Source organism: Podarcis raffonei, chromosome 10 (genome assembly GCF_027172205.1).
Source record: "Podarcis raffonei isolate rPodRaf1 chromosome 10, rPodRaf1.pri, whole genome shotgun sequence".
Classification (NCBI taxonomy): Eukaryota; Metazoa; Chordata; class Lepidosauria; order Squamata; family Lacertidae; genus Podarcis; species Podarcis raffonei.
Window position 1 is genome coordinate 43,557,131 of NC_070611.1, and position 252,348 is coordinate 43,809,478.

At 43.8% G+C, this 252,348-nt stretch overlaps 16 protein-coding genes and 3 long non-coding RNA genes across 22 annotated transcripts; 14 read left to right on the forward strand and 5 right to left on the reverse strand.

Moving 5' to 3' along the window:
- The first annotated feature begins 517 nt into the window (after window positions 1–517).
- LOC128422805 (osteocalcin-like) lies at window positions 518–5,100 on the forward strand. Of its 2 annotated transcripts, XM_053407321.1 has the most exons (4): window positions 526–929; window positions 1,720–1,743; window positions 3,984–4,056; window positions 4,889–5,100. In XM_053407321.1, exons 1-4 carry the CDS (start codon window positions 863–865, stop codon window positions 5,013–5,015), a joined length of 291 nt encoding a protein of 96 aa, XP_053263296.1. In that variant the 5' UTR covers window positions 526–862; the 3' UTR covers window positions 5,016–5,100. The 2 variants fall into 2 exon arrangements, with proteins under 2 accessions (XP_053263297.1, XP_053263296.1); XM_053407322.1 differs by lacking the exon at window positions 1,720–1,743 and having other exon boundaries at window positions 518–929.
- A 3,016-nt stretch (window positions 5,101–8,116) lies between these two features.
- Window positions 8,117–15,669, reverse strand: LOC128422796 (uncharacterized). Of its 3 annotated transcripts, XM_053407310.1 has the most exons (3): window positions 15,569–15,667; window positions 11,176–11,240; window positions 8,117–9,028 (listed from the first exon to the last, which is right to left on the reverse strand). In XM_053407310.1, the coding sequence occupies exon 3, from the start codon at window positions 9,004–9,006 to the stop codon at window positions 8,212–8,214; it is 795 nt and encodes a 264-aa protein (XP_053263285.1). In that variant the 5' UTR covers window positions 9,007–9,028; window positions 11,176–11,240; window positions 15,569–15,667; the 3' UTR covers window positions 8,117–8,211. The 3 variants fall into 3 exon arrangements, with proteins under 3 accessions (XP_053263285.1, XP_053263286.1, XP_053263284.1); XM_053407311.1 differs by lacking the exon at window positions 11,176–11,240 and having other exon boundaries at window positions 15,573–15,669; XM_053407309.1 differs by lacking the exon at window positions 11,176–11,240 and having other exon boundaries at window positions 15,569–15,669.
- Window positions 12,958–15,879, forward strand: SMCO3 (single-pass membrane protein with coiled-coil domains 3). The gene is made up of 2 exons (XM_053407312.1): window positions 12,958–13,066; window positions 13,868–15,879. The coding sequence occupies exon 2, from the start codon at window positions 13,882–13,884 to the stop codon at window positions 14,590–14,592; it is 711 nt and encodes a 236-aa protein (XP_053263287.1). The 5' UTR covers window positions 12,958–13,066; window positions 13,868–13,881; the 3' UTR covers window positions 14,593–15,879.
- Window positions 15,880–18,159: 2,280 nt separating this feature from the next.
- Window positions 18,160–30,185, forward strand: WBP11 (WW domain binding protein 11). Its single transcript, XM_053407307.1, has 12 exons — window positions 18,160–18,431; window positions 18,808–18,911; window positions 20,341–20,372; window positions 21,093–21,186; window positions 21,904–22,100; window positions 23,083–23,216; window positions 23,783–23,982; window positions 25,624–25,818; window positions 26,692–26,793; window positions 27,797–28,105; window positions 28,609–28,791; window positions 29,195–30,185. The coding sequence occupies exons 2-12, from the start codon at window positions 18,848–18,850 to the stop codon at window positions 29,611–29,613; spliced, it is 1,929 nt and encodes a 642-aa protein (XP_053263282.1). The 5' UTR covers window positions 18,160–18,431; window positions 18,808–18,847; the 3' UTR covers window positions 29,614–30,185.
- A 932-nt stretch (window positions 30,186–31,117) lies between these two features.
- LOC128422801 (histone H3) lies at window positions 31,118–32,199 on the reverse strand. The gene has a single exon (XM_053407317.1). It carries the CDS (start codon window positions 32,115–32,117, stop codon window positions 31,707–31,709), a length of 411 nt encoding a protein of 136 aa, XP_053263292.1. The 5' UTR covers window positions 32,118–32,199; the 3' UTR covers window positions 31,118–31,706.
- A 1,823-nt stretch (window positions 32,200–34,022) lies between these two features.
- LOC128422799 (histone H1.01-like) lies at window positions 34,023–34,831 on the forward strand. The gene has a single exon (XM_053407314.1). It carries the CDS (start codon window positions 34,066–34,068, stop codon window positions 34,723–34,725), a length of 660 nt encoding a protein of 219 aa, XP_053263289.1. The 5' UTR covers window positions 34,023–34,065; the 3' UTR covers window positions 34,726–34,831.
- A 469-nt stretch (window positions 34,832–35,300) lies between these two features.
- LOC128422803 (histone H2B 7-like) lies at window positions 35,301–36,499 on the forward strand. The gene has a single exon (XM_053407319.1). It carries the CDS (start codon window positions 36,028–36,030, stop codon window positions 36,406–36,408), a length of 381 nt encoding a protein of 126 aa, XP_053263294.1. The 5' UTR covers window positions 35,301–36,027; the 3' UTR covers window positions 36,409–36,499.
- Window positions 36,500–37,280: 781 nt separating this feature from the next.
- On the forward strand, window positions 37,281–38,176 carry LOC128422802 (histone H3). The gene has a single exon (XM_053407318.1). It carries the CDS (start codon window positions 37,642–37,644, stop codon window positions 38,050–38,052), a length of 411 nt encoding a protein of 136 aa, XP_053263293.1. The 5' UTR covers window positions 37,281–37,641; the 3' UTR covers window positions 38,053–38,176.
- A 4,613-nt stretch (window positions 38,177–42,789) lies between these two features.
- Window positions 42,790–109,017, forward strand: LOC128422492 (uncharacterized). The gene is made up of 26 exons (XM_053406576.1): window positions 42,790–43,037; window positions 43,684–43,734; window positions 44,914–45,199; window positions 47,062–47,216; window positions 48,496–48,543; window positions 48,718–49,314; window positions 61,297–61,441; window positions 62,313–62,464; window positions 63,154–63,213; window positions 66,718–66,822; window positions 67,805–67,890; window positions 68,787–68,921; window positions 77,734–77,959; window positions 79,134–79,419; window positions 80,181–80,332; window positions 82,353–82,412; window positions 83,228–83,513; window positions 83,804–83,955; window positions 84,683–84,727; window positions 85,225–85,314; window positions 85,785–86,070; window positions 86,562–86,716; window positions 89,059–89,344; window positions 89,712–89,863; window positions 91,040–91,083; window positions 108,825–109,017. Exons 1-25 carry the CDS (start codon window positions 42,977–42,979, stop codon window positions 91,075–91,077), a joined length of 4,095 nt encoding a protein of 1,364 aa, XP_053262551.1. The 5' UTR covers window positions 42,790–42,976; the 3' UTR covers window positions 91,078–91,083; window positions 108,825–109,017.
- LOC128422808 (uncharacterized) lies at window positions 53,687–56,255 on the forward strand. Its single transcript, XR_008332597.1, has 2 exons — window positions 53,687–53,788; window positions 56,032–56,255. It is a non-coding gene; the product is annotated as an uncharacterized LOC128422808 (long non-coding RNA).
- LOC128422807 (uncharacterized) lies at window positions 61,414–63,225 on the forward strand. Its single transcript, XR_008332596.1, has 3 exons — window positions 61,414–61,575; window positions 62,313–62,464; window positions 63,154–63,225. It is a non-coding gene; the product is annotated as an uncharacterized LOC128422807 (long non-coding RNA).
- LOC128422800 (struthiocalcin-1-like) lies at window positions 66,654–73,786 on the forward strand. Its single transcript, XM_053407316.1, has 5 exons — window positions 66,654–66,822; window positions 67,805–67,890; window positions 68,787–68,921; window positions 71,149–71,254; window positions 73,568–73,786. The coding sequence occupies exons 1-5, from the start codon at window positions 66,735–66,737 to the stop codon at window positions 73,654–73,656; spliced, it is 504 nt and encodes a 167-aa protein (XP_053263291.1). The 5' UTR covers window positions 66,654–66,734; the 3' UTR covers window positions 73,657–73,786.
- On the forward strand, window positions 97,697–137,191 carry LOC128422493 (uncharacterized). Its single transcript, XM_053406577.1, has 15 exons — window positions 97,697–97,829; window positions 101,319–101,604; window positions 101,925–102,076; window positions 115,665–115,778; window positions 117,871–118,156; window positions 119,233–119,384; window positions 119,949–120,234; window positions 121,346–121,497; window positions 129,794–130,079; window positions 130,937–131,088; window positions 131,640–131,925; window positions 132,785–132,936; window positions 135,205–135,246; window positions 136,074–136,110; window positions 136,690–137,191. The coding sequence occupies exons 1-14, from the start codon at window positions 97,751–97,753 to the stop codon at window positions 136,085–136,087; spliced, it is 2,439 nt and encodes an 812-aa protein (XP_053262552.1). The 5' UTR covers window positions 97,697–97,750; the 3' UTR covers window positions 136,088–136,110; window positions 136,690–137,191.
- A 1,571-nt stretch (window positions 137,192–138,762) lies between these two features.
- APOLD1 (apolipoprotein L domain containing 1) lies at window positions 138,763–141,705 on the forward strand. Its single transcript, XM_053407313.1, has 2 exons — window positions 138,763–138,816; window positions 140,535–141,705. Exon 2 carries the CDS (start codon window positions 140,550–140,552, stop codon window positions 141,243–141,245), a length of 696 nt encoding a protein of 231 aa, XP_053263288.1. The 5' UTR covers window positions 138,763–138,816; window positions 140,535–140,549; the 3' UTR covers window positions 141,246–141,705.
- A 1,406-nt stretch (window positions 141,706–143,111) lies between these two features.
- Window positions 143,112–145,336, reverse strand: LOC128422809 (uncharacterized). The gene is made up of 2 exons (XR_008332598.1): window positions 145,234–145,336; window positions 143,112–143,255 (listed from the first exon to the last, which is right to left on the reverse strand). It is a non-coding gene; the product is annotated as an uncharacterized LOC128422809 (long non-coding RNA).
- Window positions 145,337–147,111: 1,775 nt separating this feature from the next.
- DDX47 (DEAD-box helicase 47) lies at window positions 147,112–157,387 on the forward strand (the record flags this gene model as incomplete). Its single annotated transcript, XM_053407308.1, has 12 exons — window positions 147,112–147,276; window positions 148,639–148,732; window positions 149,928–150,116; window positions 151,188–151,259; window positions 151,996–152,114; window positions 153,341–153,412; window positions 153,521–153,637; window positions 153,768–153,914; window positions 154,179–154,316; window positions 155,238–155,308; window positions 155,511–155,640; window positions 156,001–157,387. Coding segments are annotated over 12 exons (1,443 nt in total), but the record flags the coding sequence as incomplete, so codon positions are not given.
- A 29,925-nt stretch (window positions 157,388–187,312) lies between these two features.
- LOC128422498 (retinoic acid-induced protein 3-like) lies at window positions 187,313–193,974 on the forward strand. Its single transcript, XM_053406583.1, has 4 exons — window positions 187,313–188,013; window positions 189,853–190,814; window positions 192,285–192,343; window positions 193,504–193,974. The coding sequence occupies exons 2-4, from the start codon at window positions 189,899–189,901 to the stop codon at window positions 193,594–193,596; spliced, it is 1,068 nt and encodes a 355-aa protein (XP_053262558.1). The 5' UTR covers window positions 187,313–188,013; window positions 189,853–189,898; the 3' UTR covers window positions 193,597–193,974.
- Window positions 193,975–211,289: 17,315 nt separating this feature from the next.
- Window positions 211,290–218,626, reverse strand: LOC128422494 (G-protein coupled receptor family C group 5 member D-like). The gene is made up of 3 exons (XM_053406578.1): window positions 217,647–218,626; window positions 212,317–212,384; window positions 211,290–211,403 (listed from the first exon to the last, which is right to left on the reverse strand). Exons 1-3 carry the CDS (start codon window positions 218,548–218,550, stop codon window positions 211,290–211,292), a joined length of 1,086 nt encoding a protein of 361 aa, XP_053262553.1. The 5' UTR covers window positions 218,551–218,626.
- A 14,027-nt stretch (window positions 218,627–232,653) lies between these two features.
- On the reverse strand, window positions 232,654–239,703 carry HEBP1 (heme binding protein 1). The gene is made up of 4 exons (XM_053406572.1): window positions 239,514–239,703; window positions 235,437–235,569; window positions 235,090–235,270; window positions 232,654–233,216 (listed from the first exon to the last, which is right to left on the reverse strand). Exons 1-4 carry the CDS (start codon window positions 239,541–239,543, stop codon window positions 233,045–233,047), a joined length of 516 nt encoding a protein of 171 aa, XP_053262547.1. The 5' UTR covers window positions 239,544–239,703; the 3' UTR covers window positions 232,654–233,044.
- Between the last annotated feature and the right edge of the window lie 12,645 nt (window positions 239,704–252,348).

A 252,348-nucleotide genomic window follows, 5' to 3' on the forward strand; every position in this document is an offset into this window, starting at 1 on the left:
AAAGTGAGCTACTTTTTAAAACTACATCCTAACTAGATTTATCAAAGGTCAGATAATATTGCTTTGGTGGACAGCTGTAGCTTGCAGGCTGCCAGTTGGCCAATCCAGTCCTAGAATATTGCATCAGATGGTGGATGATTTCTGCTTTCCAAACAAGGGAGGCTGCAAAAGAACAAAGGCATGGGCATGCTGACTCGTGGAAAAATCAAGATCGAAAAGCTAGTGCAGAACCTTCATTATTTATTTGTTTGATCGTTTATTTTACTGGCATCTAAACCTTGCCAGTTAGCCAAAAAGGCTCTTAGAGCAGCTAAAAAATAAGAAATAACACGGTTCTAAGACACTCCCTGTCTTCTTGCTTACAATCTAAATTTCACACCCACACTTACATTTAAAACACTCTCATACCACCTTAACAGTGCTAAATAATTCTGGGAACTTATGGCTTGCCTGTCTTAAGACACTTTGGATCTTCCGGTGCCTTTCCTCAACCCAGCTGGAATAGCTTTCCCCCAATCCAGCAGGATGTTTGTCATTCAGCAATTTTATATTCTTTGCTTTTCCTTAAAAGAAATTTGCGAGAGTCTCGAAAGTCCTCTGGAAACGCCACAAGCCTTTGGCCTCAGGCAGATGTGCAAATGGCTGCCAGAACCGGATGTCGTTTGACCCAAATGGAAAGTTTGGAACTGGGACCAGGACATAAGAATGGCAGAGAGTCAGCGACTTCCTGGCCAGGGACCTGCTCCACTTAAGAGACTCACAGAATATAAACTGTGGCTGAAAGACAAAAGCTCCTGATAAATTGCTGCATCCTTCATGAGAAGATCGAGCCATAGAAAGGACCGTCTGCAAACAGGAGAAGATGGGGAATCTTCAGGTGCTGCTGTTTGTAACCCTGGTCTTGACAGCCCTCTTCTGTTGTGATGGAGGTAAGGGAATATATATGAGACCCCCTAGCCATGATTTTTTCATCAACATTCAAAACTGACGGAGTCCTGGGGAGAGGAGAACAACCTATCTCAGTCTTACGTTTTAGGAACAGAATCACTTTCCTCAAAGCCACTTTAAACCTGGCAGTGTGGTTGCCATTAGGAACACATCTGCATGGAAGTCCCACTCTTATAAAACTGAGGTTCGGGCCAATTTATTAGCCACAGCATAGAAGCAGGCAGAGAGGGGCTCACATAGCTTGGTGTTTTTGTGTGTGGCCACCACAGTGCTAGAATAATGGGTGAAGTTGACTTCCAATTAAGATTGTCAAATTTACATCGTATCTTTATCTTGGTTTGATACCAGTTTCACTGTTATGGCTTCCTCACCCCTCATGAACCATGGAAAATGTAGTTTAGTGAGGGGACTGGGAATTACCTTGCCACTTTGTAAGCAATTCTGGAAGCCATTTACTATTATTATTATTATTATTATTATTATTATTATTATTATGCAGAGGATAAAAATGCTTTAAACAAATAAATTATCTGAGGATAGGTCTATAAATCACAAATTGCTCAAATACGTATATGAGAACCCATAAACACTGACATGTATGTAAGTCCTCCCCTTTGAATAATTCCTGGATAATACAGAAGCAAGCCTGAGTTAAGGGTTATTTTCCTCAGCTTACATTTGACTGATGGGGAAAATGGGGGTGGAAAGGAAGGGAGGAGGAAGACCACAAGACTGCCAGGTGTCTTACACCATCTGGTCTATATTTTTCAGATATGAACAGGCCCTTGGATGAAGGTAAGAAACTGATGAGAGCAAAGAATTCTCAAGGGCATCTCTGTCCTTTTTTGTACACATTACTTGGTTGCAGGACTGAATTGCAAAATTCAGAGAAGTGTGAATTTTGAAGGGCAGCTGAATGGAGGGTAGAGGGATGTGTGAATGTGTGTAGAAATGAGCCTAGGGTGCAAAAGTAAAATTAGCATTTATTGCTCCACCCACTTTTGCCTCTGGCTCTGCCCATCACTGGGATGCGGCCTCTGGAAGATTGCCCAGAAGACAATGTGGACCCTGGACTGGAAAAGGTTTCCCACTCCTAGCTCAGGATCTTTGCTTGCCCTTTCTATCCTTCTGGGCTTGCTAAAAGTTCATTAGGGAAAAGCCTCTTCTGGCTCTCTTGAAGTCCCCTCTGGCCTCACACATGGAGGCAGATTATGATGAATAATATTGCTTTGAGGCTCACATTCCCCAGAGAGGCAAATAAAATGGAGGGCGTTTACAAGGAAGCCTGTGTTTTCTGGCACCGCTTAAAGTGATTTTATTTTATTTATTTTTTTATTTAAAAAAATTAGGTGCCATAAGATACCTGGCATGAGCTCAATTTCCTAATTATTCCCCCAGTGAATAAGCCCCCTGTTAGCAAGGCAGCTGGATACTTCCTTGCCTGTTAGTCTGGCTAAAAGACTGAGAAAGAAACCTCGGGAAAGGTTGCCATGTTAGTCTGCTGAAGCAAAAACAGCAGAAATGTCTTTTGGTCATATCCAGAGCATCCATTTAAAGCACATGTCTCCCCTCAAAGTTTCCTGGGAATTGTAGTTTTCTCCTCATGGAGCTACAATTCCCAGGATTCTTTCCACGTGCTTTAAACGTATGGTGTGTGGATGTGACCGATTGTGACATAAGTTCTCCTGGCTTAGAAGCCTCTTTGTCAGATACCACCTGATGAACGTCCGCAAGCGCTTCAGCTGCACTAGGCCTGCTAGTCTTTTGAGCCCTGAAGTTGAAGTTGCTGCAAGGTTCTTTGCTGTTTTAGGAAAGAAACCACAGACAACTCAAAGCACCATTGAATTAAACGAAAAAATTGACCAATGGCTTTGAGAAATTTGCAAACTCCAAATGATATCCTGCTAATCTATAATAGCAAGATCACAAAAACTGCGGAGGGGCACTACTGGTTCATGATGAGTACTCATAGGCAACTAACAGCTTCGTTTCCAGAACTGATGGGAAATCTTCCATTCATAAGCCACTACCTGAGACGTGTGAGAGGTATTGTGGCACAAATGATGAGCTGGATGGGCAGCAAAAGGCTGCTCTGGGGCCGGCCCTGCCATTAGGGAGAATGAGGTGGCCACCACAGGCAGCTGGTTTTGGGTGTCATGAAAGGGCAGCAAATTGTCAGTTGTTTCCTTTATGATTGCTGCAATTATACTACCAGGGAGGGGTTTGTTTTGTTTTGTTTTTTTGCCTCAGGTGCCAAAATAACTTGACTGATCTTGGGTGCAAAATGGCATGAGTTGAGGCAGGAAAGGCATAATTTGCTGCTCTGCCTCAGGCAGCAGAATGTCTCGGGCTGGTCCTGGGCGATATTTGAAATGAAACCCCACAGTTATCTAAACCAGGTGTCTTCAACCTCTTTTGGACCCAGGACCCACTTTTATCCCAAACATGCATTTGGGAACCCATTTCTTAATCTTCTACCATATATTTGCATGGTGGTCATTGTTATGTACTGAAGTTCTCACCCTGGGCCAGCAGGGGGATACTGTAGATAGTTTTATGCAAATAAGGGATCGAAAGTGACGTTCAGTGATTGGATAGTTTTAGAAAGTTGTTACAGTAATGTTGTACTGGAGCTCTATATAAGCAGGCTGACTGAACCCTTCAGTTCAGTTCTGTCCTGGCCTGTAAATAAACAAGAGCTGTTTGAAGAATCGCTGTGTCGTCTGATATGTTCACCCACAACTTAACAGTGGTCCTCCTGTTGTGACCCACCCTGGATCAGGCCATGACTCACCAGTTGAAGACCAGTGAGCATTCCTATAGAGGAGCAGGGAACCTCAGGTCCAGGGGCCTAATGTCCCCCCCCCGAGTATGTCTACATGGCCTTCCCCAGCCCCACCTCTTTTTTCCAAGGCCACATTCCTCACGGATCCTGTTTCTCACCCTCCTTGAATGTTTTTGCCTGTCTAAAATGAGACTCCTTGAACTCGATACTCTCTGTATTCTCATTCCGTAACATTCTGCGTTCATAACAGGGGTTAAGATCAGTCGAGAAACTGCCAATGCCTTTGTGAGAAGGCAGAAGAGGTCTTCTCTGTATTATGAAAGGTAAGAGTAAGAGTCTTCTAGGTTTAATATTGATGTCTATAATTACTAATTTGTGGTTGTAGCCAACCGAGTTACACTCAGAGTAGACCTACTGAAATCAGTAGACTTGGCTAACTGAAGTTCATTTATTTCAGTGGGTTTTACTCTGAGTATACCTCTGTTGGGTACAATACTTGGAAAATAGATGCACATGGTTCATGAGGGGGGAATGAGATATGAGCCTATGCAACACCACAGGGTCACTAACAAGGGACTGCAGCAGATTCTTACAGAAAACAAGTGGGCCCCTCTTTCTTCAAGAAGCCCCAGGAAAGGGTGTGGGGTGTGGGGAGAGTACCAAGAGACTTGAAGCTCTGAGGGGTAAACTACAGTTTCTTTTTTGTGTGTCTATGGGAATGTGCTTTAAATGTATGGTTGGTGCATAGCCTAATTCACCAACTGTATACAGTGGTACCTCAGGTTACATACGCTTCAGGTTACATACGCTTCAGGTTACAGACTCCACTAACCCAGAAATAGTTAAGTTCAGGTTAAGAACTTTGCTTCAGGATGAGAACAGAAATTGTGCTCTGGCGGCGCAGCAGCAGCAGGAGGCCCCATTAGCAAAAGTGGTGCTTCAGGTTAAGAACAGTTTCAGGTTAAGTACGGACCTCTGGAACGAACTAAGTACTTAACCTGAGGTACCACTGTACATTGTGGATAAAGTGAAATGGAGTGCCCAGTACTGAACTGGGTTCTCGGGAAACTGGCTTCATGCTGTGCAGCCTGAACCGAAGAATTTGCATGAGGGAACGCCTCATGTTTGTGGCTTCTTCCTCCCTGTGTTCTCCAGGTACTACGAAAGGTTCAAAACCCCAATGGAGATGAAGCAAGAGCAGTGTGAAAGCCACCCCCTCTGCGACTACTACTCGGAAGTAGTGGGATTCCAGACAGCCTACCGCTACTTCTTTGGAAACTGAAGAAGAGGGGGCATCTCCTGTTCTCACCTGGCTGGGACAGAGGCTGAGATTAAAAGCAGTTGGGGTGGGGGTTGGGGTGGGCAGAAGGAGCACAGAATAAAAAGGGCAATCAGACTGGTTTCCCTTCTCTAGCAAAACCTAATAACAATCTTTCCACTTTCCAGACAGGAAATCACAAGCAGATAGAGGCTTCTCTTTGCAAGGAGCATGTCTAGGAATAATCAAATGCCAACACTTGTTGGAAAGTAACCGGCATTCCATGCTAAGGGGGTGGGGGCAAGCAAGGATAAATTGGTTAGTAAGCACAAAAGTCTACCAAGCTGACAATCATTTCTGGGGCTGGTTCTCTTGTGAACACCTTGAAGCATCTTCAGCATACTGCAGAGGTGCCCTGTCAAAATTTATCACTGCTCCAATTTTGGCATTGAAAAAGGGAATTTGGGGAGGGGGCCAAAAAAATAATAATTGGAAAGCACTCCAAACCCTTTCATTTGGGCTAGCTTTTTTGCTGCTTGCAGCCCCAGTTGGCTTCTGCCATGAAAGGAACATCATTGGTCTTCTTCCATTCAGAACCAGGAGGCTGGTCACGTAACCAATCAGAATTGTTCAGTGATGATATCACAGAGGGCAGACAAAACTGTTCAGAGTGAAGGCATTGCCCAGAAGCTTTGTTTGCTCTCAGTGATGTTGTTGCTTAGCTCAACTGATTGGCTACATGACAACCTCACCGTTTCAGGGAAGAAGGCTGCTTGAAACAGAATGGCATAGAGGCAGCATCTTACTTGAGTGCAACAGGGACATTGCTGCTTGTAGTTTTTGACAAATATTCTACTGAACATCTGAATAAGTTAATCAGAGAATAGCGTTCAAAAATTGATAATGTCTGGCTCTTTCCTATTTCCTGTATATAAGTGTCTAATAGACAAATACGTTACCATTACATGTGTTCAGTGCTTTTTTTCTAAAGAATGTTTAGGTACTCTCATTTTCACTGAAGAAAATCACCATTTTATTGTTCGAATCAGGAAAAATAAATACAGTAAATGGACAAAAATACAAAGATTCATAAAATGTTTAGGGGTATGCATACCCCTGCCCCCCCCCGAAAAAAAGCACTGCATGTGTTTGATTAGGACTTGGAACCACTGGTTAAATGTCCATCCCTAGTACTTTTTATCCTTGAGAAGACTGATGTAAAGCTAAATTTTTTGGTTACCTGATTCATTGTTGCTGTTCTGCTGCCATCATATGGTGATTTCGGTTAATGACTAAGGTAGCAGCCCAAAATGAAGATATAATTTTAGAGTTGGAGCGGTCTCCTGCAATTTCTAATTCAAGCTGTTTTGGAGAGCTTGGCAGGAAATTTAGGAGCACGTTTCTCAAGACATTATATTTTAGTTTTCCTTTGCACAACATGATTGCCACTTGCTAGCGTTCAATGTAGAATTTCTGAAACAAGTAGATTAATTGCCTTAATGTTCATTACATTCCAATCAAGGTATGTTAGTTAGTGACAATATCTATCGAGCCATCTCTTTGAAAGTTGCAGTTCATTACTCACCTATGCTGAGCAGCAATTTCTAATACTTAAGTTGCTTTTCAAGGCACCAGTGAAACCATTGCTTAATTAAAAGGCAATTATGAGCATGGATGAATAATGAATCAGTCTATTTCTGGTCCATGTCACATTCATATGTGTTCACTCGTCATCAGTCAATTCTGTTCTGCTTTCACATTAATCTGCATTTTTTTTAAAAAAAAATTGCACCAACAGGATTGTATGCAAATACATATTTAAATGTGTATTTCTAAGCATGTTCCCTCTCAAAATATGAATTTTAATAAATTTTTGAAGCACAAGCTATGTCACATCATTTGGAGGAATGCAAAATCCAATGGATAAAGTACGTTCTCGTTCACATATCAGTACAGGAGATGCAAAGCACATCAGTTCCTATCAGAATTTGTGGACATCAATTTTCTCAAGTATCCCTATACGCAACTGCCCTGGTAAGAGTACTAGGGTCCCTTTGCTTTCTTGGAGTACTGGACAACCTTCATTTCATACTTTACACTGCCCAAGAGAAATTTATCCTAAAGCATGTTAGTACAGTGTTTTTGATGCCTTTCATTCCTTAGGATTACTTTAAAGAATGGAGCTAGTATAGATTGCTGGTTTAGATTATATCTAGGAACCTAGGAAACTCGCTTATGCCATATAGAAGGATAAGCCTTACTGAAGAAGAACCAGCATGGCTTCCACAAGGGTAAGTCCTGTCTAACTAATTAGAGAATCACAGAAGGGAGTTGGAAGGGTTCACAAGGGTGATCTGTTTTGGGGCTGAATAAACCCCACTAGAGATGTGATCTTCTCAAGGTGTTCCAGGAGGCCTGACACAATGTCCTGATGTCATGGCTGAGATGTCACAAAGAGCCAGGGGCAGAGCCGAACACCCTCTGAATATTGAGGGGCCCCACCCTCCTAAAACACATTGCCCCCCGAAAGTGCCTCACCCCCAGGAGCTGGCACCTTTGTCCCCCACTTATGTGCATCCCTACATTTCTTTCTGGCTGACACTGATATTACAGTGGTACCTCGGTTTAAGAACAGTCCTGTTTCAAAACGATTTGGTTTACGAACTCTGCAAAACCAGAAGTAGTGTCCCAGTTTGCAAACTTTACCTCAGTCTAAGGACAGAATCCGAATGGTGGAAGGGCACCAACGGCAGAAGGACTCATTATGGAAAACGCGCCTCAGTTTAAGAACGGTTTCGGTTTAAGAACGGACTTCTGGAACGGATTAAGTTCATAAACTGAGGTACCACTGTACTGGAAAAGGCTATGTACAAATCTAAAACACGTATCATAAAAGTATTTTATACAAGTTTTTGTTTTTTTAAGCTGCAGAGTTTTCTTCAGATATTTAGCCATTTACATATTGACCTAGTTGTATGTACCTAGTTTAGATTGCTAAACTAAAAATCTAAGCTTGTGCCTCTTTTGAGTACTACAATCTAGAAAAGCTTAAGTGTACCTAGTTTGTCCTTCTTAATGCAGTGCTCAAATATTTACATTAAAAATGCTGTGGAAGGAAGTGCAGATGCTGTAATCAGAAACTGTCTCTTTATTATTTGCACAACTTCCCTGCCATGTAAACAGAAGCAGTTTTCTACCAGCTGGGCAGTCAGCTTCAGGTTCACTGCAACTTATCCACTATCAATGTGATATACTCTTCAGCTGTCTTCACAGTCCTTTGGAATTTTTCACAAGCTGGCTTCAAGATCTTCACAGCGTCTTCGAGGGTGCTTGCTGCTAATTCAACCGTTTTACTAGGTGGCTGTCCTTTAAAAGCTACCCGCATGAAGTTAGTAAGTGAGAAAGCCGTGGTAATGACTGGTTGGCTCTGAGTCCTTGTTCGTGTGGCTGTTGCTACTGCTGCAGCTGCTGCCTGGGATGAGGTGGGGCAGGAGTCTGAAAGCGCTTTGGCAATTTCTTCATTAGTCATGAGAAGGTCACCCACTCTGAGAGAGAGAACAGGACTGCTTGTTAAATCCCGAATGGCGGCGTCTAGTATCTCGGGGAGATTGCCATTTTTCAGTAGTGCTGCTGAAACGGGACCGCTGAAATTGTCAATAACTCCCTTATATTTCCCATAAAGGTCCTTTATCAGCTTGATTTTTTCATTTGTGGAGGTGGAAGGCAACACAATACTGGAATACAGTGGAAGGCCGACTTTTTGCTTGATATCCTGATCTTTGGCCTCCACTTTTTCCTGCATCTCTTTCAGAGCACTCATCAGAAGCTGAAGGTTTTCTTTGATGCTCAAGTTTTCCCTTACTGTAATGATGGCTAGGTCAGTTCCCAGAAACTGGTTGAGCATCCGGAAGGCGATGTTGGTGGAAGAAACAAACATGTAGACACAGTCGTACAAGTTGCGGCTGGCATTGAGTAGCCTTTCCTCACCCTTCTGTGCACCGAACTTGCCCAGCATTTCCAAAAAGGGAGATATCACACTGAAATACAAACCAAAGTATGCTCAGCAGAAGAAAGTCAACAAAGCTTTTTATTCAACTTTTGTCCTGGGAAAAACTATGGAAGGAAGATTTGAAATTTACCAGCGTGATGTTTGTTGGAGGAACACTATATGAAAATGATGTATAGATGGTACTTAACACCAGTAAAATTAGCAAAGATGTATAGAACTGCTTCTAATGTATGTTGGAAATGTAAAGAGAAAGAAGGCATGTTCTACCATATGTGGTGGATGTGCAAAGTAACAAAAGCATTCTGGGAAAGGATATATAATGAACTGAAGAAAATGTTTAAAATCTTAGATACAGAGAATCTGAGAGAACAGAAAAGACTTTTCATGTATGCGATGACAGCAGCGAGAATACCACTGGTCCAGAAATGGAAAGAGGATGAAGTTCCAACCGGAGAAGAGTGGCTGATGAAGATGATGGTCTATGCTGAAATGGCGAAATTGACCGTGACAATCAGAGACCAGGATGAGAAGAAGTTTAAGAAAGTATGGGGAAAATCTATAATGTATTTAAGAGAAAACTGTAAACAACTAAAAACTTTGGCAGGATTAGAGTAATATAATATACAAAATACAATGGAAAAACAATAAATAATATTTTTAACAAATTAGAAAAAAAAGGATAGGCTGAAAGAAATAGGGATTGACAACAAAAACCAGAAAAGGGTGGTGGGAAGTCAGGGGATTCTGAGAATCCAAAATGTGATGGTGAATGGTATGTTTAAATTGAAATATGTTATGTAATTAAAAATATTTTTTTAAAAGCTGTTATGTCAGCCATGTATCTCCAAAATTCTCATGAACAGCACTTAATTTAAAAAGTCAAGAATGAAGCAAAATCTACTATTATATAGCTACTAATAGGTACATAAAATATTTCTGAAAACCTATTTCTATATTTGGAGCCCATGGAATATATTTTATTGGAATATATAGTTGTATAAAATGTTGAACTGTTGGTTGGCTGCTTCCTCATCTACTTTAGCTTCTGCTCTGCTCCTCTTGCTCACCTCAGCATTCCTTAATACAACTACTGTTTAAACATTTCTTTAGCATCAGCTGCCAACAGTATGCCTAGAAGACTTAGATTATGTAGAGAAATCCCCCCTCTTATGCACAATTGACTCACAAACGACCTTGTATATGCGCAGCACTGGGAGATCAATCAATCAATCAATCAATCAATCCATCAATCAGTTCAAACCTGGAAATGGCAGGACAGAACTGGAGAGTCCTTGTGGCTTGTTAGGAGCCCCTCCCCAGAGCCTGAAGAGGATGTCAGTGAGCCAAAAGTCTAAAATAAAGGTTTTTAATGTGTGTTTGTGGGTTTTTTAAAAAAAATTATGGGCTCCATAACGGCGCACGAGAGCTCCTGCTGTTGCCTGCTACCCTGCTCCACAGCTGTTGGGCAGGAAGCTGTATTGCAGTGGGCTCAGAGGCACGGTTCCCTTTCCTTTCTGGCAATCTGGAGGCAAAGGTACAGTGTAAAAGAAAAAGGTACATACTGTATTTCGGATGCCTCTTAAATCACCCCAGTTCTCTGCTCCGACAAGGCTCCTCACTTCCGTGCATTTCACAAGTGTACGTGGGGGCCCAGAACGTAACCCCCACATAAGTGGGGAGTCACCTCTATTAGATGGCCAATATAGGGATGGGGAGAGGTGTAATGAACTGATAATGGGAAAAGGGTTTTGGAAAAGACCGAGTAGCAATGAAGGCCTGAAGGAATGCCAGGAAAGGCTTGTGATCTCAAACCACGGCACCCATCTGCCGCTGCCTGCATACCTTCCCTGTCCTGTGGATTGCGCTATCGGCAACTAAACTCCCCATGATTTTTTTTTTTACTTTGAACTAGCAATTATAGAACAAACTGGAAACAGCGCCAGCCCTGAATCTGGCCTTTGGTTTAATATTGAAATGCATTTCCGCATGCCGGCCATTCTTTTGTCAGAAGATGAAAATGGGGGTTGTTTTCACAGTGGAGGCCTCTAGTGCTGCTGAGGCCGTTTCTTTTCCACAATCAGATGTCAATGGAATTAAAATGGAGATCCTGTGTAGCATGTTATACAGCGTTATTTTAACTAAGAATGCCCTTCTCCACAACCGAGATCTACTCACATGCAAGTGCCATTCAGCAAAGTTTCTTGTTATTGCTTCCTGGAAGCTTTCTGTTTACTATTTTGCTATAATGGAAAGAGAAAACAAAATGGGAAAAGTCCATCAATTTAGCACCCCCACCTCCTGTGGAACGGAAGCTCACCAAATAAACATTTCAGCACTAATCCGCCAGCCCTGTTGACCAAATAAGCAATAAAATGTGCTGAACTTGCAAACTGAAAGCTTTAAACTTAAAGGAACAGTTTGGGCTGGTAGTTATAAAGACAAAAGTCCAAGTTTAGGGATGTGTGAGCTGGAAGCAAGAAGCAGCAGAAGGCAGAGAGAGAAAGAGAGACAGACAGACAGACAGACAGATAGACAGACACGCAGAGAGAGGTACTTGTTTTCTGCTTGAATCTAAGGCTGCTGCTTGGGGCGTTAATGCTGTGAGCCCCTCCACTGTAGGCCCAAAATAAATGTGCCAGCTTAAGGATGCTTTTTTATAGTGTGTTTCATTTAATCTGTAGTTTGGTCTTGCTCGACATCAGAAATGTATCACGAGTTAGAAATCCCTGCTGAATTCACATTTTGACAGCTTCTGAAAAATACTCTCGGTGGACCTGCAGACTGATTCTATGAGTTTCTGCTTACTAAGTAAGTCAGTGGCACAATGACTGTGGCCTTGTGACCCCCTAATGCTGAGCTAGCATTGCAAGGCCAGGATGCTGCATCAGAGGTAGGAGTCAGCATTCACCTACCATCAACAGGCAGAGCCCAAAATAGGATGGCGCTCTGCACAAACCCTCAAGCTAATTGTGTCTCGCCGACATGTGAGAAGAGAACTTTATAAACAATTTGTATTGTATGGGTGCAGTTGGGCAAGGCGTGATGCTGATGGGTACTGAGATGGTGGGAAACTGATAATAAGGATTTGGATATTTAGTGATGGTTATTAACTGAACCCAGCATTCAGCTAGGAAGACAAGTCTCATTTGATGGTAAAATTGGCAGAGTCCTCACGGCTGACAAGAAGGGGTGAGTTTCCATTTAATTTGCCTACTTGTCTCCACTTGCTGGGAATCCAGTCATTTATTTATTTATAAAAAATGTTTATATACCAGTGTACCATTTAAAAAAATGTATCACAGTGGTTTACAACAATACAAAAATGATGTCAAAACATTTTCACTCTAGCAGTGAAGGGATAAAACCTCTAGGACCTTGGTAGGTAAAGGGACCCCTGACCATTAGGCCCAGTCTTGACCGACTCTGGGGTTGCGGCGCTCATCTCGCTTTACTGGCCGAGGGAGCCGGCGTACAGCTTCCAGGTCATGTGGCCAGCATGACTAAGTCACTTCTGGCGAACCAGAGCGGCACACGGAAACGCCGTTTACCTTCCCGCCAGAGTGGTACCTATTTATCTACTTGCACTTTGAGGCTGTGGCTAAATGTGGCTGCATTGGGAAATGCTTAAAAACTGCCCTGTACTTTGTCATTCTCCGATTACCAGCCAGCAACTTGGTGCTGCCCAGCACAAATGGGAACAGACTTGAGGCAGCCACTGTAGTCATCTTAGGGGGAGCTCTTCTGTTTCTGCCACTTCAGCCCTGAAATTCCCCACTGGCAGCAGATGAAGCTCCCGCATGGTGAAAACGTAGACAACATACCAAATGGTGTCATGGGCCGCCTATTGGTGCCTCTAGCTCTGCAAGGGAATTCTTGTAGACACAACTTGCTGAATAATAAATATAATCTTCCTCTTTCAGAATAAAATGAAAAGCCCAACAACATGCCTATCTATGTGTGACCAAGTGCAAAATCTGCCCAGCGGGTGGTGCTGTGTGGTTGCGTTGCAACAAGGATCCATGAAGAAGAACTGAAGAACACAGGACACTTGGGATTAATGTATCAAGTAAGTCTGCATTGGAGGGGAGCGGGTGGCACTGTGGGTTAAACCACAGAGCCTAGGGCTTGCCGATCGGAAGGTCAGCGGTTCGAATCCCCGCGGCGGGGTGAGGTCCCGTTGCTCGGCTCCTGCTCCTGCCAACCTAGCAATTCGAAAGCACGTCAACGTGCAAGTAGATAAATAGGTACTGCTCTGGCGGGAAAGTAAACGGCGTTTCCGTGCGCTGCTTTGGTTCGCCAGAAGTGGCTTAGTCATGCTGGCCACATGACCCGGAAGCTGTACGCTGGCTCCATCGGCCAGTAAAGCGAGATGAGCGGGCAAACCCAGAGTCGTCCGCGACTGGACCCCCCCCCTCCATAGACGGACCCTTTTGCCTTTTTCTTTTTCATCAGTCTGCTACAGAATTTCTTTGTGTTCTGCTAAAGGAGATTATGGTCATTGATTTGATTTTTGTTAACTTTATCGTTAGTAATTACTAAAGTACAATCAAAGCCAACAGCAAAAGCAGACCAATAACACCTCCTACCCTCCCAATTTTTAAAAAAAATTGCTGGTGAGGAAAAAGAAAGGTCTTAATACCAGTGCAAAGATGATCACACTTAACATAGAAAAAGTAAAAAAGAATCAACTGAAGTAGCAATGGCATGCACATTGCTTTAATAATTTTGAGTTGGCTTCCTGTTTTATCAGTTAGTGGTCTCCCAATATTTTATTTACAAGTATTTGTACTTCTGCCCCTTGAGTTTATCATCCCTAACCACAATTCCTAATCCTCACAGCAGAACTACTTTCCTCTTCTATAATCAGCTCATCTTTGCAGAATGAGCCTCAGTGACCTTCTCTACCCAAACAATCCACAAAGACGCCAGGATGTGATTGCTTTGCACCAGGAACTGCTTGACTGCATGCAGTTGAATTTTAAGGCTACCGATGAACTAATTGGAGCACTGAATAAACATCTGGGAGCCAAGATTGCGCACGTTAAAATGAAAGAGGGCGGCACCATCAAAGAGAACTGTGACATCATCATCCGAGCCATGACTGATATTCAGCAAGAGGTATGGAAGTTTGATAAAGAAATAAAGGAAAAGCTAGAGCCACTGATGTACCGAAAGCTTTATGATATCAAGGAGCCTGAGTTGGAAAAAATTGCAATAGCTCACAGGATTGTATCTGTTATTCTTGGAGAGGCTACTGCATCTGCAGGTATAGTAGCTGTAAAATTGGTGTGTTCGAATATTGTAACTGTTACTGTTAACAAACTAGTTGCTCTACTTGCTCAGATTGGGTTATCTGTTCTGGGAGGTATTGCCATTAGTGCTCTGGGGCTGGGTATCGACATAATTCTTCATGCTATATTGGGAGCAGTGGAAAGAGATCACCTTGTAGCATGCATTGAGAGCTATGAGCAGCATCTGGCAGAATTTAAGGAAGCCTCGCAGATTTATCATTGTTCCATTACAGAAGTCAGTGCAATGGTGAAAGACAAAGCTAAATTAGGAATTTCTGGGGATGTTCTTACACACTGGTGAATACACGAAACGTATTCTAATATGACTGATAAGAACTTTCCTTTTTAATACGGCTTGTTCGTTTTTGCAATTAGCAATATAGAAATAAAGAGTTTGGTGGTGAATAACCCGTTAAAGACAAAAGACCCTTGTAGATAAGCAGTAACTGAAAGGTGTAGATTTCTGCAGGTATGTGACATGAGCGAATGCTCTAACGGCACAAACTTAACCATGTTTACTCAGAAGTTAAGTCCCATTGAACTCAGTGGGGATTCCTTCTGGATAAGTGGGGTTGGGATTGTAGCCTTTGATTGCAATCCTAATGTCTCCTCCCTTTCAGTGGGGATTTGTAGAAAAAGCATACACAAATCCACTGTACAACAATTGCATACTAGAAATCAAGATGTAATTATGCAGTTTATCCTTTTCCATGTGAATCAAGCTTGGTAATGTGGAAAATATTGAAAACATGCTTTGCGTTATTGAGTTTTGCATATTATGAAATACAATTTGAAATAGCACAATATATAACTGAATATGTGTTTTCTCAAATAAATGCATTTGCTTGTGTTTTTTTCTCTATTCTATCTGTGCATGTTACATCTCAAATCAGCATAGGGCCAATAAGAAAATATTTTATGAGTTGTAGGCGGGGTCAGTGTAGATGGTACCCTGTGCCCCAACCTGTGGTCCTGTGTGGGTGGGTAGGTGGCGTGGGATAGACTGTATAAGAACAAGCTTGCCAAATCAGTTCCATTATTAAAGCCATGGCTTTGTAATCTCTTGGTATTTTTCCTGCCTTATAACTTCCTTTCCTTTCTTTGTCTTACTTTCTTATTATTAACTGAGCTTTGGTGGGAACATTTTGGTAAAAGCAAATTTGACTATATTAGTATGCACATCTGCCTCGTACACTTCTGGACTGGTGAACCACCGTGAAACAAAACATCCTAGGAGGAATACAATTAAAATAGATATTAAGAAGTCCCAACCAAACCTGCCATTCAGCTTATTATGAAGAAAAAGTCCGATGGAGAAGGACTAGGCAAGGGCACTTCATCTTGGTGTAGGACTATCAGTTGCTGTAAAATGGTGACATCACAGAGGCTGTGAGGTGGGTAGTCTTGCATGATACAAAGAATGTGACAATGACATCATAGGCTCAAGCAGAGGAGCCAGAAAACATGAAACACATTACATTAAAATGATGCAGACTAAATAGAAAATTCTTTTTCTAGGCTGTACATGCCCAGCTCCCATAGCTTAGATTTTATCATCATGCTTGTTAAATTCAGTTTCAAGGTACAATATTTTCAACAAAAGACACAAGAAGGCCATTTTTCAAGGGGATATTAAGAGGGAGCAAAATTTCTTTATCCACTTCAACTTTCATAATTTTATAAATATCCAGGCTTCTGTAAGCCGAGATACCACTCACTGTACTTGGAAGTAACTGACATTGCTATCAATGGGACTTGCAACAAAATGCACTTAGGGTAATGTTTATAAGTCAAACTTCTGTACTGCCAGGAGTCATGTTTTATATAAAGCATTTTTAATGCTCTTTCGATATATGTTATGATATGATGATATGATATGATCTGAACTGAACTGAACTGTGTCTTCCTCCCTCTAAAAAGCATTGTGTGACTGAAGCTTGCAGTATAAAGTTATTTCTGAGCTTGTGCAAGAAAAGGACTTGGAAGAATTTATTTCTAGGACTGGCAGGCGAGCGCCCCCTCTCGGCCTTCTCTGGTATAACGGACTTCTAGACCAAAAATGGCGCCCTCCCTCTCCCGGCACCTTCTTTCAGTGTTGCCTAGCGATTATGAGAAACCTAAACCATAGAGATGCAGACCTTGGGAGGTCTGAAGGACAAACCGGCCTTGAGCGCCTCTGAGCTCAGGCGAACCGGAAAGAGAGATTTGCGGGCGGTACCGTTACCATAGAGACGGGGGGAAGTATACGGTCTCAGTCCTATACAGACACTTCTGGTCTGATGTTGATCACCTTTCCACTTTACAGTAATTCTAAATACAAAGTACCAAAGAGACGCCGCATCCTGGAGCGTCTAGTAACAAGGACAAGTATAGAGATAGGGAAAATAGTCGGAAATCACACAGAAAGAAAAAAACCTTATGATTCCCTTTGACGTTTCCACATCCCAGGATGTAAATAAGAACTGCCTATATAAAATAATAAAGAAATCGAGGATTTTAGCGTACTTGAGAAGCAGGAGTCCACTCAGAAAGAAGTAGTTCTTGATTTAAGTTAGGACTTACTTTGTGAGAAAAACGTGATTGCTGTCGGGGGAGTTTGTAAAACTGCAGACCACTGTTCCCATGATATTGTGGCTGAGATAGGGTTTCTTTACTTTTTGGGGGTACAAAGTAGTATACTGTCAATCGAGCATGTCAGAAGCTAGTTTGATTTTCCAGCTCCAAATCCCCCACGCTTGACACCTCTCAGGTTGCAGCAAACGGTAAAACTACACAGGGATAGCGAACATGGTGCCTTCGAGGTGTTCTTGAACTCCAACTCCCAGCAGCCCCAGCCAGCCTTGCCAGCGGTCAAACGTACTCCAACAACACTTCGCCGGTTCCAAATGGCGACCCCTGGGACGTCACTCACAACTTGCAGCCCAAAGCTCAGTTGGTGCAAAGCCTTGTGCTGTATTTGTTCGCATGCATGTAAGATACCCGCAAAGTGCAGGCGGGGAGAGGAAGGGAGCACTGACTTCCGAAGAGCCATAATCTCCAGTTTACCTCTCCAAAGAGTTAAGTTTTTGTCATTTGTAGAACCCGAGATACGAGGCAAAATGGACAGCTGCTGTTCTTATTTTCGTGTGAGAAATCCACTGCTCCCCTTTTTAGTGCTTTATTCCCCCCCCCAAAAAAAAAATTCCTACAGACGCCCATATTGATGGCTGTATCACTGGGCGGTTGCCTCAGACGACAGCTGAGGGGAAGGAGGAAGCAGTATGAGTTGCATATATTTCCAGTTTTCCACGCCAGGCAAAAACGTTCCTTTTTAACCAGAACTTTGGTTGATTTCATTGAATCCTATGCCCGTTTAAAATATGGTTCTTTTTTTGGAGGGGGGAATTGTTATTAGGTTGTTGTTTTATGTATATATATGTCTCCGCTCCTCCACATGCAGCTGCTGGGTGACCTTGGGCTAGTCACACTTCTCTGAAGTCTCTCAGCCCCACTCACCTCACAGAGTGTTTGTTGTGGGGGAGGAAGGGAAAGGAGAATGTTAGCCGCTTTGAGACTCGTGAAAGGCGGGATATCAAATCTAAATCCATATGTAGTGGTTTTATATTTTGATTTTTTTTGTGATCCGCCCTGTGAACCTCCGTGCATAGGGCAGTATATATGAATTCAATAATTAAACTAAAAACAAAATATATGAGCTCCGGTGCTTGCTGTCAACCTTTTGTTCGGGGTATCCTAGGCTGGGGATGCTAAAACCCTGACCTCCTTAATGGCCCGCTACTTCGGGCCGAATCAACTTCCCGGAAGTTGGGGACGGAAGCCGAGTCTTTGATGAGAAGTCCACGTGCCTCAAAGTTCCTCATTTTTGCCGGAAGTTCAGGTTGTGGGCTACTCTAGCCGTTCCGCGCCTCTATCGCTGTTGCCGCGAGATCGCGCGGCTTTTCAAGATGGCGGCGATGCTGAGAGTATCCGAGGCGCGGTTTCTGTAGGGCCCTTTCTCTCGTTGGAGCGACCGGGCGCCGCTCTGCCGTCGAGGTTGGCGGGCTCCGGCATCTTCCTTCGCGCCCCGTGGATCGACTGGGGTCAGGCGCGGATCTAGGCTGTCCGCGTCTCCCTGCTTGGAGCCACCGGCTTTGGCGCCAGGTAACCTGTTACCGTTTCCCGACATAGAAATCCTTTCATCTTCATGGGCACAAACAGTTGTTTATACCACGAAGGCTGGAGCTTTGTGCAGAGCTGCGTCTCCTGATGGTCCGGTGTTAAAACCCTGGTCGGATCAAGGGCGAGCGTTTTTCAGTAAATGCCTGACTTTAACAGAAAAGGGTTTTTTTAATGAAAATATATATATACTATATTACTGTTGTTGTTATTATTTATACTATATTATTATTATTATTATTATTATTAATTAATTACTATTATAATGAGATGTACTTCTGTATGACTTGCAGAACTTCACTCGTGTGTTTAATACTGACGTTTATGCTGAATTATATATATTTTTCTCCTCCTGGTCTAGTTTTCATTCAGTGAAACAATAAAATAAACAAACTGTCAAAATGGGGCGAAGATCCACGTCATCCACCAAGAGTGGGAAGTTCATGAATCCCACAGATCAAGCTCGTAAGTGTACAGAATTTATTTTTTAAAAGTAAGGGGGAGGGTTTTAGGGGAGACGTATGGTTGAAAGCATGTAGCACAGTGTTAGAAACTAAGATAGGAAAACTAGGAGCCAAATCGCACCTTAAACCTAGGTTACGGGTGCAACAATGGAATGTCTAGGGGCACTTTTTTAAATAACTAGAATACAAAGCTGAAAATGAATGAACTGCTGCTAAAATATTATGTTCATTTTTCACATGGTCTAGTCCTTCCCCTGCCCCCCCCCAATATTCTTAAGAGGGTCTCTTCTCCAGCCTTCAGAGAGTAGCTGAAAGTGGGAAGGCAGAAAAAGGTCCTCCTTTCCTTCTGCTCTGCAGTTTTAATTTGAAATCTGAGGCGCAGTAATGCGACCAGAGCTCATAAACTGCTCACACTAATTAAATTCCCTGTTGCAAAATGTGCCTGTAACAATGGGAGTTTCGAACACTAATGTAGCCCGAGGTATAAGACCTAACACTGCAGGCTAAAAATGTTACAGTATACTGTGGGTTTAGCATTAAACAATGTCAGTGAAGGAATGTACAGGAATATAAAATAATGGGATGATGGTAATGTCAAGTGGAGATTTTTCTTCAGAAGATTGCTTTACATCAAGCTAATCAGTTGAAGGCATAATGTTGCTGCTTTATAAATCTCATATACAAATATTTATATTAAATTATTTGAAGAGCAGTCAGTATGACTTGCTTCACTGCAGTCTGTTAATTATAGGATTTCTCATAGTTAAATCTAAGTGCACTTCTGTGCAGCTTTAAGCCGGTCCATGTTTACTATGGCTATGTACACACTATAGCTTCAAAGCACCTTTGAAGCACAGCCTTTTCCTCAAAGAATTTTGAGTACTGCAGTTTATTAAGGGTCCCTGGGAATTATAGGTAAGTGCAGTGTAAGCTATAGTGCTCTGAATTTTTTGAGGGAAAGAATTTGCTTCAAATGTGCTTTAAGGGTACTGTATAGTGTGTACACAGGCTGTGTTTGCAAGAGTCAGATTCCTTTCGGATGGTAGAACACTCAACTTCTTTCCCTTAAAGACAGTTTTGGAAAAAGGTGGAGTAAGTGCTCAGGGTTGGTCAGGCAACATTGTGTGTGCTTTTGTGAAGTATACAAGTAAAGCCTTATAGACTTAGATTCCTCCTTGGGCAGATGCTGATTGCATTTGCACATAACAATAAACCAGATTTTCTGTCCGACTGTTGTTTGTTGTGAACAAGCAGCATTCTGGTGCATGTTGCCCAGTTCCTGCTTTGCTCCTTCCCTGGCACAAGTACAGTACTTCTTAGGATTCAAAGTGTACTCTGAAGTACAATGAGTTCCGTGATAAGTGTGGTTTTGATTGCAGCCCAAAGCTTGCTAGTACTGGGTCTGAAATTGAGCTTTTATATCTTTGCAGGCAAGGAGGCTCGAAAAAGGGAGCTTAAGAAGGTGAGAGATCGTTGCTTTACTAAAGGCTGGCGACCCTATACTTCTATGTGTTATGTTCCTAACGTAAAGCATACCTTGTTAATGTAGTACTTGCTAACTGATGAGCCCTTTCCTATTTAAAAATACAGTATTTTCCAAGTATTCATAAAGCTGGAGAAATAATGCATTTTTAATAGAATTGTGATAGTACTAATGTTATATATTTATAGTTTTCCTTGGTGGATGATTAGTCTTATTCTCATCTGTAAGTATAAATATCATGGCAGTGTTTGACCAAGTCCTCAAGTGTCTTTAAACAGGAAGCCAGTAATATAAAACCCCACAGAACTAGAGACTGAGGATTGTAAAGGTTGATAGGGTATAAATGTGAAGGTGTGTTAACACACTGCCTTTAAAATTGGAATTTAACAGCTTAGAACAGTGTTGTGCAGACTTTAATCTTGTGGGATCTGCTTTTTTAAAAAACTAGAAACTTATCCTTCAAGTAGAGCCGGGTGCAAGATATGTTATAGTGGGGGCAGCAGACTCTTAAAATTAAGGAACAGGGTGCCTCTAAGCACATGTTTGGCCCATAATTGTTTTCCCAGTACCAGAATTGAGCTCACAGTTCTGTCATGCAAAAACCCACTCCTGGATCCCCCTATTTTTTGTATTGTATATGTTGCTTGGTTTGGCCGATACAGGAATCTTTCACTCTCTCTCATTTTCTGGTGAGTCCAGAACAAGAAGCAACGCATGATGGTGAGAGCAGCAGTGTTGAAGATGAAGGATCCCAAGCAAATAATCCGAGATATGGAAAAACTTGATGAAATGGGTAGGTTTGAATAAACCTTTTTGGGGGTTGGGGGAAACTTGAATGGAGAAACCAGATGGGGCCAAATGCATCTGTGAAGCTGAAAGACTTAGGGGTAGGCAATATGGTACTCTCTATATGTTATACTAAAGCTCTCATTGTCCCTGACCACTGGTCATGTTGGCTTATTGGGAGTTAATAGTTAAAAAATATCTGGAGGAGGAACACATTGGCTGATGTAACAAATGTTATCAGATACCATCTTTCTTTCTTTCTTTTTTTTTTTTTTGGGAGTAAGGAGATCAAGGGCTGGGTACACTCAAATGGCCCCGCCCCCGTGTCCTTTTTCTTTCTCTCTTTTAGAAGCCATCCTAGAAACATTGATGGGACCAGGCAAGCTGCCCTAGAAAGAGGGTTCATTGAATGGGGAGCCAGGCCCAGGAAGGCCTCCCCCCCCCCCCTAGTCACTACTTGGGTTGCTGATCAGGCTGGGGCACCTGGGAACTAACAGAGTTATTTGAGCACCAGTAAGCTGTCTTCCCAAATATGTATTCTCTTTTAGTGGCACTTAGGAGGAAAGCTTTCTTCGGGGTTCTGTTTCTGAACATGGATGCCACAATGACACATGTGTTATAAATGTGGTGTGGTGAGAGGAAGAGAAAACAATGACTTAATTCAGGCTTTGCTTGTAAATCTCTCTCCTTCCACATGGTGGTCTCAATCCTAATACTGGATCAGAGTTTAACCCAGTGCAGCAACCCCAGCTCAATGAGAAGGTGCTGAAGGACAAGCGTAAGAAATTGCGTGAGACCTTTGAGCGTATCCTGCGGCTCTATGAGAAGGAGAATCCAGACATCTACAAGGAGTTGCGCAAGCTAGAAGTGGAATATGAGCAGAAGAGATCTCAGCTCAGTCAGTACTTCGATGCTGTAAAGGTATCTGCCCTCATCAGATTTGAATGGCATTGATTTAAGGGTTCTTACTCCTGGCTTACTTAAGTGTAGACAGTGCAAAGCCAGTTGCTTGGTTCCTTCTAAGCCCTACTGCGCTTTTTTAAAAATTACAAGGACACCATGCATATGTCTGGTAACAAACAGTACATGCAAGCAGTGGTGTGTTGCATTTGAAAATCATCTATATAAAAACTGGCTTTTCTGAATCTCCTCCCTATGTAGTTTGGTGACCAGAAACCTTCACTTTTCCCTCCTCAGATTTCATTGGAATGGTTTAAATGACTATTTCATTAATTTGACTGCTCGTGTGATGTTCCTTCTAAATGGTTGCTTGCATTTATGAGTTCTCGGGAAACTAAATGTTATGCCACTGATTGCTTCATGTTGCTTTCTCATTTATAAAGCACCTAAAATTTGCTAAGTGCTATGCAACCCCCCCCCCCCAACATTCCTGCCTGTAGGCTTACAATCAACTAGACATGGCTCAGAAGGGAAGTGAAAGCCCTCTTGGCTGATTATTAAAGCTAGTAGTAGTTGTTTTTTAAATTTAAATGTGGTTTTCATTTATGCTAACTGCTTACAGTCTAAGTGACAGAATTCAAAAGAAATGGGGAGGGGAGAGGAAGATAAGTAGGTTCCAGGCCTAAGTCTTTCATGAGGTTGTGTCAGGCATAGGCAAACCCGGCCCTGCAGATGTTTTGGGACTACAACTCCCATCATCTCTAGCTAACAGGACCAGTGGTCAGGGATAATGGGGACTGTAGTCTCAAAACATCTGCAGGGCCGAGTTTGCCTATGCCTGGGATATACAATCAAGATACATAATGAGCAAGGGAGGAGAGGATCCAGGCGCCGGGTGATCCCAGTTGAGCTGATGGAGGGGCGCTTGTCTCACCTCTCTGTCACATACCCATTGTCACCTCCTGAAGATTAACCTAAGGGAATGTTTAAAAATCTCTTTCAGAATGCTCAGCATGTCGAAGTGGAGAGTATTCCCCTGCCAGATATGCCTCATGCCCCTTCCAACATCCTCATTCAGGACATCCCCCTGCCTGGAGCGCAGCCCCCCTCTATTCTCAAAAAGACATCAGCCTATGGGTAAGCAAGGAAATGCACTGGAAAAGGCCAAAACTCTTTTTGGGGTTGGTCTGTATGGATTACAATCTGATGCTGCTACTATGATTAATAGGCTTTTGTGAATCTGATGCTGCTACTATGATTAAATAGGCTTTTACTTGTGCATTTAGAGTTTTTAAAAACCACATGCTATAATTTGTGAGCTGCTTTTTGTTCATGCGGTTTAATGGTGGTTCTTGAAGTGTAGCTTAAGGCACAAGACATGGACTGACATCATTTGGGCTGCATGCTAGTACAGAAAAGTGTTAAGTGTGGCTGTCGATTAAATCTGGGGCACATGCATATATTGAATTAAATTGGTGCTCAGCTTCTTGTCCTTGTTGTCAAGCTGTTTTGTTGCTGGCTGAGAAGAAATACTAACTTCAGCCACTAGGGAGACAATTGGCATAATATTCATAGGGCATAAGTAAGTAGCCAGAAACTAGGGCAAAAGCTCAGCTGGTGCTGCAGTGGCATCCAACACTCTAGCTCAAACGGAAAAGCTTGTAAATCCTTAGCTTTTAAACTGTTCAAAACCTTGTTTCTAGACCTCCTGTCCGGCCTGTTTCTGTACTTCCACCGCCTGGGCTTGGTGTTCCTCGCTTACCTCCAGGCAGGAAGCCTCCAGGACCTCCACCAGGGCCGCCTCCACCTCAGGTCTTGCAGATGTACGGTCGGAAGGTTGGATTCACCTCAGAGATGGCCCCTCGGAGAAGAGAAGAGGAAGTGTCTTACAGTCCAGAGACAGGTAGTTTTTTTCCTCATCCGCAAGTGCTACCTTTGAAGGTGACCTAGAAACTACAACTAATCCAGAATGCGGTAGCTAGGCTGGTGACTGGGAGTGGCTGCCAAGACCACATAACACCGGTCTTGAAAGATCTATTTTGGCTCCCAGTACATTTCTGAGCACTATTCACAGTGTTGGTGCTGACCTTTAAAGCCCTAAACGGCCTCGTTCCAGTATACCTGAGGGAGCGTCTCCACCCCCATTGTTCAACCCAGACACTGAGGTCTAGCTTTGAGGCCTTCTGACGGTTCCCTCACTATGAGAAGCAAGGTTATAGGGAACCAGGCAGAGGGCCTTCTCGGAAGTGGTGGCCGCCCTGTGGAACACCCTCCCATCAGATGTCAAGGAAATAAACAACTATCTGACTTTTAGAAGACATCTGAAGGCAGCCCTGTTTAGGGAAGTTTTTAATGTTTGATGTTTTATCGTGTTTTTAATATTCTGTTGGGAGCTGCCCCGAGTGGCTGGGGAAACCCACCAGATGGGTGGGGTATAAATAATAAATTATTATATTATATTATTATTATTACCATTGTATTTGAGGATGGGGGCTGGGGTTTCATATTCTTCTGTACACAGGCAGTTGTGCTTTGTGGAAAAGTTGGGGAAATCTGACAGTTTCCTATGTTGTTCATTCTCCCCTGTACTTTTAAAAGATGTAAAACTAGATTTAGTTTTGAGGACACAGATCTGTAAGGAGAAGAAAAGACACATTGCCAATTTTGAAGGAGGCCTAAAAGATGGATGGCAAATAAATAGAAAGGAAAGCCATGTAAGACATTCCCATGTTTTGAGCATGGAAGAAGCATTTGAAATATCTGGTATGCATATGTATTCTCGTGTATATGCTTTTAAGAAGCTACTAGTTCCCAAGAAATACATTAGGCTTGCTATTTAGAACTCCCCCCCCCTTCCCCCAAATCTCAGATTTATGTGAACGCTTTTTGGATATGACTGCTATGATACTTTGCGTGCTACAGTTAAACATAGTTAATGGAGCACTCCCCTAGCATGAGTGATAAACAATGATCCCTTGCTGAGCAATATGTCTGAATCAGCAGTTGTGGTTTTGTTCCAAGCCATATTGTTAAACCAAGGTTTGTTCTTGGCATACCAACAGTGGCTTGTTTGGATGTAATGGTAAGCCAGAGATTGTATTTTGTTGATCATGCCGAGGAAGGAGTGAAGCAGAAGCAGTTTGTATGTTCCAGGTAAACCATTAACTATGATGTTCAAATGTCACCACTAAATAAATATTGTCACTGTTAACCTACTTTGTTATTTATTTATTTTTTGCTTTGTTCGGGAACAATTTTATATAAATTATCATCAGCTATGCTCATTTGTAGACACTTTGCTGTACATCTGTGGGTTTATAGAAGAAACCAGCCATCCAGAAATCAAAGTGGGCAGGTGATGCAGGTATTCTGATATTTCACAATGATTCTTCTTGGCTGTGAAGTTTGCAGGAGACTATTGGACCTGAACTGTTGATTCTCCTCTTCACCTCCCTACCCCATTGTATTGTAAGGGAAAGCTTTTACAGTATCAAAACAAGCTGAACGTTGCTTTTCTTGGTGGCTTCATGTTTGAACTACTCAGGTCCACGAGGGCAGGATGATGAAGCTTCCAGTACCAGTGAAGATGAGGGGTATCCCGAGGACATGGATCAGGACAAACACGATGACACTACTGATGACAGCGACAGTGACAGAAGTGATGCAGACAGTGAAGGGGAAGAGTTCATGCATCACGATGACACGGCTGAGAGGGAGGGTGGTGAAGACAAGAAATTGGGTAAGCTTCTCAGGAGAATGGATTCGAAATAGTTATGCTTTCATAGTGTTTGAGTAGGTGAGAGCAAGCATGAATGCTTTACCAACATCTGAATTATTGTTCTAAGCTCTTTCATAGGATGCCTTCCAGCCTTGTTTTGTAGAGTGGTACAAGCAATCTCTTGGAGTTCTTTCTTTATAAACATACTGTTCTTGACTAGTCTGATACGTATCCCACCTGATGTATATACTGGCTGCATCAAAGGGGGAGTTAATACAGCAAAGTCTGCTCTGCTGGGACCAACCCTGGGTTGGCTCCTCCTCCTCTTAGAACTGTTTCCCTTAATGGCTGTCCATCTGGTTATTGTAACAATTGCATAACTTGATTTAAGAATTTGTGGCTGAATCTGCTGTTTTGTTCTTCCCCCTCTTACCATTTTTTGTGTGTGTCATGCATATTAACATTGTAAGCTTGTGGAAGGGTACTGTGTGGGCATTAACTTTGTGCAATGCCTAGACCAGCCTGGCACCATCCTGTTGCTTTAGAGTACGACTTCCATCAGCTGTAGCCAGCAGAACCCTGGGATCCAGCAACATCTGGAGGAAACCAGCTTAGAGGAACAATAAACAGGGACATTGAGGCACTTTATAAATAGTAGCTAATAATAATGTTGGGTCATTTGGTTGTTAGAAAAGATAAATGGCTTTGTACAACATAAAATCAAGCAGATAATGTGCTCACCTGTAAGAGTCACTTGAAGCCTTGAAAATACATAGCTACTTAAATTTCTGAATTGTAGCATGGAAGAGCCTGGATTTTTAAAGCACTCCAGACATTAAAACTGAGAGGAGATGACTGATGAATTCCTAATCCTCCATCAATTTACTTCTGCAGGTCATAGTGTACGGTTTGCTGAGATACCTGGAAAATCACGCAAGAAGAAGAAGAACATGAAAGAGCTCACACCACTTCAGGCCATGATGCTGCGAATGGCTGGTAAGAAAGCCTGGATTTTTCTCAGCTTTATTTCCCCCCCCCCAACCTTCTTCATTTTAGTTGCAAGCTATGGAAGTCTGTTTACCCAGAGAAATTAACTCACAAATAGTTTATTAAGCAAGGATTTGCATTAAAAATCTATCTAGAAAGTGCCCTATGATTAGAAGCTAGGATATGGGACCATTTAGCACATCAGCTGACTGATACAGCAGTGACTTTGAACTCATAATTCGCATGTGTGGTTGTCTTCCAAATTCCTGAGTCCCCAACCCCTGATTAAATTAATATGAAGACGGAAGGCAGGGACTGGTTTAAAGGATGCTTTCATAGCTTTCTCAGACTGGTCATGGTGAAGCTGGTATGTAGCTGGGATTTTCAGACACTGTGGGATGAAGGAACCCCATAAGCGGCTGCCCACAAAATATTAACGCAGGACTATTGCAGAAGAGTGTTAAATAGACCTTCAAACCTTGAAGATACACTGAGGAATCCCTAAGCCAATTCTATCTAGCTTTTTGAAACTTAGCGAGAAAATGAATTCCTTGACACCACAGGGCAGCGGGGCACCTTTAATGATGGTTAGGTGTGCCATGGATGGGGGACGCACTGTGCAACCATCTCCATGCTTCAGATGAAAGAAAGTGGGTGTAAGAAAAATTCTGAACCCTGCGCTCCTACTCTGGATTAGGTCCCATGCCACTTGCTGGAATTTATTTCCGATCTATGCAAGGCTGGGGCACGGCTGCTAATCTTCCAACCCCATTCCACAGGAGGGATGCAGGAACGAGGCAGTGGGCTTGGAACATCCTGGAGGAAATTTGGGCCTTGCCGTAGCCGCCCTGTGGAGATACTTGTAGCATTCAATATCAGTTTCTTAATTTCTGATAGAATATTTTTCCTGGGCCTTCAAATCATTATTTTCTAATGTTGGCCTGTGGTCTATATTGCCTTTTAAAGTCCCAGAATCTGTTTTAAAGATCAAGCCTGCATTATTTCTCTTCAGGCCAGGAAATTCCTGAGGGAGGCAAAGAGATAGAGGAATATTCTGAAGAGGAAGATGATGACGACGACGATGACTCAGAGGCTGAAGATACACCACAACAGCAAAGCACGGAAGAGGCCCATGCTGAGACAGCATCGTCGGCAGCCTCTCAAGCATCCCAGCCACAGCAGCAGCCACCACCTCAGCCTGTTCCTCCAGCTCAGATGCAAGCGCCTCCCATGCCTGGGCCACCCCCTCTTGGGCCACCTCCCGCACCACCCTTGAGGCCTCCAGGGCCACCTACTGGCCTCCCTCCTGGTCCTCCTCCAGGTGAGCACCTGATGAAATTTAAGAAATCCAGGCTTCTCTTTGCTTTGGGCTCCCAGCTTGGAAATCCCAAAAACAGGCAGTTGTCTTACTCAGCTAGCATACTGGTGGAGGCTTCCCACTCCAACGTCACATGAATGTTGCACTTCAGACACTTGTCTTTCTCATCAGGCAGATACTCAGTTTTTTGTTTAAGCAGTCTCTTGCAGCCGTGGCAACAAAAGGAGGGGCGGGGGGAGGCAGCTACCCAGTGGGTGGATGACTGTTTTTGTACATCTCTGGCACTTTGTAAATGATTTTACGTGATTCAGAAGGAAAAAATAATGTATTTTGATAAAAAAGTGGTCACCATTACCATGGGCTGTGTTGGAGTGTTTGTGTAAAAAAGCAAGGTAGTTTTAAAACCTCTCTTTCTCATCTCTTTGGCACAACAACAGGTAAATGGTAATGAGGAATTGCCATGTTAACCCATAAACTAAATCATCTTTGTGCAAATGCTTTCACAGGGGCTCCTCCGTTTCTTAGGCCACCTGGGTTGCCTGGAATGCGTGGCCCTTTACCACGACTGTTGCCTCCCGGACCTCCCCCTGGCCGCCCCCCTGGCCCTCCCCCTGGCCCACCGCCAGGTCTGCCTCCCGGCCCCCCTCCAAGAGGACCCCCACCTCGCCTACCACCTCCAGCCCCTCCAGGTAATACTACAGTTTACTCACAGAATCTCTTATTCACTGTTGTGGATAAACAAAATTAGTCTAGTGGCGTATGCTTTCATCTTAAGTATTTTTATGTAGTAAGGGTTATGTACTGCTTAATAAAAATCGTAATTTATAAGTGGTCAACTACAAGCTGATGTTGAATCCTAAAATTAGAGGGCGATATTTTCCTGTCCTTTTTGTTCCAGCACAGCGAAACACTCTAGGTTTTATGAACCGTTGATACACCTGTTGGAATTTGATGATTTAAAATGTGTGTCCCATGTAATTTTGCAAATATAATGACCTTAAATTAAGGGGAGGCTAAAGGAACTTGAGCTGATGCTGGTATTGGTTCCTTCTGAGCAAAGAGTAGCAGGCTAACTTTTATCTCTTCCTCCAGGCATCCCCCCTCCTCGTCCAGGCATGTTGCGCCCTCCTTTGGTGCCCCCACCTGGGTTATTTCCCCCCGCTCCCATTCCCAATCCTGGGGTGCTGAGTGCTCCCCCCAGCTTGATCCAGCGTCCCAAGGCGGATGACACCAGTGCAGCCACCATTGAGAAGAAAGCCACAGCAACCATCAGCGCCAAGCCACAGATCACCAATCCCAAGGCTGAGATCACCCGCTTCGTGCCCACAGCCTTGCGAGTTCGCCGAGAGAACAAAGGGACAGCTGCCACCACCCAGAGAAAACCTGATGATGAGCCTTCTGTTCAGATAACCAAAGCAACTCCTAAGGCTGGCTCTTCTGCTCCCATTTCTGTGCAGACAAAAGATGATGTCTATGAAGCTTTCATGAAGGAAATGGAGGGGCTACTGTGACAATCTGTTCCCAGTTAACCTGTATATTCTCTATGATTATGAGATCAGACTACTGTTTAGGGGCAGAGGTTCCATGTTATAGTGGCATCCGGTTGAAGAGCTCCTTCATTTGTGACAATAGTCCCCCATCCCAGTTAACTTGTGATCACATTTGGGAGAACGACCACTGCAGAGAGTGGAAAAGGGGTGCAATTACTCTACTCACTTTTTAATGAAAGACTTGGTTGTGTCTGTGTGCTCATGGAAAATCCTGTTGTCTCTTTTTTTATTTTTGTTAAAGGGAGGAATTACTTGAGGAACCAGAACACACTGTTAAAGCATTTCTTCCACATATACCTGATCAAGTTTTTATGTTTTGTTTTGGTGGCTTTCTGTAAATATTTTGTAATGCTGTTTTTAGCTGGGTGAGAAAAATGGGTTTACACATAGTTGTAAGGTGGGCAGGTTACTGTTTGCATATATGGCATGCAAACATTTTGCACCCTGTGTATCCTGCACTCACTACTGTGGCTTCTTGCTGACAGGAGCAATCATTGTCTTATTGAAAGAGAATAAATATTTGATGTAATACACCACTGTCTGACCAGTTATCTGTACTATTTTGGGTTTAGGAAGGAAACGTAGCCTGAGGACCTGACAAATGGCACCTATGGAAGGTAGCTAATGATGGTTTAGACTTAAGAGAACTCTAGCAAACATCCCTAATGTCTGAAGAATCCATAAAAGGGAGAATAGCTGTTCATTCCATTTGGGAAACATGATACAGTTGTATATCTAAAAAGTATCTCTTGCCCCCTTTAAAAATGAACCTGAAAGGAACCCAGGCTCCATTCATAGATGACAGAGATGGCATATACATATAGACTGACCATTGAAGAATATTAGTGAATATAATATGAATATCTACTTTAACTGGATATAGACATGTGTGCATAATCATCACCTGATGAAGTGAGTTGTGTGTAAAAGCTGAAGGGGGTGGAGAGATTGATGCACCAAACCTCCTCCATAGACAACTAGAGTGAAATGTGAAATCCTGTGTCTTCTGTCCAGTATCAGTGCGAGAACGTTGGAACAGCACCTTAATCCAAGGCAAAATGCATTGTCATTCACATATGTACGCCCACTGCTAGTACTATGCTTGCCTTAGAATTGTCATGGTTCACTTGGTTATGTACCATCTAGAGGTAGACCACCTCACATCACAATAATTTGAAATCCAAAATACCGTACCTAACAATTGCTTGTGTCGAGTTCTGGCATACAGGCCCCATACCCAGTCTGACATCTCCCCTTATAAAAGGGTTGCAGGGCTAGCAGCCAATGACAGGTAGTATTCAGCTAACTAGATGGATTTATTATACAGCAGAGAGCAGCTGGGGTGTTTGCTATAAAATGAGGGGAGGGGGAGAGCCATGTCCACCAGCTTATAAACTCATTGGACGAAAGCGAAGCCTAAAAAGCTCCAAAAACAGAGCAAGGATTTCAAATGGGTACCCCCCAAAAAAACGTTGCCGGGCAGAGGGAGAACAGGGTAGGTGTATATGTAATACAAATACATTCGCTCTGGCATGAGTATTTTGGAAATCGGATGATTCTAACGTTCGCCGGGAGGAAATATTTCTGCAGATGTAAAGAACAGGAAGATCGCAAGTCCTGGCAGAGGATAGGAGCGTGGTCAATGGTTATGGATGGCGGCAAAGTCAAAACAGCAATTGGGGGCCCCAGGTTCTCCACCCCCGTTTTAAGCTCCTACCCAATTAAAAACCGCAAGTGAAGCTCGAGGGCACCTTAAGGTAAGCCCTTCGCTCCTCGACCAGTCAAGAATTGGGTTGTGAAAATTCAAACTCGTTCCTTCCCGTTCCCAAAATGGCGCTTCATAAAGCAGAAACGGGGACACTTATGTATACAGGAAGTGATCTGAAATCCACCGCTCCCTCTTGCATCGCAGTGCAGAGCAGAGGCACTTTGTAGTAACTCACAAATTAGGGTAGAGGGGACGGGAAGAGAATCTCAAGCCCTTCTCGGGATGCGGTGTGGTGGCTCTGAAAAGAGCCTTTGGGTTGGTGAGGCGGGGCGAGCGCGAGGGGCGCCTAAGCCCTCTCTCCGCGGATGCGCCGCGCCAGCTGGATGTCCTTGGGCATGATGGTCACCCTCTTGGCGTGGATGGCGCACAGGTTGGTGTCCTCGAAGAGCCCCACCAGGTACGCCTCGCTCGCCTCCTGCAGCGCCATCACGGCCGAGCTCTGGAAGCGCAGGTCCGTCTTGAAGTCCTGCGCGATCTCGCGCACCAGGCGCTGGAAAGGCAGCTTGCGGATCAGCAGCTCCGTCGACTTCTGGTAGCGGCGGATCTCGCGCAGCGCCACGGTGCCCGGCCGGTAGCGGTGAGGCTTCTTCACGCCGCCCGTGGCCGGCGCGCTCTTGCGAGCCGCTTTGGTGGCCAGCTGCTTGCGAGGCGCCTTGCCGCCCGTCGACTTCCGAGCCGTCTGCTTCGTCCGAGCCATCTTTGGGGCGCGTTTGCACTCACTAAAACACCACGATCAGCCCTCAACCAGCCGCAACTACAACTCCGAATAGAGAAAAGACGTGATCGCGACCCTTTATTTATAGTGCGCTCCTGTCTCTGTCCCCATTGGCTGACATCAGTGGGGCAGATTCTCATTGGACAGCTTCTCCATTCGAAAACTCCCGCTTTGGTTTGTGTCACTTACGGACCGCCTCCTAGCAGCCCTATAGATTTTTTTTTGCAATGGCGAGTTTCCCCGGAATATTCACCCTCTAAAATCAAGCAGCTCTCCCTTTTGTGTTCAATGTTGTTCAATACCAGCCGACAGGCTCTTTGCTTGTATAAACTCTCTCTCACTGGAAGCTGCTTTGCTAAGCTCGCCTAAATCTTTTATATAAGATCTTGTTTGAGAACATTTTGGACTGTCTCTTCATTTTTGACGTTTTTCAGCGATTAGTGATATTGACAGGGAAAGACAAACATTTACTGTTTAGGGTTGAACCTCCCCTTCCCGATTTCTCATAGTTTACATTGCACTTTTCTTGGTTTTTTTTTATTATTATCCCAAACTACGTGAACTTCAGCTCGTGAGGTTGGAGCCTTTAACATCCTTGGGTGTAAATTCCGTTTAACTCAGAGGGAGCTATTTCCTTGTAGACGTGCACGCGACGGAGTTATAAATCCCAGTAATTTCTATCGGAGAGCACTTCAAAGCCCAGGCGGAGGGGGGGGGATCCCATTGATTCCACTTCAAATATACTGTACTTAGCTGTGGCCGCATCTAGGAAATAAGGCTCACATTAGTTAATGGGACTTGTTCCCAAGTTAGTTTGTTTAGACATGCAGCCTTAACAAGGGGAATCGTATTTTTCACAAACGGTCACCTGTGGAGTTGTCTATTTACACTAACTGTGACCCACGAGAAGCATTTTTATATATACATATATAGGATTTGGACGCCAAGTAACTTCGAAATACACTCCTTTGGAAGCAAGATGGCTTTTATCTCAGAATGTGCTGTAAGACTGAGGAGTGAACCTGCCCTTTTCACTTTGAGACTAAGGACCACCTGGAGTCTAATCGTTGTTTTCCAGGGGTTTATTCTGAAAAAACATAGGTAGATTTTAATTATTTATTCAAATTTCTATAACATTCTTAAGGTATCTAAATCAGTCTGCATAAGATAGAGCTGCAGTGAAGTCCAACAGTCAGTCACATACCTTGTGGGTTGTAATTTAAATTCTGCATTAAACTCTTGAATAGTGTTTGTGTGTGTGATCTTACACTATCAATATAGTATTGGCTTTGAATGTACCTAAATAATACAATATTTAGCACCTTTTCTATAGAACAGGCGAGCTGGTAAGGGCTTGGCCGATTAGCAATGGTGAATCTATTTTGTGTAGTCTTGTGTTACCTCCGTTTACTTGAAGTCCACCTGCAACGAGGAGACTAGCTTTAAAAACTCACACCACGTCCTGTGATAGACCTTACTGTCTGAAGATGTGACCCGCACAGTTTTTCGGGTGTTTTGGGGGCTTACATTGCTTTAATTTACAAAGAAAAACAAAAGTTTCGCTCTTGGGAGGTCTCCCCAGCTCCTGCAGCCGAGCCTTAAGAGCCCTTTTCCAAACGTTGCCTTTACTTTTGCGGTTTCAAAAAAGCAACGAATGCGAAGCACCCTTCCCTCTTCGCCCTGGTTGATATATTTGATTATTTGGTGGTCGGTATGGTGTAAAAATCGCACTTTATTAACTCGAAAGAAACACAAACTGGGCGCTCGAAAGAGTTCCTGTCTGCCTGGCAGAGGGGCGGGCCCTGCAGCGGACCAATCGCGAGGCAGCTCCTCTCTATAAATAAACAGCGGCTGACCTACTTGAGCTCACTTTTCTTCTGTCGGGAATCTTTTTGTGTTGTGTGTATCGCGCATCTCTCTCCTCGCCATCATGTCCGAAACGGCGCCCGCGGTTGCCGTTAGCGCTGCTGCTCCTGTCGTGGCCTCCAAGGCTCCGGCCAAGAAGGCGAAGAAGGCTAGTGGCGGCGCCAAGGCGCGCAAGGCTTCGGGCCCCAGCGTCACCGAGCTGATCACCAAGGCGGTGGCGGCGTCCAAGGAGCGCAAAGGGGTGTCTCTGGCGGCGCTGAAGAAGTCCCTGGCGGCCGGAGGCTACGACGTGGAGAAGAACAACAGCCGCATCAAGCTGGGTCTGAAGAGCCTGGTGAACAAAGGCACTCTGGTACACACCAAGGGCATCGGCGCCTCGGGGTCCTTCAAGATCGGCAAGAAGGCCGGCGAGGGGAAGGAGAAGGCGCCCAAGAAGAAGGCGGCTGCCGTCAAAGCCAAGAAGCCCGCCGCCAAGAAAGCCGCGGCCGGCGGTGTCAAGAAGCCCAAGAAAGCCGCGGCGGCCAAGAAAAGCCCTAAGAAGCCCAAGAAGCCGGCGGCTAAGAAGGCGGCCAAGAGCCCCAAGAAAGCGGCCAAGCCCGTCAAGCCCAAGAGGGTCGCCAAGAGCCCGGCCAAAGCCAAGGCGGTGAAGCCCAAGACAGCCAAGCCGAAGGCAGCCAAGCCCAAAGCGGCCAAGGCTAAGAAGGCGGCGCCCAAGAAGAAGTAGACGTGCCCCGCGCGCTCCTAAAAAACCCCAACGGCTCTTTTAAGAGCCACCCACCTCCTCCTAAAAAGAGCTTGTCACAAATGTATATATACTATTGCAATATATAGATACACACACATAAATACACGCTTGCCACAGTATATCTTGCACATGTTTGGTCAGAATTTCAGTCACTGCACGGTGGGTCTTGCTCCTGGGACCGCGCAGAATTATTAGCCTGAATTTCTGGAAATGGGGTCATTAGATCGGCCTCTATAGCGGGATGCCAGCTTGCTCTGGGTTGGTTGGTGTGCCAGTCTGGAATCCTGTAGCTTCTTGAGAAGAGTGGATCTAGTTAGGCGGGCACGGAAGTGAAAGAAGAGGAGGGAGACGCTTTCATCCCAGAAAAGTTAATTTCTAAAAAGTTAATTTTAAAAACTTGAACTTTGAGCCCTTGAATAAAATCAGCTTGAAAGTATTGTTGCGGAAAGATGGGGGAGAAGCCGCGCTACTTGGTTATCCAACTTACAGGTGGTGTGTTTTTTTTGGGGGGGGGTTGTATTTGTGTGAATGAATTCCTCTTCGGTGAGAATTTTTATAAATTTTATGCATTGTTAGGAGCACACGGTGTCGCTAGTGGGATTTATTTCTGCGCCAAAATACATAGAACTGGGTTTCGGTTTTCCTGAAAGTAAGTCCCATTTAAACATAAAGCAGTTTAATTCTGAGTCAATATGTTTAGGACTCGGATTTACAACGTATTAAAACAGCCCTATGCCTGTGGGAAACAGCTGTCAAAAACTAAGATACATTGTACCACGTGTCCAGGGTTAGATTGTCTCGGTTGTCAAAATTTGCTGGCTAGTTCTTAAAGGGTCCTAAGATTCACGGCAATTAAATACTAGATGGAGCACCTTCACACTGTCAATCAATGCCAGCTTCTGCTCAGCCCCATTGAATTCGGTGTATTTACTTTAAAGAATTTAAGACAATTTAAAAGCGGGCGACTTTCAAACTTTTAAAATAGTTTTTTTGTGAATGAACGATCGCTTATGTCAGGTCGAACGGCAGGTCTTTCATTTCCCCGTCAAAGTCGGTGTGAGTTGTGATTTGCTCAAACCGAGAAATTGCTTCAAAACCAGCCAATGGACACTCGGCATCTGGCTGGCCAATCATGAACGAAACCTGAACGCTTGTAACTCTTTGCGAGTTCTCAGCCAATAGGAAATGAAGAATACAAGTCTTTCATTTGCATATCGCCAATATAAAAAACAGCAGCGCTCCTGAGCCCGCGGTGACTGCAGAGCGCACGAAACGGCAGAGATGCCGGAGCCAGCGAAGTCAGTGCCGGCTTCCAAAAAGGGATCCAAGAAAGCTGTGACGAAGACTCATAAGAAAGGCGATAAGAAGCGGAAGAAAGTTAGGAAAGAGAGTTATTCTATCTATGTCTACAAAGTTCTGAAGCAAGTTCACCCGGACACTGGCATTTCCTCCAAAGCCATGAGCATCATGAACTCCTTCGTGAATGATGTTTTTGAGCGCATCGCTGGGGAAGCCACCCGCTTAGCGCACTATAACAAGCGCTCCACTGTCACCTCGAGAGAGATTCAAACGGCTGTCCGGCTCTTGCTGCCCGGGGAGCTGGCTAAACACGCTGTCTCCGAGGGCACGAAGGCTGTCACCAAGTATACCAGCTCCAAGTAAATTACCGCCACTCACTGCAACCTAACGGCTCTTTTAAGAGCCACCTATTTTTTCATTAAGAGAGCTCTACGACACTTCTGTCCCCTACTAAAAGTTTTAATGCAGTTTAGTAATAACCTGCAGTTTTATAAGAGTATATATATTTAAAGTAGATGAGTAAATGAGCAAATTAAATTAATTTTGATATGCAGAAGATATTACAGTTCAATTTAAGGAGCCGCAGAAAGGGGAGAAGGAAGTCAAGTTTTGAAATGTTTAAAAAATTGTGAAGTTGGTGAAATGTATAAATGTGAAAAGCATATATATATATTTAAAAAGTTCAATGCAGTTTAAATATAAGACATCTCCCCCACTATATGCAGTAGTTAAAAGCTAAATGACCAATAAACAAATGATCGAACAGAGATACCCTAGAGCTCCTTTCATATGATTCTCCTGCGGTGAATAAATTTTACTTCGTTTGTGTCCCAGATGAAATCGTAGTTTTATATGCACAGAAAGAATGACTGATGGTTGCAGAAAACCGAATTGTGAAGCAATTTTCTAGTAATAACAGTTGGGTAATTTGAATTACCCGCGCTTTGCAGTTATTGGTGAGCTGTAGCCAGCTCCTATATACGGTTTGTAGACGTGCGGTTGCACAACAAAAGTGGCCAGCGCTTCGAAGTTCCTAATGATTAGTATCCATGCAGTCTCCAAGTTATTTTTTTAGAATTCACTTATTAAATGTTCGTGAAATGGGTAGGATTACTGGGATTGCAGAACACCTTCGGAAAATACGGTCCCGAATGAGGATATTTTATTACATAAACAGGGTTACACATAGGCGCACACAAACAATTCCTAAGCGATGTGGTTTTTGTGAGGCAGCTTGATAAACATGGACGCATATTTTCTACTTTAAAGAAAATTAAAAGGGTGATTTATGTGAACGAGACACTATACGACCCTTAGGTTTACACGTAGCTTGGCATTCCTCCGCCCCTGGCGCCTACGCAATGCAAAACGGAGGGGAAAATTTAAAAAGCGAGATGCTGACGATTTTTAAACATCAATGCGCGCCTTTTCAAACTGTCGAATGAGCTTGAGGTTTTGTAATTCCAACCAATCAACACGTCGACTGTATCCAATGGCGAGAGTTGTTCATCTAGCAATAGCCAATCAGAGGGCAGAACTAGTGTATAAATGTTGCCTTCTGCGCTCAGCTTTTAGTTCTTTTCTGCATCTACGAAGATGGCTCGGACGAAGCAGACGGCTCGGAAGTCGACGGGCGGCAAGGCGCCTCGCAAGCAGCTGGCCACCAAAGCGGCTCGCAAGAGCGCGCCGGCCACGGGCGGCGTGAAGAAGCCTCACCGCTACCGGCCGGGCACCGTGGCGCTGCGCGAGATCCGCCGCTACCAGAAGTCGACGGAGCTGCTGATCCGCAAGCTGCCTTTCCAGCGCCTGGTGCGCGAGATCGCGCAGGACTTCAAGACGGACCTGCGCTTCCAGAGCTCGGCCGTGATGGCGCTGCAGGAGGCGAGCGAGGCGTACCTGGTGGGGCTCTTCGAGGACACCAACCTGTGCGCCATCCACGCCAAGAGGGTGACCATCATGCCCAAGGACATCCAGCTGGCGCGGCGCATCCGCGGAGAGAGGGCTTAGGCGCCCCTCGCGCTCGCCCCGCCTCACCAACCCAAAGGCTCTTTTCAGAGCCACCACACCGCATCCGGAGAAGAGCTTGAGATTCTCTTCCCTTCCCCTCTACCCCAATTTGTAAGTTAATACAAAGTGCTTTTGCGATGGGAAAGGGGAGCACATTTAAGTCGAAGGAGCTGCGGAGCCTTTGCTGGTACTTTTAGGCATGCGTGAAAATAGTAAGTTTAGTTCATATCACGTAGACAAAGCACTGAGTTCATTTTTATATTGAAAAGTTTCCTTTAAATTGGGTATTGCCCTATGTCTTCGCACAAGGAACTGATTCCCGTTTTTCTTATCTCCGCCTCTACAACTCGCTGTATGGGTCGTTTTTAAGTGTTTAGTTTCGTCCTAAGCCTTCCATAGGTCTGGGAAAGTCTTGGTGGTTTTTTCCTGTCTGATTGGCGGGAAGCTTGAGACGTTAAGCTTCAAACCAGAAAAGCCCGCGCTCTGCCCTCTTCGGTTGCTGCAACCATCTTTTAGGAGGCGTGTAAGGCGGGAAGTTTGAGCGAGGCCCTTTCCGCTCCCGACTGCTTTCCTACTCCGTCCGAATCCGAGAGAATTTCTGCTTGATCTTTCATTTTACTGCTGCAGCTTCCTCCAGTTCTTCGAAATAAAACCAAAAACCACCTTCGTACTCTGCTTTGTGTATGCTTAGTAATGCCTGAAACAAAACTAAATGCTCTTTCTTTCTGAATAAATAACGCTCTCTTACAGCTGATGCGGAAAGAACCTCAAGACACAGTCATGTTGGCACGGATGAGAAGATGTGATGGCTGTGCTGAGTCGGAGCTGCAGCGAAAAGGAAGCCTCCAAGTTGGCTTCCCTGCTGGCCATCTGCTCTTGGCAGTAACCACTGTGCCCACCGAGCTTTTCTGGTTCTTATAAATTTTTGTACTTCTACAAGTGTTCAGGTTTACTTGAGCCCACTGGTGCTTTGTGTGTGTGTGTGTGTGCACTGCTGTTTTAGCTACATGAAGACTTGCACTTGAATACTGTAATGAATTTTGTATTTATAAGCATGTATATGACACTGCATATTTCTGGAATTGCACTTGGCGGCTTGGTTAGCTCAAAGCTAGCTGTTGTCCTTCTGAGTATGAATGAGTGTGTGGTTTCTTGTGGTTCTCACAGCAAAAAATAAAATAAAAAATCCACTCAGTTCTCTTACATGGCACTTTCCCCTCTTTTGGGTTTTGTTCAGATCTCTGTTCAGATCCAGAAGTACTCATATGGCGTCTTTATAAATGAAAATACCACTTTTCACCTTTGCAACCATGTTCTTTTTTATTTATTAAAAAACACAGCATGCTTTATTTTCTATAAATATACCAAAGTGCTAGTTTTAGGGATATCTAGATGGATCCCAGGGTGGTGTGCAATAATAACAGCAAAAGACAATAAAAACAGTTGGGAAGCTGCAATACGGGGGATATGTTGTGATTACCCTGTGATAAGCAACAGGCCATAGGCAGCTGCCAGCACCCACTATTTGATTCCCCCGCAGTGCTTCGGAAGTAGTGTTACTCCTAGGCATTCTGGGAAATAAAAATGGTCACGCCTGCTGTGGCTCTGCTGCCAGGGGATAACCACTGAGGGTCCCACCAGAGGGCATCTTGCCAGGGAGGGGCCCTCAATTCTAAAGTGGGTTCTGATAAGTAAAGGGTGCATTCTACAACTGGGCTAGCCAATGTGGTGCCCTCCAGATGTTGCCGAACTACAACTTCCACCATCCCTGGCCATTGGTCATGCTGGCTGGGGCGTCTGGGAGTTATAGTCCAACAACATCAGGAGGGCACCATGTTGCCTACAGTTGACACCTTGGAGGCATTTAGTAGCTTCAGGTTCCAGGCCTCTGCATGACACTGAAACTGTGATCCATAACTGAAATTAAGGCCTGTTTCAATGTCTTCTCATTTTTGTACCTTGTAACTGCAGTTTGTGTGTGCGTGCATGTATGAATAGTGTTAACCAGGCCAGAAGTTTGATATATTTCCCTGCATTATCACACCCTTATAAGTAAATTTATAAGCTGGGTGAGTGGCCGAGGGTATCATTTGGTGGGATGTGTCAGAAAACATCAAAGCAGCCTTGCAAAAGTCCTGATGCAATATGCTTCTCTCCTCACCCCACAGTCACCAAGCTGTTAGTGCATCCTTGCTAGTATCAAGCTGTCAGGAATAATCTTAAATGCACTCTAGAACCTAGGTGGGCAGTCTGTGTTGCAGGTCAAATGATGGATGGCTTGCGTTTTGCTGGATACTTTGGAGAAGCACACACATTTTGTTATCAAAGCTAACAATTTGTAAACATTTGAAACACTCAGAGCGTCCCAATATCTTCAGCATTAAAAGGGAACTGATGCACAATTTAAGATTATGAGACATTTAGGAAGTGCCACCTGTATATTATACTTCACTCAGGAATCACCTGCTGCATCAGGCAAGTGTTTGGATGTTGGCACTTTATGCTTAGGAACATTGTGTGGAGTCAGAACAGAGATAACAGCCACCTGGGATTAGAAATGGAGGGCTAAGGAAAACTGCCAGTCGCTTGCAAGCTGAAAAAAATTCTATTCATGCTTCCCGATCAGTTAACCTTTCCTAATGATCCATAAAAATAAAGAATTTTGTGATTAACATCTAGTGCTCATATGATGTAGCTCAGCTCTCCTTAGACAGTTAGTGCCCAAGAAATTAAATAAATGTGGTGTTGCCTCCTTTGATCACAGAGCAAAGGGAACATCTTTTTTTTCTTTTTGCAAAGGGAACATCTGAGCCCTGCTTTGGTACTTCAGAATGCAACGGGGCAGCAATCTGAAATAAAGGAGCTGAAGTGGAGTGGGGGGGGGAGGGAAGCTCTCCTCTCAATATTTATGGAGACCAACCAAGTTGAAAGCCCATCTACCATCTCTTCCCTTGCCTCACTAATGAAACATTCTTTGTTAAGCCATGCCTACAGAATGCGATTTGCTGCTGATCTTGATAACCACATGCCACAAGCAGAGTGCAGGAATGACCAAGATGTCCCTACACAACAGGTGCCTGCACCTGATTCTGCTTCAAAGGCTGTCCTTTGCCAATGAGCTAAGCCACACACCTGTCTCTTCCTTGTCTCATTAGTGGAGCTGGCTGGAGGCTTCTGTCAGCCTTTAGGCAAGAGTATCTAGGGAGACTGAGATATTTGGGGGGGGGGGATTTTGCACACCCAAATTCCTTCCTTTTTTTGCAGTGCTGTGGGGTGAACCTATAAAACCAGGCCAGGCATCAGCTGGTGTTTGACCTGGACAAGCCCATAGAAGCAGCCATAGTCACCAACCTTTAAAAAAAGAAGAAGCACAAATTGGCTGAATTTTTCCATCCCGTAGTCATGTTTTTGAAAATATGTCCCATGTTTGAAAATGTAGTCCAATGTAGTTTGTTTCTGCCCTTGATCTCCTTTCTGTGGTGCAATGATTTTTGAGAGCTCTAGTTACCCCAGACATTATAAAATACTGTAATGAATTAGGAACTTTCAGTAGGGGAAATTGCAAGCTTCCAGAGCTGAAGGATGGTGGTTTCTACAGCTTTTTGCTGTAGGGTCTCCTTCTGCACCACCAGCTTCTGCCCCTCCAGGCTATGCATAAAGCCTTCATAGATAATTCAAATTTTCCCAGTGCAGACTACATTGATAGACTGGGCTACAAACTGGAAATCCATGATTTTGCCACCTTAGGCAGAATGGGACAAGGGCTTACCCATGCAAATTGGAAATGACGTCTAAAAACCCCAACAGTATCATGGAGCACTCTGAGGTGCCCAGAGATAGTTGGCATGGCAGATGTCCATTTAGCTGCGCTGTCCTAGGCAACTGCCTGGTCTACCTGTACATTAGGCCTTGAATCGTAAGTACGCACTATACCTTTAAAGAACATTCAAATCACATTCTTTCCCTCAGAGAATTCTGGGCACTGTAGTTTAACCCTCACAGAGTTACAATTCCCAGCAGCCCTTAACAAACTACAGAGTCCAGAATTCTTGAAAAGGGGAAAATGTGCTTCGAATGTGCTTTAAAGTTATTGTATGTACACAGCCTGAAACATTTAAGTGGAACAAACTAACAGGCAGAATTACCCAGATCCTACCTTTTCATGATTTCTGTATGGGAGTAAAAATTGCAGCTATTTTGAAATCTTTTGGTATAAACAGTATTAGGTTAAGTAAATTGACAACTTACATTTATGATATTGTTTGGTAGAATGCTATTTTATCATGACAACAAATGTAATTGAATTCAGTATGTCTAATAATAATAATAATAATAATAATAATAATAATAATAATAATAATTATTTATATGCTGCCCACCTGACTGGATTGCCCCAGCCACTCTAGGTGGCTCCCAACAAAAATTAGTAAAAGCACAATACAACACAATACACTAGAAACTTCCCTGAACTACTTCTGAGTAGACATGGTTAGTTACGGTATCTAGTTTTCAGTTTTATGTGTACACCACAACTTTCTCCTATCCCCCTCCCCATCATATTCCGACAGCATAAGATGGATACCTGTTGTGTATGAAAGGTATGAATAATGTTTCATCTTTTGGAATTTGACTGCTATTTCTATGTTCTGGCTGGTCCTGTTAAGTCAGTCACACCACGGACCCATTATATCTTTATCTTGCCAGATAAAAAGCAGTGCCCAAGAACTGCCCTACTGCTCAAAGCTTTCCCAGCTATAAGACAGCCTGGCTTGTGTGGGTACATTGGATTTCGAAGTTTTGAGGAACAGCCTGAGCACAAGGAGCAAAGTGGTTTATCTGAAAGGAATGGAGAAGGCCTCGGATGCTGAAGCAAAGATGCTGAGAACTCTGTAGAGTGTTCCAAAAAGCGGATAAAATAACAAACATGTTACGCAACTCTGCATTTCTGGTTATTGCTGCTTTGCATTGGCTCATAACACACAAACGTAAGTACAGTTTTGATTAAGTACTTTGGTAGACAGATTGACCCTAAACTGTTTGGGACATGTGGACTTTACTGGATCCAGCAAGGTTACTTGTGTTTGTATATTTGGGGCTAAAAAGTACTGCCAGGACCCAAAGAAGACAAATTGTGTTCCATATGTACACAATACCCCTAATTATATCATACCTTAGTACAGATTTTAATTGTAAGCCACTTTGAGAGCCCACTGTGGCTGGAAAGCAGGATAGACATATGATCAGTAATAAAATAAATTGTTCAGCCTCACTCATCATGAGGATCCTGTTGACTGTAATCCATGAAATATAAGTGATCAAATATATGTGATCAAAGACAAAATCACAGCCAGGGCCCAAGTGACAACGTAATGATATAAAAATGATGATTATTTAAACATGAACAGCTATACATGTAAACATATGTGAGTATGCTTCATGACTTTCGTGAGCATGCACACTTCTTCAGATACCTGAAGTATCTAAAGAAGTGTGCGTGCACACGAAAGCTTATACCCAGAACAAACTTAGTTGGTCTCTAAGGTGCTACTGGACAATTTATTTATTTATTTTGACTGTGTCAGACCAGCACAGCTACCTACCTGAATTGGTAATTGCTGTTCTTTTTTCCAGGCAGTGCTGGCAATGTTGCCATTGCAGATGCTTCAATAATCCCAGTTGGAGGTAAATCCTGAGTGTGGCTTATTTCAACCTAAACCCTTCCTTATCCCACTTGCCTGAGATGGCATATGTAATAATAATAATATTTTTGCTGTTGCTGCTGTTTGTTGGAATTTGTTGCCTGCCCTTCGCCACAAGGTCCTGATGTGGGATATACATTCATTCAACAAAATGGCATTAAAGCATCGCTTTAAACCACAAAAGGCGCAAAGATTACTACAGGGCAAGAAGGTGGGGGACAGAACTATATGATCTTGTCTGCTCCCCAGAGGCTGAAGTAAGAGGTGTCTTTTTCTGGCTACAAAATATAAGAGAAGGAATAGAGGGAAATGATTCACTCTCAAATTATAAAACCAGGAGTCTTGCATGACTATTTGCATGGGTGGCGGCTGCAGACAAGTGCAGATGCCTGATTTTGGGAAATGCTAGGAAAACAGTGCTTCCTGATGTCTGCTGAAAGTAAAATGCTGTGTGTGGTTGTGCATGCAATAAGCCTCTTTTGGACTGCAGGCTACTACTGTGTAAACTCGACAATTCTGTGATTCTATGTCTGATGTACAGACTCCTCCTGAGTTCACTGTGCACCCAGATGGTTGTGTGAATAGACCTTCAGAGTCATTCATCAAAACCAAAATCAGATTCAAGTGCGTGAGAGAGGCAGCAAAATATCTCTTCACACAGTTGTATATGGTTAACATGTGAAACGCCACTAGCACACTAGTATAAACTGATAGATTAGACAACTTGCATCAAAGATAAGTAAGTGGCTATTAGCATTGACAGCTAGATTTGTATCTTCTATATTGAGAGATAATATATTCAGAGATAATAAATCCTTTAAGTTGGAATTGCATAAGACTCATGATCTCATGGGTTGGAACCCCATGTTGGGTGAAAGAATCCTGCATTGCAGGGGGTTGGACTAGATGACTCCGGGGTCCCTTCCAGCTCTGCAATTCTATGCTTCTAAGTACCACATTCTGGGGACAAGAGAGAGTGTGGATATTGCCATCTCACCCTTTTTTCTGAACTGCCACAGAGCATCCAGTTAGCCACTGTCAAAGACTGAATGGTGTTTTAAGTGAACCATTATCTGATCTGACTTCAGTTCGATATCCATGTGCTATTTGTGTTTTTGTTTTGGCAGTAAATAGATGTGTTTTTTCTCCACATCCCCTCCAGATCCTAACATTGCAGTGGGAAAAATGTCGTCCCAGTCGAGCACGTATGAAGAAAAGGGGAAGTCAAAAAAGGCCATAGATGGTTCACTGGCCAATAGTTATGCTAATGGAGACTGCACCCTGACGAGGAAGGATTTTGAGCCCTGGTGGATGGTAGATTTGAATTCAGCATTTCAGGTATCTGCTGTGGTGATCACAAACAGAGGAGACTGTTGCGAGTCAAGGATAAAAGGAGCGGAGATTCTCATTGGAGATTCGCCACAGAAGGGAGGCACGATGAATCCCAGGTATTTCTCTGCTGTTAACAAATGAATGGTGATGGAAAACCAATAAAGATGACATGCAATATGATCTTACTTGGAAGTGAGTCCTGTAGGGTTCAGTGCAACCTACTTCCAATAAACTTTTCTTAGGATTGGAACCTTAGACCCAATCCTAAAAACATTTTTGTTGTGAGTAAGTCCCATAGATTTCACTGGAGCTTACTATTTATTGTTTGTTTTTATGCATTTAACACAATTTATATACCACCTGATGTGCAATCACTTTATCAAAAAAACAAGACTTTCAAGCTGTTTGCAATGTTCTGAGAGTGAATCTGCTGTAGTTTTCGCTAGCAGGTTTGTTAATTATACATAACTGAAAAAATAGACAGATCTGGAAGTCAGTTAGTCGTGTTGGTTTCCAGAGGACTTGGGGGATTTGGAATCTGCAGTATAAGACCATTTGTTCCTCACTGATGATGTTGGCAGGGCTCAATCTGAAAAAAATGTACTACTAAAACATGAACATCCTAACCCTTTCAGTTAAATAAATGGAGAGGCTGCTTCTGGGTTTTAACATCTATTGCATCAGCCACTCTTGTAGTCGATCTGTATCTCCTGTCCTCTCCCTTTGGAGGGACGAGCCTGGAAGCTTGGACAATGATTGTGTCCCATACATACACAATATCCCAAATTATATCATACCTTAGTAAAGATTTTAATTGTAAGCCACTTTGAGAGCCGACTGTGGCTGGAAAGCAGGATAGACATATGATCAGTAATAAAATAAATTGTTCAGCCTCACTCATCATGAGGACTAATCCTGTTGACTGTAATCCATGAAATTGGTAGTTTCCAAAAGATATTCTGGAGGATGCTGTCATTGCATGGAAGCTTCCTAGGGGGTTTTCGGTGAGAAGTCTAGTAATGGTGAACACATCATCTAGATGGTGAACAACCAAGAGGTTGTGGACTCTCCTTCCTTGGAGGTTTTTAAGCAAAGGTGGATGGCCATCTGTCAGGGATGCTTTAGTTGATATTCCTGCATTGCAGTGGGTTGACTTGAGGTCCCTTCCAGCTATGATTCTAGGAATCCTAACACCCCCAAGCAGCAGTTTCCTCATCACTGCTAGTCTCTCCCTGCATAATGCAGCTATAGGAAAGTGTTGAATATGGTTTCCTTGTGTGTATGAATAATATGTGTATGAATGACATACAGAGTAAGATAGACCTGTTGTATTAACAGAGTAAGTATTCTAGAGCAAGGGCATCCAGTATAGTCCCCTCCAGATACTACGGACTCCAGCTCCCATTAGCCCTGGCAAGCATCATTGGCAATCAAGACTATAGAAGTTACAGTCCAATGACAGCTGGGAGGTACCACATTGCTGCAGAACATGCTGTAGAATTGTCTACATTTCTGCATAGTTGAGCTATGGCATCTCGATCACAATATGTAGTGATGACCACTGCTGCAGATGACTTTGAAAGGGGATTCAATCAATTCATGGAGGATAAGGCCATCAATTGCTACTAGCAATGAAGGCTGTATATTGCAACCGGCATCAGAGACAGTATGTTGGGGAGTATGGTCAGGGGAGTGCTGCTACACTCATGTTCTGCTTGTGTTGTGGCTTTCCATAGGCAACTGGTTGGCCATTGTGAGAACAGGATGCTAGAGTAGATAGGCCTTTGATCTGGTCCAGCAAGGCTCCTCTTAGGAAGTTTAACTGCAAAGAAATGATCGAGCAAAATGTTCTGTGTCTCTTGCTGATATCATTGATCCTTTAGGCCTAAATATTGGTGGGGTTCCCATATTTCCATGTGCCATATCTCCACTGTGCTCTGAGTTCATGCCGCTGAGTAATGCTCTAGTTGCTTTGCAGGTGTGCTACAATCAACAGCATGGGGCGTGGGGAAACCATGTCCTTCACCTGTGCAGGGATGCAGGGCCAGTATGTGACCATTACAATCCCGGGGAGATACGAGTTCCTCTCACTCTGTGAAGTGCAAGTTCTCGCACACCCATGGCTCCATGTGGGTGAGTAGATGGCCTCTGTTGTGGATTTGATGTGCACAGCAAAGGAACATGTTGCTCATGCGATGTGGGCGAACCAAATCACTGATTGTTAGAAAACCCCTATTATCACAACTCAGGTGAGAGAGGGCCTTCCTGCCTTTTCTAGAGCTGACCCATGAATAGATAATGTCAGTAGCTGCCAATGGGGCTGCATTGCTCTTCCATCTTCCCAACATTGTGTGTCACTACAACTTCTGGAGGGTGGGCAAGGCAGTGGGAGTTTGGCATGGTGTGAGAGGAGCAATGGAACCAATCCAACGCTCTAGCTGCTGCATGTATTTTGTACCCGCAACACATGACGTGCCTGCTGCCTTGCCTCCCCTCTTGGTAACAGGCAGGGAAAAGACAGCCGGGTAATATTCTATTCTATGTTAGTCCTATTCACCGTTGAAGTCAATAGACAGGACTAACTTAGGTTTCTTAATTTCAAAGGGTCTACTCTGACTAGGACTTTGTTGGACACAACCCCAGGAGAGCAACACAGTCCCACTGGCTGCTACTGGAGAACAGTATGTCTGTCGATGGGGAGTAGAAGCTTCTCCTGCCTCCACATCTACTCTTCTGCTGGAACTTCACCTCTCTCTTTCCGTTCCTGATGTATGACAACCCACAGTTTCGTCACATACATTTGGGTTGTTGTTTTTTTAAAAAGCAAATAATTTATTAAGTTCATACAACCCATACAAAATTTAAACATCAAGCTCCTGTCAGGCATAATCTTCATTTTACTGAAACCTGCTCTTATATTTTCCCTGACATAATATGTTTCAGAACTTCATAGAGCTATGTAATCAATTCCCTGCCTTAAAATTTGCAACTCACCCTTTATGTATTGTGTTGCCAGGGTCCGCCCACTAATGACACTAATAACGTCTCTGAACCTCTCTCTCTCAGCTGTTAATTTTACAGCATTTAGCTGTTCTGATATCTTTCTTACTAAGTCTCTGTTATTATGTTTCTGATTAATTATCCAGGCTTTTGCATATAGTATTTTAGCTAGAGTTATAATATATATAACACTTGGTTTTGATCGCATACTCTTATATGGTCTTTTACATAATATTTTACATGAGGAGGTCCAATGAAACCTAGCAGTCCAATATTTCATGAAGGACTGTAATAACCATTTGCCTTATTTCACTTCCACCAAAGGTGAAAGTTTGGTTACATAACACTTGTGATTAATGTGAATATTTTTCTCACCAGCGTCAGAAGCTCAGATATGTCATTTCTTTTGCAGTTCATGATGGTGGACGGAGCCCTGTGAGAGACAGTGAAACTGATTTAGGTAAGTTGCTCAGTTGTATGTTGGACTATGACTCCCATCGGCTCCAGCCAGCCTGACCAATGACCAAGGATGATGGGAGTTGTAGTTCAGAAGCATATGGAGCGCCACAAGTTCCCCACTGCTTTGCTGAACAGTGATTTCCTGTAGAAGTGCTAATGATGTTTTCCCTTCTAGGTCTGCAGGGCAGAGTTCTGAGTTTCCTTAATGAATCGAAGGAGAGTTATGTTGTCATATCTCCACTGCAGCCTCTGAATGTCATGGAATTCACGCTCTGCATGAGGGTCTCAGTAGAGGATCTGAGCGATCACAAAGTCATTCTCTTCTCCTACCGTTCTCAAAAGGACGAACTGAGGATCTTGCGTGAGGCAAAGGGCTGCTTTGGCTTACACATGGGAGGTCAGAGTGTGATGTTTGCCCTCCCTGATCTCAGCACTTTGGGAAGTCATATGTGTGTCACCTGGGAAGCTGAGTTTGGCCTCACCGCCTTTTGGATGAATGGGAAAAGGAGCGTCCGAAAAGTGCACAACGTAGGGCATATTGTTCAGTCGGGGGGCACTGCAATGCTTGGATGGGATCAGAGTGCACAAAATACATCCGAACAGCAGAAACGGCGTTTTGTGGGGGAAATAACGGATCTCTACATGTGGGATTATGTACTGAAATCTCAAGACATTCAAGATGTGTTCCAGGTCCACCAGTTTCCTAGAGGAAACATCTTTGACTGGAAAATGTTATCGTACAAGATTACGGGGAATGTGCTGGTATTACCTAAGGACTAACACCCAAGGAGGATATGGGCATTATTAAGATATGCAGGAGATCTTTTGTCTTCCTCCTTTGCAAAAGAATAGACGAAAAGGGAAGGAGGGAAAGCACCACCTGAGATGTGGAAGTTCAGCTGGTGTCATTATTCACATTGCCTGTAATTATTCACATTGTAGGATTGTTGACTGCCGTATGAAAATTCTTTCGTACTGAAAATTGTTGAAGTAAATCATAAATTTTAAATAAAACAGCCCTATGAATAATCAAATTTGAAAACAAGATTTATTTACTCATGGCAAGCTGTTGTGTATATAAGAAAGACATATCTATAACTGTACTAGGGGCTAGAAACTTATTGTGCGTTTGCGAAAGAAAGCTGTGGATTCTTAAAACGTCTATAAAGACCATGTGGCTTTAATAAGGGTGCTCCAGGAGATATTTGAGATGCAGCGAGCTTTGCTATTTTCATTTTTGTGACCATTATTAAAATATGTGCACTGTTGCTGGCCTCAGTGTACTGGATAGTCTGAGTCACAAAAACCAGAAACATACAAATGAGAAGCAAAGCTGTTCCTAGCGCCAAAGATCAGACAATCTAAACTTGAAGTACTTAGGGATGCAACAAAGGGAGATGAAAGAGTGACAAAGAGCATTGCTGCTGTGCAGGCTACAGTCTCTAAGCCCACTGCAGGCTAAAGTTAAATAAAATTCCCAAAAATAAGCTCTGTGGAATAATTATATGAGCAAACATCATGTCATTCAGGACAAAGTTGTGAAGAGTGCTGATGAAATTAGAAATAGGATGAATAGTATCTTTGCACTCCAATAAAATCCATCTGGGAACCCACGGGAGATGGGTTATTGTTTATCCAGTTCAGTTGAAAATGTTTTGAGTGGGGATTCAAGAATCTGACCAAGACAACGTACACACATTTTATTCTAGAATCAATGGAGACTTCATATTTGTGTTTTCTACGTAGCCCACACTCAGTCTAGGTCTAGTGCCCCCCTTTTTTTGCTCCTCAAAAGCACTTATTCAGAAACTGGTTTCATTCTGAAAATAAAAGCTCGTTGCAGATTGATTCTGCATTACCTCACAGTGTGTCCATTTAAAAAGAAATGTAGGTGGTTCTGGCAATGGGGATTCAATCTACACTTGGCCATATACCAAGACTGCAATCACCACATCCTTCTTCGTTCACCTGGGGCATGTGCAGGGAGGAAAAGACAGGGATATCCTAATAAAGGGGAAGGTTTTCAAATGTGTATCAAGTAACCACACACCCACTTTGTCTGATTAATTTATATACACAGTCACCTATATAGAAAAACAATTATATAGAAGACTGTCCCCTGACTACTCTTTAGAAATATGGGGCTGGATAGCTCAGTTACTACTTGCAAAGCGCTGGAACAGGCCGTGGAATTTGAAGCAGAGAAATGGCAGGAGAAAGGGAATACTTAGCCTTTCCTGCCCCCATAACTACTTCTAGTTCCTTCCCTGTTTGTTTTTACAGTCTGTGTATATTTGTCATAATAAGTAGATAAAACCAGCTTGGAAGGGAGGAAAGTACAGCATCTCCATCCTATACACTGTTCTATAAACAGTCCTGGCCCCCAGTCCTACTGCTTTGTGGATGAGAAGCAGCTTCCTAGCCCCTTAATGGCAGGTATTAATGTAGTTCCAAGATGGCGTCTTTTGATTTATTAAGATCTCCACCATTGTTTTCCTACCATGAGGTCTTCCAAGTTATTTTCGCAGAAAGCTTCATTCATTCCTTTATTTGTAAACTACAGCTTCTTCTTCACTGTTACAAGTTGTGCTCAAGCAAACATGCAAAAGCCACATCCTTGGCACATGGCTACACAAAGAACCCCTCAGGCCTTTCCTGTTTTCAGGTGGGTTTCAATCACATACAGGTGAATTCAGGTTTTGTAATTAACACTGACTTGGAACCCTTGAACAAAAAAAGCCCCCTGCTCCTCCACCCTGGCACATCAGAATTTTTGCAATAAGGAAAATAAGGGGAAATGCACTGGGAATTGTAGTCCAAAACATCTAGAACAGTGGTTCCCAATTAGGGGGTCCGTGGCCCCATCCCTCGCGGCCCCCCAACTAATTTTTTGTCATTTTTGCATGGTAATATAACAAATTTTATGGTCTGTTTTAGCGCTGTGCAATTTTTCAATATACTGTACAAAAGCACACAGACTAAGTGAACTTAACTCTTTATTTGAAGAAGTGGGATCTGCTCAGGAGTGCCTGGCTAATGAGCACTACAACTCTTATTCGGTACAACTTGTTGTTATGAGGCAGTTGCGAAGAATGGAGGCTTCCCACAGGTGCCCAACCCTCCTCCTCTCCCAGGTTTTCCCCAAGCAATCTGAGACTGCGGCTGGGTGTCTGCCTTTGCAGACATGGGAGACACCCATGCTTCTTCACCAGCCTGACTCATCTCTGCCTCTTGGCCTCACTCCTCTCCTGCTTCTGTTTCTGCTGCAGCTTCTGGACTTCTCTCTGCCACAAACTCTCCCTGATCACTAAACCCTGTTACCTCTTCAGCTTCTGACACCTCCTCCTCCTCCTTCTCCCTCTGACCACTCATCATTGTCCCACCACCAATCCCCTGTCTCTGAGCCTTCTTCCCTTGGAGCTTCCGCAGCTGGTTCCCCTTATTCTTCCTCTGCATCCAACCAGTCCATGGCACCCATTAACCCCAGCCAGCATGTCCAGTGCTCGGGATGATGAGTGTTGGAGTCCAACAATACAGTGGTACCTCGGGTTAAATACTTAATTCGTTCCGGCGGTCTATTCTTAACCTGAAGCACCACTTTAGCTAATGGGGCCTCCCGCTGCTGCTGCCCTGCCGGAGCACGATTTCTGTTCTCATCCTGAAGCAAAGTTATTAACCCGAGGTAATATTTCTGGGTTAGCGGAGTCTGTAACCTGAAGCGTATGTAACCTGAAGCGCATGTAACCTGAGGTACCACTGTATATGCCATAAATTTCTTATCACTGAATGAACTGTGGAGAGAATCAGAACTTACAGGGTTAAGAAGTTCTGAGTGACGTCTCACATTCTGAGGCGTGGTTTAGTATACTGAGGGGAGTGTTTTCCTGTGTCTCAGTGTTGTTCCGTTACTGGAGGAGAGACGGGCAAAATGAGTGCTCTGTCACCGGGAGAGTTCTGAGTTGTTTTTCTACACGAATAAAGACTTTTGGAAGATAAGGAAGGCACCGTGCGTTAAGCCTGATTTATTACACGCACACACACAGCAACAGTTTCTACGCTGCGTACACTCTGCTACAAGTAGCTGTGGGAAGTCCTGGGAGCAGAGCGCTGAGGCGGAAGCGTGTGGGCTCCAGAAAGAAAAGCTACAAATCAAACATTCCATATGAACTTCATAGGTCAGCAGGGAGGAGAATTTGGTTTGATCTACATTTTTAAGTGAACTGATCAAATTCACACCTCTTGGGCCAATATATAAATTATCCTTTGGCTCTCACACTTCTGGTGGAAACACTGGTGCCTGCTGGTGTTGTGTTGGCAACCCCTATGGAAAATGAAGAGCACAGGCCTCCAAAACATATCTGCCCTTTACAGCAGAGTGGGGCGGGGCAGGGGGAACGTTTCTGGCTGGAGGGGGTCAGATCTTTATCTTCCCCACTCCTCTCAGGACAAAGATGGCAGGTGGGCAACCTGCCAATCACCTCACCTCATAGTGATGTCAGGTGACGCTTCCCCTGGGAACCCCAGTGAGCAGGACTTCAAAGCAAACTGTGGGGCTTTCGAAGAGCCCTTTGTAAACACAGCACACAGGGATGTTTACAAAGGGCCGTTGAATCCTGCACCTGTGCTTCTCCATCAAACCTTCACAGAGATTTGAAGCAGAAATGCAGAGATTTGAAGGTGGTGGTGTTTGAAAGCCTTGAGCATGGTGCAGTCCCACTGCCCATCAGCTGATAGGATGGGAATGCAATGTCCTGCATCAAAACTATCCAGAATCTGAAGAAAAAGACCAAGTTGCTTATTGGCTCCCAACCAAGGCATATCACATTGCGGACCTCCTACTTAGCCGTAAACTCAATGAAGTCATACCACAGTTGTGGGAAATCTTTGACCTCCCAAATGCTGCTGAACTGCAACTCCTAAGCTTCTGAAAGCACGGCTAATAGCCAGAGATGGTGGGAATGTAGTCCAAAAACATATTTTTTTGGGGGGGGTACAGATTCCCAACCACAATTTTATTCCCAGGCAGACTGGTCTAGGACTGCAACCTTGGTAAGTTTCTGCGCCATTCCACGAGCATTCTCCAAAGTATTCCACATGGTTGATTCCCCTAGTAACCACATTTCCTGCCTTCCACCTGCAGGATAATGTATGGTGTTGGACTGATTCCACCAAGTTTAACTTATATGCATGGCTGGATGACACACAGAGAAAGAATGAACATTGTGCGCTATTGCTCCACGGCACAAGTAAGTGTGCAGGTGCTTTGGCAGATGGGGACACAGGGATTCAGGAAGGAGAAGAGCAAAATACGGCTGCTTTTGTGTACCTTCCAGCTCTAACACTTTGAGAGCTGAGATTTATGGGTCTTTCCTCTAAACAGCTGCAAAGCACTGCTTGGGTCAGAGGTGGGAAGGATGCAGTTTGTAGCAAGAAAGTGGCTGGCACACCCAGACAGTCCTCTTCTGTTGCAGCCTCTTCCCTCTGCCACATCCACCCCAGCCAGGGTTCCAGGCATGTGCTTGCTAGGTTGTCAGAGCAAGAACAAAGGGGGAAGAGGATTCCAGAGAAAATGCTTTCGGCAAGTGAGGTACCACCACCACTCCACTTAGCAACTGTTCAGTAGAGGCCTGACTTCCCAAATCTGCCAGCTTTGTAGCTCAAACCAGTGGTAATCCTGATGGGCTTAAAGACTTTTGCCTGCCAGGAAAGGTGGCATATACGTCAACCAGGTGGCTAGCACAGGTAGTCATAATCACATTTTTAATATGCTGCCACTGTGTCACCTTAAATATCCCGTGCTGCCACTTGTGTATGTCTGTGCATTCACCTCCAGCCAAGGAGGCTAGAAATTTGGCAATTCTCAAAATGCAAAAGTTTAAATCAAAACCCAAAATTCTCAGTTGCACAGAGGATTGCATTTTGCATATCACATCTACAGCTTTGCTTTTAGCCTTTCTCCTAAGCATGTAATCATGTGCTTGCAAAACTGTAAACAGTTAATAACTCTTCTCAAAACTTAGAAGTAGTGCTGAAGAGTGGACATTGGGCTTATCCGTACTTACCTTTCCTCTGCGCTTCCCAGACACAGGGCTGCATTTTAAGCTGTGTGTCTGAACTGCTGAATTGGAGCAAACAGCACTCCGCAGAAAATCCAATTGCCATTTGGTGTGCTTCAGCTTTAAAGAGCGGGTTTTTGTGGGGAATGCTCCAGGGCAGGGAAAAGAGTGCTTGGACACAGAGTTGTGCCTGGAAAGCACAGCTCAAAAGGTAAGTGCACGTAAGCCCATTGTCTGTGGTTTCTTATTCTTGCTGCAGCCTGCAGTTTAGCCAGTTTGGCAGGTTTCTGTGGTGCTTCAGGCAATACTTATGACTTTTCCAGACAGCCTTTCTAGACAGTACATTCATGGTTATTTCTGCTTGTGATGGCACAGGGCAGTCTGACGAAAACTTGCTTTCAGTACTCTTTGTGCCTGAAATGTTTTGGGGCAGATATCCTGCTTGGTTTCCAATCAGCGCATGTCCTGCAGCTTTGTATACTTCAAATGTCCCAGGTTATTGTTGTCTTGCCTTTGTTGCCCTGTGGTGCAAGAGTGGCCCCTCCAAATGGCAATGATGCAACAACACCAGGGGCGTATTGCAGAACAACTAATAAAGCAAAATGACGCATGGATGGTCCACTATAAATGCACTGCTCATGCATCAGTGATATGTTGCAGAACACACCCATGCAAAACCCCCATTCTGGAGGAGCCCTCAGTGAAGATGAAAAAAGGGGCTGAGTCAGCCACTCATGCTTAGCATTTGAAATCTCAGGAGCTGAATCGGTGAACTTCCTCCAGGTCAAACATTGTGTTTATGGTGATGGATACAGAAATTCTGACCATGGTTTTGATCTGTGACAGCTGTTTCAGACATATGCATTTTCCATATAGGAAAAAAGACCTGCATAGTACTGTTCTATTGCTTCAGATGGGCACTGAAGACAGTTTCCCCCTTGGCAAGCTTTGAGGAGGATTGCTCCCAAGTGAATTTCATACCGTTATCTCTCTTGACTTTATTTTATTAGACAGAAAACCCTTATATGTTTTTGTTCATTGTGTGTGTTGTTTCTTGTGTGTTGTAAGTGAACCTGGATAATTCATACAGAGGTGGAATATACAGTATATATTATTTCCAAAGAAAAAAAATATTTAAGGCTGTGGTCATCCCACATGAATGTGTGAACGAGCCTTAAAAGGCCGTGGAGTGAACAACACTTTTCTAATAAGACAGAAGACAGTTAATATTTTAATTATTAGTTTTAATAACCTATATTGCATGTTTAATATCTTGCAGTATGTTGTCCAAGGAATGTTTGTGGATGGGTAGCTATAAACATGTAATGCATAAAATAAACAACCCTGGGAGGTTGCATCCCAAGCAGAGCATACATCCTGCAACCCACAAATCACCCTGGTATCTCAGCTGCCTTATTTTTCTTTCCGCATAGATTACATTGCATGGGACAGCAGAAATTGTGAAACCAAGAGCCCCTACCTTTGTAGATCAACACCACAAATTATTGTTCGTGAGTGCTAACAAGGAGGAACCCTGGCTGGCTGTCTAGAAGAACCTGCACCCAGAGGGATGTCAACTCCTTCCATGACTGCTAAACTCACCTGCTACTCATCTATAGGCTGAAATCCCAAATAAACAGTAGAACTTGCAACTCTATGTGGCTGGGTGTGTCATCTGTTACAAGATGGGGAAACGGATTCCTTGATTTTTCTTACCTATTTTATTTATTTAAACAGTCATAACCCTTACTTTTACAAAGTGGTTGTGTACCCAGGAGAAATAATTTAGACAGCATACAATCTTGGGGGGTTGAACCCAAGACCTTCTGTGTGCTGTGGCCCTTCCTGTTGAAGATATTCACTTGTCCCACCTGTCTTCTGTCATGGAACCCTGTGATTCTCAGGTAGTCACATGTCCAGGCAGTTTCCAAACCTAGACCTGCTTAGCAACTTCAAAGTGATTGTCTCCTGTGCCTTCACACCATAATAAAAGGCTAATAATAGCACAGTGCACATTGATGCATTTATTAATTTAGGTAAAGGGACCCCTGACCATTAGGTCCAGTCATGACTGACTCTGGGGTTGCGGCGCTCATCTCGCTTTACTGGCCGAGGGAGCCGGCATACAGCTTCCGGGTCATGTGGCCAGCATGACTAAGCCGCTTCTGGAGAACCAGAGCAGCAAGTCCTAGGCTCTGTGGTTTAACCCACAGCGCCACCCGCATCCCTTCATTTATTAATTTACTGCATTTATACCTCACCTTTTTCTTGAAGGGGCTCAAGGTGGCGTACGTGGTTCTCCCTGCTCCACAACAACCCTGTGAGGTGGGTCAGACTCAGAAGCAGTGCCTGGCCAAAGGTCACCTAGTAAACCTCATGCCAGAGTCTCTCAGGTCTTAGCCTGACACAAACCACTACCCCATGTGGTACTGTGTTCTGTCAGTACCTTTGGGGGCAAAGAGCAGCAGATGGAAGGAAATAAAACCTGCCAAGAAAATGGCATGTTTCCATGGGGCCCTTATCTTTGTCCCACAGAGAGCGAGAAAAACCTGTCTTTATTATTGGAAAGAGTTTGAGTGGTGCTAGCAGATGAGTTGTAAGAAACCCACAAGGCGTATGCTGGCAACATTGTACAGTAAACAGCGCTTGTACAGTAAACAGAAAAGTCCATGAAGAGAAAAACAGCACATCGTGCTTGCCTATCAGGTAGAGAGGGACACATATGTCAATTTCAGTTTCTCTCATTTTCTCATTTATTCCAGACTATTTTCCCAGTCCAGTTTAGTCCCTCACTTCAGTTTCTGTGGTTTTTTAAAAAGTACTCTAGACAATTGATCAACATTTTCCTTCAAATTTAACCTACTGTGCATATTTTTGTGTGCAATTTGCCCATACACAATGCCTGGTTGCGTCAATAAAACCTTCCCAGGTGGAGGGAGTTTGGAAGAACCCCTCTGGATTTCTGTATAAGTATACCGTAACAGAGATATAATGCATGAAACCACAGCATGGCCCATGGGATTTGTTTCTGGGTAGAATATATATGAGAGAAAACCAGCCATGTCATTCTGTGGTGGAAAAAACACATTTAGAATGAGCAAAATGGTGATTCTACCCAACAGGTGAGGCAAGGGTTGGTTCTACAACTGAGCTTGGCTGTGGACCAGATTCTCCTTATTGGGTGTCATCCAGATGTTGAACTACAACCCCAGGAGCCCCAGTCAGCTTGGTTGAAGGAGGTTACTGTAGGCAATTGGTTTTTGAGATTGTATTGCTTGTCTCCTACTGCCATTCAACTGCCATTCCTCCCCTTTTATGGCCATGTGGAACAAAGCTGCCAACCAAGAATCTCACTTCGTACATCTGATAAAAGTGAACACTCTCTCTCTTTTGCACAGCTGGAGTTTGTTCATAACTTGTAAACAGGTCCATCAGGCTGTTCCCAAGGCTGCCAGATTAGATTAAATCTTTAGGCCTTGAATCAATATTGCTGCAGTTGAATAATGTTGATTTTCAGGAGCTGAAGCTGCTAGCCTTGAACTCTGTTGCAGAAGAAGTTGAATGGATATTGACAGTTTTCCAGAAACCACCGGGCAGCAGAGTCCCAGCTGTCTTTAGCTAGGCAAGATAAAACTATCTTGCATGCCTCCCACTCTGCTTCTACTCTTGGGCTGGAAAACAGGGAACATGGTCTTAAAACTGTATAGGGATGGGTGCATCTGTCCATTTTAGTTTCTCTCAAATTTCCCTTCTTCCACTCTGAAGTTCCAGTGATGCCAACACTGGATTGGGGGCCCTGCATCCACCCTCCCAATCAATCAATCAATCAATCCATACATATATGCTTATGTACATTTATAAACTTAGCCTAGTCTGCCTCACAGGGCTGTCGCAAAGATAAAAAGAGGGGAGGACAAGATACACAACCTTGCGCTTCTGAGCTGCATAGCAAGATACAAAGGCAGTGTCATGGGTTGGCTGGATACAGAGGAGTGGTGAGAGGCACCAGCTGGGGAACCCCCAAGGGATCCCCCAGACTGAGAGCCAGGGGGTTGGGGGTGGGACAATGATGAGTGGTCAGAGGGAGAAGAGAGAGCAGACTGGGAGGAGGAGTTGATGGAAACTGAAGAGGTATCAGGATTTAGTGAGCAGGAAGAGGCTGAGAAACAGAGCAGTCCTGATTCAGAGGCAGAAGAAGAGGCTGGAGAGGATCGGGCCAAGAGGCAGAGATGAGGCCGGCTGCTGAAGAGTCCAGGGAGTCTCTCTCTCCTGCTCCGACCAGCTCCCCTTCCCCCTGGTCTCACACAACACCAAGAGGAATGAAGAGGGTGGAGCAATGAGAGGCTAGACAAAGGAGCCTGAGATTGCTTGTGAAGGACCCGGGGAGAAGTGCAAATCTGAAGGATGACTGTGTTTCAGTTAGCACATTGGTATGGAAAGTGTAAATCAGGCAGATTCCTCCTGCAAATGTGAACTGAATTATATTTCTCTCCCAACCTTAGAAGTGTTCTTGCTTCTTTTGCTTCTGCTTTGATGTCATGCTAATACCATGAGAGGGATTTTCCCTGCTATCCCACCCCTTGTCTTTGGAAGCCTTAGAAGAAGCTGCTGCAGGAGAGGGACACTGAGAAACATCATGGGAGGGGGGTTTCTAGGACCAAGGTGAAACCGTGAAGCTCCTTTGTTATTTTTGCTATTGGAGGCTGCATGTAGTTTCAGTAATCTTGTTATGCAGGTGGGACCATTTTGTGCAGGGGTTCCGTTCCTGACCCCCGCGCACATAAGCTTGTCCTGCCCTGACCCCATTCCTCCCCATTTTTGGGCCACCTCCAGGTCAGCAGTGATGAACGTGTGCATGACCGCACATCAAGTGGATGTGAGTAAAATTGTTGCTGTAACTTTGTTCTGAAAGAAAGAACAGGACTCCTATTTATTTTCATTTCAGACCATATTTCATGTACTGTTTCTGATCCTTTGCCTCATGTACCTCAGGCTCTAGGGATGCGGGTGGCGCTGTGGTCTACACCACAGAGCCTAGGGCTTGCCAATCAGAAGGTCAGCGGTTCAAATCCCTGTGACGAGGTGAGCTCCCGTTGTTCAGTCCCTGCTCCTGCCAACCTAGCAGTTCGAAATCACGTCAAAGTGCAAATAGATAAATAGGCACAGCTCCAGCGGGAGGGTAAACGGCGTATCCGTGTGCTGCTCTGGTTTCACCAAAAGCAGCTAGTCATGCTAGCCACATGACATGGAAGCTGTCTGCGAACAAACACCGGCTCCCTCGGCCTATAGAGTGAGATGAGCGTGCAACTCCCAAGGTGTCTGCGACTGGACCTAACAGAGGTACCTTTACTTTACCTTTACCTCAGACTCTGGCCTTTGTCAACCCTATTTTGTTGTAACTGGCAACAGGTCAAATATTTCTTCAAGCCACAAAATGAACCTTTGAAATGTACCTTTGAATGGTCTTGATTTTGAACAGTCCTCTGATTGGAGGAGAGCAGCATCCACCAGAGTTCAGTAACCTCATTCAATTCTGTTTGGGGCACTCAAATCAAGAGCGCTTCTCTTGGGAAGTGTTCTCTCCTGAGCCTGGCCAGCCTCTTTTTAGAGATTCTGCAAAAAAGAGGACACAATGGTTCCAAGATGGACTATGAAATACTGCCTTTCGCTGCTGCTTTTGACCATCCTGCCTTCCCGACCTGCGTTGGAGGGTGTGTTACCAAGAACTGGGTGTCTTTACTTCCCCCTATTTTATTTCACTGGTCTTTCTTTGTATTGCCCCTTGCTTTCCTTTTTCTGTTTCTCTTCTTTGTTTCTCTTCTTTTTGTTCTTTCTTTTGAGTGCGATGACTGGGGCCTTTATTAATGTCCAATGATTGTAGTCTCATGGGGGTGGTAAATGGTAGACGCCTGGGTGAGAGACAGGAAAATGTCAGTCTCCCAGGTGAGAGGCTGGGAGGAGAAATGAAGGATTCCTGGTGAGAGCTGGGAGGAACTACGGTCCTCTTTGGGGGGTTAGGGCTAAGAATTACTTTTAAGAGAGGGCTCCGTATTCTGCTTACTTGATTTGTTTTCTTGGTAGTTCTCATTTTACTGTTTTATTCAATAATTTAAAATAAAATCTTAAAAAACAACCAACCAACCCAGAGAAGGCTATCTTACTTCCTGCTGGAAATGAAAAGGACAAGTTCATTGCTATCCTGTTAATTTCAATAGGGCTTCCTATGTGACTGCCTGCCTTTAGATCAGGGTCCCTGTTTATGTTAAGAAATATTTCTTAACAGCAGTTAATCCGAGTCAAGATAAATTCCTGAAGTACTCAATGTGCCCTCTTCATTGGAAACTACTGTTGCCCACCAGCTTCTGCCCCCTGGGGCTCTTTTGAGTATGGACCACAGCTACGGTAACTATTCAGTGACGATTCATAATTATGGGAACTAATGGAAGCACTCCTAACTTATTTACCTCAGAGTAAACTGCATTGAATTTGATAGGACTCTCAGGGCAATTCTAACTATGTCTGCTCAGGGGATAGTTTAATTGACAATGGAACTTGAATTAGTCGTAACTAATTTGTTCCTTTGTTTTCGGTGGGGATTTTAGTGCCACTAAAGTGCCCTGTAAGGTTTCATACTAAGGAACAAGAGCTAATCCACAACTCTGGCAATAAAATGGAAACTTCCCCCCACTCTCTTTCAGTCTCCAATGTGGCCCTCACAGGAGAAGCTTTACAATCCAGCACCTACAACCCGCTGGGAGAAGCTATGAATGCCATTGATGGATCTTTAGTAGGTGTATTTACAGAGGGATCCACACAGATTATGAATGCAATCCATGGTGGACGGTAGACTTGCAGGCACAGTATCAAGTAGCCCATGTAAGCATCACCAATCAGGAAGACTGTTGTGCTCACCGTCTTAATGGGGCTGAAATCCCAATTGGGAACTCCACAGAGAGAGGAGGCACCACAAATCCTAGGTACGGTATATAGATCGGATGCTTTGTAGCCAGGGAAGAAGAAGCCGTGGCCCTCCAGGTGTTACTGTAGTACCACTCTCATCTTCCTTAGCCATTTTCCATGTTGGTTAGGGTTGCGATTTGGGAATTCAACAATAATTTGGTTGGCCACAGATTCCTTATCTCTGTCTTACACATTGAGATGTCATGAGGTACAATTTTCTGTTCTTCCCTATTTTCCGTTCCACTTCAGTTCACTGTCTGCCAAAAGCTACATTATTTCATTTTGCTGTCCGCTGTGGGAAAATTACATAATTTATGTAATTCAGTACATAAATTATATAAGTTACAAAGTCCTATGATGCCACCCCACTCATTTAAATGTAAAGAAAATGCAAATTGGGGGGTGTTATGTAATCAATTGGACTGAAAGAATTGGACTGAAAGAAGCCAAAACAGCAAATGCTGATCGTATTCACTGGATCAATTTCTGTTCCGCACATGGAGTGAATTTGTCAACATTGGCCATTTCCACTTCTGTTTTTGCAACATCCTGTGACATCCCTGCTTTACAGGATTATGGCACAGGGAGAACAATGTAGTGGAAAAGTTTCAGACAGATCCCTAGCTATTTGAGTTCCCCAAACATAGCAAATATTTGCTCTCTTTCCTGAAATTTTAATGTGTTTTCACCTTTCTGATAAAGTTCTTCAATTATTGTTTAACACTGTTTCTTGATGTTTTCTTTTCTTTTCTAGATGTGCTGTAATAAATTCTTTGGATGCTGGGGAAACACACAGTTTTTACTGCGAAGCGTCAAAAGGGCAGTTTGTTACAATTACCCTACCAAGGGGCGGATACCTCACGCTTTGTGAAGTCCAGGTGTTTGGTCAGAAGATAGATTCCAGTGGTAAGTAGGAAAGATATTGGTATCTGTTTATGTGCAAAGAGACTGAGGCTGCATACATCCCATGTACTTAAAGCACATTTAACTGCATTCTTCCCCCGCAAAAAAAATTCATGGGATCTGTATTTTATAAAAGGGTGCTGGGAACTGTAGCTCTGTGAGAGGTATATTACAGTTATCAAGATTCTTTACAGGAAGGTATGTCCTTTAAATGGATGGTGTGTATCCAGCCTAATATACAGGAGAAACACAATGTCTATAATGCTGACTTATTCATTAATGGTCATTCTGGATGCTGTAGTAGCAGATTTTCTTCACTGAGAAGGTGTTGAAGCAGATTACCTTTGAGGTTCCTTCCAGTGCTATGATTCTGCCATGCCAGAGTTCCCTGGGAACTGTAGCGTTATATGAGGGAATCTTTCATTAAAGTAATTTCCCCCACAATTCTATGGAGGAAGCCATGACTGTTACATCATTATAATCCATTCCAAACCCAGCACAATATTTTCTAAAACTTTCCCCCCTCTCCTCCCCTGTGACCCACACCTCCTTCAAATCTGCTTTGCAGGGTTGGGAAAACACCAACGTGGTAAGAATTTACTTCTACACTTCGACTGTGCTGAATGAATTAGATCAGCAGATAAAGCCCAGCTAAGCCTTTTATTTCTTTTTATTATAAATTTCTTTGGCAGCCGGCCATGAGCCAGAGAAGAACAAGCCACTCACACCAGGAGAACAAGTTAACACTTCTGGTAAGTAGACCATTGCATACTGCTAGTTGGGAAGGAATGTTGCTGGTGGTGTAGTCTTGTAAATGTGGGTGCCAGTTTGGGCATGAATTAGCCACTTTTAAGCAATTTCTGCAATGTGAGTTGTTTAAAGTCACTCAGCGCTACTTTCTGATATCCTTTAACTCAAGTGAAGCTGTGGCTTTCCAGATGCTGCTGAGCTCATCCATCCTTGGCCATTGGACAGTGGTCTGTGTTGATAGGAGTTGGAGTCCAACCAATCTGGAGGGCCATGGATGCCCCATCCCCACTTCAGCTGGAGATGCTGGTGAATTTAGGACTTGAGAATTCAAGGCATTTGCTTACCCACTGATTGATGGGCCCCCAACTTTACTAATAAGACTAGCACTTATAATTCATTCATATACCTAACAACAAAGGGAAACGGTAAAGGGACGGTATCCGCAATATACAAAATACTACTCCAAAACCCCGCAAATCCCCTAGACACAATCAAAAAACAATGGGAGAATGACATAGGCTATGAGATTAACCCCACTCAATGGACCAGAATGTGGTCTAAACCCCCCTTTAAATCCATATCAACGAAAAGAAAAGAACTCACACTGAAACTCACCTACAGGTGGTACCTAACACCAAGGAAACTAGCACTAATACACCCAGGAACCTCACCAAAATGCTGGAGAGGGTGCACCTCCACAGGCACATACCTCCACATGTGGTGGGAGTGTCCCAAAATTCAACTATTCTGGACAACAGCCATACAAGAAATATGTAAAATAACTAAGCAAGTAATAGACATCACCCCAGAATTGGCCCTACTAAACATCTTCCAAGACAACAATGCCCATTTACACCACAAAGAACTCATAACCCACCTGCTCTCAGCAGCCAGAAACACCATAACCAGACACTGGAGAGACCTGTCAGCAGTAAGCATGGACCAATGGTACCAAATAGTATGGGAAACAGCCCTACTAGAAAAATTAACTAATAAACTGAAACTGACATGGGGACAAACAGAAGAAGACGCCTTCACCCCAGTATGGCTCCCCTTTATCACATACACAACCCAACAGGACAATGACAATAATCCACCAACAGCATACAAATCAATATGGCTAACCTGATCCAAAACACACACACACCTCACTCACACACGAAAACAAAGATCACCACAGCCAATCACAAGCAAACAATCACACCCTAGGCCAACCCCAACCTCTCTCACCACCAAAGGAACACAAGTGAACAACACAAGCAACGCTGACACCAAACTCTACATACATTAAACATAATAGAAACACCGCCACCCGACCCCACCCCCATCCATCTTCCCTCTCTCCACCTCCCCTTTCTTTTTTCTTTCTTTTTTCTTCTCCCCCTAATGCCTCAACAAATGAAACAGATTTGTAAAAATGTTACATGGAAGAAGAAAAAAAAATACGAGGCACTACACTTCTGTAAAACAAGAAAATCCTTAATAAAAAATATTTTAAAAAATAATAATTCATTCATATATTTATTGCAGATCTTTTTTGTATATTCTCATCACCATTGCTCAGTGATTTAAGTGCAGACAGCTTACATAAAAAAGAAACGAAATAAGCATTTTTTAAAAAAAAAAATCACAATTGCCAATAAAGAAATGGTGATGTTGGCAGGACTCAATCTGAAAAAAATGTACTACTAAAACATGAACATCCTAACCCTCTCAGTTAAATAAATTGAGAGGCTGCTGCTGGGTTTTAACATCTATTGCATCAGCCACTCTTGTAGTCGATCTGTATCTCCTGTCCTCTCCCTTTGGAGGGACGAGCCTGGAAGCTTGGACTATGATTGTGTCCCATACATACACAATATCCCAAATTATATCATACCTTAGTACAGATTTTAATTGTAAGCCACTTTGAGAGCCGACTGTGGCTGGAAAGCAGGATAGGCATATGATCAGTAACAAAATAAATTGTTCAGCCTCACTCATCATGAGGACTGATCCTGTTGACTGTAATCCATGAAACTGGTAGTTTCCGAAAGATATTTTGGAAGATGCTGTCATTGCATGGAAGCTTCCTAGGGGGTTTTCAGTGAGAAGTCTAGTAATGGTGAACACATCATCTAGATGGTGCACAAACTAAGAGCTTGTGGACTCTCCTTCTTTGGAGGTTTTTAAGCAAAGTTGGATGGCCATCTGTCAGGGATGCTTTAGTTGATATTCCTGCTTTGCAAGGGGTTGACTTGAGGTCCCTTCCAACTCTATGATTCTAGGAATCCAAACATCCCCAAGCAGCAGCTTCCTCATCACTGCTAGTCTCTCCCTGCATAATGCAGCTATAGGAAAGTGTTGAATATGGTTTCCTGGTGTGTATGAATAATATGTGTATGAATGACATACAGAGTAAGATAGACCTGTTGTATTAACAGAGTAAGTATTCCAGAGCAAGGGCATCCAGCATGGTCCCCTCAGATACTATGGACTCCAACTCCCATCAGCCCTGGCAAGCATCATCAGTAATCAAGTCTATAGAAGTTACAGTCCAATGACAGCTGGGAGGTACCACATTGCTGCAGAACGTGCTGTAGAATTGTCTACACTTCTGCATAGTTGAGCTATGGCATCTCGATCACAATATGTAGTGATGACCACTGTCGCAGATGACTTTGAAAGGGGATTCAATCAATTCATGGAGGATAAGGCCATCAATTGCTACTAGCAATGAAGGCTGTATATTGCAACCGGCATCAGAGACAGTATGTTGGGGAGTATGGTCAGGGGAGTGCTGCTACACTCATGTTCTGCTTGTGTTGTGGCTTTCCATAGGCAACTGGTTGGCCATTGTGAGAACAGGATGCTGGAGTAGATAGGCCTTTGATCTGGTCCAGCAAGGCTCCTCTTAGGACGTTTAACTGCAAAGAAATGATTGAGCAAAATGTTCTGTGTCTCTTGCTGATATTTTTAGTTCTTTTCACCTAAATATTGTTGGGGTTCCCATACTTCCATGTGCCATATCTCCGCTGGGGTCATGCCATTGATTAATGCTCTAGTTGCTTTGCAGGTGCGCTACAATCAACAGCATGGGGCGTGGGGAAACCATGTCCTTCACCTGTGCAGGGATGCAGGGCCAGTATGTGACCATTACAATCCCGGGGAGATGCGAGTTCCTCTCACTCTGTGAAGTGCAAGTTCTCGCACACCCATGGCTCCATGTGGGTGAGTAGATGGCCTCTGTTGTGGATTTGATGTGCACAGCAAAGGAACATGTTGCTCATGCAATGTGGGCGAACCAAATCACTGATTGTTAGAAAACCCCATGTGGAGGAGCAGCTGCTGGGTGACTTTGGGCCAGTCACACTTCTTTGAAGTCTCTCAGCCCCACCCACCTCACAGAGTGTTTGTTGTGGGGGAGGAAGGGAAAGGAGAATGTTAGCTGCTTTGAGAGTGAAAGGCGGGATATCAAGAAGAGAGTGTTTCCCCAACGATTTCTCTTCTGAATTTTCTTTACAAAGCCATTGAGGAGGACACCATGCTTTTAAGAAGAACCTCCGTATTTGTGGCATTTTATCTCTGCCTGCTGCTTATGACTCCTTTGCCAATGCTAACTTTCCAAGAAGGTATGTTTCTGAGCTTGGGCATCAATTTCCCCCTTTTCTTCTCTCCTTTTCAGTGATTCCACCAACAGCAAGATTCCATTTATTTATTTATTGCATTTACACCCACCTGTTTCTCCAAGGAGCTCAACGTGGCATACATGGTTCTCCTCATTTAATCCTGTGAGGTAGGTAAGGCTGAGACGCAGTGTCTGGCCCAAGGTCACCCAGTCAGCTTCATGCTGAGTGGGGTTTCGAACTCTGGTCTGCCAGGTCCTACTCTGATACTCTAACCACTGTACCAAATTGGCTCTCTTTCAGAGGCTCATCAGCCCACAGGTACGTACCAATTCACAGCACTCTCGGCGTCTCTCCAAATCTGAACTACCGCAGAGTGTTTCTCTGCTCTCCCCTGATTAGCTGAAGTGTATTTTACTTCCAAAAGCAGTTGGGGGTGGAGGGAAGGAAGGGAGCCTTCCAGGGCATCACAGGAAACCTCAGCCATGAGCTCTTGATGGGGGCAAAGGACCAACCAGCCATCTTCCCTTCTGAAATGTGAAACAGAGCTCTAACATCAGAGTGGTAGATCTGATGCCAAAACCTCCCTTACTCTCTCTGCCACTGGCTCTTTCAAAGCTCTGGCCTTACTGGCACTGGCTCTACGGCTTCAGAAGGGCTGGGAAGGGGGCATTCTGGTAAGCAATGTGGATCCAAAACATCCTAAGCCATCCTGGTCCCCTAACACACCATTAAAATGGGAAAATATTGAGTCATGTTCCTGAGTGTGACTAAATCTCACCCTCTCCTTTGGAAAACATTTTTTTTTTTATAGTAATGCGATAAAAGGAGAGAGGAGTGCATGTGTGTTCAAGCCTATTCCCACAGTAAGAGAATAATAACCTGCGCTTCAACTCTAGGAGTCTCTCTTAGCCAGTCAATCAGATTTTTATTGTTTGTGGTCAATGGACACTGCAATATTATCTAATAACTCTGCCGCTCCTTGCAGAATTCACTTGCCCAGAGAACTGGTTGAAGCGTGAAGGAAACTGTTATGGCTACTTCGAGGAACCTCTGACCTTTGCACAGGCTAGGGTAAGAGATGGTTTATCATTGTATTAGCTGTGCATATGAGGAGTCAACATCCCTTTCCTCTCTGTGAAAATAGAGACTGGACAGGAAGGTGCTGGAAGGATGGAGTTGGGCCTGGCTATACTGAGGCCGGTGGCCATTGATGGAGCTCATGGTTTGGTGCACTCCCTGTGTGACAGGAATCACTTTGTGGCACAGCGTGGCTGGCTCCACACAATGCGGGAAGGCTGGTGTTGGCCCCCAAATCCCACAAGACCTCACTTGCTCGCATTGCATGGTCTTGCGTGAGTTCTGGGAGTGGGTGGAAAGGAGACCTCCTTAAAGAAGGTTGCTGTGCCTCAGGTCAGTCCTTTTCTCAACGAGTTTCAGATAAGAAGGCACAGCAATCTGTGGGGAGAGTGCAGAACTTCAGAGGTTGGTATCAGGGTTGTGGGGTGTCAGGAGTGAACCTACTCTGCACTGGATTATCGGTTTATTTACTCAAAGCAAAAGGGTAGTATTGCCAAAGAGTAGATCCCTAATGCACAATATTAATCCAGTAATTTTAAGGCAGAAGAAATAGTAATGAATATAATAAAGAACAATTATCATTATTATTCATTACATTTGTTAGTTGTTTTATCTTCCCCAGGGCAACCCAAAGTGACTGGAAGGCTTATCCTGCAAAGGCTAAACTGCAACCGGGGGCAACTTAATTGATAAAAAGAAAGAAAGAAAAAAGAAGCTAGACCTGACTCTGTTGATAGCTGAGCTCTAGCTGTTGCAGCAAGCAAACCTTTGTTCAGTTTTGGTAGAGGATGATTTGATTAAAAAATAAAGTCAAAGCTAGCAGCTGGGAACTGTGTCTAGAAGCTGGTGCAACCCATAGAGTGAATGGCATTCTTTGTGTCCTTGTGTAGGAGAAATGCCAAAAGGAACATCGTGCCGACCTAGTCTCTTTCCATAGCAAGGAAGAAGTCTGTGCAATTGCGAAATTTGTTGCCGGCTTCAGTGACAACAAAGATGTTTGGATAGGTCTCCATGATCCTCAAAAGGTGAGTGCAGCAAGCTCCCTGGTGCTTAACGTCTCGGGATGTTTCCAACACTCTTCTCTTCTGAATTTCTATCTGGATTTTGGAAATCAAAAACAAGATCAAGTAATTCAAAAGTGGAACTGATGCACTGGAGATCTCCATGGTGGCAAATGTCAACTGTAGCCACAAACAATCTGTCAGGAAATGCCACTCTCTGACCTAGAAAGCCTTCTCCAATAATTCCTTATCTGTAAGAACTTTCTCTCTCAAGGTTGGGGAGAAACACATACTATATTGGACTAGCTGTAATGTGGAAGTGAGAGTCAAACTGGGTGCAGGATGGCCCGGGTTCTAATGTTGAGCCAGCCAGTCGCCATCTAACTAGGGAAGGGGAATCTGTGGCCTTTCGGGTGTTGCTGGGCTTTGACACCCGTTGTTGGTAGCGAGCCAGCAATAAATCACACAGACTAAGTGAACTTAACACTTTATTTGAAGAAGTGGGATCTGCTCAGGAGTGCCTGGCTAATGAGCACTACAACTCTTATTCGGTACAACTTGTTGTTATGAGGCAGTTGCGAAGAATGGAGGCTTCCCACAGGTGCCCAACCCTCCTCCTCTCCCATGTTTTCCCCAAGCAATCTGAGACTGCGGCTGGGTGTCTGCCTTTGCAGACATGGGAGACACCCATGCTTCTTCACCAGCCTGACTCATCTCTGCCTCTTGGCCTCACTCCTCTCCTGCTTCTGTTTCTGCTGCAGCTTCTGGACTTCTCTCTGCCACAAACTCTCCCTGATCACTAAACCCTGTTACCTCTTCAGCTTCTGACACCTCCTCCTCCTCCTTCTCCCTCTGACCACTCATCATTGTCCCACCACCAATCCCCTGTCTCTGAGCCTTCTTCCCTTGGAGCTTCCGCAGCTGGTTCCCCTTATTCTTCCTTTGCATCCAACCAGTCCATGGCACCCATTAACCCCAGCCAGCATGTCCAGTGCTCGGGATGATGAGTGTTGGAGTCCAACAATACAGTGGTACCTCGGGTTAAATACTTAATTCGTTCCGGCAGTCCATTCTTAACCTGAAGCACCACTTTAGCTAATAGGGCCTCCCGCTGCTGCCGCACCGCCGGAGCACGATTTCTGTTCTCATCCTGAAGCAAAGTTATTAACCCGAGGTAATATTTCTGGGTTAGCGGAGTCTGTAACCTGAAGCGTATGTAACCTGAAGCGCATGTAACCTGAGGTACCACTGTATATGCCATAAATTTCTTATCACTGAATGAACTTCATAGGACAGCAGGGAGGAGAATTTGGTTTGATCTACATTTTTAGGTGAACTGATCAAATTCACACCTCTTGGGCCAATATATAAATTATCCTTTGGCTCTCACACTTCTGGTGGAAACACTGGTGCCTGCTGGTGTTGTATTGGCAACCCCTATGGAAAATGAAGAGCACAGGCCTCCAAAACATATCTGCCCTTTACAGCAGAGTGGGGCGGGGCAGGGGGAACGTTTCTGGCTGGAGGGGGTCAGATCTTTATCTTCCACACTCCTCTCAGGACAAAGATGGCAGGTGGGCAACCTGCCAATCACCTCACCTCATAGTGATGTCAGGTGACGCTTCCCCTGGGAACCCCAGTGAGCAGGACTTCAAAGCAAACTGTGGGGCTTTCGAAGAGCCCTTTGTAAACACAGCACACAGGGATGTTTACAAAGGGCCGTTGAATCCTGCACCTGTGCTTCTCCATCAAACCTTCACAGAGATTTGAAGCAGAAATGCAGAGATTTGAAGGTGGTGGTGTTTGAAAGCCTTGAGCATGGTGCAGTCCCACTGCCCATCAGCTGATAGGATGGGAATGCAATGTCCTGCATCAAAACTATCCAGAATCTGAAGAAAAAGACCAAGTTGCTTATTGGCTCCCAACCAAGGCATATCACATTGCGGACCTCCTACTTAGCCGTAAACTCAATGAAGTCATACCACAGTTGTGGGAAATCTTTGACCCTCCAAATGCTGCTGAACTACAACTCCTAAGCTTCTGAAAACATGGCTGATAGCCAGAAACGGTGGAAATGTAGTCCAAAAACATCTTGGGGGGGGTACAGATTCCCAACCACAATTTTATTCCCAGGCAGACTGGTCTAGGACTGCAACCTTGGTAAGTTTCTGCGCCATTCCACGAGCATTCTCCAAAGTATTCCACATGGTTGATTCCCCTAGTAACCACATTTCTTGCCTTCCACCTGCAGGATAATGTATGGTGTTGGACTGATTCCACCAGGTTTAACTTATATGCATGGCTGGATGACACACAGAGAAAGAATGAACATTGTGCGCTATTGCTCCACGGCACAAGTAAGCGTGCAGGTGCTTTGGCAGATGGGGACACAGGGATTCAGGAAGGAGAAGAGCAAAATACGGCTGCTTTTGTGTACCTTCCAGCTCTAACACTTTGAGAGCTGAGATTTATGGGTGTTTCCTCTAAACAGCTGCAAAGCACCGCTTGGGTCAGAGGCGGGAAGGATGCAGTTTGTAGCAAGAAAGTGGCTGGCACACCCAGACACTCCTCTTCTGTTGCAGCCTCTTCCCTCTGCCACATCCACCCCAGCCAGGGTTCCAGGCATGTGCTTGCTAGGTTGTCAGAGCAAGAACAAAGGGGGAAGAGGATTCCAGAGAAAATGCTTTCGGCAAGTGAGGTAGCTGTTCACCACCTGCTATTCTGTACAGCAATTGTACTGTGAAATTGCTTGGAGATGCTTCCTAGGATTCCTAAATGACATAAAGGACACCACCAGCACTCCACTTAGCAACTGTTCAGTAGAGGCCTGACTTCCCAAATCTGCCAGTTTTGTAGCTCAAACCAGTGGTAATCCTGCCAGGAAAGGTGGCATATACGTCAACCAGGTGGCTAGCACAGGTAGTCATAATCACATTTTTAATATGCTGCCACTGTGTCACCTTAAATATCCCGTGCTGCCACTTGTGTATGTCTGTGCATTCACCTCCAGCCAAGGAGGCTAGAAATTTGGCAATTCTCAAAATGCAAAAGTTTAAATCAAAACCCAAAATTCTCAGTTGCACAGAGGGTTGCATTTTGCATATCACATCTACAGCTTTGCTTTTAGCCTTTCTCCTAAGGATGTAATCATGTGCTTGCAAAACTGTAAACAGTTAATAACTCTTCTCAAAACTTAGAAGTAGTGCTGAAGAGCGGACATTGGGCTTATCCGTACTTACCTTTCCTCTGCGCTTCCCAGACACAGGGCTGCATTTTAAGCTGTGTGTCTGAACTGCTGAATTGGAGCAAACAGCACTCCGCAGAAAATCCAATTGCCATTTGGTGTGCTTCAGCTTTAAAGAGCGGGTTTTTGTGGGGAATGCTCCAGGGCAGGGAAAAGAGTGCTTGGACACAGAGTTGTGCCTGGAAAGCACAGCTCAAAAGGTAAGTGCACGTAAGCCCATTGTCTGTGGTTTCTTATTCTTGCTGCAGCCTGCAGTTTAGCCAGTTTGGCAGGTTTCTGTGGTGCTTCAGGCAATACTTATGACTTTTCCAGACAGCCTTTCTAGACAGTACATTCATGGTTATTTCTGCTTGTGATGGCACAGGGCAGTCTGACGAAAACTTGCTTTCAGTACTCTTTGTGCCTGAAATGTTTTGGGGCAGATATCCTGCTTGGTTTCCAATCAGCGCATGTCCTGCAGCTTTGTATACTTCAAATGTCCCAGGTTATTGTTGTCTTGCCTTTGTTGCCCTGTGGTGCAAGAGTGGCCCCTCCAAATGGCAATGATGCAACAACACCAGGGGAGCATTGCAGAACAACTAATAAAGCAAAATGATGCATGGATGGTCCACTATAAATGCACTGCTCATGCATCAGTGATATGTTGCAGAACACACCCATGCAAAACCCCCATTCTGGAGGAGCCCTCAGTGAAGATGAAAAAAAGGGGCTGAGTCAGCCACTCATGCTTAGCATTTGAAATCTCAGGAGCTGAATCGGTGAACTTCCTCCAGGTCAAACATTGTGTTTCTGGTGATGGATACAGAAATTCTGACCATGGTTTTGATCTGCGACAGCTGTTTCAGACATATGCATTTTCCATATAGGAAAAAAGACCTGCATAGTAATGTTCTATTGCTTCAGATGGGCACTGAAGACAGTTTCCCCCTTGGCAAGCTTTGAGGAGGATTGCTCCCAAGTGAATTTCATACCGTTATCTCTCTTGACTTTATTTTATTAGATAGAAAACCCCTATATGTTTTTGTTCGTCGCGTGTGTTGTTTCTTGTGCATTGTAGGTGAACTTGGATAATTCATACAGAGGCAGAATATACAGTATATATTATTTAAAAAATAAATAAATATTTAAGGCTGTGGTCATCCCCCATGAATGTGTGAACTAGCCCAAAAAGGTCGTGGAGTGAACAACACTTTTCTAATAAGACAGAAGACAGTTAATATTTTAATTATTAGTTTTAATAACCTCTATTGCCTGTTTAATATTGTTTTGCAGTATGTTGTCCAGAGAATGTTTGTGGACGGGTAGCTATAAACATGTAATTCATAAAATAAACAACCCTGGGAGGTTGCATCCCAAGGAGAGCATACATCCTGCAACCCACAAATCACCCTGGTATCTCAGCTGCCTTATTTTTCTTTCCGCATAGATTATATTGCATGGGACAGCAGAAATTGTGAAACCAAGAGCCCCTACCTTTGTAGATCAACACCACAAATTATCGTTCGTGAGTGCTAACAAGGAGGAACCCTGGCTGGCTGTCTAGAAGAACCTGCACCCAGAGGGATGTCAACTCCTTCCATGACTGCTAAACTCACCTGCTACTCATCTATAGGCTGAAATCCCAAATAAACAGTAGAACTTGCAACTCTATGTGGCTGGGTGTGTCATCTGTTACAAGATGGGGAAACGGATTCCTTGATTTTTCTTACCTATTTTATTTATTTAAACAGTCATAACCCTTACTTTTACAAAGTGGTTGTGTACCCAGGAGAAATAATTTAGACAGCATACAATCTTGGGGGTTGAACCCAAGACCTTCTGTGTGCTGTGGCCCTTCCTGTTGAAGATATTCACCTGTCCCACCTGTCTTCTGTCATGGAACCCTGTGATTCTCAGGTAGTCACATGTCCAGGCAGTTACCAAATCTAGACCTGTTTAGCTACTTCAAAGTGATTGTCTCCTGTGCCTTCACACCATAATAAAAGGCTAATAATAGCACAGTGCACATTGATGCATTTATTAATTTACTGCATTTATACCTCACCTTTTTCTTCAAGGGGCTCAAGGTGGTGTACGTAGTTCTCCCTGCTCATTTATGCTCCACAACAACCCTGTGAGGTGGGTCAGACTCAGAAGCAGTGCCTGGCCAAAGGTCACCTAGTAAACCTCATGCCAGAGTCTCTCAGGTCTTAGCTTGACACAAACCACTACCCCATGTGGTACTGTGTTCTGTCAGTACCTTTGGGGGCAAAGAGCAGCAGATGGAAGGAAATAAAACCTGCCAAGAAAATGGCATGTTTCCATGGGGCCTTTATCTTTGTCCCACAGAGAGCGAGAAAAACCTGTCTTTATTATTGGAAAGTGTTTGAGTGGTGCTAGCAGATGAGTTCTAAGAAACCCACAAGGCATATGCTACCAACATTGTACAGTAAACAGAAAAGTCCATGAAGAGAAAAACAGCACATTGTGCTTGCCTATCAGGTAGAGAGGGACACATATGTCAATTTCAGTTTCTTTCATTTTCTCATTTATTCCAGTCTATTTTTCCAGTCCAGTTTAGTCCCTCACATAAGTTTCTGTGGTTTTTTAAAAAGTAGTCAAGACAATTGATCAACATTTTCCTTCAAATTTAACCTACTGTGCATATTTTTGTGTGCAATTTGCCCATACACAATGCCTGGTTGCTTCAATAAAACCTTCCCAGGTGGAGGGAGTTTGGAAGAACCCCTCTGGATTTCTGTATAAATATACCGTAACAGAGATATAATGCATGAAACCACAGCATGGCCCATGGGATTTGTTTCTGGGTAGAATATATATGAGAGAAAACTAGCCATGTTATTCTGTGGTGGCAAAAACACATTTAGAATGAGCAAAATGGTGATTCTACCCAACAGGTGAGGCAAGGGTTGTTTCAACAACTGAGCTTGGCTGTGGACCAGATTCTCCTTATTGGGTGTCATCCAGATGTTGAACTACAACCCCAGGAGCCCCAGTCAGCTTGGTTGAAGGAGGTTACTGTAGGCAATTGGTTTTTGAGATTGTATTGCTTGTCTCCTACTGCCATTCAACTGCCATTCCTCCCCTTTTATGGCCATGTGGAACAAAGCTGCCAACCAAGAATCTCACTTCATACATCTGATAAAAGTGAACACTCTCTTTTGCACAGCTGGAGTTTGTTCATAACTTGTAAACAGGTCCATCAGGCTGTTCCCAAGGCTGCCAGATTAGATTAAATCTTTAGGCCTTGAATCAATATTGCTGCAGTTGAATAATGTTGATTTTCAGGAGCTGAAGCTGCTAGCCTTGAACTCTGTTGCAGAAGAAGTTGAATGGATATTGACAGTTTTCCAGAAACCACCGGGCAGCAGAGTCCCAGCTGTCTTTAGCTAGGCAAGATAAAACTATCTTGCATGCCTCCCACTCTGCTTCTACTCTTGGGCTGGAAAACAGGGAACATGGTCTTAAAACTGTATAGGGATGGGTGCATCTGTCCATTTTAGTTTCTCTCAAATTTCCCTTCTTCCACTCTGAAGTTCCAGTGATGCCAACACTGGATTGGGGGCCCTGCATCCACCCTCCCAATCAATCAATCAATCAATCCATACATATATGCTTATGTACATTTATTAACTTAGCCTAGTCTGCCTCACAGGGCTGTCGCAAAGATAAAAAGAGGGGAGGACAAGATACACAACCTTGCGCTTCTGAGCTGAATAGCAAGATACAAATATACAACAAGACGCAACAAATGTTTGCTGTTTCAGAACTCTCAGCAAAATAAATATTTTCAGGGGGGAAAACACACCCCACAATTTTATCAACCTCAATAAAGAAAAAGCAACAACCTATAGGAATTTAACTTTCCCTCAGCTGTAAGGTGAGGCAATGATTTTAGGGCTGCATTTCCTGATTCGTTTTATATCTTACACTTTTGTTTTATGGTTGTTGCATCTGAATCAATAGCAGCCCAGTGATGACATGCAGGCCAGTAGTGGCTGTGTGGCTGACATGAAAAACTGCATTGGGGTGGGGTGGACACTGCAATATCAAGGAATCATACCAGTATCAAGTACTGTATTTTTTGCACCATAACACTCACTTTTTTCCTCCTAGAAAGTAAGGGGAAATGTCTGTGCGTGTTATGGAGGGAATGCCTACGGGTGGCATGCCTATGGATTTTCCTCCTCTAAAAACTACGTGCGTGTTATGGTCGGGTGCGTGTTATAGAGCGAAAAATACGGTAAGTCATACTCAAGCCAGCCAGTTGCGTTTTCCACTGTAAAGGCAGTATGCTTGGGCAGTGGATGAAATACTGTGGACATGGAGGACTGCACTTAAACATGCATCTAGCTAGCTTCCTCCTCCATCCAGCCTCAGACTAGCAGCAATAACAAGATATTTCTTTTTTCCATGGTGCTCTGGGAGGGTGTCTGGGAGACCCAGGCAGTGTCATGGGTTGGCTGGATACAGAGGAGTGGTGAGAGGCACCAGCTGGGGAACCCCCAAGGGATCCCCCAGACTGAGAGCCAGGGGGTTGGGGGTGGGACAATGATGAGTGGTCAGAGGGAGAAGAGAGAGCAGACTGGGAGGAGGAGTTGATGGAAACTGAAGAGGTATCAGGATTTAGTGAGCAGGAAGAGGCTGAGAAACAGAGCAGTCCTGATTCAGAGGCAGAAGAAGAGGCTGGAGAGGATCGGGCCAAGAGGCAGAGATGAGGCCGGCTGCTGAAGAGTCCAGGGAGTCTCTCTCTCCTGCTCCGACCAGCTCCCCTTCCCCCTGGTCTCACACAACACCAAGAGGAATGAAGAGGGTGGAGCAATGAGAGGCTAGACAAAGGAGCCTGAGATTGCTTGTGAAGGACCCGGGGAGAAGTGCAAATTTGAAGGATGATTGTGTTTCATACATTGGTATGGAAAGTGTAAATCAGGCAGATTCCTCCTGCAAATGTGAACTGAATTATATTTCTCTCCCAACCTTAGAAGAGTTCCTGCTTCTTTTGCTTCTGCTTTGATGTTATGCTAATACCATGAGAGGGATTTTCCCTGCTATCCCACCCCTTGTCTTTGGAAGCCTTAGAAGAAGCTGCTGCAGGAGAGGGACACTGAGAAACATCATGGGAGGGGGGTTTCTAGGACCAAGGTGAAACCGTGAAGCTCCTTTGTTATTTTTGCTATTGGAGGCTGCATGTAGTTTCAGTAATCTTGTTATGCAGGTGGGACCATTTTGTGCAGGGGTTCCATTCCTGACCCCCGCGCACATAAGCCTGTCCTGCCCTGACCCCATTCCTCCCCATTTTCGGGCCACCTCAGGTCAGCAGTGATGAACGTGTGCATGACCGCACATCAAGTGGATGTGAGTAAACTTGTTGCTGTAACTTTGTTCTGAAAGAAAGAACATGCCTCCTATTTATTTTAATTTCAGACCATATTTCATGTACTGTTTCTGATCTTTTGCCTCATTTACCTCAGACTCTGGCCTTTGTTAGCCCTATTTTGTTGTAACTGGCAACAGGTCAAATATTTCTTCAAGCCACAAAATGAACCTTTGAAATGTACCTTTGAATGGTCTTGATTTTGAACAGTCCTCTGATTGGAGGAGAGCAGCATCCACCAGAGTTCACTAACCTCGTTCCAGTTCTGTTTGGGGCACTCAAATCAAGAGCGCTTCTCTTGGGAAGTGTTCTCTCCTGAGCCTGGCCAGCCTCTTTTTACAGATCCTGCAAAAAAAAAGGACACAATGGTTCCAAGAAGGACCGTGAAATACTGCCTTTCGCTGCTGCTTTTGACCATCCTGCCTTCCCGACCTGCGTTGGAGGGTGTGTTACCAAGAACTGGGTGTCTTTCCTTCCCCCTATTTTTCTTCACTGGTCTTTCTTTTTATTGTCCCTTGCTTTCTTTTTTCTGTTTCTCTTCTTTGTTTCTCTTCTTTTTGTTCTTTCTTTTGAGTGCGATGACTGGGGCCTTTATTAATGTCCAATGATTGTAGCCTCATGGGGGTGGTAAATGGTAGACGCCTGGGTGAGAGACAGGAAAATGTCAGTCTCCCAGGTGAGAGGCTGGGAGGAGAAATGAAGGATTCCTGGTGAGAGCTGGGAGGAACTACGGTCCTCTGTGGGGGGTTAGGGCTAAGAATTACTATTAAGAGAGGGCTCCGTATTCTGCTTACTTGATTTGTTTTCTTGGTAGTTCTCATTTTACTATTTTATTCAATAATTTAAAATAAAATCTTAAAAACCAACCAACCAACCAACCAACCAACCAACCAACCCAGAGAAGGCTGTCTTACTTCCTGCTGGAAATGAAAAGGACAAGTTCATTGCTATCCTGTTAATTTCAATAGGGCTTCCTATGTGACTGCCTGCCTTTGGATCAGGGTCCCTGTTTATGTTAAGAAATATTTCTTAACAGTAGTTAATCCGAGTCAAGATGAATTCCTGAAGTACTCAATGTGCCCTCTTCATTGGAAACTACTGTTGCCCATCAGCTTCTGCCCCCTGGGGCTCTTTTGAGTATGAATCACAGCTAACTATTCAGTGACGATTCATAATTATGGGAACTAATGGAAGCACTCCTAACTTATTTACCTCAGAGTAAACTGCATTGAATTTGATAGGACCCTCGGAGCAATTCTAACTATGTCTGCTCAGGGGTTAGTTGACAATGGAACTTGAATTAGTCGTAACTAATTTGTTCCTTTGTTTTCTATGGGGATTTTAGTGCCACTAAAGTAAACCTCGTTGTTTTAGTGAGATTTACTCCAGGTAAATTAGTACAAAAATGCAATCTTAACCACAGCTAACCTTTTAATTTGGTTGGAGTATGCAGCTTTTGTGCTGTTTGTTGCAGTAACCTCAAGTTTAATATGACATCTGTTTAGCAGCATCATTACACTTCTGGTTTTATTTTGCACTGGAAGGTTTCATAATAAGGAACGAGAGCTAATCCACACCTCTGGCAATAAAATGGAAACTTTCCCCCCCTCTCTTTCAGTCTCCAATGTGGCCTTCACCGGAGAAGCTTTACAATCCAGCACCTACAACCCGCTGGGAGGAGCTATGAATGCCATTGATGGGTCTTTAGTAGGTATATTTACAGAGGGATCCTGCACCCACACAGATTATGAAAGTAATCCATGGTGGACGGTAGACTTGCAGGCGCAGTATCAAGTAGTCCATGTAAGCATCACCAATCGGGAAGACTGCTGTGCTCACCGTCTTAATGGGGCTGAAATCCGAGTTGGGAACTCCACAGAGAGAGGAGGCACCACAAATCCTAGGTACGGTATATAGATCGGATGCTTTGTAGCCAGGGAAGAAGAAGCCGTGGCCCTCCAGGTGTTACTGTAGTACCACTCTCATCATCCTTAGCCATTTTCCATGTTGGTTAGGGTTGCGATTTGGGAATTCAACAATAATTTGGTTGGCCACAGGTTCCTTATTCTGTCTTACACATTGAGATGTCATGAGGTACAATAATCTGTTCTGCCCTGTTTTCATTATATCCAGGACTGTTTCCATTCCATTGCAGTTCACTGTCTGCCAAAAGCGACATTATTTTGTTTTGCTGTCCGCTGTGGCAAAATTACATAATTTATGTAATTCCGTACATAAATTATATAAGTTACAATGCCCTATGATGCCACCCCACTCATTTAAATGTAGAGAAAATGCAGTGCAAATCGGGGGGTGTAATGTAATCAAATTATATATTGTCTGTGGACTGAAAGAAGCCGAAACAGCAAATGCTGATCGTATTCACTGGATCAATTTCTGTTCCGCACATGGAGTGAATTTGTCAACATTGGCCATTTCCACTTCTGTTTTTGCAACATCCTGTGGCATCCCTGCTTTACAGGATTATGGCACAGGGAGAACAATGTAGTGGAAAAGTTTCAGACAGATCCCTAGCTATTTGAGTTCCCCAAACATAGCAAATATTTGCTCTCTTTCCTGAAATTTTCATGTGATGTCACCTTTCTGATAAAGTTCTTCAATTATTGTTTAACACTGTTTCTTGATGTTTTCTTTTCTTTTCTAGATGTGCTGTAATAAATTCTTTGGATGCTGGGGAAACACGCAGTTTTTACTGCGAAGCGTCAAAAGGGCAGTTTGTTACAATTACCCTACCAAGGGGCGGATACCTCACGCTTTGTGAAGTCCAGGTGTTTGGTCAGAAGATAGATTCCAGTGGTAAGTAGGAAAGATATTGGTATCTGTTTATGTGCAAAGAGACTGAGGCTGCATACATCCCATGTACTTAAAGCACATTTAACTGCATGCTTCCCCCCCCCCACCCAAAATTCCTGGGATCTGTACTTTATAAGTTCTGAGAGATCTGCATTGGCTCCCAGTACGTTTCCGAGCACGATTCAAAGTGTTGGTACTGACCTTTAAAGCCCTAAACGGCCTCGGTCCTGTATACCTGAAGGAGCGTCTCCACCCCCATCGTTCAGCCCGGACACTGAGATCCAGCGCCGAGGGCCTTCTGGCGGTTCCCTCATTGCGAGAAGTGAGGCTACAGGGAACCAGACAGAGGGCCTTCTCGGTAGTGGCGCCCGCCCTGTGGAACGCCCTCCCATCAGATGTCAAAGAGATAAATAATTACCTGACATTCAGAAGACATCTTAAGGCAGCCCTGTTCAGGGAAGTTTTTAATATGTAACGCTGTACTGTTTTTAACACTGATTGGGAGCCGCCCAGAGTGGCTGGGGAAACTCAGCCAGATGGGCGGGGTATAAATAATAAATTATTATTATTATTATTTATAAAAGGGTGCTGGGAATGTAGCTCTGTGAGAGGTAATTCACAGTTCCCAAGATTCTTTACAGGAAAGTATGTCCTTTAAATGGATGGTGTGTATCCAGCCTAATATACAGGAGAAACACAATGTCTATAATGCTGACTTATTCATTAATGGTCATTCTGGATGCTGTAGTAGCAGATTTTCTTCACTGAGAAGGTGTTGAAGCAGATTACCTTTGAGGTTCCTTCCAGTGCTATGATTCTGCCATGCCAGAGTTCCCTGGGAACTGTAGCGTTATATGAGGGAATCTTTCAATAAAGTAATTTCCCCCACAATTTTATGGAGGAAGCCATGACAGTTACATCATTATAATCCATTCCAAACCCAGCACAATATTTTCTAAAACTTTCCCCCCTCTCCTCCCCTGTGACCCACACCTTCTTCAAATCTGCTCTGGTAAGAATTTACTTCTACACCGTTTGTTCATTTCCCAGGTGAGGGAACACCCTTTTAAATAAAAACATGGAGCCAAGAAAATAACAGCAACAGATTCAGCAGAAACTGGGTTTATTAACGCTATTGCAATAGGACAACCTTGCTAACCAGTTGTTCAGCAGAACTGCTAGTTAGAAAAGACTGACATCAGGCACATCAGAACAATATATAGCAGTTTCAAACACAGCCACAAAAGTCATAAAACTTCAAAACATCCTTCTACATGCATCAAGAAAGGTTGCAAGTCATGGGATGTAAAGATATGTACCTGACTCCACATTGGAATCAACTTCCTTGGGGTGCCCCAAAACATTAGGTCTCAACTATCTCATTTTAACTCCAGTTATCTTGGCAACCAATCTTTCAGTAGGGTCTGTGGGCATTCCAATCCCTCAGTTTACTCCCCTGTTCCCAAGACATGTCAAAGACCTTCAAGAAGAGATGCTGGATTAACACCCGGGCGCTAACGCAAAACAGACATAGCAAAATGTTTTGGCTGTCACTTTCCAGGTCAGATAGAAGAGATGGAATGCAGCGTAGAAGGGGCAGCAGTGTGGAAAGCAACCCTTTCAGAGCATTGGAAGTTAATCCCTGTTATCTCTGTTTCCCCAGAGATAATTCAATAACCAAGATTTATAGCTTGGCTATCATTAATCACCACATCATAATCTCTGCTAAGCTAGAAGGTCGACCAGAGATATCTAGTCCACCATGTTTTCCTCCCGGAAGTCCACTTTCCTGGACTCTTGATTATGACTTTCATACTCTCTGCTGAATTTTATCTTTGCATGGTTTTAATTGTTGTGATTGACATTTCATTCTTTTTCTCTGCATGCTGCTCTGATAATTTTATCAACGGGAACCCAAGGATAAATAAATAAATAAATCTCTCTAGGCTGTGCTGAATGAATTACATCAGCAGATAAAGCTCAGCTAAGCCTTTTATTTCTTTTTATTATAAATTTTTGGCAGCTGACCATGAGCCAGAGAAGAACAAGCCACTCACACCAGGAGAACAAGTTAACACTTCTGGTAAGTAGACCATTGCATACTGCTAGTTGGGAAGGAATGTTGCTGGTATTGTAGTCTTGTAAATGTGGATGCCAGTTTGGGCATGATTCAGCCACTTTTAAGCAATTTCTGCAATGTGAGTTCTTTAAAGTCACTCAGCGCTACTTCCTGATAACCTTTAACTCAAGGGAAGCTGCTGAGCTCATCCATCCTTGGCCATTGGACAGTGGTTTGTGTTGATAGGAGTTGGAGTCCAACCAATCTGGGGGGCCATGGATGCCCCATCCCGCTTCAACTAGAGATTCTGGTGAATGAATTTAGGACTTGAGAATTCAAGGCATTTGCTCGCCCACTGATTGATGGGCCCTCAACTTTAACAATAAGACTAGCACTTATAATTCATTCATATATTTATTGCAGATCCATTTTGTATATTCTCATCACCATTGCTCAGTGATTTAAGTGTAGACAGCTTACATAAAAAAGAAATGAAATAAGCATTATTTTTTTAAAAATCACAATTGCCAATAAAGAAATACAGGATGCAGCTGTGTGATTTACTAAGTCAATAATAAAACATAATCAGGAGAAAACAATGAATGGCCTGGTCTAAATCAAATCAAAACAATTATATTCCCCCCCCAAAAGAAGATAAAAAGTAACCTTAAACTGTACTAAATCCAGACATTGCCATAGATCTGCTGGACTTGACGCTCCTGAGCTGCTGTGTTTGCATATGAAATGAAATTAAACCAAATGGGGAATAAGCAATCTTGGGCTCATTGGATCCTGAACACTTTCAAGATTATTTCAAGATTTTCTGCTCTTTCTTATAGTTCCCAATGTGGCTCTTGAAGGGAAAGCATTTCAGTCCAGTATCTACAATGCACTTGGAAACCCTGAGAATGCCATCGATGGGCATATAATTAGTGACTATATGCGTGGCAGCTGCACACACACACAACTAGAATTTAATCCATGGTGGACAGTGGATTTGGGAGCAGAGTTTCGTGTGTCCAGGGTTAGCATCACCAATCGAGGAGACTGCTGTGCGAGGCGGTTAAATGGGGCAGAAATCCGAATTGGAAGCTCACCAGTAAAAGGAGGAATCACAAATCCATGGTATGGTAACAGAGTGATGTTATTGATGGGATCATACCTGACCTTTCTTCCTTAAGTTCCTAAGAAGAGCCCTGCTAGATTAGATGAAGGCCAAGATTGAATAGTCTAGCACCTTGTGTTCTGTAGTAGCCAACCACATGCCTGCTGGGACCCCATATATAGAATATGAGGACAACAGCCCTCTTCAGCCATTGACCCTAGTAACTGATATTCAGAGACATGTTGCCTCTCACCTATCCTGCAGTATGACTTCTGGTTAATACTGACACATGAACTGGTTTCCATTCAAGGTGTGCGACAATTAGATCATTGGCCTCAGGGGCAACAGCCATTTATGACTGTGGAGAATTGCAAGGGCGGTATGTGACTATCACCATCCCAGGCATTCATATCCTCTCACTGTGTGAAGTTCAAGTGTTTGGTGAAAAGCTACCTTCCTCGGGTAAGTGTGGAGGATTCCTTGTCATGTTGTGGTTTGGTGGGCTGCTGACCGATGTTGTCCTTGAAAAGAAATGGATGGGAGATGTCTAGGCTAGGAAGTCTTTAATGGCAAGGGAACCTCTGGAGAAGGAATCCATCTCTTCTATTGGATGCTTCATGTCACATGTGCCTCTTTGTCTTTTAATAGCTGCAGTATCAAGTGATGATGTACACCAGAGGCGGGTGATCTTTAGACCATAGGCCTATATAGGCTTGCTAGGCCTCCCTGTTTTGGCCAGGGGGCTATATCAGGAAAGCCATGCTCACTTGTCCTACAACAGACGACATATAGATGACTTTAACATCTTCATGAAGAAGATGCTGATGCCCTGAGGGTAAAGCTGTGCCTGTAAACCTCTACCCTGCTCCCTTAGAGGCATGGAAGCTTTACCAGTAGAAAGCTGGCAACTTTAGTTAGGAGAAGGCTCAGAGTTCGATTGTTGACTCAGTCTAGAATGTTTACACCTGTCCTTCCCTTTTCCCATACCCATTATATTCATTGATATTCCTGTGGGACACTGACAAAATTCTTCTCAAGTTCTGTGCTATTTGGGGGTTTGTGATACTAGTGATCCCCATCAACCAAGTATACTTGGGGTTGTTGTTTTCTAAGTAAGGTTTGGCATGGCTCAGATATTTTTCATCACCTAGGAAGTGTTGCTTTGACACTCAATATATGTTTTGTCTAGGAGATGAAAAAGAGACCTCATCTGGAACTACACAAGAAGCAGAAGGTCAGTAAATGATCCTCACATTCATGCGTTCTAAAAGCCTAAAACATTATATACAAGACATGAACAAGCAGTATTTATTTAGCTGATTAGTTTGAATCAACATGGTAAATTTGGTCTTCGTCACCTCACCAAACACTTCCAGCAACTCTACACTTGTCCCTCTTGTTCCTAAGCTGCTATAAGGCGGCTCATTTCAACTTTCAGGACACAGCCCTCCTTCCCATCCAGGAATCCTTAAGGCAGTGACCTGGGACCTTTCAGATCTTATTGGACTCCAACTCCCATCAGCCCCCACTTGCATGGCCAATGGCCAGGCATGATGGGAGTTGAAGTTCATTTTTTTCTTGGAACTAAATTTGCTCCGTGGAGCTGGATTCACACTGAACTCATTCAGACTTGCTTCCTGGTATGTTTGCTTAGAAATACAACAAAGCACCCAGAATGAAATCATTCTCATATATTGCTAATCTTTTACTTACATTGATTTCTTTCACTAGTTTTTTCACCAATTGAACAATGGGAAAAGGCAAGAGAACCCAAACAGCCGTGGGAAGAAGCAAAAGAGAAGTGGCAACCCTATACAACGGGTAAGCTGACCCTTGTACTGAAGATGAATGTGAAAGATCAGACCTGGTGGTATATGTATTTTTCTTACGGATTGCATAAGAAACTTACCCAGGAGTTCCTGTATGCTCACACAGAGGACACTTGATTTATAAGTGCCAATGTTAAAATATTACTGTTGATATCATAAACCACTCTTCCCTAAGTACATCCTATCAAGCAATTCCTACAACTGTGGATGGGAACATGAGATTTCGGAGGCATAAGGTAAAAGCCCTCTTGTGGATAGAGGTGCTCAAATACACATACAGAAACAAGGACTCATGTATGCATGAATGCAATGCCCTGGTGTGCACAGAACCCCCAAATGTTAATTATTCATTCCACTAATATTTGAGAGCCTACTTTGCAAGTTCCTGTTCCTTCTGGATAGTTTTGCTAAGCTGTTTATTAGTGGAAACACCTCTCTTCCGTTGGTTTTTTTTTCTTGTAGTCTACAATGCAGCTCTTGAAGGAAAGGCATTCCAGTCCAGCATCTTCAATGATCTGGGATCTGCTGAGCATGCCAATGATGGCTCTACGTCTGCTGACTATTTGCGTGGACACTGCACTCACACCCAAGAAGAAGCTAATCCGTGGTGGACAGTGGACCTTAGGGAAAGATTTGATGTGTCCAGTGTAGTGATCACCAATCGAGGGGACTGTTGTGCGGAAAGGATAAATGGTGCTGAAATTCGAGTTGGGGACTCGGATGAAGAAGGAGGCATCAGAAATCCTAGGTATTGCCAATGTCAGCTAGGGTGCCAGGCCTAGGACTGGGCATTTGACTGGTCCGATTTAGTCAAGTGGCCAATCAAAAATGGTAAAGCAATGATAAAGTATTTCTTAAAAGATTAACTTTATTAGAAGAATAAGCAAGACTCTTTCAAAATTAACAGTAGACTAGCTTTTTAAATAACAAGAATACAAAGCTGAAAATGAATGAACTGCAGCTAAAATCTTATGTTCATTTTTCACATGGTCTAGACCTCATCTGAAGTCTGCAAAAAACAAAGCCAAATACTTGGTCAGTTTACGGGCTAAGTGAATGGCTAAGTGACAGTATTTGACTAGTGAATTGACTGGTATCCTTGCCATATTTTGGATAAAGCATTCATTAGCATAAGGCCTTGTTCATGCTTGCCCCTCACCCCCTGCCAGGTATTGAACTTGTTGCTGATTGTATTCTTTAAATCTCTCATTAAGGCTAACATACTGGTTTCCTTTCAAGGTGTGCCACCATCACTTCACTGGGTTTGGGAGAAACAAAAAAATATGACTGTGAGGGAATGCTGGGACGGTATGTGACTATTACCATTCCAGGCGAAGCCAAATATCTCACCCTCTGTGAAGTTCAAGTTTTTGGTCACAGGAGAACTCCCCCAGGTATGTATAAAAATTTCCCAACAAATACCTGAGTTGGTATTTGTTGGCATAATTACTTTTTGCTGGAGAAACAGTTGTCTGAGCTGGGTATGGGCACTTTCAGGTGTTTGAAATAAGACGTTCTCAGTACTCTAGGCTGGAATATATTATTACGGTTTTGAGGGGTCAGTCTGGTTGATGATTCCCTTCAAAATCTGTGATAGAGATTAGACTCTATACAAGGAAACCAGTCAAACCAGTTACTTTGTTCAGGTAATGGCATTAGCAGGCCAGGTAAGTCCTGCCATTCATATTAGAAAGACTTATGTCTCACAACAAATGTAACTGATCTGTAGAAAACACAACATGAAAAAGACACAATGCATGTACTTTTGTAAACTAAGAAAACCTTTAATAAAAATTATTTTTAAAAAGAAAAGAAAGAGTTTGCCCTGTTGCCCTCCATCTTGTGCTCAGGTTGTATGTATTTATAAATGAAGCTATATATCCTAAAGACATCACAGTCTCCAAAGATCTTCATTCCAAGGAAACTTCATTCCAGCACACCTGGAGTCTCTTGCTGCTTGGAGATTGGGGTGCACACAACAATATCCATTAGCCTTGTAACATTTGTTTATCCATCTATCCACCTCTCTCTCTCATCTATCTATCATCTATCTATCTATCTATCTATCTATCATCTATCTATCTATCATCTATATCTATCTATCTATCTATCATCTATATCATCTATCTATCATCTATCTATCTATCTATCTATCTATCATCTATATCTATCTATCTATCTATCTATCTATCTATCTATCTATCTATCTATCTATCATCTATCTATCTATCTATCTATCTATCATCTATCTATCTATCTATCATCTATCTATCTATCTATCAATCATCTATCTATCATCTATCTATCTATCTATCTATCATCTATCTATCTATCTATCATCTATCTATCTATCTATCATCTATCATCTCATCTATCTATCTATCTATCTATCTATCTATCTATCTATCATCTATATCTATCTATCATCTATCTATCTATCTATCATCTATCTATATCTATCTATCTATCTATCTATCTATCTATCATCTATCTATCTATCTATCATCTATCATCTATCTATCTATCTATCTATCTATCATCTATCTATCATCTATCTATCTATCTATCTATCTATCATCTATCTATCTATCTATCTACATCTATCTATCTATCATCTATCATCTATCATCTATCTATTATCTATCTATCATCTATCTATCTATCATCTATCTATCTATCTATCTACATCTATCTATCTATCATCTATCATCTATCATCTATCTATTATCTATCTATCATCTATCTATCTATCTATCTATCTATCATCATCTCTATCTATCTCTATCTCTATCATCTATCTATCTATCATCTATCTATCTATCTATCTATCTATCTATCATCTATCTATCTATCTATCTATCTATCTATCTATCTATCTATCATCTATCATCTATCTATCTATCTATCTATCTATCTATCTATCTATCTATCATCTATCTATATCTATCTATCTATCTATCTATCTATCATCTATCTATCTATCATCTATCTATCTATATCTATCTATCTATCATCTATCTATCTATATCTATCTATCTATCATCTATCTATCTATCTATCTATCTATCTATCTATCTATCTATCTCTATCTATCTATCTATCTATCTATCTATCTATCATCTATCTATCATCTATCTATCTATCTATCTATCTATCTATCTATCATCTATCTATCTATCATCTATCTATCTATCTATCTATCTATCTATCTATCATCATCATCTATCTATCTATCTATCTATCATCTATCTATCTATCTATCTATCTATCTATCATCTATCTATCTTCTATCTATCTATCCTATTTATTTCTCCCTAACAGGGACTTAAGGTGGCTAACATGTAAAATAGGAACAGCTAAAAACATTGGGGAAAATATCATTAAAAACAATTAAGCTTGAATATCTCTATCTCTGTCTCATCTACAAACACACACAAATACACTATTAACCAAGAAAAAGGGCCAGTCAGCAAATGACTATACCATGGGCACGTCCAGATTGGTGACTCATGTTGCTATCCAATCATTTGTTTCTCTACTGAGAGCTACAAGTTGAACTGTGTGTGTGTGTGTGTGTGTGCACACTCCTTTGATGTATACAATCTGCTATGTTGCATCCACACTAGTGGGTGTGACAAAGTTGAGATAAGGGCACTGCATTGTTCAAGCAATATCTGGAAACCCAGAACTAGTTTTCTTGTTTAGTTGTGTGAGCATTACTTTCCCTTTCCTGCAGTTCCCAATGTGGCCCTCGAAGGTGAGGCATCCCAGTCCAGTACCTACAACCAACTAGGAGTTGCAAAGAATGCCATTGATGGGTCCACCTGCACTAACTATATGCGTAGATCATGCACTCACACGGATATAGAGCTGAATCCATGGTGGGCGGTGGACTTGAAGGGAGAATTTGATGTGTCTAGCATAAGCATCACCAATCGAGAAGACTGTTGTGCAGACCGGCTGGATGGGGCTGAAATCCGCATTGGCAACTCCTTTGAGAATGGCGGTTCTGCAAATCCCAGGTACCTGCTGGTTGAATGTTCTCAAGGGGGTCACAAGGATAAGGCACAGAGAAGACAATACCATGAGGAAGATGAGACAATGCAGAAACCACAGATAAAAAATATATCTGTGAAATGCAGTGATCTTCCATTATTCATCTGTATCTTTTATTCTTTTCAGTGTGGATCAGGTTGACCAGCAGCCATCCAGATGTGGCTGGACTACAACTCCCATCACCCCTGACCTTTGGCCTGGGGCTGATGGGAGTTGGGTTCCTACAACTTCTAGAGGTCCACTGGTTAGCGGTTCCTGGCATAAATCATGTTGCAGTTGGTGGTGTCCTTCAGTCACCTAATATTATTAACATGAATGGATTTCTTTTTCAAGGTGTGCCACTATCACCTCACTAGGTGCTGGAGAAACCCGCAGTTACAATTGTGGAGGATTCAAAGGGCAGTATGTAACATTGACCATCCCAGGCATTCAGTATCTCACCCTGTGTGAAGTTCAAGTGTTTGGTGTGAAGGTGGATTCATCTGGTGAGTAAAAAGGTTTCTTGGGTGGATAAGAAATGTGGATAAGCCCTTAGTGGTGCAATTGATGCCTATCTCCATTTGCTGATAACTGAGCACCAGGCTCAGCATTACTGGCATTAGGCATGTGTCAGCGCTGCCCAAGGTCCCAGCTCACACAAGACCAACGCTGCTGCTTACTCAAGTTTAAAAGTCTTTATTGAAGTTCAGTCTCATTTCCAGACGCGCAGCGCGCAACGCTACATCTATCCATCAGACCGTAGAAGTCCCATCTGAATCTCCTCCCCCCTGACACCAGCTTAAGATTCTAGCCTTACTCCACCTCTTCCTCTGTTCCTTCTTTCTCTGGGTCCTTCTGCTAGTCGGAGTCTCAGCCCTCCGAGATTCTTCTGACGCTGATTCTCCCGACTCCTCCCCCCCCCTCTTTCGGGCTTTAGGACCTGGCTCCCAATCCGGGTTTTCTGCTGTCCCGCGCTCCTCCACATTTGAACTTGGCGCGCGCGCGCAGCCTCCCACTTTCCTTCTGACCGTTACACTTGTGTCACTGCTCCCCCTTTCGGGGAGGCTAGCTGGACCTGGCCTTCCCTCCTTCTCCCCACTCCCCGATGGAGGAGAAGCTGGTCCTGACTCACGTGACTCTTCCCCCCCACTGTGCTCTGGTGGGGGAACTGGCCCTACTCCTCCGCTACTCCTTTGGGACTCCCCTCTGGTTCCTTGTTTATGGATCGTCCCCTCTGGGATTCGCCTCGCCCTTACCATAGGCGCCCCCTCCTGGGAATCTTCTGATTCGCTGGAGAAGCTCATGGAATCTCTCGGTCCACTGTCATATTCCCCTACGCTCCCCTCTGATTCCTCTCCTCCGCTCTCTATTTGCTCTCTCCCCTGCTCTTCTGCTCCTGAGCCTCTGACAGCATGTAACATGAGTTCAGCACTAAACTGTTCTAAAACAATTGTGCTTCTAGTCAAGACCTCCCCATTTGGAACGCAGAAAGTGTAAAAGTGAACGGGGCATTTTATCCCAACAGCCAGAAAGGAGCCACCCTAAGGAGACAGGTGGAGATTGGGCAGATGGGGACCCTTTCCCCTCATCATCTGAGGAAGCTTGATGTTGTCAGAATTGGACACTTCTTCTTGTTTTGGATGTAAACACATATAATCATCTTCCCATCTTGAATTCTGCAGGACATCCAGACATCCCGTCTGAAAAGGAAGAAGCATAATTGAGAGTAAGTTCATTTCTCTTTAAATTCACAGATCTAAAAGATCTGCCACCCCCAATATTTGCAGAGGTCTACAAGGACTGGTTCTGAACTCTGCCTTGGACTGAATTTTGGGTGAAGTTTTGGGCTTCCACTCAGACAGATCCCCCAAATTTGGCTGAGAGGCTTGCTTCAAATTGGCACCATTTTTTCACATGCTTCAGAGCTACCAACCTAGAGGAAGTGGAGTTTTAGGCTATGCTGATCTCACTTCAGTCGCATCCTTCCCTATAGGAACAAAGACCTCAAGAGCTGAATCAGAGAACTGCCTCTATTGTCAAACGTTGTGTTTATGGTGATATATACATTTATTTTATGGTGGTGTATATTGGTCCATGGTTTTAGTGTGTGACAGCTGTTTCATTCATATGTATCCTTCCATATAGCAAAGATGACATGGTAATGTTCTATTGCTTCAGATAGGCAAAGAAGACAATTTTCCACTCTGCAAGCTTTGCGAAGGATTGCTCCTAACTGAATTTCATATCATTATCTCTCTTGAGTTTATTTTATTAGGCAGAAAACCCTATGTGTTTTTTGTATTTTTTTTGTATTGTGTGCTGTTTGTAGTCCTTGTGTATTGTAGGTAACCTTGGATAATTCATACAGAGGCAGAATATACAGTATATATTATTTCAAAAGAAAATAAATAATTGAGGCTGTGGTCATCCCACATGAATGTGTGAACTAGCCTTAAAAGGCTGTGGAGTGAACAACACTTTTCTAATAAGACAGAAGACAGTTAATATTTTAATTATTAGTTTTAATAACCTATATTGCTTGTTTAATATTGTTTTGCAGTATGTTGTCCAGGGAATGTTTGTAGATGCGTAGCTGTAAATATGTAATGCATAAAATAAACAACCCTGCCAGGTTGCATCCCAAGGAGAGCACAGATCCTGCAACCCACAAATCACCCTGGTATCTCAGCTGCCTTATTTTTTCTTTCCGCATAGATTACATTGCATGGGACAGGAAATTGTGAAACCAAGAGCCCCTACATTTGTAGAAAGACACCACAAATTATCGTTAGTAGGGACTAACAAGGAGGAACCCTGGCTGGCTGTCTAGAAGAACCTGCACCCAGAGGGATGTCAACTTCTTCCATGACTGCTAAACTCACCTGCTACTCATCTATAGGCTGAAATCCCAAATAAACAGTAGAACTTGCAACTCTATGTGGCTGGGTGTGTCATCTGTTACAAGATGGGGAAACGTATTCCTTGATTTTTCTTACATACTTTATTTATTTGAATAGTCATAATTCTCACTTTTTCAAACAATTTAAAAATGGCAGACATATTAGTAAAAGCTGTTGGGAAGCAATCTCAGATTTGAAAGGCCATTGTGACTGAGTCAGACCAATGGGTCCATTTGGATCAATATATGAATGTACTGTAACAGAGACGGAACACATGAAACCACAGCATGGCCCATGGGCTTTGTTTCTATGTAGAATATATATGGGAGAAAACCAGCCATGTTATTCTGTTGTGGCAAAAACACATTTGCTATGAACAAAATGGTGATTCTGCCCAACAGGTGAGGCAAGGGTATGGTTGTACCACTGAGCTTGGCAGTGGGCCAGACTCTCCTTATTGGGTGTCGTCCAGATGTTGAACTGCAACCCCAGGAGCCCCAGTCAGTTTGGTTGGAGGAGGTTACTGTAGGCAATGGGTTTTTGAGATCACAGATTGTACTCCTTGCTTCCTACTGCCATTCAACTGCCATTCCTCCTCCTTTATGGCCATGTTGCATGAAGCTGCCAACTGATCTGATAAAGGAGACACTCCTCTCTCTCTCCTTCTCTCTCTCTCTCTCTCTGTGTCTCTCTCTCTCTCTCTCTGTCTCTCTGTCTGTCTCTCGTAAGCTGACTGAGTTTGTTCATAACTTGCAAACAGGTCTGTCAGGTTGTTCCCAAGGCTGTCCTATTTTCCAGATTAGATTACATCTTTCGGCATTGAATAAATATTGCTACAGTTGAATAATGTTGATTTTCAGGAACTGAAGCTGCTAGCCTTGAACTCTGTTACAGAAAAAGTTGAATGGATATTGACAGCCTTCCAAAAACCACCCAGCAGCAGAGTTTCAGCTGTCTTTAGCTAGGCAGGATAAAATAAATATCTTGCATGCCTCCCATCCTACTTTTACTCTTGGGTTGGAAAACAGGGAACATGGTCTTAAAACTGTTTAGGAATGGGTGCATCTGTCAAATTCGGTTTCTCTCACATTTCCCTTCTGAAGTTCCAGTGATGCCAACACTGGATTTCCCAGGCCAGTTGACTGCATGTTGACTGGGGGCCCGACATCCACCCACTCAGTCCATAGGCAAGAACTGATGTTTATGTATATATATAAAATTATCCTAGTCTGTCTCACGGGGTGATTGCAAAGATAAAAAGAGGGGAGAACAAGGTACACAGCCTTGAGCTCCTGAGCTGAAAAACAAAATACAAATAAACAACAAGCAGCAGCAAATGTGTGCAGTTTCAGAACTGCACAGAAAATAAACACATTCAGAAAGAAATTTTGTCAATGATGATTTTTTAAATTAGAATTTTAACTTTTTTGTAATTTTAAGTGGTGCAATGATTTTACGGATGCATTTGCTGATTCGTTTTATATTTTACATTTATGTTTTGTGGTTACTGCATATGAATCAATGGTAGCCCGATGATGACAAGGAAACCAGTAGTGGTTGTGTGGCTGACTTGGAAAATTGCATTTACTAGGTAGCAGTGAAGCCTCATTTATTCATTTACCTGCAAGTAAATCATACCAAAAACAGCCAGTTGTGTTTTCCACTGTAAAGGCAGGATACTTGGTAAGTGAATGAAATAATGTGGACATGCAGGACGGCACTTAAATATGCATACAGCTAATCTCTTCATCCAGTGACAGACTAGCAGCAATAACAAGATATTCCTCTTTTTTTCTGCCACCCTGGGAGGCCTGTCTGGGAGTCCCAGGTAGGGGCGGTCAGCATTTCTTCCTCTGATTGCTTAACAACAGAGTTTATGTTATTGAGCATTCTTGGTAATAGCAGCTTCTCTGTATCTCCCTAATTGTTGCCTCCACATTTTGCTTTCTAGCTTTTTTTATAGATGTTTGATTGGCTTGCCCTCTTTTTAAAAAGAATGTTAAGAATCCAGGGCCCTTGTTGTGTTGGGGGTCTGGTACACGTGTACCCTCTATATTTCCTGTTGACAGTCCTGTTAATTTAAGATCTTCACATCACTGTGATAATTTTTTTAAGAACTCCAAGTCCTCAGAAGAAATCATCAACGTTTTGCATTAATTTCTCCTAATATGCCCATCTTTGTATGTCATTTTGCATAATATACTGTTGCACACTACCTCAATCTATCAGCAGTGCAAGATTCCAGTAGTTCTAGGTACTTACCCAGGGTTTGATTTCCCCAGTATGAGGGACAGCAAAGACACTGGTGTCTTTAGGATATATGGTGCACACACACACACACACACACACACACACACACAACTTGAGCCTATGATGGAGGGGCTAACAACAAGTCTTGTTTCTCCCATAAATGCAGCCTGGGCATTTTTCAGCCAGAATTCACCAGAACTCAGTTCTGTCACCTCTCAGGTAGGCACCATTACCATTATAAGAGAACAAGTAAGGCATTCCTGCTGAGTTCCTGCACCTCTTTTTCTAGAAAAATAGTACTGGCTACAGCTTTGGATTCAGGCATGTCTCTCCACTGCCTACAGGAGTTGCCAGAAGCAGGAATACAAGGTGCCATGCACCCATCATAGAGAGTCCACTCTGGATTTGTGTAGGGATCAAACCAAATTTTATTGGTCAACCAAATACAGGTTAAAGCCTGAAATCAAACGTAAACAAACAGGTCACAAAAACATTATAGCACATAAGGTTAAATCATTATACACACCACAGGTATAGATAAATGGCCAAAAAAACTCCTCAGGGCACAAGACTGGACTCTTGGGCTTTCCTGAGTTGGGAGCCTTTTATCACTGTGTTAACATAACTGATTTGTTCAAGCTAGACAGCAGGTGAGGCTGTGGAGAATTAGCCATGGGGAATCAGGGACAGTTCCATGACAAAAGATCCTGAACAGCTTCCTGTGTGCTGGCATCTTCACACAACAGAGGGAGAAGAGGGAAAGCACTTGTTCTCTTTTCTAAGCTCTACACAATTTCACAGTGCATGGAGATTCCTTGCACCAGAGGAGTAGTACTTTCCTGCTTTGAGAGAGTCCTATCAATGGGAGAGAAATATTTTGATAGCTTCCTTCGTTGGTTTGGCTTTGTCTGGCTTGCTTAACTTGTTCCAATCTTTTTCTTTTTGCATTCTTGTAACCACCATATCAGATGGATCTACTTCACTTAATATTTTGAACTGAACTATAGGGCAGATTCTTTTGCCTTTAATTCCTTTAATTCCTTTCAGCAACTCCTGGCTTAGTTGCTAAACTCCAGGCAGGACAGGTTTTTCTCTTGAGCAAAGCAAATTTGTGCAAGATGTTACAACACTCAGCGGCTTTCTAACTTGAAGGAAATGGTAAATTATAGCAATAATAGGTAGAGAGTGACACGTCACACTACCCAGTCTCTGTACTCCACAAACAAATGCCATTTTTATGGGTTTAAAATTAATTAAAAACAGATCTCCAGGGCAAATGTCCTCTGGTCTCCACTCCATAAAATATTGGTAAGACAAGTTGAAACTACTTAACACAAAGTTAAAACAAAGTTAAGACTAATTTAGAACCTCAAGAGCTGTGGAGCAACCTGAGCTGTCAGCTTTCTCCTGTTCACTGTCAGTATGTGTATGGTTTGCTCCTTAGCCTTTTCTTCTCCTGAATATATTCCACAAGGCAGTGCATGTTTAGGTCCAGAATTTTCCTTTTCTTAGATGGGCTACCTTCCCGGATTGATGAGCCCCATCTGCCCCTCATTTCCACCTACAGCATGTGCAGAAACCACCTTCTTGTCTGTTGGACCCACTATTAGTCCCACCCGCTCAATCCCCAGGAGCCTGTCTTCACATGCAAGAGAGTCCTTTAATTCACCAATGGTTTGAAACCCATCGGCTGCCCTCACCTGGTTTAGCTGGCCAGCGAAAGCCATTCCCCGGGTGTAGCTGCTGTTGCATGCTGACAGTTTCTAGGAGCCACAGGTGAGAGCTGGGTGCAGGGTGGGGACCAAAGTTGGGCAAAGTACCCCAGGAAGAGTATGACATGTCCCCCACCAGAGGTACCACCCCTCCCCTGATAACATATTACTAAGTAACTAAAGGGGAGAGAACCAGAAATAGCAAAAGATGCAATAATGTAGCACAGCACAAACGCTGAAGAGGTTGAAAAAGTTCTTAAAACACTTGGGGAAAACAAAAAGATATCATCACCTGATGTTGAAAAGACCAAAACAAATAGAGTGCCACTGCCAAACAGACCCTTAATCTAGTAGACACCCTTTCTTCTTTTGGAATGGACAATGAAGAGTGTCCAGAGAAGATCTATGGGTCCAAGGAGGCATCTTCACCATCATTTTATTTGGGTACCACATTTCCAGACTCTGGACTTACATCCCTGGAGAAGGTAGAATGGCGCCCTCTTTGTTGTCCTGCTGACAGGTGAAGAGTTTCTCTTTCCAACAGGCTCTTGGAAACTGGCTGCATTTAATGAAAGGGGTGGAGCACTGGTATGTTTTAAACAGATTTTATATAGGTATATAGTTTTAATTCTTTTAATGTCTTTTTAATGATTTCTCCCCCTATGTTTTTAACAATTCTTGTTTTTATCTGTAAGCTGCCTTGAGTACTGTCAGGGGGGAAAGGTGATGTAGAAATAAATTAATAATAAAAATAATAATATTTAAAAATATAGTTAAAACCATGCTCATGGTGATGTACAGCATGAATTTACATAATTACAAGTGTTACAAAAGTAGCCATAACAATACACAACCAAAGTAGAAAAAATTCACATAAATTAGGCCAGGTGGGAAAAGGACTGCAAGGCAGGGAGCAGGTCTTCCAGGATTAGCATTCAATACGGTCTCTTGGTTGGGCAAGGAGGCAATCCATTTTAGGTAATCTGACCCAAAGGCTGCTAATGGCTTTAAAGGTTAAAACCAGCACTCTGAATTGGGCCTAGGAACAGACCCACAGCTGACAGTAAAGAGCTGGTGTGATATGATTGGAATAGCTAATCCCAGAACAAGTGTTAGATGCTTCACATGACACAGCTCTATATAGGTTTGGAGCTGGAGGGGTCTTTTTGTGGTTTGTGATACAGTGTTTGTGTAACTTTGTTCTGAAAGAAAGAACTGAACTATTTATTTACATTTAAGACTATTGTTCATGTACTGTTTCTGATATTTTGTCTCATTTATCTCAGCCTGCCCTTTATCAACCTAATCTCCTCATGTTTTAATAACTGGCAAGAGGTCAAATATTTGCTTTGACCACAAAGTTGAAAGGAAACTTTGAGTGGTCTTCATTATGAACAGTTTTCTGATTGGAGGAGAGCAGCATCCCGGGCAGTTTAATAACCCCCTTCCCACTCTGTTGGGGGCACTCAAATCAAGAGCGCTTCTCTCTCTCTGTAAGTCTGTCTCCTGAGCCTTGGCCCAAAAGGACACAATGCTTCAAGGAAGGACTGTGAGATGCTGCCTTTTGCTGATGCTCTTGACCATCCTGCCAACACGGCCTGCATTGGAAGGTGCGTTACCAAGAATTGGGTGTCATTCCTCCCCCTATTTTTCCTTCCCCCCTAATATTCACTGGTGCAAACCCATAGAAGGCTGGCTTAATTCCCACTGGAAAAGAATATGACAAGTTAATTGTGACTTACAGATAGCCTGTTAATTTCAATAGGGCTTCCTATATGAGTGCCTGCCTTTAGATCTGGGCCTCTGTTTTGGTTAAGAAATATTTCTTAACAGTAGTTAATCAGAGTCAAGATAAATTCCTGAAGTGCTCAATCTGCCCTCCTCATTGGAAACTACTGTTTGGGGTTTTTATAATAATTTTTATTTTTAATTACAATCCAATAATAGTCTCATTATAGCAACACCAATTTACAATACAATTATTAATACCAATAGTTCAAATACCAAATTGTATAATTTAGATAAGGTGCCCCCCCACATGCTAGAATTGATGGCTTGGTTATTTGCTTTATTTCTGCATTCCAAAATCTTACTAATTTCCATTACATTCCGGTCATAATAATAATAATCCCTTATATACAACAACTGCAATATTAATAACTTCTATTCATGTTGACACATTAAATTATTTATAAAACTACAACTCAGGAACTCAAACTATATCCTTGTTCTTCCTGTGTGTGGCAATTATTCTGTCTGTAGTGTTTCTTCCTGTCCTTGTAAGATGTCATGTCTTTCTTTCACCCAGTTGTTGCTGTTATCCATCATGCCTTGAGTGAAGCTGATATCCCATTGTTGTTCCAGAAATTTCTCCATCGTTCTGTCCCATGCTTCGTTGTTTTACAACTTTAATAACAGCTGCAAAAATCAGTCTGTCCCAATAAATAACCTGTTTTCACAATTTTTCCACTCAGCCTGGGGAAAAGAGTGGTCTGTCAAACTGCAGATGACTCAGTAATGAACCTTATAAGTTCCTTGGCAAGTTCACAGATCTCCTTTTGTCCAAATGAAGATAAATGAGCAATTATACTTCCAATTAAATTAAATTCCAAGTCCTCTTAGCATTATTCAATTCATTCCATAAATAATAAAGGATGGAAAAGTCAGCTTTAAGTTTTCATCATAAACCTTTTGCAAAACAGAGCTTCCCTTCCCTTTTCCTTTTTTTTTTACACACACAGTTCCGTTTAATGTTATATTGCATATCTATAATCCAATTTCTTCCATCCTTGTTGTACAAATATAAATTGAACTAAACATTCAGAGGAGAGTTGCCAAGTCATAATTGTAGAGAAGAAAAAATTTAAATAAAGAAACCATAGGCTCCCCTCCCCCAACACCGTCTTTGGCACCGAATGAGATTTTACCTCTAATTCAAACCTTAAAGTCCTTGCAGTTGTTAATGTTCCACAGTTTGTGATCCCTATCTTTTCCAGTACGCACCTGTACTTTAGTCCAATTAAGCTCTAATTAACAGGATAATGTCTGCTTCTTAATGGTGGCATTGGAGGGTTTTAAGCAGGCAAAGTGCTTTTGCACTCAGCGCCTTAATGCCTCTCGCAATCCATGCCGGAGTGAGAGCCAGGTACTGAGACAAACTGCGAGTGAAGCCCATTCCCCCTTGTCCCTAGGGGGAATTTGCAAGGATAATTACCCTCAATCACCCTTGTTTTTCCTTCACCAACAATCTCCCGCTGTTGTGGGAGCTGCCTGCATTAAGGCAGTGTGGAACCGGAAGCCCCTCACTGGGCAATTCTAGCCACGTTTGCTATGGGGTTGGTTTAATTGACAACAGAACTTGCATTAGTCACAACTAACTTGTTCCTTTGGTTTCAATGGGCTTTTAGTGTCACTGAAGTAAAGCTCATTGAGTTCAAGGAGATTTACTCCAGGTAAGTGAGTACAAGAATGCAGTCTTAAGCACAACCAACCCATACCCTTCAACATTCCTCAAATGAAAATAGGAAAATTTCACCCTCCCCTAACAATTGACACCATTCCTCCACCCCCTGAGCATTTCCACCACCACTACACCAATGGGACACAGCACACCCACCCTCCACCATCCTAAGGAAACCCCCTAGTCCCAATTTTATGGTATCTTTACGGCATTTCCATGTGCTGCTCTGGTTCGCCAGAAGCAGCTTAGTCATGCTGGCCACATGACCCGGAAGCTGTCTGCGGACAAATGCCAGCTCCCTCGGCCCATAGAGTGAGATGAGCGCCACAACCCCAGAGTCGGTCACGACTAGACCTAATGGGGTACCTTTACCTATCTTTACAAAAAGAAAAACACACTAATAAATAACTTAAAAGGGGGCAAGGTTAGACATGGGTGCACAAAGTGGTGTTTTTTTTAAAAAAACCCAAGACTCCTTGCATGCTGCTCTGCTCCCCTTTTTCTGCCCAGGATGGTCCTGCTCCATCTGCACCTTGAAGCCGGCGAGTGGTAGCAGCAGCCTCTCCTCCTCCTCACTCGCTCTCCTGCAGCTGCTTCAAGTGGCCATGGAGAATCCATTGAGAGGCCACCTTAGAGGCACCGGGATGCTCCTGCACAGCTGCCACTGCTGGTGCCACCACTGCTGCTCCGAGCAAGCGCCAGCTCATTCTCCTCCCCAAGCTTCGTGGCGGTGGCAATGATAGGGGAATTGGGGGCATTCCAGAATCAAATCAGAAGCCGGGATGGCTTCTGTAATTCCAGAACTATCCCTGGAAAACAGGGACACTTGGAGGGTATGCTAACCTTTTGTGCTACTTGCTGCAGTAACCTCAAGTAGAATATGACATAGGTTTAGAGGCACCATTATACTTCTGGTTTTAATTTGTACTGGAAGCTTTCATAACACCGAATGAGGGCCCATCAACACTCCTGTTTGTGCCACAATTTCTAGGCAGAGAACTGTGATTTTTAGGCATGGGTGCAAGGGAGTGGGGTTTTTTATTTGTGCCACCACAGAAAACCTGTTTGACTTTTGGTTTGATTAAGCGGTAAACAGTGAGTTTTCCCAGGAAAGTGGTGTGACAAAAAAACGCTGTGCTTGGATCCATGCCTACAAATCACAGACCTGAAAGAAGCATTATTTTTTAAAAAATAATTTATTACAATTGCCAATAAGGAAATACAGGATACAGCTATGTGATTTACTAAGTCAATAATATAAAACATATGCTGAAGAAAAGAATGAATGGCCCATGATTACAAAGGGCTCCATTGTCTAAATCAAAACCATTATAAATCTTTCTTTCATAAAAGAAGATAAAAAGTAATCTTAAAGTTAAAGGTAAAGGGACCCCTGAATGTTAAGTCCAGTCGCGGACGACTCTGGGGTTGTGGCACTCATCTCTCTATACTTAATATTAAACTGTATTAAATCCAGACATTCACATAGACCTGCTGGACCTAACGCTCCAGAGCTGCCGTGGTTGTTTATGAAATGAAATAAAATCAAATGGTGAATAAGCGATCTTGGGCTCTTTGGCCCATGGACACTTTCAGCTTTTGTGATAATTTTTTCAAGATTTTCTATTCATTCTTATAGTTCCCAATGTGGCTCTTGATGGTAAGGCGTCACAGTCCAGTATCTACAATGACCTTGGAAAGCCTGAGAATGCCATTGATGGGTCACCATCTACTAACTATATGGATGGCCACTGCACACACACAAAACTAGAACTGAATCCATGGTGGACAGTGGATTTGGGAGCAGAGTTTCGTGTGTCCAGTGTTAGCATCACCAATCGAGGAGACTGCTGTGCACTGCGAATAATTGGGGCTCAAATCCGAATTGGAAACTCACCAGGAAAAGGTGGAATCACGAGTCCAAGGTAGGGTAACAGAGTGATGATATTGAAGGGGTTATATTTGACTTTTCTTTAAGATCCTAAGAAGAGCCCTGCTAGATTAGATAAAGGCCAAGGTTAAATAGTCTCTTGTTTTCTGTAGTAGCCAACCATATGCCTACTGGCCCTCTTCAGCCATTATCCCTAATAATGCCTGCTGGGACCCCATATATAGAGCATGAGAACAATAGCCTTCTTCAGCCTTTGTCCCTAATAACTGGCATTAAGAAGCATGTTACCTCTGATCCATCCTACAATATGACTTCTAGTTAATACTAATCAATATGAACTGGTTCCTATTCAAGGTGTGCTACAATCATATTACTGGGCCAAGGGAGAACCGCCAATTTTGGCTGTAGAAAAAAGCAAGGGCGGTATGTAACTATCACCATCCCAGGCATTCGTATCCTCTCACTGTGTGAAGTTCAAGTGTTTGGTGAAAAGGTACCTTCCTCGGGTAAGTGCGGAGGTTTCCTTCTCATGTTGTGGTTTGGTGGGCTGCTGACCGATAGCCTTGAAAAGAAGTGGATGGGAGATGTCTAGGCTAGGAAGTCTTTAATGGCAGGGGAAGCTCTGGAGGAGGACTCCATCTCTTCAGTGGGGGATGCTTCATGTCACATGTGCCTCTTTGTCTTTTAATAACTGCAGTATCACGTGATGATACACAAGAGGTGGGGAATCTTTAGCCCATAGGCCTATACAGTGGTGCCTCGCAAGACGAAATTAATCCGTTCCGCGAGTCTCTTCGTCTTGCGGTTTTTTCATCTTGCGAAGCATGGCTATTAGCGGCTTAGCGGCTTAGCGGCTATTAACGGCTTAGCGGCTTAGCGGCTTAGCGGCTATTAACGGCTTAGTGGTTTAGCGGCTTTAAGAAAAAGGAAACAAACTCGCAAGAACTCGCAAGACGTTTCGTCTTGCGAAGCAAGCCCATAGGGAAATTCATCTTGTGGAACGACTCGAAAAACGGAAAACTCTTTCGTCTTGCTCGTTTTTCGTCTTGCGAGGCATTTGTCTTGCGAGGTACCGCTGTATAGGCTTGCTAGGCCTCCCTGTTTTGGCCAGGGGGCTATATCAGGAAAGCCATGCTCACTTGCCCTACAACAGACGACATAGAGGCAGTGATAACTTTAACACCTTCATGAAGAAGATGCTGATGCCCTGAAGGTAAAGCTGTGCCTGTAAACCTCTACCCTGCTCCCTTAGAGGCATGGAAGCTTTACCAGTAGAAAGCTGGCAACTTTCTTAGGACAAGACTTAGAGTCCGATTGTAGATTCAGTCCAGAACAGTGTGTCCCAAAGTGGATGATACTACCCCCTGGAGGGCACTGGAATGATCCTGGGGGTCTCTCATGGTTCTGGTGGTCATGCTGAAGGTCAAGTGTTTTCCCAGGCATGGGTGAACTCTTTTCAGCTTCACCCAAGCCCGGGAAGTGGACCACAGCTTGCCAATGCATTTGGCCAATGGCAGGCAGGCTGCAGCACTGGCCCCACTCCTGGAATGGATTGTACTGAGGCTTCATTCTGGTCCACCCCATGGGTTTTTAATCCCGGGGCCTAGTCCACCTCCTTGTCCAGTTTTGAAAAAACATTCATACACACATCACCGGTTGTGTAATGATGCTTACCGATGTAACCAAGAGTTAAAGCCATAGTGATAACTTTATTTTACTTTACAAAGAAACACACCAAGTGCAAGTTATAACCGATCAGTGGTCCAGTCCTCCAACAGGTCTTCACAAGCAACTGCTGGCAGGCGAGCGTGTCGCGCATTGTTGGGAAGTCTGATGAACAGGCCAAATAGGTTTGGGAACCTCTGGTCTAGGAAGTTCACATCTGTTATATTCATTGATATTCCTGTGGGACACTGACGAAATTCTTCTCGAGTTCTGTGCTATTTGGGGGTTTGTGATTCCAGTGATCTCCATCAACCAAGTATACTTGGGGTTGTTGTTTTTTAAGTAAGGTTTGGCATGGCTCAGATATTTTTCATCACATAGGAAGTCTTGCTTTGACATTTAATATATGTTTTATCTAGGAGATGAAGAGGGGACCACATCTGGAATGGAAGAAGCATAAGGTTGGTAAATGATCCTAAGATAACACATGCTCCAAAAGCCTAAAACATTATACACTAAACATGAACAGTCAATATTTATTTAGCTGGTTAGTTTGAATCAATATGGTAAATTTGGTTTTCTTCACCTCACCAAACACTTCCAGCAACTTGACGCCTTCCCCTCTTGTTCCTAAGCCTCTATAAGGTGGCTCATTTCATCTTGCAGGGCACAGCCTTCCATCCCACACACACCCATCACAATCTTTAAGGCAGTGACCTGGGGCCCTTCAGATCTTATTGGACTCCAACTCCCACCATTACCAGACAATATGGGCAATGGCCAGGGATGACTGGAGCTCCAGATGGGCATTTCCAGATTGGTGATACATACATAGAGTTATGCAATCATTTGTTTTTCTACTGAGAGCTACAAGTGGAAGTGTGTGTGTATATACTCTTTTAATGGGAGCATCCTGCTATATTCCATGCACACTTTTTTTTAAAATTATGTTTATTAAAATTTTCAAAAAAGAATACAAAGGAAAACAGAAAAGAGAAAAAGAAAAAAAGAAAAAAGAAAAGAAAAAGAAAAACAGCAATTTAAAAGTTTACCATAATTATATTCCATACCCAATTTCCTTGACTTCCCCACACCTACCCTTCTTGTATTCCAATTCCAATTTTTAGCTCAGCAATTTTTATCCCCCCCACTTTACCTTATTTCCTCTAATTCAATTATCTTAAACAAATTTTAACTTCTAAACCTCTATCTTTATATTTCAAAACTTATTCTTAACATACTTTCCCTAAATTCCTCCATCAATTTAATTAACCTATTTAAACTTAAAAATCCCAATCTTTATACACGAAACACTTATTTTTGATAATCTTTTGCTAAGGTCGGCCCCAAATCTCTCCCCAAATTCCCCATTTTTATGTTAGTGGCAAAAGCCAACTTAATTAAAACAGAATCATATTTTTACACCCTTTAAATTCCCAAAGCCCTCCCACCCCCTTTCCCGGTTTCGATCCCCAACCAAAGTCCATCAGTCCATCCAAAATCAGCCTGGCGATCTCACATCCGAGGCACTTAACCCTCTCTCAATTTCTCTCTGCCGGTTTTCTTGATGGTCCTTTATTTTAAATTCCGAATCTCGAAGAGGCTCTGTTCCAGTAAAGTCCATATTTCTTCCAGCCAGACCTCCATATTTAACAATGGAGCCAAAATCTTGTTTCTTACTTCTCATAAGTTCAAATGTCCCAAAGACTCCAAACTCTGTACTGTCCATATTTATATTCCATATGTCTTCCGATCCCCATAAAAGGAGATCTCTCCAGATTCCATTCTTCACTTCCAGCCAAACTTTCATTGTCATGTTCTTATTTTCAATTGTTTCCAACTTAACAGGCCTCTGGCTCTCTTTAGCCATCTGCAACATCCCAGCGCCTCCTTCTTTCTCATATTCTTTAAATGGCATCTCAAATGACTCAGACTCTTTCTCCTGTTTGGCTATAAGGATTTTTGTATCAGCAGCAACACTTCCCTGTTCATCTGCAGGAGCTTGAATCATATCCTTTCCAGGTTCAGCAATTTTGTTTACTGTTCCCTTCATTGTTATTACACTCATAGTCAAAACATCTGTCTGTTTCTGTAGATTTCCCAAAAGACGAAAGGTCTTTTCCAGTTCAGCCAGTATTTTTCCACTTACAGCCATTTTTGTAATGTCCTGAACCCCCTCTAGAGGGATTCTAGTTACTTAATGACAAATTAACCTTTTCTTCTTTGTTTTTAACAATTTGTTACCAAATTGTATCAAATGTAACCAGCAAAGACACAGTTCTCCTTTTTTTTTCCAGCTTTGACAGCTAATTTGACAGCTGTCAAAGTCTATAAACCTCTTCCACAGGCTCTCTGCCCGATCGCTCCCGGGTTTTGGGGGAGGGGTGAATTCCGTTCTCTTATCCTCCAGCACAGTCACTTAAATTGGCCCAATATAAAGTTAATTGCGCTTTTCCACAAAAAACAAAAGACATTCACACAACCTTAGTAATAAAATCCTTGCTTTACGATGCTTACAAGGCGGGCAGGTTGACTTCCTTTTTAGCACCTTACCCGATCTTGCCGAATTCCCAGAAGTAATTTTCCCTTTTAAGTCCAATTACCGTGTTACTCACGGGTCGTTACTTTGATCCAAAAGTTCAAAAGAAGAAGTTAACGCTCTCCGTCCATGGCATGCGGCTTCACTCAGCAGGGGAAGCAGTCGAACTCTCAGCACCACACCTCCCTCCGTCCCCCGTTCCGAAGCCTTTAAAAAGGCTTCTTTGCGGGTCGGGGGGGGCGCGCAAATGGTGCCCACCGAGTCACCAGGTCCACAGGCTTCAGCGCCTGTGGTTTCTAAGGGTCCCCGCGTCGCCACCGCAGCAGAACCCGACCCCTGTTGAGCAGATTCCCTCCGGAGCTCGGAGGGAATCCGCCATTAGACGATGGCGCCAACCCGGAAGTCTCCTATATTCCATGCACACTAGTGGGTAGGACTAAGCTGAGTGGATGGGGAAGCCTCCCATAAGTACCTTTCTGCTGCTCCCACCAGATGCATGTTGCCATTGGTGCATCTTCCTTGGGATATTGTGTATGCCTAAAGAAGCAGCTGGGCCTTGTGCTATCTCTAGAAAGCTAGGTTCGATCGGCACTTGATCCTTGCTTTCTGGGCATGGGTATGAGCGGTTTTCCCCTTGCCCCACTCCTTTCCAAGGGAAAACTTACTCTTTAGTGGTGTTGTGTTCATGCTGATACAGAACATCTGTCCATGGTTCTGATCTGTGACAACTGTCTCATGCATATGCATCCTTCCATATAGGAAAGATGTCCTAGTGAGCAACACTTTTATAATAAGATTACAGTATTACTGTATATTGCATGTTTAGTATTGTTTTGCAGTACAGTTATACCTTGGAAGTTGAACGGAATCCATTCTGGAAGTCCATTCTACTTCCAAAATCAGCAGCCAATCAGAAGTCACAGAAGCCCCATTGGACGTTCGGGTTCCAAAAGACCATTGGCAAACCAGAACAATAACTTATGGGTTTGCGGCATTCCGGAGCCAAAATGTACAAGTTCCAAATTTGGTCTAATTTGAAGCTTTCCTTGTTGGGTCGAATTGCAGTTATAAAAATGAATGTATTGCCAAAAATGTTATTTTTGTTTCAATCTTTGCAAATTCTGGACAAGATGGACTGTTTCAAGAAGTGGCAGAGAGATATTTCTAGATTTGTCTGGCAGGGCAAGAAACCTAGAATAAAGTTTAAAATTTTAACTGATGTAAAAGAAAGAGGTGGATTTGCCCTGCCAGACCTTAAATTGTATTATGAATCAGCAGCATTCTGCTGGTTGAAAGACTGGCTGCTTCTTGAGAACACGGACATTTTGGATTTAGAAGGTTTCAACAATGTTTTTGGGTGGCATGCATATCTGTGGTACGACAAGGTTAAAGCTCATAAGGCATTTAAAAACCATATTGTCAGGAAATCTCTGTTTAACGTCTGGATAAGATATAAAGATTTGCTAGAAAGTAAAACCCCAAGGTGGTTGTCACCTATGGAAGCTAAGGCTCAGAAAAAGCTCAATATGGAGGCCAAATGGCCAAAATATTGGGAAATTCTGGAACAAGAAGGTGACAGATTGAAACTGCAGAGTTTTGAAAAACTAAAAGACAAAGTGCGAGATTGGCTTCATTATTATCAAATAAGAGAAGCCTATAATTTGGACAAAAAAATTGGCTTCCAGGTGGAGAAATCAAAATTGGAAACAGAACTGTTAGAATCAAAAACTAAGATTTTGTCAAAAATGTATAACTTGCTGCTGAAATGGAACACGCAGGATGAAACGGTTAAATCAGCAATGATTAAATGGGCGCAGGATTTAGGTCATAACATTATGTTTGCTGACTGGGAGCAGTTGTGGACCACCGGTATGAAGTTTATGGCATGTATTGCCTTAAAGGAGAATATTATGAAAATGATTTACAGGTGGTACATGACCCCAGTCAAGCTTGCAAAAATTTATCACCTGCCTGACAATAAGTGTTGGAAATGTAAAGAAGCTGAGGGAACATTCTTTCACCTTTGGTGGACATGCCCAAGGGTCAAGGCTTACTGGGAGATGATATATAATGAACTCAAGAAGGTATTCAAAAGTACCTTTCCTAAGAAACCAGAGGCCTTTCTTTTGGGCATAGTTGGCCAATGGGTGCCAAAGAAAGATAGAACATTTTTTTATGTATGCAACAACAGCAGCAAGAATACTTCTTGCTAAGTACTGGAAGACACAAGATTTACCCACCGTGGAGGAATGGCAGACGCAAGTGATCGACTACATGGAGATGGCTGAAATGACTGGCAGAATCCGCGATCAGGGAGAAGACTTGTTTGAACAGGACTGGAAAAAGTTTAAGGACTATTTACAGAAATATTGTAAAATCTTGGAGTGTTAATATGATGTGGGAAGTGAAGGCAACAGGGTTTGTGAGACTTGGTTAAAGGTGAATTAAAAGAAGAATGTTAAAAAGGATAGGGGGTTATGAACACAACATTATTATGTCATAGTATATAAGAGGAGATATGGATTAAAATAATGGAAAATCGGGACATAATAATTAGAAGAATGTAAAATTAAGTATGGTTTAAATAAGGTTTTGAATTTGCTGAATTGGATTGGAATAAAGAGGAACACAAAAAAGGGGGATGTGAGGAGGTCAAGACAGAGGGGTATGGAACTTTAGAAATTTAAGAAAAAGGGTCTTTCATTTTTCTTTTCTTTTTTCTATTTTTCTTTTTTTTGGTTATATATTTCTGTTTTTCTGTTGTATTTGTTTTTTATATGAACCTTATGTATGGAAATGATACATTTTGAAATGATGAATCTTTTGTTTAGCAAAATTTTAATAAACATTTATTAAAAAAAAACAAAATGTACAAGTTCCAGGGTGTTTGACAACCAAGGTACGACTGTATGTTGCCCAGGGAATGTTTGGGATGGGTAGCTATAATCATGTAATGAATGGAAAAAATAACCCTGGGAGGTTGCATCCCAAGGAGATGCAACCCACAAATTACCCTGGTATCTCAGCTGCCTTATTTTTCTTTTTCATAGATTATATTTTATGGGACAGCAGAAATTGTGTAACCAAGAGCCGCTAGATTTGTAGAAAGACATCACAAATTATAGTTAATCAGTGGTAACAAGAAGGAACCTGGTTGGCTGTCTAGAAGAACCTGCACCCAGAGGGATGTCAACACCTTCCATGACCGCTACAATCCCAAATAAACAGTAGAACTTGCAACTCTATGTGGCTGGGTGTGTCATCTGTTACAAGATGGGGAAACGTATTCCTTGATTTTTCTTACATACTTTATTTAAATAGTCATAACTCTCACTTTTTCAAAGTGGTGGTAGACCCAGCAGAAACAATTTAAAAATGGCAAACATATCAATAAAAGCTGTTGGGAAGCAATCTCAGATTTTGAAAGGCCTTCGTGACTGAGTCAGACCATTATGTCCATTTAGATCAATACTGGATATGAATGTACTGTAACAGAGATTTAACACATGAAACTGGAGTGTGGCCCATAGGCTTTGTTTCCATGTACTGTAGAACATATACAGTGGTACCTCGGGTTAAGAACTTAATTCATTCTGGAGGTCTGTTCTTAACCTGAAACTATTCTTAACCTGAGGTACCACTGTAGCTAATGGGGCCTCCTGTTGCCGCCGCGGCACCGTCATGCGATTTCTGTTCTCATCCTGAAGCAAAGTTCTTAACCCAAGGTACTATTTCAGGGTTAGCGGAGTCTGTAACCTGAAGTGCTTGTAACCTGAAGCATCTGTAATGCGAGGTACCACTGTATAGGAGAAAACCAGCCATGTTATTCTGTTGTGGAAAAAACACACATTTGGAATGAGCAAAATGGTGATTCTGCCCAACACGTGAGGCAAGGGTGTAGTTCTAACACTGAACGTGGCTGTGAACCAGACTCTCCTTATTGGGTGTCGTCCAGATGTTGAACTACAACCCCAGGAGCCCCAGGAGGAGGAGTTGGAGGAGGTTACTGTAGGCAATGGATCTTTGAGATCACAGATTGTACTGCTTGCCTCCTGCTCCCATTCCTCCCCCTTTATGGCCACGTTGCACAAAGCTGCCAACCAAGGATTTCACTTTGTGCATCTGATAAAGTGGACACCGTCTCTCTTTCCCACAGCTAGTGTTTGTTCATAACTTGCAAACAGGTCTGTCAGGCTGTTCCCAAGGTTGCCCTATTTTCCATTCCATCTTTCAGCCTTGAATGACTATTGCTGCAGTTGTATAGTGTTTATTTTCAGGAGCTGAAGCTGCTAGCCTTGAACTCTGTTGCAGAAGAAGTTGAACGGATATTGACAGTCTTCCAAAAAACAGCAGGCAGCAGGGTTTCAGCTGTCTTTAGGCAAGATAAAACTATCTTGCATGCCTCCCACCCTGCTTTTACTCTTGGGTTGGAAAACAGGGAACATGGTCTTAAAACTGTATAGGAATAGGCGCATCTGTCCATTTTGGGTTCTCTCCAATTTCCCTTCTTCCCTTCTAAAGTTCCAGTGATACCAACAGGATTTCCTAAGGCAGTTCAATGCATGTCGATTGGGGGCCCTGCATCCACCTACACAATCCATTTGGCAAGAACTGCTGCTGATGTATCCTAGTCTTGTATAAGTTATCCTAGTCTGTCTCACGGGGCTGTTGCAAAGATAAAAAGAGGGGAGGACAAGGTACACAGCCATGAGTTCCTGAGCTGAAGAGCAAAATACAAATATACAACAAGAATCAACAGAACAGTTTCAGAACTCTCAGGGGGGCAAACACCCCCCACAATTTTGTCAACCTTAATAAACACAAAAAAGCAACCTTATGTTAAAGTGCAGCCTATAGGAATTTTCACCTTCTGTAGCTGTAAAGTGTGCATTGATTATATGGGTGTATTTGCTGATTTTTAAAAAATATATTTTACACTTTTGATTTATGCTTAGTGCATATGAGTCAGTAACAGCCCAGTGATGACAAGCAAATCAGCAGTGGCTGTGGGGCTGACATGAAAAACCACATTGGGGTGGGGCAGACACTGCAGTATAAAGTCATCATAACAATATCAAGTGAATCATACCCAAACTTTTGCTAGGTAGGAGAGGAGCCTCATTTATTCAAGAGAATTACTTGCAAGTACCGTATTTGCTCAAGTCTAATGCGCCAGCGCCATTTTGTTTCAAAACATTGAAATAAAAAGCTCTGGAAAGTGATCCCTGAGTTTTATTGGCAGAATGGGTGACTTGTTGGGGAGTTATTTGTAGCTCAGCTTGTCCTTGAACAACGTAAGGAATGTTTTCTAAGGAGTGGATTGTAAATGGATAGACAACGAGGGCAGTTGATCTCTTCACACACCAGGTCTGGGAACAGAGTGCCAGAAGGGCTGCATGCACGAAATGGATTTATATGTTTGGGAAACCACAGTGGTGCTGACTGTATGGAAATAATCAAGGCCAGCTATGACAATGGATTAAAACTAGCAGAAGGACGAGAAGGCGATGAAAAGAAGAAGGAATGTAGCAACAACAGGAGGAATTGGACATATGTTTGTAACACGTGTGGGAAATTATTTAAAAAATTGTATAAAATTTAAAAAATATGGACTGATTTGTTAAAATCTGGAAAACTAATAAAAGAAATAAAAAGAAACAAAAAACGTATTTGCTGGTGAATGTAATGTGCATCGGCAAAATGTGCACTTTTTATAATGAGTTTCAGTCAGCCTGCTGCCTGCACTGCATTCCGCTTTTCCTCCTCCTTCTCCTTCCCCTGCCCCTCTCAGAACTTGTGCAAGTGGAGGGAGCCAGGTTTTAAAATACACACACACACAAACACATTTCTCTCTGCTCCCCTCTGCTGTATCAGCATTCCCAAATGGAAGGGTGCCTGAAGCTGGCTTGAGCGCTGATTGGACAGCCTGGCCCGGGGGGCTTCTGATCTGTCACGCCTTCACCGCTGCTACCTCTTTTGTAAGCGAGTTTTTAGAAAAGGATTGGTTAGTTGGTTGTGTCTGTATGTTCATTTTTAAAAAAATCTCTGTGTGTGCAATCTCTCTTAAAAAACAACAACAACAAAACCAACCATGCTGATGGAGTCAGAAGGGGAGGGTCTCGTGGAGGGGAAAGCTGGCTTTCCCTTGCTTGCTCTGTCAAAAGTTGTCCAGCAGCTTCATGGACAATTTTCTGAGTGCTCAGGCACTTATGAAGGCAGGAATCTCAGGGAGAGGCTTTTGGGGACCAAGGCCTGATCAATCATGGCCTGCAAAACTACTGTATTTACTCGAATGTAATACACCATTGAATCTAATGCACACAGTAATTTTCACAATGTAATTGGGCAAAAAAGAGTGCGCATTAGTTTTGAGTAAATATAGTAAATCATACCAAAAACAGCCAGTTGTGTTTTCCACTGTAAAGGCAGGATACTTGGGGATTGAATGAAATAATGTGGACATGCAGGACAGCACTTAAACATGCATACAGCTAATCTCTTCATCCAGTGCCAGACTAGCAGGAATAACAAGATATTCCTCTTTTTTTCCTGCCGCCCTTGGAGGCCATCTAGGAGTACCAGGTAGGGGTGGTCAGCATTCCTTCCTCTGATAGCTTAACAACAGAGATTAATTTATTGAGCATTCTTGGCAATAGCAGCTTCTCTGTATCCCCCTAATTGTTGCCTCCACATTTTGCTTTCTAGCTTTCTTTATAGATGTTTGATTGGCTTACCTTTTTAAAAATGGAAGTTAAGAATTCAGTACCCTTGCTGGGTTGGGGGCCTGGTACATGTGTACCCACTATATTGCCCATTGGCAGCCCTGTTAATTTCAGATCTTCATATCACTTTGATAATTTTTAATAAACAAGTCCCCACAATAATTCATCCACATTTTTGCATGAATTTCTCTTAATAGACATCCCTTTGTATGTCATTCTGCCCAATATACTGCTGCAAGCCACTCCGATCTCTGAAAGCAAAAGTAAACAAAAGGGTCTCAAAAACATAGCACATATCGTTAAATCATTATACACATCACAGGTATACACAAATGGCAAAAAAACCAAGCCCTCAGGGCATGAGACTGGACTCTTGGGCTTTCCTGAGTTGGGAGCCTTTTATCACTGTGTTAACATAACTGATTTGTTCAAGCTAGACAGCAGGTAAGGCTGTGGAGAATTAGCTATGGGGAACCAGGGACAGAGCTGTCAACTTTCAGATTTGAAATTAAGGGATCTGCAGCCTTACCTGTCCCAGGGACAGTCTACGGGATATCTGACAATCAGGGATAGCAGGGGGAAGCAGCGGGAAACGGTGCTGGAATAAGGGAATGTTCCACAAAAAAAGGAGAGGTTGACAGCTATGATCAGGGACAGTTCCATGACAAAAGATCCTGAACAGCTTCCTGTGTGCTGGCATCTTCACACAACAGAGGGAGAAGAGGGAAAGCACTCATTCTCTTTTCTAAGCTCTACACAATTTCACAGGGCATGGAGATTCCTTGCACCAGAGGAGTAGTACTTTCCTGCTTTGAGGGAGTCCTATCAATGGGAGAGAAATATTTTGATAGCTTCCTTTGTTGGTTTGGCTTTGTCTGGCTTGCTTAACTTGTTCCAATCTTTTTCTTTTTGCATTCTTGTAACCACCATATCAGATGGATCTACTTCACTTAATATTTTGAACTGAACTATAGGGCAGATTCTTTTGCCTTTAATTCCTTTAATTCCTTTCAGCAACTCCTGGCCTAGTTGCTAAACTCCAGGCAGGACAGGTTTTTCTCTTGAGCAAAGCAAATTTGTGCAAGATGTTACAACACTCAACGGCTTTCTTACTTGAAGGAAATAGTAAATTATAGCAATAATAGGTAGAGAGTGACACGTCACACCACCCAGTCTCTGTACTCCACAGACAAACGGAGTTCTTATGGGTTTAAAATTCATTAAAACAGACTTCCAGGCGGCAATGATTGACTGGGCTGCAGATTTTGGATATAATATAGACCTGGCAGATTGGGATAAATTATGGAATAATACGGTTAAAATTTCAGCATGCTATACATTTGGAGAAAATATACCGTAATAAAGATGCTTTTTAGGTGGTACCTGATGCCCAGAAAATTGGTAAAGATAAATAAAAGAGGATCTAACCAATGCTGGATATGTATGGATGCAGAAGGCATGTTAATCCACTTGTGGTGGCAGTGCAAAAGCGCAAAAGCGTTTTGGGGGATGATTCATGAAGAACTTATGAAGATGCTCAAATGTTCATTCTCCCCAAAACCAGAAGCATTCCTGCTAGCCCTAATAGGACAGGAACTCCCAAACAAAACTAAAAAACCTATTCCTCTATGCAACAGCAGAGGCAAGGATAACATATGCAAAAATGTGGAAAGAAAGAACAATTCTGACAAAAGATCAGTGGATGTTGAAACTAATAGAATTTACCGTAGCTGGTTTGACAGCTACAATTTTAAAAAGAGCGGAATAATTATAAATATACAAGCGGGGATAGATTCTTGAACACCAGTTTTTTAAAAGAGTAAAAGGATAGGTACAGGGGAAAAAAGAAAATATAAACTAAGGAGTTGCAGCAAAATGAAAGGAAAATCTAGGCTGTCAAGGAAAGATAGGCTGGGAAGTCTTCATATGATAGGATCTGATTAGAGATGTTTCATTGTTGTATTAGATACCTATTATTGTATTAGATGCTCTATTAGACATTTAGAAGAGGTGATAAGATAAACTAGAAAAACACAGAGAAAGAAATGAATATGTATGTAACTGAAAAAATGCAAAAATAAAAATTAAAAAAGGGGGGAAAACCCAGACCTCCAGGACAGATGAAATCCAGACTTTTGTCCTCTGGTCTGCATTCTGTAAAATATCGATGAGACAAGTTAAAACTACTTAACAAAAGGTTGAAACAGTTAGAACTAATTAGAAAGAGTTGAGAGTTGTGGAGCAAACTCAGCTTTCTCCTTTTCACTTGCCAATATGTGTATTAATCCTCTCTACTCAATCAATCCACAAGAGCCTGTCTTCATATGCCCGGGAGTCCCTAACACACCAAGGGTTTGAAACCCATCATCTACCCTTGACCTGGTTTAGCCGGCCAGTGAACACCATTTCCGGGTGTGGCTGTTGTTGCAGGCTGGCAGTTTCAGTAACAACAACCGAACCCCCAAGAAAACGCCCCAGCCCAAGAGTCTGTTCAGCAGCCTCAGCTTCTGCAGCGGGAATTAGTGCAGGTCCTGTTGTCTCAGGCCAGGTGGAAAAAGGACTGCAAGGCAGAGAGCAGGTCTTCCACAACTCACAGCCAAGAAGGTCTCTTGGTTGGGAAAGCATGCAATCCTTTTTAGGTAATCTGCCCCAAAGGCTGCTAATGGATTTAAAGGTTAAAAACAGCACTTTGAATTGGGTACTGAAACAGACTGGCAACCATCATTGACAATCAAGAATTGGTGTGACATGATCGAGATAGCTAATCCCAGAACAGGTGTTAGATGCTTCACATGACACAGCTCTATATAGGTTTGGAGCTGGAGGGATTTTCTTGTGGTGCAATACAGTGTCTGTGTAACTTTGCTTTCAAAGAAATAACCGAACTCCTATTTATTTTCATTTAAGACCATGGTTCACATACTCTTTCTGCTATTTTGTCTCATTTACCTCAGACCCTGCCCTTTATCAACCAAATCTCCTCATGTTGTAATAACTGGCAAGAGGTCAAATATTTGCTTTGACCACAAAGTTGAAAGGAAACTTTGAGTGGTCTTTGCTATGAACAGTTTTCTGATTGGAGGAGAGCAGCATCCCGGGCAGTTTAATAACCCCCTTCCCACTCTGTTGGGGGCACTCAAGCCAAGAGCCCTTCTCTCTCTCTGTAAGTCTTGTCTCCTGAGCCTTGGCCCAAAAAGGACACAATGCTTCGAGGAAGGACTGTGAGATGCTGCCTTTTGCTGATGCTCTTGACCATCCTGCCAACACGGCCTGCATTGGAAGGTGCGTTACCAAGAATTGGGTGTCATTCCTCCCCCTAGTTTTCCTTCCCCCCCAATATTCACTGGTGCAAACCCATAGAAGGCTGGCTTAATTCCCACTGGAAAAGAATATGACAAGTTAATTGTGACTTACAGATAGCCTGTTAATTTCAATAGGGCTTCCTATATGAGTGCCTGCCTTTAGATCTGGGCCTCTGTTTTGGTTAAGAAATATTTCTTAACAGTAGTTAATCAGAGTCAAGATAAATTCCTGAAGTGCTCAATCTGCCCTCCTCATTGGAAACTACTGTTTGGGGTTTTTATAATAATTTTTATTTTTAATTACAATCCAATAATAGTCTCATTATAGCAACACCAATTTACAATACAATTATTAATACCAATAGTTCAAATACCAAATTGTATAATTTAGATAAGGTGCCCCCCCCCACATGCTAGAATTGATGGCTTGGTTATTTGCTTTATTTCTGCGTTCCAAAATCTTACTAATTTCCATTACATTCCGGTCATAATAATAATAATCCCTTATATACAACAACTGCAATATTAATAACTTCTATTCATGTTGACACATTAAATTATTTATAAAACTATTTATTATTTATTATTTATAAAGCGCTCAATGTGCCCTCTTCATTGGGAACTACTGTTGCCCGCCAGCTTTTGTCACCCGGGGCTCGTTTGAATATGGGTTACAGCTTTTCAGCAACAATTCATAATTATGGGAACTAATGGCAGCACTCCTAACCTCTTTACCTCAGAGTAAGCTGCACTGAATTTAATAGGACTCAGGGGGAGATTCTAACCATGTTTGCTCAGGGGTTAGTTTAATGACAATGGAAGTTGCATTAGGCACAAATAACTTGTTCCTTTGGTTTCAATGGGCTTTTAGTGTCACTGAATTAAAGCTCATTAAGTTCAATATTTACTCCAGGTAAGTGAGTACAAGAATGCAGTCTTAGGCACAACTAACCCATACCCTTCAACATTCCTGAAATGAAAACAGGAACATTTCTCCGTCCCCCTAACAATTGACCCCATTCCTCTACCCCCGAGGGAAACCCTCTAATTCCAATGTTATCTTATTTCAATCTTTGGAAGATTTACAAAAAGAAAAACACATACCAATTAATAACTTTTAGAAAGGGGCAATGTTAGACGTGGATGCACAAAGCATCTTAAAAATCAAGACTCCTTGCACCCTGCTCCACTCCCCCTTTCGTTCCTCCCTGAATGGTCCTGAATGCCAACTCGCTACATGAAGCTGGATTTTAGGGTGGCAGCAGCCTCTCCTCCTCCTGACCCGCTCTCCTGCAACTGCTGCAAACTGCCCAAGAGAAAAGGCCAGCAACAGCAGCCACAGAGAGTCCCTGGAGAGGCACCAGAGAGGCACCAGGATGTTCCTGCAGAGCTGCCACTGCCGCCACTACTGCCACTGCTCTGAACAACCTCCAGCTCGTGCTCCTCTCCAAGCTCAGCAGCGGTAGCCCTGAAGGGGAATTGGGGACATTCAGGGATCAAATCCCCAGCTAGCATGGCTTTTGTAATTCCAGAACTGTCCCCGAAAAACAGGGACACTTGGAGGTGATGCTAATCTTTTTGTTTGGTTGGAGTACGCGCCTTTTGTGCTGTTTGTTGCAGTAACCGCAAGTAGAATATGACATAGGTTTAGCCAGCTTCATTACACTTCTGGTTTTATTTTGCACTGGAAGGTTTCCTAACAAAGAACGAGGACCCATCCTCACTTCTGTTTGTGCCACGATTTCTAGGCAGAGGTATGTGATTTGTAGGCATGAGTGCAAGTGAGTGGGGTGTGTGTGTGTGGTCCCACCGCAGGAAACCCATTTGACTTTTGTTTTGATTTAGAGGTAAACGGTGAGTTTTCCCACTAAAGCAATGGGGCAAAATAAAGCCCTGCCTGGACCTGTGTCTACTTATGCCAGGCAATTGTGGAAAAAACTGGTGTGGATAGGTTAGAATTTATGTGAATGGGTTAAGAATTGATTCAGCTCTCTTAGTTTTTTCTACCTTGCAGTTCAGTGGTTGAAGCACATCAGCAACAAAATGGAACCTTTCCCCTTTCTTTCTTTCAGACACCAATGTGGCCCTTGCCGGAGAGGCTTCACAATCTAGCAACATCCACCCGCTAGGAGCAGCTGGAAATGCCATTGACGGGTCCACAGCCAGTGATTTTAACCAGGGATCCTGCACCCACACAGATTCTGAAAGGAATCCATGGTGGATGGTAGACTTGAAGGCACAATATCAAGTACTTCGTGTCACCATCACCAATCGGAAAGACTGCTGTGCTCAGCGTCTTAATGGGGCTGAAATCCGAGTTGGGGACTCCGCAGAGAGAGGAGGCACCACAAATCCTAGGTACTGTATACGGATCGGATGCTTTGTAGCCAGGGAAGGGGAAGCTGAGGCCCCCCAGGTGTTATTGGAGTACCACTCCCATCATCTTGAGTTCAAGCAGGTGGGAGGTGGAGTCCAACAATATCTGGAGGGCCATGGGTTTCCTATATCTTCCTTTCATGTAGAGAAGTTGTGAGGTATGATTTTCTGTTCTGCCCTGTTTTCGTCACATGCAGTTCATTGTCTGCTGCAGTTCACTGTCTGCCAAAAGCTATGTTATTATGTTTTGCTTTCCACTGTGGCAAAACTTCTGTCATGAACACACCAGCTCCAAGTGTAATCTTGCAGCTGGCTGCAGAATGCAGTCTGGACAGGGGGGCTGGGCTTTCATGCTGCCATAGGAGAGCCCGCAGCTGCCAGCATCAAGTCCCCCTGATCTTGGATGGCTGGCTGATAAGGAAGGAACGGAGAGCAGGCTGGAACACAGCCAAAGCTCCCCGGAAGCCCAAACAGGCGTGGAAAGTCACAGACAGCTTTTCGGAACAGGAAGGGGCTGCAGCTGACTAAGTAAGTCTGAGGTGTAGGAATATAGGAAGGCTCCTAGACAAATCAAAGGGTCAATCTCTTCTGTCGACACAGGAAGAACCCCTCAGAAAAGTCAACTGAGTAATGGGGGCTGGAGGTTTGCTAGAGCCGTCCGGAAATAGATTGCTTGGGGTTTTTTTTGCAATAAATCCTCCTTTTTAATTACTTGCGCTTACTGTGTTATCAAGCCGGGAACCTGGACTCCTAACAACTACATAACTTATGTAATTTATATAATTCAGTATGTAAATTACGTAGGTTGCATTGTTCTGTTATGCCACTCCAGCATAGCTCTGACAGTAGAGCATGAGACTTTAAATCTCCAGGTCATGAGTTCAAGACCCACACTGGACAAAATATTCCTAATTTGCAGATGTTTGGGCTAGGTGACCGTCATAGTCCTCTCCAACTCTACTGTTCTCTGATTCTATGTGGGGTTTTTTGCTGAAAAAAATTCTTCCATTATTGTTTAATGCTATTCATGTTTTTTAATGATTTCGTTTCTTTTCTAGATGTGCTACAATAAGTTCTTTGGGTGCTGGGGAAACAGAAACATTTTACTGTGAATCATCGAAGGGCCAGTTTGTGACAGTTACCCTACCTGGGAAAGAATACCTCACGCTTTGTGAAGTCCAGGTGTTTGGATGTAAGATAGAGACCCCTGGTACGTAGAAAAGATATTGTCATCTATTTGTGCGCAAAGAGACTGAGGCTGTGGACACACCCTGTATTTAAAGCACATTTAAATGCATGACTTTCCCCCAAGAATCCTGGGAGCTTTATTTTAGGATTGGCTTCTTTGATTCTGGAATGTCCAGCTTAAATGGGGCAGTTGACGGGTATAGTATACAGGCATAAACTCTTACTTTCCACGCTCTGCTGCTACTAAGCCTGCAACTGAAATAACAGTTTCCCCTGATTACACCCAGGCTCCCTTTCCCTCCCCTTCCTCACTTGTAGGGGATTCACCCAATGCTGAGATTTTGTTTCAGCACCAGACAAATACCGTACCCTCCAACATGTTGAGGCTGAAAACTGGGATGCACATTTTTGGGCTCTACCACCTTGCATACGATTGTGATCTCACATGTTTTTAGGCACCTGCTGAGAGCATGGCAAGAGCATTAATTAAGAATTAATTCAGCTCTCTTAGTTTTTCCTACCTTGCAGTTCAGTGGTTGAAGCACAACAGCAACAAAATGGAACCTTTCCCCTTTCTTTCTTTCAGACACCAATGTGGCCCTCGCCGGAGAAGCTTCACAATCCAGTACCTACAGCTCGCTAGGAGCAGCTGGAAATGCCATTGACGGGTCCACAGCCAGTAATTTTAACCAGGGATCCTGCACCCACACAAATTCTGAAAATAATCCATGGTGGATGGTAGACTTGAAGGCACAATATCAAGTACTCCATGTCACCATCACCAATCGGAAAGACTGCTGTGCTCAGCGTCTTAATGGGGCTGAAATCCGAGTTGGGGACTCTGCAGAGAGAGGAGGCACCACAAATCCTAGGTATTGTATACGGAGCAGATGCTTTGTAGCCAGGGAAGGGGAAGCTGAGGCCCCCCAGGTGTTATTGGAGTACCACTCCCCTCATCTTGAGTTCAAGCAGGTGGGAGGTGGAGTCCAACAATATCTGGAGGGCCATGGGTTCCCCATCCTTTCCTTACATACAGAGATGTCATGAGGTACACTTTTCTGTTCTGCCCTGTTTTCGCCACATGCAGGACTGTTTCCATTCCACAACAGTTCGCTTTCTGCCGAAAGCTAACTTATTTTGTCTTGCTGTCTGCTGTGGCAAAACTACATAAGTTATGAAATTTAGTACAGTGGTACCTCAGGTTACATACGCTTCAGGTTACATACAATTCATGTTACAGACTCCGCTAACCCAGAAATAGTACCTCGGGTTAAGAACTTTCCTTCAGGATGAGAACAGAAACTGTGCAGCGGCAGCGGGAGGCCCCACTAGCTAAAGTGGTGCTTCAGGTTAAGAACAATTTCAGGTTAAGAATGGACCTCAGGAATGAATTAAGCACTTAACCCCAGGTACCACTGTATGTATATTAGGCAGGTTACATTGTCCTGTTATGCCATGCCAGCATAGCTCCGACAGTAGTACACGAGACTTTTAATCTCAGGGTCATGGGTTCAAGATTCCTAAATTGCAGGGGGTTGGACTAGATGACCCTCACAGTCCTTTCAAACTCTGCTGTTCTATGATTCTATGATTTCATTGGAATGGAAATGCAATGCAAATCGGGGAACATGATGTAGTCAATTACATACTGGTTTTGGACTGATCAGCAAATACTGATCATATCCACTGGATCAATTTCTGTTCCTCTCATGGGGTGAATTTGTCAACACTGGCCATTTCCACTTCTATTTTGTCAACATTTTCTGGCATCCCTGCTTTACAGGATTATGGTACAGGGAGGACAATGGAGTGCAAATGTTCCAGACATATCCCTAGCAATTTGATTTCCCAGAACATAGCAAATATTTGCTTTCTTTTCTGACTTTTTCATGTGAGTTCAGGTTACTGAAAAAAATTCTTCCATTACTGTTTAATGCTATTTTAAAAATAATAATAATAATATATGATTTGGTTCTTTTCTAGATGTGCTACAATAGGTTCTTTGGGTGCTGGGGAAACAGGCAGCTTTAACTGTGAAGCATCAAAAGGGCGGTATGTCACTGTTACCCTACCTAGGAAAGAATACCTCACGATTTGTGAAGTCCAGGTGTTTGGACGGAAGATAGAGTCCCCTGGTACGTAGAAAAGATATTGTCATCTATTTGTGTGCTAAGAGACTGAGGCTGTGGACACACCAACAGAATGGTTGGGGCCCGTTCCGCAGGGGGGGGGGGATGCAAGGGGACACCCATTCTCAGGGATGACAGGTAGGAGGAGGAATTGTGCTAAGACCAGACCATGTCATTACCGAGGAGGCAAGTTTAGTCATTGTTTGAAGTCTATCCCTGCCTCCGGGTCTGGTCTAGACCAGAAGGATACTGGAATCAACAAGGGAGACCCACATGACCCACATGCCAGGTGAATGATTCACAAGACGGCTGTCACCCACGACTTGGTCGTGGATGGAGGACTTGACCTGGCATGTGGTTCGATGAAGCAGATGGGCCTGTCCTTGCTGCTGCTTGTCCACCAGGTTTCTCTTACGCACAGCAACCCAGGACATATGGGCGGGTGGGTGCTGCAGTGATATCTAGAAAGCCATTAGCTTACACCAGGCGTCCTATTGGGAAGACCCAGTTGTCTGAGTGCATGTTCTGGAAGGTGGGCGATAGGAGCAGTACAGGATTCCTTTTGGTGTACTGACCTCCCTGCCGCACCAAGGATTCCCTATCCAAGCTGCTTCAGGTCGTGGCAGATGTTCTCCTAGGGACACCTAGTTTGGTTGTCCTAGGGGATTTTAACATCCATGCTGACACGCTCTTACAAGGGACACCTCAGAACTTCATGCATAGTATGACCTCCCTGGAGCTGTCTCTGAATAAGTTTGACCCAACTCATAGTCGTGGACATGCCTTAGACCTAGTGTTCACCTTTATGAATGTGGGTGATCTGACACTAAGGAAAAGTGAAACAAAAGAAGTTCCATGGTCGGATCACTTTCTGGTGCACCTGGACTTCTCCACGACCCTTCCCATTTGCAGGGAGGTGGGGCCAATTTGTATGGTCCGTCCCCAGCACTTAATGGATCCAAATGGTTTCCAGAGAGTGGTAGGGAATGTTTTATTCCGTGTTGATGGTCTTTCAGCTGATTCCCTGGTGGCCTGCTGGAATGTGGACTTAACCAGGGCTATTGACTGTCTGGCTCTGAAGCACCCTCTCTGATTGCATGGAGCCTGGACAGCCCCATGGTTTCCCCAGAGTTGAGGGCGATGAAACAATCGCTGAAATGGCTAGAGTGCCAGTGGTGGAAATCTCATTTTGAATTAGACCAGACATGGGTTAGAGCTGAACATTGAGCCTACCAAGTGGCAATAGTGACACCGTAGAGGACCTTTCATCTGCAGAAGACAGCTGCAGGAGACTCTTTCAGGTGGTTTGCAATCTAACGGAACCACCTTTGCCGTTGGGGCCTGGTAAGGACCCCAAGATCTCCTGCAATGATTTTGCAAAAAATTTTGCAGATAAAGTCTGCAAAGTTTGCAGAGTTGGAAGGAGGTAGACTCCACCTTCCAGACTTCCGGAGGCGGCGCCAACGGCAATGGCGGTCTCCTTCTAACTACGAGGGAGAAGCTCCGCAGAAATCGGGTCTATCCGCTACGGCACAGCGGAGACCCTTCAAAAAACCACAGGCGGGGAAAGCCAGCGGCCGTGGGACTCGGCGGGTGCCAAAAGCGCCCCCCCAAGTGGCAAAGGGACCCCGCGAGGGGCTCCGGAGCGGAACGGGGGTGGTGCGGCACTGAGAGTCGATCGCTACTTCTGTGGAGTGACGCCGCAGCAGCTGTTGCGGAGAGCGCTGTCCTCTTTTCCTCGGAATTCGGCTTTTAAACTACAACCCGTGAGTAAGATTCTGCAAAGTTGGAAAGATCAAAGGATTTGTTCCTTTGATCGGCATAAAGAACTTGAATTTGGCTCTGAAGCGGGAAGACGCAAAAAGGAAGTCCGTCTTCCGGTTTTGTAGACAGTACTAAAGCAAAGACTGTTGGAACTAAGAACCGGGAAAGTTGAGCTAAAAAGACTTAATTTTAATGCCAGATTTAAGAACTCCCTTTCAGAGTGGGGGGGAGGAGAAGAAAGTACCTTGATTTGAAGGGAAAAGTGGAAGGAAAGAAGAGACCACCGCTTAATCCCTGATATTGGTCTGCCAGGAAAGTGGAAAGTATTGCACCGTTTAGAGACATTGTAACTATATGTGTTTAACCTGCATTTGAACTGAATTGAAGGACCCCCTTTGCAACTGTTGCCTTTCTATGGGAAAATTGGAAAGTTAAAAAGAGATACTGCTGCCTTTAGACAAAAGTTGCTTTGAAAAGAACATTGTTGCTATTGTGCTCCCCTAGAGGAGGTCTGGGATACAACTGGGGATTTTCCACTGCAGCTGGTCTGGAGACTTTCTCATAACAAAATAAGTCAAAGCTGTGAGAACGACCTTGGGACTTTAAGATAAAGTTATGGATCAGGAAAAACCCCAGGAAAAATCTACAAGGATAAAAACTAGGCAGCAGCAACGAAGACAATCAATAGTAGTTCCATCTGTCCCAGAAAAAGAAGATACTGGGCAGACAGGAGCAAAAGGAGCAGGCCCTGATGAGACATTAAATGCATCACTTGACAAAATATTTGGAGCTTTGGAAAAATTGTCAGCTAAAATTGACTTAAACACCACAACTATCAGCTCCAACACACAGGCTATTGACCGGTTGCTCCAGGAATCTAAAGTGACAAGGAAAATTGCTGAAGAAGCGAAAGAGAAGGTGCTGGAGGTAGAGGGAAAGATATCCCCAATCAATAAGCAATTCGAGGATCATAAGGCCCAACTATCTCTAATTGAACTTAGAGACAAACAGAATAATTTAAGAATTAGAGCAGTACCGGACGTGGAAGGAGGCAATTTGTGTGACTTTCTTACACAGGAGTTTGAGGAATTTTGGGGCCTTGAGTCGGATAAAGACTTCAAGATAGTGAGTGCCTTTAGAATTGGCAAAGGGGGAAGAAAGAACAAAGTAAGAGACTGCTTGATTTCACTTAGATCTAAAGAAGAGAGAGACAAAATATTGAGCCTCCATTACAAGAATCCATTGGAGATAGAAGATTTGAGAATTGAAATCTTCAAAGATATACCAAAACACTTATTGGATCTGAGAGCTAACTACGGTGACTTAGTCCAACTGCTAAGAAGAAACAGCATTATTTTCAGGTGGGAGTTCCCCCAGGGCCTGTCCTTTAATTACAAAGGGAAAAAAGTGAAGATAAGATCAGAGGAAGATAAAGTGAGATTTTTGAACTATGACGAGGAAGATCTACAAAAAGAGGCGGAAAAAGAGCCGAAGGCATCAAGACCAGGAGTCCTGGACATAGGGAACCCACCATCTGGCTTGGAAAAAACAGAGAAAGCAATACCACCTACTGATCAAGAACAACTGACGGGAGCAGTTGGAGGGACTACAGAATAACCACACAATGTCTCTGCAAGCACTAAGTTGGAATATCCGGGGTCTGAACTCCCCTGACAAGAGGAAAAGAATCTTTCATTTGTTGAAAAAAGAAAATTTGGACTTGATTTGCCTGCAAGAAACCCACGTGATTAGAACACATAGGAAAGTATTGATTAACAAAAGATTGGGTCAAGAATTTATTTCATCAGACAAAGTTAAGAAGAGAGGAGTGGTGATCTATGCGAAAGAAAGTCTATCCCCAAAATTTGTCTTCAAAGATGAACAAGGAAGATTCATGGCAATTGAAATACAAGCCCAAGGAGAGAAATTCTTGATAGTAGGTGTTTACGCACCAAATGAGGGGAAATCAGAATTTTTTAAGAAACTGCATGAGACGTTGTTGGATTTTATAGATTATAACATTATTCTGCTTGGAGATATGAATGGAGTGGTATCGACAAACATGGACAAGTCAGACAGACAAGTAATAACAAAAGATGGAAGACTACCGAAATCTTTTTTTGAAATGACAGACAATATGGACTTAATTGACACTTGGAGAACAAAGAACCCCCTAAGTAAAGAAGGGACTTTCTTTTCTGAAGCCAAAAAGACCTGAACAAGAATTGACCAAATCTGGATAACTAGAGGAATGGCTCCAAAGATTCGAAAGGTGGAAATCTGCCCAAAAACCTGCTCTGACCATAACCCCATGAAAGTGGAAATGAAACTAACACCGACTGGTTCCTTCAGATGGAGGATGAATGACACCTTGTTCAGAGATCCAGAAATCATTAGGAAGGCCCAAAAAACTGTGAAAGACTATTTTGAGATAAATTTGAAGACATCAGTGGAAAAAAGGGTAATCTGGGACGCAAGTAAAGCCGTTATGAGAGGATTCCTAATTCAGCAGAACGCAATAAAAAAGAGAACTCAAGATGAGAAAAAGGGAAAGACCTTGGAAAAAATAAAAGAAGGAGAGAAGAAGCTTAAAGCCAAACCAAAGTCGCAGGAAATCTTGAGAGAGATCAAATTTTATCAAGCACAATATATGAAAATGACAAATCAGGAGATAGAATGGAAAATTAAACAGATGAGACAGAAGACTTTTGAATCTGCTAATAAATGTGGAAAATTGCTAGCATGGCAATTGAAGAAAAGACATAAGTTAAATACTGTGACTAATCTTGAAGTGAATGGAAAGAATATACAAAACCCACAGGAGATTAGAAACTGCTTCCAGAGATATTTTAAAAAACTTTATACACAAGGGCCACAGATAGAGACTAAAATTGATCAATTTTTGAAAGCCAATGGATTACAAAAAAATTCTCAAGAAAATAAATTATTGTTGAACTATAAAATATCAGAACAAGAGGTTGAAGGTGCCATACAGACTATGCAACTGGGAAAATCTCCAGGGCCTGATGGATTAACCTCCAAATACTATAGAACTTTGAAGGACTATTTGATTCAACCACTAAAGGAGGTTTGCAACGAAATTATGGAGGGGGAAAAGGCGCCGGAGTCGTGGAAAGAAGCCTATATCACACTTATACCTAAAACTGAGTCTGAGAAGACACAACTTAAGAATTATCGCCCCATATCCCTGCTTAATGTGGATTACAAAATTTTTGCAGATATTTTGGCTAAAAGACTTAAAAAAGTATTAGCAGAGATGATACATAAAGACCAGGCTGGCTTTCTCCCTGGTAGACATTTATCTGATAATATGAGGAATGCAATTAATGTTTTGGAAAAGTTACAAGTGAATATCAATACAAAAGCAGTTTTGATATTCGTAGATGCGGAGAAAGCCTTTGACAACATCTCTTGGATTTTTATGAAGAAAAATCTTCAGGGGATGGGGGTTGGGCAAAATTTTGAAAATGGTATAGGTGCGATTTACTCTGAACAAAAGGCTAAACTGATAGTTAATAATATAGTGACAGAAGAATTTAAAATTGAGAAAGGGACACGACAAGGCTGCCCAATTTCCCCACTGCTCTTTATTTCGGTCCTGGAGGTTTTGCTAAATATGATCAGAAGGGACCAGCTGATTCATGGTATTCAGGTCGGAGCTAAACAATACAAACTTAAAACCTTTGCAGATGATCTTGTATTGACATTACAAGAGCCAGTACCTAGTACTAAGAGGGCTCTAGAATTAATCCAGGAGTTTGGTCAAGTGGCAGGCTTTAAGTTAAACAAGTTTAAAACTAAGGTTCTGGAGAAAAATTTGACGCCGATGGAGAGAGAGAGGTTTCAGAAAGAGACAGATCTAACATTAGTAAAGAAGGTAAAATACTTGGGGGTGAATATGACTGCTAAGAATGCAAATCTATTTAAAGACAATTATGAGAAATGTTGGTCAGAAGTGAAGAAAGACTTAGAGATTTGGTCGAATTTGAAGCTTTCCTTGCTTGGTCGAATTGCTGTTATTAAGATGAATGTATTGCCGAGAATGTTATTTTTGTTCCAATCATTGCAAATCATTGACAAGATGGACTGTTTCAAGAGGTGGCAAAGAGATATCTCTAGATTTGTCTGGCAGGGCAAAAAGCCCAGAATAAAATTTAAGATACTTACTGATGCTAAAGACAGAGGGGGGTTTGCCCTGCCGGACTTTAAACTTTATTATGAATCAGCAGCTTTTTGCTGGTTGAAGGAATGGCTACTTCTTGAGAACACTGATATCCTAGATCTTGAAGGTTATGATAATGTATTTGGGTGGCATGCATATTTGTGGTATGGCAAGGTTAAAGTGCATAAAGCATTCAAAAACCATATTGTCAGGAAAGCACTATTTAATGCCTGGATAAGGTATAAAGATTTTTTGGAGAATAAAACCCCAAGGTGGTTATCACCTATGGAAGCGAAAGCTATGAAAAAACTTAATATGGAGGCAAAATGGCCAAAGTATTGTGAAATTTTGGAACAGGAAGGTGACAAGCTGAAATTGCAGAGTTATGAGAAGCTCAAAGGGAAGGTGCGAGACTGGTTACATTATTTTCAAATAAGAGAGGTTTATAATCAAGACAAAAAAATTGGTTTTCAAAGTTGGAAACAGAATTGTTAGAACCCAATGCTAAGATATTATCAAGAATGTATAATTTGCTGTTGAAATGGAGTACTGAGGAAGAAACGGTAAAATCTGCTATGATTAAATGGGCACAAGATATAGGACACAATATCATGTTTGCTGACTGGGAGCAGTTGTGGACCACTGGGATTAAATTTACGGCATGTAATGCCCTAAGAGAGAATATTATGAAAATGATGTATAGGTGGTACATGACCCCAGTCAAGCTTGCAAAAATATACCACTTGCCCAATAATAAATGTTGGAAATGTAAAGAAATTGAAGGTACATTCTTTCACCTTTGGTGGACGTGCCCGAGGATTAAGGCTTTCTGGGAGACGATTTATAATGAAATGAAAAAGGTACTTAAATACACTTTTGTGAAGAAACCAGAGGCCTTTCTCCTGGGCATAGTTGGCCAATTGGTGCCAAAGAAGGATAGAACTTTCTTTATGTATGCTACAGCAGCAGCAAGAATACTCATCGCAAAGCATTGGAAGACACAAGAATCACCCACCTTGGAAGAATGGCAGATGCAAGTAATTGACTATATGGAAATGGCTGAGATGACTGGCAGAATCCGAGATCAGGGAGAAGAGTTGGTGGAAGAAGATTGGAGGAAATTTAAAATTTATTTGCAGAAGTACTGTAAAATGTATGAATGCTGATGACATTGAAATAAAATGAAGGGGTTCTAGTAACAAGAGATAAAAATTATAAATTATAAATTTGGGAGGTAAAATATATAAGGACAAAGTAGTAGGATACGAATTTGCTGAACTAACTGTTAAAAAGGGATATAAAAAAGGGAGGCGTGAGGAAGTCAGGAAAATAAGTTAATCAAAGATGAACAATTAGAAAAGAGTGATTTGTGTTTTTTCCTATTTTATTTTTTGTGTGTTGACTGATTCCCCCCCCTTGTTAGGTTAAATGTTTGTATTTTATGTATTGTGAAAGCTTGTATTGTTGTGTTTTATATTTTTCCTGTGTTTTTACTGTTCTATGTTTGGTTGTTTATTTTTACTGTTAAACTTAATAAAATATTATTATAAAAATAAAATAAAAATAGACTCCACCTTCCACCCTGGGAGCAGGGCTGGGGCAGAAGAGTGCTAGAGTCTTGTCTAGTCAAGTTGTATAGGATCAATTCCAATCTGTTACCTCCGAGGATGCGGACAGGCTGCTCAGACAAGTGAAACTGACCACCTGTCTCCTTGATCCTTGTCCATCCTGGCTCATAAAAGCGAGCCAGGAAGGGCTGGGCGATGGGCTCTGCAGGGTGGTGACCTAGTGCTGGACCTTGGCACTCTGAGGTCACCATGCTCACAAGCACCAAAGTGAGAGTCTTTTGGTCTGGTGCTGTGGCATGAGGACTCGCTCCAGAGCGCTGGACCAAAAATGGAGAGATCCAGCAATCAAACAGAAGCCAGGATTGGCTTCTGTGATTCTGGAATGTTCAGCTTAAATGGGGCAGTTGACGGGTATAGTATACAGGCATAAACTCTTACCTTCCATGCTCTGCTGCTACTAAGCCTGCAACTGAAATAACAGTTTCCCCTGATTACACCCAGGCTCCCCTTCCCTCCCCTTCCTCACTTGCAGGGGATTCACCCACTGCTGAGATTTAGTTTCAGCACCAGACAAATACCGTACCCTCCAACATGTTGAGGCTGAAAACTGAGATGCACATTTTTGGGCTCTACCACCTTGCATACGATTGTGATCTCACATGTTTTTAGGCATGGCGAGAGCATTAATTAAGAATTAATTCAGCTCTCTTAGTTTTTCCTACCTTGCAGTTCAGTGGTTGAAGCACAACAGCAACAAAATGGAACCTTTCCCCTTTCTTTCTTTCAGACACCAATGTGGCCCTCGCCGGAGAAGCTTCACAATCCAGTACCTACAGCTCGCGAGGAGCAGCTGGAAATGCCATTGACGGGTCCACAGCCAGTAATTTTAACCAGGGATCCTGCACCCACACAAATTCTGAAAATAATCCATGGTGGATGGTAGACTTGAAGGCACAATATCATGTACTCCGTGTCACCATCACCAATCGGAAAGACTGCTGTGCTCAGCGTCTCAATGGGGCTGAAATCCGAGTTGGGGACTCTGCAGAGAGAGGAGGCACCACAAATCCTAGGTACTGTATACGGAGCAGATGCATTGTAGCCAGGGAAGGGGAACCCCCAGGTGTTATTGGAGTACCACTCCCCTCATCTAGAGTTCAAGCAGGTGGGAGGTGGAGTCCAACAATATCTGGAGGGCCATGGGTTCCCCATCCTTTCCTTACATACAGAGATGTCATGAGGTACGCTTTTCTGTTCTGCCCTGTTTTCGCCACATGCAGGACTGTTTCCATTCCACAACAGTTCGCTTTCTGCCAAAAGCTAACTTACTTTGTCTTGCTGTCTGCTGTGGCAAAACTACTTAAGTTATGTAATTTAGTATGTATATTAGGCAGGTTACATTGTCCTGTTATGCCATGCCACCATAGCTCCGACAGACTTTTAATCTCAGGGTCATGGGTTCAAGATTCCTAAATTGCAGGGGGTTGGACTAGATGACCCTCACAGTCCTTTCAAACTCTGCTGTTCTATGATTCTATGGTTTCATTGGAATGGAAATGCAATGCAAATCGGGGAACATGGTGTAGTCAATTACATACTGGTTTTGGACTGATCAGCAAATACTGATCATATCCACTGGATCAATTTCTGTTCCTCTCATGGGGTGAATTTGTCAACACTGGCCATTTCCATTTCTATTTTGTCAACATTTTCTGGCATCCCTGCTTTAGAGGATTATGGTACAGGGAGGACAATGGAGTGCAAATGTTCCAGACAGATCTCTTGCCATTTGATTTCTGAAAACATAGCAAATATTTGCTTTCTTTTCTGACTTTTTCATGTGAGTTCAGGTTACTGAAAAAAATTCTTCCATTACTGTGTAATGCTATTTTTTAAAATAATAATAATATATGATTTGATTCTTTTCTAGATGTGCTACAATAGGTTCTTTGGGTGCTGGGGAAACAGAAACTTTTTACTGTGAAGCATCAAAAGGGCGGTATGTGACTGTTACTCTGCCTAGGAAAGAATACCTCACGCTTTGTGAAGTCCAGGTGTTTGGATGTAAGATAGAGACCCCTGGTAAGTAGAAAAGATATTGTCATCTATTTGTGTGCAAAGAGACTGAGGCTGTGGACACACCCTGTATTTAAAGCACATTTAAATGCATGACTTTCCCCCAAGAATCTGGGGATCTTTAGTTTAGGATTGGCTTCTGTGATTCTGGAATGTTCAGCTTAAATGGGGCAGTTGACGGGTATAGTATACAGGCATAAACTCTTACTTTCCACGCTCTGCTGCTACTAAGCCTGCAACTGAAATAACAGTTTCCCCTGATTACACCCAGGCTCCCCTTCCCTCCCCTTCCTCACTTGCAGGGGATTCACCCACTGCTGAGATTTAGTTTCAGCACCAGACAAATACCGTACCCTCCAACATGTTGAGGCTGAACACTGGGATGCACATTTTTGGGCTCTAGGAACTCACGTTTGATTGTGATCTCACATGTTTTTAGGCATGGCAAGAGCATTAATTAAGAATTGATTCAGCTCTCTTAGTTTTTCGTACCTTGCAGTTCAGTGGTTGAAGCACAACAGCAACAAAATGGAACCTTTCCCCTTTCTTTCTTTCAGACACCAATGTGGCCCTCGCCGGAGAAGCTTCACAATCCAGTACCTACAGCTCGCTAGGAGCAGCTGGAAATGCCATTGACGGGTCCACAGCCAGTAATTTTAACCAGGGATCCTGCACCCACACAGATTCTGAAAATAATCCATGGTGGATGGTAGACTTGAAGGCACAATATCATGTACTCCGTGTCACCATCACCAATCGGAAAGACTGCTGTGCTCAGCGTCTCAATGGGGCTGAAATCCGAGTTGGGGACTCTGCAGAGAGAGGAGGCACCACAAATCCTAGGTACTGTATACGGAGCAGATGCATTGTAGCCAGGGAAGGGGAACCCCCAGGTGTTATTGGAGTACCACTCCCCTCATCTTGAGTTCAAGCAGGTGGGAGGTGGAGTCCAACAATATCTGGAGGGCCATGGGTTCCCCATCCTTTCCTTACATACAGAGATGTCATGAGGTACGCTTTTCTGTTCTGCCCTGTTTTCGCCACATGCAGGACTGTTTCCATTCCACAACAGTTCGCTTTCTGCCGAAAGCTAACTTACTTTGTCTTGCTGTCTGCTGTGGCAAAACTACTTAAGTTATGTAATTTAGTATGTATATTAGGCAGGTTACATTGTCCTGTTATGCCATGCCACCATAGCTCCGACAGACTTTTAATCTCAGGGTCATGGGTTCAAGATTCCTAAATTGCAGGGGGTTGGACTAGATGACCCTCACAGTCCTTTCAAACTCTGCTGTTCTATGATTCTGTGATTTCATTGGAATGGAAATGCAATGCAAATCGGGGAACATGATGTAGTCAATTACATACTGGTTTTGGACTGATCAGCAAATACTGATCATATCCACTAGATTAATTTCTGTTCCTCTCATGTGGTGAATTTGTCAACATTGGTCATTTCCACTTCTATTTTGTCAACATTTTCTGGCATCCCTGCTTTAGAGGATTATGGTACAGGGAGGACAATGGAGTGCAAATGTTCCAGACAGATCTCTTGCCATTTGATTTCTGAAAACATAGCAAATATTTGCTTTCTTTTCTGACTTTTTCATGTGAGTTCAGGTTACTGAAAAAAATTCTTCCATTACTGTTTAATGCTATTTTTTAAATAATAATAATAATATATGATTTGGTTCTTTTCTAGATGTGCTACAATAGGTTCTTTGGGTGCTGGGGAAACAGGCAGCTTTAACTGTGAAGCATCAAAAGGGCGGTATGTGACTGTTACCCTGCCTAGGAAAGAATATCTCACGATTTGTGAAGTCCAGGTGTTTGGACAGAAGATAGAGTCCCCTGGTACGTAGAAAAGATATTGTCATCTATTTGTGTGCAAAGAGACTGAGACTGTGGACACACCATGCATTTAAAGCACATTTAAATGCATGACTTTCCCCCAAGAATCCTGGGATCTTTAGTTAATAAAAGGGTTTTGCGAACTGTAGCTCTGTGGAGGTGAATTACAGGTCCCAGGATTATCTACAGGAAGCTACCGTATGTCCTTTAAATGGATGGTGTGTACTCAGCCTAATATGCAGGAGAAACACAGTGTCCATAATGTGGACTGATTCATTAATGGTCATTCAAGAAGCAGATTTTCTGCATTGGGAAGAGGTTCGAGTAGATTTCCTTTGAGGTTCCACCTAAATGTTATGATTCTGCCATGTCAGTGAACCCTGGGAACTGTAGTGTTAAATGAGGGAATCTTTCATTAAAGGAAAATTTCCCACAATTCTTTGGAGGAAGCCATGACAGTTAAATCATGATAGAACCCAGAAGCAAGATTCAACTATTTTGTTTCTTTGTATTTACTGTAAATGATAAATCAGGTTAAGTACACAGTATACTGTCCATCGTTATCATACCTGAAATCGGGACATGTGTTGCTGCTGGGCGAGTCACATGAGATGTCCCACACTCTCACCCCTAAAAAAGTGGCACTCTGGGTTCATTAGAAGGCCGTGCCAGAGTGCTGGACCTTTGACACTGTGATGCAATCTTGCTCACGAGCTCTAGAGTGAGAGTCCTTTGGTCTGCCACTGTGGCAGGACTCGCACTAGAATGCCGGACCAAGAAAAGAGAGATTCCGGAATCAAACAGAAACTGGGATTGGCTTCTGTGATCCTGGAACATTTCCCCTAAAATGGGGCTGTTGACGGGTATGGTATTCAGGTGTAACATTATTTAAAAGACAATAGGTTATCACAATTGCCAGTAAGGAAATACAGGATACAGCTATGCTATTAACGCGGGTGGTGCTGTGGGTTAAACCACAGAGCCTAGGGTTTGCCGATCAGAAGGTCGGCGGTTCGAATCCCTGCGACGGGTTGAGGTCCCATTGCTCGGTCCCTGCTCCTGCCGACCTGGCAGTTTGAAAGCACATCAAAGTGCAAGTAGATAAATAGGTACTGCTTTGGTGGGAAAGTAAACGGTGTTTCCGTGTGCTGCTCTGGTTCGCCAGAAGCGGCTTAGTCATGCTGGCCACATAACCCAGAAGCTGTATGCCGGCTCCCTTGGCCAATAAAGCGAGATGAGCGCCAGAACCCCCGAGTCATCCGTGTCTGGACCTAATGGTCAGGGGTCCCTTTACCTTTATGCTATAAACTAAGTCAATAAAAAACATATTAAGAGTAAAACAATGTGTGGTCTATTATTATAAAGGCTTCACCCAGGCCCTGAAAGTGGACCACAGCTTGCCAGCCTAACTGGGCAATGGCAGGCAGGCTGCAGCACTAGCCCTGCCTCTGGGTCAGATTGGACTAAGCAGAACAGGCTTCACTCTGGTCAGCCCCATGGGTATTTAATCCCAGGGTCCAGTCCATCTCCTTGTCCAGTTTTGAAAAACTATTTGTATATACTTCAGCTGTTGTGTAATGATGCCTACCAATGTAACATAAAGTTGTAGTGATAACTTTATTTTACTTTACAAAGAAACACACCAAGTACAAGTTATAACCGATCAGTGGTCCAGTCCTCCAACAGGTCGCACATTGTTGGGAAGTCTGATGGCAGGAAGGAGTGTGCTGTGTATGTTACAGGGGGGCGGGCACTGATTCTTTCTTTTCTTTTATGAACAAGGGGCGGTAGGCCAAATAGGTTTGGGAACCTCTGGTCTAGAAAGTTCACATCTACTATATTCATTGACATTCCTGTGGGATACTGACAAAATTCTTCTGGAGTTCTGTGCTATTTAGGGGTTTGCGATACCAGTAAACACCATCAACCAAGTACTATATACAGTGGTACCTTAGTTTGCATACGTCTTGCTTTGCATACGTTTTGGATTACAAACACGTCAAACCCGGAAGTGCGTGTCCCGGTTTGCAACCTTTTTTTTTGGATTACAGCCCATTTTTTTAGATTACGAACAATTTTTTTTTGGAGGCCCCATTGGCAAAAGCGCACCTTGAGTTACAATCTGTTTTGGTTTACAAACGGACCTCCGGAACGGATTATAGTTGTAAACCAAGGTACCGCTGTGCTTTGTTTCTTTTAATAAGATTTGGCATGGCTCAGTGAAACACATAAGGAAGTCTTGCTTTGACATTTAACACATGTTTTGTTTAGGAGATGAAGAGGGGACCGCATCTGGAATGGAAGAAGCAGAAGGTCAGTAAATGATCCTCACATTCATGTGTTCCAAAAGCCTAAAACATTATACACTAGACATGAACAGTCAATATTCATTTAGCTGGTTAGTTTGAATCAATATGGTAAATTTGGTCTTTTTTACCACACCAAACATTCCCAGCAACTTAGCTCTTGTCCCTCTTGTTCTTAAGCCTCTATAAGGCGGCTCATTTCATCTTGCAGGGCACAGCCCTCCATCCCACCCACCCCCATCACAATCTTTAAGGCAGTGACCTGGGGCCCTTCAGATCTTATTGGGCTTCAACTCCCACCAGTCCCAGCCAATATGGGCAATGACCAGGGATGATGAAAGCTCCAGATGCGTACAGTTATCCAATCATTTTTTTCTGCTGAGAGCTACAAGTGGATTTGTGTGTGTGTGTGTGTGTGTGTGTGTACACTCTTTTAATGTGTGCTGCATCCTGCTATATTCCATGCACACTAGTGGGTAGGACAAAGCTCAGTGGATGGGGAAGCCTCCCATAAAAACCTTTCTGCTGCTCCCACCAGATAAATGTTGTTGTTGTTATTTATTAATGAGGCATGGCAGTGCTATCTGGAGCAAATAACCCAATAATATGATGCTTCTAGTCAAGACATACCCACTTGGAATGTACAAACTGCAAAAGTGAACAGGGACTTTCATCCCAATAGCCAGAAAGCAGCCACTCTAAGGAGACAGGTGGAGGTGGGCAAATGAGGACCCTTTCCCCTCATCAACTGAGGAAGCTCAGTGTGTCAGAATTGGACAGTTCTTGTTTTGGATGTAGACCCATATAATCTTCTCCCCATCTTGAATTCTGCAGGACAGCCTGAGTGAAAAGGAAGAAATATAAGTTCAAAGTAAGTTCATTTTCACTTCTCTTCAAATTCACTAACCTCAAACTTAGGCCTAGCTCATTTTTTTGCAGAGGTTTATAAGGGCTGGTTCTGCACTCTGCCTTGGACTGAATTTTGGGTGAAATTTTGGGCTTCCACTTAGACAGATCCCCCAAATTTGGCAGAGAGGCTTGCTTCAAATTAGCACCATTATTTCACATGCTTAACAGCTACCAATCTATAGGAAGTGAAGTTTTAGGCTATGCAGGTCTGACTTCAGTCGCTTCCAAACAAAATGCATATTGATCAATTGTCCTGATTTGTTTTCACAAAACTTGCACAGAGGTTATATGGTGTCACCATCAAGGGATTATGCTGCATTTCCACTATGGTTTCACCTCATTTTTCTTACTGGAAACATTGGGGGGAGGGTTGGGGGGGAGGAGCAGATTTGTTGTACAAGAGCTGTTTATGGTTGCCAGAACAGTTTCCATTGGTTTAGGTGTACTGAAGGATAGCAATGTGAAAGGGACCAGCTAGAATTTGTTGAGATTTGCGATTCTGTTCTTTAATCAGCTCTTTTTGCCTTTTTTTGTATTCTAGATCTGTTCGGCACAGCTTTACCTTTTACTGACGAAACAGACAAAAGCTATTATGTCTTGGATTCCACACACTAGTACTGGCAGCATTTATTCTTTGCAAGAGATTAGTTCCAGAGTTACAGACATGAAATCCCTTTTCTTTCCTGTTGGTACTACAACAAATTCAATGTCTGGCAAGAGACAAAGGAACCCTAGATTTAGAACTGAGCAGTACTGCAATGTGCTCACCTCAAATCTGCTATCCACAGCCCTGTCCTATTAGGCATATTTCCTAATAGGAATCCTCTTTATCTTACTATTCTCCATGATTTAGGATGTCTGTCTGATTTTTATTTTCATAAGACTGTAGGCTGAAAATGTATTATATGTGTTATAGATCAACATCATCTGATTTATTGTCACATTTCCATGTTTGTATGTACAAGGGAGCAATACATAAAGAAGAAATAACTATGTAAGTGCTTCTTGTATTAACATAGAGATTAAATATGGTTGTGCCTCAATTTTTTTCATTTGTTTGTTTTATATTGGATCCTATTGATTGGAAGAAGAAAACAGAAGACTTAGATCTGACAGCTGTCTACATATAGTTCCATTTGATTATTAAGAAAAGAGCCTTAGCTTAGTAGTAGAGCTCTGCTTTGCATGCAGAAGGTCTTGGGTATAATCCCTGGTGCCTCCAGCTAGGGCTGGGAGAAACTCCCGCCAGGAGCCCTGGAGAGTCGCTTTCAGTCAGTGTAGACAATGTTGAAGTAGGTGGACCAATGGTTGGATTCCCTATAAGGCCAGCTCTCTCTGTGTGTCTGTGTATAATGTATATATTTATCAGGTTCAATTCCTACCAGCTCCAGGATCTTGGGCTGTAGAACACCCCTCTCTGCCTGATGCCCTAGATAGAGTAGATAAGATTAGTCTGCCAGCTGAAGCTATCATCGTAGGTGAGTGTCCTCCTCCTGCATGTGGATGGCTCTGTTGCATCTGGAATATTGCTTTGTAAGCAATCTTTTGTAAGCATCCACTTTCTTTCTGCTCGTTGCAGAGCATAGGCTGTCTTGCATGCACTGGCTTTGTGGGGGAGATGATGGGTTAAATGGGAGGCCCCCATCTGTATACAGAGAATTGTAGAGGGTGACTTTAAACCAGAACATTTTCCTCCATAGCAGAGCATCTACCTGCTGTGCAGGGGGAAAGCCTCTCATTTCAGTGGCCTTGCAAAAAAACAAAATATGGGTGTGCAGTGATGTGGCTTCTCAACGTGAACCTCGGGTCAGACTATTGAGCCATCTTGCTCAGTACTGTCCACAGTCACGGGCAGTGGCTCTCCAGGGTTTCAGCAGATGTCTCTTTCAGCCCTGCCTAGAGAGGTCAGAGACTGAACCTAGCAGCTTCCGCATGAAAAGTAGGTGCTGTAATCCTGAGGGCTGGCCCTTCCCCAAGCCAGTAGCTGGTCAGCACAGCCACCAGAGAATATCTACCATGGCCACCCACCACACAACCATTTATCCATGTGCATTCCATGATGTCATTAGGGTAGCTACTACGATAGCTGCTTGCACTATTCTTTTAAAAGCTGGATTGCTCTCCCGCCTGCTGTGCATCCCAGACAATCAGAAAGCAGCAGTTCTATAAAACATTTCATTTCCAAAGTAATTGTGATGATTGGCTGAGATCATACCTTATTTTCTCTACATTCACATAAGACTCTGAAGATTCAGTCATCTGGCTAGCATAGTGTCACCAGTTATTTCAAGAAGAGGAAGGGTAGTGTATTCCCTTTGGGAGATGACTACATTCCCTTTGAGTCAGGAATAGTGTCTGTGTGTGTGTGTTTGTAAATGTGCTTTGGGAAAAGCGAACACATAATGTTCACTTGCAAGGATTGTTTCCTGAATACGATACAAGCTGCACTGTCCCCAGTCAGTTTCCAGTGTGTCACATCCTTCTGAATTAGTCGGGCAGGGAGGGGGGTGGCGGTGGCAGCAGAGGGAATGTCAGGAAACGACAAATTCCTGGTGTGATGCAAAGCAGTCCCAGGGGGGCAATAGGACTGTAGTAAGTATAAATTTGGCTTGTCCAGAAACAGCCTGAGAGTCATTCTTGGGAACACTGGATTGAACTGAAAACCGTGGTAGGTGGGATTATTCCTTTGTCCTCAAAAACTCTGTAGCCGTTTATTTAGAAGAGCTTTGTCCTGGTTTCTGCTAGTTTATAAAATAATGGAGTTTACCAAAAAAAGAGAGACCCTATTTCTTATCCCACTGATTTAAGCAGAAGGTAAAGTCAATGATTATAAACCTGCTTTACTTTCTGTCATTCTTATGGGTCACCACTTAACTGGTGAAACTTCCAACATGTGTGATATGCTAAAACAAGCAGGTAGATGATACACGGTGCTTGTTTTGAAGAGTATTAAGGACAGGTTTTTATTACTTTGGAAGATACCTCCAGATGACACCTTGTGTTATTGCACAGCATTAAAAATGAATAAATTTAAGAATTAGTAAATAAGTCCAGCAAATGAATATGAGATATTAGAGAAGATGGGTTTGCTAGTAAGTGCCAGGAATCTTGCTTTTGAGTGGCTATGTTGTGGAAGTTTCACTCTGAGATGTTTTTTGACAGGAGAATAGGTTGTGTATGTGAATTATCTGGGTGTCTTTCCTTTCGTTTCCCTGTGGGCTGCAGATCTTGTTTGATAAGCCCCAGGGCCTCCTGCTCTCTATATATATCAACATGCTACAATCTACTGCATGAGCACTTGTCAAACGTGACAGGGTGACATTAGATTAGGGCTGTGGCTGGTTGCGTGCATTTGATAAGACAAGCAACGAGGGCAGATAATTCTTTGGTGTGTGATACGAAGCACTGAAGGAGAGTGACAACCAGGAAACCTTTTTTCAAAAGAAATGATGACATTAATAAAGAAAAACATGCATTTGTGCCCAGGCCTCCGACAGACATAACGGGTTATATCTAACTTTAATTATACACAGACAATTTTCAGAGGGGTAGATGTGTGCTAAATCTGTTGCACCCAAGAACAACAAATAAAGGGGTGAGGTGATCAGGCTCCAGCCTTGCTGGATCACATCAAGGCTTTTCTAGTCCAGCAACCTTGTCTCCTACAGTAGCCAACTTGTGCCTATGGGAAGTCAACAAACGGGACATGAGTGCAATACAGTGGTACCTCGCATTAAGTACTTAATTCGTTCCGGAGGTCCGTTCTTAACCTGAAATTGTTCTTAACCTGAAGCACCACTTTAGCTAATGGGGCCTCCTGCTGCTGCCGCGCAGCTGGAGCCCGATTTCTGTTCTTATCCTGAAGCAAAGTTCTTAACCTGAAGCACTGTTTCTGGGTTAGCGGAGTGTGTAACCTGAAGCGTATGTAACCCGAGGTACCACTGTAGTGCTCTCTCACTGTTGTTCTCCAGCAAGTGGTATTCAGAGACATCCTTATCCTTACCTTTAGAGGCAAAGTCTGATAGGATCTGCTCAAAGGAACCACTGGTGCTTATAGGATCTAGCTATACAGTGGTACCTCGGGTTACAGACGCTTCAGGTTACAGACACTGCTAACCCAGAAATAGTACCTTGGGTTAAGAACTTTGCTTCAGGTTGAGAACAGAAATCGTGCGGCAGTGGGAGGCCCCATTAGCTAATGTGGTACCTCAGGTTAAGAACAGTTTCAGGTTAAGAACAGACCTCCAGAATGAATTAAGTTCTTAACCTGAGGTACCACTGTACTAGGGGGAAAGGTGGTGTCAATGTCCCAGATGCATCTGCAGGCCTGGCTGCCAGAGTGTGCTGTTACCTTTCTAAATGCCCTTCTCTCTCCCCTCCCCCCAGCTTCCCTTCAAGGTTATGGAGGACAACTCCCCCCCTCACACTTTTGATCCTACACATCACTTCCATGTCGTACTGCTGGATCAGAGAAGCAGGCTTCGGGAACACATCAGGAGTCTCCGGGAGATTTCACGGAGAATCAACAAACTGCACAGACGCTCTCTCATTGCCAATTTCACTGGGAGTTCGTTAAGCGCCACAGGTGCCATCGTGGCCATCGTGGGGCTGTCCTTGAGCCCTGCAACATTAGGGGCATCCCTTTTGGCTTCCGGGGTGGGCCTAGGAGTGGCAGCTGCAGGAGGGGCCGTCACAGTGACTTCCGACCTCTCCTTAGTCCTCTCTAATTCCAGGGAGGTGAGGAAGGTCAAGGAGATTGCAGTGAGCTGCCATGCTCAGATGAGAGAAATCATGCACTGCCTGGAATTCTTGCACCGCAGCCAGGGCCCGACGGATCCTAGGTTACTGCCGGCTGAGAGAAATGCCTCCGTCACACTGTACAATTCCATCTGCTTCATGGTGTTCTGCGGCTCCCACAGCTTCCTGGTCCCCGAGCACAACGAAGAGGTGACCAAAGTGAGTCATCCTGTGCTCAAGGCAAAAGTCCAGAAGCTGGCAGAAAGCCTAGAAGCCTGTGCAAGGCCCATGGATGAGATCTGCGAACTTTTGGAGAACAGGAAAGAATCCCCCCTGAAGACAAGAAGAATAGCACTCTAGGAGGATGTCCAAGGTCAAAATCACCCACATCCTCTGAAAACGACGACGGGGGCCTAAAAGACCTAAAACACACTGTGTTATTCCTATCAGGATTGTGCCAAATCAGAGTTCTCTCCAGGCATTTCTCAATACTTGCAGCCAACATCCCTCAGGGACTCAGTCTATATTGCTCTCCTGTTATGTCTGTGCACAGCAAATAGAAATTGTAGCAACACAAGTGCTGGTCTATGCTATCAGCACATTCCAAGGTCTGGTGTCTGCATATGGCTGCCTCACAGCACATCATACCTTGCTTTTCTAGGGGGGTTGGGGGAGACTTCCACATTTCTCATTTGGTGCTAAAACACTGAAGTCAATGCAATTAATGCTTTGCATGCATGTACTCCAGCATACTTTCCCCCATAGCTGTAAACTTTTCCCGTTTCTTGCGAGGAATCCTATTTAGAATAAGGGACTTTCCCTTAAAAAAAGGGAAACATTCCCCCACCTCCACCTTCCCAGGGTAATCAGAAGTGGACGGGGACACTTGCCAAAGCTCTGATTAAATTTTTCTCCCACAGCGCTGAGCTAGGTGAAAACTGTGGTCGTGAGGGAACCAGAGCCAGCCTAGGAAGGAAATGGCTACAGATTCCAGAACTTGCAGTTTCCAAAGCTCTGCGAGGCAGATAATGAGGGAGTCAAAGGCCAGAGAGCCTGAATGAACCTGAATATTTTCCAGTGATGTTCTTAGTAGCGGATGGGAATTGCACTCGCAAGTGCGACAGGAGTTTAATGAGTTTGGCTTTGGTTTGTCGCTCAAACTTCATCCGCTCTTTATCATGCATTCTTCCAGTACAGGCAGGCAAATGAAGGCTCCACTAACTTCAGTCTTAGAATCATAGAGCGGGAAGGTGCCCAGAGGTGACCTGGTCTGACACCCTGCAATGTAGGAATCACAGCTAAAGAATCCCCACGATTCCTGTGTGCTTATTTCTTCAAACCAGGCCGGGGGGGGGGGATGCTGCCTGCCTGCTTCCTTCTCCTCACTCTTGGTTTTGCCCTTGTAGAACTCAACAGGGAGGACGGGGACAAAGGTAGAATCAGTTCCATGCCTCCACCTGCTATTGGCTGTGGTTCAGATATGGTTGACCTCCCTGCCTTCTGCCCTATGAACCTAGTAGGCGACAGCTGCCATTCCTAGCTTTAACTATTGCTTATCTAAAGTGGGTGGTCTCCCTTCCCACACCACATGCTCAGGGACATGGTGTATTGCTGTATTTTTGTATTTATTTGTTTTGGATAATTTAAATGTGGATTTGAAGTTTCTATTTAAAGAAATAATAATACAGCCACTCCAAGATGGAACCGCTCATTCTACGGAGCCAAAGTTTGTTATATCTGAGGCATGGAAATATCCTTGTTTGATGTCCCTTTCCCCTTGTCCGTTCCCCACAGACCCCACCATCAAATGACCTGGGAAAGAAGAGCAGATGGGACTAGCAATTCATGTGTGAATTTTTTTAAAAAGCCACTTCACCCTTTTTTCAGATTTGAAAAGTGGAGAACTGAACTTGCAATTAGAAAAATGAGCAACCAAGGGAAACCAAAGCTGACAGACACATTTCCCCATCCCTACTCTAAGACAGAGCTTATGATATGCAAATGTTTGTAAGTATATGCAGATGTGAGGGTGACTTGTGATGTCAGTTTTGTTCCTTCAAAACACTGCTGATGAGCAAGAACTAAGCAGAAGAATTAGGTAGAAGATGGGACAGCTGTTCTTGTTGGCATCAATTTGTCTAGAGAGACAATGGAATAGTGCGCCATCGGGGGTACAGTCAAACCATTGGAGAGTTACAGCGTCTGCTGTGGCCGTAGAGACCAATATGGGAGAGACATGTTTTATTGCAGCTGGGGCAGATGAAAGCATTCAGTTGTGCTGTTACAGGTACATTATGGCGTTTCCTCTCTCCGCCTTCCTCCCAGTGGTCATTTCTCCTCTGGTCACTTCTCCTCTGTGGGATGGTATCCCTTGGAAAATAGCAATGAAAAGTTGGAAGAGAGAAGAGGTAGAACTGGGCAGTGGGTATGTTGCTTACGAGGGCAAAACAACTTTACATGAGTAGTGGGGAGGACACTGCATAATGGTACGGGTGGCCTGTGAAGATAAGGAGATGGTTTGAAAGATGCATGTAAGCTCAGACGCAGGTTTACCAACTTGGTGAGAACTAGGCCATAGATTCCACACAGTGATGCTATACTTCAAAGACCTGTTTATGCTCTTTATTTCTTCGCTTGGCTCAGGTGAAAGGAGACACATTATAATCTTAAAGTGTGGGATGGTGGGCAAGAGACAAGATCTGGATCCTAAGGAATTTGGGTACGGGGTGAGCTTCCTCTAAACTGATCCTTGACTTTCTGCTCTTTGGGGGAAGGGACAAGAGACGTGGCCAAAAGGATCTTCTTGCTATTTTGGGTATTTGTAAAACCAAGGAACAACTTGCACAGATCCAACTCTGATCAAATACAAAATACAAATTAAATGAATGAGCACAAAGTAACCTTGTGTCTGCGTCTATTTGTATATATCATTTACTCACAAAACTGCTTCTTCAAGCAATGGGAATGCCACAGCAACCTTAGTGGAGGCAGGCTGCTTTGAATGTAGTTAACGGAGAGTTAAAGTGCATTCATAATAATGCATTTATTTTCAAACATGCAGGTTGTGTAGGTATTAAGGAGTGCAAAAATAAGCACACTGGCTGTCTCCTTAAATCAAAGCAGAATCAATCTATCTGCTTCTTTACAAGTTCTTCTCATGAGGGAGCTTTGGGCTTCTGGACTCGCTAATGCTATCTGTCACACAAAGTGCTGGTTTAGATTTCCTGCCTATTGCCTATTGTTATATAAGGACAGGATGTAGCATAGTTGGACTCCAGTAACTGAGGGCTCAGGGATGTCATCATTTCCACAGTGCTCACGCACGTAGCCAGGAGTTTTTGCAATCATGACCCTTGGGTATCGGAGATCCTTCAGTATCCAGAATGAGTCCTCGGGGATACTTTGCTGGGAGTTTCTGAAAATCACTGTCAATCAACTGCTAGGTTTACGTTTGGCAAATAGTCCACATCCAATGAAGAACTGTGTCAGGGAACTGCCATCGGAGCCAGAGGCGGAGGGAAGGCTCCAGAGGGATGCCGGAGAGGGTCCCAATAGGGAGAGAGGCAGCCCATCTGCTGGGGAAGGAAATCAGCGTAGCACCAGTGGAGAAGGGGGGCAGATGGGGGAATCGGCAAGGGGGCTCCAGGACTCCTCGCCGGAGACCAGCAGGGAGAGCACGGGTCCTCCGCTGCCCACACCCTCTCTGCGCAGAAGACTTCTGCGCAGGGAGAGTAGGAGGAGACTAGGCGTCAAAGAACTTCTTTGCTGGAAGAAGTTCAAGAAACGCCCACTGACGGATTCTGCCAGCGATTGAGACAGCCACGGGTGAGAGGCTGTCCAGACAGAAAGGGTTCACCCAGGTAACCTAGCCAGGAATGGCGACAACTTACGCACGAGCAACCCCTAGAACCATTACAAACTGGTTCTGATTTTATTTGGTATTATTAATCATAAGGATTTATACCAGCCCTTCAACAAGTTTCCTTTTGCAAGATTTGCAGGCAAATCTCTTAAACTTGTATATTGAATCATATATCAAAGGGCCAGTGCTGGGTAAGATGTTGCTGTGTGAGTCTGTGAAGAACCCTCTACTTTCATACAGTTTGTGACTTTTAGTCCCCTCCCTGCTATTTTGTTAAAACATATGTACAAGTGAGGATTGCTGCCACATTTTTAAAAAGACACTTGGGAGATGCGCTTATGAGCATGCACAAAGGGAATGCTTCCTCGTCAATCCAGAAACCATCAAACTGAGCTATGTGATTTAGTGTCCTTCGCTAGCCTGACCCAGCAGTGGCTTGAGGGCTAAGAGTATACCTCGGAGGACTGGGTTCAAAGGGCCACTTACCCACAAAACTTTGCTGCGTGACTTTGAGCCAGTCACCCTTCCTCAGCCTAGCCAACAGGGTTGCTATGAGGCCTCTTTTGTGCTGCCCTCTTTTTGTGCAACTTAAGAAAATAATAAAAAAGTATTTAAAAAACAAACAAATGCAATCCAATTAAATACAGCATCAGCTTCAGAAGAAGATGTAACTAAAAACTTCATTTTAAAAAATGCTTTCAACAGCTTTGTTGTTTCTATGATAATAAAAGCTAGGGAACTATACGGTGGTACCTCAGGTTAAGAACTTAATTCATTCCGGAGGTCTGTTCTTAACCTGAAACTGTTCTTAACCTGAAGCACCACTTTAGCTAATGGGGCCTCCTGCTGCCGCCGCATGCTGGAGCACGATTTCTGTTCTCATCCTGAAGCAAAGTTCTTAACCTGAGGTACTATTTCTGGGTTAGCGGAGTCTGTAACCTTAAGCATCTGTAACCCGAGGTACCACTGTAGTTGCTTTTCGACTCCCCCCATCATGGTGCCCCAATGGACCATTACAGATCCCAACACATCAAAACTAGTTTTTGTTTTATGTTTAGGTTTGGTTGTAAGTCGCTTTGGATTTTCCTGAACAAGATAAAGTAACTAACAAGTTCAACAAACAGACAATCTTAAACTGTAAATCACTAGAGATTCTATCAAGCAGGATATATATGTTGTTGAATAAATTTTGTTAAGTAAATATATGGATTTTGTTTTCCTTCCCCCAACCCCTCGGGATCTCCTAACATTTATTTATTGCACGACAAAAGTGCTCCCTTTTCTTTCCGAACTCGTCATCCCCGCAGCTATTTTCCTCTTGTTAGCTCCCGACCTCGCTTGCCCTCCAGAGGTGAACTGCAAGTCCCAGAACCGTCCGCGCGGACAGCAGCCCTCGCGGCTTTTTGGACTACAGAGATAATAGAATGAAGAATACCACATCTCTCATTATATAATGCACTGTATATAAACTTTTGAGCGCTACATTGGAATCCATTTTTAAATCTCACCAGGGGTGGAGTCAGCGCTGTGCATAAAAATTAATGGAGAAAGCCGGGATTTTACGTGCGCCTACATCCGAACAAAAAGTAGCAGTAAAAAGCAGCAGCTCGTGGCTTTTCCAACGAAGTTCTTGCGTCAGTGTGTTTACTTACCGGTATTTTATAAAAGAACGTTTAAAAAATTTGCTTAGCTAATGCCAATTCCCTGATATGACCCCCATATTGCAGGTTGTGGTGGACAACACTGCAGTGCAGTCCACTATTAAAATTGCAGTTCACGTACCAGGCTGAAGGTGCGTTTGAATCCCTGGCTAAACATTCCGCATAGAAAATGCACTTTTAAGCTACAGCAAAGGTCAGTTTTGCTTGCACAGCGCTTCAGCCAGCCAGTGTCCTTCCTCCCGGCATGTCACATGGATGGAAGCGCCCGTGCTTCCTTGACTTGCACGTGGACGACTTGCGCTTCTATTGACTTCTTTTTAATTGCATCGACACCCTTTTCTCCCGAGAAGCTCGAGAAGGGGTAATAGGGTATGCATGGCTCGTCCTAGCTCCGTAATACGATCCTGATGACGACAACCCTGCGAGATGACTTACCCGAGATCACCCTGCGAACTTCGTGGCCGAATTCAGATCTCCTCCTATATGCTGATCCTACACGCTCACCACTACACCAGAGACGTGTTTTTCTGTTTTGTTTTTAAGTGCTTCCAAACAATTACATTCGCCGCATGAAATAACACCCGAGGTATAAGGCGCGGGCTTCTTTCCCCGTTAAGCGCCTCCAAATTCCGGCACCATGTTCTCCATTGAAGTGGAAGACGGCTACACTGCAAACGGAAGTTGGTGTCGCGTGTAACTCTAACCCTTTCCTATCTCTGCGGCTCAGAGGCTCGTTCCAAACGCGCTTGGACTACGAGTCCCAGGGTACCTCGCGGCAACCCGGAAAGCGAAGTGGGAGCCGAACGTGGCGGCCGGCATGGAGGGCGAGGGAGCCGTCGAGGAGACCGCGAAGACCTTCCAAGATCTGGTAAGCGGGGAAGACTCGTTGTCTCTCTTAGCTCCCGACGACCCTTTACTTACCCAGCGGTTTGCCTTTTGAATTTTATTTTAAAACCAAGTCCAGCCATTGCACCGGAGTAGACGAAGCTGCCCCTCCGCCCCGCACTGTTAAGTTCTGCGGAGCTGCTATGATGGGGGCAGCATTTCTGGAAGCAGCCAGGCAATCGCAGTTCTCAAGGCTGGGGTCGCCCAGCTAGGTAGTGCTGTACAGCGTGGCAGTAATTTCCCACTAGTTGCTTATACAAGCTTTCTTTCCCCACTGAGAAAATGCCCCGTTGAAACCATGGGAAAGCGGCTGTGCAGAGAAAGCTGGCGGGGTTATATTATACTTTGGTTGGTGGTGAGGGTGTTTATGGTCTGGTTGGCCCAGCTCTCAGAATTGCTTAGCGGGTTTGCGTATTGCTTTGAACCCGACAATGTCCTAAGGCACTGCAGTGGACAAAACGAAAGGAGAAAGATAAATGTGGTTTCCTGTGTAAAGGGATATTTTGCTACATGGTTGTGTGCTGCCCTGCTGCTAAGGAACTAAAATACGATTTCTCAGTTTTACCATGATTCAACAGACCCGGGTAAGGTCAAGTGTTTGGAGCAGGTGGTGCTGTGGTCTACTCTAAACCACTGAGCATCTTGGGCTTGCTGATCAGAAGGTCAGCGGTTGAAATCCGCACAACAGGGTGAGCTCCCATTGCTCTCTCCCAGCTTCTGCCAACCTAGCAGTTTGAAAGCATGCCAGTGCAAGTAGATAAATAGGTACCACTGTGGCGGGAAGGTAAACGGCATTTCCGTGCACTCTAGCTGCCATCACAGTGTTCCTTTGCGCCAGAAGTGGTTTAGTCATGCTGGCCACATGACCCGGAAAGCTGTCTGTGGACAAACCCTCAGCCTGAAGCGAGATCAGAGCCACAACCCATAGTCACCTTTGACTGGACTTAACCATCCAGGGTCCTTTAACCTTTTACCTTTTGGGTGAGGAGAAACTTGGCCTATCCACAGCACCAGTGTCTCTTTCCTTATTTTGCTTGTTTTTATTTTTTTAAAGTGTCCCATGTTTTCAAGTTACTAAAGTTTTGAGATGAAAATAATACTTGTAGCTAATCGAAAAGACCATGGTCAGGTTCACATTTAACAACCAAACCACGGCTTAGCCCAAACATGCAGTCTCTGTGGGAGGAGATCGCAGGCCAAACTTGGCTTAGGTGGCATGCTGCAGTATGCTAAAAGGACAGGAGAGGATAGGCTGTTTTATCGAGTTGTGTGAACCAGGACTTGTTGGCTTCTGAAGACTGGAGTCCCTTGCTAATTATGGTTTCTTTTCTCTTTGGAATAATAGGGGGTGACCGATGTGCTGTGTGAAGCCTGTGATCAGTTGGGATGGAAGACACCGACAAAGATCCAAGTCGAGGCCGTTCCAGTTGCACTCCAAGGTGAGACTGGGGAAAAAAGAAATCTCTTTCTAGAAATAAGAAGAGTCTCTCCTGTGTTTCTTGTGTTATAGAACTGGCATTGCCAGTCATTTGTATTACACAGACTTGGATCCATATGGAGTTCCTCTCAGCTTGGACTATGAAGCAGTACAGCTTCCTGGTCTATCCTGCGGCAGAAGTGTAAGTCTCCCCAATTCCACAAATCTTCTGGCAGGGGTGCTGTACCATTTGTGGGGAAGCCCCATCAGCAAGAAGTCAAGTGGGACATGGGCTTTTTCAAGCAGTGAGACAGCCAAGTTCATTCAAACCAAAAGAGATTGAGAGGAGATAGGATAGGCATTTCCAATATCCAAAGGGCTGCCACATGCAAGATGGAGCAAGCTTTTTTCTCCTGCTCTGGAGGGTAGGAGCTGAAGCAATGGGTTCAAGTTATAAGAATGGAGATTGCGGCTAAACATCAGGAATAACTTTCTGACAGTAAGAGCTGTTGAGCTCCCCACGAGGCATGGTTGGCTGTTCTTCCTTAGAGATTTTTAAGCAGAGGTTGGTGGCCATCTCTCATGGAAGCTTTAGTTGAGATTCCTGCATTGCAGAGGATTGGACTCAATAACCCTCAGAGCCCCTTCCAACTCTACAATTCTATGACTGAATTTATTATTATTATTATTGTTGTTGTTGTTGTTGTTGTTGTTGTTATTATTTGTACCCCACCCATCTGACTTGGTTGAAAATGCTTTAATATTTTCTCGGTGGTGAATTCAACTATGTTATTTGTCAGGAGAGACTTCCATTTTCATTAAATGCCCTCCAAAATGTCACCTGTACAATAAGATAATTAAACAGAGAAGGGAAATGTCTTTTGCAACTCTTCATGGAGTGTTTCGTAGTGCAGATATCCACTGCTGCTAGTCTTCAGCTTCTTTTCCTTCCCTTGGTAAGAGCCAAGGTTGAGGAGCTGTTAGAACAGGGGTCTTGTACAAACCTTCCATGGCCTGTACTCTGTATCTTCAAATAATACACTTATTACATTGGTTGATGTTTCTTAAGTTATGTTAGCTGATTTCAAGCTGTCACTAGTGCAAAGATTTCTGTTCTAGTGCTGCTCTTGTTACTTTCCAGAACTGCTTTTGAATGTCCTCCATCTCTCCTGTTGTATTCCTTCAGCCCTGCATGTGACACACCTCTTTTCTTGTAGGCCGTGACATCATTGGCTTAGCAGAGACTGGATCTGGAAAAACGGGGGCTTTTGCATTGCCCATCCTTCAGGCACTGCTAGAGACACCTCAGCGCTTCTTTGCTTTGGTCCTTACCCCGACCCGGGAGTTAGCCTTTCAGATCTCGGAGCAGTTTGAGGCCCTTGGATCTTCCATTGGTGTCCAGAGTGGTGAGTGGCCTTGCTGCAGTGCTAAGAATTAGCAGAAAACAAAGTGGAATTTGTAAGGAGAAGAAGCAGTCACATGCTTTTCAAAATAAGAATAGTAAAATATCAGATTCAAGAAATGGGACTATATCCCACTTCAAAGTGTGAATCTTGGTATGCCTTTAGTAGGGGTGGATGGAGCAGCCTATTTCCATTCCTCATCAGTTTCGCATGCATTCAGTCCATAAATTTGTTCTTTCCTGTTTTTAAAAACGATACAAAAATACTTTCATTTATGTGTGCTCTTCCCCAAAATACACATATTACAAGCATGTCCCCCCAAACACTCATTTGTGTATTTATTTATTTTTTGCATTTCTTTTTACACATTTTTGAAGCCAAAACTGCTTTGCAATATTTGGGGAAGCTTGCAACCTCATTGGTAATTGTGTTCTGGTCTGCATATCAATGAAGGAACTGCAAATTAGGTGGGTTTGTGCTAAAACACACCCATGCCTACCTTATGATCGAAAAGTTAGCACTGGAAGTTTCTCTTAAAAACAAAGAGGCAAGCAGAGAGAGATTTAATTAGGTGGGACTTATTTCACTCTTACTGTTAATATTTCTCCATGTGTATCCCCCTCCCCCCCAAATTGTGTAAGCCATGCAAATGAAGAGTGCTTGGTTTGCACAATTTATTCCAGTTTCATAAGCTAACTGCCTTTTAAGCATCAAACTTGTTTGTTTTGGATTCATTATTTACCTCTTGCAGGGTTTTCCCCCCTGGATATGTAGCAATTGATTGTTTTGGTTGGAGCTGCTTACACTAGTCCATATGAAGCTAATGCAGGGTTCTTTTTTATAATATGTATTTGTCACTGTTGGGGTGTCTTGTTTGAAGAACGCCTCTTAGCATCTAAACGTAGCAATCCAGTTCCAATACTAAGCTGCGCCTATGAACAAGCTTGGCAATGGATAAGGGGCCTGAATTTTGCCTTTTATTTTCATGTAAAGGAGGTGATGGGGAGGGTGGCTGTGAACTGGCTCAATTTCAATGGGCTTCATTTAACTTTTCTTCTCTTTCTCCCCTCAAAGCTGTTATTGTGGGAGGAATTGACATGATGGCGCAGTCTCTGGCCCTAGCCAAGAAACCACATGTAATAATTGGTAAGAAACAGGCAGCATCAATGATTCAAATGATTGTAATGAGATCTTAATAATTCATATGAATGAGGCCTATTGCACATCTGTGTCTTTTACATCTGCATAAATGAGGTAATGAAAAGCAGTAGGCCAGCAAACATATCCTTTATTCACACTTCTGATACCTTCCCAGTTTAATGCTAAGCATCAGCCACAGGTCTTGTACTTTAATTTTAAACAGGAGCAGACATGGAAACTCTCCCCACCTTCCCCAACTTCACCCTAGGGTCCACATGGCTCAGGCAGAGCGTTTGCCTTTGAGCCACAAGGTTGTTCATTTATCATTTCTGATAAATTAATGTTTCTCTCATAAGTGTTAACTGATGTGTGCTGCTTGACTGGAAGGCTGGAGTATTTGTCATCTGGCTTGAGAGTGAAAAACTGAATTAGGTTGACCAGACTTGACTGCAACCTCCATGGAGCAAATCTCTCAAAATAACTTCCTGATTTACGTCAAGCCTCCTCCACGCCCCCCCCCCACTGGGATACAACTAGCCATGCCGTATTAAGCCTGCATAAAGTTCTGACTTAATCCATACTCCAGTGGCTGTGCTTACAAAGGCTTTTGGCAGAAGGAAGTCATGGGACTCTGAGATTTGGCAAACTGGAGTGAATGGGGGATACATGGAAATAGTGCTTTGTGTTTCTTTTGAATGCTCTGTTTGGTAAAGATGAAAGTTTGTTTGGTTTTCTCCTGTAGCTACACCTGGCCGCCTTATTGACCACCTTGAGAACACAAAGGGCTTCAATTTGAGAGCTCTGAAGTATTTAGTTATGGATGAAGCTGACCGGATCCTCAACATGGACTTTGAGACAGAGGTGAGCACTGTCAACTCTTGTCACCTTAGAATGGTCCTTTGAAACATCATGGAGGTGGTGCTTTTCAAAACTGTTTAATGTGTACTTCAATCACCATCATCATTTAATAGATAAAACCACACACAAGGTGGCTTACATGACAAGAATTAAAAACATAACTTACTCATTAATCAATAAATAAAATACATAAAAAGTACACAACCAAATTGGAACAATGTCCACATAATCATAATAAGATTGAAAAGGTAATAAAGATACAAAATTTAATATCAGTAACAACAACAAAACCCAACCAAGCACCCTAAACAATACCACAGCCCAAGGGTCTGTTCAGCAGCTTTTGCAGCTGGAGTCAGTCTTGGCCCCGCCCTCTCAGGCCTGGTGGAAGAAGGTCAAGGCAGGGAGCAGGTCTTCCTGAGCTCACAGCCAAGATGGGCTGTAGGACCTGCAGGTCAATGGGACCTGCCTCTGTTTGATTCCCTAATATGGAACACAGAGCCTCTGTTGTCTTCACCACTTAGCAGCTGACAGTATGGTGTCATGCTTCCTGTGTTTGCCTCTCCAGTGGATCCTTGTTGACTGTTGGGATCTGAAACATTCTCAGATACAGTGGACCCTCTAGTTACATACTGCTCTGGATACATAACTTTCAGGTTATGAACATGGCAAGCCCGGAAGTGTATATTTCTGGGTTTCGCCTTGCATGCATGCACAGAAGTGCTTAATCACCCTGTAGGCAGAAGCAGCGCCTCTGCCTATGGATTTTCAGGTTGCGGACAGACCCCCGGAATGAATTTAATTCGTATCTGGAGGGTCCACTGTACTAGGTTTTAAGATGTAGCAAGGCATTTGGATACTAGACTTGTAGTCTTGTTATCAACTATTGCTCATGTTGCTGTCCAGAGAATCTTCCCTTCCAGGTTCATGTGTAGTAATCTGCAGTTGTAGCCCAAGTAGCAAGACCTTACCGGAAGACATTGGGATGCTTTCTCCCCCATGTTGCCTCGGTCCCCCTCGACCCTCACAGCACCACTCCCTCCTTTCTGTGGATCAGTAGAGTGCCTTGTTTTTCAAAACAATTTTTTTTTTTTCAAAGGAGGCGCTTCCAGTGTTGCTTTCATCAGACTGGATTGTGATACCACTCCCACAGTGATGCAGTATTCGTCTGCATGCACATTAATTACCTTTCTAGTTGTTTCACTGTCACTTGCCTTCTCTTTTCACAGGTAGACAAGATCCTGAAAGTCATTCCCAGAGACAGGAAAACATTTCTCTTTTCTGCTACCATGACTAAAAAGGTATGGGAAGGTGTGGCATTTTGCATGAGTTCAGCTAAGGTGGAGGTAGAAATTAACAGGTCATATCAACTAAATTTGTGTCTGAAAACATTAATTATTTCTGTTCAGGTGCAAAAACTCCAGCGTGCAGCTCTTAAGGACCCTGTCAAATGTGCCGTTTCAACTAAGTACCAGACAGTTGAAAAACTGCAGCAATACTATGTCTTCATCCCTTCCAAGTTCAAGGTAACATTTATTTTTTCAGGTATTTTATTTCCTTTAACTTATTCCTGACTTACTCCACTAGGGTTTTCCTTTCACCTAATCTCCATTAGTTTCCTTTCTGATTTCAATTTCTTTTCTTTTCTCTTTTTAGGACAGCTACCTGGTCTATATTCTGAATGAACTTGCTGGAAACTCATTCATGATATTCTGCAGCACCTGCAACAACACTCAGAGGACAGCCCTCCTCCTTAGAAATCTGGGCTTCACTGCCATCCCCCTCCACGGTCAGATGAGCCAGGTACAGGCTGACCTGAACGCAAAGTATTCATTTCTGGAATACCACACTGAAATAATGAACATATTTTAAGGGCAAATATGATTTGTATGTGTCACCAAGCTTGCTTTCCCTTTTGTTAGCTTATCTTTTACAGACTTTCATTTCTGTAGAACAACAGACTGTAACGGCGGAACGATTCACAAAACCTGACTCATTTCGCTTTCCCACGCTGGAAAAATCTAAAGCATGTTCATTTGCCCTTTCTCTCTGTCTTACTCTCCCCAGAATAAGCGATTAGGGTCGCTGAACAAGTTCAAGGCTAAAACACGTTCCATTCTGCTGGCTACCGATGTTGCCAGCAGAGGCCTGGACATCCCCCATGTGGATGTTGTCGTGAATTTTGACATTCCTACCCATTCCAAGGTGAGTTACGAAGGCAGGGTGCTGGGTTACAGTTGTGCAGCCCCTAGCCTGAGATGTTCTACTGGAGTTTGCAGAAAGAGATGACCCTCTTCTTCCATAGTTGCAACATAGGATTCCATAGCAATGGAATAGCTAAACGCCCACCTCCACGTGAGCCCTCAAGAAGCTGAGTGTTGAAAGGATGGGGAACCAATAATACATCAATAAGACAATAGGGGGTTAGATGGGTCTTTAGCTCAGAGAGCTGGCAAATGTCCTGCTGTGGATGTGACTACACTCCTTGGAAGGCTCAGACTTGCAACTTGAGGGTGTTCTGGCATAGGTCTTTGCTGCTTGGTTCTTGGATGAGCAGTTGTGGCTAGGAGAGCCTTCTTAGTTTTGCTGTGTGCATTGCCCCAGTTGTAGAACTGCCTGTCCAGGAAGCTTTGCTTGTCTCCTTTCTTTACTGGCCTTCAGAAAGCAAGAGAAGATGACTCTTATTTAAAGTGACCCATTCAGAGCTTTAACCTGAATTGTTCATTTTAATCCAGAGAATTGCTGGGTTTCATATTTGTCTTCTGCGATGCTTTATGAATGCGGGTTTACAAACTGTTTCATGGATGTTGCATATGGTTGCTGTATTTTGTTTATTAAACTGCCTGTGAAGCCTTTCTGCGGAGTGGTATAGAATCTAAAAATAAAAAATGTTATTGTGAAGATACAATGCCTGCAACTGTATGAGGAGGCGGATGGCTACAGCCATGTGGTCAAGCCCATCTTTTTCACCTCCTTAGACACTCTTGAAACATACTGAATACATATCCAAAAGGAGCTGCATCTAGTGAGCATTGTGGGGTCTCTTGCAGAACTGCTTCAGATTACACTTTCTTTTAAAATGGTGCTTTGCCTTTCGTTCTGTGGCTTATTCTGGATCCCTTTCAGGATTACATTCATCGTGTGGGGAGAACAGCTCGCGCTGGGCGCTCTGGAAAATCCATCACGTTTGTCACACAGTAAGTCGTGCCCTCTGCTCCTTCCGCTGGGCCACAACTTTTACTCCTCTCCTCTGAATGAGTGGGGAAGCAGCTTTCTAAAGTGGAAATGCAACTGAGTTGGGGGAAGAGGCTTTTTTAAGGGGGTGGGCTCTTAACTAGTTTATGGGCCACTGGTTAAGAAGAACCATTCGGATGAGAGATTTTGTCTCACTTCCCCCAGGTACGATGTGGAGCTCTTCCAGCGCATTGAACACCTGATAGGAAAGAAGCTGCCTGCCTTCCCCACGCAAGAGGAGGAGGTCATGATGCTGACCGAACGTGTGGCTGAAGCACAGCGATTTGCTCGGATGGTAGGCTGAACTTAAGTTTGTGCTTCTGCAGACCCGTGTGGGTCCGTTTCTCCGTGGACATGCACGTGCAACAAATCATTGGGGTTCTATTGTGCAGAGGTGTGGCTGAAACATTAGGATTTGTACTGCATTGAGAGTATTGTTAGCTAATTCTACACAAGGCCGTTCCTGGTTATAAGGGGCACTGCGTTCCCTCATGCATCCTTGAAAGCTGGGCTTTGGCTCTATTTGTTTGTGCAATGTTTACCGGCCACCCTGCATGGTGACTGAAGGTATTATGCTTTCAGCTCTTGAGCTTCTTGCTTCTGTGCCTCCATGCTTTGAATGCTCAAGCAACTTGCTGTCTGGCTTTCCTTGCAGGAGTTGCGGCAGCAGGGGGAAAAGAAGAAGCGTTCCCGAGAAGAGGAAAAGGAAGAGGATGACACCGAGGGAGCAATGGGGGTCAGGAACAAAGTGGCTGGTGGGAAAAGGAAGAAATGGAAAGCCTGAGAAAGGAAGACACCCAGAACTATTTTTCCACGTTTTTAAGCTGCTTGGTTTTCTGAGTCACCAGTATCGGAATTGACCTTTCAGCATATCCCAGAGAGCAAAAGGTTTCCTGATCCACTAGCACCTTTTGTAAACTTCTGTAATCCAGAAGCAATTCTCCTGCAAGCCTGGGAAATCTCTTTTAATGCTATGGGGAGGCCTATTACTTCTGCTGCCAGCAATTGTTCCTGTCTACCAGCAGGCCACAGTGGATTCCCTAAGCTACATGAAATGGATATATGGCAGAACTTTTTCAAGCTGCTACTATCAAAGTCAATGGAGAGAGACATTTGCACCCATAATTTTATAAGAAAATTGTCCAAAATAAAAACAAAGTAATAAAAAATGCATGCTGTGCTGGTTCCAAGACGTGCAGGCAAAGAATATGGAATAGGTAACTTGCATCTTAAAGTTACTTATGTAATCACAGCTTTGTGCAGGTGTTTGTGGGCAAATAAATAAGTGAGAGCAGCAGAAACCTGCTCTCCATTTATTTATTTCCCACCCACGTTCACAAAGTGGACTTATTCAGCTTAGGGAAGGCACTGCTAGGGCTCTGGCAGCATCCCAGAGTCCCTGTGTTACTTTCTCAAAGCTGGGTAAGTGAGTTGCTAGGCTTTGGGAAGGAGGCACAAGAGCTCTGCCTGGGTCCTAGAGCCCTTGAGTCTCCTTTCCAAAACTGGCCAAACACTTGCAAGACTTAGAGAAGGATGAAGGAGGGCTCTAGGACTCTACCAGAGCCTCACACTGCCTTCTCAAATTTGGGTAAGCGGCTTTACACCTTGTGGGGTGGGTGGGGCAGTTCCAGGGGTTCCCTGTTATTTTTGCATATACATGCGGACCCCCAGAACCGAACCCTGCGTAAGATGCAAGTTACCTGTATTTGTGATAGCACCTGTCAGTTGTGAATGCTTTTATGTACAATGCTGCCTAGTAACCCAGACCAGTGTTATGTAGAAAAGACTGATCCCCCAAATAGGGGAAAGTCTGGCAGATGCTTGGCTGTTTGCCTGTGAGTGCAGAATGCTGTTGAAGTGGGTTTTTCTTTCCTCATTATCTCAGCCCTGAGGCCATTCTGCCTGAACGCTAAAGCTGAGAGGCAGTGTTGATTTAGTCGAGGTATTTGGCAAGGTGGATTGTCTTGCTGAGATCCTGCCTGTCTGCAGTGTTGAGGTTGGTGGAATGAAAGAGCTTTTAATTAAAGTCCTTCCATCCTCTTCTCCTTTAGCTGTCTCTCTTTCATTGTGGCTCTTTCACAGTCTGTGAACGTTAAAGGTGACATTGCTCAAGCAGATCCGTCCAGTCAGGGGACTGGCTGATTATCTGGTGCTTCTAAGTTGTTTCTATTTTGAACACACCCTGTTTTTAGAATAGAGCTGTGAGCAGTAGTAGACCTCTGTTCTACTTGCTACTTACCAGGCATCTTTGATTTTCAGTCATGCATTCTGACAGCCCTAACCTGAAGAGACCAGTTTTCGTCTTTGGTACTTGTGCAATGCCTGTTTGTCATCATGGGTGGAAATGTGGGTCTGCAGGGTTGGGGGGGGGACTTATATATAGCAAGGATCTGTGTTTGTGTGTGTGTTTGTGAACACCTGTGCAGCAGCCCAGTAGGAAACACTTCTCTTTAGGAATGGATGACAGCTCTTCTCTGTAGGAAAAAAGAAAGTCAAGCACCTAAAAGGCAGAACTTGCCTTGCAGGGTTAAACCTTCCTCCTCCTTTTGCTGACCTCAGTAGCAGGAATGAGAAGCAGGCTTTGCCTCTTCGCAGTTGTATCCTAAAATTGCAGTCTTGTTCAGAGAGCCTACCCCAACTGCGTTCCTAGAGATTTTGTAGGAGCAAGTCAGCTATCTGCATGATCTGTTGCAGCCACACTGTCATTTTGAGTACAACACCTGCTTATTGTGGGGAAGGAAGGAGGCCCTTTTGGGGACACATTTAGATATTGTAGCTAGGAAAATTTTAAACTTGAAAGCAATCCTTTCAGATACTTTTCAGAACTGGCCAGTGTGGCGTTCCATACATTTCCCTCCCTCAACTGCTATTTGTCTATTCATGTGATAAATCTCAGTTAACCAATGATAGGTAAGGGACATGCCCATTTTCACCAACAGTCCTTCCCAAAGTAGACCCGCTGAATCAATAGACCTAGAACCATAGAACTGTAGAGCTAGAAGGGGCCACAAGGCTCATCTAGTCCAACCTCCTGTGATCCTGGAATCTTTTTGCCCAGCATGGGGTTCAAACCCACAACCCTAAGATTAAAGAGTCTCCTGCTACATGAATGACTTGTGTCCATTAATTTCAAGGGATCTATTCTGAGTGCAACTTAGTTGGCTATCGCCTTCTGTTGCGAAGTATTCTGGCCTAAGCATGGGTTTTGAACAGTGTATCCATGGTCTTTTCATGTACATCTTGCACAGAAGGAGCAAAGCCTATGGAAGAGAGCCATCATCCCTGGCTTAAGGCCCTCTGCTATTAAACCAGTGGGCTGCACTCTTCTCCCTCCTTTACCTTATTTTTAAACTTGTACCCTCCTCCCAGGCTGATTTAACATGCAGCTATGAAAACCAAACATTAGAAAACCAACATAGTTACTACACCCACATTCTTCACGGCGGCCTCACCTGCCAAAGGTATGCACATCCAGTTTTGCTATAAAAAATCCTCCAAACCACCCTCCTCCTAGTTTCAGTGCTAAGAAGTACGGTAGCTTCTTTTGTTTGATCGCGATGACGGCAAGAACGATGCTTATATAAACAAAACAAGTGTGTGTGAGGTAGCATGCAAGACTTGATCATAGCCCTACTCTGAGAACTCCGGGGCATGCATGGAAACAGCTGAGTTGCTCTAAATGGGAAGCACTTGAATTCGGTGTTCAGTTTCTGGGCGAGGCTGTCAACATGGCTACAGGGAACTGATACCAGTAAAGAACAAAGATGGGCTAACTGTGGCCCTCAGGCTAATTTTGTGCAGCCCTTAGTCAGATTTCATAAGCCCTCTGTGAGCAATCAGATCAAGTCTCAGGCAAGAGTGAGATGTCCCTTTCCCAGAAGTTTGCTGGGGAGAGAAGGGGGGCAGAGGAAAAAGAGGGTGTTGCATATAAGAAAAGGGGGAAGCCCTGCCCACCACTGGGTTTGGCCCCACCCACAGTTGACATGTTTTCCCCTCCCCTTGGGCCAAAACAATTTTCTCCAGAGGGGAAAACTTGCCCATTCCTGCTCTAGGAAAAGTTTAAGACTTTTGCAATGGTTTGCAATGGTTGTGGAAGTTCAGAACGTAAGCAAGAGTTAAAAGTAGCAAAAGTTCACTAGGGGAACTACAAGATCACCCCACCAGCCACCCCAATGCCATTTTCTAAATTTTGCCACCATGTCTTCCATTCAGATGACCGACCATGCTTGCACCCCATTCCTATTTGCTCTCCCTGCTCCCAATGTTTGCTTAGCATACGTAGAATCAGTGCTATTTTTTTCTAGAAAAAGAGGGGTGCCGGAACTCACCACGAATGCCTCCCTCTTAGAATGGCAGTGGTGCCCACCTGAGAAGTGCTGGAAATGAGTTCCTCCTGGAAGAAAAGCCCTGCATATAATTTAAAGGCAGCTTTTCAAGCCTCTTTGCCAAATGCACCTGCCCTGTTCCATGTGTGTACACAGGCTGCTGATACCAGTGTTTCGAGACAGTGATAAGATTGTCTTTGAATCTCTTTTTCTGCCTTTGTTGCCAGTTCTGGGTCATTGTAACGGTGAGTCCAACTGATTAAAAGCAGCCTGGCTTTTCCCTATTGATTTCCAGGAGGCTCAATGCACTTTACAGACACACAGGTTGAGTATGGTTAATTCATTGGTTTCTAGAGAGTTTCTGGGAAACTGATTGTGAAAGTAGGCAGGGGAAGCGATGTGATCTCTGTGGAGTAGGGGTTTCCAATGTGGTACCCATGGGTGCGCATAAATTCCCAGAGGTCTTCCCTGGTATCTGTGGTTCCTCCTGCCCAGTGAAATCAGACATGAAATAAGCATTCTAGAGTAACCAAATAATACATTGGTGTTTGTGGTACCCAGGACAGTTTCTGCAGTTTGCAAACACGGGACCAGAAAGTCCAGTAAGCCCTTGCTTGACACTCCTGAGTCCCTTTGAATATTAAGCTGAGCTGTGGCCATGAGAGGAAAGGGGGGGTGTAGGGGGGCTCCCAGAGATACCATTATGCTTGCCTTGTTCTTCCAAAAGAGTCGTTGCAGGGAGGTCAAAGACACACCTTAAATTTTCTCCTAATAAATTGCACACATAAAATTTGACTTCTGACTCCCTGACAATGAGCTGCAACCACTTGGTCTGTGTGTTTATGATGGGGCATTTGCCAGGAGTTTTAGCCAGGTCTTTATCTACACAACTATGTGTTCTCCGATAAAGATTCCTTTTTTCTTACAAAATGCTCTTCAGACATTCCACTTTCTACTGTTTCCAGCGTTGGCTGAGTGTGCTTGCAGTGAAGCGAGAAGGTCAGCGTCTACAAAGGAATCTTCCCTGAAAATATTGCAGAAATGGTACCTCATACCTCTTCATCTTACACCTATTAACCCTTCCCTTCACTTGGTCTGTAAGCAAGGATGTGGAACTAAGGCACATGGCAGCATATGTGGTGGTATTACGTTATGGTGCCAGGTATTGGGGAGAAAGTCTTTCTAGAGATACATATTATCACTGGTCAACAAATAACTCAGTCCCTTGTGTTAACTTTATTGAATACACAGGGTCAAAATACAGGTATTTCTTTTAGAAATCTTGGTTATTTATTGTTAGTAATTAGATTTGTTATAGCCTGTTTGCGGGGAGACTTGGAAGGGGCATCCTTATCCAATTGGTTTAACAGAGTTTGGCAATTGCCCTTAATAGATAAATTGACTGGCAAAATAAGACTGGCCAAAGGACAGAGACACCAAGACTCATTTCCAACTGGCTGGTATTGTCTTATGGATTACATGAATAAGAAAAACAAAAGCAACACTGAACTTTCAAAGACACCCAGATATTTTTGGTTGCTCTAGATTAAATAATATATGCTTTAGACTGATGACTGGGTATTCTTATGCCATATCTTTATTGTATACCTTGTGATTTCTTTTAAGCGTGTGTGTGTCTGCATGTGTGTGTGGTTTTAAAAATATATATCCCAATGAAGCTATTTGAAAAAGAAGGTCATGCTTGCATAATGCTTCATCTACTGATTAGTACAGCCTTCCTTCCTTATCCAGCTACCTTTCTGAACTTGGCTCCCATTTGTTCCAGCCAGCATTGCAAATGGCCAGGCAATGCAGTGCCAAACATGGGAGGGCACCAGGTTGGGGGAGGCTGGATCAGTGAGCATGTTTAGTTGCTAAAACCTATCGCAAGTAAATTTAGTTTTGTGCCCAATAGGGTTGGCGTCGGACAGGTCAAACAAAAATGGGATCAGTGGTTGAAAGGACATTCAATAATACTTGAGGATCTAAGGAGTTGACTTTCATGATATGTTCATAGCACAGGTGTGTACGCTCAGGCTACAAACTCAGGCCTCCACCCCATGCAAAACCTTGTTAGACATGTGTGCAAGAGGTTGTTGTGCAAGAATAACAAAATGGGCTTGGCTTGCATTTGTTTCTGGCTTCGCTTCCTTCCCGGTTCTGGCAAATGGCCCAGAGATTTGGCTGGCAGCTTAGATCTCTGGTGCTGCCCTGGCTGTTTTTGTGTTTGCCTCATGCTGCATCCCAGTAGTGAACTCAAGGCGGGAGTTTGGAGCCGGGGTCCAGGAAGTCACTCGACAGGAAAATACTTACCCTTGCCTGAAATTCAGCACAGCTGGCTTACCACATTCGGAAACAAGGGAATAAAGACGCCATCATCTAAAAACACCCCCTCCATGCAATGAGTCAATTACATCCAGAATTTTAGGCTCACTGCTGCTTCCTTCCAAATCCAAATCTGGCCTCCCTGTCGGAGGATGCCTGCCGTTGCACATAGAGCCAGCAGAAGGAGCTGTGGCTTCACTAGGACGGAAAAGGGCTGCTTCTTGAGAAAGGGAGAGATATTTGCAGGGCTGCCTCCTCCATGAGGAATGTGTGTGATCCTGACTCCTGGCAGCCCCAGCTGGCCCTGCCATTATTCAGTGCTTGCCTCCAGCAGCACATTTCTGAAAGGTTACAAATTGTCAATGATTTTGTTTATTATATTTTTACTGCTGCGATGAGGTATGGAGAGAGATGGAGATTTTCTGCCTCAGGCATCACAGTACTCAGGTCGGCATTGCTTCCAATAAACCTGAGGTGCAAGGGCTCCTCGCTCAGAGGAGGATATGCTTACTTAGACCGATAGATGCAAATGCAGAAATAGTATTATAATCCAAGCAGGAACACAGTGCATCTTGCCATCATGGGGAAGGCTGGGACTGGATGGTCTGCTCATGGCTGCTGTCCAGGTGCTTATAACCGTTCAAACAGAAATCAAGCATTGCTCCGTCTTTCTTGGTTCCCAGCTTGCTGCTTTGCTTCTACCTCACATCACTCTTGCCTTTGCCTTTTTTCTAACCACCAGCTAGTTGAGGGAGTGGGGGCACCATTTGCCATCTTTCACAGATCCACATCCACAGATCTTCTTAATGGTCCATCACTCAGGCTATTGTCTCGACAGAAAGCTGGCCTGGCTTACATTTTAACACTTGCCACATCCAGGGGTTAGAAGGCTCTTGGCATAAGAGCCTGCCCCCCCCCCCAAATGCATGACACTATCTTAAGCAGCAGCAGAATCAAAAGCTTGTTTGGAAAATAATATTTTCAGTAGCTGGTGGAACATGGCACCTAGTCCAGCAATGTTGCTTATTGCTGATTTTTCATTTCTGTAGGCAGCCATCTCAGGGGTCGGGGACCTCTGATATGCATGGCAAACACATCTAATGGACTTCCAATCAGTTTTTTAAAAAATGAAAACCAGCCCTGGGAGGCAGCCATTTTGATTAAGCACATGGAGGGGATTAATCCTTTCCTTGTCAGCCATTTTCCTGCTCAGAACCATCCCTCCCTTCCGAGCTGTTTATCCCACTGTTCTTTATTGGGTTACAGGTGTGTCTACAATATAAACTTTGGATTTGGCAGTTTGCCTCAAAATTTGTGGCTTGGCACTTCTTGATTGATTTTATATTCTCAGGTGTCCTGTGTGAAATCTTTTAAGAGGTCATCTGCATGTGATCTAACACATACCATATTTGCACTGGGTTATCTCATTAGCAAAGAGCTTTGCTAGCTCTTTGTTTACTGCCTCAAATGTCCCTCATTTCAGAGAATATAACAAGCAACAGAACACGTAACAGGGTTTTATAGTTGGTGAAACCATTCTGCAACAACTTCCTCATTGCTCCTCTAGGCTGAACACAGAAAGCTAGCAACCAGGTTTTTAAAAACCCACACAGCTCCCAGGTACTCTGTACATGAGGGATGGGGGAATCCCTGGCCCTCTAGATTTTGTTGCTGGACTCTAACTCCCATCAGCCCCAGTGAGCATAGTCAGTGGCCAAGGATGATGGGAGTTGTAGTCCAACAACATGCAGAGGGTTGTACCTTATCTATTGCTGCTCCACAAAGATAACAGTCCTCTTCTCAGTCACAGCAAGACCACTGATTTCCAGCCTATAATAAGTGATGTTGGGCCAAGGCAGCAGAATTCACAGTTCATGGTTCATCATTCTGGATTCCTGATGCAAGTAGTCAGGGTGGCTTTTCATATAGTTAGTCAGGAAGAAACATGATTGAATCTGCACCCTGGACTGCTGCGCACCTTGTAAATTAACACAAGAAACTTGGGCTTGATCCATTTGCTCATCGACAGCCAAGGCAGGCTTTAAGCCCTGGAGATATGTCTTGGCTATATTTTCTCCGCCTGGCACAGTGCTGGAGAGCAGCCTGACTAGGCACACAGGTCACAGTCCTCCCCGCTATGATGAGATGAACTGTATTTCTATTTAAACTATAGTAATTATTTCAAAATGTCCATCTGTACATATACGTGAGCATATGCAAATCGGTGTCCTCTTTTGCCCTCTGTTTTGGTGAGGCATAGCAGAAGGGGACATGTCCTCTAGAACTCCCTTCAATGCTTAACATGGCCTATGAACGTTAGGTTTGATGTTATGCAAATAATGGCATTGTCCAGAGGCTCTTCCTCCCTTGCATTTGACTCTAAACATTTGTATCCCTGTGATATTCTGCAGTTACGGAAGTGTAGCGGCAACACCATAACATTGCACTTTCTGACATTTCTCTGCTCTTGCCAATCACACTCCATCCTAAGCGCCGGTGGACACTGGCTGTCAGAAGCAATACTTCACTCCAGAGTCAATCACAGACTTTTTACTTGCATGCAACTATGAGGATATAAACCTTTCCATGTTGATCTTAGCATGGAGAGGTTTCGTGAATATTTTTTTTATAACATCCAACAACAGAAAAGCAAAATGGGGTTTGTGTGTGTCAAGTTCTAAGTAACAGTTGTACCATGTGCAATCACAAGTTTTCTGTAAATTATGTTACTTGGAAGCTGGTGTTGACAGAATGATTTGTTAGCTTACCCTATATTTGACATTCATATTATCACAGGATAATTTCCCCTGTTTCAGTTTATACCCCTGAAACCCAGCGGTGTTTAGCGTTGCTTTACATCTTAAAATGCTAACGAGCATGTGTTAACGAACCTGGATCATGTACCCTTTAAAAGTGGCACCGTTTGGAACATGCATGCTGTCTCTCCCTCCTCAAAAAATGTGGAAAAGCAGTGTGGTTCTTTCTGTCATGTACTAACGGGAAACCAAGATGTGTATGAACTTCAAACATTATTGAGTACACAGCAGGGTGCTTTCATTTGTATCTGTTAAAGCCATAATGCATGAAGGAGAGCAGTAGCATGCAGTCCACTCCATGCTGCTGTTACATTGCCTTTTCTTATTTCAATAGATTTTACATGGCTACAGTGCAGTGACAGTTCTGAATGGAATCCTGCCCTTGGTGTGTGGTCTTCCTGTATTAATGAAGGCACTTTTGCTCCTTCCTCCAGGAAGGAAAATTTGCATGCATAAGCAGCCTTCTGAGTGTGTTGCCAATTTGGTGGTCTTTTTCAGGTTTAATGCTAAGCTATCGTCAGGGCTGTCTTAAGCATATGCGGCACTGGGGTGCAAAGATCCGCCTGGCGCTCCCCCCCCCCCCCGGTTACCCAGTCCCAGGAGTGCAGGAGGGCAGAGCTGGCCAGCCGCCTCGATGTCTTGCTGGCTCGGTCGACCCCAAACTCGCGGTGCAGAGCCGCTCACAGCAGAAGAGTCCACCATGGCGCTCCGACTGACAGGCGGGCTCTTCCCCGGACTCAACTCTCAGGCCCCGGACTCTTGGCCTGGTGCCCCAAGAGCCCGGCGCCTGGGTGCCCTGCACCCCTAATGCCTATGGGTAAGACAACCCTGGCTATGGTTTAGAGTTACATGGGCGAGTCTTGGGCTTGGGAGTTACTCTCCTCCTCCTCCTCCTCCTCCTCCTCCTCCTCCTGGTGCGGCTATGAAGAGACATGAAGCTTCCACTTCCATCTGTAACTAATTGTTATCATACTGTCTCAAACCAGTCAAACTGTGGTTAGCCTTCACTAGGCCTATGCAGTGGTGTGAGGGAAGCCAGGTGCACTTGCCTTGGGCTTTGGAGGGCTAGGCTGGCCAGAGGGCCCTGCCAGGTGCCTGCCGGACTTGCACTGTCATGCCAAGAACAAGACTTCCGCTACTTGCAAAAGTATTACAAACTGTATGAATCTTAAGACGGTGCATGATTTGGAAATGATACGCTTTAGCAATTATGATTAAGTAAATAGTAAACTAAGTGATAAAAGAGAAAAGGAGATAATATGAAATTGAACATGTTACGTTTATTTTAAAGGTATAAAAATTGTGACATAATACATTGAATATAGATACATAACATGTAAAAGTTACAATAAGGTATGACATAAGGTAACAAATTGCTGACATTGTTAATATAAAGAACGCAGAATCGGAAGGGGTGGGGAAGTCCAAGTTGGGATTTTTGTTAAAAAAAAAAAAATGGTTTCTTGTAAACTCCTTATTTGTTTGTAATGTATAAAATTTGGAAAGAAACGTAATAAAAAATATTATAAAAAAAAAAAAAAAAAAGAACAAGACTTCCGTCCGGGGCCTCAGACAAGCTCTGCACAGGTCTGGCCTTAACTATGGTTTATGATTGAAATGAGCCAATTTCAGACTATGGTTTATAAAACTGGCTTAGCTCCCTAAACTATGGAAGGGAAACGTGTGGTTCTCCAGATGTTAGACTCCAGGGCCAGCATAGCCAGTGGCCGGAGATGATGGAAGATGGCATCTAACAGCATCTACAGGCTGCAGGTTCATCATTATGGTCCTTAATTTTAGACATGGTTCATCAGAGTTTAAGGTTTGCAGTTAAATGAAAATGGAAGCAAATGCTCCCAGAACACATGGTCAGAGAGCATTTCCCTCAACCTGAAATAGCCACCTCATGCTGTTAAACATATGGATTGATGTGGGATAGGTGGGGGCAGAGTTTATTTCAAATGATGTAGATTCCAGACGAATCTGAGCCCCAGATCTCCCCTTCACAGAAGTTAAACACTGCCAAGCAAATCTCCTTTTTCACCCGCAGCAAGACTTTATTTTGGTTAACGTCCACATAGCAAGAATGCTATGAGTGAATGCCACACATGCTTTCATTGTGGAGAGAGCTATTCCAGCACAATCTCAGGTGCTCAAAGGGAGACTTCAAAATGTGTCTGGTTTAGTGGGTCTTTTGATTCACTTTTGAAAGCTTGAGAACAAAGGCAGCACTCGCAAAAGCACATCAGGAAGCATGCACAGTGTTTCACCAGAACAAGGAGAGAGGCCACTCTTCCTTTTAGCCAAGGAAGATTGTGGAGTCACTCCCGAAAGGGTGTCTGTGTGTGTGTTGCTGTTGTTGACAAGGTGAACTTAATGAGGAGAGAGAGGTAGGGAGCACGCACACAAATACACAAATGGAAAGGAAATCTTGAAGCAGGAGTCCAGCTCCTTTTGCTGTTGTTTTGCTAACAATTAGAATTAACCAGTGTTTAATCCTTTCAAGTTCCACGGCACCCTTTAAGTCAAAGAACAGATGAAGCAAAGCAAATAGACCATGTTCATGTAAGCATGTCTGCAGAGAGAGTAAGATAGTGAACTCTTGTGTGTTCCTTCCTCCTGTTATAAAAAGAGCTTTAACGTTCAAGGTCACCTACACTAGGCCAGATTATTGGGTTTTTGTGTGTGTGCCGTAACAATGTTACGAGGTGTATGTCTGAACCCACGTGTCTGTCCACCACCTGTGTGCTCCCTATACACACTTCCAAGAAATTTTCTTTTCTTTCCAGTAGCACCTTAAAGACCAACTAAGTTAGTTCTTGGTATGAGCTTTCGTGTGCATGCACACAAAAGCTCATACCAAGAACTAACTTAGTTGGTCTTTAAGGTGCTACTGGAAAGAAAAAAATTTTTTGTTTTGACTATGGCAGACCATCACGGCTACCTTTCTGTAACACTTCCAAGAAGTTTAGGATCTTTTGCTGGAGTCAATATGCATGCCCGTTGCCCCATAATCAATCAATCAATCAATCAATCAATCAATCAATCAATTCTACCCCAGTCATCTGGCTGGGTTTCCCCAGCCACTCTGGGCGGCTTCCAATAAAACAATAAAATACAATAATTCATCAGATATTAAAAACTTCCCTAAATAGGGCTGTCTTCAGATGTCTTCTAAAAGTCGGATAGTTGTTAATTTCTTTAACATCTGGTGGGAGGGCATTCCACATGGCGGGCGCCACTACCGAGAAGGCCCTCTGCCTGGTTCCCTGTAACTTCGCTTCTTGCAGTGAGGGAACCACCAGAAGGCCCTCAACGCTTGATCGCAGTGTCTGGGCAGAATGATGGGGGTGGAGACGCTCCTTCAGAAAGCTTGGTTTATTATGCGAAAAGAAAGAAACAAGAGTTTATAGGTTACAGTGAAGTTCAGATATGCAGGCGGCAAATCATGCAGCACAGACACATCTTGATCTGAAAGGGTAAAAGAATCCCTAACTATCCCCAAAGCCTAGAGAGTGAGTGTAACAATGTCCCACAGACCCATGCTAAAAAGAGAAGAAAAGAGGAATATACCTGATATTGAAGGAACACTAAGTCAGGGATCAGAGATCAGTGCAAGAGTTAAGCTCTTCCTTTAAAATCCTGTACTATCAAGGCAGCAGGAATCTCACCTGTTCCTTTGTTCTGTGTCCAGCAAATGTATGTTTACTATCCTGTTGACTTCACCAAGTTTGAAGTTGAAAGGAAACGACCAAACTAAGAAATGACTAAATCTGCATGTTTCCTGAGGCGTGAGTTTACCTTGGGATGAAGATCCTATTGTCTAAGCGGAACCCAATTCTTTATTACAGGAGGTGATAATTAATCTCAGCTGTTAACATAGGATTAGTGTGCTGATCTCCACATTAAGAATTAGAAGGTCAGGATATTTACTCATGCCTTCCATGTCACATTTGAGACAAATATAGTTTATTGAGGGGTATCTTTTTAATATGAAGTTATGCCAACTGCACTAGTGCCAGGATCTACCAGATTACAACATGACATTGGCTCTGCCTTCAGTTTTATGGTTTAGACATTGCACAAAAGGAAACAGGTCCAGGGAGGAAAGAGTAAAACAAGCAAATTCAGTACCAAAATGTTTCAGATGCACAACAACCAGGCAGAATGGGCCTGGGAAGATAGTTCTAGGAGAGGAAGAGTCAAAAGGCCAGTGCATTGTGTTAAAGCAGTCACTGAGTCCTATAAAATATACCCTTTCCTTTTGTGTGTGTGGTTTGTCTCACCTATTAACTCATTGTGTTCCTTTTTTGGGGACTACTGAAAGGGTAGGAAGAGCACCTGTAGTTCTGTGGCAAAGTTCCTGACATTGGAGTGATAATAAAAGGGTGTCTATGGTACCTTGGAAAGACTTCTGCCAGAGTGCCTGGAGCCAGGGCCAGATTTGCAGATGAGGCCCTAAGCTACTGAAGGTAATGGGGCCCTTTATATGTCCAGCTGTCCTTTGTCAACAACAAATTGTCTCTGTTTTTTGTGTTGAATATATGCTATCTGGTAATTTATGGACCTAATAGGTATCTAAAGCCATTTGCACATAACAAAATATGTATTTTATCAAAGTAATTGTTGAACTGAAATACAATTAAGAAGAAGTATATAAATAGTGAAATACAATTAAGAAGAAGTATATTAATACAGTGGTACCTCGGGTTAAGTACTTAATTTGTTCCAGAGGTCCGTACTTAACCTGAAACTGTTCTTAACCTGAAGCACCACTTTAGCTAATGGGGCCTCCGGCTGCTGCCACACAGCCGGAGCACAATTTTTGTTCTCATCCTGAAGCAAAATTCTTAACCCGAGGTATTATTTCTGGGTTAGCGGAGTCTGTAACCTGAAGCGTATGTAACCTGAAGCGTATTTAACCCGAGGTACAACTGTAGTGAAATAATTATTAATACATACTGTTGTTGTATGTAGGTTTTATTTTATTTGTTTTTTATCTTATATTTTGGAAATGTACATCCAGGTTTCTTTCCTTTAATTTTTTGGGGGGCCCCCAAGAGCGTGGGGCCCTAAGCTATAGCATGTTTAGCTTATACGTAAATCTGGCACTGCCTGGAGCAGAAGTGTGTTGCACGTACCACTGCTCTAGCTCACTGGAAAGCCATGCCCTCAGCAACACCCTCTTCACCTCTTCAGGTGTCCTTTCCTGCAGGACCACTTTGCTGATAGCAGGAAGTTTCTCTGGCAAGCTGTTGCCCATTGGGCAGAGGGCGGAGTAAGGATGTAAGCAGCTATCCATTTCTGTTCCGAGACGTATTTGCTGCAGGCAGTGCTGCTTCTGTTCTGCTGCGGTTTGGCTTCCAACAAAAAAGACGTTCATGTTGCCGTCTCTCATGGTGAAATTTGGCACAATTCATTGATTCCCCAGCATTCATTGCCATGCAAAGAAAACACAATGCTTACTGACAGCGGTAACAAAAACAGCGAATACTGATTGCATATGCCAGATCCATTTGTCTTCTGGACACGGGATGAAGAAGTGAACGTCAGCAATTTCTGCCCCAGTTTCCATTTTTTGTCTGAATTCTCTGACATCCCGAGGGTGGAAGAGGAAGAGTGCCATCTGAAGGCTCAGTATACACGTCCCATTCTGTGGTGCCAGCAGAGCTGCAAAAACAAATTCTCTGTGTTAGTTACAGTATAGGAATCATCCATCAAACTATCACCTTCCTGGAATCCATTTATTATTGGAGGCTGGATTCTGTTGATAAGAACAACAGTAGTGTTGACATTCGCAACACAGAGAACAAATTCAGAGAAAGAGAGTGTCTTGGTAAAATCTGTTCCCGGCATCAGGTGAAGCTTGACTGAGTGCTGGCCATTGCTGTCAACAGTGGGAAGGTATCCTGTGTTTTCAGTTATTGGAGTCTTAGCCTCTTAGCAAGCCATTTCCGCGAAGTGCATGAGGTCCATTTCATCATCAGAAAGACGCTCATTATCTGTCTACTTGATACTAGGAGGAGACCCTCTTCCTGCTGGCTAAAACCAGCTGAGGTGTGCCCCAGATGCTGCCTCAGGTTCTCTCCCCGCATTCCTCCACCCTTCTCGAAGGTTTTTCTTTCGAAGGTTTCAATTCAGCTTTCAAGCTGGCTCTTGCACAAGCAGGTTAAAATATTGCTGGTACTTCTTTGAGACATCAAGGAAAGTATCAGATTTACTGCATTTTCTGGGAGGTGATGAGGATGACGAGTGATCAGAGCAGGGCTAGCAACTTGAAGAAGGATGTCTATTCACCTACCCAAGCCCTTTTTGTTCCTGACATCCCTTTCACCCATGTCATGTGTCTGGTGGAACTCCCTGTTTCTGGCCTGGCCACTTGTCAAAAGAAGCCTAGCAATTAGAGATGAGAAATCCATGACGGAGATCATATATCTTTTCTCCCAGTCATTTCTCAGCAATTTTAACCAGTGTTTAATAGCTCTCGTGGGGGGGATATTAATCACAGGAGTTGACCTAATTGAGGAAACTGAGAGATCTCATTGTTTAGCACACAAAGGGGGGGGGGGATGATGTCTTTCCCATAACCTTTAGGTAGCAAATTAATTATCCATAAAGATACTAGAATCACTGAAGAAATCATTTCCATATCCTGCAGCCATCATGAAAACAAGCAACGCTAGGGGCTTTTTTTATATTGGGAAAGGTACAAGTGGAAACTGTGGCATTCAGAATTTTAACCCGCCAGCCATGCCCTTTTCCAAGTGCCTTCATTACATTTTTTCCCCGTTTCTGGTTTTCTGTGCAGCTGCCCCAACAGTTAGGGATGGTTAGTATCCCATACTCATTGGACATGCTCAGTCCCCAATGAGCTGTTTTAATGTCCTTCCTGTTTACTTGCCCCCTTAAAGAGTTAGTGTGCTTCTGCAAATCTTTGGTTCCCCCAAGCCTGTTGATACCTCCACCTTGTGCACAGCTGGTGCATTTTGGATGCATGAGGCTCCACACTCATAGAATGGATGGCTCAGTGAGTAGAGCATGAGGTTCTTAACCTCATGGTTGTGGGTTCGAGCCCCAGGTTGGGCAAACGATTCCTGCATTGCAGGGGGTTGGCCTAGATGTCCCTTGGGGTCTCTTCCAGCTGTATGGTTCTATGGAATTCACTATTGGTATAGAAGATTCACAGCTAGAATAATACCCTCCCTCCCGTTGAAATAATTAGTGCAGCTACTTTGAAAAATACTGACATGCTTTCTCTGCAACTTCGATACAATACAATATAATACAATCACATTTGTTCAACACTTTATGTAGCATTAAATTTAACACTAACTAGACTACAAGCTTAACATGAGTCAACAGTTTGATGCAGCTGCAAAAAACGCTAATGCTATTCTAGGCTGCATCAGCAGAAGTCTAGTGTGCGGATCAAGGGAAGTAATAGTCATGCTCTATTCTGCCTTGGTCAGGCCACACCTGGATTAATGTGTCCAATTTTGGGTGCCACAATTTAAGAAGCATATTGACAAGCATATTGACAAGCAGAGGAGGAGGACCAAGATGATCAAGGGTCTGGAAACCAAGCCTTATGAGGAATGGTTGAGGGAGCTGGGCACTTTTAGCCTGGAAAAGAGGACACTGAGAGGAGATATAATAGACATCTTCAAATATTTAATGGGTTGTCACATGAAGATTGAGCAAGCTTGTTTTCTCCTGCTCCAGAGGGCAGGGCCTGAACCAAGGGTTTCAAGTTCCAAGAAGGGAGATTCCGCCTAAACATCACGAAGAACTTTCTGACGGTAAGAGCTGTTTGACAGTGGAACAGACTCCCACATGAAGTGGTAGACACTCTACTTGCTTGGAGATTTTTAAGCAGAGTTTGGATGGCCATCTGTCAGGGATGCTTTAGCTGTAAGTGTAAGCTGAGCATGCGTGTCCCATTTTGGCTTGATGCACATAAAAGACAAATGGCAAAACATATCAAATGCCAAAAAAAAAAAAAAAGTGTCTGAAATATACTCAGAGTCGCAAAGTGATTTCATGCTCTTTATTCAGCTCATAGTGGTGAGGAGGAATGAATGAATGAATGAAAGTCCCCTCAAAGTATCTGCTTTATATACATTATTTACACAATGGGCTGCACATGATTGGCTAATTCCGGAATTCTACTGTAAGCCAATCAAGTTGTGGATTCACTTCTATCTGGAGCATGATTGGGTGGTTCCTGCCAACCAATCATACTGCTGCATTGTTCTAGGACCAATCAGACTGCTGCATTCTGAATCCTATTGTTCTAGGACCAATCAGACTGCTGCCTTTTGGATCCTATTGTTCTAGGACCAATCAGACTGCTGCAGTTTGGATCCTATTCAACTCAGTACATAACAGTGTCAAATCTGAGGCCAGGGCAGGTCCACCCATGAGGTGGATTGAGGCAGCCATCTTGAATGGCAAAATCCCATGGGGCATTTGCCCCCACAGGTGCCACACCCACCCTGGCTACCTCCACCAGTGAAGTGAGGAGACCCAGTGGCGGCTTCTGGTGAGATCTGGCAGAACTCTCAACAAATCTTGTGGAGCTCAAATGAGATCTTGCTGGAAGCTGCCACCTCATGACCCCGGTAAGTGAGGCTTTGGTGGAATGGTTTCAATGATTGGGGGGGGCAGCACCTTCCTGTTTTGCCTCAAGCATTGAAACAGAATGAGTTACCCGTGTCTGAGGCCCTCTTTGAGCTAAGGCCCTTACTCCGTCTCTAATGAGCTATGGTTCTGAATGGTAAAAGGGGATTTAAATTCACATACCTAGTAGCAGGATTTGGGAGCAGCAAGCATCTAAAGTGGAGGACCCATTTGACCGTTAAGTCCTGAATTTAACATTTCCTAGGAGGGCCTTCTCGGTAGTGGTGCCCTCCCTGCAGAATGCTCTCCCTTCAGATGTCAAGGAGATAAAGAACTACCCAACTTTTAGAAGACATGTGAAGGCAGCCCTGTATCAGGAAGTTTTTAATCTTTAATGTTTTATTATGTTTTTATATATACTGTAAGCTGCCCAGAATGGCTGGGGAAACCCAGCCAGATGGGTGGGGTATAAATAATAAAATATTATTTGTTGTTGTTATTGTTTAGTCATTTAGTCGTGTCCAGCTCTTCGTGACCCCATGGACCAGAGCACGCCAGGCACTCCTGTCTTCCACTGCCTCCCACAGTTTGGTCAAACTCATGCTGGTAGCTTCGAGAACACTATCCAACCATCTCGTCCTCTGTCGTCCCCTTCTCCTTGTGCCCTCCATCTTTCCCAACATCAGGGTCTTTTCCAGGGAGTCTTCTCTTCTCATGAGGTGGCCAAAGTATTGGAGCCTCAGCTTCAGGATCTGTCCTTCCAATGAGCACTCAGGGCTGATTTCCTTAAGAATGGAGGGGTTTGATCTTCTTGCAGTCCATGGGACTCTCAAGAGTCTCCTCCAACACCATAATTCAAAATCATCAATTCTTTGGCGATCAGCCTTCTTTATGGTCCAGCTCTCACTTCCATACATCACTACTGGGAAAACCATCGCTTTAACTATATGGACCTTTGTTGCCAAGGTGATGTCTCTGCTTTTTAAGATGCTGTCTATTATTGTTGTTGTTGTTTTTATTATTATTATTATTAAAGACGGATCTTTTCCAAAATAAAACCAAATAAAACTGGCCTAGCTAGTTTTCCTGATTTGAAGAATCGCAATTCTTCTTGCAGCTCAACATAGTGGAGACTTGCAAACTTGCACCAATAATAATAGTAATAATAATATCATTTCCCCCCACAGAATAACAAAGCTAGACATTTGTGACCAGTGCAAAATGTGCAAATTAAGCAAACCTCAAATATTTGTTGATTCTCAACCATTTATATCTGTTTGTGCTACTCGTAGTGGGGAAGAACTATTTGTTAAAACTCTCTTAGTACCCCAATGTTATTAAATCTCACCGGGCAGTGGCCAAATCTGTCTTTTCAGCCATGAGGGCTAGAAATTTGTACTTGAAATTTAAGAGGAGATTCCAAGAACCCTGAATACTGTGCCCAGTGTGTGTTTCTACTCTTGAAGTTGTAGCATCAAGAAATGCTAGCAGTTCTGTTGACAGGGCAGACAGTGCCTTCCTCTTTTCCTCCCTCTTTCTGACTGTTTTCTACTCCTGCTGCACTTGCCAGCCATGTCTGTCATTTGTATTGAATTGGGATTGCTTTCCACCTCTCACAGGCAGCAAATTGCTGGTTAAACATTCATTAAATCTCTCCCTGGGGCATGGCTTGTGACCCACACATTTTGCTTCTGTTGACCAAACAAGTGGAGGAATGTGTCCACAGGCTATCAGCTCCTCCAGAGTGGGCAAGGAGCCCACATATGTGATCTAAACCCTGACCGGGACTAAGAAGGAAAGGCAACACCTTTTTGTTGTTGTTCGGCTTCTGTCCCTGAGAAAATGCAAGCTTTGTAGTGAAGCAATATAGCAAACTATAAATAGAACCTTGCTGGTAACCCAGCCTTTAGGCATCAGAGAGTTTCTCTCTCTCTTCTCTCCACCCCACCCACTGTGTGTGTGTGTGTGTGTGTGAGAGAGAGAGAGAGAGAGAGAGAGAGCAATTTCACTTGCATACAAAATACCAATAGTGATACAACCAGTGGCAGATTTATGGTCTGTGGGGTCCTGTGTGCCGCCCTTTTGGGGAGCTCTATTCTGTGGGTTAAACCACAGAGCCAAGGACTTGCCAATCAGAAGGTCGGTGGTTTCGAAACCCCACGACGGGGTGAGCTCCCGTTGCTCGGTCCCTGCTCCTACCAACCTAGCAGTTCAAAAGCACGTCAGAGTGCAAGTAAATAAATAGGTACCGCTCCAGCGCGAAGGTAAGCGGCGTTTCTGTGCGCTGCTCTGGTTCACCAGAAGCGGCTTAGTCATGCTGGCCACATGACCCGGAAGCTGTACGCCGGCTCCCTCGGCCAGTAAAGCAAGATGAGCGCCGCAACCTCAGAGTCGGCCACGACTGGACCTAATAGTCAGGTGTCCCTTTACCTTTACTATTCATTCACCTATATAAGCATGACTATGTCAAAATTAGAGGTGGATGAGGAGTTGGTAATAATAATGTTTCTGCTTTTTGCACTGTGCTTCCTCCTCCTCAGAGAACTTGGGAACAATCTCTGCTGTGAGCCAGGAAGGAAGAAATGGTGATGGGAATCATGAGGCTCTGAAATGGGTGCTGCTCACCCTGCCCCCCCAGGGAACAATAGTGAGGGGGGAATGGATAATAGTGATGATGATTTTGCCTCTGCACCTTCCCACAACCAAACAACTTGGGAACAACCTGGGAAACATCTGGCAGCTGGTGTAGCACAGCGCAGAGAGTGTTGGACTTGGACTGGCAAGCCCTGGGTTTCCTCCTTTGCCACAAAGCACACAGAGTGAGCCAGTCACGATTTCTCAGCATAACCTACATAACAAATTAGTTTTGTTTTTGTCCTGGAAAAACTATTAGGTGGAGCAAACCAGAATACCAGGTGAGGTGATGCACCCAAGGGTCCTATCCTGGCTCTGCAACCTTGACACCTTCATGATCCTTGCCATATGGTTTCTTCACCAACTGTTCCTTGTCATTCCCATGCAAGATGCTTTATGTACCTTTGGTGTTACACCTTGTTTATGATTCCATGGAAACTTCACCCTGTGCAATGTTCTGGGCTGAGCAGTACTGTACTTTCATGGCTTCTGAATTGCAGGCAAAGTGGTTTCTTTTTAACTTTTGTAAACAGAGCTTAAGAACATAAGGAGAGCTCTGCAGGACAGGTGAAAGGTCTGTCTGGTCCAGCATGCTGCTCTCCGCATTAAGATATATATTAAGATATGTATTAAGATCAAATGTGAGGCATGGCAGGGAGGTCCATGTGGCATAGTGGTCAGAGTGTTGGGCTAGGAGTGGGGAGACGCAGGTTCAATCCCCACATAACTACGAAGCTCAGCGGGTGACGTTGGGCTAGCTGCTACCTCCCTCAGCTTAGTTTACCTCACAGAGTTGAGGGTAAAATGAGGAAGGGGTGGCCATGTACACTACCTTCAGCTCTCTGGAAGAATGGTGGAATAAAAAGGAAATAAATAAGTTCTTTTTAAAAATAAATTTTTTTATTGAAACTTATCAGCATAAAATACAGTAAAAACAGATCAGTCTAAATAAAAATGAAAATAAGAAAATAACATAAAAGAAAAGAAAAAGAAAAGAAAAGGGAGGAAAGAAGGGAAAAGAAGAAATACAAAGCTCTCTATCAGAGGTAGATCTTAGCCCTTGACTCACACAATAAGGTGTGGACCCTCACAGCACTCACCTGGTTGCTTCCGTTTCTTCTTCCGGCCTCCCACCCTGGAAGATCTTCCCTTCTCTCCCTCAGAAGGTCTTTTACCTCCCACCCGTCATCTCCCTGCGATGATCATCTTATCCTGTTTCATATCAACTTCTTGCATCCCACCTGCCATGTTTCTTTCTTAGTCTCCACTATACATAAAGGGTAATCAGAGGTTATCTTTTAAAATGTGTGTACAATAAACTGGACTTATTTGGGCAACAGTGGGAGCACATGATATGCCTTCTCATTTTAATTATGTTTTATTTGTGTTTTTTGAAACAGAGTTTTTTAAAAGGAGGGGTTGTCATCTTCTTGCAAGATTGGGTCTGGTGGTGATTCCTCTGTTTCGCTGGTAGTATTCTTGATTTTAGAAAGCTGTAGTGAGGCTAAAGGAAAAACCAGCTGGTTCTATTTCCAGGGCCAGGGCCACTGAACATTGGCCATATTGGCTGGGGCTGATGGGAGATGGAGTCTAACATTAATATCTGGAGGGCCACATGCTCCCTGTCCTTGTTCTACCATTTTGTCTGTAATATCTCTGAGGGTGGTAAGGATTTGAATCCAGAAGTTCTGGGTCAATGGGCAGCTTATCCACATATTATGAATCTAAGCATCTTTTTAGACTGGGTGTCCCTGGCATCAAGTACCAGGAAACTAGTGCTTTGTAAATGTTCTGTTTATATTCAGTGTACCATTTAGTAGTGTTGTTCCAAACTTCATTTGGAAGTTCAGAGCCAAGACGGGTTTCCCACTTGGGCACATAGCTAATTTTCTGGGCTGAAAGTCTAATTAGAGAAGGTGTTTCAGATCCTGACAATAAGGCTTTCTCCGTAGGGATAGGGTATCCATGACCCTCCAGATGGTGGATTCCAACTTCAACCCCCAACCAACATGGTCAGTGGCCTGGGATAATGGAAGCTGTAGTCCAGCAATATCTGGAGGGCCACAGGGTCACCATCTTTGATTTACAGATTAAAGTGGACGGAGTTACCTGGACGCATGCCAAGCGAGACCTTATTTCTTCTGTAGGAAACTCTGGACGGCTCCTCTTGAATGATCTGGTCAAATGACTGGCTTTGCTCAGATGCCAGAACACATTGCAGCCAGTATGTACAGAGCAAACAAAGCTTGGCTTCTAAAGTGCTACTGGAGCATCGGCCAAGATATTTTATACGATCTACACAGATCTTGTTGACTCAAATCATTGTGCAATTCAAGAAGGCAACTCCCACCCACCCATCTGTAGGAGGAAACACCAGAGGAAGGGCATTTTGCTGTCTCTGCCATGCCAAACATGGCACAAGAGGAGGACCATCATTCTTACGCTGGTCCCAATGCCAGGTGAAGCTGTGACCACCATGGGCAGCTGATATTTTAACAGTAAAAACTTGCCACTCTATAGTATATCCCACCCAGATGCAAGTCCACCACACCTCTGTCTTACAGCTCACATCATATGTGATGTCAACTGTGGGGCAGGTAAAGATGGGGCTGGACCCAAATGGGGTTCATGGCTGGCCTGCAAGGCCACCTGCAAAGCACTGACAATTAGTGGATTGTTCATAGTGCTATGCAAAATACAGGTCCCCTGGCGTGTTTGTGACATCAGCTGATTGACAGGTGGACAGTCCTGCCCACGTAGCAAATTTGACCTTTGGGTGGTGCAGGAGGTAAGGATCTGGCCCACGAGTCAGATCCAGTGCCTTAATCCCTGCTATAGTTGTTCTAGGCACTCCCTGTCTGTGCCCCCCCCCACCTGTGCTTCTGGTCCTGATATTAGGATGTTAGCCAAGAGGAATGGGTACAAGGTGTGGAGATCAGACAGAAGGTGGATGAGGGGTGTAAGGGGCCCATTGTCTGTCTCTCTCTCTCTCTCTCTGTGTGTGTGTGTGTAATTTTTATTGATCTTGGGGGCGAATTATAAAAGTGAATTGGCATTTATAATACTCAAAGCAGAAACAGTCTTTGAACATTATACATAGTTCAACCCAAAGAAAGGAAAAGAAAGAAAAACAAATTACAGATTAATCATTGGAGTCCTTTTAAACTACTTCAACCTTTTTCGTTGCAGGGTTTAGCAAATGCAGCTGGAGATGCTTAAGACATGGAAGGTCTCCTATAGCGATGATGATGATGATGATGATGATGCACATCCTGCCTTTTTTCTGTGACAGGGACTCAGGGTGGCTTACAGTTAAAATAGAAACAGTTATAAAGAATTCTATATACCTGCCTGTGTAGCTGAGGTTACTGGAGCCTCAATTACTTCATTAATAAATTAAATAAAATCACACCATATCAAACAAAACTCATTTTTGTTATACTTTTTGTATCTTTTGGGTTAGCTTTTCAGATAAAGCAAAAAGCAAAACAAGAATATACCAGTATTTTAAAGCGGCATTTTCCAAATGTTTCCAGAACCTTGAAGTGGTTAATCTAGCCACTGATAAGAGGAACCTGATTAAGTCTTTATTCTTGCCGTCAAGATTTTGCCCATCCCAGATATTTGAAAACGCTAGGGATGGAAACATAATAACATCTGGATGAGTAATCTTCCATATTTTCTCAAAACCCTTCCGCAGTGGGACATGTACCCCACACACAGCAGAGAGAGAGAGAGAGAGAGAGAGAGAGAGAGAGAGAGAGAAGCTTTTGAGGCCTTTCATCTCCAACAGCTTGGGGACGACATATGTGGGATATGTGACAATCTGGTAAATGTCAGGTGCCATCTAAAAATAAATATGAGGCTTGTTTCCTTATATTTCCTTATTTCTGCAATGATGAAATTGAATGCGTAGCTTGGTCTCCCAGATTTTTTTGCTAAGTATCCTCGTTGAGTTGACAGCTAAATTCTTTTTCACAGCATTCGTTTGGTGACAGTGATCCTGATCAGGCTGCTACATCTATGGTTTCCAGTGAGGGTTTTTATACGATAACACAATTTTAAGGAGCGTGTTTAACACCAATTGTAGTTTGGCCCAAAGTCTTATGAAATCAAAGTGCTAAGAAACAGTGACTAAAAAATGCCCAAAGATTCAAGGTTGCCATATGTCTTGAATAGCTAAGGAGGAATGTAGAAAAAATAAAGATGCATCTGTTCATTAATGGAGCTGCGGGGTGGAGACAAGAGAGAAAACGAAGCACACAAAAGAGCTTAATATAGGCCTCCACACTTTGTGACCCGCCAATCAAAACACAGCTCAGCAACAGGGTCTGGCAGTCCACGAGGGGCTAAATAAGCCTCCTTTCAAAAATGCCTGACTGGGATTGCAGAAGAGTGTAGGAAGTGACACACCGTGGCGACTGTTGGTCTGTATTCAACTTGGTGGGTCATAAGTTGTGCACGCCTAGTTTAAATATACACAGGGAGACATGATACTCAGTGTTCTGGAATGCATCTGAATAATGTGCTTTTTGGCCTGTTGGCTGGCTACCAAATATGCCTGCTTCTTGCTGCTTAGCTACATACAAAATATGTATTAATGACATCAAGGAAACTCCCTTTATATTCAGGTTTACTTGGGAACACATACACGGCAGGTTTTACGTGCTACCAAAAATCCACAAAGCCAAACAACCTTGAACATTCCAACAACCAAACAACCTTGAACATCAGCCAACCACACAGCTACTGAAAGGATTTATTTCTATATTGACTTAAACTTACAAAACATTGTGCAAAGCCTCCCATCATTAGTATCAGAGACACTAATGACTTCTTACTTGAAATCAAGTCTCTTAACAAGCAGTGCCAATTCCACACCAATACTATACTTTGGATGTCACAGCTATTTACACCAATGCCACATAAAGATGGTGTTCAGGCTTTAAATGAGTTCCTTAACAACAGAAATTCTAAAAATCCTCCAACAGAGGTTATTTGCAGTGCTGTTTTTAAATAGAAAAATAGGTGTCGATACTCGCCATGAAGTTGTTACAGTAAATGTCACACTTTTTAATCAAAAAGAGAGAGGTGCTGGTGCTTCATACCCTTCAGTAAAGGTAAAGGTACCCCTGACCGTTAGGTCCAGCTGCGGACGACTCTGGAGTTGCGGCGCTCATCTCGCTCTATAGGCCAAGGGAGCTGGCATTTGTCCGCAGACAGCTTCTGAGTCTTCTGGCCAGCATGACTAAGCTGTTTCTGGTGAACCAGAGCAGTGCATGGAAACTCTGTTTACCTTCCCGCTGGAGTGGTACCTATTTATCTACTTGCACTTGACGTGCTTTCGAACTGCTATGTAGGCAGGAGCTGGGACCAAACAACAGGAGCTCACCCCATCGCGGGGATTCGAACCACCGACATTCTGATCAGCAAACCCTAGGCTCTCTGGTTTAGACCACAGCGCCACCTGTGTCCCCATACCCTTCAGTACCCTCTTTAAAAAAGCACTGCTTACTTGTAATAACAACATTTAAAGGAGAGCATCACTTGCAAGTACAAGACATGGCTATTGTGCTCCCGTTGCTCCATCTTATGGAAATCTATTCTTGGGAAAACTTTAACAAGACAACCCATAAGAGCTCATTAAGAAACCACCTGCATGGTGGTGCCAATATCTTTGTGGTCTGAACTTAGAACAATTTACAAATTACATCAAAACTCTGTCCATCCAGCTAGAAGTAAAATGTAAAGGACCCCTGGACAGTCCAGTCAAAGGTGACTATGGGGTGCAGTGCTCATCTCACTTTTCAGGCCGAGGAAGCTGGCATTTGTCCACAGACAGCTTTCTGGGTTATGTGACCAGCATGACTAAACTGCTACTGGTGCACAGAGGACTGTGATGAGTGCTGGAGTGCACAGAAATGCCATTTATCTTCCCACTGCAGTGGTACCTATTTATCTACTTGCACTGGTGTGCTTTTGATCTGCTAGGTTGGCAGAAGCTGGGACAAAGCAATGGGAGTTCACCCCGTCACACGGATTCGAACTACTGACTTTCTGATCGGCAAGCCCAAGAGGCTCAGTGGTTTAGACCACAGCACCACCCGCATCTCTCATCCAACTACCAAGTTTACATTCAACAGCACCACTGATAATCTACACATCCCTTTTCTTGATGTCCTCCTCACCATTGCAAACAATAAAATAGCCACTGTTCTTTATAACAAATCCCCTGATAATGCCCACATCTACCTATGCTGGAAATCCTGCTATCCAAAGCATGTATTTTTAAAAAGTGTCTACACCTTGGCTTTCAGGAGCAAATTCATTTGCAGCAACAAAGATAAATATAAATGAAGGATCAGAGAGCTGAAAGAACACCTTCTGCGAAGAGGGCATCCTCTACATCCACCAAGCTTCCATTTTGTTTAGAGAAAGCCTCCTGCATCAAATGAGGTGTCAAGTAACAAAGAGCAATATATCTCATTTGCGGTAGATTTCCATCCAGCATCTCCTATCACCTGGTAATAAGAGAAAGCTACCTTTTGTTAGCAAATACTGAATGGCTTGCTAAAGGTATCATTCTGCCAGCTTCCAAATCTATGCAAACTATTAGTGAGAGCTGTACTTAAACCACAGATCAGCAGTCATGGATCTCATCCATGTAATTCCAAACCCTGAATCACCTGTGTGTATCTCTTGGTGATAGCTACCTTCAAATGCACCAGGAGAAGTAGAACATAGTCAGCTGTTTTAAACTCTTTAATATTGTGTTTCAATATTGTAACTCACCCTGGGACCTTAGGGTGAAGAGTGGGTAAATAATTAATAATAATAATAATAATAATAATAATAATAATAATAATACATCAAACAATACATTACCTGTGGATCTTGCAATATAATTTATATCATTGAATGCAAAAAAGGGATGTCATATCCTGTATGCAGGTAAAGCTGCAATTGACCTGTGCAAACTTTTTAGAAACCACAAATTGGTGATTTTGACAAAAGGAATTGGAGTGACCTGCTGCTAAATGTTTTAATACAGACAAATTCTTTAATTTATCAATAACTGCTGTAGAGATGCCAACAAATCCAACAATGTTAGCAAAATAGGAGAACATCTGGAGGTACATGCTGGATGCATTAAAATCACACGGCCTCAGCCAAGAGGGTAGTAACAGCATCACTTAGTTTCAGCAAATGAAGGTCTTCTAAGCACCACACCCTCAAACCTGCAACTTTGGAAAGAGCAGCATTTTCATAAGAGCAACTGTTGAAGAGCAACCGATGAAGGCAGAAACTCAGATGTTACATATCAGAATTTAAAATTTATGTTTTCTTAGTCACAGTAACAAAATATATCGTTTTAGAGATTAATGGCATCCTACCAGGATCCAGAACAAACTTGTCCAGAGTGCTGTTTGATGCTTCCATTACTTTCTCTCCCTTCCCCTCTCTATATAAATCAAAGCAAATTTACATTTGACTTTATATTTTGTGCTCTTTTGGCAGCTTTACATATCACACTTCCAATGTGCCCCTGATGATGTGTATGTTTGCTATTCTCCCTAGCTGCTTCTTTACCGCATATTTACACCGGAAAGCCACTCCTTAAAACTCTAGCCCAAGTAAGAATAAATGACTCATTATGTTAAACATGCCAAAGGACATAAGTAAAAGGTGAGGCCTCTAGTTCCAGATTTATTTTAGTTTCCCTTTATTTTAGCCTCCTTATTTTAGCATGAAAAGAACAAAGTGGAAGAAGAAGCCCCTTTTCTGTCCATGGGATATTGTGCGACATTCTGGTACCCTCTTCTTTTCACCCTCAAGCCGTAGTCCTTCCCAGTCCTAACATGTTTGCTTCTCTCACTCACACCAAAATATCACTCCAGAACTTCCTGAAGCACTGGAATCTGTTGCCTGTTTGTTCATCCTCCCTTTCTTAGCTATCTCTCCTCCCAGTCCCTTCCCTTTCCTGCAGGTGCAGAAAAATGGTACTCATAGCCTTTGATGAGACATAGCTAATGTCCCCGAGAATGTCAGACTAGTTTGTTTCATTTGGTGGCTTGACTAGTGACAAAAAGCTTTAGAGCTCTATTCTGGACATTGAATGCTTCACAGACTTTCTATGGAAAGTGACAGGGAAATGCATTGAAAAGTATGGAATGAGTAGATAACTAACGGGGAGACGTGTAAACTCCCCAGTAAGCAAGTCAGAATGAATGCAGGATGGATGTTCATTTCTATATAACCACCCCACAAACCAATCAGAACAAATGCTCAATAAGAGCTGGGTATAATCTAACCGCTGCATAAGCTTTGTGAAAGCAAATCAAGATGAATACTAAAAGAGAGAGAGATTGTTCAGAGGGACCCAGAGAGAGAGAGAGAGGAAGCCACTTTGTACTGTCTTGAAGTGAAATCCCCACAGCATCGCGTTGCTGAAAACTGAACAGATACCTTCTTTTCAGGGGATAGAAAGATTCTTGAATTCTGTATAGTGTCAAATCTGAAGCAGGAAAACCTGCGTTCAGATATGTGCTAACATAAACACAGTAAGGCTTGAGCAAAATATATACTGTATCTCAGACACCGGCTGAATTTCTTGGCTGTCAAATGGCAATATTAAAGAACAGTGTTACACACTGTTGTTTCAAAAGCCCAAAGTAAAAGACGGAAACATCATTTGCAGTAAGCAACATGAATAATAAACCATACTAAGATGGAACAAAATAAAAATAAATATTAGCATTAGTAATATTATTAGTAATATTTATATGGGACTCTTAACTTTTAGCGACATTATCAACTGTGTCTTTGGCCACACCCAGAGAATATAGAAAAGGATATTTGTCACTGAACTTGGTGCCCTGATTATGTTTGCTTTTTCAGCTATCAGAGCAAATACAGTATTCTGAAGCTCTGATTCACAGTCCCATATAAGATAACAGCACTGAATTGAGAATTTCTGGGGGTGGGTGAATGTGGCAGCACAATGATAATACAGGAAAAAACAGGACAGGACAGAGGGTGGAACCTATTTAAATCAATGTCTCAATACTCATATATCCACAGTTTGTTTGTTTGTTTGTTTAAAATGTCCCATTTATAGCTGAATGTCCTCTAAGAGGGTTTGCTGCAGACAGAGACACTTTCTGACTTGGCTCTGTTGACATTGGTCAGAGCCTCCCTAGTCTCTGCCAGTGAATCCAAACAGCACTGTTTTGATTATATCTTCCCTGCCTGCATCTTGACTCTCCATTTTCCATTGTGAGGCTATTTAGGCCACAGGAAGAAATCCCAAATCCTATGTGTCCCTTATGATAGTTATCAGCAATCAAAAGCACACAGGACACAATAGTATGTGCCCTGTCCTGCCATGTGCATTTAATATTTAATAGCCTCTCTTCTGTTTTTTACACATCGTCGCTTGACGCTTCTTAGAATAAAATCAATGAAAGCATTCTTGGCAAAGCTGCTGTCAAACCAGCCAAAAGGCTGTTTCACGTGGCCTCAACATATTCGAGATTAGCTCAGGGTGTGGTTGCACCTGCGTTGCTTGGGCCCCTAGGGCTAACCTCAGGTATTTGGACAGCCCAGGTGAAATATTAAAATGATGACCTGCACTCCCATTCAGACTTCAGTTCACTGCTCTGGCAAAGCCTTCCTCGTGCCTGGCTAGGTGACTTGCAACAGACTCCTGTTCTGGAGCCGAGCCTGCTGGGATCATTGACTGGCTCACCTATGCTCCTCCAGAAGTTCTGTCTCCAAGTCCTATTAGGGTGGTACTGCCCAGCTGCCAGGCAGTTAAACCTGGCATGAAGCACCCACTGTACCATTTGTCCTTCCTTGCTTCCAATAGTATGTAACCAGAGTCCATTGCTCAAATTATTTGGGGGTATGGGGCACTGCTCCACCAACCTCAGCCTGCCCTCAGCCAGCCTTCACCTGCCTGCCTTCTTTCTTACAACTTGCTGTGATGACTCTGCCTGCCATTGGCTCTAGCTCTCTTGGACGTTGACCTTACTGCCTCCCGCCCCACCAGTCACATTGGCACCAGTCACCACCGGGGGAAAGGTAAAGGGACCTTAAGGAAATCTACAACCCCCTGAGTCACCTCCTCAGCTGTTGTTGGGATGATGTCCACAGTGGCCTTTGAAAAATAGTAGCTGGGAGGGGGCTCATCATCATCATTTTTTATTTATACCCTGCCCATCTGGCTGGGTTTCCCCAGCCACTCTGGGCGGCTTCCAAAAAAGTATTGAAATACAGTGGTCTGTTAAACATTAAAAGCTTCCCTAAACAGGGCTGCCTTCAGATGTCTTCTAAAAGTATGGTAGTTGTTCTTGTCTTTGACATCTGGTGGAAGGGCATTCCACAGGGCGGGTGCCACTACCAAGAAGGCCCTCTGCCTGGTTCCCTGTAACTTGGCTTCTCGCAGTGAGGGAACTTCCAGAAAGCCCTCGGTGCTGGACTTCAGTGTCCGGGCATCACATCTCCTTTAATTTGAACACTGAGAATAGATATGTTCTGCTACTACGTCATCAGCAAAACGGCTTCCCCAGTTAAGATGCCTGTGGCAGACACCTAGTTACCCTATATCAGGTTAGTTTCATACATTGCACCCATTTTGAAGTAATAACACAGAGCAAATTTCATAACCTGTGATGCTTTTTCCATTCTCAGTGCTGGCCTTGAGCCTGGTTTGGCCGTGGTGAAGTGTACTTGTAGGAAGTGCAGTGTGAACCTGAGGTGAACCACAAAATGGCATCCATTGCCAGAGAAGAAGGGGGAAATAAAGATCTACATCAGGTACAAAGGGTGAGTGAAAATTCACATCGGGAAGAAAGGTGTGTGTCAAATCAACCTTACCCGATGGTTGAAGGGAATCAAAGACCATCATGGGAGGGAAGAGGCCTGTTCTAAATCAAGCTGGGCAGGTGCGGAGCCTAGGAGACTCCAAGGGCAGCTCCGCCATTTCCTCCCTAGGGGTAGGAGGACACCAGCACCACCTCTTATTTGTCAAGAGGCTGCTGTAGCGGTGACACTGGGTGGGGGGCTGCCAAGGTGGTGGCAGATCTGACTTCCAAGGCTTATACCACAGCTGTCACTGCCAGATCTGCTGCCCCATGGATCCTACCACCTAAGGCAGTTGCCTTGCCTTGCCTCATAGGTGGGCCGGCTCTGAGTGTGAGTCTGTGCACATATCCCCTGAATATTTTTTCTTAGCTGATCTGGATGGCAAAACACCTGATTTGCTCAGAAGGACAAGCACTGGAAATTCCTGAGCATCTGCAGGCATGAGCAGCTTCTGCTCCAGGGATTGAGTGTACAAAGAAGAAAGAGAACGAGGGAGAGGGAGAGAGAGGGAGACTTAAAAGACTGTCCCTCGTGGTCACTCTTGAACTTTCTCAGTACATTAACTTAGCTGAATGCTAGGTAAGTATAGAAAGCAATGAAGGGGAGGAGGAGCACAATGGTGTTATTGTTGGCCAGGGGTCTCCCACCAGCCCATATCCTCTTGGTTTCTCAACTCCCAGAGAGGTGCAATTTATCAACTGACTTGATGAATGGTCACGGATTCAATTGTGGGGTGGGGAGAGGCGCAGGATCCTTCCCCACCCAGCTGCTGGGGTGACTGTCCTGTTGACGTCAGACATTTTTACCTCATCTCCTGGCACCAGGACGTTATATTTATAACAGCACCAGGAGTAGTGGAACTGGAATAGGCGTGTCCCTACTCCATCATCTCTGCTTTTTCCCTCATTTGCTTTTAAAGCTGCCCTTAGAGTGTGAGAGAGCAATTTTGCTGCTTGTCTCGCTCGGGGAGAGAAGAATGAGCAGAGCTGAGATTATTTGCCAAGTGGGTGTGCGGCAGGAATTTGTCTGGTTTGCCCTCTGAAGAAGACGCATCTAGCCGTGGGAGCACAGAGCACACTCAAGGTAAATCAAAGACGGTGATGGGATTGTAGAGCAAGAGGTTTGGTAGGAGGGAGTCCTGTGGCTCTTTCTCAGCCTGACCCCAGGGCATGCTGCTGTGGTGCAGTTTGTAGCTTCATTTCTGGATTGCTAGTCTGCAGATGGGATTTTCCTTTCAGGTTTTTAGCATTACAAAGACACCCATCGACAGCCATTCTCTGGCTCTTTCCTAGAATCTGAAAAGTGCAAAAAAAATTCTTTATTTATGCATACACACTGGTGCACAAAGCATGCCACGATTGACGCCTTCCCTGTAGATTTATTTTGCGTTCTCGCAGCTAGCAAGTCTTAACTGGAGTACCTGGAATTCTGTTGATTTAGCCCTGCTATTATTAAGCAAGTCGGTGTCCCGTTGGCGTCAATGTGTTCATTCTGTTCAAACGCATGCAACACTGTTTAATTGGTTTGTGGATCTGGCTGTTTGACCTCTAGCTATCAGCTGCGTGTGGTTTTAAGATGGAGGGTAGCAAACCAGGCAGTGAATGAATGATTTGCAGCCCAATACTATGCATGTTTACTTGGCAGCAAGTTTGCATAGGTCTACAGCCTGAGTGCTTAAAAGTATTTTTCTTTTTCTCAGAAATGGAGAGGGTGGGGGGATTTCTGAGTGGCCGTTGTACAACCAAGGCAAGTGCTAATGTTAAAATGACGCATAGGGGTTCTGATTCGGAAATTTCTCACCAGAAGAAGCAAGTTACCCCACATTCAGTCTTTATGGTGAGTTTTCTGTTTTCAGTTATCTGAAGGAATGCCTCTGAGGATACGGCAGATGGAGGAAAGGGGTGTTCCTGCTTGATACAGTGTTGGCAGTCCTTTGGATAATGCGATGCATTCGCCTGAACCTGCAGGCAGTTGGGGCCTGACTCAAAACATTAAAATTTGGTGGCCCACATTTGCCCCAAAATGTCACATTCCATTAGAGGGCAGCGCCAAACCCTAAAGTGAGTGGGGTCAGACCCACACACAATTACAGTGGTACCTCAGGTTAAGAACTTAATTTGTTCTGGAGGTCCGTTCTTAACCTGAAACTGTTCTTAACCTGAGGTACCACTTTGGCTAATGGGGCCTCCCGCTGCCGCCGCGCCGCAATTTCTGTTCTCATCCTGAGGTAAAGTTCTTAACCCGAGATACTATTTCTGGGTTAGTGGAGTCTGTAACCCAAAGTGTTTGTAACTTGAAGCGTCTGTAACCCGAGGTACCTTTGTATGCACTCAACACACATAATCACACAGAGAGAGGCGTTTTTCATGGGGAAAAGAGATATGTATTTGTTTTTCAGTAACTCTGTTGAAGTTTCGCTTTCCATTTTTCATTCCTTTGGACTCCCCACTCTGAAAGTTTGTAAAAACAAGCAACCCAACAAAGTTTGACTGTGCAGAAGGCAAAAAGCAACCAGTAATGCCCGCTGGAGATTACACCGCCAAACTTCAAGCCATGCCATATATAGCTCTTTAGTCTGAAACTTCAAAAGTCAATTTCACCCTGAAAATACTATACCTGAGTTACAAAATGTATGCCTTTTGATTACACGATCCTCACTGTAGTAAATAATATTTTTAAATATAATGGTACTACTAGATTAGTTCACCATATGCCTAGATTCCATAATCCATAACTCAGTTAATGAAATAAGGCTTTATCTGAATCAGCTTAATAATTATTTGATTCCTTTGACATCTCTAAGTAGTGTCTGACTTGGTTCAGCTGTTCTGATATTATCCCCTTCATAGAATTGTAGGGTTGTAGTCCATTTCATTCTCTTTTTCAAATCATGCTTTATCATGCTTCTCTTAATTTCTACAGGTCTTCCTTTAAGGCGGCATCCACTTTAGGGCTGTCCTGAGGCACCATGACCTCCCAACCAGTCTGTCAAGGCTTAGATAGAGACTATGACTTCCTCTGTGACACCAAGGACTATTGGGGCGTTGTTGTGGAATCCTTTGCTACCGCTGGTGCTGTCGTCACAGCCATCCTGATCGTTGTGCTCGTTTTCCTTGTATGTAAAGTCCAAGACAACACAAAGCGAAGCCTGATCCCTGTCCAGTTCCTCTTCCTTCTGGGCACTCTAGGAATCTTTGGCCTCACTTTTGCCTTCATTATAAGGCTCAACGAGAGGACTGCCCCCACCCGCTTCTTTCTTTTCGGGGTCCTCTTCGCCCTCTGCTTCGCCTGCCTCCTGGCCCATGCCTTCGACCTCATCAAGCTGGTGAGAGGAAGACGCCCATTTTCGGTACTGGCGCTGCTGGTTTTCGCCATCAGCCTGACCATTGTGCAGATTATTATCGCCATACAGTACGTAGCCATCAACAGCCAAGAGCTGAGAGCCCTGAACTCCACGCAAGGTTTGACACAAAAAAGCCGCGTGGACTTCGTTCTGCTTCTCATCTACGTGCTTTTCCTGATAGCCCTCCTCTTTGTGGTCTCCACTTTTGTTTTCTGTGGGTCATACAGAAGGTGGAAGAGGCATGGCACACACACCTTCTTCACAGCCCTGTTCTCCATAGGCATCTGGGTGGCGTGGATCAGTGTGTTCATGACAGACTTTGGGAAAAGGCCAGAATGGGACGATCCCACTATCAGCATTGCTCTGGTAGCTAATGGATGGGTCTTCCTGATGATCTATGCAGTGCCTGAGCTCTGTTTCCTCACCACGCCACGGAAGCCCGGAGACTACCCTCCGGAGAATGATGCCTGCCAGCCTAAAGTCCTGAAAAAAACCTACGGAGTAGAGAACCGAGCCTATGCTCAGGAAGACAACGCACAAGGTATGGCTATCCATAGGAATGCCTGTATGTCTGGGACTGGCAAGTGCTTTGAGTGATAGAGAGAGCATCTTTGGCAAGCTAAAAATATTCAGATGCTGCTGAATTTTTATTTTTTAACCCATTTTAAAGCATTCCCTATGACAGCTTCCCATGTTCTCATTTGGTGTTGCAGAGCACAAAGAGGGCCACACTGGAAGTGTTTTTGGAAAGGCAGGCACTTTTTAGGACAATCCTGGGCCACAGGGAAGGTGGGAGGCCGGCTTCCTAGTGTTTCCTGTAATGCAGGCTCACTGCCACCTAAGTAAATGCTTATATAGCCAAAGCCTATATAATGATTTATGGCATTCATTTGTCACTTTTCTTTCTTTCTTAAATCTTAAATCTCAAATCAACATGTTGCACACCACATGGATCAGGATTCAGTCAGGTCCCCAAATGGGAAATATTTTTGGGTGGCTGAAATCCTAGATGCACTTACCTGGGAATAAGGCCCATTAGGGGCATCTAGACCAGTATCTAGCCCACTGCCAGAGTTCTCTCCCAGTCCTACCTAGAGATGTTGGGGATTAACCCAGGGACTTCTGCATACAAAGCAGCTGCTCTTATGGGCGTAGCCAGGATTTTTGTTAGGGGGCAGGCCTTTTGTTAGGCAGGGGTAGTTATGTATTTATATTTATTTTTATTGATTTGCGGGGCAGCCGCCCCTCCCTGCCCCCCCCTTGGCTACACCCATTGATGCTCTGCCTTTGAGCTACAGCCCTTCCTTTATGCAAAAGACAAAGGCTTTCATTCTGAGTAAATACAAATTGGACTGGGCTGCACAACACACTAGATCAGAGGTTTTCAACCTTTTTGGCTCCACAGCTTCCTTGACCAACTATGGTACATTCTTTCTGTGCCACCCCTGTGGGGCTCAGGCGCCCAGTTATGTCACCCCTTGCCTGCAGGGCTGGCAGCCTCTCACCATTTTTCGAACACCCTCCCTTGTGGAGTGTTCCCTCAGCCTCCTCCCCTCTCCTCTCTCCTTGGGAGTCCTCTGGGCAGCCACAACTGCTGCCCCAGTCTCTGAGCTTCCCACCCTGCCCGAAAGAGGGGTGCTCCTCACACTGCCCCACAGGGGCCTGGGAGGCACCCCCTGGCCAGCTCCAGAGGGACCATTTGCCTGCAGAGCTTGAAGCCAGGGCTGCTGCAACAAACAGCCATGCAAGCCTTTGGGAGAGATGCAAGAGGGTGTCAAAGAGGAGGGAGAAAGGGAAGAAGGAACAGAGGCCAGTGTTGCCCACAGCACCCCTGACTATCCTTCAAGGCACCCCAGGGTGCCACGGCTATATTTCCCAGGATGTTTTAACTGTATTGTGTATACACAACTGTTGCTGTAGATGGTTGTCTGGAAGCAAATGGAGTTTTCTTTGTTTTTGTGGCAATATTAAATACACTGACTCACTGCCTCCCCTTGCTTGTCTTTTTCAGTTCCAAATGCAAACAGTGGTCCTTCATATCCTCCATATTCAACTCACTTCCAGCTGCAGGTAAATAAACAGTCTTTGATTTTCAGTACGGGAATGATTCGTTGCAATGCAACTTCATTCAATCAAGTGGCCTATGAAGGAATTTCAACATGTTTGGATAATTATTAAACATTTTCAAGTTGGTGTTGGAACTGCCACTCACATGAGGTTATGTGGTCTTGGGGCTGTGGGACACAGAGAACAACTCAGCTAACAAGCTGCATTTGACATCTGGGTGACGTGAGTTCTTTTTGGCTGCATCGAGACAACAGAATAGTTTATGTTGGAGCAGGTAATAGAATTGGCTGTAAACTGCAGAATGCTTGATGCAGTTGTATAGTGGGCCCTGTAAGCAACATCCCATCCAACAGTGACCACATGGTGAGAGTTTCCATGCCACTGCTGATTGGGGACAAATAAAGTCAAGTATGAGTGAAGGCAATGCTTCCTTCTGATCACATGGTTGTTAACCAGTCAGGAATGTGTGCCTCTCCCCTCTAAGCAGTCAAAGATTATTGCTGTGGAGGTGATGAGTCTCTGTGCTTATAGCGAATGGTGGGCGAGTTGCTTCTTCTCTAAAGAGGCAAAGAAAGAGAGGGGATTGTGGGGAGCTTCCATGTCCAAACTTTAAATGGAAGATGCCAGTAACTGGGGAAGGAGGGGTTGGGATCACACTGAAGCACTTTATTCACCTTATGCAGCATTCTAGAAAAATACGGTAATTAAAAGGGAATCATTTTTTTGCAGCCACCAAAAGCTTCCATGACCCCAACCCAGCCCCATTGGCTCAAGTATATTTCCTTGCAAAACTAACCATGTGGTAATGTATCTAGCATGCAGTTTTGTCAGGACGGGTTCTCTTAAAAGGCCTGCCACATCAGGAATCACCGACTACAGATTAAGAGTTTGGCTGACCTTTACCCCCTGATTAACGAAGGATTTCCCTATACATTACCCAGGCTCACTTCCATTATAAGTGACCCAAGCGTTGGATTTTCTTCTAGGTTTTTAGAAAAGTTGGCCACTACCAACCTGCCACTGCAAAAGTTGGGGCAGGGGGCTCTGAGTCTCTTCCTCAACCTAGTTAAAAAGCAGCTCTGCTTTCTCAAAAGAAACATTCAACAGAACATATGCCACTTTAAAATCTTATAATTCCACTTCCTTCCTCTATTTTTGCCTAGAACCTTGAGCCCCAGCAGGATTTCTCCATCCCACGGCCGAAAACCCGAACCAGCCCATACCAAGAGTATTCTGGAGGGAAAGGTGTCAAGTAGCCGTCCTGCTACTAATGCCAGAGAAGCCATTCTGAGTCGGCGGAGGTGCTGGAAATCATCACGGATATAGCGGTGCTTCAGTTTTTATTAAATCAGGGACAGAACTCAGCGCTGCAGCGGATGAAGGAAGATGCCTGTCTTTTTCTCCTGCACACCTTTTATATCTGCCTTCATACACTTGGCACTTTATAATGTTTTCTTTTACCATGTTCCTTCCTTTAATGAATTGCTGTAGGCTTTTTTTGAGGTAGCCTCTCCCCTCGTGTGGCTACAATCATGCCACTCTTGCTACCTTGCTGCCCTGCCTTCTGCCACCCAAGTGCTGAGGGGGAAGGTCTGAAGCATGGAGCTTTCTCTATAGAGCTCTCGGTGTGGTTTAGACCCACAGGATTCTATATCACCTGGGGGGGGCAGCCCATAAATGGGGGGGGGGGCAGTGAGCCTAGCCATGCTCTTCCCCTCCACAGCTGCAATTGCTTAAGAGGCAATCTCCCAAATAGGGCTTATGGCTTCTCTCAGTTCCACAGAGAATTCTATACCTCAGCATTTTGCCCAAGCTTGTTTTTCTCCTCACAACACAAACAGGAAAGATTATATCCATCCCATTCACTCGTGGGGTTCCCTGTGAGTAAAAATGTGAGTAAAGCTCAAGGAATATTCTTGGCTCAGGCCACATACCTGAAATGTATGCATTTGTGTTTTCTCCTAACCTCCCCCCACTCCGCCTTTGCCCTTTGAAGCATTGGAATTTGCAGGAATATTCGATGATAAGTGTACCATTTAGAAGCCTGCGAAATCTCTGAATGTCTTCCTTTAAAGAGGTCGCCTGTATCAGTGGCTGTCTTTAGTCCCACGTGCAATGCCAGGCCTGTAATAGCACTGCTGTCCTCAAATCCTGTCAAATTCCCCCTACCTGCTTTTGTGGAACTGAGTCACAAAGGGAAGTGGCCCAAACAAAAACAAATCAGTTTTCAAACCAGGAAATTGCAGTATTTTTAAAAGTGAAAGTCATTCCAAACTGTCTATAGATCTGCTTTAAACACAGGAAGAAAGCAGAGGGAGGCGGAAAGAAAACAGGTTTAAAAACTGTGTACAGCTTTGAATGAGATTTCTTTACAGACTTCCTGCTTTTGCCATTGATGCCTCATCTCTCGCCTGGTGAGACTTCCAAGCCCACTGAGGATGCTGAGGGGACCTAACATTAAGACTGTGGGGAGATGGGGAGATTGCTCTGCTTTGCAGAGGACAATCCTGCAGTTTGAAGGCAGTGATGTGTGACAGCATAGAAACAGGATAGTAGATTAGAATAATTATCTCTCAATATGCGTCTCCTCCTATAAATTAGCACATGCAAATTTTATGTGCTGTTGTGTAGAGAGGACCCTTGACTATATGTAATACACAAACACAAACACAAACATAAGGAAGTCCTCTGAGTGTGTGAACAGTGGTGTGAACAACCAAAATAATGCATTATGGGGGGGGGGCGGAGGCAGATTGCAAGAAGTTGAGGGATGGGATGGGCAAACTGATGCATGGCCATCTCCTGCCAAAGCTACGTGAGAGATAAACATGATCTCTTGAAGTCTTCAGAGAGGAGTTAGTCAAACCCTCCTGGGGGTAAAAAATCCCTACCTATAGATCTTCTCAGCATGGGTTTCTACCTGTCATTATTAGCAGATTTCAGTGATAGAGAAAGGGAAACTTTGGAAGCATAATGGTGGTGGCTGAGGGAATTCATTGAATGCCACTAAGGCTGCAATCCTATACCCGCTTACTCTGGGATCAGCCTCATTCAACTCTTTGGGGTTTCCTGCAACTCTTTTACCACTGTTAATTAAACAGCATTTTAGGACATACTAATGCTAACCTCTAGCAAAATGTTGCATATTGGAGTGCTGCTGTTCAGGATTCCTCCCACTCTACTCTGCTCTATTCTCCCTGCCCTGGTTTTCCATTCTCCTTCCTGCAAGAGCCAGTCACAATTTTGTTGTCACTAAGCTTGCTCAGTCTCCTCATGGGGCTGTTTGGAGAGGTGGTTTCCTCCTAAGAGTTTCGCACCTTCCTGAAGATTTCCTATACTTCTGCAAACCTTGGGGTTCCTGCTGATAGTTTCCTCTTGGTGCAGTTTTGGGCTATATAAGGACCAGCACATAATAGTATTAAGATTGATATTATATGATTGCTTTATATGATGATTGCAGATGGGGAAGAACACTGGTGATCACAAGCCTTACCCATATGGCAAACACTTCCAGAAAGTTGTTTCAGATTTTAATGGGGAGTTGGGGAAACTCTTTTACAACTGGCTAAAGAAAAATAAGACACAATTCAGAGAAAGTCAAGCTTCTTTTTCCATTGATTATAATGGGATACGTTAGTCCTGTGCTTAACAATGCTCCCATTAAAATCCATTGTGGGGGGGAGTGCACAATTTTGCTCCTTAACCTGTGGGAAAGGATTCTTCAGGTTTTGTTTTTGCTTGTGTGCTTGTAAATGTATTATATTATTATTTATTTGTTTATTTCTCATACCACACGGAACACATTGGTCTGCATTTAATAAATAATTATAGACGGTGTGTATTGATAATGTGTTCTTTTGACAATTTCTGTTCACGGTACATATCCACCAAAGCACTTTACATAGGTACGAAGACCATAGCAGGGTTTCAAGATACAGTGGTACCTCAGGTTAAGAACTTAATTCATTCTGGAGGTCCTTTCTTAACCTGAAACTGTTCTTAAAACCTGAAGCACCACTTTAGCTAATGGACGCCTCCCGCTGCCATCGCGCCGCCGGAGCATGATTTTTGTTCTCATCCTGAAGCAAAGTTCTTAACCCGAGGTACTATTTCTGGGTTAGCAGAGTCTGTAAGCTGAAGCGTCTGTAACCTGAAGTGTATGTAACCCAAGGTACCACTGTACTATACTGAAGGGTGCATCTTTGCATATCTAAGGGGCTGCGACCAGGTGCGTCAACTCTAGGGGACTGAGGTGTCTTCAGTACCTTTGATATTTGTTTGAAGGGAGCCCAGCCCCCTCAGTATTGAGGGGCTTGATGTGCATTGCACACGTGTGACATCACACACATGACACATCACAGCTTCAGCACCTGGCTCTGCCAGAGTGCTCAGCCTCTTCCAGAGGACGTGACGTTGCACGTTCTCCATGAATGATGTCACACACATGCGCCACATGCATGATGTCGTATGCACATACCATATCCCCCCTCAATCTTGGGGGGAAACTGGCATCTCTGACTGAACCATAGGAGATCATATTGCTAAGAGAACTTTTGCTGACGCACAACTCCCATCGTGCCTGACTATTGGCCATGCTGCCTATGGCTGATGGAAGTTGTGGTTCGGCAACACACAAAGGGCCTAAAGTTCCCTGCACTCCTGTTTTAAAGTCTTCAACCCTCTTTGTCTCATGGCCACTGAAGCCTGAAAAAGCAAAAGAATATTTTTTTATAGAAGTATGATTCATATATCATCATGACACTCCCAGACCATTTTTAATTACCGGCATTTCTGTGTTTATATGGCATGTGTGTGCCTGGGTGTGTTCAGAGAGATCCTTACATTGTACAGAGAAAGGAGGGTGCTGGGTGGGGAGGTGTTGTGAGAGCGTCCGGGATCAGATACATGCGATGCCGAAAATAACCATGAGATGAAAGCAGCAAAGATGCTATAGGAAGTAGAGGAGGCAAAAAATAAGTTGTGTTGGAGGGCAGATGAAAAGAGGTGAGACAAAGGGAAGCAAGGGAACTTGCCTCTATGGCAGGGGTGGCCAATGTGGTGCTCTTCAGACATTATGCAATGCAACTCCCATCAGTGTTGACTTTCCCCGGATAAAAAATGCACTGAATAAGTGAATTCATGAGTCTGACATCAGATTTTCAACCGATATTTCTGCTCATCATACTTTGATACCTCATTCCTCCCCCTGGGAGTGACAGTATTGCCTGAATTTGAGGTGTTTTCTTTTAACCATTGCTAGCCCTTTTCAGCCGCAAGCTGTACAATCAACATGCCTAGTTTCTCAGTTAGGAGTGCAAAAGTTTATAAGTTTAATGTTTATAAACTTTTGCACTCCTAACTGAGAGCAGGCATTGTGGGAGCATCAAATAAACAAGTTCAGCTCTGGATGGTTTATGGAATATGTTTTCTAGGTTTGTGCCCCCTTACTGGTCCAACAACAGCCTTGGGTAAAATTCTTGTCCTCCACATTTGGGGTGCACCCTTTGCACAAACTTTTAATACAGAGCTGCTTCTTTTTCTCACATCCTTTGAAGACAAGGAAAACCTATGGATCAGTCTGATAAGGTCAGCTCAGTGTATTTCCCTCAAGGTGTCCCACCAGGAAACAAATGACACATCAGTTGGCTTCCTGAAGCAGCTTTAGTTCTGCTAACATTCATGTGTGATATCAGTAATCCTAAACATACTTACTAGGAAAGGTATCCTTTTAAACACAGTGAGGCTTATTTCAGAGTAAATGTGTTTAGCCAACTAAGCTGGAAGTAGGAAGGCTTAATCTGTTTACAGATCATATTCTACAAATGTGCCAATGGCAACATGACAGACTGATTTCTGACACAGGAAATTAAGAAGACCCTGATTGGATAATCCAAATGCCCATCTAGTTAACCATCCTTTTCCCACCAACCAAATGCCTGTGTGAGAAGCTCACATGCAGGACATGAGCACGATAGCATCCTCCCCACTCATGTTCCCTGGCAACTGGTATTCAGAGACATGTTGCCTCCAGTACTGGAGAGATAGTACACAGCCATCAGAACTAAGAGCTGCTGGTAGACTTATTCTCCATAAATTTGACTAACCCCTTTCTCAAGCAGCCCAAGTAGGTGGCCATCCCCATGTCTTGTGGTGACAAATTCCATAGTTTAACTAGGAGCTGTAAAACTACTTCGTGTTGTCTGTCAACATTCAGTGTCACTCGTTTAAGTATTACCAGAGAGAGAGGGAGGGAGAGAAAGAGAGAGAGAGAAACTTTCTTCTGCCCATTTTCTCTGCACAGTGCTTAATTTTATACACTTCTACCATGTCTTCCCTTTGCCTTTTTTCTGAACTAAACAGTCCCAAATGACCATGAGCTTCCTCTCAGGACAAGGTGGCCCTGCCAAGTAGGTCCCAGTCCTGTCTGAAATCCCAGATAGCTGCTGCTATCCATCAGTGTAGACCAGCCCAGTCCAAGACATCTAGAGCAGTGGCCCCCAATTTGCTAAGTACTGTGGAGCCCCTGTTTTTCAACAGCCAAGCCATAGAGCCCCTACTTTTGAAGGTTTTGATATCTCTGTGGTAGTTTTTGTTACATGAATGGTGCCACAGACCCCCTGAATGGGTTACATGAACCCCCAAAGTCTCCAGACCACCAGTTGGGAACTGCTGATCTTGAGGGCACCAGACTGGGGAAGGCTAATGTACGCAGTAAGAGGGACTGTTGGGCTGACTTGGTACCAGGCACCGCTCTGCATTTCTCTTTCTCTTTGTTCTTTGAAGGTATGCTGCCGCCTTTTTGCTTCCTCACATTCCTCCTTCTTTGCTGCTAACCTCTATGGATTCCCTGGGGGTTTGCCCTCCATCTGACCTCTCCTGCTCCTTACTCCATGCTTCATGTCTTTGAAGGCATCCTCTCTTTCAATGTGTTCTCCTCGATCCCTGCGTAGAACGTCCTGAAGTCGCCCAGCTTCTCCTCCACCCTAAAAGTCAACATGCTGCTATGCTGTGATCAAAAGTTTCGAAGGAAGCTGCTGTTTGCTTTTCTCTTTGCCATGGTGACTGCACACAGCGCTGGATTATGTAACGAATAATGCACCCCTCCCATTTTAAAGCACATGGACATGGCTGATGAATAGAGGGCCTTTTCTTTCTTTCTTTCTTTCTTTCTTTCTTTCTTTCTTTCTTTCTTTCTTTCTTCTCTTAAAAAAAAAGTATTTCCCACCCAGTCCAGAACATTAGGCTGGGTCCCAACATTTGGCTTGACAACAGCAATGACCAAATTCACCCGAAGGTTGAATGTCAAGAGGTCTTGAATATTTCAAGGTGGATTTCACAAGTGCTCTGACTGAAGGACTGGAGAGCTGGAGAGCTGCATGCGCTTGCATCTGCTGCCAGAAAAGGGATCAAGGGCAATTGGGAGACTCTGTGGTCTTCCGAGAAGAGCATAAAGGCAAGGTGGAGACTAGCCTGGCACCATCCATCAGCCAGAGAGCAGGGAGCAGGGATAGACAAATCTTTCCATTCAAGTTTATCTCTTTTTTCCATTCACAAATTCAGTTCTCCACATTTCAATACCTGTGTGTGTGTGTGTGTGTGTGTGTGTTAAAAGTCCAGCATTTCAGTGTGAAATACTCCTGACATACACATTTTTGTATGCATTTTGTACATACACATTTATTTACACTTTGTTTGCAAATAATTCTCCCTGATATAATGCATTTCTGCACGGTGTGTTTAGTTGGAGAATGGAATCACAAAATGTGGAGATGTGCCATTTTTTAAGAACAACTGTGTTTCAGTTAGCATAGTGGCTTGAGAAGTATGAATTATGTCATTTCACATGAAAATGCAAACAAAATCCAATTTATCTCTCCCCCACCATTCCCTAGCACTCTGCTGTTGCTTTCCAGTTGTGCTGGGATTGCAGAAGAAGAGGAAAAGACCCTCAGGAAGAAAGGCTGCTGGGTTGCTCTGAGTTTGGCTTTGTGTATATGCGGTGTGTGAATATTATTACAATCTGAGGGAAGCTGCCATGCAGATCATTCAGTCATAAGGCAGGATGCAGATCCTCTAACTAGCCCATAATCTAGTCCAGTCTCCCCTGGCAGGATTTAATCATGACACCTAGGAATGAATATATATGCATATGTATGTTTGTGTGCATACTGTTACAAAAGTCAGGTGCCTCCCCCAATCTCTGCCAAGCGATAGCAAGATCCCAGGGGGCTTCCAGGCACTCACCCAGGGTCTGTGTTCCTTTGGAGAATTGAGACACCACAGAGACTGTCATAGCTTTAAGAAGTATGGTTTGTTCGCCTTCAGTCTGTAAGGAGGGAGTCCAGATCTTACAGCATGGTCACTTCAAGAGGGGCTTGTCCCCACAGCAGTGCAGCCAGCCTTCAGCCAGCCTGCCCAAGATGGATTCCAGTCCTTCATTTCCCTTCTTCTTCCCAGAACACCTTTCTAAAAACTCTAATTTCCTGTCACTTCAAACACACACTGCACCACCTTGGCAGCAACTCTCTCCCCAGGCCAAAGGATTCCTCTAGGGTGGCCCATCAACACCTTTTGTCATGTTAACAGATTGGCTCTCTGCTAGGCCAGCCAGGCTGGTTTGCATAAGCCAGACCAGAGTTTCCTTTTCTGGCACAGCTCTGCAGCTTGTACTGTCATCCATATCCCAATTAATAAAAATCCTGCCATTTATTACTTCCTAGGGTTTGGGGGGGGGTCCCCCCATATGTGTGGGTGGGTGGGTGGTCATGTGTTCTCCCTCCTCTCTCCCCCCCTGGCAAATCATTCTCTGAGCGTACAACTCATGTACATCATCCTTCTAGGAAGGATTGTGTCAGGGAAATGGTTGCATAACAGCAAAGAATGGCTACTCTTTCCAATTTGCATGGAATCTGAGGTGAGTAGATGGGTGAGATTTATCAAACTGGAAATGAAGGTAGGCTGGGTGTGATCTAAGCAGATGCTTTGCATGCCTGAAAAGGGCTGTGGACCACATTTCCACTTGAGCCTTTAGAGGAAAGAACGGCAGAAACAGCAGTTTCGGCAGAAACTTCCAAAATCTTTTTACCAAGTCCACAAATCCCGTATGAGTTGAGTGGTTTACTGTAGTTCCATGTGCTTTGCTGGGTCTTGAGACTGCGCTGATAGCTGTGCTCAGAGTGGACCCATCAAAATCCAGTGACCTTAGCTTTTTCTAGACTAAGTTAAGTCCATTGATTTTCAGGTCTTCTCTGAGCATGATTTAGTCAGATACAACCCACTGTTTTTACATTAACTTTCAGTGTTATTGGATTGCATTTTTTCATTTTATTGATTGATGTCCAGAGTGGTTTAACAATCAGTCCCTCTACACAGGGAACTCGGGGAATTGTAGTTCTTTGAGGGGAGCAAAGGGTCTCCTCACAACCCTCAGCACCTGCAACAAACGACAGCTCCCAGAATTCTTTGGGGGAGGCTATGACTGTTTAAAGTGGTATCATAGCGCCTTAAATGTATTATGTGAATGTGGCCCAAATTGTGAAACCTTCTCTTTTTTCTCATGGAAGCCATATTTTAAGGGTTCCAACACCCACTCTGAAGCAAAGTCTCCACACCGAGGCTCTGTCATCACCACCACCCACAGCCTAACACGGGGAGGCCCCGGAAGCTTCCGCAGTATTGCAGAGGTCTCATTTATGGGGCACTTGCTGACTGAGGAGGAAAGAAGCCTGAAGGCCAGCAAAGCACTGTGAGAGAAGCTGCTTTTCACCTCTGAGGACGAGCACATAGTCATATGAAGTGGCCAGAGTATTTGCCCAGGGGAATCATTGATTCAGATATTGGGGTGTTTTTCCCACCCAGCACATTAAAATGGAAGAATACTCCATGAGAGGCATTGTTAAGGGGTGTCCCAGGAAACTCCAGGTCTTTTACAACAGGCCCCAGATCTCATACTCCTCAACTGTCCTGCTTTAAGTGGGACATTGTGGACTGACTTCTGACTTCTGGCTTCTGACTGGATCCCAGGATGTCCCGTTTTGACTCTCACAAGAGTGCAGCCCCACAAGATGTCTCCTTTGGGGCACTGTGCTCGCACACGAGTCATTTGACGAGTCAGTTGAGTGGAAACATGACATCAGGCAGTGTGCTCCCACCAGAGTACCCACTGTTGAGATTCATGCCGCTAAGCTGGTGAAAATCTCTACCCCCCCAACTGCCTTCTTGTTCATGGTTCTCTCCAAGCCCCACCTCTGGTGGGGTTGAAATGCAGCCACGCAGAGAGGGCAGGAGCTGGGGCAGGGCATATTCATGGATGAAGAAAGTTGGGTGACAATTGTTTGGGATGGAAAAAGGAAGGGGTGCATGTGAAAGTGAGTGGAGGGGAGGAGGAAGAAGGATAAAAGTGAGGTGTCCGGTGATGGAATGGATCTAGGTCTCTCTCTTCCTCTGTCACCCTTTACTGTGATCAACTGCAGTTATTCTGTCACCAAAAGGCGCATGTTCCAATTTTCCCCTGCAACATGTTGGAGGGTATGAGCTCTCCTGCCCTCTCTCCACTCCCCCCAACTTTCTTCTTCTTCTTCATTGCTTATAGGATGGCTGGACACACTGCAGTTGGCTAGGTGATCCTAGCCAATGCCATCTTACTTTCAGAGAGGCAGCTACATATGCAGATTTGTGCTGTCATCCTGTTCTCCAAGTCCTTTAAGTACCTTGCAGTACTCTACAACATATTACATAGGCCTGCAAGGTGTCTGTTCATTCTTTAAATAAAAGCTGCCAGGCCACAAATCTTCCAAGCCTGTACTTTCTTTTTTAATGATTAGGTGGAGCAAGCCAGTGTTCCAGGTGAGGCTGTGCATTCCTGCTCCCCACCCTTCCTATGTCTCTCTGGGCATGAGGTTCCAAGTTCTGTCCCCAGTGCCTCCAAAGAATCCTGTGCAGCCTGAGGGTGAAGGATCTCTGCCCATGATCTAGAAGAACTACTCCCTGTTTGGAGCAGAGCAGGGTGGCCAATGTGGTTTCCCCACTCCGTTGCTGGACTCCATCTCCCATCATCCCTGACCATAGGCTTACGCTGGCTGGGGCTGATGGGAGTTGAAGTCCAGCACCATCAGTTTATGTGTTCATCTGAAAATTTTAATTCTCTGACTGGGGAAGAAAGAAGGTAGAAGTTGGAAGGAAAGACATTTGCCCCTTTCTAGCCCTAAATATTCCATATTCAACCCCCAAAGAAACCTGCGCTTTCCATGGTTTCTCATGGTGGCCGTACACTTCCGAGGCAGGGCTGTAAGGGATAGGAGAGCCTGAGGAAGCATCTTTAGTTCAGGCACAGGGAGCCTGTGGCCCTCCAAATTTTGTTGGACTTTAAACATGGCTCATGGTTAGGGTTAATGAGAGTTGTAGTCTGAAAATTTCTGGAGGGCCACAGCTTTTGCCACCCCTGCTTTAGAGAAAGGTTTGGAGCAAATGCTTCTTGAGAACATGGTTCTGCTCCACGTGGAACCAATCCTATAATTTCTTGTCCTTTCTCTCCCTTTAATGAGTGTTAAAACTATAAACCAGAGGGGAAAATGTGTAGCCCTTTAAGCTGCAGTCCAAATTCAACTTTCTCTCTCTTTTCCCTAGCTCCCCTTCATCTTATTATTGTAATTTGCCCCAATGTGCCCCAGTCTTACTTATTTAATCCCTACTGAGACCTCTCTGGAATATGCAGTGCAGGGATGTTTCTCCATCCGTTTTGTGTGGTTATTATTTTTTCTGAGTGTGACATCATGTGGTGAGATACAGCCGTTGCATCATGGCAGAAAGGGCGACTCTCAGCTTTCGGACAGCTTCCCTTAGGTGGTGCTCAATAGTGAGGGTGTGTGCCCTGGAGTGGGACAGAACCCGAATCCTGAAATGCAGTCCCTCCTAAATAACATATTTTGCCCTGCACGGTCTCAATCAAGAGCAGACTTCAGCATGCAAAAATGAAGGAGAAAAAAATGCCTTCTTGTGCTCCTACAAACATGAAAACATGCTCTCCGTAGGTTTGTAATACAGGCGACTCCCCACTTACGCTGGGTTATTTTCCAGCCCCCCGTGTGCATAAGTGGAAATCACCTTTAAACACCTTTTAAGTGCCCTTTTTGCTGCTTTCTCTCCAATCCTGTTCAAAAACACTGTACCAAAAATATCCGCAACTGGAACTGAAGCTCTGGGGCCGGCAAGGAGACTGGAGGACGTGTGGGAAAGAAGGTGCTGCTGCTGTGCTACCCCACCCGCCAGCTGCTAGGTGGGGAGGCTGAGCAGCCTAAACAAAGTCCCACTGTGCTTCTGGTCTCTTCGGGGCTTCCTCTTCAGCCTCCAGGGAGAGTCTCCTCATGAGCCACAAGGACTCTCCTGCGCTCTCTCATGCCATTTCTGGGTATGATTCTAGTTATTTAAGTATTTCTCGGGCCCACACATATTCGCAGTCACACACGAGTCGATCACGTGCAAGTGAGGGGGGGGGTGTCTGTAATTATCAATGGAAATTAATACCAATGTAGTTAAACCACATTAATATGAGAATTGGACCTGAGCTGGTATTGATGGACAGCAAGAGGGAAGAGGAGGAGAGCTTAGAGACTAAGCGTATGTATGAGAGAGGAAGAATTTGAGTGGAAGCACCTGCACCTGTGTGTGTGCATGTGAGGAAGAATTCAGCACGTCCCACTGGCGTTATCATGAGCATTCATTACATTTCTTCCCTTCCTTTCGCCAGGAGGTTTCAGGGCAGGTTATAGCAATTTGATATATGCTATTAAAATCAGTTAAAACAAATGGCAGTCAAGAGAATAGTGGCATTTGCAAAGACCAAGCAGCTTTCTAGTGCGCCTCAAGAAGAGCCTCTAAAAGTGGATTAGAAAAGCAGAAAAGCAAAGTGAGAGCCACATTTCCTTTGGGGAAAGCTTGGGGGGCACTTTTGGGTGGTGGGTGGAGCCGGAGGAAAAAGTAAGTGGAGCAATGAATGAATTCTACCTTTCTACAGTCGTCTACTTTCTAGCACACTCACACCCATCCCTCTCTCCTCCATGCAGGCCATTGAGAAGCATTGTCAGAGTTGTGTTTTTTTTAATGTCTTTTTATTAAAGATTTTCTTGTGCAATGGTATGTGCAAAGTCTCTCTCTCGTATTTCCCCCCCCCCCTTGTAACATGCCCTGAGTCAGCTCCAGCAATATGAGGGACCTCATGTATCTCTGATGAGGGATACCCTAGCCTGTTACCAGAGGTGGATTTAGGCGAGTGCTTCAGAGCTTTGGGGGTGCTGCAACTATGAAGTAGAATGGAAGGTGAGAGGCAGGGTGTGCCAAATTTTGGTGTCACATAGGGCACCACCGAAATTTGAGAGCCCCTGTCCGCCTCTGCAGTGACACTTCGTGCCACACCAAAGTGCCACAAGACTCTCTGTTCTTAATGATCAAGCATCCGCTGAGTTTCTAGAAAGATACATACCAAACCGCTGCATTGTGAACCTTAAGCAGCACCACGTTCTTAGCAGCAAACCAAGCAGGTTCTCGATTGTGTTTTGAATTTGTCAAATTGGAAGTTAATGCCTAGTATTAATTTCATCACCAACTGCCTCCTTCAGCAGAAAGGCACTGCTGTGCTGTAATAACTTTCACTTCATGATATGGTTAATGAGAACTTGCTCATAAAGAATTGTCATTGTCTTTGTGCATGTTTTTACTGCCTCGATAAGTGTTTATATTTTGAAACAGGTGGCTTGTAATAAACCTGCCAGCTCCTGCTAATTGAGCAGGTGATATCTGAATAAATACTGATTGCTGAGCCGCAGAAATGGATGTTTCAGAGAAGTGGTCCTGGGCGAAGGGCTTCGCTTGCACTTTCATAAGCTTGGCCACTCGATGGCAGCCTTGCACCAAAAAACTCACCGTGTTGCCTTACAGCTGAGTTTAAACTAGATCTGGCTAGAAGAAAAGTCAAATCCTCGCTCTGTCCTCTTGTGCACCATTGTCCTTAATTCTTACAATCACAAGCTTTCCTTAACAATGACATGCTCTTGTTCTTCATGTAAGTGCTGAGTGATTAGACTGTCGAGTGTCTTAAGCATTTTCCGATTATGATTTGGATGATAGGACAATATGGCAATTAGATTACAGTGTGGACTGAACGGGCATCAGCATCAAGATCAGAATGAGAGGCTGTGATCTCATTATCCTCTGATGCAGGCTGCCACTTTGAATCATATAATCATGAAGCGGGGGAGAGAGCAGCCAGAATGCCCAACCCTTTAGCTTTCTAAGGATGGATCCACAACATCTGAGACCACAGTTTGCTATCAGTAAAGAGCAAGTGCAGGCAAGGGGAACCACAACAAGGTGTTTACATAACAGGGGGAAGCAGGCGACTCAAGGAAGGAAGCCACTCCGCATGCTTGAAATGCAGGCAGGTTCTGAATGGCGTCAGTTCTAAATGCCGTCTTGGGGAACGTAAAACAATACAGTGCTTGAAAGGCCACAGCATATAAGGCAAATTAAAAGCAGCATTTCTGACCTCCGTTTAGGGCAGCACAGAAATCAAGATGTTGCACTTAAAACAACATCAACATGTGCTCTGTTTCCATATCAGAATTAGGAATACAGAATATATGATAAAAAGACCCCTTTCTGTTTCTTGGAAAGCTTCAACAATGTTGAAAAACAATAACACAATTAAATGTTAGGAAAGTATCTTCAAATGTTGATAAAGATATTTATTATATTTGAATAAATTTGAACACACAAACATACAAGGCAGAAGTCCATCTTTGATTTCATTTTCTTATACCCAAGCGCCAAATTTTCATGCAAAATTACTTGGTCTAAGACAGTATTAGGTAGATCTATTTGCTTTTGTCAGTCAAAAGGCTCTAGATGTTTTGCACATAAACATTCTGTTTGTGGTCACACTGCATCATAGGTACTGTAGTCTTAAAGCTAACTAAATTGCACTGTTTTCACATAAATGTGTCTCCTGAGAATGAGGATGTTCTGACATGAGAGGATTAAAATACAATAAGGAAGTTGGTTTGGTATATAGATTAAGATACTATAGTTTATGCAAAAAGTGAAATATCATGACAAAACAGATAAAACTAGTATATATAATGCTTATTCATAAAATTGTGTTTCCTAAGCAGATTCATCCAAAGCACAACAGATCAACCACCAGCATGTTTGGATCAGATAATTGGTAGAACTATGATAGTTAACCTAGAGATGCAATTTTCAGAACATTCTGGCAGTTCTAAAACAACTATATCTGACTGGGAGAAAGAGGAAACCAAGCCAAGGACTCTGTGAGCATTTACACCTGAGGAGCGCTGCCATTTATCAGAGTGTCGCAAGTGAAAATTAAACTCAAATCCACACTGGGTTCTCCTTGTGCCACTCAGGAGTGATGTGATAACTTCAGCCTGGGGCAATGTGTTTTGACGTCAGCAGGGACTGACAAAAACTTTAAGCGGCTGCACAGTTTGAGGCAGTTTGTGCCATTGAGCCCTGTGTAATTTCCTCTACTTGGTGGCTGTAGGAAACAGCACCTTGGAAAAAATGAAAGTGGCAGTGACACAGGGAATGTGCCTCAGTGTGTCTCCTTGGGTTGGGCCCCAGGCCATGAGGAGCTGATTGTGTCTCCCTGCTACCAGTGTATTCGACTGGGAATTTATCTATGCATACTTCCTCATCTCCAACAGGTGCCCATATGCACGTTCAGTACCTTTGTTTACACATTCCTCTTCTTCATTACCAGGACTATAAATCATTTGTCCCATTTCTTGCATTGTTCCAATGGCCATGATGCTTTGGACTACAACTCCCATCATCCTGGCCACACATACATACATATGTAATTTTATTTGTATGCCACCTTTCCACCATTTAAACCATGCTCAAGGTGGCAGACAACATGGAAACAAATACATAACTACAACATAGCAAAAGTAGTCCTAAACAAAATATTAGAAATATACAACCAAACTGAGCTGTTTCCACATAAATCACAACAAGATCTATAATAAAGATACAAAAAAATCAGTAGCAGCAGCAACAACAACAACTACCCCCATTAAAAAACAACAACCCCAAACAACACTCCAGCCCAAGAGTCTGTTCAGCAGCCTCAGTTTTTCTAGCTGGTGTCAGTCCTGGCCCTGCCCTCCCAGGCCAGGTGGGGAAAGGTCTGCAAGGCAGGGAGCTGGCCTTCCAAGGCTCTCAGCCAAGATGGTTTGGTTGGCCATGCTGGTTAGGGCTGATGGAAGGCAGAATCTAATAGCACCTGGAGGGCACTAGCCTGGGGGAGGCTGATCTAAAGAAAATATGCAGTTTCACAGCCAAGAACAGAGCAGAGCAGCTTTAGTTTTAAGCCCTGTTTCATGCCGGTGAAGTAATTGCTTCTCAAAATGCTCAGGCTTGGGTGGTGAATCAGAGCCAAGGGCCTTGTGAATTCTGTACGTCATCATCAGAACGCAAAGTTGGTAGCAGACAGGTCCAGATGTGCAGGCCCCTCTGTTTAAATAAAACCCACTTCCCCATCCGCCTCATTGCTGGCAGCTGTCAACTTATCTGGGCTTGGTTGCATTGCATTTTGGTGATATTCCTTGGTCTTCATATCACCCATGAATCATAGGAGAGATAATAAAATGGAGAATTAAGAAGCTTCCATCCAGGAATGGCTGCGATATCCATGAAGTAGCAAAGCAGAAAGTGAACGTTCTCCTCGTTTAAGTACACATGGCTGAATGGGCGCTGACCTCTCCCCTAACTGTCTTGTTAGGCATGACAAATCTGTATCTCAAATCTCTATAAAGGACAGTCCTTGGCACATTGCTGTCTCCAAGTGCCTGGTGGCCGTCCTTGGGAAATGAATAATGGATTTATTAGACCCACAGTCTCTAACGCTTCCAAGAGAAATCATGGGTCTCCTGTGGGAAGCTCTGCATAAGCAAACCTATGTGAACTTTCTTTTTACCCCACAATAAACTTAAATGTAAAATGCAGAGAATGAGGGACCTTCCAGGCAACCTGTCTATTGTGCATCCATCCTGATTTGTTTTTGGGGAGGCTAGACGTGTTGCACCGAAGCAAGTGCTGTCTCACACTTTCCGGGGCATTTTCATGTCACTTTCCTTATTGCAAAAAGTTTGATCTTTGGGGGAAGTGGGTTTGTCGGGCAAGACATCCTTCCCAAATGGAATTTGCCAGCATGTAACTGTTAGGATATTTCCATTCCACCTTAAAAGGGAGCAGGCTTTGTTTGTGTCACAGCCTGCGTATTTCCTGTCTCACAGGATGTTTCTGTTGTCAGTTGCTTTCCTTTCTCTTCTTGTTGCCTGAACATACCGAGCAGGCGGTCATGGATTTCTTTGTTCTGACCAACGCTGAATAAACTGTAAATATGCTCTCCTGCTGTGCATCTTTTGCTGTGTGAATTCTGCTGATAGAGTGTGCACAAGTCCAAGAATGTGGCTATCTTTTCTTGAGGCTTCGTGCCACTGATTGCTGATACTGCCTGACTATGGGAGGTCGATGGATCGTCCAGCACCGAGCTTGGGGGCTCAGATGGACTTTGACTCCCTGGCAGTATCCCAACAGTAACTGAATCCCACTCCAAAATAGCAACTGTCTGGAAGTGCCCCGGGGAGAGGTACACCCACCTGGGTTGGTTGTCATGCTATTTGCTGCTAGGATTCAAAGAGACCGTCTTGTATCCCTGTCTCATGATCTGTTGCTGTTTGTCCTTATCTCCCAGGGCTCTTACACAAATCCACGCAGTTCCATAAAGAGGTGTACAAGTGGTTCAGAATCTACATCATACCTCTTCCTGGGCATTGACCCAGCTGTTCCTCTTTAATACCAGGGCCTGTTTTAAATGCTGAATTTATACCACTGTCTCTAAACCAAGGAACAGCTAGCCAATCGTGCCTTCTATCAAAAGTTTTTTTAAAACCCTAGACTTTAAATGGTGCCTGCTTGCAATACTAAAAACTGGCTATTTTCAAGCATTCCCCCCTCCCATTTCCCCCCTGTATATTTGCACAGCTGCAATTGTGAAAATCTGTTATTTTAGTAATAAAATGCTCTATATGGGAAGCACAAAAAGTTTATTCCGGGTTAGCAAGCAACTCAAAGTGAAATGAAATTTCAAGGGAAAGAAAGACTTGCCTAGATAGAGATTCTTCTCTAGAACATGGTTGGAGAATCTGTGGCCCACGGGATGCTGTTGAGCTCCTAACTCCCACCATCGTCTGGAATATAGGAACCAGTGGACAAAGGAACCAGTGGTTGCTAAGCTGAGGTCCTCCAGATGTTGTTGAACTGCTCTACCCAGTGCCACCAATGGTTATGAGAGTTTTACAGTCCATCAACATCTTGTGATAAGTTTTTCTCCCTCTTTGGGAAACTGTGAGCAAGGCTGGCAGAAGGCTTCTCTGGGAGAGTTGCATGGCAGTAAACAGGGAGACAGTGGTGTAATCAGGCAAGTTTAGAGTCTGGGCTTGATGTTCTCTTGAGATGGTTATGTGTATTATTTCACTTACATCCATATGTGAGAAGACAGACCTGCTGTGTTTGTGTGTCCCCCTGCTCATTTTTGCTGAGTTGGGGCCCCGGACTCTTACCCCAAAGTCCTCCTCTGATGGCACCACTGCTGAGTGATAAGGACATAACTAAGGAAACTCTTGGTTGCCACCCCAATCTCTAGAATCACAAATAGGACAGAATCTTCAAAGGTATCTGAAGTCAGAAGATCACAGTCATCTGACCCAAAAAAGAAAAGTTATGATGAGGGACAGTGGATTATGTTTGGAAGACTGTTTTAATTTAGAAGCTGAGCTTAAAGTGGAGCAGGCTGGAGAAGCAGGAGCTGAAGGAGAAAGGGAACAGCCATAATTCAACAAGCCATTAGACATCTCTTTCTGGATTCCACTCAATGGATGTCTGCTCTCGGTTCCTTGGCTTCAGCACACGCCGCCACACTTGGCCTGTATGCCGGCTGCAGGGTTGCTCGAGGGATCTGGAAACATAGTTTGGATCCAAAGATCTGGAAAGGAAGGAGGATTTCCTGTCAGTTGTCCTGGAGAAAGTGGAAAGCCAACAAACTAAAGACTAAACCATTTATAAAACAGATAGTTGTCAAGCTTCAGAGGATCCAACCCCCCATGGCAGGTTGCCAGGAACAGATAAGACGAGGAAATTCTTACCAATGCTTTTTATTCCATATTCAGAGAAAGAGGCTTAGAAATGCAGCCTCTTGGAGTAATGGTGTTGTTCCGAGTGAAACCCCACCCCCTCCATCTCTCCCATTACACGCCATCCCTATGGTGGCTAATCTGTGCCTTCTGCCTCTGAGCTCTCTGCTCTCCTTCTTTTAATGCCCACTGGGTTCTGGGAGGGTGGGTCTGGAATGCTTTCTAAAGACACTGAGTGTCAGCTGTCTCTCCCCTCGTGCTTCTTCTTCCTCCTCCTCTCCCATTATTCCCCAGCTTTCCCCCTCATCTGCCTCTGACCCATCGCCTCCCTCAAACTCCTGTTGTAATTCTGAACTGTCTCCTTCTTCTCTGGAAGGGTCAGGCTGGGGAGGCAGTCTCCACCATTCCTCTTCTGCCCAGTCTCTGACAATAGCCATGCCAGGAAGCTAGAATCAAAAGTATACAAAACAAGAAATCAAAAACAAAGCAAAAAGCTCACCCAAAAGGCAGGGGTGGGGGTGGGGAGCAGGTGAGAGGACCCAACACAGGAACCTGCTTTACACCGAATTAGACCATTGAACGTCTAGATCTGCATTGTCTACACTCTGGCGGGTAGCTGCTCTCAAGAGTTTCCAACTGGGGATTCTCAGCCCTACCTAGAGATGCAGGGGAATGAACCTGCAACCTTTTGCAGAGATGCTCTTCCACTGCAACATCACGATTTGACTACACCTGCCCTACCTTTCCAGTAAAATCCAGATTTACCTTTGACTGAAAGCGGTTCTCATCTGTGAGGAGCAAAACATCTTCCTCAGCTCCTTCTTTGTCTGGGGCTGATGAATAAGGGTGAAAAAAACAAGAGGGTTAATGACACAGAACTGACACCAGAAGTCTGGCAGGGGCTCCAGTCAACTGATTGGGTAATAACTTTTGCCAGCAATTCCCAGATGGTGGCTCAGTGTGGAAGAGTGAGGCACACATTGACCCTCCCCCCGCAGTGTGGTTGTTGCCCCAAAGCTGCTGACTGACATTGGTGGCGTAGCTTTTCGGGTAGCCTGGGTAGCCTGAGCCTCCTATGGCAGAATCAGTCATGGATTCAGTGGAGGATTACCCACAAGGCATCACTTCCAGCTTGGCAAATGGAATCAAAGTTCAAGCCCCAAATCAATAATTTAAGTACAGTAGTTGATGAGCTCAAAACATGCCCTTCCTGATGACCTGTTCATTGAGCCTGATTTGTTTGAGGAGAGGTTCGATTACACTGCATGAAGGAGGAATATCCCGCACTTCCAAGTGCATTTCCCCATCACTTTTCTTGGACTACTGCAATGTGCTCTATGTGGGGCTACCTTTGAAGGTGACCCGGAAACTACAACTAATCCAGAGTGCGGCAGCTAGACTAGTGACTGGGGGTGGCCGCCGAGACCATATAACACCGTCTTGAAAGACCTACATTGGCTCCCAGTACGTTTCCAAGCACAATTCAAAGTGTTGGTGCTGGCCTTTAAAGCCCTAAACGGCCTCGATCCAATATACATGAAGGAGCGTCTCCACCCCCATCGTTCTGCCCGGACACTGAGGTCCAGTGCTGAGGGCCTTCTGGTAGTTCCCTCACTGTAGGAGCCAAGTTACAGGGAACCAGGCAGAGGGTTTTCTCAGTAGTGGCGCCCACCCTGTGGAATACCCTTCCATCAAATGTCAAAGAGAAAAACAACTACCAGACATTTAGAAGACATCTGAAGGCAGCCCTGTTTAGGGAAGCTTTTAATGTTTGATAGACTATTGTATTTTAATATTTTGTTGGAAGCCACCCAGAGTGGCTGAGGAAACCCAGCCAGATGGGTGGGGTATAAATAATAGATGATGATGATGATGATGATGATGATGAAAAATCTGATCTTTGGGGGAAGTGTTTCACAAGAACTTCAGATCAGTTTTAACTGTGCAGTCTGGTAAGTTGAATCCCACCCTGAAACACTGACTGTCTGGAAGTGCTGTAAGTCTTTGCTGAATAATCCTGTAACTCCTAATGCAAAAGCAATAGAACAATATTGTTTGTTGTACTGGCAGGCAGTAGCCCTGCTGTTGTCCACTCCATTTTTTTTTAAAAAGAAAACAAGTTGACTCATGTATATTTTGCTATATGAGATGGGAGTGTTCAACCTGAGAAGAGGTGACCAGCCTCATGACGAAAGCCTTTAATTATATATCATGCACTGGCTCTATTTTACCAATGGAATTTCGGTAAAATTCTAAATGTATTGTCATCACAAATGACTCTTTAAGAGAACTAAATATCCAGCTTGCATTTTATTTCATCTCTGTTTTTCTTGTATTAACAGATTTGTTTTCCTCTTACCATATTTATGTGAAGGTAATGCATCATCGAATCTAATGCGCACCTCGATTTTCAAAAACTTGAAACCAAAAACGTACTTGCTGGCAAATGTAAATGTGCCATCAAATCTAATGCACACCCTAATTTTTGCGACGTAATTTGGCCAAAAAGGGAGTGCTTTACATTCACGTAAATACAGTGCTTTCACTATTTTGATTCCGAGAGAATGCTTGTGTAAGTATATATTTTTTAAAAAAGCCAAAATATGCATACCTGGTGTTGTTATTGTTTCGAATGCACAAGTCAAAACAGTTAATGTTCTTTTTCTTTTCAAGAGTGTTGCATCCAGACTAAAAGCCTATCCACTCTTCTGTTTGCCCTGCTGCTCCTGCTCCACTTCCCATGGGAAAAGCCACTCTTTAGCCATAAATGGGAACAAACAGCTATTGGGTTTTCTGCAGATTGCTGTTGGTTCCAATTTATTGCTAAAGAGTGAGTTTTCCAGAGCAAAATCACTCAGACTGTGCCTAGAAAGAGTGAGGCAAGCGGAAAACCACTCGGACACGTGCTTTCCAGGCACAGGATAAGCGGAACTGTGCACAAGCCCTTATTTAGTGATGGCTCAGCACAACTAACTTAAATCCCATTAATTTCAATGGGATTAAGAGCTATTTTTTCTTTTTAAAAAAGAGTTGGATTCAGACCATGTTGGTCACATTTTAGGCCCATTGAAACCAATTGTACTTAAGCTACTCTAACTTAAACCTCATTGAGTTCAATGGGATTGAGGCAGGGCTTCATCCAGATGTTGATGAACTACAACTCCCATCATCCCTCTGGGTTGTGTTGGCTGTGGCTGATGAGTGTCGCAGTCTAGCAGCATCCGGAGGACCAGAGGATCCTCATTTACAGCACAAGCCTTGGTGAGTTAAAGTGTGACTTACTCCAAGTAAGAGGACAGTAAGCGCACAACTAGCACACATTTAACTGGTGCGCATTCAGCTTTACGTGCATGAAAACAACAAATAATTAATTAAAAAGGGGGCAGAAACTGGGGGGTGGGGGGAGAGACTTTGGCAGTCCCACTCGCTATTGAACCCAGTGGGTTTTGGCTATATGTGATTTTAGCTTTAGGTGTAATTCCCAGAATGTACTTAACATTTTAGAAAAATTACAAGTGAAGATCAACACAAAAGCAGTTTTGATATTTGTGGATGCGGAGAAAGCCTTTGACAATATTTCTTGGAGTTTTATGAAGAAAAATTTACAGGGAATGGGGGTAGGCCAAGGTTTTGAAAACGGTATAGGTGCAATTTATTCAGAACAAAAAGCTAAATTGATTGTGAACAACGTAGTTACAGAAGAGTTTAAGATTGAGAAAGGAACACAACAGGGGTGCCCAATCTCTCCATTGCCTGGAGGTTTTGCTAAATATGATTAGAAAGGACCAATTGGTTAAAGGCATACAAGTCGGAGCTAAACAGTACAAATTGAAAGCATTTGCGGATGATTTGGTATTGACATCACAGGAGCCAGAATCTAGTACTAAAAGAGTATTGGAATTGATTCAAGAATTTGGTCAGGTAGCAGGTTTCAAGTTGAATAAGTTGAAGACTAAGGTTTTAGAGAAAAATCTAACACCGATTGAGAGAGAGAGGTTTCAGAAAGAGACAGGATTAACATTGGTTAAGAAAGTGAAATACCTTGGGGTTAACATGACTGCTAAGAATGTGAACCTATTTAAAGATAATTATGAAAAATGTTGGACGGAAGTGAAAAAGGACTTAGAAATATGGTCAAATTTGAAGCTTTCATTGCTAGGCCGAATTGCTGCGATAAAAATGAATGTATTGCCAAGGATGTTGTTTCTGTTTCAAACATTGCAAATTTTGGACAAAATGGAATGTTTCAAGAAGTGGCAGAAAGATATTTCTAGATTTGTCTGGCAGGGCAAGAAGCCCCGAATAAAATTTAAAATACTAACTGATGCTAAAGAAAGGGGTGGATTTGCCCTGCCAGACCTTAAGCTTTATTATGAGTCAGCCGCATTTTGTTGGCTGAAGGAATGGCTACTTCTTGAAAATACTGATGTATTGGATTTGGAAGGGTTCAATAATGTATTTGGTTGGCATGCATATTTGTGGTATGATAAGGTCAAAGCACATAAAGCGTTTAAAAACCATATTGTCAGGAAAGGACTGTTTAATGTCTGGATAAGATATAAGGATTTGCTTGAAAACAAAACTCCAAGTTGGTTGTCACCAATGGAAGCAAAGGCTCTGAAAAAGCTCAATATGGAGGCCAATTGGCCAAAATATTGGGAGATATTGGAACAAGAAGAAGACAGATTAAAGCTGCAGAGTTTTGAAAAACTAAAAAACAAAGTACGGGATTGGCTTCATTATTATCAAATAATGGAGGTTTATAATTTGGATAAGAAAATTGGGTTTCAGGTGGAGAAATCAAAACTGGAAACAGAATTGTTAGATCCTAAAACTAAGAATTTGTCAAGAATGTATAACTTGCTGTTGAAATGGAACACTCAGGATGAAACGGTGAAATCAGCTATAATTAAATGGGCACAAGACGTTGGACATAATATTATGATAGCTGACTGGGAACAGTTATGGACCACAGGTATTAAGTTTACGGCATGTAATGCCTTAAGAGAGAATATAATGAAAATGATATACAGGTGGTACATAACACCAGTCAAGCTTGCAAAAATCTATCATTTGCCCGATAATAAATGCTGGAAATGTAATGAGACTGAAGGTACATTCTTTCACCTTTGGTGGACATGCCCAAGGATTAAGACATTCTGGGAGATGATTTATAATGAAATGAAAAAGGTATTTAAATATACCTTCCTGAAGAAACCAGAGGCCTTTCTCCTGGGCATGGTCGGCCAAATGGTGCCAAAGAAGGATAGAATTTTTTTTATTTATGCAACAACAGCAGCAAGAATACTTATCGCGAAGTATTGGAAGACACAAGATCTACCCACCAGGGAAGAATGGCAGATGAAAGTGATGGACTATATGGAACTGGCGGAGATGACTGGCAGAATCCGAGACCAAGGTGAAGAGTTGGTGGAAGAAGATTGGAAAAAAATTAAAGTTTATTTACAGAAACATTGTAAAATCCAGGAATGTTAGAAGGATGTTGGAATGAAGTAATGTGGTTTTAGCAGAAATGATATAAAAGATTAGGTAAAAATTGATTTTTTAATTGCTGAAAGACGAGAATGTAAAACCATAGTACATTAAGATAAACTATTAGGATAAGAACCAAGCTGGAAAGGATTTGCTGAAATATTTAATTGAACTAGAATATAAAAAAGGGAGGCATGAGGAGGTCAGGGAAATAAGTAAATGAAAGACAAGACATGGAAAGATGGAAATGTTTTTAATTGTTCTTATTTTTCTGTATTTTGTATTCTTTGTTTCTTTTCTCTCTCTCTCTCTTTTTTCTTTTTATCATTTTTTGTTGTTCACATTTTTGTAACTTTCTTGAAACTTTAATAAATATTATTTTTAAAAAAAATATTCCCAGAATGTACTGACCTACTGGGCAGGATTTCAGCCTTTGCCAAGATTCAAACTATGGTAATTTGCTTTTGCATTTTCATATGCTAAAATTGTACTAAACTGTAATCCACTTGACTTCATCTCTGTATTTCTTAGCTTAAAATATCCCTGCCATTCTAGTTTTCTTGTTTACACACCCACTCTTAGACATCAGAAGAGCTGCATACCTTGAGTACTTGCTGCTTCAATGCTCTGTTGCGTGGTTGTGGTCTTCCGGGGATTTTTTTCTGGAGTCTGGCATGGGGTAGCAAGAAAACAGATCTCAGGCACTGTGTACATCATCAGGAAAACCCATCCGTTCAGCACCAAAGCAACACCAATGAGTGGGTCATCCCACTTGCTTTGGGTACCATCGCCAGGGAAGCCACTGATGAACAGCACTGAGATCCACGCAGCCCAGATGGCTTTAGAGAAGAGAACGGTGAGAAAGATGTGCATCCCATGCCTCTTCCAGCCCTTGCACGGTCCGCAGAAGGTGAACATGGAGACCACAAAGGTGAGGCCCATGAGGACGAGCACATAGGTCGAGAGCATGACAAAGTCCTTGTTGCGTTGTTCTCTCCCCATCCTCTCCAAATCGATGCCGTCTCTTCCGACTGTGATGAGGATGTACTTGACGGCGATGATCAACTGAACCACAGTGAGGCCCAAAGTGTATACCAGCATTGACCGTAGTGAAAAGGGTGCCTTTCCTCTCACCAGCCTGACGAGGTTGAAAGCATGGGTTAGAAGGCAGCAGAAGCAGAGGGCAAAGAGGACCCCGTGTAAGATGAAGCGAGCAGGGCCAGTCTGCTTATTGAGCCGGATGATGAACACAAAGGTGAGGCTGAAGATTCCCAGGGTGCCCAGAAGGAAGAGGAGCTGAATGGGGACCATGCTTTGCTTGGTCTTGTCTTTGACCATGCAGCTAAGGACGAAGAATGCCAGCAGCAGCGCCAGCGAGACCAGGATGCCTGCAGCAGCCACCGTCTCCAGACCGATGCCCCAGGCTTCGCAGATGTCACAGAGGTAATAATAATCAGGGTCAATGTCGCCACAGCCTGGGGGAGGTGCCGTGGTGTTAGCAGCCATGACAAACGATGTAGCTGCCCTAAACTGAGGGAAGAAACTTGAGGGAAGAAAAATAAGGAATTGAGATCAAATACCATCACGCAGGTAGTCAGTGACCCAAAGATCTGAGTGCAATTACTGACACTGATGTGTAACGCTGTCAGCGGGCAGGTAAATGAATCTTAATTTTACTGTTGGGTAAAAATTAGCAGTGACACGAGGTGACTTTCAAAACACAAATATATTCCAGTTTTGTTTTTTCCATGGAAAGGGGGGTAGCCAACAGCCCTCCAACATCAGCCAGTCTGATTTATTTTTGCTTTGGGACAAAGGAGCCTCTCTCTCCTCCCCACCCCAGTTCTGTCACCTCTGTTTTGCTCCCCACGGCAGCCATTTAGTGCTAGCACCTACAGCATTTTTATCAAGATTTGTGGCACCCTAATTTTTTTATATACCAAAAAGTAGTCCTGTTTAAGGGTGATCCAAGATGTGCTCAGATCTGCCCCCTACCCCCCGGAGGGACCTAGAGAGCAGCCCACACTCAAACATTTGGTGTTGCAGCTGAGGTGGCCTCTCCCACAACTGCCACCCCAGGGCTATTCAAAGACCGTCTTTCTCTAAGGGCAGGGGAGATCTAGTGTTGGAAAGGTCTTCTCCCTTGAAGCCTGCCTTTGCTGTTTTATTATATTGTTGCAATTGATGCTTATTGTATTACTATGTCTATGTAAACTGCTTCATGAGGTTCACCTGAAAGGCACTATATCCATACCTTAAATAAATATGCCAGCAGTATAAATGAATAGCTTTATTACCATTCTTGTTGTTATTATTATTTAATACTTGGTGAGGGCCGTGCAGTTGCACAACTCTTCCTACAGAAAAGAGCCCTTAAAATATGCCTTGAAGACTTAATTGTTCCACTTTACCTTTTTTTACAATGCTTTTTATGCCATTTATTTCTAAACCTCAGTACTTCCTTATGATTCTGGTTTTGTATATTTTCCACAATTCAGGTGTCCCTCCGTTGGATTTCCTTTGGTTGTTTTCCGCTATGTGAGATCTATGCCATAAAACGCAACATATAAATATTTTAACTAAGCAAATTTGCCACCCTGTAATTGCAATCAGAATCTGTTACCTGAATCAACTATCTCACTCTGCCCAGCAATAGGTCAGATTCTGGTTTTCATCCTGCTGCAAATTATTTTGTTGGGTGTGTATATCTTGTTCTTACCTTGTGGGAAATGCTTGGAAGCAGCTGTGTTCTGTATTCTTTTCTCTAGCCATTCATAGTTTGGTATCATTTTGGCAAAGCCAAACATCCTGGGTTGGATCTAGACACTGTTAATTGAACTTAAGTCACATTGAAATCAGTGCGTCAAGTTAGTCTTGACTTAATTTTAACTGAATGTGACTAACTTAGTCTGGATCCAGCCTTTCTCTCTGGGATAAATGTGCCCACCAGGAGAGCTTTTCTAACCTGAGTGTTGCCACTATTTAACCTGGCAAATGATGGGCGGTCTCTCTCTATGCATTGATTCAATACAGCAAAGTATGATTAATAAATCAATAACCTTTATTACACTAGCCACTCATTATGGCAATTGTGGACATCTGATAAGACATTTATTGCCTATGAGGCTTGAAATCACATCTGGTATATAGTATTGGGCTTGGACTAGGAAGACCTGGGTTCCATATCTTGCTTCTCTACAAAGCGTCGTAAACAACAGCCTGAGTTTTCAAGAAAAAAAATTACACTATACATAATCCTTAGTTTCTATATCTTCCCTTTAGCTATAGAAGCTCTCTTCCTCCACCTAGATATTTTTTGAAATAGAAGGCAGTGCTGAGAAAGCAAATTTTTACATATATGCATAATTCTGTATATTCAAAGAAAGGATGGGCAAACTCCTTCAGTGATACTTCATCTAGTTATTATGGAGAAGATTCCTAAAATGTGAATAGCCCCCAAACACAATGAGTGGAAGCAAGCAAGCCTATCTACCCACCCCCAGCACTGCTTTAGGCAGAAAGCCACTCAATTGCCAACTGAACTTTCATGACTTACCTTTGCTGTGTTCTGGCTGGGAAAAGGAGACCTTGGTGACTGGAGAGTGAGAGACAGGGAGCCCTTGATCCTGTCTGTCCTGGCAAATATACTGAGCTGCCTGAGCTACACGTTGCGGGGAAAACAACATATCTATGACATTATTATTACTATTATCTTTGCTTTCTTTGGGGATCAAGAACACACTCCCAAGGCAGCTAAAAATCACAGGGAGACACACCTATTCAGGTTGATCCACCACCAGCTTGGTCATTGTCAGAAATAAACTCCTGGACCAGATATTCACTTAATGTCATTTTTTCCTCATGCATCATCCAATCTTTTCATTCTTGTGGTTTTTATTTCCCCCTCTCCCCCGCCCCCCTGCAATGCAGACACAGATTTCTGGCATGAAAAATGGTTTGAATCATTTGTGGCATGTGGACAAGTATACATTTTAATGCTCTGGGAACTTCAGTGCACTGATTTGCAGGGCTATTACTTTTCTGTTCCAGTTGGATCATTTTTGCAGTGGTGAAATTAAAAGGAGGGAGAAGCAAAATAAAAAAGAATGAAATTCAATTTTTAAAAATTTACAATCAAATTTCTAGCCTAGTCATCTGCCAAGAAGGCCCTCAAGTGGCTTACAGAACACCATGAAAAATACACTGGGCATAATCTTAACCACCATGGGTGCAGTGCTTGTGCGCAGAGACTACCAGAGCCCTTCTGATAAAAAATTGCCAGTTAGGGGGAGGGTGACCAAGGCAATTTGTGCCCTGGCTGCAAGCCTGATTAAAAAGGATTTAGATAATCTGTTCCATCTAAAAGTACCTGAGGATGATACAGCATCACTTGCTCAAACATTTTGGCCAGAAACCACCCATTTTATATCTTTATTTCCCAGAAGGAATCAGAGGAAGACTACTTTATCATACAATTGCTTCCTAGAAAGCAGATGGCATTGCTTTTCCCTGTAAAGATGTGTGAATGACAATCAAAGCTGAACAGCTTCCCTCAACAGACCTTCACCCGCTGAGATGAGCAGTGGTCAAGTGGACACATGGATGATGAAGGAGCAACAAGTACTCAGCCTGCATCCTCAGATGTTAATGACTGGAACTCATCCGAAACAAACTAGACAAGAAGAGGCTCTGGATACGTCTCCTAGATTCTGTTCCTAAAGTGGATTCCAGGTCAGAACAGCTCTGAGCCGTTTTATCAACAAAGTATTCCAAAAAATTGTCACAGCATGCTACAGAGTATTCTAATGGCCCCATGACTTGATTGAAGTATTCATGTTTTCACTTAGAAAAGCTCTGCTGGATGTGATTGTGCAAACACACTTGTGGCAAGAGGAGGGGAAGGTTCAGAAGAGGGCAACTTAAATGATGATGGGTATGGAGCTACTCTCCTTTGAGGAAAGGTTGCAAGATTTGGGGCTTTTTACATGAGGGAAAAGGTGAGAAAGAGGGGACATAGTCAAGGCATGGGACGTGGGTGGCGCTGTGGGTTAAACCACAGAGCCTAGGACTTGCCGATCAGAAGGTCGGTGGCTTGAATCCCCGCGACGGGGTGAGCTCCCGTTGCTCGGTCCCTGCTCCTGCCAACCTAGCAGTTCGAAAGCACGTCAAAGTGCGAGTAGGTATCACTCCGGCGGGAAGGTAAACGGTGATTCCGTGCGCTGCTCTGGTTCGCCAGAAGCGGCTTAGTCATGCTGGCCAAATGATCCGGAAGCTGTATGCCAGCTCCCTCGGCCAATAAAGCAAGATGAGCGCCGCAACCCCAGAGTCGGTCACAACTGGACCTAATGGTCAGGGGTCCCTTTACCTTTACCTTAGTCAAGGCATAAAACATTATGCATTATGTGGAGAATGTGGATATAAATTCTTTTGTCCCACAGGAGTGGCAAGGATCCTAATTGCTAAGAACTGGAAAAAAGAAACTGTGCCAACAAAAAAGGAATGGCAAGACAAACTGTTAGAGTATATTGAACTGGCTAGATTGACAGAGGCAATTAGAGATCACACTAGACAAGAGTTTCAAAAAGCATTGGGGAAATGCAGAGAATACTTCACAAAACAGTGCCCTAAAATACATACCTGGACTTGTTTCAATTAATGCCTGCAGGAGACTTTGTGGATATTTAAGTTATAATTAGAAAAATCTTAATAATTATTCATAAAGGAAACAGTTTATAAGAAGTAAATAAGGAGGCCAGATACAGGATAAAGGAAGTCTTTTATTTGGTTATTTGTATTGTTGTATGTTAAGCTCATTGTATGTTATGTTCACATTTAATGAGGGTGGATTTGTGTATTGGGGGGTGGGGGTTTATGTTATGTTGTAAATAAAATTCCAATCTTTTTTTTAAAAAAAGAAATTCTTTTGTCCCTCCCTCATATGACCAGAACTCAGGGACATCAAATGAAGCTGAATGCTAGAAGGTTCTAGACAGATGAAAGAACAGCTATGGAACTCATTCCCACAAGAGGTAGTCGTGATGGCTTTAAAAGAGGATCAGACACATTCATGGAGAAGGCTGTCAATGGCCGCTAGCCATGATGACGATGTTCTGCCATGAAGCAGTACACCTCTGAAAACCAGTGGCTGGGAATCACAAATGGGAAGAGTGCTGTTGCTCTTGGGTCTTGATTGCAGGCTTTCCATAGGTTATCTGTGTTAGGTTTCTGTTTGTGCCACTGGTGCAGTGCTTAGAGTCACAGGACTCTGTTTACATTCCAGGGATTAAGCCACTATGAGAACAGACTGGCATTAGATGGGCGTTTGGTTGGCTCCATCAGGCTCTTTTTATGTTGACTTTTTGGCACCAGGTAAGTCTGGTCAGGGAGATAAAATCCTGGTGGACTTCAGAAGCTCCACCTCCCTCTCTTTTGCTCTTGTACAAAGTGACCACTGGACACAACTGGGTCCTCCTTGCCTCACTGAACCAAAGCTTCCTAACTGACAGGCTGTGTGGTGCAGTGGTCAGCTACATTAGTCAAGAAACGGCGTTTTGAATGCGTTATAAACATGTGACACCAGATGACACCAGAGAGCAAAAAAAATGTTTAGGCGCTTGTCCATAGCATTTTTTCCTTTTGTTATAACGATTTAATTTCTGACATATTTATTGTGGGGTTTAAATCCCCTCTCAGCCACAAAGCTCACTGGGTGATCTTGGGTCAGTCACTGCCTCTCAGCTTTATTATTATTATTACAGTGGTGCCCCGCAAGACGAATGCCTCGCAAGATGAAAAACCCGCTAGACGAAAGGGTTTTCCATTTTTCGATGCGCTTCGCAAGACGAATTTCCCTATGGGCTTGCTTCGCAAAACGAAAACGTCTTGTGAGTCTTGCGATTTTTTTCGCTCCCCCTCCCTTTTTCTAAGCCGCTAATAGCCTTTTAGCCGCTAAGCCGCTAAGCCTTTAATAGCCGCTAAGCCGCTAAACCGCTAATAGCGTTAATCCGCTAAGCCGCTAATAGGGTTGCTTCGCAAGACGAAAAAACCGCTAGACGAAGAGACTCGTGGAATGGATTATTTTTGTCTTGCGAGGCACCACTGTATTATTATTATTATTATTATTATTATTATTATTATTATTAGGTTCTCCTTCTCCTCATTTCATCCCGCACAACAACCCTGTGAGGTAGGTTAGGCTGAGAGGCAGTGACTGGCATCCAAGGTCACTGAGTGAGCTTCATGGCTGAGGATTCGAACCCTGATCTCTGCCTCTCAGCATAATTTACCTCACAGGGTTGTGGAGGGGATTAAATGATACCAGGGAGAACTATGTACACCACCTTGAACTCCTTGGAGAAAAAGGTGGGATATAAATGCAAAATTCAGTTAATGATAATGTGTATGGTTATTTGTCGCTATAAAAGGTAATATATTATATAAATAAATCACTGCCCCGAGCAGAGCTCTTGCTGCTTTTTGAAACTGAAAAGTTGAACTGTAATGTCGCATTAACCTACTTGTGTGAGCTTTATGGAACATTTAATTATACCTCGGTTAAATGATGTTACATTTTTGGAGAAGGGATTTCAACTGTCCATTAGAGGTTGATTTAGAAAGAGCTTCCCTTACCATGCTTGCCAGAAAGAGGATTTAAGAAATTTTCAATCTTTGATTAAAGCAGTAGAGTCTGTAGGGCCCAAGCTGCAGCAAAACAACAACCCAAAACCTGACACACATCACATTTCTTCCCCATTTGCATAGGATTTCTTGTTCAGCTTCCTAGAACCTGACCCATCCCAGGGCCTCTTTCATCATCGACAGTATTAGTCTTGCCAACCTTGCATTTCATCAAAAAGGTGATTTAGCGCTATTTAAATAAGAGGATGTTTCAGTGACTTACTCATACAGAAAATATGGAACAGCTGCAGATGGGTAGTAGGGAGAGGACTGTTTCCAAGCTTTATAGGATTATTTCTGTAAATAATGGGATAGAATAATAAACTATAGCATATACACACAAAAGTAAAGGTGCTCAGCTGATTTTTGTACCCCCAGAAATGAGGGAATCAACCACAGTTTATGCTTACTGTTCCCAGAAGTCCTTAGTGCAGGAGTAGCCAACATGGTGCCCTCCCGATAGCCATTGGGATGATGGGAGGTGAAGTCCAACATCATCTGGGGGACATCCCGTTTGACTACCTCAGCCTTAGTGCAACCTGATACCTGCACAACACCTAAAAGGCCTCCTTTGAATGTATTCTCCCTCCCTCCATCTTAAGACTCCTATAAGATGCAGCCAAAGGAGACTTTACAATCAGCCTGATATTTTTTCTCTCCTTTTTGCTTGGTTTACCATCTTGTGTGAGGGAAGAGTTCTGGAGAACACAAAGTTTGCACCCTGTTTCACAATAAAGGCATTGCCTGAATACGGGCTGTATTTTATGCAGACAGAAGGCGTAGAATTAATTCTTCTATACCCTGCTAAAAATCAAATAAGAGTTTACACAGGCTGATGTCTTCAAGCAGGAGAGCCTGAAGGATTAGAGAACAAAAATTCAGTAATACCACGACCCGTTCAACACAATGTGTTTCATTTTGCGATAAGCAGAAAGGTTATGAATGGGCTGACAAAAATGGTTTGTTGCTGGCTCGAAAACTCGGCAAAGATGGAGTACCCAGATGCACAGCATTCCATCTATTTCTGTCAAGGACGCCATTGTTACCAATGATGCTGATACAATAAATTAGGTTTTTGAACAGCTTTATAGTAGCTGTTATACATCTCTGGCTACTTACAGTCCAGTTAGAACCAAAATGCTTGGAGATAGATGTACTTGAAATGCTCTTTCTGAAGAGCAAGCAGATGCACTTGATAACCCTATTGCAGAAGAGAAATTGCTGTGGTTACAGCTCCGGTTGGGTTACAGTCCAGCAACCCTTGAGGCAGCTTTCCAAAGCCAAAGCGACCGTGAAAATCGATCAACCCAGGCACAAATCTACTCAGCTGTCCTTTACCCCAGTAACCGAGCGAGAATGGAAATGATGAAAGCATTCCACCTGGTCGGCTAGTCCCTCTTTCAGCAGCAAAGCTTCCCCATCTGATTGGAAGACGCAGAGAGTCACCTCTTAAGAACGTTTAATTTCGTGTTCCCTAAATGCTTCCCTTATCCATCAATTATGAAGGGTTCATTAAGTTGATTGATGACACGGAGAACAAGCCTAGGAACAAATACTGCGACGGCAAAGAAGAGCAACTGACAGTCTAATCCCGAGCATGTTTACCAAGAAGCTCAGCCTGAGCAACTTGATGTCAATTCCCAATTTTCCTAAATGTTCAGCAGTGCTTGATTAAGGCCATTGTCCATAATGAAGAGGACAGCCTTTGTAACTTATCCAATATAATAAGCTCCAATAAACAAGAGGGGAAGACAACAGAAGCAGCCTTTGGAAGGCACAGCCCATTCCTGCTACTCCCCAGAGGAGGGGGAGACGAGTCGGGGTGATATGTGACCCCTTACTGAGGGGAACAGAGGCAGCAGTGTATGGAGGAAACAGGATGTCACTGCAGCTGTGCTGTCTTCCGGGTGCAAAGATTCACAATGTGATAGAGAAGTTGCCAAGTCTTATAAAGCCCAGTGACCACTACTCCTTCTTTCTGATTCATGTGGGTTCAAATAATGCTGCCACACATAGTCTGCAACACATAAATAAATAAATAAATAAATAAATAAATAAATAAATAAATAATAAACCTTTATTGCCACTACACCACCTGTGTGCAGTGAAATTAAATGAGCCCCCCCCCCCCCGCCATATATATAACAAGGGACTATGAGACACTGGGCAGGGAGCTGAAGAGACTTGGGGTGCAGGTAGTATTTTCATCACTTCTTTCTGTTGAAGGTCGAGGCTCAAGAAGAGAGAGGAAAATATTTGAGGTAAACCACTGGCTGCACAAGTGGTGTCGCTGGGAAAGGTGTGGCTTATTGGATCATGGTCTCCGCTTCCATGAGGTAGGACTTCTGGCGAGAGATGGGCTGCACCTCACAGCAGTTGGCAAGAATGTGTTTGCCAAGAGTCTTGAGAATCTGATCAGGAGAGCTTTAAGTGAGACATTGAGGGGGAGGGAGAAAACAATACGAACGACAAAAGAGTACTTGTTAATGGTTCCCTGTCATCCTGGATAAAAGTGTCAAGCAGGGTTCTGTTCTGGGCCCGTTGTTGTTCAACATATTTATAAATGACTTGGATGAAGGAATTGAGGGGATGCTCATCAAATGTGCAGATGACACCAAACTGGGAGGGGTAGCTAATGCCGCAGAAGACAGAATCAGAATTCAAAATGATCTTAACAGATTGGATAACTGGGCACAAGCTAAAAAATGAATTTCAATAGGGACAAATGTAAAGTTCTGCACTTAGGCAGGAAGAACGAGATGCGCAAATATAGGATGAGGGACACCTGGCTTACTATCAGTACATGCGAAAAGAATATAGAAGTTTTGGTGGACCACAAGCTTAACATGAGTCAACAGTGTGATTCAGCAGCAAAAAAGCTAATGCTATTCTAGGCTGCATCAACAAAAGTATAGTGTCCAGTTCAAGGGAAGTGATAGTACCACTCTATTCTGCCTTAGTTAGACCTCACTAAGATGGATGTTGACAAGCTGAAACATGTGCAGAGGAGGGGAATCAAGATGATCAAGGGTCTGGAAACTAAGCCTTATTAGGAGTGCTTGAAGGAGCTGGGTATGTTTAACCTGGAAAAGAGGAGATATGATAGCCATCTTCATATATCTTAAGGGCTGTCACATGGAGGAGGGAGCATGCTTGTTCTCTCCTTCTCTGGAGAGTAGGACTCAAACCAATGGCTTCAAGTTGCAAGAACGAAGATTCTGACTAAACATTCGGAAAAACTTTCAGACATTAATAACTATTCAGCTGTGGAACAGACTCCCACGAGAGATGGTGGACTCTCCTTCCTTGGAGTTTTTTAAGCAGAGGTTGGATGGCCATCTGTCATCTGTCAGCTTTAGCTGAGATTCCTGAATTGCAGGGGGTTGGACTAGATGACCTTGGGGTCCCTTCCAACTCTAGTAAAGGTAAAGGGACCCCTGACCATTAGGTCCAGTCATGACCGACTCTGGGGTTGCGGCGCTCATCTCGCTTTACTGGCCGAGGGAGCCGGCGTACAGCTTCCGGATCATGTGGCCAGCATCACTAAGCCGCTTCTGGCGAACCAGAGCAGCGCACGGAAATGCCGTTTACCTTCCCGCTGGAGAGGTACCTATTGATCTACTTGCACTTTGATGTGCTTTCGAACTGCTAGGTTGGCAGGAGCAGGGACCGAACAATGGGAGCTCACCCCGTCACGGGGATTTGAACCGCCGACCTTCAGATCAGCAAGTCCTAGGCTCTGTGGTTTAACCCACAGCGCCACCTGTGTCCCTCTTCCGACTCTAAGATTTCTATTATTTTAACCGTTTCTTCCCAAGCAGATCAGGAGGAGGGGAAGGTCTGGTCTTTCTGTGCCATATAAGGACAGCAAAAGGGATTTAACCTAGTGTGATGATCCGGGGTGAGGGGTGGAGGATGCTGCAAAGCAGAGGATGTACTCAGATATTGACCATGTTCATCCCCATTGCATAAGCCCAACCTGTGCAATCCCTGGCCTGCGTGTGTTTTACAAGCCTAAATGCGTGGAGCCAAAGGCCCTGCCTCTTTTCTGTTCTACGTTTTGTTTTGTTTTACATCAGCACCACTTGCTTAGGGAACCGAAAAGGGATGGGAGAAGCTGCACATTCTCTAGCGAGGCTTTTTGTTGTGTTTGCATAAGAGCTGTGCAAAGGTTGTGAGGAAGGCAGAGGCTTATTACAGTGACGAATTCTAGTAAATCCCCACCTTCACACCATAAGGGCACAGACGTAGCAGCAAAGAACAGAAGCACATTGTAGACAAAAGCCAGTTGTTTCTTCTCTCCAGGGAAATCTAAAAATGTAAGAATAGTTCAGATGAATCGTGCAGGGGTTCATCTAGCATTCTGTTTCTAGGCATGGCCAATCAGATGCTTCCTGGGAGTCCATGAGCAGGTCAAGGAAGCAACAGTCCTTCTCCATTGTTTGCATCCTCCCAGAAGCTGGGGTTTTGAGGATGCTGCCGCTGGAACAAGGAAGGGCCATTTAGCTATCCTGGTTGTTAGCCACAAATAGACTTACCCCCCAAGAAATGTTTTTATAATCTTGCTTTAAAGCGAGTGGCTATCACCATACCCTGTGGCAGTGAATTCCATAACTATGTGTAGTTAGAAGAAATTTGCCTTTTTAGCCTTTCTGAACCTGTTTATCAATCAATTTAAATCAGGTGTCAGCAACCTTTTTCAGCCGCGGGCCAGTCCACCGACCCTCAGACCATGTGGTGGGCCAGACTATATTTTGGGGGAAAATATGAATGAATTCCTATGCCCCACAAATAACCCAGAGATGCATTTTAAATAAAAGCACACATTCTACTCATGTAAAAACACTACACAGGCCCCACAAATAACCCAGAGGTGCATTTTAAATAGAAGGACACATTCTACTCATGTAAAAACATGCTGATTCCCGGACCATCCACAGGCCGGATTGAGAAGGCGATTGGACTGCATCCAGCCCCCAGGCCTTAGGTTGCCTACCCCTGATTTACATGGATGGCGACCGCAGTTTTCGGTGTTTCTCGCTTCTGCCTAGAGTATTAGAAGCACGTGCTGCATCATATAAGCTCAGTGTTTTAGGATAGTCCTTTGCCAGATGCACATATCCATTCAGAACAGGTGTTCACACAATAGAGGAACTCGCTCCTCTGCTACGGAAAATGAATGATAGGTGCTAATTAACTAGGTGTAATAGCTCTACGGAGCTCCATTGTTGAAAAAACACTTTACAATTAAACTGTAATCTTCCATCTTCAAACAAAGGAGGACAAATTATTCAGAATCGAGCCAGGCACTGGAAATATCAGGAGCCAGAGAATTCCTGCCAATCTACATATTGTAACAAGGTAGTGAACATAATTTGCATTGAAATAACATGAGCATGGTGGGTGCCAACCTGCTGCAGGAGGACATGTTGCTCATGTTTTGTGACATGTGAGGAAAGATCAGTGCACGCTAATGACCTTGGAGAAAAGTAACACAGAGATGCTAAGGCTGCCATGTTACTTAGGGATACTCATGCTTTTCTGTGCTTATAATATGAGGCAGTGCAGAGTGCTGGCCCTTGCGGCAACCACTCCCAGCTCCCATCAGGTTGTTCAGAGTTCTGACTGGCTGGACCATGTATCAGTAACAAAGCCATTATTGGCCTCACAGATCAGCTTTTTCAAAAAAAATAAAATAATCTACAAGCACATATGAAGGGGTAGTGCTGTGTGTGTGTGTGTGTGTGTGTGTGTGTGTGTGTGTGTGTAAGATAAAATTCTAGACTGGATTTTCAGCCAGTGAAGCAAATACAACAACTTATAGTGAAGCAATGATGGGGAGAAGCAGAATTCAAACCATAGGAGAAAAATCTGCTCCTGGAGGGGGATATGTTTGCATACAGCCTTAATTATGTGCTGAATGAAAAGTGCTTCCTTTTCACCTGATCCTGATCCTAAAAGCAATGCCTTCAGGTATGAGAATGCTCCCCCAAACAGTATCCTATAGACTAAGATGGCAACAGCTTTGAGATTTCCCTCCTTATTTATTTAATTAAAGTCTTTTTTACTCTGCTCGTCTTCAGGCCATATATCTTCAGGTGAAATACTAAGTGTGTCACATTAGAAGTTAAGTTGCGAGTTGGATTCACTTTAAGGCATGCAGGCAGTGGGGAAGAAAGAACCAATTCTTGAAGATAGCTGTGCCACAACGAGATAGAGAAGTTTGTAGGGCTGGTCCCAGATGATTTTCCCAAGACAGTGCCTCCTGTGGCACATATAGAAGTCAGCCTGACTGACAGCTGAACCTTACTTCAACTCTGGCAACAGGGCAGCATTTTGTTGGGTAGCAAGCTAGCTTAGGAAACCTGAGGCACACAGAGAGCTCTACCTTCCAACAGAGGGGGAATAGTCTGGGGGATCTGAAGATGAACATCTGCTCTTCTACCCCTCCAATTTCTTCTACCTAATGTTTTGGCTGGCCCTGGAAGCCGAAGTGCAGTGAGGTTTCTGCTTTCTGCTGTGTCTCCTAATATCTGGAAAGGAACCTTTTGCATTTCCTCTGGGACTGAAGTGCATGGCTTTCCTCTCCACCAGGACTCCATGCATCAGACTGCTGCTGCGCCCCGTCTGACATTCCACTGCAGAAACCTTGTCACCCGCAAACAGAGATGTCAAAGGAATGCATATGTGCACCACCTCAGGTTTCAAGTTGTCGCTTTGGCACTAATTTTGGACACCTAAACTATTAGTTTGTTCCGCAAAATTATACTTCTGATGGATGCAGTTACACCCTCAAAACATGTGTTTTATATTTGTTTTTATTATTATTTTTAAAATGTGCTTAATAACAGCCCTTCATATCCATATTTAGGTAGAAAATTGCACAGTTCTTCAGAAGCTGAAAGGCTTTGGCAAAAGGGTGGGTGATCCATTAAGACATCTCAGCAAGCATTCCAGGAAACAAAGAGTTATAAGGTACAAAGTGATCCAGGGCTTAAATGCAGTAGTCAGATCATAGCTTGGACTGAGGTCCTTCATCCTTCAGTCTGAGGTGAGCCTCTCGCTTCAAAAGGGGGGAATAAAAAGTAATGCAGAGCAAAGGTCTCCATTAGAGCACTATATGGGGATACCATACCCTCCAACATTGCTCAGATGAAAATAAGATCATTTATCACTCCCACCCCAACTGACCCTCCTTGAGCCCCCATTTTTCCTCTCCCTGCTCCTGCAGAGCATTTTCTATCAGAAGAATAGTGAGTGCCACCACCACTAGACCAATGGAAGATGTCACACATGCATTCCATCATCCTGAGAAAACTCGTCAATTCCAATTTTAGTTTATTTTATTCTTTGGCAGATTTACGAAAAGAAAGATGACTTCTCCAGGTACCTTCTAACCATATGAATCCATGATTGTAAAAGGAGACTGAAGTTAAGAAAAGCTTAGGCATTTCCAAATAAATAGGCTGTTGGCATTTAGACACAACCTAAAGATGTACTTGCCCCAAATGCCTTTCCAATGCCACATGAGCCTTACCTAATGACACAATGGCAGCTGGTGATAGTTGCTGTTGCCAGTGATGCAGCTTCTACTAATTCTAATGCAAACATGGCTCCAAGGACAAGAACACCCATTTCAGGGGTTTGTGTACTGCACTGTCAGTGTACCTTACTTGAAAGCAGCCTCTAGGGTTGACTTGGACTAAGGATAGAAATTAACTCCCAAGTCAGATGAGTGTAACAGGCTGACACTGCTGCAGGAAATACCAATCTGTTAACAGGTGCCAGTTTTACTGGCTTGTAAGTACAGCTGCCTTATTATCCCTCTGGACAACTTTGGGAGAGATCTAGCTGACATTGTTGAGGTCACAACCAAAGGACAGTAGGAACATGCAAGCTCAGACTAAGGACCTTTCCCCCTATTACTGATACAGTTTTTATTTAGATTCTGAACTAAGGTGGGATAGTAGAATGCGAACAGCCTATCAACAATGAGGTAAACTTGTTTTGGTGTCAGAAAAAACCCTCCACTGATTTACGGTATTTATTTTTGGGTTCACCCAATGCTTTTTGAGTGCATTTCTCTTTATTAATGGTATTTTACTTCTGCTATTCTGTTTTGGATGGGAAACAGCCCAAGAAATGCAACTCATGGCTTATGAAAGAAAGCAGCAAAGCTGGAACAACCTTTGATAAAAAGCAATATGCTCAAAACATGCTGGGTAAATTTCAAAACACACATCAGCTTTCTATAGCACCTGTGGATATTTTCCTCCTTCTTCCACCTTCCCCAATTGGGGTATCTTTCTTGTTTTTGGACTGCTCACTTCTTCTGCAGTGAAACCTCATGGCGATTCCCGAAGGATTTGTTTTGGGGATCATAGCTGCTGAAAATATATAGCTCTTTGTGGTCAGCTTTCTCAGTTCCTACTGCAGATCTCAGCTGAGCTGCATAATTCTTATAGTTCTCTCCTTTGGCATTGCCGTGAAATGTCCTGTGAACAAAGAAAAAACAAGAGAACAATAAAAACAAATGGAAAAATTAGAGGGTGGTGTGTAGACCAGTCCCTGAGTGTAATTGCAGAAGAGGAAAAAGAATAATCCAAGCAGAGTTTTTAAATTAGATTTGTTAGATTTGCAAGTGCCCTTCTGTAGTGTGCCCCAGAAGCAGATCTCAAGGCAAAGGAGGTGGCAGATTTCAAGTGCCATTAGAGGTGGCCAAGCAGGAAATAAGACAGATCTGGCCCATGGGATACAACGCACTGGGATGTTCTCATGCACAAGCCCTACTGAAAGGAAGGAGAGTTGCATAAGAGCATCATTGTGCTCCTGTTCATTTCTAAGTTGTGTCCTCAGCAGAAAGTTGAGCAGAATGGTACTGGGTTCCCTTCAACACAGATAACACCTTAAATATGTTCACAATGGCTCAATCAGAAGAGCATCCAAAATGGTTACTGTGTGTGAAGAAACGAAACAAAAAAGACTATACAACCACATCCGTTAACCCCCCCCCTTTTTTTTACATTTTTGTTTTCTTGGGACTTTGGTAAAAGAGGATCAAATTCTATTTGCCCAGGTGTCAGTCATGGTTAGAATCAATATGTGTCTTTAGTGGCAATTTCCAGAGATGTCAGTCAAGGGAACCTCATCTACCATAATAGCATAAAGAGTGGTTGTGGTTAAGGCAACTGCCACAAAGGGAAATTTGCTCCCAAAGCCCAACATGACATTTTGTGCCAGACATTTAGAATGAACAACAGAAGCCTCCTCTTCATATTCCCCTCGCTGCGCCTGGAGAATTAGAGTGGATTCCCAGTCCCCTTGCGTTGACAAAGAGAGGCTTACTTTTTGAAATGTGGTCCTTGACAGCCGACTTCATCGCAGGAATTGCAATAAAGTTTTGCTTTCCCTTGACACCAGAGTGACACCCAAAGGCCATTTGGGCTGAATGATCTGCTGTATCGCCCCCCCCCCCTCGGGAAGTGAGTGTGCATAAACATGCTCGCCAACTGAAAGTGGCAGGCCAAATTCATTCAAGATCTCTCAGCTTGGTTCAAAGGAACTGACACATCAGAAATGACAGGCTATCAATTCTCGATACATCTGTTTGGGCTACTAATGGATTTAGCACTCTAGACATTGATGGACAGCTGCTGTATAACATCTTACTGGCTCAGAGCCGTAGCTCAACTAAAAGAGTTTCTAGGCCTCAGCCTTGGGTATTTGAAAGTCAGGGTTCTTGCAGAATGGGGGACACCTCCCCCAGGGATGTATGAGCAGCTTTAAAGGAAGACAGAAGCTAACATTCAACCACAAAGCCTAGTGTTTGGGTACATATTTTGACTGGGACAACTGGCAAACTACAGACCCATCCTGCTCTCATTCTCCCTAGTGTTGCTAACAGAAATAGCATTCTGAGCATGGTGATTCAGAGTCACTCTAACAGGGCATTCCTAAATATCTAGTACTAATGTGTACTGCCACTGTATTCCGGAAGATCGTTTGAGTTCTGAAACTTTCGAGTTCCAAGATGCGGCTTCGGGTTGGTTGCAAGAGATTCTTGCACTCAAGCAGAAGCTGTGTTGGACGTTCGAGTTCTGAAGAATGTTTGAAAACTGGAACACTTCCTTCCAGGTTTTCGGCATTTGGGAACTGAAATGTTCGGCAACGGAGCCGTTCAAGTTCCGAGGTTTGACTGTAACTGCTAGGCATTGGGTGTGTGGGTGCGTGGTCAATATCACGACATGTTGAGAGGGGACGTGTAAACTCTCATGGCCAATGGTTAGTGATGATGGGAGTTGTGGCACAACAAGACCTGGAGGGAACCAGGTTGGCTTTAGAGTTACACAACCGGCTTAAGAAACCTACATGAAGAAAACAGCCGTTTCCCCTCTCTGTTCAATCTGGATGCTCTTATCAGCGGGTGAAGGAGGACTGGCCTGGAACTGGCTTGGAATCTGTAGCGAGACTTTCACCTTCAGCTGCAGTGACCCATCATCCGCAAGCAATGCAGTGATACACACTGGATCTACCACACTCATCTTAGCCCCTGAAAAAGAAATGCAGATCAAAGACTCCACTTTTCTGAGACACTCACAAAATGACAAATATGAACAAATACATGTTCATGTTGTCTTTCCCCCCAAGGATTAGATAATGAACAATTAAGCAGCTGAATTAAGGTGGATGTGAAGAAGGTATCTAAAGCTGTTCACCTTGGTTGTTGCTTCCTTCAAAGTATTTATATAGTTTTGCCACAGCTTCAAGACAGGCAGCATCAAATGTTTCTCCATTGTGCTCAATAGTAGCAAACTTTCCTGCTTCGTATTCTTTTCCCTCATAGTTCGGCTTCTTTTCCTCATGGGAACACAAAAGTTAGATAATAAATTCCTTGACAGACGCAACCCATGCATGCCTTCACGAGGCAAAGTTGATTCCTGCAGCACCCCTTAAACAGCCCTGCTATTCAAAGACCAGCTATCCCTTCAAGGAATAGAACAGATGCTGAAAGTATGGCTGTAGCATTCAAAATGTAGACTTCATTTAACTAGAACAACATTGCGCACTTTGTACTTTAGCCTGTATTTAGTATCATTTAGTGAGGAGAAAGCACATATCTGAAGCTCATTCATTGGGATGTGTGTGTGGAATGCTCATCCAATTGGCAGATGACACCAAACTGAGAGGGGTAGTTAGTGCCACAGAAGACTGTATGTATCAGGATTCAACATGACACTACCCTAACAGATTGGTGAACTGGGCCCAAACTAACAAAATGAATTTCAATAGGGACCTAGGCAGGAAGAACCAGATGCACAAATACAAGATGGAGGACACCTGCTTGCCGTGAGTACATGTGAAAAAAAATCTTAGTAGACCACAAGCTCAACAGTGTGATTTGACAGCAAAAAAGCAATGCTATTCTAGGCTGTATCAACAAAAGTATAGTGTCCAGTTCAAGGGAAATGATAGTACCACTCTATTCTGCCTTGGTTAGACCACACTTGGAATACTGTGTCCAGTTCTGGGCACCACAATTTAAGATGGATGTTGACAAGCTGAAACATGTGCAGAGGATGGCAACCAAGATGATCAAGGGTCTGGAAACTAAGCCTTGAAGGACTTGAAGGAGTTGGGTATGTTTAGTCTAGAAAAGAGGAGACTGAGCAGAGATATGATCGCCATCTTCAAATAAGTATACAGTATGTGGAAATTTAACTGGTGAGCCAATTGCAGCATTGGAGAGGCAGAGAAAAGGGAGATGAAATTTTCATTGGGACCATGAAGTGGTATTGGGGAAAAAGTACTTCTGTACACAAGTTCTCTTTTGGCGCCCAGAACTTCCCTACTCCAATAAAAAAGTAGGGGGGGGAGGATCCAATTGCCAAAGCAAAAGAAATGCATGGGAGAAGGGAACTTAAACCCCCCCTCAAGACTGAGCCAAGACATTTTACTGTCTGAGGCATTCCCTGTTCCAGTTATACAAGTTGACTGGACTGGCAGTGAAGGCAGCAGGCCAGATTAGGGGCCCCAGGAGAGGATGTGTGTCAAAAAAAGGAAGCAGGAGGAACAACCAGGAGCTACTGGCCCCTAGAATCTGCCGCCTGATCATGCTGCCCAGTGGTAGGGCTGGCCGTGTCTCCTTTCCATGCTTGACCTGCCCACAGCCCCTCTCCCCAAGGTACTCTTCTCTTAGGCAGGTTCAGTTTGGTATTCTGACTACATCTGAGGGGAAACTGCATGGGCAGAGGAGTTATGCAGAGATCAGCTGCACACAGACCTTGGTTCGAGGAAGGTTCTGCAGTGCAAATCCACACACCCCTTTTGTTTTTACAAATGCACCTCCCATTTCCACATGACTGGGGCAGTGCCATGTTTACACACACAGAACAACTTCAAACCTGTCTAGCGTGGCTTTATGCCTCACTCTGATCTACCACACAGGGCACTGCGAAGCTAAACCAGCAGCCTAAATTCTTTGCAGGAAGGATGGGATGCAAACGGTAACAAATAAGTGGCAGATAAGAACATGCAAATTAACGCAGTGCTGGGAGAAAACACTGCCAGCTGTGACTGGCATTCTTTCCTTCGGGGAAAGGAAGGAAACACTGCCAGCAGGTGACTGGCATTCTTTCCTTCGGGGAAGGAAGAGTTATGACCTTGGGTAGCCATAACGCAGCTTGATCTAATACCACATGCCACAGAGCACCGGCACTGGGATGTTCACACTCTTCAGTCTGCAATTAGTTTCATACAGGGAAGACAAAATGCACATTATAAAACAAACCATTTCATTTCTACTGAATGGCTGTGGCCACAAGGCCACCCCAGGGAGCTATAAGGGATTTAAGATATGCATTTTGCCATAAGTACGCCGTGTAAAATGCTACACACAAATAGCAAGATTTCTCCACAGATAATTGTGAATAATTCCCTCCCCCCCCCACCTAAGTGTCACACAACTCCACTCCCTTAACAGCATTTCCTAGGGTAGAGAAATGATATACTGTGAGGTGTATTTCCACCTTGGTTTTTTTTTAGTGAGGGTTTTGTGTTTTACCCATCTGCATGACACACAAAATTTGACAGGTGCTGTCTGTCCAGCCCTACATTTCTGTGCTGAAAAAACAAGCACTGTTTATATTTCCATTAAAAAAGGGGGCCTGACAGCAGCCATGATATCAAAGGTCCTTGCTACTGGCTGCATAGGGGCAGGGAGCTCCTGGGATGAGCGAATCAGCAAAAAGATGCAAAAGTGTCAGGGATGTCTCAGTGAAAAAAGGCACACAAAGACTGTAGACTCTCTCTGGAAGATGGGCATGTTGGTATCTTTTGGAAGGGGGGATTTATCCCTTCCCAGAAGAGAAGGCCTCAAGATGGGTTGCTAATTCAAATCTCTGTGGCACATGATTCAAGAGGGGCACCTCCTGTAAGGGCTGCTGGCATAATAAGAACAGAGGAGCAGGCTGGCCCATCTAGTCCAGCATCGTCTTCTCACAGTGTCAACCAGATGCCTGCAAGCAGGATCTGAGTGCAACAGCAACTCCCTCCTCCTATGTTTTCCAGCAACTTTTTTTCTTTTCTTGATGCCACCGGCGCTGTGGGTTAAACCACAGAGCCTAGGATTTGCCGATCAGAAGGTTGGCGGTTCGAATCCCCGCGACGGGGTGAGCTCCCGTTGCTCGGTCCCTGCTCCTGCCAACCTAGCAGTTCGAGAGCATGTCAAGTGCAAGTAGATAAATAGGTACCGCTCCGGCGGAAAGGTAAATGGCATTTCTGTGCACTGCTCTGGTTCGCCAGAAGCAGCTTAGTCATGCTGGCCACATGACCCGGAAGCTGTACGCAGGCTCCCTCAGCCTGTAAAGCAAGATAAGTGCCGCAACCCCAGAGTCGGCCATGACTGGACCTAATGGTCAGGGGTCCCTTTACCTTTTAAGTTGGTTGACACTGCTACATGTTGGGGGAACAAAAATCCACAGAAACTTTGTCTCTGTGTGATGAAGTCATTTCTTCCATCTGTTGGTAGAGCATGAGACTCTAAATCTCAGGGTTGTGAGTTCGAGCCCCACGTTGGGCAAAAGATTCCTTCATAATTGCAGGGGGTTGGACTAGATTACCCTTGTGGTCCCTTCCTACAATTCTATGATTCCATGAACTTCAGCTTCATTGGGGAGTCCCGAGTTCTAGTATTATGAGATGTCTCCCTATCCACTTCTTAATTATAGAACTGTAGAATTGGAAGGGTCATCCATTCCACCTTCCTGCAATTGAAGGAATCTCAGCTAATCCGAGGGCCTTTGTGGTGTTTTTGTATGTATGGTGTTTTTGTTCGTGGTGTTTTTGTTTTGTATGTCGACCCCCGCCTGTCATCCTGGAATGGTCTCCCATCCAGATCCTGACCAAACCCAGTCCTGCTTAGCTTTCCAACAATGTGGCTGCGTTAGTTGCCAAGTTCACAGACCGGGACATGTTTCCACAGGCCCTTGTGTGGCGCGCGCCTCGGATCGCAAGGCGCTTCGTGAGACATTCCTAGAAGCAAATAAATGAATGCACCAAAAGTTCATTGGCAAGCGAAGCGAAGCCACCACGTGAGAGTGACGTGGGTCAAAAGAAGCCGTCTAGCTGCTAGCAGCAGCCAGTGGCAGACCTTCTACAAAGCCAAGCTGCGCTTGACAAGCCTCAGATCCAGGCGGGGGGCGGGTAGCAGCTCCACTTCGTCGCCCCTCTCCGGAGGGCGAGGCGAGCGACCCCCAACCCCGCCTCCTCTCCGAGACCGGGCATCTCCCTCCTACCTGCCTCGTCCTGGTGGGATTTCCAAACATGCTGTGCTTTTGGACGGGTCAACGCCGCGCAGCAGGCTGTCCGCTCGGTCGGGGCTCTAGTATTTATGCAGTGAGAGCGGCAGCCCTTTTCCTGCCCGGTTGCTCAAGAACGGAAAGCGGGCGGGAGAGGCGCGGCAGCGGAGTGCGCATCTTTTGCCCAAGGGCCGAGCGCAGCTGCCCTTGGAGAGAGAGGGTGGGATGTGGAGTGGGGGTTGCCCAGGGCGGGGGAGAAACGAAGGCCGCCAAGCTTTCTTTGTCCATTGCTGTGCTCCTGTGCCATTACTATTAGAAGCAGCTTGGCAGGCAGAAATAAAGCGGGTAAAGCTTCTCCTGGCGCAACAGTAGGGGTGACAGGGTAGGACGAGGACGCCCCGGAGATCAAAGTTCAAATCCCCGCTCAGACCTCGGGCTGGCCATAGTCTCTGAGCCAACCTGGCAGGGTTGTTGTGAAGATCAAAGCAGGAGGGGAAAGAGTATGTAAATGTAATAACTATAATTAATATTATTATTTATTACAATTAATAAAAAAAACCTAAAACGGTGGTGGAAAGGAGCTCCGATTTCGGAGCAGGATCCAATTCAAAAGCTGACAGGTAGGGGGTGACCTGATGGCTATGATCTCCCTCCCCTGTCAGAGACAGTATGCTGGGAGTCGCAGGAGGGGAGAGTGCTGTTGCCTGCTAGGTCTTGCTTGTGGGCTTCCCACAGGTATCTGGTTGGCCACTGTAAGAAGAGGATGCTGGACTAGATGGGCCTGATCCAGCAGACTCTTCTTATGTTCTCAGAGTGGCTTCAGAGGTTACAAAGAAATTACACAGAAAGCCTGAGCAAGAATTAGCATGGAACCAAGTTTAGTGTGCAACCATGTTAGCATGAGGTGGTGGTAACAGCATGCCTGAATGCATATCACTGCCTGTGTGTACGTGGTTAGAAGGTGGTACAGGACCCCTGAGCCCAGATCTTTTGTACTAGGCATGCCCCAAATTTCCTGCCCCTTTCCCTTTTAAAAACCTTTTTTGTTTTTTTTTAAATATGAGACCCCAGCCACATGCCATCTTTCTTTGCCCAGAGACAACTGTACATATTCATATTCATATATGCAAAGATCATACATATGCAAAGATCTGTTAGGAGAGACTCAGAACTTACAGGGTTAAGAGTTCTGAGTGATGACGCCTCACATTCTGAGGGCGGGCTTAGAACACTGAAGGGTGTGGTTTCTCTGTGTTCTCTCAGTCAGTGTGCGTGTTAGCTCCGTGGAGAAAGGAGCAACATGGGCGAACTGTCGCCAGGAGATTTATAGATGTTGTGTTTTGCTAAGGAATAAAGACTTTAAGATAAGGAGACTGCTGCGTTTCAGCCTGAGTTATTGCCTTCGCACGAAGAACGTTCAAGCTTCTGTTCCGCTGTGTTTTACAAGCTCTGCTGAGTCAAAGGTCCCAGGGGGGAAGACCAGAGCGCAAAGGAAGTGTGCCGGACCCCCCGGACGAAATTGACCCCCAACAGGTTATGGGAGATCAGCAAGCAAGATAAGGAACGTTCGTGCGTGTGAGGAGGCTGCAGCCAGAGGCCAGCCGATGAGACGCTGGGAAGTGAGACTGCAGGCAAAGAGGCTGAGGAGCAGCCAAAGGCCAGCTAAGGAGTAGCTGGTGCCAGCCAGAGTTCGCTGGGAGGATCTGATCTGCCGGACCGGGAGGTGCTACTGTATCGTAAGTAGGCTGGGCCCCGGGGAGACATGGCAGACAGCCAGAAGTCGTCAATCCCTTTTAATAAGATGGACGGGAGCAAGCCCTGGGCCGGGAGAAGGCAGGCACTGAAGAAGACAGTGGGAGCCAGGCCAGAGGGGGCTGAGAATTGCTCTGAGGGGGCACCAAACCCAGAAGGGGCTGGAAGCCCAGGAGGGGCTGAGGGACGCCCAGAAGGCCCAGAGGGGGCTGGGACTGTGTTGGAGGGCTGCCGGAATGCCCCTACACGTGAGCTGCATGCTGCAGAGCGGCTGAGAGAAGAGGAGAGAATTGCAGTGGCTATCTCTTCCACTGAGAACTTTGCACCAGAGAATGGGGGTGCAGGCCATTCCAAGAGTCTTGAGAGTGCCCAGGCTGCTTGGCAGGAGCTGGAGGGGGTTTGCAGAGAAACCACAGCAGAAGCCAAAAGCCATTTTCCCAACGGCAGGAAAGCCTCAAGGAGGAGTGCTGCTGGAAAGGTTGGGGGGGCAGAGAAGACCAAAGGCAAGTTTGCAAAGTTTTCCACTAGGAGATGTTTTGTTTGTGCATCGGCTGACCATCTGCGTCGCAACTGCCCACAGAGAGCAAGGGAGCCAGGGCAGGATGTGTCCAAGGTCGCTTCCCATGGGAACCAGCCGGGTTTCCATGGCAACAGAGGGAGCAGGCGTGGGACGGCTTATCAGCTGACTGCTTCGATGGCTGTTTTGGAGACCACCTGCAGCGAACGCCCCAAGGTCGGGGGCAGCAGGAAGTCAGTTGCTAAGGCAACAAAGAAGGACAACTCCGGAGGGGGGAGAGTCCTACGTTGGGTTGTTGACTCGGCTGCGAATGCCCATTTGGTAACAGCGCCACCTGATGGACAAATGTGGAACTGCAAGGCTGTTTCAACTGAGAAAACAGTTAAATTTGCTACAGGTTCAAAGGGACGTGTAACCCATGTTTCTAACATGTTTGTCTCTTTCTTACAGGCTGAATTGAAGGTTTATGTTCTCCCTGAGATAAAACATTGCCTGCTATCTGTACCGTGCCTTTTACAGGAGGGATATTCAGTGAGTTTTGAAAACAATGTCTGTACAATTTCCAGAGGGGGGAAGCAACTGGTACGTGTTGAGAAAAATCAGAACAACCTCTTTGTTCTGGAAACTCCACTGGAGAAAAAGGGAGTGGGGAACACTCATGTGTCGTGTGCTTGCGTATGGCACAAGAGAATGTCACATGGGTCCTGTGAGGACGTTCAGATGTTATCAGAATGCACCAAAGGGTGCAAGGTAAGAGAATGTGGTGCAACCCTAAATTGCAGGGCTTGTAGAAAAGCCAAGAGCAAGGGATGCAGTTATCCCAGAGTGGAGAGGGTAACCACAAAGCCTTTTGAGCTTGTGCATGCAGACCTTTCTGATATGCCACAGCCAAGTCTGGGCAAGGCCAAGTGGCTGATGGTGCTGACAGATGATTATACGCAGAACGCATGGGCGTTCACGCTGAAAACAAAGGAGGAGGCAACTCAACTTATCAAAGATTGGGTTGCAGAGGTGGAACTAAGGTTCTCCACCAAGGTGCAGGGGTTCAAATGTGACCGAGGTTCAGAGGTCACTGGGTCTGCTCTAAAGGGTTTCTTTCGCCAGAGGGGGATACGTCACAAGGTGACTTCTCCTCAGGAGAATGGCGTGGCAGAGCTTAGGAGTAAAGCTCTGGTTCGAGCATCAGAGATCCTACTGGATGACTCTGGTTTGCCTCAAAGTTTTTGGGGGGAGGCGGTAAAGACAGCCAATTTCACGATGAACAGGTGCTACAATGCAGTGGTAGGTGACACCCCGTATTTCCTGCTTCATCAGCAGAAGCCGCTTGTGCATTTCTTTCGCACTTTTGGTAGCAGAGCCATGGTGCCTGTACCAAAGTTTCTGCAGCAGGAGGGTGGTCCAAGGTACCAGGAAATGATCTTCTGTGGATATGAGCCTGCGACAAAAGGGTGGAGATTTGCATACCCAGAAGGCGATCAGACCAAGCTTCTGGTCAGTAAACAGGCTGAGTTCTTTGAGCAGGATGGTTGGGCAAGGCGCAAAGCGCGCTCTGACGTTCACTCAGATTGTCTGTCTGACTCTGAGGAGGAAGGAGAGCCAGAGCCTGAACCTGCTGGTGGAGACCAGGTCCCTGAACAGAGTAGGGCGTCTCCACAGGTTGTTAAGGGAGTGTCCAAGAGTGAGCCCTCATCTCCTGTGCGCATAATGGAGAAAGCTCACAGACGTGTCAAGTCAGAGGGGGAGTCTTCTGATGAGGAAGACGCACATGCTGGCCCCAGTGGGTCAAAAGGAGCACCCCAGTTTGTGCCCAGGCGGTCATCGCGGGCTACAAAGGGAATTCCACCTGAGAGGTTTCAAGTCACAAATGCGTGGGTTGGTTTCGCACAGTGCGAACCTGAGGTTTGTGAGGTTCAACAGGTGCCTAACAACGATGCCAGGAAGGGGCGGAAGGCAATGGGGAAGGTGTTGAACACTCAGAGGTCCTCTCAGAACGTGATTCGAGAGGGGGTGTTAGGAGAGACTCAGAACTTACAGGGTTAAGAGTTCTGAGTGATGACGCCTCACATTCTGAGGGCGGGCTTAGAACACTGAAGGGTGTGGTTTCTCTGTGTTCTCTCAGTCAGTGTGTGTGTTAGCTCCGTGGAGAAAGGAGCAACATGGGCGAACTGTCGCCAGGAGATTTATAGATGTTGTGTTTTGCTAAGGAATAAAGACTTTAAGATAAGGAGACTGCTGCGTTTCAGCCTGAGTTATTGCCTTCGCACGAAGAACGTTCAAGCTTCTGTTCCGCTGTGTTTTACAAGCTCTGCTGAGTCAAAGGTCCCAGGGGGGAAGACCAGAGCGCAAAGGAAGTGTGCCGGACCCCCCGGACGAAATTGACCCCCAACAAATTTGTGCCATGGGCCTCTGCTGCAAGTACACTGCTGGCGACTGTGTCACACATTGTGGCAAATGCATGGTGAGAACCAGTGGCCAGTTCTGGCTCCTTCATTCATGAATGTTTCTTGGGGCAGGTGTGGGATGTAAGATGAGCAGTCAAGCACAACACTTCCCATTTGCTCAGAGTGGACACAGGGGGATGTTACTCCAACCAGGAGGACTTCCTGTCACACCTGGTCTGGAGCATCCTCCCCCTGTGTGTGACCAGGTAGATGTGAAACCCCATAAAAGGGCTGGTCACGCAGCCATCTTCCTCTTGATGCCATGCTCTCTTGACTCTTGACACCATTTTTTCTCTTGATGTTGTTTTGCTGTCTGCTGGCTCTCAGCCAGCAGCACATGAACTCCATCCCCATATGGGATGAACTCAAACTCTCTTCTGTAACTTCCAGCTAAAGCCTGCCTTCAGGGAACCTACTGTGAACTGAATGTGAGTAAACTTCTTATTACTTTTAAGAGAAGACTGTTGTGTCTTTATTCTTTTTAAGAGGGATTAAAGGGCAATTTACTAGGAACAAACCCAATCTGGACAAGTCAGATTGGATTGCTTAAGTGAAGAGATTCAAACAAATCTACCAACTAGCTTCCTGCAATATACTGGGGAATGTACTCTGCTACTGACTCACTAGCGTGAGTGAGAAAGGATAATACAGTGGTACCTTGGGTTAAAAACTTAATTCATTCTGGGGGTCTGTTCTTAACCTGAAACTGTTCTTAACCTGAGGTACCACTTTAGCCCACCGCCACGCTGCCAGAGCATGATTTCTGTTCTCATCCTGAAGCAAAGTTCTAAACTGAGGTACTATTTCTGGGTTAGCCAAGTCTGTAACCTGAAGTGTCTGTAACCTGAAGTGTCTGTAACCTGAAGCGTCTGTAACCTGAGGTACCACTGTATTTAATCAATATATCCTCTCCTACTATCCACAACATTCCCACAAATATATGCAAATACCATGCAAATTTGTGCCATGGGCATCTGCTGCAAGCACACTGCTGGGGACTGTGTCACACATTGTGGCAAATTCATGGTGGTGACCAGTGGCCAGTTCTGACTCCTTCATGCATGAATGTGTCAGGCAGGTATTTGTTGAGTATATACAAGCACACATGCCCTTTCAGTGTACATTAAAAACATTTTTGCATGCATATCTTAAGGGCATGATGTATGAATCCATGTCCAATAATCACATGTACAGTATAGTGGTCTGGGGTCATGAGGGATTGAAGGGTCCCTGTCTCCTAGAGCTGCCCAAGCAGCATGAAAGGTGAGGTTTTTAACCACTGAGATGAGGAGCCAATTGGGAGTGAAAGGAGATGAGTCAGCCGCTGAGGACTGGCTCCTAGGGTCACTCTGGAGAAGGCACTTGGGAAGAACACCAAGCTAAGCATTTGGGAACACTGAAAACTCAAGGTTATGCCATTTCAAGAGAAAGGTGTGAAAGTTCCATTACCTGCAATGGAACTTCAAGGACAGCACAATTTAAGTCACCCCAAAAGAAGATATCAGAGCATTCTAATTCATTTGCCTGTGTATGTGCACAGAAATAATAGTTTTGGCAACACAGCAGAGATCTGCATTGATCCATTGCAATGCATCTCTAATTGCTATTGTATAATTATAAGATTATTGTGTAATTTTAGGAGATTGTATAATCTTGGAATATTGGACATACTGTATAGCTATTTAGTTCTACTAAAATCTAGTTGTCCCTTTTCACTTCCACGCCCCTATAATCTCGGCTGCTGGACATGTTTACTAAAAATCTGAAAAGATTTAATTTTGAAATTTCCCCACCAATAAACACGAACACAGGAAGTTGGCCCATAATACCAAGTCATACTGTTGCTCCATCTGAGTTCAGTGTTGTTCACACCCACACTTACTGGCAATGGATCTGTAGATAACCCCAAAACAGAGGTCTTTCATAGCCCTTCAAGGAGATGCCAGAGATCGAACCTGGAACCTTTTGCGTGTGATCCATTTGTTCTGTCACTGAGCTGCAGCCTTCCCCGCCACCCCATAGAAAGGAATTATGGTATTATAACAAGCAAGGTATCACTTGAAATATGGGGCAACTACAACGAATACACCATTGAGTTTAGCAAAGGTTGCACACAGTCCTTGGAACAAAATTCTGATTCAAAGACATCCAGTCTCCCTCTCCTGGTTTTCTCATTTCCTCTCCCGGTTTCCTCCCACATCGGTCAGCCAGCATTCAAGCATGCTGAGCATGCTCAGTTCACATTGGGTTGTTTCGGGGTGGAGGTGCGACACCGGCGCCGAATCTCAGCTACATCTAATACAACAGGAGTGGGGAGCTATTGCAGCCAAACAGCCTTATGGGCAATTTCTGGGGACCTGTGATTGGTTGGGCCCGAAGTGAGTGGGGCAAAATAAGTCACCTACATTCCAGCCACTCAGAAGGCAGAGGTTTCTGCACACTCTTAATTTCTCCCTCCTCTTTTCAGGCAAGCAACGGGCATCGTGACACTTTAAGGACCCATTCCAGCCAAGCGGAAGCACTTGAGGAGGACACAAAGCAAAACCGATGAGGGGTGGGGCCTGGGGAAAACCTTGAAGACCAGACAGAGAGGTCTGGAGGCCATATTTGGTCTCTGGGCTTGAGGTTCCCCACTCTTGTAATACATTATTTTGTTTCTCCTGTGGGCAACCAGATGCCAATGGGAAGTCTACAAGCATGACATGGCTCCAGAAACACCCACCCACCAATACATTCTTCCAAGCAGAAGTTATTCTGAGGGATACTGCTTCTGATTCTGGGGGTAGTGCAGAGCCATAATGACTAGTAGCCATTGGTGACTTTAGTCTCCCACGCCCCAGGGCATACAGTGGTACCTCGGGTTAAGTACTTAATTTGTTCTGGAGGTCCGTTCTTAACCTGAAACTGTTCTTAACCTGAAGCACCACTTTAGCTAATGGGGCCTCCTGCCACTGCCGCGTGATTTCTGTTCTCATCCTGAAGCAAAGTTCTTAACCCGAGGTACAATATCTGGGTTAGCGGAGTCTGTAACCTGAAGTGTATGTAACCTGAAGCGTATGTAACCCGAGGTACCACTGTATATCCATGGGAAGTGGTTTAGTTTGTGCTGCACATATGAAATGAGTGAATTCACAATCTTTTCACAGGCACATTGGCTACAATTTATTGGGTTTCAAGGTCTTTAGAGAGAGAACATCTTTTTTATATTAATGCATACATCGGATTGGCTCCAAGAAGATGGACTGGCAAAAGCTGAAGTTTCTAAGGGTGAAGTCATGGAGGAAGTTGAAGGCCTGATGAGTTTCACTGAGAGTTGAGTGGGAGCTGTCAGTGGGTTGAAAGATGATGACAATTATATACATAGGCTGGAGAAGGCAACTGTGTATCTAGGTTGCAAAATCATTAATAGGATTTTTAAAAGGAGTTCAGGGAGAGGATGGTGATTTCCTTTTGTATGTCTGCCTTTCTTTCAGCACCTACTAAAGAAAGAACCATACTGTGAATTTCACAAGTCTTTTGAGAGAATATAAAACATAAAAGTTTAGTCCAAAAAAGAAGCAAAAAGCATGCAAGAGATGCTAGGAGAGGAAACTGTTAAACTTTTTTTTTGTTTGGATTGTACTATGCATACAAGACAACTCTCTGTATCATTATGTTTGTACTTTTCATTTCATACTGGATCATTTCAAATGGAAGCTTCATAATCCTTAACCAGAAATGCTCAGACTGTCTGAAAACCACCTCTCCCAAACACCCTCTTCAAATCCAATTCTGAAGTAAGAAAGCTCAAATTGTGTGCTCAGAAATAAGCCTTTTCTTTCAGGCAAGGAACTGAAGGAAATTATTCATACATAGGAGTTTTAGGGATATGTAGGCTGTAGGAAGCCACAGCCAAAGGGGAAAGGGAGTGGGCAACATTTTGACCTCCAGATGTTGCTAAATTGCCACTCTCACCATCCCTGGTCATTGGTCATGTTTGCTGGGGCTGATGGGACTTGTAATTTCCATGCCTGCTTTAAACAAAGATCCTTCTGCAGATACTAGGCTGATCTGCAACGGCATGCATGCTACTACCTACCAAACACTTATTGGGCGTCACATGTACTGTTCAACTTTGTGTGTACACAGTTTGTAGACATCTTGAACGTAACGTGTAAACACCCTTTATGACTGCCATTCATGGGGAAGAGAGAGAAACCTTCAGTAATAATATTGTACACATTTTCTTTTAGTCAAAACTTTCTTTTATTGAGCTTTCTGATGAGGACCTCTGGAATAGAGATTGAGCAAAATTTCATCTTGGAGAAGAGCTAATTCCACTGAAGATGCCTTCTCATGTACCTCCTCCTCCTTTGCTGAAGCGGTACCCTCCTCAGATGGATGCTGCCAAGCCTCTGGCTCCGTTGGGCCTTGTAGCGGATGGGGAAGAGGGTCCTGCTCATGATATTGAGACGCTCGTTCAGCTCTGCCAGCCTCTTCTTCATGGAAAGTACTTGCTTCAGGAGATTGTCAATTGCTTCAGAGATAGGCCGGAGGCTGCCGGTCAAAGAAGATCAATATTAAGAATGTATACAGATCAGGATTATTATGGCAGTTCACTGCCAGTTTTGCTCAGTACGACTCAACACAATTCAGTCAGCACAGTTCAGAAGCCTGTATGTGTGGCACAACTGTTGTGATGATAAATAATCAGCGTGGTCGGAGGCTGCCACTGATATGAGGTGATCAAAGCCTTTTGCAGTGTTAGTGCTAACAATGATTCCTCCCCAGGGACCCATCAAATCTCATGCCTACTGGACCTAGCCCAGCCTTACTCATTTTTGCAATAGGACCCATTGAAATTAAGGGCACATCACACATTAAGTGCCCTCAGCTGCAATATGTACTTAAAACATGAGATGAGTATGCAGAAATATTTTAAGTCCTGTCGGACTTTTTTTAAGGCTGTAAGGCTGCAATCTGATATGCCCTTACCCAGGAGCAGATCCCATTGAGATCAGTGGGACTTCTGAGTAGACATATTGTGACTTGACCATAAGAAGGGGGCTTGAGGCTTGCTCTGCCAGGTCGCAATGCTTAGGATGAGGCACACTAACAGTTGTGTTAAGGCATCATCAAGCAAACTGTTAAAACGCTGCAGAAAATAGTATATACCAGCACAAATAATTAGATCTAGCAGCTTCGTCTGACCAAGTTTGAGAAATCCACTTCAAGGCTTGGATAGATGGTGGTGATTCTTCAATTAAATACCCTAAAAGTAGTAATTATTTATATAGCGTTGTTTGCAAGGTGGTGATATGAAAACTAACACTCATCCTGTTTATACATTTTCCTGTTGGTCATTCATTCACACACACACCTCTTTTGAATACATTTCCCCCATCACTTTCCAAACTGCAAAAAATCCAGTTCTTCTTTAAAGTTGATGTGTTGCACTTGGGTGGCAGCCTGGAGGCAACCTGAGTGGAGATTTGACTCAAGGACATTTTGGAACACAGCGCTCTTAGGCTGCAATCATTCATTACCTCAGAGTAATTCCAATGGGACTTACATCTGAGTCCTGCTGTTAACCACTAGCCTCTTAAAGGGCAGGCCTAGGGATGTCTACTCTGCATCAGCAGTAAGTCTGAGTTCGGAGGACTTTCCTCCTTGCTATGGGTATAAGCCGCCTTTGAACACAGATGCAAACAGAAACTGCTGCTAAAAACATTTATGATCTAACAGAAACATTATTCAGTGTAATCATTGGAAAAAATATTAGCACCAACATTTATTATATATTAACGTAGACATTTCTTCCCATATAAACAGCCCATTAGGGACATTTGAACAGTTAACTACCACTCACGCTAAGTTTTACACTCACTTTTAAGAGCATGTTGTCCACATGGGAGTCTTTCACGCTCACAGCTGGTGCCATAACTGATTCAAAATATAAGCAAGCAGATCTGAAACATTCTGGTATCCCCATTAAAACCCACTTTTTATTGTTTCTGCCAAATATAAGTAGGGTTAATTTTACTAACTGCTTTGTTGAAAATGGGATGGGATGGGTTTTTAAGGACATTTTGCTCCCCCCTCTCCCCACCAAGCTCTGCTTCAACTTTCGCCATCCTATCTGGATGATAAATAAAAGAGAATATTTTTGCCTAAAGGGGAATAGGACCGCCCCCTGCCTTGAATTGCATATCAGTTATTAAACTGAAATGCTTGAAAACTAGCCAGTTTGGACCAATGTATGAAATGTATGAAACATCATACTCATGCTTATTCAGGTGTAAATCACAGTGAGTTGGGACTGAGGCTCATGACACCCATACTGTTGTTTAATGCAGATAGCTTTCTGTACCTCCATGAGTTTCTATTCCAAGTCACTGCCTTCCCTCACTTTCCCCTCCCTCAATCCAGAATTTACCATGCCCTCTCCTTTTCAGAGTATCCCTGGTATGAGAAAAAGTGGGCTCATCACTTTGAGAGTTGGTCTGTATTTATGCTATGGGGTAAAAGAAGTTAGGACAACCCAGGCATATTTCTTCCCTTTCTAGTGACTCTCCATCACTAACAGAGTTTTAAGGCTAAAATCCTAGTTGCTCATCCAATCTTCCCCTTTGGGGTATAAAGAGTTTCAACACTGGGGAATTCTCTGTTCCAGAGAAAGCAGAGTGGAGAAAAGGCGAGCGTTGCTCTCGTATTCTTACCTGGAAAGTTCAGGCAGGAGTGCATCAGGGTGACTCAGCAAAGAGTGCTTCATTTGCCAAAAGATGCTGTTCCCCCACTTCTCCAGTGTGCGCGTAAAACTCTTTATGCCTTGGATATTCACTTTATCTGCTGCAATATCAGAATTCACGTGAGAATGAGGGGAAAGAAAATATTCAGGGAGGGAGAAGCAAGTCATTAATCAGTTATTTTATCTTCCAGTACACCTAAATCTTCATGGATTAAATATCACTATAAATATACACATGTTTGCATGTAATCCAGAGGTATGTGTCTGTGGGATTGCAGCCAGGTGCACAAAATCTGGCACATTCAGTTCCCGAAGATTGCTTTTTGCTTTTTGCAACACCTGGTTTCTAGTCCTATGAAAATGGAGAAATTCTCAAATTCTCTCCCAAAAGAGCCTCACCCTTCCCATCACTGACGGCTTCCCTGGTGTTCAAAAACCTTCCTAAATGTTGCTCTCACTGCTGCTTATATTATTCTATTAATATTTTGTCTGCTCCTCGCTAATGTTTTAACCCCCACCATTCATGGATTTGTATTTCTGAATTTGATATTTTTCTTTAGCTACATCTCTGAACCTAGGTGTGTTTACTTAGAAGTAAATCTCATTGAGGACTGTAGCCTAATGACTTTACTTGTGCAATCACATCCCACAAATAATAATTGCAACTGATACACTATCTGGGGTAGTAAGCGCATTCATCCAAAGATAAAATTCTGTGGTGGAAGCATGTGACTGTACTTCTTCTGCAGGACAGGTGTTGAGATCCCCCACCCTTCCTTTAGGCAAAACAATAGTACTAAGACTCATTCACAGTCACCAGGTGGCATTTCAGCTCCCAATACCTGCATGTACACAAATACTGTAGCATTGTATATTTGGCTTCCTGTAGTGTGAAGGGTTGCCATACATCCATAATAACCAAGATTTGGTTGTCAGAAACATATGTCAGGGCTGAAATGTCTGGGGAAAAGCTCAACAACTTTTGTGTGTGAATTTTCACTTTTTGAAATATGGCAACCCTACTGGTGAGGAACTCAAGACTGGGCAGGAAACTAGAATTCACACAAGCCTTTATCAGAAACGTTCTTCTTCATATTAAGACGGTGTGATCAGTGCGCATGGGCGCCTTGCAGAGTTAGAAAACTAAATGTGGACAGGCCGCAGCCTTCAAGGAGCTTACGAATGACTCCTGCCTCTGCCTTGGCTTGCTAGTACCTCTTACCTCCTTCTCTGTAATTCCACTCCTGAATGTGATTCTGAAATGCCTTCTGACAGCTGCTGCTGGGCAGGAGGTGGAAGAAAAGGAGAAGTGTCAGGGTGCCAACAATGGGCACAACCAGAGCTTTCATCTTTGTGTTCCTGTTGTAAGAAAAGGATAAAACCTGCTTTGATTTC

What these genes read in the sequence shown, in the direction of transcription:
- LOC128422800 (XM_053407316.1), top strand. Translation starts at nt 66,735, where the DNA reads ATGCTTTTAAGAAGAACCTCCGTATTTGTGGCATTTTATCTCTGCCTG. An exon ending in TGACCTTTGCACAGGCTAGG is followed by an intron (nt 67,891 to 68,786) that starts GTAAGAGATGGT and finishes GTCCTTGTGTAG; the next exon opens with GAGAAATGCCAAAAGGAACA. An exon ending in GCTATTGCTCCACGGCACAA is followed by an intron (nt 71,255 to 73,567) that starts GTAAGCGTGCAG and finishes CTTTCCGCATAG; the next exon opens with ATTATATTGCATGGGACAGC.
- LOC128422494 (XM_053406578.1), bottom strand. Translation starts at nt 218,550, where the DNA reads ATGGCTGCTAACACCACGGCACCTCCCCCAGGCTGTGGCGACATTGAC. An exon ending in TGAAGCAGCAAGTACTCAAG is followed by an intron (nt 212,385 to 217,646) that starts GTATGCAGCTCT and finishes CTTATTCATCAG; the next exon opens with CCCCAGACAAAGAAGGAGCT. An exon ending in AGAACCGCTTTCAGTCAAAG is followed by an intron (nt 211,404 to 212,316) that starts GTAAATCTGGAT and finishes CTTCCTTTCCAG; the next exon opens with ATCTTTGGATCCAAACTATG.
- WBP11 (XM_053407307.1), top strand. Translation starts at nt 18,848, where the DNA reads ATGGGGCGAAGATCCACGTCATCCACCAAGAGTGGGAAGTTCATGAAT. An exon ending in AAAAAGACATCAGCCTATGG is followed by an intron (nt 23,217 to 23,782) that starts GTAAGCAAGGAA and finishes CCTTGTTTCTAG; the next exon opens with ACCTCCTGTCCGGCCTGTTT. An exon ending in ACCACCTCCAGCCCCTCCAG is followed by an intron (nt 28,792 to 29,194) that starts GTAATACTACAG and finishes CTCTTCCTCCAG; the next exon opens with GCATCCCCCCTCCTCGTCCA.
- APOLD1 (XM_053407313.1), top strand. Translation starts at nt 140,550, where the DNA reads ATGGAGGACAACTCCCCCCCTCACACTTTTGATCCTACACATCACTTC.
- LOC128422801 (XM_053407317.1), bottom strand. Translation starts at nt 32,117, where the DNA reads ATGGCTCGGACGAAGCAGACGGCTCGGAAGTCGACGGGCGGCAAGGCG.
- SMCO3 (XM_053407312.1), top strand. Translation starts at nt 13,882, where the DNA reads ATGAGCCTCAGTGACCTTCTCTACCCAAACAATCCACAAAGACGCCAG.
- LOC128422493 (XM_053406577.1), top strand. Translation starts at nt 97,751, where the DNA reads ATGCTTCAAGGAAGGACTGTGAGATGCTGCCTTTTGCTGATGCTCTTG. An exon ending in GGTGGAATCACGAGTCCAAG is followed by an intron (nt 101,605 to 101,924) that starts GTAGGGTAACAG and finishes TTCCTATTCAAG; the next exon opens with GTGTGCTACAATCATATTAC. An exon ending in ATGTAAGATAGAGACCCCTG is followed by an intron (nt 131,089 to 131,639) that starts GTAAGTAGAAAA and finishes TCTTTCTTTCAG; the next exon opens with ACACCAATGTGGCCCTCGCC.
- LOC128422498 (XM_053406583.1), top strand. Translation starts at nt 189,899, where the DNA reads ATGACCTCCCAACCAGTCTGTCAAGGCTTAGATAGAGACTATGACTTC. An exon ending in TCAGGAAGACAACGCACAAG is followed by an intron (nt 190,815 to 192,284) that starts GTATGGCTATCC and finishes TGTCTTTTTCAG; the next exon opens with TTCCAAATGCAAACAGTGGT. An exon ending in CAACTCACTTCCAGCTGCAG is followed by an intron (nt 192,344 to 193,503) that starts GTAAATAAACAG and finishes ATTTTTGCCTAG; the next exon opens with AACCTTGAGCCCCAGCAGGA.
- LOC128422492 (XM_053406576.1), top strand. Translation starts at nt 42,977, where the DNA reads ATGTTACGCAACTCTGCATTTCTGGTTATTGCTGCTTTGCATTGGCTC. An exon ending in AATGCTAACTTTCCAAGAAG is followed by an intron (nt 66,823 to 67,804) that starts GTATGTTTCTGA and finishes CGCTCCTTGCAG; the next exon opens with AATTCACTTGCCCAGAGAAC. An exon ending in GGAGGCATCAGAAATCCTAG is followed by an intron (nt 86,071 to 86,561) that starts GTATTGCCAATG and finishes TTTCCTTTCAAG; the next exon opens with GTGTGCCACCATCACTTCAC.
- LOC128422799 (XM_053407314.1), top strand. Translation starts at nt 34,066, where the DNA reads ATGTCCGAAACGGCGCCCGCGGTTGCCGTTAGCGCTGCTGCTCCTGTC.
- HEBP1 (XM_053406572.1), bottom strand. Translation starts at nt 239,543, where the DNA reads ATGTTTGGAAATCCCACCAGGACGAGGCAG. An exon ending in ATCCCACCAGGACGAGGCAG is followed by an intron (nt 235,570 to 239,513) that starts GTAGGAGGGAGA and finishes GAGGAAAAGAAG; the next exon opens with CCGAACTATGAGGGAAAAGA. An exon ending in GAAACGGCTGTTTTCTTCAT is followed by an intron (nt 233,217 to 235,089) that starts GTAGGTTTCTTA and finishes CTTTGTTCACAG; the next exon opens with GACATTTCACGGCAATGCCA.
- LOC128422796 (XM_053407311.1), bottom strand. Translation starts at nt 9,006, where the DNA reads ATGCTGGGCAAGTTCGGTGCACAGAAGGGTGAGGAAAGGCTACTCAAT.
- LOC128422802 (XM_053407318.1), top strand. Translation starts at nt 37,642, where the DNA reads ATGGCTCGGACGAAGCAGACGGCTCGGAAGTCGACGGGCGGCAAGGCG.
- LOC128422805 (XM_053407321.1), top strand. Translation starts at nt 863, where the DNA reads ATGGGGAATCTTCAGGTGCTGCTGTTTGTAACCCTGGTCTTGACAGCC. An exon ending in CCTCTTCTGTTGTGATGGAG is followed by an intron (nt 930 to 1,719) that starts GTAAGGGAATAT and finishes TATATTTTTCAG; the next exon opens with ATATGAACAGGCCCTTGGAT. An exon ending in GAACAGGCCCTTGGATGAAG is followed by an intron (nt 1,744 to 3,983) that starts GTAAGAAACTGA and finishes CGTTCATAACAG; the next exon opens with GGGTTAAGATCAGTCGAGAA.
- LOC128422803 (XM_053407319.1), top strand. Translation starts at nt 36,028, where the DNA reads ATGCCGGAGCCAGCGAAGTCAGTGCCGGCTTCCAAAAAGGGATCCAAG.